The 246,056-nt window shown below is 38.3% G+C and overlaps 5 protein-coding genes and 2 long non-coding RNA genes across 11 annotated transcripts; 4 read left to right on the top strand and 3 right to left on the bottom strand.

Annotated features, from left to right (window-relative positions):
• Positions 1 to 11,776: 11,776 nt before the first annotated feature.
• Fabp12 (fatty acid binding protein 12) lies at positions 11,777 to 73,632 on the top strand. Its single transcript, XM_063257499.1, has 6 exons — positions 11,777 to 11,866; positions 34,670 to 34,769; positions 57,667 to 57,755; positions 59,244 to 59,416; positions 60,918 to 61,019; positions 62,513 to 73,632. Exons 3-6 carry the CDS (start codon positions 57,683 to 57,685, stop codon positions 62,561 to 62,563), a joined length of 399 nt encoding a protein of 132 aa, XP_063113569.1. The 5' UTR covers positions 11,777 to 11,866; positions 34,670 to 34,769; positions 57,667 to 57,682; the 3' UTR covers positions 62,564 to 73,632.
• Positions 73,633 to 84,321: 10,689 nt separating this feature from the next.
• LOC134477906 (uncharacterized) lies at positions 84,322 to 89,643 on the bottom strand. Its single transcript, XR_010050205.1, has 3 exons — positions 88,830 to 89,643; positions 87,917 to 88,054; positions 84,322 to 84,640 (listed from the first exon to the last, which is right to left on the bottom strand). It is a non-coding gene; the product is annotated as an uncharacterized LOC134477906 (long non-coding RNA).
• Positions 89,644 to 95,567: 5,924 nt separating this feature from the next.
• Positions 95,568 to 100,637, top strand: LOC100732353 (fatty acid-binding protein, adipocyte). The gene is made up of 4 exons (XM_003480039.5): positions 95,568 to 95,741; positions 98,727 to 98,899; positions 99,461 to 99,562; positions 100,414 to 100,637. Exons 1-4 carry the CDS (start codon positions 95,669 to 95,671, stop codon positions 100,462 to 100,464), a joined length of 399 nt encoding a protein of 132 aa, XP_003480087.3. The 5' UTR covers positions 95,568 to 95,668; the 3' UTR covers positions 100,465 to 100,637.
• Positions 100,638 to 109,947: 9,310 nt separating this feature from the next.
• On the top strand, positions 109,948 to 115,208 carry LOC100724164 (fatty acid-binding protein 9). The gene is given in 5 exon segments (XM_005008543.1): positions 109,948 to 110,015; positions 111,926 to 112,100; positions 112,578 to 112,679; positions 114,034 to 114,120; positions 115,098 to 115,208. Coding segments are annotated over 5 exon segments (543 nt in total).
• A 6,636-nt stretch (positions 115,209 to 121,844) lies between these two features.
• On the top strand, positions 121,845 to 127,051 carry LOC100732635 (myelin P2 protein). Its single transcript, XM_003480040.5, has 4 exons — positions 121,845 to 122,049; positions 123,820 to 123,992; positions 124,185 to 124,286; positions 126,051 to 127,051. The coding sequence occupies exons 1-4, from the start codon at positions 121,977 to 121,979 to the stop codon at positions 126,099 to 126,101; spliced, it is 399 nt and encodes a 132-aa protein (XP_003480088.1). The 5' UTR covers positions 121,845 to 121,976; the 3' UTR covers positions 126,102 to 127,051.
• On the bottom strand, positions 126,533 to 226,832 carry LOC106025857 (uncharacterized). 4 transcript variants are annotated; one of them, XR_010050204.1, is made up of 14 exons: positions 226,691 to 226,832; positions 198,929 to 200,249; positions 198,194 to 198,291; positions 197,163 to 197,297; positions 196,917 to 197,013; positions 195,475 to 195,642; positions 193,721 to 193,871; positions 182,784 to 182,857; positions 153,696 to 153,826; positions 140,056 to 140,218; positions 135,251 to 135,396; positions 134,325 to 134,385; positions 132,816 to 132,910; positions 126,533 to 126,744 (listed from the first exon to the last, which is right to left on the bottom strand). It is a non-coding gene; the product is annotated as an uncharacterized LOC106025857 (long non-coding RNA). The 4 variants fall into 4 exon arrangements; XR_010050202.1 differs by lacking the exons at positions 126,533 to 126,744; positions 132,816 to 132,910; positions 134,325 to 134,385; ... (2 more) ...; positions 153,696 to 153,826; positions 182,784 to 182,857 and adding an exon at positions 186,794 to 186,998 and having other exon boundaries at positions 193,721 to 193,822; positions 198,929 to 198,999; positions 199,407 to 200,249; XR_001199436.3 differs by lacking the exons at positions 126,533 to 126,744; positions 132,816 to 132,910; positions 134,325 to 134,385; ... (2 more) ...; positions 153,696 to 153,826; positions 182,784 to 182,857 and adding an exon at positions 186,794 to 186,998 and having other exon boundaries at positions 193,721 to 193,822.
• A 12,945-nt stretch (positions 226,833 to 239,777) lies between these two features.
• Fabp5 (fatty acid binding protein 5) lies at positions 239,778 to 243,907 on the bottom strand. 2 transcript variants are annotated; one of them, NM_001173092.1, is made up of 4 exons: positions 243,725 to 243,856; positions 240,976 to 241,148; positions 240,542 to 240,643; positions 239,778 to 240,050 (listed from the first exon to the last, which is right to left on the bottom strand). In NM_001173092.1, exons 1-4 carry the CDS (start codon positions 243,801 to 243,803, stop codon positions 239,997 to 239,999), a joined length of 408 nt encoding a protein of 135 aa, NP_001166563.1. In that variant the 5' UTR covers positions 243,804 to 243,856; the 3' UTR covers positions 239,778 to 239,996. The 2 variants fall into 2 exon arrangements, with proteins under 2 accessions (NP_001166563.1, XP_023417396.1); XM_023561628.2 differs by lacking the exon at positions 240,976 to 241,148 and having other exon boundaries at positions 239,890 to 240,050; positions 243,725 to 243,907.
• Between the last annotated feature and the right edge of the window lie 2,149 nt (positions 243,908 to 246,056).

The following is a 246,056-nucleotide window of genomic DNA, read 5'->3' as shown; positions in this document are numbered from 1 at the left end:
ATGTGATTCTGTCTCAAAAAACAAAAATTAAGATATTATGAATGGCAACCTGCATATAGATAAATACATATAGATACACAAACTATACTGAATATGTAAATAGCTCCTGCATATCAAAGATACTACAATGACCAAGTAAGCAGATAACTTCAATAATAGTCTATAAAATATATATTGAAACTAAGCAAATGTAAAAGTATTCAATATTGTTATCCAAGAAATGCATTCCAAACAATAAGTGTGTGTGTGTGTGTGTGTATCAGAATAGCCAATATGAGACAAAAATTCAGCAACAATCAACAAGCCAGACACCACTCTGATTGACACCTGGGGTTGGGGAGCACATGAAGAGCTTTGACTACCTGCACTTGGCAGAGTGTACATTGATATGACTACTTCGAAAGATCTGGAAATAGCTAATGAAAGTAGTCACATGCTCTTGCATACCCCAACATCTCCACTGCTTAGTATGTACCTCAAATGCATGTGTATATCTGCCAAGTACATACCCAGCTTTATTTGTAATAGCCCTAAGTGGAAAACAGTCTCAAGGCTACCAACAAATGAACGGATTTAAGATGTGGAGTAGACACACTATGCTAGTACAACGTTGAAAAAAAAATGGATGATAGCTACATACAATATGTAAATTTTCATTCTGGCTCAAGCTGTATACTTTTCAGTGGTTCTGCCCATTTTAAAGTGATACCCTAATTTTACAGAAGCCAAATCTCTTCTGCTTTTGGCTTACCTAGGCTGCAGTTCTTTCTCTTTGTTCTTTGTTTCTAAAATTACACGTTGAAATTGTCCTCTGTGTCTACTTAGTCTCTTTTGCTGACTTCCTCTGATGATGAAGCTGTATTCCGTATGTATCCTGGTCCTCGTGTCTCCTACTACCAAGTCACTTGAGAGAGAAACTCCTGCATCACCATGACTTTGACTGCTACATCTTTTGTACTGCCTCTCCAATCTTGACCTGCAGCCCATATTATCTTTCTGAAATCTCACCTTAAATCTCCAGCTCCTTTCTGGATGTCTCCTCCAGAAAGTATTTTTCCAGCTTGACATGTCTCACACCAAACTACTTAATTTTGTATTCAGAATTTTCTGCTATTCTGTATATATTCTGTCCCCACTTTCTACTGGGGGCCTATTGTTCTGATGTTTCCTTTCCACATCCAATTTGTTGTAGCCCAGTTTGGATAATACAGCCCCACCTAACATGCCTTTTGAATGCTATAGCTAAGCTAAAAGACTAGCTCTTCACTCCTCAAAGCTTTTCATTTGGCATGCCATCTGCTTAAAAGTCTCTGTTGTGATAGATTTTTAAAAATGGATCACAGCAATCCCCCCATTTCACCCCAAACACAGGTTTTCTTTACTATCACATTGAGACATGCTGTGCTTCTGCCCCCGGCTAATTCAGAAATCAGACTTGAGCAGAAAGAATAAAATTCACTAGGAAACTGAGACTTTTGAACCTATAATAGACATGCAAATGATTGGAAATAAGGTGCCGCTGATAAACACTTCTCAGGAGTGGTGGCTCTAAGTTGAGCTAAGTGTAAGCATTCAATTCCACAAGTCTACCTATTTTTCGAGGAAAATACTTCTTGTTACATATTCTAATTTCTAACATATTAAATGTAATATGGTTATGTTCCTTGAGTTTATTCTTTAAAATAGCTCATAAAATATTTTCCTTGGGGATAAATAATTTCAGCCCTTAGTGAGAACAGTGTACCATGCATTTTGCTAAGCACCTGATAGTCGCAATCATATTTAATCCTTGTAACAACCCCCAGGAGAGGTTATTATTCTCATCTTACTGAGGCACATAGATGCCATTTAATTAGCCCAATTCTGCACAAAGCAATACAGCTGAGCAGTGAACTTCTGTGGAGACACAGCTGGGATCCACAGTCCAGGCCCACCCCCAGCAGCACTCACCCTGACTGCCCGTTAGAACCAGCAGGGAAATTGTAAGACACACCATTGATGGGGCAAGTCCCTGGGCCTGGAGGGTCACCCGACCATCTGTAGTTCTAATTTCCCAGGCAATATTATTGGATGGCCAGAACTGAAAAGCCATGTGTTTCCCAGAAATACCCAATTTCTTAGGAGGAACAAACTCACCCACCCACTTACCCACCTTCGCAAGCCTCAGAGTTTTATGGAGAAATCAGATACTTTAAAATGGAAATGTTTTGAGTCAGCCCTTTGCCACCCGGTGAACTTGCTTGGAAAATTATATATTAGCTGGCTTTTTTTTTTTTTAATTCCAAAAATTAACACTAGATGGCAAACAGCATACAGAGAATCACTATATGTCAAGCATTTTCATTTTCAAAGCATTTTATTTTCCTTCAAATAACCTCATTAACTAGTATGTAAGATTAATTATTATATTATACAAGGGCTGGGGATATAGCTCAGTGTGAGATTACTTGCCTTCAAGCTGGGTTCAACCTAGTACTGCGAAATATAAAAAATTGACAATAGAACCAGAGAAACTCTTCATAAATTGTTTTGTGGGTTAACATTCCCTGAAACAGAGCCACAGGTACTCCTCTATGTTTTTTAATTTTATTAGTATATATTTGCAGTGCATAATGCTTACATTTCCTATGTATTATGGCCTGGAGATTCAGATTTTCAAAGTGTTTTTTATTTGTAAACATATATAATGAAATATTTTCTTTTATTATCATACTTGAGAATTCTTTTCCACCAATACATTACTATTTCCTTGTTAAATAATGAATCAACCAGTAAAAACAGTTGTAAATATCCTGCTTACCTTTCTTAGGGAGTTGGTGACACTTCCAGAAGCACAAGGCAGGGGGCGCTGTGACACTACTCTATGCTCACTTTTCCTGAGAAACTGCGTGGATGATGGAAATACAGAAAAGGGGTTTGGGAGGACCAATAAAAGAGAAGCATACAATATAATATTGTATGCTATACTGAAGAATACTGTAGTAACATTTTCACGATTTAGGCTTTCACAATGACAAGATGCCTGCGTAGCCTGGACTTCCCAGTGACAACAGCTGTCCAAACCCCACACAGTAGACATCTCCACTTTTGCTCCATCGTGCTTGGGGCAAACAGGACTGGATGCATGCACAGAACCTACAGAGCCAATAACAGTGCTCTCTGTTCTAAATTTATTTTACTACCTTAGATTTTAAAGTATTAAACCCTTCATATTACTCATCTGAACTTACATATAATGCCAGGTAAGGTCTGAGAGATTAGGAGGCTCCAGTAATTTTTCTAAATAAAGATAAATCATCACCAGCTTACTGGGCTCCTCCACTGTCTTGGGATGAGTCCGAGTTCCTCCGTACGGATTGCACGGCAATGCAGAGTTTGGCACCCTCTTCCTGGTCTTTCAGCCCCTTACTCCAGGCTCACATATGTGAGGTAGCAGCCAGGCAGGTTTCCCTGAGTGTCAGCAAAATCTTCTGAATGTTTCCATCAAGCTGTGATTGCTTCTAGTCTGTTTGTGTTGTTTTGTTAATATTCTCTCACCTTCTATTTTGCACTCCATTTGAACTCATGCTCAACCCACTTCCACATGTTTTAACATCTTTTTATATACGACCCGCATATTTGGTCTTAGCTTACATGTACCTTCCTCCAAGAAGCCTCTTCTGACTGTTCCCTTAAGGGCTCTACATTTCTTCATTCATACCATAGTACATGGCTGGGGTATAGATCAGTAGTAGAGGGTATGCATACAAGGCAGGAGACCTTGGGTTCAATCCCCAGCACCAAAGAGAACAAAACCAAAAAAATATATATAGGACTTAGCACACCATAAGCTGTAGCTGCTTCTGGATTGTAATACCATAGTGTCCATCTTTTGCTCATTCTTGCCTTCACACCATCTTGTATAGTGCTTGCCAAATACCAAATCTTAAATACTTGTTGTGTTAGTTAGTAACCGAGGTCTCAATGTCTAATGGCAACTCTCCCATCCCATTTGGTACTCAGGTTTGGAACCAGAAGCTTTGTGCATGCCTGCAAATAATAAATTACCTAGAACCATCCAAAATTGTTCTCTTCCCAGAAAAACAAAGGACCAGTCCCTCTAGTACCTGACTTGTGAAAAAAAAAAAAAAAGGACACTATAAAACACCCAAAAGTCTTGTAGATTTATTTCAAATTCAAAGTGATAACTGTGTCTTCGGCTACAAAATTGAAATGAGTGACACCACGTGATTATGCAAAGTTAGTGTATATTGAGAACTTCAGATAGTTTGGACTCATTAAAAACTAATGTAGATTTCCCCAGTGAGAGAACAGGAGGAGAGTTCACTTCCTTGCTTTCCTGCCCTTTCTGCCTCCTTGCAGAAAGTTCAGTTAGCAAGATTACATTCCTGCAAAACCACACTAGAGTTTGTAGATAAACCTCAGGGCTGACAAGACCCTAAAGCTTCTCTGCTATCCTGACCTATTTGCTACGGGGTTCTTAATTGCATTGTGTTAAGATAGGTAGATCAAAGAAAGGCCTTTTTAGTTCTATTGTTTACTTTTGTTTGTTTGTTTGACAGAGGGTTTTGTTACATAGTGCAGGCTGGTTTTGGAGCCTAGGCTGGCCTCAAATTTGTGACAGTACTCCTGTCTTGGCCTCCTGAGTGCTGGGATTCAGACATATGCCACCACAGCTGGTTTAGTTCTGTTCTGTGTCAGCCAGACTAGCAGAAATCATTCTCAGGGAGAATATTACAGTTTGTGCCTTGCTCTCATTTTTATCAAATCTCAATATAATACAAACTCTGTAAAAGGCTATTTTGAAGGTTATTATAAGCAACATCTGTAGACTTTGAAGCTTATATTACATCTCTGTAAAAATGTTTCTTGTGTCTTAGGAGTTTCTCTTTATAACTTTCTAGAATGTCCCCTCCGATTTTTAACATCAGGAGCAACTATTTTGGGCCTTTTTTTTTTTTTTTTTGTCTGATAGATGAATGGGAACTTGCTAAAAACGCCAGGATCTCCTTAGATTTATAAAATTTGAAGTCCTGTAGGCAAGCTTAAAATGATTCTAGGTTGATGGGCGCTTCAGGGATTCAGATGCACAGAAAAGTTTGAGAATCTCTCTTAAAGATGGGAATTGTGAATATACCTTTTTTCTTTTTAGATATTGCCAAAAGATTGCTTTTCATTCATTTCCTGTCTCTTGTGTTTTTATTTCTTGGCCTCACTTCTAGTGTAAATTCTTGTCCTATTACATATCCATATAGGCCACTTTAAGTCTTTTTTACAACATGCCAAAAAACAGGTAAAAAAAAAAACCACAGGAATATGTAAATAATTATATTCAGCCTCTATGAAGAACAAAAGTAGATTCTTTTTTAAAATTTTTTTTATTTTAAAGAGGGTAAAACAAAACAGAACAAAGCAGATCAGAAGAAAACCACAAGTAGATACTTGGCAGCTGGAGCACCTTTGGCTGACCTGGACTCTGTGTGTGTGTGTGTGTGTGTGTGTGTGTGTGTGTGTGAGTGTGTGTTTGCTTACTCTTGCTGGAAGTGATAGAGGAGGAAGTCATGCATGTAGATTGAAGAGCTACTGTGCTTATTTATCCGTGAATTACTTTTTATTTTATTTTTCTATCTACAAGCAGTAATTATCACTACATTACACGTAAGGCACATGAGGATCAATCCAAAAAACTCCCATCTGAAGCAGGGAGGTGGATGTCTCGATGGAAGTACTCCTCTTCCTCTTTTGTGTCCATTTTTGTTTGGTCTCAAACATTTGCATTTTAAACACAGTCCATTGCTTATCATCCATTACTTGCTAGCTAACACCCATGAAGGTATTAATTTATAGGAGCTTTAGAAAGGGATTTTCAGAATTCCTGGGAGTGAAGGGGACACCTGAATTGCTTTTATATGTTTCCATAAGGGGAAATTCATTCTCTGCATCTTTACACAGCCAGTCTGTCTGTGGAAATCCTTATAAATAGGGTTAAGCCTAGGAACAGACCACATGGGACTGTCTGCTTTATTTATTTGAAGGCTGTTTTGTGTTAGTCTGAGAGAACCAGATTTTCCTATCATGTTTTACTTTTTGCAGTCATTCCCATGAGGAAGCTCCACTAAGACTAGGGTTTAGAGTTTCTCAGTTAAACGACCCCAGGGAACCAAGAGATACAGCCTGAAGTCACTTTTTAAGAAAAACTATGAAACCAAGATAGAAGCTGTTGGACATGGCCCCATTTGCTGGAATTTTATTTTTTGGATATTTACTTGTCCTGTGGCTCTACCTGTCCTGAAACAGAAGTGATGGCTACACTTTAGCCTACCAAACAGCTTTGTAATGATTGGATAAGGGTCAAGTTATTTTAGTCCAACTGAGAACACTGGAGCCTGATAACTGTGGGCAATATTCTTCAGTGTTCTTTTTCAACAAAGTCTTTGTTCCGCTGTTGCTAAATTTGAGATAAGTATTAAGCAGAGACCAGGAAAGTTTCAGTTCATCCAAATTCAAAGTCCCTGTTCCCTGTAAGAGTGGGCTGGGTGTTGCAGGGATTTGGACAGGGAAACACTCAGTACTCTCTCATCTGATAGCTATCGCTCATAAGAGTTAGCATTTAGTGAGCAACTGATAGTTAACATCCACATTTTAATTTAATCTGAAAAGGTTAAGCATTACTTCCTGGACCTGCAAATTGGTGCCCTGTGTGGGCTGTTGCGGGGAGAGCCAGACACCAGCCTTTTCCCGTGAGTCAGCACCATTCACAGACTGTGGAGGAAGAGAACAAGAAGTCATGAAGAAGCAACACCCTCCTACAAATTGGTGCCATATATGGGCCACTGCAGGGAAAACCAGACACCAGCTCCTTCCAGTGCACAGGCTGCAAAACAAGAAGAGTCAACCCTCTTCAGCCACCCACCGTAAATGACCAGCTGATCGGGAGAAACATAGGGTGCAATGATAGCTATTGAGATGGGATACAATTTAATGCTTATAGTGTTTAGTGTTTCACTGGCTTTGCAGGTCTGATCCTCTATGCGCAGTGCAGCATCTATGAGGGATCTCATGCTGAGGGTGGTGGCCATTGTTGATTCCCTATTGTTTGTTTTGAGGTCCTGTATCGTTTTCATTCTTTCGTTGGGTTGGGTTTTGTTCCATTTTGTTTTGTTTGACTTTGTTGTATCTGACAGCATGGGCAGCTATTGCAAAGATAACAAGATATGCCAGGGATTTAGCTCAGCAGCATAAACACTTGCCTGGCAAGTGCAAGGTCATGAGTTTGATCCCCAGTACCAAAAAAACCAAACCAAACCAAAACAAAACAAAAAACTGCATAAAAACCTCAAAGATAACAAGATATATTATGGTAGCCATTTTGAACTTAATATTTTCTTGTTTTGAAGTCCTTTATTGTATTCATTGTTTTGTTTTTATTGGTTCAATTCTGTTCTGTTTTGTTTCATTGCTAATATGGCTGAAGATATCTGCAACCATTTTGAAGACAGCAGAAGTATCATGGTAACCATTGTTGATTTCCTAATGTTTTGAAGTCCTATATCATTTACACTAGTTTGTTTGGGTTGCCTTTTGTTTTGTTTTGCTTTGCTTGGTTTTATTCTCTCTTTAAAAAAAAAAAGCATTACTCCCTGGGGGAACTAAGTCTAGAGTGGATAAGAAATTTCCCACAGCTGTGCACCTAGCTGCAGGAGGTGGGATCCAAAGCAGTTTTTTTTCCCCCTAATTACTGTGCCACCTCTAGCAGGCCATGTGGTGGTGGTGGTGGTGTGTGTGTGTTCGACAATAAGACACATAAATCAATATATCACCAAGGACAAAAAAAAAAAAAAAAAAGAACAAGAAGAGTACAACCCACAGTGTACTGTAAAGACTTGAAGGACAGAATCGGGAGAAACTGGAAAGACATTGTAAACACACTCTTGACACTCAAGAATCTCTTTAGAAGGTTGAATACAGATGCAAACCAGAAGGAAAGGACCGATCTTGGGATAAGTTTCCACAGACTTCCACAAACTATCAGTAGCAAATCTAGGTAATGACTGCAAAAGTGTCTACCACAAGTAGAGCTAAAAACATTTTAATAAACTTGGGGGATTGTGATGGTTTACATTTATGCCCCTAAAGTCTCATGTGTTCAGGAGTGGGGCTTTTAGAAGGAGATCAGATCATAAGATTTCTAACTTTTATCAATGATCAACCCATTGATTAGTGCATAGTTGAATGGGCTATTAGGAAGGGAGACCCAGTGGAGAGGGCAGGTCACTGGGGACAGACCTCTGGAGGGCCCATCTTTTGCTCTGGCTCTCTCCCTGCTCTCTCTGCTTCCAGCCACCATGAGGAAAGCAAACTTCCTTCTCTCACTCCTCTCCGGGACAGTGTCTTTGCCTTGGAGCCAGCCAATCCAGAACTGAAATCTCTGCAACTGTGAGGCAAGATAAATTCTCCCTTCTTTAAATTGTGCATATTGGGCATTTTATATCTGCAATGAAAAACTCATTAACACAGGGGTGGAAAGCACACGAGGTTCACCCTGAGTCTACACTGGCCATAGGAAACTGGGGGTGAGTGAGAAAAGGAAGTAGGAGAACTTTGGGACTGTCCATTAACAAAATAGTTTTTACTCCTGATTTATGGGATTCGTAGTGCAGGAAGACTATACACAAACATGGCACAGTGGCCCTGGGTGACGCTCCTCCTCAGAGGGGTGCTTAGTATAGGTCTGTCCTCTTAAAAATAGACCTGTATAAAATAAAAATAATGACTAATTCACTTATGAGAATGGTCTCAAGTTGTATCCATTTACTTATAAATATCTCAGTCTGATCAGCTATTTTGAAGAGAACAAAAGACATTACGGCAGCCATTGTTGACTTCCCTATTGTCTGGTTTTGCAGACCTCAAATGCCTTCCTCATCCTGTTCTGATCAGTTCAATACTATTTTGTTTTGTATGAATTAATTGTTTGTGAAGATAAGAACAGCCATTTAGAAGAAAATGAAACAATACGCTAGACAGTGAAGATCTCCTGTTGTCTTGCTTTGAAATCAGTGTCTCTTGCATTGTTTTCTTCTGACCTGTTTTATTGTATTTAGTTTTACCTTCTTTAAAATAAAATTTTAAAAAAATGACTAAGAGAATACTTTCCCCAGCAGAAACTGATATCTTGACCCCTAAAGTTAGGATGCTCATTACCGATTGTAAGTTCAATTTGACTATGGGGGAAAGAATCTGGGTGCATTGAAGAGCTACATAAAACCAAGTGGACAACTTGCCCACAGAAGTCCTCACATACAAAAAGATTTAACAAAAAAACCTAATACATGGATCCAGAGAGATCTACTGTAAAAGTCATTCCTGCACCTAGTAATTTTTTCTGTCTGTCCCAGCCCTGGAAGGTGATCCTGCCTCATTACCTAGTGATTCCCTGGGCAGTGCTGCTACTTGAACAAACATTTATTCCAGCCAGAAACATTTGAAATGGCAAGAGTACTCTTTCAATATTTACTATTCTACAGTTGGCATCTTAGGGCAGAACACTGCTAATGATTTTCAAATACATACTGAAAGGTTAATAGATGTGAATGATAGCTACCATAAATCTTAAGCTACTTGGTAGCTGTTAAATAATGATGTAGGGCATATAATGATTGAGGAAATAACTACTATAAAATAAATCATGATACTGTGGAAATGGACCCTTTTATCATGGCATTAGATATTACTGCAGGTTGTGCAGCTCAAAGGACAACCATCCCACCCACCCATCCTTCACCCCTATGGCATGGATGGCCTTTTAAGGGGAATCCACACATGGGGGAGAAGCTGCTTTGCGTTCACCTGGTATACTCCAGTGAAAAAAATTAGGAGAAATGGCAAATGAGAATCTGTTCAAAGATTGTATGTGTTTTAAAGACCCAGATTTTGTTCATTTTAGTCTTGTTCTTCAAGAAAATGAAGAAGATCTCTAGCTCTAAAATACTTCAGTTGAGTTATTCCCTGGGAAGGTTGTTTCCCATTTGCCAGATAATCATGGGGGGAGTAGAGTCCTGAGTTCAACTTCCACTCATTCACCCCATTATAATTAAGTCCTTTGGCTCAGTGTTTCTGGAGACCCAAGAGTGGCAGGCTTTGGCTGCTGGATTTATGTCCAGTCTCTGGTCATGGAGGATCCATTTGAGGTAGAAGACAAAGGCCATTGAAAAAATGACCTTAGTGTAGAGCAAAACAGGATCAAGAATCTAGAATTTACTGCATAGTCTAACGGTGTGACAGGACATTGTTCGAGGTACTTTCAGCTCTCCCTGTCTATGATCACAGGTAAGTTTCTCAGTTTCCTGGTTTCTACAGAGTTGTTGGGATGATTTGGTTTAATAATAATTTTGTATCACTAAACACATAGTACGGCATGCAGGAAATGAAAATTATCTGGTAATATTTCAAGATTCTCAATCACAGGATTTTGAGTTGTTTTGTTCACTTACTGCTGTATTCTTGATGCTTAGAGTCATGTTAGTCACCAGACAAACGCTCAGTATTGATGACTGAAAGACTTTAATGATGAAAAAAAACCATGATAGGAAAAAGGCACCAATGAACTTTAAAAAAAACTATAAAAACTGATAGAGCCTCAACATAATAAGTATCAAAAAGGACCTATTATGGTTGGAATCTAAAATGTCCCTCAAAGGGTTTATCACGTTGAAGATTTGGTCTACAGCAAATGGGCTTTGGAAAGTGATTTAAGGCACAGTTTAATGGTGTTCTTGGGAGATTATGGAAACTTTTGATGTGGGCCTAATTGAAGGGGGTGGGTCATGGAGACATGGCCTTGGGGACCCTGTCCCCTTCCCCTTTGTCTCTGTGGCTCTATCTCTGCACCCTAGTTACCGTGGGATGAGTAGCTTCCCTCTTCCAGGCCCTTTCATCTCACTACAGGCTTAAACAAGGGAGCCAGCTAACCGTCAGCCAAAATACACTTTTCCTCTTTTAAGTCATTTTTCTTGAGCATTTTGTTACAGCAACAAAAAACTAACATAGTATCCTTTTCTGTTTTTTTGAATCAGAATGGATAGCTTTTTAGGGGAAACCCAAGCCCCGCTCCCCAAAAATAGTTTATGCTCAGAAACTAATCATCAAAGGACACAAATAGTTTGTCTTCATCCACTAGAGGGAGTACATTACTTAAAATGTCAGCCTTTTCTAAGTACTTTTGACTCTTTAAGATGATAATGAATTAATCTAACAATCAGAGCTGTATATCTTTGAGTGAATGGTTTAAAAGTGATTGCAGATCAAATCAAATAGTAAACAAAGGAAATGATCAAAATGTGATTCTTACAGTTTTTCAAACTTTGTAAAAGAAGAATAAAAAGCAAAAGAGTTAAATCATTTTCGTTTTATGGACAGCAGAAAACAGAACCTACACACAGTAGGGACAGCTGCTCAGTTTTCAATCTTTTCACTCAAATATCAGCATTCTATAGTCATGATGGAACTGTTCGCATTTGTTTCAGGAATCAAAGGTTGTCTATATTTACTTTTCATGTTTCCTTGCATGCTTGTTCAATATAGTTTGAGGATCATAATACTTTGCTTTTATTAAAATTTACTTCCTTTTGTCTCATATTCTTGGATATAGTTTGTAAAGTATAAATGGTCACAATGGAACATGGATGGACCATATGTTCAAATAATGTGACAGGAGGCATAAATAGAGCAGTAATCCTCTCAAAGAGCCCAGAAATCCTCTAACCCGGGGGGATTCCTTGGTAAATGCTGCCTCTGCATAACGTGCAGGTGCAAGCCCCATGCTCCTTTCGCAGGTGACCTTTATGTGACTTCCTGGAGTTCTCAGGTATGACACACTGTTGCTCAAATACGAACTATTTTATCATAATAAGAGCAGTTTTAGAAATGACTTTTGATTTATTATACGGAAATAATATGAGACTGTGTGGATTTTTTCATGTTGTTTGGAATTTCAGAAGCTCAACATTGCCAGCAAAAGTCTTGCTAGGTTTCATATAGTAAATGTAGGGAGGTACCTGTGTTCAGAGTCAGTGATGTCTAACCGGGAAGGACCAATTAGATCTGACTGTCTCCTTGGGATGCAGACTCACTGCCTGCACAGAGAAGAGAACACATCCTGTCTTAGAAAGTGTACCTTGCAAGAAAAAAAATGCTTTACTCCTAGCTACCCAAAGAGGTTAAGATACCAAGAGAATCCTCATAAAGCTTGGCGCTGCCTGGAAGAAAATGAATACTTTTCCTCTTAGACATCTGCTCAATCAGGGATTTGTTGATTATCCTGTTTTTGTGTTTTGGTACTGGGGATTGAACTCACAACCTTGTACTTGCCAGGCAGGCACTTACACTGCTGAGCTAAATCTCTAGCCTATCCTGTCCTTCTTAACAGGGAGACAGCTAACTGCATACCCTGGCAACTCAGGGACTACCAGGGAAGTAGGCATTGGTATGGCTAGTTTTGGTTTCTATAAGGGGAGCACAATAGATCCCAAGTCCTTGCCAAACCAAGAGGTTTGACAAGAGAAAAGATGAGACTGAGAGCTACCCGTTTGCTGAGGACACCACAGGAAGAGGGACAGAGAAGAGCAGGTGTCAGACGAAGGCCACTTGAACAAGCTAGCTAGGGACTGCAGTAGAGGTGACCTTACCTTGTTTCAAAATAGTAGCCACAATGCAAAGGAAGATGCGGACTCAAAATGTGAAAAGGAAAGGATTAGGCCATGTCTTCTCATTCACAGACTAAATGAGCCTGGGTATCAGAAAAGGACAGAGAGAAGCCTCACACTAGACAGAGGTGGGAATCCGGAGTGGAAGAAATATCTTTTATGAGAAGGAGTGACAGGGGAGTGAGAGGTCTTGGAGAGAAGATGGGCTATTCCTGAGATGAAATCCCCACTGCTCACGGACAGGCAGTTGCAAATTTTGAAAACCCTTTCACCCAGAATAGACAATGCAGCCCTGAGTGAAGATAGGGCATGCAGGAAGTGGTCGGTTCCACAGGCAATGGAAAACTCAACGGGCTCTCCTGGGAACGTATGCATGAGCTGGGGCAGAGATGCATCTTTTCCATAACTAGCACATAAATGTAAACTTACTTCTGAGATAGGTGTCTAAAAGAGGCATAGAAGAGCAGGACCATGTGGAGTGCTACAAGATACTGACAGTGTCAACACAGCCATGGTCCTAGCTTGTCTGTGTGTCTATGGGAAGTTGTTTTCCTACTTTCCAGATTTGGGTCCTCTGTGACCACACTGTGATTAGCCCCCAGATCATCTCATCTCTCTACATTCCTCTTGCCACTGCTGTGATTACACCACATAATTTTTCTCTTAAGTTCAAGTGTATTATTTATAACATGCCACTTAGGGTAGAAGCTTTCTACTGGCAACCTCTACATATAGACCATTTTGATAACAGAAATAGGACCAGATTATTACTATGAATTTCTAGTTTCTTAAAATCAGGCTTATTTCCAAGTAAACATTGACTTCTAACGGGTATGTAAAGATTCTTACACTTCCATAAATGTTTGCTTTGTTTTTTGAAAATGACTGTGACATGTCAGAAGAGTCAGCCAGGTATTTGTGTCCTGTTAATCATAATTGTCAACTTGATGGGGCTAAGAGACTTCGGGGGGACTGATTGGATCACAAGAGTAGCATACTCCTCAGTGGGTTAATTGACTGAATGTGATGGCAGGAAGTGGGGACTAATTGGAAAGTGTGTTTTGGAGGGAACCTCTCTTGCTGGTGGTCTCCTTCCTGTCATCATGAAATTTGTAGCTTTGCTCCACCACATCCTTCTACTGTGATATTTCTGCCTTGCGGCCAGCTGACCATGGACTGAAATACCTGAAACCATGAGCCAAATGAAACCCTCCTCCTTTTCTCTTTTAAGTTTTAGGTGTTGGCTGTTTCATACCAGCAATGGGAAAGCAGACCATTCCAGTGGTCATGATTATTGACAGCAATTTCTAATTGCAGCTGGACATAGCATCAATTCCTTGATGTGGTTAAGAGTACTAGGGAAGGCTAATAAGTAAGGCTTCATGAAGGACTATTTTTTAAAAATTAACAAATAGGAGTGTAAGGAATGAGGTAGGTAGAAAGAGATAAGCAGCACCTATTAACTCTGGTGTGGGGACCAAACTAGTCTTGGAACGATTCGTTTGATGACTGAAGTGTAATAAAGGGAAGGGAAGTAAGGCATTAGGTTATGGATGACTAAGCACTTCACAATCTGAGATTTTATTATATTTGAAAAGGATTCCTTTTGGATCTGAAAAAAGAAAGCAGGCATGGAGGCTTGGGGGAGGGAGAAACAGTACATATTTGCAGAACTAATTAAACTAAAAGGAGATTGAAAGTTTGGGAAATGTGTTAGTTTTCCATCACTCTGGCAAAATATCAGAGCCAACTTAAGGAAGTACAGGTTTGCTTTATTTCAGAGTTTCACAGGCATTTGGTCCTGTGGAAAGGCAGGACCTCATGCAGGAAGAACATGATAGATCAGAGCTGCTCGCTCCATGGCATCTGGGGAGAGAAGACAGAGGGAGAGAGGAAGACCAAGGTTCCACACCCCTCTACAAGCATGCCCCTAAAACCTAGTTTTCTTACGCAAGGCTCTAACTCCGAAAGGTTCCACCACTTCCTGACTGTGCAGAGGCTGGGAATCAGCCTTGAACACATGGGCTGTTAGGCTCATTCAGGATTCAGACTATAGCAAGGGGGTGCAGATTTCGCTTGGCAGTAGAGTGGGATATTCAAATGGAGAGTCTACTGAAAACATCCAAGGCCCATACAAACCATTGCTCTTTTCAGACGGGAGATTACAAGCCATTCTACTGTGATTCTAAAACTTGGGTCAGAAAAGTCAACCAGAAGTGAAAACCCAGAGACAAAGTCTTGGAAATTTGGTCCTTCTGTTCAAATAAAAGGACGGAAAAACCGGATGCTAAGCTTGGCAAAACTGTCAGATTTCCTTCCATCTGGTCAAACTCCAGTAATTTTAAATCCAGTAACCACAACAAGAAGGAATAAATAAAAACAGACAACTCACAGACAAACCAAAGTACTATACTAGTAGTAAGCAGTAGTTATTAAAAAGGTATTACTAGGAAACCTCCAAAAAATTGTTTCTGGACAATGGGAGAATATTAATAAATAATAAGCTAACAACAGGCAAATATGCCTTTACACATTTTAAAAAGATAATTTTAGTAGCATTTCTGTGGCATTGCTAATTTACTTTCGCTCCTTTAAAACATCTGTCTTATTTCAGACAACGAGGAACATGTATTTCAGATGCTACTCCTGGGCACAGCTCTCAATCTGTCTTTATCAGCACTAGACCAATCTCAGCTGTGGCTGTTGGTCCAGTCCTTCCTGAATCCTGAGTGTGTGTATGTGTGTGTGTATACACTTTTGCATGTGTAATATATTTGTATCAGACAATAGTCTGTATTCGTTCACTGTGACTCTTAAGAGCAAATTGCCACAAACTGGCAAATTAAGCAGCAGAAATTTACTTGTACAGAGTCAGAAATCTGAACTCAGTTATCACTGGACCTAAACTAAAATGTCAAATGGGGCTGCCCTCCCTGCTGAAGTCCTAGGGAAAGCCCATGCCCTGCTTTGTTTTGCTTCTGCTGGCTGTGGCCAGCACTCCTTGGCTGTGGCTGCATCACTCCAAACTCGCTTCTAGTGTCACATGGTCTTCTCTGTTCTGTGAAAATCTCCCTCTGCCCCTGTCATACAAGAGGTTTGTGACAGCCATTAGCAACACTCTCAGAGAATCTGGGAAAGTCCCCTTACTTCAAGCTCATTAATTAATCTCATCCCTAAAGCCCTTTCTTCTGAATGGTGTGTATATGTGCATGTGTGTGTAGCTAAGTGGTTTTGCCCTTCAGACAATGTTCAACTGTCCGACTCTCCTTAATGGGGACCTTGACCTTGAGGAAGAGAACAGCCCCTAGCTGGGTTACGCTGTTTGGTGAGGGCCAGCCACCGTGTGGCCTCAGTCCATGCCCTCTAGTCTGTGACTCTTTCCCTCGTATCTCTTACCTTGTGTTGCTCCCACCTATTTGATGACCCTGAAGTTGTAATTCTCACTGTTTATTGTCTAATCAGCAATTGAATCAAAAACTGTCAGCTGTGCAAAATTCAAAGTCCACAGTAGCAGAAAGCCCAGCCCCAACGGTCCCTTGCTGTTGTGAGCAGGTTTCTCTGGGTGCTGTATCCCTGATCTTTTTGTGTTCCTAGCGCCAGGAAGTCTGTGCTGGCAGGATTTTAGGACTCCCCCCACCAGGAGCCCAGCCTCCTCCTTGGGTAAACAGTCACTCCTATCAAACAAAATGTTCACTAACCTCCCTTGAAGGAAAGAGCCATTAATCTACAGAGGCTGTGAAAATTACTGAACTGTATTAAAATTGCAAAAATCAATAGCTAAGAACTCCGCAGAATGGCCTGGGGTTATGATTATGATGAAAATCAAAAACACCATTAAAGACAATTGTGGAGGGAGTTTCATCATAAAGATACTCAGCCAAGGGAAAGTTTAAATAAGGAAAAAGTTGATGCAAATATAACATGATTTTCGTGGTGAGCCAAGACACACCCAGCTTCTAAAGCTCCAAAGAAATCAAATCTGACTGAGTCAGGGTCTATAAAATTGCACCCCTGAGGATAAAGAGGGGATGGTTAACAGGTACAGGGTATGGTGGGTTCAGGGCATGACTTCTGCCCCTCTCTAGCGTGCTAGGATAGCTGTGGTTGACAGTAATTATATATTTCAAAATAGCTAATAGAAAAGATGTGTGTGTGTGTGTTTGTGTGTGTGTGTGTGTGTGTGTGTGTGTGTGTGTGATGATTGAACCCAGGGCCTTCACACAGAGCCATATCTCAGCTTTTTAAACATTTTTATTTTTGAGACAGGATTTGGCTAAGTCATGAAGTTGCCCAGGCTGGGCTTGAACTTGTGATCCTTTTGCCTCAGCCTCCCACAGTGCTGGAATTACAGGCATTTATCCCTACACCTGGTGTAGACATGGTTTTCCTAACACAAAGAAATGATAACTGTCTGAGGTAATGTATATGCACATTATCCTGATGCAGTCATTACATTCCACGCACATGTCTTAAAATGTCCCACTATACCCAGAAATATGTACAATTACTATGTGTTTATGTATTAATTGAAAATTCAAAAAAAATAACTGATATGGTGGCACATGCCTATAATTCCAGAACTGAGAGGCTGAGGCAAGAGGTTGGCAAATTTGAGATCAGTGTGGGGAATTTAGCAAGATCCTGTCTCCAAAAGTAAAACAAATTAAAACCTGTGACACTGGCAAAGAAATGTAGATTTTATAGTGACAAATACCTATAAAATGACTATTTTGGTATATGAATAATATTGATAAAATGATAGATTTTGAGGGGGTACTGGGGATCAAATCCATGACCTCGCGCTTGCCATATAGAGGCTTGTGCTGCTGAGCTAATCCCCCAGGTTTTGGGGGTAATTTTTAAGGAGAAAATCTTATTTTTTTGGCTTGCTTATATAGTTTCCAGAGCATTCCATTAACCCAAACTCATGGTATGATCTGGTATGACATGGTATGTAGCCCTGAATTAAAATTAAGAAGTAAAGTCACATGCTTTATTTCAAACTCCTTTAGAGAGTAATTCATAATATCAGGAAATTCACAAACCTTTTTTTTAAAACTTAGTTTCCTCTACTAAATACATGTGACAGTAAATTAAGCACAAAAATCTACAAATGGGAAAAATCATGATTACACGAAGGGCATAGACTTGTTTAAAAGAAAACAACAACATAGATCCCTAATATTACTATTATTCTACATAGACCACCTGTGAGTTGTAGGTATAAAAGTTGATGAATGAAATGACATGATTCTCAATAAAATGTAGTAAGGATAATATTACATTTTTACTGAATGGATAAGAAAAATGTCTATCTGTATGAGAAGCCACGTGAAATAGATTATTTTCTCCAACAAAATTAAACAATACTTTGCAGCTCCTGCCTGGCAAGCACAAGGTCCTGTGTTCTACTCCCAGTACAAAAAGCAAAACAAAACTAAACTAAACTAAAACAAACAAACCAGACAAGCAAACAAAAAACCCCACAATATTTGACTTCTTCTTTGAAAGACTACTAAGTCTAACTTTTTGGCTTGTATTTTAAAAATAAGCAAGTAAAATGAACTTACTTTTGAAAATGAAATTCGTAGTTTTAGTCTGTCCATGTGTTTTCTTCTAATAAGATAAAGGCTCAAGAAGTACTTCTTGGTTCCTGGTCTCACCCCATCACCTCTGCATGCAGTTTAACCTCCGTGTTTCATTTACTCTTACATATTATTTTATTGCCAGTTTTGTTTTGTTTTGCATTTTATAGTATTTGTGATTCATGTGGTTGCATGGCGGAACCTTTTTTTGCTCTCAAGGAGATTATAGGATTTTGTTTTTGACAGCTTGCTCTTGTAGACATCATAGAGCAAACCTCCAAGACTAGGGAAAGAGGGTAGACAGCAGCAGGACAGATGTGAAGCAGGTGATATTTCCTACTGTGCAACGTGGCTGGGTGTTGAAAGATGGCTGTGGAAAATTTTTCCTTAGAGGCTAGCTTCTTTTACCCTATTTTGGAAATGAATCTTCAATTGTTTAAACAACAGAATGCCCCCATGTAGTCAGGCAGTTATTTTATTTGGTGCTAAAGAAGGATCTGGAAAGAGTACACTTAAAGCCATGCATCTGCAGAGGTAATATTTGTGTCCTTAGAGTTGCAGTGGGAAACACTAACACTATAGATCAAAGAAGTTCTCTCTTGTACCGAATATCTTATTATGCTGCAAATGAAATGGTGATTAGACACCAGAACAAAAGCTTGTACTGAATAAAAATATCAGACTGTATATGGAAAATTAAATAAATGATTTGTCTCAAGAAAATGTTAATTTGTATTTTACATAAATTTTTGTTACTATTTTGTTTTCTTGTAATATTTCTTAAGAGTTTGCAGACCAGCAGACTACTTAAAACAAAGACTTTACCTTAATTTTTTGAGACAGGGTCTTGCTATGTAGTTCAGGTACATCTTGAACTCATTATGTAACCCAGAGTTGGCCAAGAACTTGTGGTGATTCTCCTGCCTCAGCCTCCTGAGTGCTAACATTACAAGTATGTGTTACTATCCCTGGTTTAACTTGTTTTTCTATAATCACAAAGTGATTAACACTGGCGTAGTATGTAAGACATGCCCAATGATTATTTGTTGAATTATATTCTTAACACCATAAACATGTATTTCTCTAAATATATTTTCTTGAGAATTATATTCTCTAGGTAAAATTTTATATTATCTCCATGGTCAAATAAATGAGAAAAATGACCGGATATATTCTTTTGTTGGAAATTCATAATTTCAGCACCAATATTAAATTAGGTTATGAAAAGTCCTATGGTTAAAAGATTAGCTTTATTTACCCTGATGTTTCCAAAACTAATTTGACAATAGAATTATATTCTAATGTAATACAAATAGTCCAAATCCCATGGACTACTGGGAAATCTTATAAAAATAATTATGAGATAAAGAATTTATAAGACTTAATTTTATTATGTGTGATGATGTAAGCAGCTATTTTGAAGAAAATGAGACATTATAATTAAAACTAGTCATTACTCATTTCCTATCATCTTGTGAAGTTCAGTAATACTTTTATTCTTTGTTTTATTGGTTTTAGTCTGTTTCATATTATTTAATTTCACTATATGTGAAGGCATGGACAGCTATTTTGAAAATAACAAGAGACATTATGGTAGCCATTGTTGATTTTCCCATGGTCTGGTTTCAAAGTCTTGTAATGCTTTCATTCTTTTGTTTTGATTGGTTTTATACTATTTTCTCTTGTTTGAATTTACTGTGTGTGAAGATATAGACAACTATTTCAAAGAAAACAAGAGACAGTATGATAGCCACTGTTGATTTCCTGTTATCTTGTATTGCAATCCTGTGTTGCTTGCATTATTTTGTTCTGTTTGGCTTTGTTCTATTCTATTTTGTTTTATTCTCCGTAAAATTAGAACAATAATTAGATGAGTCTATCTTCTAATCCCAGTCTTTGGTATAAACTCCAGGTCTGATTCTAATTGGATTCAAATTTAAAAGAAATTCCTGTGACTATTGGGATTAAACACCAAATGTTGTAGTCATTGCTCTTTCTTATTCTAGCTCAGAGAATGTAGCTATAATCAACAATATCCTTGGTAGAATTTAAGAGAAAATATTGAAACCAAATATATTAAGTAGCTAAAGGCCAGCAATATATTTTTTACTCAATGCATTTAATCAAATCTAAATTATTCAATATATTTTTGGGATATTAAAAGAAACATCCCCATTGAAATATCTCTTTGTTTTCACCTCATAGTCCAACAATGAAATCATAATTCTCCCCTCATTATCAGAGTTCCTAGATTCACCTTTCTTGGGGCCATGTGAAGATTTGTGGGTTGGGGCACAATCAGTCAGTTTGTTTATCCTTCTGTATCAAATAATCTCTTCTCCCTTTCCTATTTGTTCAACAGGGAAATTCTAGAATGTGTGCATATGTGTTCATTTTTGTTTAACTTCTCAGATACAATTAATTTGCTTAGAATTGATACATCTACAATCTAATTTGAGTCATCTAATGTTTACAAATATCAATCCATGCAAATTCAACTTTAAGACATGGCAAACTTTGAATTATTATGAAGCACAGAGGCACATCTGAGGTTAAGGCTCCTCCAGTGCCTTTCCTGGACGCCTGAGCTGAGCAGACCTGACCTCAAGCCCCCCCCCCCCCCACTGGGACCTTTCTCCTCCTTCTTTTCCCCTCCCCCCACTTCCCCTCAGCACAACCGATGTTTGCTCCTCCACCACAGTCTTGTGCTTAAAAGCTTTATGTTCTAAGAGACACAATATACACGGGTTAACTTTGAGCATTAAAAAAACCCAATATATTGGGAAGGGGAGGTGCCAACAAAAAAAGATTTAAGAAATCTTTTGTCCATGTGCCAGCTCCCCACCACGAATGCAGTGATTACATACTGCAAATGTGAAACAGTACAAAATTTTTAAAAATTGAAGTATGAAAATATTAGAATCACATCAAAAATTATTTTTCTTTTTCATCCAGTCTTTCATCCAAAGCACATACTATGTGGTCATTGTTTGTAACTACTAACAGTAAAGGTAAAGGAATAAAAAGGAAGAAGAGCAAGCGTCTTAAGGGAAAGAAAACCCCAGAGCTATTTAGCCGCTCACCTTGTCCTCAAGGCAGCACAGATGGGCACTCATTGCCCTGAGGGGAGCAGAAAACTTGTCCTCAATGCCAGCCACTAGGGAGAGGCAGAAGATCAAAGGGACCCTCGGCTCCATATGCAACCCAGCCGTGCCTTTGCCACCCTGGTTTTGTCCAGTACCCTGAATGTTTCTCTCTCTCCACTGCAAGAAAAGTGTCAAGGACAAGGAAGGCAACTAAGTCCAGTGGCCTCTTTCCAGAATCACTATCCTGTGCCACAGAACCAGCCCTAGCCTGCCTACAACAGCCTGTTCTTTTGTGCTGAGATCCTTGATGCATACACAGATTACATGCAGTGGAGAACAGATCCCTGCAAGAGCCTCTTCCGTCCAGTGGTCCTGGGCGCTGGCTTGGTCAAGGTTGCTAAATCAAAGGAGCTGCAGAAGGGCAGCAAGAGAATAGAATAAAACCAACCAGGCTCGGATCTCCCCCCACCTCCCATCTTCTTAGGGATCCAACAAGCCTTCGCTTGACCCAGTGGCCTCCAGAAACTGGCAACTTTCTCTGGTTGTGATGGCAAAGATCTAATTCTCTGTGCCCATGCGTGGGAGACTCCTCTCCTTCCCCCTTCCCTGACCACTTCTGCACAGACTCTGCTGCCTTCCTAGTCTCTCCACTCCAAAGGACATGGAGGTCACAATGCCTGCATCCTTCTCAGACTAAATCCTGTCTTTTCTTATCCTCATGCATTTGTTCATCCTTCTTCCTGTGTGGCAGACTGCCCAGATGACAAATGTCATGGTTTCTGATCTGATATTTTTACCCCTACCTCTCTAGCAGCATTGGCAATCCAGAGACTCCTAAAAGACACAATTTCTAAACTCCTAAAACACGATTTCTAGATCCTAAAAAGCACAATTCTCCTAGAGAAAGCTGAAGTGCCCATACACAATTGCCTGAACGCTGAGTTGCCACAGAGAGGCAGAGCCTCCCATCCTTTGCTGTCCCTCTATACAGTGTTGCAGTGTCCCACCCAAGAACTGGCAGTCATGCACAGGATACATAGGCTGCCCAGAGCTTTCTAGGCCCCAGCTGCTCAGAAATTCTGGGGCCCGCTCTCAAACCTCCCAGTAGATAAATGAGGAAGTGGCTAAGTAAAGGCTCAGAGATGAGAAAAACCCTCTTTCAAAGCAGTGGGACACACAAGCAATGCACTAAATGGTTTAGCACTTGGGAGCTTCAAGTAAAGTTGAACACATAACCCACTCAAGGCCAAGGTGCTCCTAGATAGGTGCAGGCTTTCCCAGCACAGAAGGCCCTGGCCCTGTGTTCTCAGAGTCCTAGCTCAGGCATGCATCCTCCTTCATCTCAGAATCATGCAAGGCAAGACCAAGAAAGACATAGAGACTGAGCAATCGCAGTAAACCCTGGCCTGCCCTCCCTGAGGGCCTTCCTTATTTGTACCATTGGTCCTGTCCCTGAAAACAGCCAACAAGACCAGCAGCGCAGCCTCCTGCACGGCTCAACTCTGTTGAGGACTAGGGTTGCCTTCACTGAAACAGCAAAAACAGATTTGGAGATAACTTGAATCCAGAAAAGAGGAAATAACCTGGATGGTGCACTGAGTCTGGAATTTCCTGAGCGGCTGGAATGTGCCCAAAAGCTGGGGAGAAGGCTGTCCAGAGGGTGTCAAGTGACAGCAGCTGTGTGGAATGTTGAAGACTGCAACCTCCCAAGCACTAGGACAGTCACCTCTGACATGACAACCTGGCTTAACAGAGCTTAGGACTCCAGCATTAGACCTCCTCAGCCTCCATCGTCCCTGTCCCTGCAGCCCTCTTAGCCAAATATCAGAAGTCTACTTCCTCTACACAGAAGCTGCCATTGAGAGGATGCTCTCTAGAAGGCTGGAAGTCTTCAGCTGAAATGTTTTCCACGTAAGACTCTGAATTAGAGACCCCAGCTTTTAAACACTTTCTAAGAAAGGTTTCTTTTCCCCAGGTCCTCCCCATCTGGCAGCCTCCTATTCACATGGTGATATTGTGATTAAATCATTCACCTTGCCCCAACATGACCTGAGAATCCCTAGTGAGAGATGCCTGCCTCTGCAAACCTGCAGAGGTCACAGGTAATAAAAGCTACCCATGAACAGACACCAGCCGTCGATTGATTGACAGATGCACCCAGCCGAAGCCCAGACTGGAAGGGTCTGCTTTGTGTTCCAGGGACATTCGCCTCAGAGGGAATGCCAGACTGGTTGCTGCGATAGGACAGGAGAGGACACTGAGCAGGCCTAGTTCCACTCCCTCCTCTCCCAGCTCATCTCTAAGAGCCTGGGCATAGAAGGAGAGGCAGAGAGGTGGAGTGAGGAGGTTTCAAGGAGTTAACAAGCACCTAGACACAGCAAGAACACACTAGACTTCCTCTCCTCACTGGGTCTCTTCCCTGAGTTTGATTTTTGCATTGAGCTCTTACCTAATTCCACTTTTAAAAAAGACCAGAGTATCCCTTACCAATACATCATAACTCACTAAATTCAAGGAGGTGGCATGTGACAGAGAAGGCAATCCCTTTGGTTTGTTCTTTGAATGTTTTGAAGATGAGTTCACTGTCAAAGTCACCTGTATGATCAAAGCTGAACTGCTCCTTTGGGGCCCTGGCTTTATGCTCTGAAGCGAGGATGTGGTAGAAGCGATCTAGGCCTAGGAAGACCACTTGCTTCTGGTGACAGAGTCCAATCTCGTTCTTCCCCAGGTGCCACATGATCTTAATACAAATAGAAGATTTGAGGTTCCAGGCAGATGGGGTTTGTACACAAGGGACCGATGCCCTCTCGTTTCACCACCTTCCATGTGGACATCAAGACTGAGCCAGTCCGCCCCATGGGTGTTATTTTCCTGTACGCAACTCTGTGGTTGTGTGAGCTGCCTGATCAAGAGCAGCTTGGCCCTCTCTTTCATAGCCTCGGGACACACTCCACAGCAGCAGAAGGATCTGCTTCCCCTGAGACTAGGTACTCACCCAGAAGGGAAGACAGAGGCAAGGGACCGTGCGTTTGAACCCACGTAAGCTAAACCAGGCAGCCACAAGGCTTGCAGCCAAGCATTTAGCAAGAGAGTCCCTGCTTCGGACTTTCTTTTCAATACACAGGGACCTTTAAGGAGGAATCATGAAAGAATAAAAAATGATGTGGGTCTCCATCAGAACACTTTCTGCCTGAAGCACTGCCCAATAATCATCAATCAGCTAACTGAATCTGACAAAATCATTGACAAAACGATGACAGTGGAATCACAAAGCCTATGTTCCGCAAAGCCAAGATGGCTCAGATGAAAACACGAAGTCACAGTACCTGTGTGTGGATTTAGACATGGCTACTGAGCTTGGACAAAGTGGTTCCTCTCCTGAGTTTCTTTGTCTAAGAGATGATCAGCTGAGTTGGGGATACCCACTCACTCCTGGTGAAGCATCACACATTTCAGGTCTATCACACGCTCTCCTTTCTGGAGTTAACCTCATTTCCAAAGATACTAGCTGCTGGCAGTGTCCTCATTGACAGCCATCAGCAAAGGTTGGACACTGGGCTGCTGGTGGTTCCACAGGGTCTGTTCACTGCCTTGACTGGGGCTCAAGCCATCTCATCTCTTGCTGTCAGAGACAGCCCACTGATGTCCACTGGCTGTCCTCATTGGGCTCCTCTGCTGCCCACAACTGCCCCTGGGGGATGTAGAGATGTAGGACACTGCTCCAAGCCCTGGATCTCTGGCTTTCCTGGAGCAGCAGAGGGACTTTGTCTGCCTGCAGGGAACAGCAGCGTTTACTATATCGATTTTAATTTTTCAATTATGATAGTGAACAATCTTTTGAAATATATGCCAGGTATGATGGTGCACACCAGTAATCCTAGCACTTTGGAGGCTGATTCAGGAGGATCCCAGCAAATTCAAGGCCAGCTTGAACTACATTGAAAGACCAAGATCCTGTCTCAAAATAAAAAGAAAAAAGAAAGTTTATGACAGGTTCAAGGATTGTTAGAGCACAAAAAAAGAAAACTTTTGATTGAAATGATTCTATAAAATCTGGCCTTGCCAGTAAATTAACATGTTAGTTATTTCACTGAATGAAATCTAGGGCTTCAAATGGCCCCAGCATTTTGTTGGAATAGACGAAAACATTGACAATATTTTTAAAAAGAATGTATGAGATTAAGTTTAGCTTCTGCCTGTTACTAGCTCTGTGACTTTGTCTCTCTGAAAGTAAGCTTCTTCATCTCCAAAATGAGAATAATCTTTCCTCACAAAGAGTAAGACAGTATACCTAAAAGTACTTTGGAAAAGTAAAGGCTGATTATTACCTGGAGGGAATGTTTCAAAGACCAACAAGGTTTTTTAAAAATTGATTTTATTTTATTTTTTTCTTAATTTTAAGTAAAGGATTAAAATAATCTGTTTAATTCCAAACACTATTTGAAATAAGTCTGGTGCTCAAAGTGAGCCGAGGTGGAACTGCTTGCTGGGTCCTCAAAGTTGCTCGGTGCACTGTCAGCTGGGACACACAGATGGCAGGAGCCTTCTCCTTTCATCAGGGCTGCACCCCACACCGGAAGTGAAGGCAGACTGGCCAGGTCACCTCTTTCTTCAGAACCAGGGAACCAGACTGTTCTTGCAGTGTGCCTGCTCTGGGCCCGCGGCTGCATGCTGGGCAACTCCTTTTTGTTGAATTTGGCCACACTTCACAAGAAACCACAAACTAAAAAACCTGTTTGACAACCATCTTGGTTTCTACCAAAAGCCTGTCATTAGATTAGCATTTTCAACGCCAGTAAATCTTGAAATCTTATCTCCAACAACTACCTACCTGCAGAGGAAAAAAAAATATTAGTTTATGCCATCTCTTTTTTTTTTTTTTTGCCAGTAGGTTCATTGTAGCTCATATATCAAGCCAACTTTTGGAAATTAAAGTCGGGTCCGTACAGCACATAGAGTAGTTTTTCATGTAGGAAGTAATTTCATATATGCTACTATTTTTTAATCACTTCCGTAACAGTAGGAAATAATTACTGTATTTTACAGATTTGGAGCTGAGAACAATTATAATTTGCCTAAGACTTTACAGTGACTAAAAGTACACTGAGACCAAGAAGAAACAGTACTCTATTTTGCCAAATCTCTATCAAAGTTCTTGCCCTCAGGAGCCAGGAAGGTTAATGGAACCTTCTCAGGAAAGACTTACTGCCACACCTGGAGTGGGAAAGCTGGCCAGGAATCCTTCCCTACTTCACTCGGCCCAGTGACACCTACAGAATCTTGGCACCTGCAGGCTACAGTGACACTCAGAGTGTCAGTTCAACGAGGAGGGCTATGCTGCCCTCACTTACTGCCAAGAAGCCACATAATGTAAGGACTCTGGTGGCACTATGACCTTGTCTTAGCTCTCCTGCACCTCCTAGCTGTGTGCTCCTGGAAGAAGTCACCTCATCTTAGTCTGTGATTGTGTACAATGGAAATAACATTTCTTTTGTTAGTTAATGGCCTTAACATCTAAGGGAGGGTTCTCTCATAGAGTTCCTGAGCAACCTGAAAGATGGGATGAGAGAAATCCGTATCGCACTGCATGTATCATTTGAACTTTCGAAGTTTGTGCTCCTTGGGCTCAGTGCCATTCACCTCTGTGTCTTAGTTGGCGACCATTATAGTGACCTGACACTACATAAGATGTAAAATAATTTTTCTGAGGCAAATACAACAAGACTAGGAATGCCTAAGATTTAAAAGTGCCGTGGTATATTAATATTTTTCTTTCGTTTTATAGATGTGGGACTTTGTTCCAGCATCTGCTCATCAGTTTGAAAGTGGGGTGTTTTTCTCAAACCCTCAGCTCACAACATAAATAAGGTCCGAAGGACATTTATGTCTGAAGTGGCAGTCTGCCCACAGATGAGACAGCAAGTTATTTCTTCATTCCTTCCCGTGGCATTCCTGAAAACCTTTGTTTCATTGCACCAGGTGACTATTGCTACAGTCACATATAAATACACTGAGGGTTCATGAGCAATTAGTTTGTTGGAGAAATATTTTTCATGAATATTTTTCTCAAAATCAAGGAAAAAAAAGATGGTGGCTTAGCTAGGGGTGAGTGTGGAGGGCAGGAAAAAATCAAATAAATAAACAGAGTGTATCATTTTCCTATAGAGTGATGTCTGAATCTTACATTCCAAGGAAGAAATGTTTGAGCTGTGTGGGAGTCCTTTCTGAGTATGAATTTATGGTTCAATAGTTCAGAACTTAAGTGCTTCCTTTTGGAGTGAACTGTTGAGGTTGATTGCTCACTCTGCTATAAATTATAACCTTCTAGAGTTATAAAGGTGGCATGAGTCTGACCCCAGTCTAGAGAGCAGTAGAATTGCCATGTTCACTCAGGCTCCCCTGGGCATTCCAAAAAACGGTCACAGAAATGTCTGTCTACAAGGAGAATAGCCTGCTAGCAAAAGGCTTGTCTTCTGGGGTCTCAGAAAAGTGTGGCTGTAGGATCCCCCATCCCACATTTAATGTGTTGCAGGAAGCTCCTGGAAAGACCCCTGGTGATGGAGAGAAGCTATAGAGCATAGCAGATGAATAAAGCTTGGTTTCATCATAACCTATTTTGCTTCATTTGAATCAGACCATTGATATTGTGGCCTAGAAAGGAAGTGGGGTCTAGATCTGTCAGTAAAAAGACACACGGTCAGTCTTTATGACCCTATGTTTATCCGCAGCCAGCAGGTAGCTTGGTAGGACACCACCCTTCAGGGGTGTGCAAGACCACTGAGAGAGTTACACGATGCCATCCCTGGACTGAGATCCAAGAGGGACAATCAAGTGCTAAAAGGAATATTTTCATAAACTGCCTGGAATGAGGGGAAGGATAAGATTTTAAAAAGGGATGCTCAAGGAATATATGTGCTTGCTACCTTGTTCTAAAGAGAAAGGGGCTGCCTAAGCCAAGGTTGTTTGGCTGAGAGGAGTACGCATGTTTGGGGTCAGAGCAGAATTGTCACACTGGAGAGAGTCCCCCTGTCGATGTCGCTCCTGGCCGGCAGGAAGGACACACGACAAAGTCTGGCAGTGGACAACCTTTTCTTTTATTTTCCTTCTCCGTACAGCCTGCCCTGGGATCGCTCCCAGCCGAAGCCTCCTTTGGTCCGCTCCCCGCGGCTCCTTCTGGGCTTCTACTTCCGGGCTTCTTCTTCCCCCCCAGGGGTGGCACCAGTATATATACGGATACAGTGTCCAATCATGTTAAAGTAAGCAAGGCAAGCTGATTGGCTAACATCATCAGTTGCCAGGCAGACTATATTGTTGAGCGGGTTGCTTATGCGGTAAGCAGGAAACTAACGTGCTCGATGGGAGGGGTAATCTACCTCAGGCTTTACTCTTTACTACAGGCCTCACGTCCGCCAAGTGAGGCGACCGGGCTCGGGGCTGCGGCTCCCAACATCTCCCCCTTTTTTATTTTTTTTATAAATGTGCGCATCGTAGCCCTTCCTGGACTGGGTGCAGAGGCTTATGCCCTATGCGTAGGCCCACCGTAGGTCCTTGGCTTAGACCCTGGTCGGCCGTCCCATGGTCCGCCAAGGCCCTGAGGCCCTCGTCCTTTTTCTAGGGCCAGGCACAAACTGGACGGAACCTGGATGCACACAAGCTTGCACTCATTTCCTCTCCGTAAAGAAATCCCCTCGGAGAGAAATTTAGACCTGGGCAGCATCTAACAGTCCAGCGGCTTACGTGCAGGATGGGGTAGGGCCTGGCTTAGGTTGAGTCGCACCGGGGGAGTACGCTCTTACCCGTCATTGACTCTCCTACCCAGCTATGTCATAATTTTTTAGAGGAGGAGTGTGGGAAGCTCACCACCCCTAGACTCGGTCGTAGGCTAGGCGAGCGAGCCATGCATATGCCTGAGGATCTTCTTGTCCATTTCGGGCTACCGCTATTTCTATTCATCTTGTTGGTTGGTCTGTGATGGATCTCCGGTAGGGCAGGTCTGATCTTTAGTCGAGGGCTTTGTCGCCCGTGTCAGTCTCTCCGGTACCCACAGTGGTTCTCGTCCCGATTCCTGTGGGAAAACACAAACCGCGCCTCGGTTCCAGCTGACCACTGGATCCGGGCCCATCCATTGTCCTGTCAGGACATCTTTCCACTTCACCCACCCTTTATGGTTGGGGGAAGGGTTGTAGTGCTCCACGGCTGGGGAGCAATTATCATTATTTAAATTTAAAAAATTGTGTGTGAATAGTGCCATGGATAATCGTGCCTTTGGGGCCAGGCCTTGGCCTACTCCCCCTTTTTGTTTTTGTAAAATTTTTTTGAGGCTTTTATGAGCCCTCTCAATGATTTCTTGACCTTGGGGATTGTATGGGATACCATGTTTTAATTGAACCTCCATCATTTTGCAGAACTCATTGAAGGCTTTGCCTATATAGGCTGGTCCATTATCAGTTTTTAATATTTTTGGTTTGCCCCATGCGGCCCAAGCCGCCAGGCAATGATTGATCACATTAGACACTTTTTTACCTGTTTCTGCTGTTGCGAATATGACGTGAGAACAGGTGTCTGTGGAAACATGAACATATTTAAGAGTCTCAAACTCCTGTATATGTGTGATGTCCATCTGCCAAACATCACCAGGGATCAAACCTCGAGGGTTTACTCCCATCGGTATGGCAGGTTTGTATGTGGCACAGGAGTCACATAGTCGCACGATATCTCGTGCATCTGCTCTGGAAACATGGAAATGGTTTGCTAGTGTCCTGGCATTGACATGAAACTTATCATGGAAGGCACGGGCTCGCTCGATTGGTGTTAGTAAGGTAAAAATCCATAACGGGCGAGTGGCAGTATCAGCAGCCGCATTCCCCTGTGCCATGGACCCCGGCAGGGATGTATGTGCTCTTATGTGGGTGGTGAAGACCTTATGGTGTCTGTTCTGAAGCAATGTCTGGATAGACAGGAACAGCCCAGCCACTGTGGAAGTGGATCTAATTAAACCGGCAGTCTCAAGCACTTGCATAGCATTGACCACATACCTAGAATCGGAGACAATGTTAATGGCTCCTGAGAACCGTTTAAGAATCATTTTAACGATCTGTAGTTCCACCACCTGAGGCTGATCAGGTTCAAATTGTATGGTAACCGGGGGCTTGCCTAGGATCACATAGGCGCCTATCCCCGTCTTGGAGCCATCTGTGTATATTGTAGTTGCTGGGACTAATGGCTCAGAGGCAGTAACCTTTGGAAAAATTATAGGGTGCTGAGTGACAAATGACAAGATAGGGTCTTTAGGGTATTGATTGTTTATATCCCCATGGAAAACACATCTCAGAATGGCCCATGTATCTATGCAGGCAGCCAGGGTCTTGATCTGGCTGGCGGTATAGGGTACTCGGATGGCTTGTGGTCCTGAGCCAAAATGTTGGACAGCTCTATCATGCGCCTCAAGGGCCAATGAAGCGACTGCCTCCGGGTAATGCTCTATGACTTTTGCAGGTGAGACCTTAGGGTGTATCCACAGTAATGGTCCTTTTTGCCAAATCACCGCTGTGGGCTGTAGACTAGTCTGTAGCAAACAGACATCAAAGGGTCGCCCTGGTTCAATTCTGTGTGAGGTAGCCCCACCTAAGGCTTTTTTTACTCTCTGTAAGGCAGCTCTTGCCTCAGGAGTGAGCCTCCTGTGGGAGGCTATATCTGGGTCTCCCTTTAGAAGGTCGAACAGGGGTTTGAGATCTGAATTTGGTATATGTAAATACGGCCTAATCCAATTAATGTCTCCCAATAGCTTTTGCATGTCATTTAGGGTCCTAACGCCATCTGTCCTAATGGTGACCTTCTGTGGAGAGACTAGCATAGGGGAGATTTTTGCGCCTAAGTAGGTCACCATTTTTCCTCCCTGAATCTTGTCGGGGGCAACATGTAGATTAGCTTGTCTCAGGGCCTCGACCAACTGGCCGAGCATATTATTTAGCATGTCTGGGTCCCTGCCACTGAGCAAAAGGTCATCCATGTAATGCACACATCTTATCTTGGGAAAGGATTTCCGTAGGGGGGCCAGTAGGGAATCAAGGTAAATCTGACACATAGTGGGACTGTTGGCCATACCTTGGGGCAGCGTTATCCACTCGTATCTGAGATCAGGGCTTTCTTGGTTAATGGTGGGTAAAGTAAAGGCGAACCTATGAGTGTCCTCTGGATGCAGGGGGATTGAGAAGAAACAGTCTCTAAGATCTATAACATAAACTGGCCAGGACTGAGGGATGGCTGAGAGAGCTGGCAGCCCCCTCTGGACCGCCCCCAGGGACTGCATCTGCGCGTTGACCGCCCTTAGATCATGGAGCAGCCTCCATTTGCCAGACTTTTTCTTAATTATAAAAATGGGGGTGTTCCATGGGGAGGTTGACGGCTTAATGTGTCCTAATCTAAGTTGTGTACTGACTATTTTTGACAAGGCTAATAGCTTCTCCTTAGGCAGGGGCCACTGAGGTACCCAAACCGGATCATTTGACCTCCAGGTGATTTTGATCGAAGTGGGTAGGAGAGCTTCTTCAGCGGCCCCTAAGAAAAACCCAGCCCTTGCCTACCTTTTTTGTTCTCTACTGGTATTGGGGATGTCCGACCCTGTAGGGCATTGCCCAAGCCTTTGCCGGGGGTATATCCCTGGTTCCTGAGTATATCCTTAGCCTGGGGGGAGCAGTTTGATGTAAGCGTGACATCCATCTGAGTGAGGATGTCCCTTCCCCATAGAGACACTGGCAACTGCAACACAAATGGTTGGAAATGGCCCTGATGACCCTCCTCATCACACCAGAACAGGGTTGAAGCACTAACCTGAGGAGCTGACACCATCCCCAGGCCCTGCAGCGTGTTATCTGCAGTGTTGGTGGGCCAGTTGGAGGGCCAATCCTTTCTAGAGATAATGGAACGGTCAGCTCTTGTGTCTAGGAGCCCTGTTATATTCTTGCCATTGACCTTAAGTGAGAGCATGGGCCTTTTATCAAGTATTATATGGAGTCCCTCGAAGACTTCCCCTGAGGATCCGAAACCTTGACTTTCTCTAATTTTCTGCTTTGAGGGGAATCTCTTGTGGAGACTGGGGAGCAGCAAGAGCTGCGCTATCTTGTCTCCTTTATTGATTACCATAGTACCCACAAGAGATTGAACCATAATTTTAATGTGTCCTGTGTAGTCTGAGTCTATGACCCCCGGGACTACTATGAGACCCCGAAGGGCCGTGGAGGATCTCCCGATCACCAGACCCACGGAATTTTCGGGTAACGGTCCCTTAAAGGTGGTTTCAACCACTCGAACACCCATATCAGGCACTAATATAAGTCTGGAGGCGACACTGAGGTCCACACCTGCTGACCCAGGGGTGGCCCTTGTTGAAGGCTGCCATCCTGAGCTGTCCTGTCTCTGGGGCGGGGGCCCGCCTGTGAAGGGGGCCCCCTCTGGCCGTTTTTTGGCCCTCTAGCATCTCGTCCACAAATACGGTTGCCCTGAGCATCAAAGACCGACCTACACTCCTCAGCTTTGTGTGATCCCCTCTTGCATCGCCCACAAACATATGGTTCTTCATTCCTAGGGCGAGGCCTAGCATCTGTATTGTTTGGGCAATGACGTTTAATGTGTCCTAGCTCCCTGCAGGCAAAACACCCTTTAGCCTTACATTCCCCTTCTAACCCGCGAGGTCCCCTCTGCTGTACAGCCGCGACCAGGAGAGCAGCCACTCCCGAGTTGGAGAGCGGCCCCCCTATCTCTCTACATATCCTAATCCAGGCGTTGAGGTCCTTGTTCTTATGAGGAGCTATCGCTGCCTTGCACTCCTTTGTACATTGCTCAAAAATCAGCTGCCTTACCAGCGGTCGAGCCACTCCCGGATCAGAAAATATCTTATCGGCAGCATCTTGCATTCGGGCCACAAAGTCAACAAATGGCTCTGTGGTACCCTGAATTATTTTTGAAAGACACAAGGAGGCTGTTCCGGCACCACTTACCTGCTTCCAGGCGCGGAGCCCTATGGCGTTGATTTGTTCATAGACAGCGCCGGGGAACTGAGTCTGATCATCAGCGTGCCGACCTTCTCCCATAAGCATTTCCTTGTTCCACCCCCGGTTTCCCCGACTGGCGTTTCTCTCAGCCTGCTCCGCAGAGAACTCTGCGTACCAGGCTCGCCAATCCAGGTAACTACCCGAGGGCAGACACGCCTTTGCCAGCTGAATCCAGTCCGCGGGGGTGAGGGGCCCAGAAGACAGGTTCTCCAGCATGGCAATGGTGTAAGGCGCAGTCGGCCCAAAGGTTGTAACTGCATTTTTAAGTTCTCTAATCTGCTTTATCTCAAAAGGCTCCCATGCATTACGTCCCTGGCCCATAGCTACTTGTACAGGAAATATCCCGTAGGGGCCACTATCTATCCCAGGTGGTGGATGTACCTCATGAGACAAACGTCCCCCCTGCCAAAGCCGCCTGTAAAAATACCGACCCGCCGGCGGCGGAGCATAAGACGGCGGCCGTGATTGGGCGGAAAATGGGGGCCCGTGCATCACTTCCTGTTCTGGCGAAAGGGAAGGGAGCTCCCGGGCGGCCGCCTCGCGGCGAGGGATCGCCTCCGGGAACAGCCCCCAAGGTGGGGCGGAAGGCTTCGCCTCCCTCTCGCGCCGGGGAGCGCTCAGGAGCTCTCTACTCCTCCGCAGACCAAGTTGAGCGGAGCGCAATTCACGGCGCAACGCTGGGAAAGAACCCTGCGACTCCTTATCGAGCGACTTAGGCTCCTGACAGCTGGTCTCTTTGGCCTCCTTGCCATTCAACTTTCCCTCGTCCTCGGAGTCAGACGACTCCGAGGCTAGAGCCCCGTCCTTCTCCTTAGCATCTTTGTTCCCCTTGACGGGCCCCTCTCGGGAGCTCCCCGACTGGGCCTGCTCAAATACCCTGCGTACTTTTGTAAGCTCTTGAGAGCTTTCTCCACAACCACCCTCGCTCTTAGTGTTGCTACCTAGCATGTTTCCCATCTTTTAATATGTTACTCACCGCGTGAGGCCCAAGGAATCCGCCACTTACGCGTGAGCCTGAGGGGAGTCTAAAAGCCCTGTAGGTGCGCGCCACCCAGAGCCCAGGCTTATCCCCAACTCACCTGTCTCGCAGCTCTGTACTGGAGCGCTGTCCGCTGTCACGTCTCGGGGGTGATCAGTCCCCGTGCGGGCCACCAAATGTCGATGTCGCTCCTGGCCGGCAGGAAGGACACACGACAAAGTCTGGCAGTAGACAACCTTTTCTTTTATTTTCCTTCTCCGTACAGCCTGCCCTGGGATCGCTCCCAGCCGAAGCCTCCTTTGGTCCGCTCCTTTGGTCAGCCTCTGTGGTGTGTATAGGAGACTCCGATTGTCTCTCCAGCCATGGTGAGTGTGGGGGATGGGGGGAGATTGTCCTTATGCACCTTTATGGCTCTTTGTTTTCCTTCTCCCTCTGGGGAAGGATCGAATCCTAGCCTTCTCCTTCCTTACAGTGTCCAGAGTAGACTAAGAAAGGGCAAGCCAGAAGACCAGTTCTCTGTTGGTGAAGAATAATGTTCATGTAATCCTTGTGTCCACTTGGCCTCAGTGGAAAGTTGGGCAACTCCTTCTACCACGTGCCAATGTGTTCTTACGTAACTGGTTTTGAACTCTCTGACCAGGCTCCCCGTGCTGCCCAGGGGCCTCTGCAGGCCTCTTGCCCAGGAGGACCAAGGCTGTGAACCCCAGGATGTGCTTTCGGGCCTCAGCACAGAGCACGTAGGACAGCGGGTGTTTGTCTGATTAGGCCTCCATACGATTCTCAAGCCAAATTTAAATAACTTTGAGGGGGAGAAAAAAACTTTTTCACTTTCCAAATGCTTCATTTTCAGTCCTTTAAATTGCGGAGGGAGCATGCAATAGAAAACAAAATCAAAAATATAATCCTACTTTTGAAAAAATTAACATATTTAATTCAAACGTCAACTAGGATCTCCCTGTGATTTGAGAAAATACTTAAGGATTTGAACTTATTTCAGACTGAGTAAAACAACCCTTACTTTCTGAAAGTTAACACAAGCTTACAACACTATTGCATGGCTTAAGATCAATTCTATCTGGGGAATTGTTTAGTTTAGAACTACTTTTTGTTTATTTATGGCAGAATTGGGGTTTGAATGTAGGCTTTTTTGAGTTATATCCCCAGGCTTTTATTTTTTATTTTGGGACAGGGTCTGGCTAAGTCACCAGGTTTTCCAGGCTGTGATCAGCCTCCCATGGAGCTGGGATTATGGCATGTAACCCACACCTGACTAGAGCTCCATATTTCACAAACAACTTGGAAAATTTGACATGGATTCAGAAAAGAATGATTAAGAGAGTAGGGAACCAAGTAATATGGAGGAAGTTCAGCTGTTAATGATCTTTTATGTGGAAAAAAATACTTGAGAACACCTAGTATATTAGCCATTTTGAAATATTTGGAAGATGCTAGATTTATTTTGTCACTATCAGGAAAGCGTACATATCTAATAATCAGGAAGTTATGGAAAAATGACTTCAACTAATTTTAGTAAAGACCATTCTAGAAACTGTTATCTTTTAGAAATGAAATGCAGCATCTAATGAAGGAAGGTTTCTTTTCCCTAAATGTTTTTTGAGTGACTAAATTCTAAGCAGTATTTCAAGCACTGAGATTTAGCGATGAATAAACTCAAGAAAAGGACTGGTAATCAAAATACTTGGGATCCTCTTATTTGAGCATTCTATATTCATGGATTCAATCCATTATAGATCAAAAACATCTTTTAAAAGTTGTTTTTGTGCTCAACATGTACAAACTTTTCTCTCTTTAGTATTGCCAATTGTTTACGAAGCATTTACTTTGTATTAGGTATTATGAGAAATCTAGAGATGATTGAAAGTATTCAGGAGGATAGATACAGGATATATGAAATTACAACTACCACATACTTCATTTTTATACAGGGTACATGAGAATCTGATGGTTTGAGTATCTGTGAGGAGTCCTGAATTATATCTTCTGTAGACACTAAGACACACATGTGTATCTAATAAATTCATTCAATAAATATTGATTGGTCTTCTTCTATGTGCCAGGCACTATTTAAAGCATTTGGAATAAATCTGTAAACAAAATGCATGAAAAATTCCACTGTCCCTTGTGGGATTTAAACAAAGCAAATGCTTTAATTTCTCACAAATCTACTAAGCTTTGCTTATCTCACTGTCATTAACCTACTTCCAAGGATTAACACTATTAACTGCTCCAGAAAGCTAATGAGTATCTTTCCATCCTCCAGCTCACTCTGTACAGTAGTCTGACTGAAGATTTAAGTCCAGATCTGATTCAATCACTCCCCAGATTAAATCCCTGCTTCAGTTTCTCATGCTCCTGCACAGCATCTGCTCTCTTCTCCACCAGATCTGTGAATTTACCCTCTTCAGCACTGGGTCTCCTGAGTGTGGGTCTGCATACCTGAATGCTACCTGTTCCTGTTACACTGAATTCCCAACTGCCCTGGAGGACCTGCTCTCCTTCTCACGTCCGGAGCAGAGCTGTAATTACTGTCCTCAGCCTGGAATAAGCTTACCCGCGCTCCTTTTTCTTGCCATGCTAATCCATTCTCCACCTGATTACTGATTACACCGCATTCTCCCAGGGATCCCTTTGCTGAATCCCACAGATGAGCTAAATGCATTGCATTGAGATTTCCTGGCTCCCCGCAGCAAATGTGTCCCTGACTTAATCACAGATTACTGCTATTGCATGTTTGCTTGTCTGTACCCAAACTGCATTGCAAAAGTTGTGTCACAGTGTACTTTTTGCCTTATTCTCTGCTCTATCTTGAGAAATAGTATGGTACAGGGCCCAGAGTGCTACATGAAAGAATATATGTATTAAGTTGATATTTTGAGGCACAGCTACTCAGACACTACAGTGACAAATAGGAAACATTATGGACAAAGAAACGATTTGTTAAAGTGAGAATGATTTTTTTCCCCTCCTTCATTCAAAATCATTGGAATAATTATAGGAATGAAAAGATAATTTGGCTAGACAATGTATTTTTATCTCATGCAATTACTAGGATTTAAATGATAGATTCATTTCTCCTGCTTTTTGGAAGAAGTGAATTTTCTTTGAACCTGTATCTCAGAAATATATTAACTTTGATTCTCAAATATTGAGTATTTTGGGGGGGGCACCAAGGTATTGAACTCACTGTCTCATGCTTGCCAAGCAGGCACTTATGCCACTCAGCTAAACTCTCAGCCTTGAGTACTTTTAAAAGAATGATAGAGAACTCAGGGACTATAAGGAAGTGAATCACATCTCCCAAACCCCGCAGGTATGTTCTGTACCTTGGAATGTGACTGTACTTGGAGATGGGCCTCGATAGAGGTAATTAAACTTCAATGACATCATAGGGCTAGGTCCTAATTTGCTGCCACAGGTGTCCTTACAAAGGGATGGAGAGACACCAGGGATGTGCAAATCTAGGTGAAAGACAATAAAGGAACCAGATGGAAGCTGCCACCAGCAAACTAAGGAGAGAGGTCGTTGAAAAGCAAACTTTCGTCTTGGACTTCCATCCTACAGAACTGTGAGAAAACACACTTCTGTTACTCACTGGTGCAATTTTGTTATGACACCTTAGCAAGATAATGCAATAACTTGCAGGTTTCTGCAGAGGAATTCTCCATAATCTGTAGCTGTTCAAACTCAGTATGGTATAAAAGAATTACTGCATTCTTGTCATGAGCTGTTCCCTGATTTAAAAAAATATCCGTAGGGTTAGTTTCAAGGAAGTGTAGAAAAGCACACTCTGAGACAGATAAAATACATAGATAAGTGTGTAGAGGGCTTTGCCTGTCAGAATTCATTATTTATTATGCTCATGTTATAACATGGGTCCCAGAGCCTAGTATCTTCGCAAAGTTTCTCAGGCTTCAAATTCCCTAAATCCCTCAGGTTTAAACCTGGCAATGATTTTTGATTCATCTTTTTTGTCTTAACCACCTACATAGCCAGCCAACAATAAATTCTTATTGATTCTTATTTCAAAATGCCTGTCTCATACGCACATTCTATTGCTTTCCTCTGCACAGTCTACAGAAAGCCCAAAGTTCTCATAAATTTACTGATAAGTTATTGCCAGATAATCCCACCAAGTTCTTCCTCCTCCTGTCTTTCTCTCCCATTCTGTTGCAGTCATCCAGCTAGCATTCACAAATGTCACGTTTTTGAAGCTCTGCTAAGGAGCTTTGGGGTGTCCTCACTGTCTAGAAGTTAAAACTATAGACTCCTTAACCTGGAATCAAAACACTTTCTAATTTAAGGACAATAATCTAATTTTATCTTTTGAGTGGATGCGTAGTGTCTGGAAAGAAAATGGGTCTCTCCTTGGCAATGTATTAACCCAGCTTTCTGTCCCAGGACTCCACACTATCGTATGTAGATGTTGCTGACCGGTTTCCTCACTTCATGGTGTTCCCTCCTAACTCTGTTCCTTTTCTTCATGCTCTTTCTCTTTTTGTAATACTGTCTTTCTTTCTTGCCGCTTATGTTTATTACACTAAATTCTGTGACCTTGATAAAGCCCAATCGACCTCCACCACCCCAGGCAGTTTTTCTGAACAAAGCAATCCTACCTCTCTCAGATCAACTCCCATGGATAATATAATTTGAACTGCTCAATTTTGTGTCTTCCCAGTAAAATGTGCTATTATGTGTATGTGTGCCATTAGAAGATAGAAGCACCTCTGTTTTTATTTATGCAAGCCATAATGATTTTTGAGAACTCTTTTGAGTTTTAGGATCATAACTATAGTTAAAATAGTTGCATTTGGAGAGAAACGTAAGTTCTCAACATTCTAGTGCAAAATTTAGAGACATTTTGTACTACAAATTTTTGCTTTGTTGTATTTGTTGAGGTAAATATTGAAAGGATTTTGCTCTGGACACTGTAGCGGTGGGAGACTGGAAGGCGGAACCAAGGGACTTTATCTTGAGGTCATTTTCCCTGCCCCTAGGCAATCTACCTGTGGTGGGAAATGAATGGGGAATGGGCTACTTGTGCATCAGTAATGCCCCTTAGGTACCACCCCAGACCAAAGCTATATGTACGCCCCCTATACCACATGTCAGGCAGAGAGAAAAGCCAGACCTCAGTGGTCGTGGAGTTCTCTCTTTGTGTTCTTAGAATAAAGGTCACTTTTATTTCATATTTCTATCTTTATAGCCGTGCCAAAAATTCTATCAAATATACTTTACTTAAATCTCCCCTACACTGTGTCAGAAGGTACAGGCTTTAAATACATTTCAAATCCAAGCACAATGTTTCATAGTGAACCTTAAATTCTCCCTTTTAAGACTTCTCATGAGATGAGTTTTCAGTGTGTAAAATGCACTAGCCAATCATGAGCAACAACCTGAGCCTGGATTCTAGGAAAGCAGGGAGCCTCTCTGGATGAAGTCCAATACTTACAGGCTGTAAAAAGTTCAACAGTAACAGAGAGGACCAACCAAATATCAAAGAATATGCATCAGAAATGGAGTAACAGTGACTTTAGCAATGAGATTACTGTTGCCTGGTGGTTCTTAATTATAGCTTCACATTAGGACCACCTATAGTGTTTTTTAAACTTCACTTAAAACAGACTCTGGATGGATGGGGTATGTGTGGGGATGGGTCTCAGGCTTAGTATGTAAGCTCTACAGGGGATCTCAAAGAGAGACACTTTTAAAGTTCACACATGGAATGGTTAAGCAGCAGCAGTTTAGATGACAGCATCCAGAAGGCATCCTTAATGTTATAGCAGAGAATATCTTGGTTGTCTGTATTTTTGCCCTGTGTGGGATCCGTTTCAACCCAGACACTATTTATCCACTGAAAGGGAAGATTATCCAGGCTTACTATCCAGTAATAGTAGTCAGGCCACTCAAATGAGAAAAGTTACCTCTTCTGGGGCATTTAATGGCTGACATTCTCTAAAGCATTTTACAGAGAGGCATCACATGCCTAATATTGACTGAGACTAAATGAACTAAGCAAATGTATGTCACTGATAAGGGTACATCTGTTTGGTGCCCTCTTCCATCTCTAGACTAAGTGAGCTCCCTCTGTCATTTCCATGTGTGCCCTTTAATCATTGCACTTCAAGTTTGTAAGGATTCGTGTGATTATTTTTTCTTCCTTTTACTCCTGTACTATACAGGAAGCTCAAGGAATGTAAAGTCTATTCTTTCACTCACTACATCCTCACCCAAGCTTGCCTGTAACAGAGATTCAAACAGTATGATTAAGTGAAAGATGGGTGGGGGAAGAGGAGAGCTGTAAACTGTTGCACTTTGCATGTCTCCTGGAAAATCTTTTACATCTAATAACAATATCCACATGTAAAAGACTACCAGAAAAAGAAACTACAGGTTCAAGATAAAATAAGAAGAAAATCTAGACTGCTTTGGAACAGAGAAAGATGCCACTTAATTACACAGCTTCAAAACACTATAACAGTTACAGATTATTTCAAAACACCCTTGAAACAAATCCATCTCTTCCTGTGCTTCTGGTAACATTAGAGATGCAAGATGCATGTAAGAAAAAATCTTTGAAAATCAAGTTAGGACAGTTGGTTATAAAGTTCCTAGTGTTCTTTGTTTAAATCCTGAAGTATAATTGCATCCATTTTTTAAACCCCAGGCTATGTTTCATGGTTGTTACATCAAAAGAGTACAGATTCAACATGTCATAAAATACCAGGAGGGCATGACGTTGGTGCCCGTGCCAAGAAATAGAAGTCTACTGCCTCATTATTCGGTATCATCTTCTACCCTGCTGTTCTTTATTCCCAGGATAAATCTGTGGTTTTTTGCTATAACAGTGCAGAAAACTCACTGCTTAGCAAACTTCTCAATTTCTGTTCTAGTGAATTTCATGTTTCTGAGTAAATGCTTCTCTTCCCTTGGTGCCAGTTTAAAGAGCAAAGACCTTGGGGATTAACCCACGCAATCTACTGGTGTTTCAGTGCCAAAGGCGAAACCTTGCTCTTTAGATTCTTCTCTCACAAAATTCTAAGGGCCCAGTCAAATGAATACCCAGCTCTATCACCTGCCCATCAAGACCTGCTTCCAACTAAATCTGTCATCTTCCTAACTTTTTTTTCTGTATTAACAAGAATTTTCCAGAGAAATAGAATCAACAGTTTGTGTGTGTACAGAGGAGTGAGGGAAAAATAACACACAATTGTGAAGATGTAAATCGAAAATGAGGGTTGGACGCTGGGTGTGGTGGTGCAAGCCTGTAACCCCAGCACTCAGGAGGCTGAGGTAGGAATAGCTCCATGGATTTGAGACTAGCCTGGTCTACAAAATGAGGTCAAGGATAGCCTGAACTGCATAGTGAAACTCTGTCTCAAAAAGGTTAAAAAAAAAAATCAGGGTTAGACTAACAGGCTGGAGACCCAAGGGAAATCTGTAGTCAAAGTCCCAAAGGCAGTCTGCTGACAAAATTCCTTCCGGTTTGGGGAAGGTCAGAGTTTATTGTTTTAAGAGTCTCAACCGATTGGAAAAGTTTCGCCCCATTGTGGAAGGATTGGGTTCACCCTATTGTGGAGTGTAATTTGATTTACTCAAATCCACCAATTTAAATACTGGCCTTATCCCAAAAATTCCATCATTATCTCTAAGTTGTATGCAGTCTGTTTGGAGAGTAGTGACTTAACAGACACCAGGATCTAATAAATTGAAAGACTCTCAATTCGAGATGTGTTTAAGGATGATTTTAGATTTTTAAAAAGTGCTTAAGATTTTCACTTCCAGAGGTTATGATTTAATTGCCAGGCCTGGCCCTTGGGCACTGGTATTCTTTAGAGGTTCTGCAGGTAATTGTGTGTTTCCACTAGGGCAGAGAACCACAGCTCCAGGTGAAACCGATGACAGGGAAGCACCCTTGTCCCTTTTTGTGTGATGGGATATCTCAGGTGCCCAGTGTCATGCCAGTCATGTAAGAGGTGGTCAAGGATCAAGTAGCTGAGGCAGGGGATGTAGCTCAGCAGTGCAGCTCCTGCCTGGCAAGTGCAAGACCCTGAGGTTGATTCTCAGTACCTCCACTATAAAATAAAATTAAGTATTTGATTAAATACATCAAATATTTCCCCATTTTCTAACTATATGAATTTGTGAAAGTACTTTTATTTCTCTAGATCTTTGTCTTTTTTGTGTGTGTTTACAAAACGGGGATAACAATGCATCTGTCAATAAGGTTAGATGATATGATTAATTTGGCACATAGTAGATGCTCATCAAAGGTAAACGTATTCTCCTTTATAAGTTTGTGTTCTGATTCTATTTCTAACGATTGTAGAAGTGTTAATACAAAACTCAAAGTACATGTGAAATGTGTATGAAGTGAATGGATGAGCTATAGGAAATTAATAATAGATCATAGTGAATGATTTAAACTGATACTAAAATGTAATAATGTCTGATTTTAAATGTTGGCTTTTGGGGATCCATCGTCCCACTCTAGGCCTGAGATAAGACAGAAAATTATAATTGCAGGATATGTTGCAATTATTCTTATTAAAATATTTCTGCCAGGGCTTACAAAATGAAAAAGCAGTTATAATTTATGTGCAATTTCTCTTATTACAATGAGTGCCTAGTAATTAAGAAACTGGAATGTGATCAAATGAACTTGTTTGGTTTCAAATGTTACTTGCAGTGTCTTGCTGGCTTTTCACTGCGGCTCAGAGACCTTCAAATTTATCACGTTGTACCAGGACTAAAAGTGTGAGGAGAGACAAACCTACTCTTAACGGTCCTTTTCTTTGTGTATGGCATGTGTGTGAACCTTGCATTTGTCTATGGCATGTGCACGCGTGCGCGAGTGTATGTGTACACACACATATACACTCTGTCTGTGAGAACACGCTCCTTGACACTCAGGACATGAAAGTGAACCTGGTCCATGTGTCAGGACTCTGCTACCACTGAAGAACTACACACTTCCGTTGCTAACTTGTTCCTAGCTGTTCAACTTTTGCTTTTCTTCTTTCTTGCTGCGAAGAACAGGAAACTCTTTTTTTCTCGTTATTTAGAAAATAAACATAATGAAATTAAAGGTTTTTTTTCAAAGACTCTTACAAATATGTTTGAACAAGTAATACAAGCCTGGGAGAAAAAGCCTGTACTTTAGAGGTCTGCTCCAGAAAGAAAGCTGAATGTTTGTGACTCAGGGAGGGTGTAGGTCCCCGCTGGGCTGATTTAATATAACAGCAAAGAAGTGGAAACTTAAATAACTAACAAACCATGCAAGGTTAACTGGTGACATTTTCTCACAGAAATCTTCTTGTTTGGGAAATGACGTGGGGAATCTCTGTGCAGAGTGGTTAATGCGTTTAAATGTTTGCTTTACTGTGGAAACTGCGGTAAAGTTCACTGAGAACTCTCCCTGTTTGTTTCTAGATCATTCTAACAATTTGTTTAGATCACTCCTCTCTAGAAGTTTTCCATTACTCTGAAGATTGTCTTTGCCCCTACTCTATGTTCAAGACCTTTTCATTCTCAACACCTCATATGTAACTTTCTAAAGCCTTAAATGTTAATATCAGATGTTAAAATCCGAGTCTAGACATTTTCCATAGAGAAAATTAACATAAGGCATCTATCTACCTTATTTTATGGGGCAATGTCTTATTCTCAGAGGGTACATGGAGTGATCAGGAGTACAGGGAATATTTAACTCTTTAAAAACTATGATAAGACACATTGCCATTAATCCCCCTCAAAATACTCACCCTCACTTTGAACACATCGTTGCATTGTTCTTGCCAGTTTCTGAAACAGTTCTAGAATTTCTCTTTCGTGAGTGTCTTTAGTTGAGCTGTTATGGCTGCCACAGTGTAGTGAATGTTTTCCAAAAGTTTACCTTTCACTGTCATTTTGATTTTAGGGCAGAATCAGAGGTTGCAGAGTGAAAGCCAGGTGTCAGATTCAGTAAATAAGGTGGGTAAAGACACACCAAAATGTTGACAGAAATTTCCATAAACGTTTTGAATGTATATAGGACACTGTGACATGACCTTCCCAAAAGAGAACTTTTAGAACTGCTTCAAAAAGTGCCAAGAATGGCAGGATAGGTGTGTTTGAAGTGAGGGGGAGTATTTTGAGTGGGATTCATGGCAATGTGTCTTTTACTATATAATTTTTTAAAAAATTTATTTAAACATTCACCAGATGTTTTGATCACAACGTGTATTTCCTCAGCAAAATTTGAGGATGTTGACTGAAGAGAACAAATCAAGATAATAAATAACCCCACATTTGTTCAGATCAGGCTGTCACCAAGTGAACGGTCCAAAGCAATTTTCTTTTTTGTTGTTTTTTTTTAACTGTCAGCTTTTTGGAGCTTGGATTTGAAACTGTGAGTAAGAGACTGTGAAGCTGACCTCCTTTTTCCCCTCCTCATTTGCCACTGTCTCTGCCATCTCCTTCCTGTTCATTGTCCCTAACTGGTAAGTCCAGCAATCACCTTTGTCTCCTGAGGATCCCAAGTCCTGCACATTGTGTATTTCCCAGGCTTTCCACTGCCTTTTTCCCCTTCCTCTCTGATTTCCTGCAATGTCATTCCCTTTGACAGCTCTCCCTGTTTCTGATCTCTGCCTGTTCAAAGCTCTCCTCCTTTTCCACATCTTTTGAATGCCTGTGGTTCACAGTTCATTAGTCTCAACTTCTGGGGGCCCAAATGATTCCTTAATTTTTATAGCAATGAACACTATTGTTAGTTCTCCTATATCCTTCTTCTTTCCTTGTTTTATTAACATTTAGTGAAGTTTGGGCTTTTCTTCACATGGTTTCTGACATTTTGTCACTCACTGGTAGCCTGTCCAAAGAAGAATCCTTTGGGAATGCAGGATTCTTCTAGTCCCTGCTAGCATCTCTGTTTCTCTCTCTCTTTTTCTCTCTTACACCTTTCAAAAGCAATTATGATGAAGGCTTTATAGCTTAGCACTAATTAATCTATTCCTTAATATGGACAATTTAAACTTTTTCTGAAATAGAGTGCAAGGACCTTAGGTCCATTTCTATAATTTTATTTTCTTTTGTTTTTCTAAAGTCTATAGAATACAGCCCAGTGAATAATCCAAGTTCAATTAGCCTGATTCATTTTACTCTCTGAAATGATGAATAATTTAATATACGTATAATAGTAAGCCATACTTTTTTTAATAAGCAGATTGAATTCTTTTAATATGTCAGAAATCCAAGTAAATTTTTTAGCCTAATTATCAGTGGATGAAACCAGGCTTGAACACAACTAGACAGAAGTTGTGTCTGTGCGCTGTACTCTGTCTCCAGGCATTTTAGTGCCATATTCGAATGCACATTTCTTTTTTTTTTTTATTCTAAGTTCATGTAAATTGCACAGAATAGTGGATTACATTTTGGTGTACTGCAACTTGCATATAATATACATTGATTTTTTTTTTTTTTTGGAGGTACTGGCTTGGCTTCCCAGAGTCCTAAGTTCCAACATGGCGTGGATCTCAGGAGACACTGCTGGCTCTCCCCCTGGAAGGGCTGCAGTGGGCTACACTACCGCCACTTACCAGGGAGGGGAGGTGCTGCCTTAGCTTCCCAGAGTCCTAAGTTCCAACATGGCGTGGATCTCAGGAGACACTGCTAGTTCTCCCCCTGGCAGGGCTGCAGTCTGCCACCCTGCTTCCACTTACCAGGGAGGGGAAGTGCTGGCTTGGTTTCCCAGAGTCCTAAGTTCCAACATCAAGCCATACTTTTTTAAGTGCAGCAGTAATCAAATGGGTTTCTTTATTGCAGGGTCTTAATCATGCATCTTTATTTCTCTACACCTAGCCTACTGCCAATATTCTACATGTGTTCCATAAATATTGCTGAACTAATGTGTTTAAAGATATTTAAAGATTTAAACACACTAATGTGTGTTTAAAGATATGAAGACTGTTTTCAAAAATTTCAAAGGAACAAGTGACAAGATTGGTTAGATTTTTAATCTGAATTTTTATGATACCACAAGCAAAAATCAAAGAGAAAGTTCAAGGACAAGGACACAAATTCCAACTTTAACAAGGGAGAGTTATTCAACAAAATCTCCCAAGGTGCATTTTCTGTTGTAGAAGGAGGAAGTTGAAGCTAGATTTTGACCATGTAGAGGAGTCTGTTCCACAGATGTTACTGGAGCACCCGATCTGTGCCACAGAGGAATCTAGGTTCCCACGATATTCGGCATAGTAGACATCACCATGCATCCTTTCATAGAGCTGCCATTCTTTGTGGTGATGAGAGGATGCTGATAAAGAAGTTAATAAACATTACAGCAACCCTTGTGATGTGTGTTAAGGAGAAAGTGAAATGCTGTGATGTTTTAGAAAGTGACCAGTAGGGACTATTTCAGCCAGGAGGCCAGAGAGTACTTCCACAGCATGAAGCTACAGAACGCAGTGAGCCATCTGACAGGGCCAAGGAAGAGGGTCCTAGGCAGATTGACTAGCAAATATAAGCACTCTGCTGCTTAGATGTAGAATGTCAAGAATATAAAAAGAAAGTAGGAAACGGCTTTAGACGGACATCATAAAACACAAATAGGTAAGACTTTGGGACTCCAACTTTTTTTTTAAAGAAGTTTTAATTTTTAAGCTTTCTGAAATATTAGTTGAATATTCTAAAAGATTAAACAACAAATTATTTTAAAATGTATGACACCATAGTTAATATTTTTCTTTATCAATGTAGAAAGGAACTAACACTACATTTACTGTCTTGCATGTAAAAACCAATTCTTAGCATATTTTCAGGTTTTCTTTTCTTTCTTGATAAACAGACAAGAAATCTACCTGCTTGTGACTTTGGTGGGACAGTAGCATTCAAAGAGCTACTCAAAAGCAGGAGGGTACTTATAAAAACCAGCGTTATTTCAATAAGTCACCAGTGCACTCTCACTAAGATCTGTAACTTATCTTCAGGGGAGATGATGTGATCCAGGCAGCAGCTGGTGGAGCTGCAAAGCAAGATCCCAAGGGCATTCAGGCATTTCAGTCTGATGCTAAAGCGTGAGATCTCAGTGCCTTGATCATGTATCAAGACTAAAGGGATGAATCCAGAGATGAGAGTGGTTTGTATTCTTTGAGAGCTGTCTTTCCCTAGAGATTTCCAATGGATACAAATTGCCTGTGAACTTTAAAATAGAGAATTTGGGGGGAAGAATGAGTGCTTTGAATGAGGCTGTTGATTAATAAAACCATTAGGGCTGGGGACTTAGCTCAGGGACATAAGCACCTGGCTGGCAAACACAAGGACATGAGTTCGATCCCTGGTACCAAAAAATAAATAAATAAAAATAAAACCACGATTATAACTTCTTCTTCTTCTCCTTCTCCTTCTTTTCCTTTTTCTCCTCCTGCTCTTTCTCCTTCTGCTCCTCCTCCTTCTTCTCCTCTTTCTCCTCTTCCTCCTTTTTTTCTTAACTATAAAACATTTTTAAACCTAGTTTGGAATCTTGGAAAATAGAATCACCTTCTCACATTAAAAATGGAAAGGTACTAACTGAAGGTTGTCCTTTAATACTTTGAAGGGTGTTAAAAACATTTGCAGACATGCGTGTTACAAGAAACTAAGCAATCTCTTATTTTAAAAAAGGCAAGACTTCATGATTTCATCATTTTTCCACTTTTTTTGACTACACAGTTTTTCATAAAGCATTTTACAGAACTAGTTGTTCATGAATTTAGTTTGGAAAACTGATACCTTATATTAATTTACGACAGATGTCTTAGATTCTAGATTCCATTTTAGTCAACCTTCCCCTTAAAGCAGTTTTTCTACGAACAAAAAAGCCCAAAATCTCAAGATTTTACTTTCTCCTTAGCACACATCACTGAAGTTGCCGGATCATTAACTCCTTTAGCCATGTTCCCCTCATCAACTCAAAGAGCATCAGTTCTATAAAAGAACACACACTGCTGTCCACTTTAACAAATTGTTTTTAAAAACCTCTTTGATGTCCAAGGATACCAACTAAGCTTTCGGATCTAGGGTAGATTGGAGCACAGTTTGCTTTCTGCTCACTCTCTGTCCCATCCTCTTGTTTACTTAGACCTAGTGCCTTGCTTATGCTTTAATACCACAGAAAATCACCTTTACTTCTGGCTGGGCTTCTGTAATACTTTGGACATTTCCTATTTTTGGCACTTAAACAATGTTTTGCATTCTTTTGATTGCATACTTCTCTCTCCCACTAGACTCCATAAGAGCTGAGGTTGGATTTCATTCATTTTCGTATTACAATGAGAAAAAGGAGTGCCAGATGCATATTGAGAATGATAAGTTACACAAAATGTAGCAGGCCTTTCCCTTCTGCTTTAAATGACAGGACCTCTCATTGCCTGGTTCATCCAAAAAGGCATTATCTGCTCCCCACTGTGTTCACAGTTTTCTTTTTCTTTTTAAATTTTATTTAAAGAAAGACTAAACAAAACAGAAAATAGGTAGAAATAATACATACGTTCAGAGAAAAAAATAAACAGTAAGAAATCACTAGTTGATGTTTACATATTGTCATTTTACAAATAGTTGTTCAAGATACAAAAATGGAACATGTAAAGTGGGAATTCAAACAGCAAGACTGCAAACAGTTCTGTTCAACTGTCCAACAAAATCTTAGTAACATGGTTGTCAATCCTATACACTTAAACATACATGCAGTTACCCATACCTTCAATTATGTTGAGATTGAATAAACCCAAGCAGGCTAATATCTCCGAACAAAGAATAATACTATTGCTGGGTTTCACATTATGACACTCCAGGATCAGCACTGGGTATTTTAGTGTCTCTTTTTCTTCAAAGCATCTGTTCATTTCATCATGTGTCATAAGATCAGCTCTCATAAACTGTTCATAGATTCTACACATGCATGAGTCTTAACATGCATTTCTATCCTTTCTGTATTAGAAACAAAACAAAGCATATTCCTATAAACACATGAAACAAAATAAACATATAAGATGGTTGTACAAAGAATTCTACCCTGGTTCCCATCTCTCGTTATTTCCAATAGAATTGGCTATATCATCAGACATAGTATAATTGAATATATCAGTACATAATAGTATTAATAAAAACACAACTTTAGGGGCTGGGGATTTAGTTCAGTGGCATAAGTGCCTGCCTTGCAAGCAGGCAGTCATGAGTTTGATCCCCGGTACCGATAGAAAAAGGAAAAAGAAAAAAAAAAAAACCCACAACTTTGTATATAGTATAGAACTTCAAAAACTGGCAGTTATCAAACCAAAATGTGTATTGTAGAGTCTTGTCATCTTCAGTGTAGTTGCCTATATTCTCAGACTTGATAGTATCAATCATATCAGTTTTGAATACAATCTTCTCTGCCTCATTCATGTTATGCTCTCTTTTGCCATCAGTTGTCTGCTTATCTTCTTCATTCTGTTTCCTGCTCCATTCACTGAGGCCTCTCTGTCACTGTTCCTGGAATCCTAGTACTTTTCTCTCTCTCTAGAATCCCCTGCAGTATTCTCTGTAGAGTTGGATTGGTGGTTGCGAATTTCCCAAGTTCCTCTTTGTCTTGGAAGCATCTTGTTTCTCCATTAATTTCTAGAGACAGTTTAGCAGGATATATCAATATGGGATGGAGGTTATTTTCTTTCAGGGCTTGGAGTATTTTGCTCCAGGCTCTTTTTGACTTGATGGTTTGTGTCAAGAAGTCTGCCATTATTCTGATGAGCCTCCCTTTATAGGTTATCTGTATCTTGTCTCTAACAGCTTTTAATATTTTGTTCTTATACTGAAGTTTTGGGATCTCGATTATTATATATCTGAGTATAGCTCTGTTTTGGTTGTAGGTGGCTGGAGTTCTGTATGCCTCATTTATCTGGATATCATTTCTTTTTCTTATACTTGGGAAGTTTTCCTTTAATATATCTGTGAATATTCTTTGTATTTCATTTTTGGTTACTCCTGCTTCCTCACTCATGTGCTTTATTCTCAAGTTATGAATCCTTTTGTTGTCTTCTAGCCTTTGAATTGCTTCTTTCTGGTTCATTGTTATTTTTAAGAGGTCTTTTCTTTCATGATCATATATCATAAATCATTCTTCAAGTTTCAAAAGGCTAACTTTAGTTTCTGTCAAAGCATTTTTCCAGTTTTCAATAGAGTTTTTAGTTTCCTGTATCAGAATGTGTATCAGAATATCGTTTCCTTTTCCTGTGTTTGGGATGTTTTCCTTAATTATTTCTGTGAATAGCCTTTGTAGTTTCTTTGTTTGTACCCAAGCTTCTTCATTCCCATTCTTTATTCTCAAGTTATAGATCCTTTTGTCATCTTCTAGCTTTTGTTTTGTTACTGCTTGTTTCCTTGTTATTTTTTAAAAGTTTTCCCTTTCATACTCCCACATTGCAAAATTGTCCTCCAGTTTGGATAATCTATCTTTAGTTTCTTTCAAGCTGATTTTCCATCTTTCCATAGAGTTTTTAATTTCCTGGTGATCTCTTTGAATCTGCTTCACGTATTCTATATATATTTTTTTTAATATTCTTCATCAAATGGTTCTTTCTTTTGAGTCCCTTCTTCCATCTGTGTCTGCTTGAGGGGTGCTGAATATCTCTTGTATTAATCTTCTTATATCTTGCTTTATTTGGCTAAATATTTCACTTTTGAACTCATCTATGAGGTCCCAAATATATCTCTTTATGTTCCCTGGTGCCGTGTCTGATATTGCATGTTTGCTGTTCTCATTCTCCTTTGTATTTACCTGTCCTGGTTCAATGTTCTCAGGGTTGGGACCTGGGGACTTTTTGTTGTTGCTTCCTCTTCCCATCTTTTTTGCTTCTACCAGGAGGCCCCAGTTTCTTTCTTTGTTGTTTACAATTCTTCTGAAGTGTGTTGGCTAAATCTGTGTTCACAGTTTTCTTGTCCTGTTCTTAGTATGGGCTGCATGCTTTCCCCCAAAAGGGTGCATTCATACTGGAGTCTGTGGAACCTGGGAATGTGGTATCACTTGGGAAAAATGTTCTTTGCCAGTGTCATTAAGATTGTTGAGAATGTCTTAGATTCTCCAGATGGACCCTGAATTCAATGACAAGTTTCTTACAAAAGACAGAAGAGAAAACACTCACAGGGAAGAAGGCTGTGTAAAGCAGCCACAGGTCAAGCGATACCTGGGCCCACCAGAGGCTGAAACAGGAAGGAAGGATTCATCCCAGAGCCTTTGGAATGTCGCTGTTGGCATCTTGTATTCAGACTCCTAACCTCTAGCACAGTGAGCCACCCAATTTGAGGTTAATTTGTTACAACAACCCTAGAAACCTAACATACCCTCTACTCTGAGCCACTCACAAGCTGCTATCCCAGTGTTTCCATTTATGTTAGGTTCCCTGTAGCTCTGCCCCTGCTGCTCTTTACTCTCTACCTCAGACTCACCTCTCCTTGTCTAGTCCACTGGGTTTCCTTTTATCATATAGATTTTTATTTCCTATGCTTCAGATGTTTATTCAGTTTTCTACTGGACATTTTAAACTGGTTATTCAAATAGCACTCATACATCCTTTTTTTTTTTTATAAAACTGCCTTTTTTTTTTTGTTTTAGTTGTTTGAGACAAAATTTTGTTATGTAGTTCAGGCTTCCCTTGAACTCACAATGTAGCCCAGGCTGGTCTTGAACTCTCAACCATCCTCCTGCCTCAGCCTCCCAGCTGCTGGAATTACAGGTGTGTGCCACCAAAGCCCGTTAAAACTGCTTTTGTAATGCTGTTTTCTGCCTGGTATCATCATCAGAAGGGAGTAACTTCTGAATTTCCACATGTTATCAGCCTAAGAAGACCTTACTGAATATCCCTTTTTGAATGATAGAATTTATTCCTCTAACTATAGAACAATTTTAGATAAAATGAAGTTACTGAAAGCAGAGTTTACTCAGCTGCACTGAGACAATTAACATTAATATCATTACCACTGATATAGTTTATTCCAGTCATTGCATTACACATTTTTAATATTTATGATTGAAATACGTATAATTTTACATGCTCATACATGAACAGGTTACCAAATCATAGTGTTTTTCCATATTGTTAATATTTGCTTTCGGCATTCCTGAAACGAAATTCCTCATAAGTTGCCAACAATTTCCTGAATTGAGTTCAAAACAGTACTTGCTTCTCATCTTCACTTAGACTTGAACCAGATTGTAGCTGCTAAACCAGTTTTCCACCTTGTGTTCCTTCCCAGGGGCGCCATCATCAAAATCGCATGAGATGACGTATTCTCGTATGAGAGCCACTCCACACTGCCCAGACCTGTGGAAGGATGATCATATTCAATTGTTCCTGGAATATCACCTTTCACCTCAGATTTCCCAGTTGATGTTAATATGGGAGGAACAATGACTCATGCCCTGCCTACCCCGAAGCAAAGTTAGTTTCACAAAGCACACAAAGGATCAAAAAGCCAAAAATGGAAACACTGCCTTCTGTGACAGTATGTTCTACTACTGTATATTTTATTGCAGTTTTTAGACTATGGACAGTCAAGATGCTAAGATCAATCATCTTCAGTTGGCAGTAATATTAAAGTAGTCCACAAGTCTATTGATAGAGTCATGGACTTTCTTCTTATGGATGATCCAAAAATTAAGCCTGTTCGCCTTGGGCACAGGCTGCTTCTCCACAGTATTGGTCAGTGCCTCCAGTGGCATTCACTGTTTTCCTCCCAAGCTCTTCCGTCTCCTAGGTTTTGCAACTGTTTTAGTCACGGATGTTGTGAAAGACACTAATCTCCTGCCTATCCTGCACAAAACGTGGGAAAATTCTTTCTTTTCTGATTTCAACAGCAAGATTAGAGTTTTAAAAAAATTAAAAGAAATAAGAAATACGGGTTAGAAATGGACACACTGATGGCATATGAATTGATTATCTAAACGCACATTTCCAGGCTGGTGTAGTTTGAGAACACTCAGCAAGCCAGAGAGTTGCACGCTGGTAATCCATCACCTATTGATCACCGTGGGAGTGCCTCGCCCCACCTCGACCTTTTCATGACTCTGCAAGGCATGGATCACCTATAGGACGCAGGAGTATCTGGTCCCATCCAGATCTTTTTCATGGCTCAGCAAGGCTAGGGAGTCTACACACTTCTCCTCATGATGTTACAGTACCTCCTCCTCTTTACAGTACGTTACACCATCATATTCTGCACATGCATCCCATGAAGACCCGTGAAATTTGACTGTGCATGCGCAGACTGCAAACTACTTCATTTTTCCTGACTTCCAACTTTCAGACTACTCTGCTCCTTTCCTAAAACAATACCCCTAAATCCCATCCTTAGGGAGCTACAGTCCTGACTTGAGACACCTTTCCCCTCACATTTGGCTACTTCACTTGGTAACATCACTGTTTCCTTAGTTTTGCCAATTTGTGAAGTTTCTCAGGCTTTCTTGTGACTCGTGACCTTGACATTTTGAAGTGTTTTTAGACCCTTCCTGAGTTTTTTATTCCTGTGTCTGATACCAAATTTGGGTTATGGGTGTTTAGGAAACAGTGGAGGTGAAATGCCTTTTCATAGTACTGTATCGGGGTACATAACACCAGTGTGACTTGATCCTGGTGATATTCAATTTAATCACTTAGTTAAGGTTTCTAATGATGCTAGTTTCTCCTTGTACATTCTGTTCTTTAGAAATGAGTCTAAATGTGGAAAATGGTTGTCACTTGAGCATGCATCAGAGTCATTTGACAGGCTTGCTGAAACATAAATTTCTAGGCCCCTTTCCCAGAGTTTTTGATTTAGAAGCTCTGGAGTGAAAGCCTACACACTCAGTAGTTGTTAAGTTCCAACCCCGAGATTTAAATAATAAAACTTGGGATTCTAAAGCAGAAATTAAGAAACTTTTTTCATAAAAAGTTGGACAGAAAAATATATTAAGATTTTGTGGTTCATGATGTGTTTATTTCAACTATTCAATGTTGCTATTGTAGCCTGAGAACAGCCAGAGATAACATACAGTAGCTTGTGTGACTATGTTCTAATAAAGATATCTCCATGTGGCTGCAGGATTTGATACAGAAGTCATAGTTTGCCAATTCCTGCTCTAAAATAACTTGTACTCCCACTATATTGCTAGATATCCATGTGGAAATACTAGGGAAGTTAGAAATACTTTGCATGTCTCTTTCAATCTTCATTGTATACCCAGTGGTGGGAAAGACCCAGTGTGAGGATCTTTCACTTAGGTGCTAAAATGTTTATTGAATTAATAGCAAATGAGTAAATCCTGAGTTTTCCTCACATGCCAATAATTACAAAAACAAAACAAAACCAAAATGCCCTGTACCTTGCCCAGCTGCAAAACACTTCAAAGTGTTCAGTTGAAACTATTCAAGTTCAGCACAGTAAATGCCAGACTTATGAACAAATTCCTTTCTGGGAGGATGTTCATAAGTCAAATCCATCTGTGAGCCCAACAAAGTGAGTCTTACACACCCTTGACACAAATATACACTGTATATGCTTTGTGTTTCTTAGCCATCCTTTCCACAGCATCACTGCTTTTCTTGTTTCTTGCACACATACTGGACTCTGATTGAGAACTGTGCTACTGTGCACAACAGCACAATGGTGACAGTATCCAGGAAAAAGGCATGAGCTACTTCCTCAATTTGTGTCTAAGAATGTTCATAATATGAGGTCCACTGGTATCTGTGGAAGTTTGCGACTTGAATGTTAAGTCAGGGACTTACTATATGCAAAAAGGCTAGAAACAATTGTATGGTAGGCCTTTCTTTTCCTTCTTTGTAAGAATGTTACAAATCTATACTTTTGTAATTGGTCAATAAAAGCATCATTCTGTAGAAAGAGAATTTATGTGTAGTCAGAAATCAGACGATTATGTTCCATATGAGTCCCAAAGATAGACCATACACCAGACCATCAGGATTGCACCAATGAGAGAGACCACAGTACCGCCAAAAGTTTCAGTGGTTGCTTTTCTTGGGTTGTCACAGAGTTTGGCCCATTGACATTCACATGGAAGAGCAGAATCATAGGTATTATGGGCCAGAAAGCAGCACTTCACTGCCAGGAGCCAGGAGACTGTAGTTACCATAACAAGGGGCAAGACTGCAGGCAAGTTGAGGGGAGTTGACTTGGCAATATTCATGAAAATATTAAAAGGACATTGAATCCAAGAAAGCGAAATATATGGCTTGACCAGAAGGATGATGCCGAATATATATTACTGAAAGCTGGAAAGAATAAAGAAGCAGCATGCTAAGGTTGGTCACCCCTATAGAAAGTCATGATCATTTGCTTAGATCCCAGACTTTGGCCAGTTTCAGACCCAGACACAGCTGACCACAGATGTAGCAGACCAACAGGGGAAGAATGCTGAAATACTGTGATGTTAATGTACTGTGTTCATTCCAGTGATATACCAAGTTCATCCCAGGAATGCATTAGAAGCTTCTGCTCTGTGTCATAATCAGTTGAGATCAAGACTGTATGGACACCTGGCATGGCAATGTGTGGATCAGATAAGAAAATCAAGAAGTAGCTAACACACAGAAAGTCTTGGTAAGACACACACAATAGAGGATGGAAAATTTTAGGGATCTGCAGGAAATTAGGGCTACAGCTTGAGGTTTATGATTGCCAAACACTGTATGGAGGTGTTCAGGACAAAGCCATGCCAGCAGCAACATAGACTTACATGCCTCATGAAAGAGTTTGTGATATGTTACCTGAGCCCAAAAGAGATGGAATCCTCAACCATTCTGCTAAGACAGAATGTGTCAGGAACTATCCATTATGAGCTGGGTTCTGTGAGACTCATAGAGGCAGAAAGGCATTCAGGTATGGTAGCAGCCCATCATAAGATTAAATTGGTACATCTGGGATCAGTACTGAGCAAGACGAGAAACCATAAGGGAATCCAATGACAGAGCACCCACACCTTTATAGGTCCCATGTACTTAAAGGTCCATGCAACTGACTGAAGAAGGAAACACTTAAATATGTTCTGTGGTTCAGTCAACAGGTGCTGAAGGCAGGCTGAAAATTGGCAGTGATTTTATTATACTTGGGATGGGAGGTGTGTTTTAGAAACTCACAAGGAAACAACACAGTTCAAAGTTATGTACCTGTTCTCGTTTTGTGTGGAGTTCTCGGTGGCTTGAGATAAAAAATATATACGTAGTCATTGATAAAGCAAAACAGTCCAGTAGGTTTTCAGGAATCTTAAATGAAAGACTGAAAGACTGTAAATGACTGAAAGATGTTTGTTGTAGAAGAATATGGATGGACAAGTGGGAGTTAACATCAATGTGTGAAGATTTTGTCCACATATTTGTGGACAACAGTGTCTATCACTTGAATGACCAAGGTGACAACGTGGCTTTGTCAGTGGGCATTAGGTCTAGTCTTAGAATTTCATATGGTAGAAACACAAATGAAGCCCACCCATGGACACTGTCTTATGATCAAGCTACTGATGCTGCTGCAAGTTGAAGCTGTCCAAAACAGAGCCCAACGCCAGTCTCTCTCTCTCTCTCTCTCTCTCTCTCTCTCTCTCTCTCTCTCTCTCTCTTTCTCTGTAAACCATAATCTCTTCCTCTTTTATTCTCTACTTCAATCTTTTAGTCAGCAGCAGTTAGCTGAAAATTTTTTTCTACCTCTGATGATATTTTTATGTCATATGTCAAATGCTGTTTTTATTTGAACTCAAATTATCAAGGAAAATATAAAATATCTGAACAGCTAATAAACTGGCCTCTTCTGAACCACTTTTGGTTAGAGAAAGACAGGGACTATGAGTCCCAGGCCCACCTGCATGAATGTGGCAGGTCCTGGAGAAGGAATGGTGTCTATATTTGATCCTTAATCAATGCTAGGAAAGTTAGATTCAGTCCTTCTAAAAACTACTGAGTTTCCACTTTGAACCTGACTAAGTTACATTTAGGTGATTTTCTCCTTTAGATGGCAGTAATGAAAACTCATAAGGTTTAGTGTTCCTCATTTTTTCCTCCTGATTTTTCTCACTGCTTTCTCTACTCAATAATATTTTAAAGAGCATCAACTGTCATCCATATGAAGCCATGTTTAAATTTTAACATATTTTAATGCTTATATCTTATACACTGAGTAGCTACTTTGAAGATAAAAATACACAATATATTACTTATTGTTATTCTATTATTTTGTTATGAAATTTTGTTTTATTTGCTTTTTTAAAAGATAAGTTTATCTCAGAATGGTGGATGAGCTTCAAGGAACGTGGAAATCCATTTCTTGTGAAAATTTTGAAAAATATATGAAAGAGCTGGGTAAGTCATGTTTGCTTACATATCATATCCAGTATTAATGAGAGTTTTGAAAGCACATAACTTGCTGGTATGAAATAAGAACACTTTCCAATTTTAGTTTTTCATATAGAAAAACAGATTAATTTACTACTAAGGTTCAGTTCTTTACAAAAACTAGGTTGGAAATTACTCCATGGACTTATACAGAAATGCTATGCATATAGCATATTCTAAACTAACTAAATAAAATTATTAATTTTAATAAATAATTTAAAATAAACATGTATGGTTATTTTTAAGTATTTTGTAAATATTTTCTCCAATCTTTGTAGAATCTTCACATACATCTTTGCACCTTCTGGTAGCTGCTTGGTATTTCTTTCTGTATGTTCACAACCCTCCAGTCTTTGTTCCCATTCTTATTGTGTCTTCTTTTCCTCTGTTGTCTAGCATGTCTTTTCCCTTCTTTTATAAGGAAGCTTGTTATTACACTTACAGTAGGTTTCAGTCTGAATATCCAGGATAATCTCTCCCTCTTAATGTCCTTAGATTAACTGCATTGCAAAATTCCCATTAGCACAATGAGTAATATTCACAGGCTCCAAGAGCACTTCATGTCTTGCGATTCTGCTTTACAATATTAATTCCAAGAGCCACAATGTAGTATTTCTCTTGTGCTATATCTCCTCTTAGAACTTTACTTTAGGCATTTCCGCATATGGAATACTGTTTCCATTGCAAACATTTCTACATGTGCTGCACGAAGCAGTATGTACAATGATGTTCGTTGCAAAATTTCTTGTAAAAATAAAACTGGAAGCTAATTAATTGTCAATGGCAGCCAAAGGGGAAGATGTATGAAAAATGCCTGCTTGTGTACTGTGTACTGACATGGAAAACTCCCAAGACATGCAAGCGAAGGAGAAAGGAAAGTTATATAAAATTAATGAAATATAATACTTATATTTTTAAAAACCTTATATAGAGGGGTGGTTACACAATATTATGATGTAATTAATGCCACTGAATTATACACTTAAAATGTACAAATGGCAAACTGGTGTTAGATCTATTTTATCACAATAAAAAGTACACAACAAATAAAACAAACCATATATATGTATATTTGCATATAAGAATGTAAATTAAGAGCTAAAGATCCAGAAGAGTCTATACCAACTATTTCATTTGTGTGAGAAAATTGTATATTTTTAAAATTGAGAGATGATTTATAGCTTTAATCAGATTTTTCAAAGAGTCTGCAAATCTGTAAGATTAATAACTACTAGACTAGAGAAACAAGGCTGCCTCAAATAAAAACTGGACACATTTTTTTCTGTCAAATCTGTTTTACTATATAATGGTAGAATTATTAGCTTGAGACATTTGAATTCATGCAACATTAAATCTGTGTAACACATCTTCTCCATAGCAAAGGATGATACAAAATACTTGAGTTCTTCAAGCCATCAATAGGTTTAACTATTTGTCCATCCATCTGGTTTCTAGGAATAGGACGAGCCAGTAGGAAGCTGGGCTGTCTGGCAAAACCCACTGTGACTATCAGTACAAATGGAGATGTAATCACCATAAAAACCAAGAGCATCTTTAAAAATAACGAAGTCTCCTTTAAACTTGGTGAAGAGTTTGAAGAAACCACACCAGGTGGCAATAAAACCAAGGTGAGATGTACAACTGTCTTTTGCATAACTTTCCTAAGGGCTAATTAGAAAATTTTCCAAGTTAGCCATAGTAGCAAACACTTTAGGCTAAAACTTAAGTCTGAAGATACTGAGCGTTAACACACATAGAAAGTTCTTGGGACGCTTATGGAAAGTGCTTACTGCTCAGTCCCGTACCTTGGGGCACTGATATCTGGGGTGAGCACCTGCACATGCATTTTTAACAACTTTGAATGAAATACCTTAGCAGTTCACATTTTGAGAATCATTTTTTTAAGATTACCATTTAGTCCTCTCAGAAACAAAAGTTGTCTCCTCCTGTACATAGAAACACAATGAATAAAACGTGTGTCGGCTGGTATAGGCAACGCTATGCCTCCATAACAGATGAATCACAAGCTCTTAGTGACTTAATACAATGGGGGATTATTTGTAACTCAATACACAGGCAATGTTGGGGGTGGAACTGAGGGAGTGTGTGTGTGTGTGTGTGTGTGTGTGTGTGTGTGTGTGTGTGTACAGGATTTCTGTCCTGCTTAATCTCTCAGGGTTCCAGGCCAAAGAAGTTTTAGCTACCTTGGAACTAACTTGCAGTCTCCTGGGACAACAAGACATAGGGAGGGAGAGAAAGGCAGAGGGGAGAGAGAGAGAGAGAGAGAGAGAGAGAGAGAGAGAGAGAGAGAGAGCTTTTTATTATCTCAGCTTGGAAGTGACACATTCAGGTTTCACTCCTTCTCACAGCTCCAACTGCAACACACCAGTTTACTCATAGTTCTTATTTTATTTCTGTTTATTGCTTATCACTTGTTTCTTCACCCTTGAAGGTAAATATCTCCAAGACATTAAAGACATTATTTCTCACTTGTTTCACAGAATCCAGTGCCTGGTACGTAATAAGTGCTCCATACATAGTCAATGTTTGAAAATGAACTAAGAGGAGATTGTTGATCTCATTGGAGGGGAATATCCTAAAATAAGCTATTTTAAGTATATCACATGAAAGGATAGTTACTAACTTAATATGAGATCTCAAATTCATGTTTGATATAAAATGAGAAGATTTTGATGAAAAATGTTTTAAAAAGATTTCTATGCTGGGTTTATTTTTTTAAAAACTACTATAACAAAAATACTGCTTGGGAAGGAAAACAGGAAGATTTTTCTTCTTAGGCTCTACCAGTGGGAGTTTGAATTAGCCTCATGTATATTCTGAAGTTGAATTTGCTTGTAGCTCTTTATTCAAATGATAATACCTTGCCTATATGACAAAAGATGGAAAAGATAGTTTCACTTAATTTTCAAGTTATTATGTATTTACTGTTGTAAAATGTTTTTCCCACCAGAAGAATCACCAACAAATTAACTGCTGGAAAAGTCTTCAAATAAATGGAATATAAATACCACCCTGGAACTCCCTGAGAGCATCACAACAGCTGAAAAACATTGACACCTGATAACATGTTAATGTTCAAATCTGAATTAGGTCCTGTTTGTTTTTCAGAGTACCATAATCTTAGACAACGACTCCTTGGTTCAAGTTCAGGACTGGCATGGCAAAGAAGCCACCATCCGAAGAAAGCTGGTGGATGGGAAGATGGTAGTTGTAAGTTGAGCTGTTTTTCACTATTTTCTCTGCTATTACAAAACCTAATATGAAATCACGTAAGTAACTTGTTTTGAAACAATAAAAATGAATGTCATTTTTCTCTTACTTTAAAGGACTGACGGAAAATATTGGAAGATTGCAACATTTGAAAAGTTGCAAAATACGTGTGAACTGAGGAGCTAAATAACTAGCAAGACTAAATAATTCTTTGACTCATGCATGAACAACAATAAACATGTGTTTGTGTAGTAAAGGTTTCAGCAGGGACTGAGGGGTGTGGCCAATCCTCCACGTTTACCAGGATTAACTTCTCATTATTTCACCAAATCAACACCAAACAAAAGCATGCAATGAAGTTTGAACTAGGGCTAAACACAGAAGGGCTGTTTTCTTGGCTGTGGATGGATGAGTTAACAGAAGTAAGAAATGATACTGAATTGTCCCCACAGTCCCATATTTTTTTATATCATTTATCCAATCCTCAGTAATCCTGTGGCGTAAGATTTACTAGCCAGTTTAACAGGTAAGGAAACAGATTCAGACACTGACTTTTCTAGGGGTAGAAAAATGTGGTAATATTGGAATTAAAATCCAGTTGGCTTAATTTCAAAATTCATACATTTTTGAGTCCTTTCTGCTCTTTAAGAGAAGAGTGGAGGAAAGAGTATCAGCAATTCTCCTCTTCTGAAACCTCACCTGCACCAACATTAATAAAATGATAATTTTGGACATAACATAAAACAGATCCAAGGAAAGATGCAAGATTTATATGGTAGTAACAAACATACCTGTATTTCTTAACATGGAATTTTTTTCTTTCTACAAAGAAGAGTGTATTTTGTTCCTTGAAATATTAGAAGAGAATTAAGAATGATTTTATCTTTTCTTATAATAGGATTATAATTCTATAATAAGATAATAACACGCAATTAAATAGTTTAATGAATAACCAATAAACAAACAGTTCATTGGGCAGAGCGCTAGATGCAGAATCTGTAGGTGTGGCTTTCTATCCCTGCCAGTCAGTAGTATGTGACTTTGGCTAAGTCATTTACTCTCTCCAAGATTCAGATTCCTCGCTGAAATATGTAGTACCTTCATGGAAGGTTTTCGGAGACAATTAATTATGATCAGGTACACGTATCAGCACTCTAAAAAGTATATCATATTAATCTAACAGTATTATTGTTTGTAATGATAGAGTATATAAAATAGCAAAAATGCTTCAATGTGGGCATTTAAATATTTCAATAAAAACTTCAATTGCAAATTATATGCCTTGCTTTTTATACACATACAAATATATACTATATACACATATAAATATATACTCTATATGCCACATATATACCATATAAATCACATTTATCTGTATTGTCTTCTCGAGATTTTTAGAAAACGTTATGTACAGATAGCATGTGATTTTTATCTTCCTATGTGTTGATTTCATCAGCAATATTGAAGTACTTCATCCTTGTTTTGTTTTCTAGGAGAGCTCTGTGAACAATGTTATCTGCACACGGACATATGAAAGAGTATAAACAACCTCAGTCTCCAGGTCTCAGCACTGTCCAGCTGTGATCCAAACTTCTGAGACTGCTGGAATAAAACTCCAAAGTGAAATACTATGACTGTTAATAAGAGAGAACCATATCAACAGTTTTGGTTGCTGTTAATTAAGTGCACCTATATGATATATTACTGTGACACTGGTAGTAATGAGAAGCCATGGGACAGATCCACTCAGTGCAGGCTCAGGAGCTTACATTCAGACAGACACTTCACACTGATTTTTTTCTTCCCACGCACATTGTGTTCATTCTTCATATTTAACACTATTTGAGAAAATAATAACAATTTTAATAAACTTCTTAAGATATAGTGCTCCTTACAGGTTGCACTTGAGTTGTACATGAAAGAAACAGGTTTAGACTAAGATGATAACAGAGACTCTAAACGTAATACCAAACTTATTACGGAGAATAGCATACCCTCTGCCACTATCACTGTAAGCCACCATCATGGGGAGTCTTCTGTTCAGTTTGCACCAAACTTCATGCAGTGTTAGGCCAGGGAGGGATTTTACAAACCGAGAGGATTGATCACTTTGTATTACAAATGGGAAACAGACCCTAATCAGTTAACTGTATACCTCAGTGTCAGTGATCTAAGGAAGAACTGAAATTCCTCAGTTACTAATCTCATAACTATAACAAAGTGAATTCAGGTTGGAACAGTCAGGAAGAACCAAGTTTACCAGGTATGCCAAGGGCAACACCACATAAATTAATGAAAGAAACAAGCCTCCTGTTGTCTCCCACATGAGTGGCAGGATGCCACAGCTTAGTCTAGTTAGGACATGGCATTTGGCTACTAGAACTTGTAATTTCTCACTGCTTATTTGCATGAATTGATGTATAAGGGATCTTGGTATGCCAGTAGAAGTAAAAAACATGCTTGCTTATTTATTTATTTTTGGTCTGCCAAAGTGATGAAGATAACAATGAAAAATATAGAAGGTCATTTGTCCCCCAAGCTGCCAAGGCAAGACAGAGAGGATTCCAGGCAGAGGCTGAGAGAGTTGTTATCCTGAAGCCCAGTGTGTGGTTCTGGACATGAGCAGCTGTAATACAGGACTCGCAGTAACAGCTTGCTACACACCATCCCTATCAGAATTGAGCTCAGATTTGCTTTCACACTCCCAAGGTCAGAGGCTCTGGGAGTTTCCGGAAAGCCCTTTAGCTGTGGTATTCGGGTGAGTTACTTGCTGTGGTAATGAAAATACTCACAGGCAGCAGGGACCCAGTGTGAGAAACTTTTTAGTAAAGGAATAATTCTTGGATTCTGTGGGAACACAGGAGGAACATCCTGATCATTCTCAGGAATACTGAGTGGGCAGAGGCTGGGAGTCTGGTGGACTTTAAAACGCTGCAATTCTACATGAGCAAGTGCAAGCAACAGTGAACATCTGGATATTGGTTATCATGATTTTATTTGTCAATAATCTGGTAAGGTCTGGAGAGATTTCAAAATGCACATAACAGCAACTAAAGACTTGAAGTAGAGCTGAACACTATGCCTGCCTACCTTTCCATTTCCTGTATTAAGTTGAGAATCGCTAAAATAGAAAGTCATTCACTGTGATTAATGGAACTGCATATGCATGTACCTCATCTATGGCTGGGCATCTGTCTAACATTAAACAAGATACACCCTTGCTCCAAAATGACACTGTCATTCAGGATTTGCTGCACATTCACTGTGTGCCAGTCCCTGCGTAAGAACTGGTGGGAGGAGAACCATCCCATGTTCAGTGCCCTTGATGGCCTCTGTAGAGAAGTGCCGTGCTGGGAAATGTGCTATTCAGCTTTCTGTCACTATTACAAACACCTGAGATAATTTTAAAGGAGAAAAGTTTAATTTGGCTCACAGTTTTGGAAGTTCTATCCGTGACTGTTTGTCCCCATTGTTTTGGACCTATAATGAGGCAGCACATCATCAAGGAAGCACGTAGTAGAGCAAAACTGCTCACTTCATGAGCAGGAAGCAACTCAGAGTGAAAAAAAGAGGCTGGGTTACACAGAGTGACATAAGACCTCCCATTTCACATCTTAAAGCATCTCTGTCTCCCAGTAGTGCTGCCCTGGGAGCCAATCCTTTAACAGATGGAACTTTGGGGGACATTCAGGAGCCAAATTATAGCAAAAGGCATCACATGGTTATGCCAATGTCAAGGAATTTATAAGGAACAGATTATAAAGCCCATTATTTCACCTGCAGAGAAACATCCTATGCTACTTTCTTGGTGGATAACGTCTAGCAATAGGGTAGCAGATTCATCAACAATGAAAGGGCAGAGAAGCACAGACTTACTTCTGCATGCTCTTACTTGATAATTTATCCCCTGTGTCACAGCCTTGGTACAGTTTGCATTATTAAGCTAAAGTTGGTAATCATTTCAGGATATTTACGGAATATGGAGTTATTCCTAGTGAGGCTCAACCTATTCTTAGTCCTGGAAAAGTTCTGAGTTTTTAAGAAAATCATATTTGGTGGTTCATATTTACCAAACATATCCCTAGGATAGAAATTAATATCACTAAAGTGAAGGTATTTCTGTTTATTTAAACAATATTGAATCTTTTCTATTAGTCAATGTTTGGGAGAATAATGTTCCACTTGAATAATTGAGTCAATAATAGACTGTAATGAGAAATGAAGTAACAATAACAACTGTGTTAGTCAGAGTTCCAATCCTATAACAAATACCTGAAATAATTCAGCTTAATAAGAGGAAAGGTCTGTCTGTTATCTAATGGACAGTCTTGGGGAAGTCATTTCCAGATCGTTAGTATCTCAACAAATTGAACAGGACATTCAGAAATAAAGTAAGATTTATTAAAATTATAAGAAATAAAAATGCACTTCACAGAGTAGGAATAAGCCAGTTAGAAGAGCTCACAGTCCAAACAGGTGCAGGCATTGAGTCTATAAAGAGTATAAAACTATGGGAGGATCCACATTTGGAGACTGACAGAAGTAATGGCCCCGTGGGGTTCCTGACTTGGCCCGCCCATCAGAAGAGGGAGTTTTTGACCACACAAAGATTTTAGAGTAGGTGTTATGACATCCAGAGTCCATGGATGGCAAGTCAAAACCAGAGTGTAAAGGAGGCTGGACTCATGCTAGGGTCAAGTGCTATAGTCTTTCTTTTGCATATGTATGTGAGGTTGTGGGGGAACAGAGTGACCTTTATCTTTTGGGGCATTGCTATTGACATTGTCTTCTTTGATCTGATTTCTCAATTTTACTCATGGCTTTCTGTTGTACACTTGTCCTTGCTCCTACCTCAGTTTGGCTCATAGTTTCAGAGATTCAGTCCATGGTCAGTTGGTTGCTTTAGGGCCGATGGTAGAGTAGTACATTATGGTGAGAAGTGCACCATGAAGTGAAGGTGCTTAGCTCGTGGTGGCTAGAGAACAAAGAAGGAGAGAAAAAGGTGGGGCTGGAGTCTGAGTATTCCCTACAAGAGCATGCCTTAAGGATCAAACCTCCTTCCAGTAGGCGCTACCTCTTGGTTTTCACTGTCTCTTAGTATACTACAGACTGGTGACCATGTCTTCAATACATGAACATTTGGAGGTCAATGAAGATCCTAGATACAGCACAGAATTGTTTTTGTGTACTTACGAAACGACAGGCATCGTGCTTAGTATTTCCATTCTATAATCCCATTTTTTTGTGAATTATTTACAAAGGCATAAACTAAGACTCAAAGAGATTAGATATTTTGCTTAAAGTTCCTCAAAGCGATCAATACTAGAGTCAGAGTCCAAAACTAAGTCTTTGTGCCTTCAAAGTCTCTGTTCTTTAACCAGGATGTCAGAACATTTCTTCAGAAATAAGGATTATAATCCTATAACCCTTAGAGTTTCTTTTGGAATTCTGTGTCATAGTAAATATGGCAAGTAAATGCATAGTCAAAAGTATTAACTTGAATTTATGAAGCCTGAGAAATGCACCTTCCTTAAACTCTCAAGCTCTGAACTGATCAGAAGGAATGCACTTTGAAACTGAATATTTAAGGAGAAAAGAAGCAACCTTGATTAATATAATACCAGTGTAAAATATTACCAGTGTGAAACATCTTTTCCAGCAACTTGTCACTCAACCTACTAACAAAAAAAGATTAAAATCTAAAGATATAAGGCAAGAAGAGTTAGACTAAGAAATGATCTGATGAATTTTATAGCATTTATAAATGAGAATTTATGAAATAAACTGAGAATACTGTGTGTTATAAATTTAGCTCACCTTTATATTGACAGTGTAGAAATGTCACATAAACCAACATTTAGCAAAGGTAAGAGTTTGAGAATAGTAGAGTAAAATTTTTCATTTAACAGGTTAGAGAACGGAGGTTCTTTTGAAGAAGAAGGAGACAATATCTTGTTGGTAGTCATCCCAGTTCTATTTGGTGCTTGGTTTGATTCCTAGAGAATTACCAATTAAGACTACCAATTCTCATGCAAATGTAGACATGGAGAGTTAGCATTTTATGACATTGATGGATACATACATCTCAGTTTCCACCACCTACCCCCATTCTTACTCTTCAAGGATTGGGAAAAAGTTATGTCCTCTCCTGCCTTCTAGGTAGGCTATCAGATGCATCTTCTGGATAATGAAGTTGTCAGAATGGAAGGTATGCATCAGTGAAGTAGGTTTGTACTAAGCTATCCTGAATGCACAGATGAGGTCAAAAGAAACATAGGATTTGTTTCTAATTATAAATTAATCACAAGGTCTGGCTTTGCTTTGTGTCACAAATAGAATATTAACCAATATATATGAAATAGCTAATTTCAGATACTAGTAAAACAGTAAATACAGGCTCAAGACGCCTTAGGAGAGGAAAACATTTTAAAAGCACCCTGACTATTGTCCCAGCCTTCTGTCTGGGCACTTTCCCAATGAAAGTGCAGTGAGTGAGTCCCAAGAAGAGATGATGACCTCTCAGAATTGAGGAAAGATACAGGACAGTAGAGATTTTAAGGCAATTAGGAGATGAGGGCAGGATTCTGGAGAGAAAGTCTAAACAAATAGAATATGAAACAAATTCAAGGCATTTTTTTATCTAGACAGTATCCTTAGCTGTGCATGCATAAAGTTATACTAGAATCAGAAATAGAGAGTTCTGACTGAACAGTTTGCAGACCTCAAACAGAGCACAGAGTTGGTTAGGTTAAGACCACAGTATAGGCTCTTGGGACTCAGCTCAGATATTCCAAAGAGTCCTCAGAAGGATCATTTCTTAATGCTAAGACTAAATCAACACTAAATTTTAGGACTCGTTTAGACTTGTAAGTAAAAAGCTGATCTGCGAGTGATTTAAATTTCTACCAGAACGAACATCAGCATCTAAAGAACGAACGACACACATGAAAATGCGAGCACTCAGTTACTTTCACCGTGTCCATGAATCCAATCCAAAACTGTTATGCATGACCAGAAGCAGGAAAACAGGATATACATTTGGAAAAAATCTGCCCATGGGTGCAAACCCAGTCACACGTCTATAATTCCAGAACTCTGGAAGACTGAGGCAGGAGGGTTAACAGATTTAAGGCTACAGTGGGCAAATCAACTTAGGGGGACCTCATCTCAAAATTTAAAGAAACAAAAAAAGGAAAGAGGTGGCTTGGAATGCAAAGGCTTTGGGTTTAACCCCCAGAGCTACCAGAAGAAGTAGAAGAAGACAATCTAGAAATTATATAGATGATGGAATCAATAAAACATATAAATATGCTCAAATGCTGAAGGATTCAAGTGAACCTGAACATGTGAGATAAGGGGGAGTAAAACTATAAAGTTTCTAGAAAAATTCAAATATCTGACATGAACATTTGCTAGGTAGGATTAATAACAACTAGAAGCCAGTGAATGAAAGACTGGGGAACTTGAAAACATCACAGTGGAATTTATCCAGGCTAAAGCACAGACTGAAATGAAAACTGAAAAATGCTTTCGGCTAAAAAGAGGTCCCCTATCCCAGGGGTTTACCCAGGTAAACCTCTTTCTGGAGGGAGGAGCAACCACAGCTCATTGAATGCTTGATATAAAGGTGGGATCAGCCCAGGATGAGGTGGAAGTTGTGATCCCCAAAAGGGTACATACTTGACAGTTGGGGGGGGGGCATCCTGAGTGTGGGAGAGGGGAGGATGTCACAACACCCACTACACCGTTCTTTTAGCAGCCTTCAGTTGGACTGCAAAATGCTATAAACCCTGATATATGCAAACCCCCGTGAAATTTAAAAATTTTACAATGACCTTTTTATCTTTTACACAAGTCTTCCTTTATTACATTTAAACACTTAACTTATATATAATCATACATTATTTTAAAGCAAAACTACTTTTCTTGATAAACTCTAGGAAGGTAGAAATTTTTGGTTTCAATCCTCGGCTTTGGTTGATTCTTGTATTCCATGTATCCAGAACACTGCTAAGACATGCTAAATAAATAACGAATAAATCAATGAATGACTCGGGCTCCGTTAAAATGGTGCTTCCTACTGTCTTCCTCAAGGTGGAGCTACGGACAGTCACAAAACGGGTTACAAAGGAAAGGAAGTTCTTTTCCTAATATACCCTGTAACATCTGATCAATTTTCTTTTATTATGTACAACTTCTAAGAAAAAAAAACCTTCTCATGTATTTGTCCCATTAGTCTTTGAGTTCATTTTCTTACTTGTAAGACTGTGAGAGATGTTGGATTTCTTACTTTTCCCTGTGAATATTTTTTGGGAGATATCACAGCTAAGGCTTACTATTCCCTTATTATGTTATTTATTGCTTATTTATTTATTTATTTTTTTGGTGCTGGGGATTGAACTCATGACCTCGCGCTTACCAGGCAGGCGCTTACACTGCTGAGCTAAACCTCCAGCTCCTGTGTTATTATTTATTGCAGAAAGATTTATCTGACAGACTTAGATATATTCAATGCTAAATTTTGCAATCAATTATTTGTTTATCTTTGTGATGTTTCACTGTACAGCTTTAGCACAATTTAGTAATCTATTCATTTACTCATGTGCTTCTGAATGTTGGACAATTTTCTGTGAACATTTGTGCATAAGGATGGAACAGCTGTATCATAAGGTGAATATTTGCTTAATTTTAAAGAAATAGACAAGCCATTTTCCAAAGTGGATTACTATATCCCCACCAGCAGTATATGAGAATTTCAGTTTCTTCAATCTTAGCTGACAGTACAGTCAGCCTTTTAAACTGTAGCTACTCTAATGTGTGGATGGTAGTGCTTTTCGGCAGCACACATACTAACGTGTGATAATAATCACGACTGAACTTTTCAAATGATTTTTTTAGGTTTAGATCAGTTCTTTATGTATTCATAAAAACCTGTAAGATATAGATATAAAGGCAAAATTGTATAAGTGAAAAAAAATAAATGGAAGGAGCAACTGGGCGTGGTGGCTCATGCCTGTAATCCCAGCACTCGGGAGCCTGAGGCAGGAGGATCGTTGTGAGTTCGAGCCCAGCCTGGGCTACAAAGTGAGCTCAAGACCAGCCTAACTGCATAGCGAGACCCTGTCTCAAAAAAGACAAAAAAAAAAAAAAAAAAAAAAAAAAAAAAAATGGAAGGAGCAAAATTACTGTTAGATATTCTCTAAAACATTCACTCTAGAACTAAGATTCACATGTTTAAAATGAACCTTGTGTATAGGAAAGGTAGTCTAGGAGGAAAAATTTGAAAGGTGGTGTGAAGGTTTTCTCATACCTTTCTGCCTCTCTAATATCCTCCAGCTACACTATTTTCATTGGCTCTTCAAAATGTTGCTATCTTGAAGAGTTCTCTTTTAAAGCCAAGTGTTACTGGGAAAGGAACACACTAATCTCAGTTATTTCCTACCACTGGACAAGCTCAGGCCTCGCCAGCCAGGTGTTACAGGAATGGAATGCAGAGTCCACAGGGAGCAGAGGTATCAGGAGCCTGGCTGGGGGTGGGGTTGGGGGAGGTGTGTGTACAGGTTACTGATGCAGCTCTCTCCTGTCACCCCTCCTACAAAACAGGACTTCACATTACTCAAAAAGAGCACACGGATGTGCACTGCCCATGTTGTGTCTGGAAAAACACAGGCCTACCACAGACACTAGGCTTTTTGAATGTCCTGCAGATGTATACCAAGCAGGAGCCCGGATAATGTATCTTTCCTAAAAATGGGTAAATATCTTTGATTCCTCAGAGGATGTCTTTTCCAGATTGCAACTAAATTATTTTGCTATTTTCTAGTTGGCTCATATTTAATCTCAAGAATTACAGACATTCAGATTTAGGAATTCTAATAAAATTTAGGAGATAAATAAATGAAAGACTAATAAGAAATTGGATAATGTTACAATCACCTGTATTAAATAAAAATAGTCCATTGATCAGCAGAATAAAAGCAGATGTGAATAAAGGATATTTAAAAACAACAGACTTCATTTTTCTGAAAAGAGCCACCAGGTAGTGATTCTGTGATGACTCCTGAAATGCGATGATCATACAGAACCTCAGCTTGGAAGGAATGTGTGGAGTTGACAATGTTTCTCCTAGTTGCTGGATCTCCCCAGGTTTCATGCACAAGCCCGCACATAGGCATTGATTTTTTTGTTTGTTTTCCTTTAGAAGCAATTATAGTTTTTGCTACTGGTACTCAAAATTAAATGTGGGGACTCTTGCTTTACACCTGGATCATCTTGATCAAGTCACCAAAGATTTCTATACCTAAGTCTAAACAGCTGCAAAAATGGGCTAACAATTGTGCACACATCATAGGGTTGGGAGATTAGATTTTTTTACAGTACATAAAGCACTTAGAACACTGCCTGGCATATAGTGAACTTCATGTAAATATTATTTATGATTACTATTAAGGAGGTGGAGTGCTAAAAATTTTACCTGTCTAAAGAAATCACAAGAAATACAAAGGAATGGATGGTTGAATAGCTAAACTATTTGATAATATTTAACTATTTCCTGTCTTTAAATTAATCTTAACCATTAGTTTTGAGTCAGAAAATTCTTTAATAATTTTCAGTTATGTTTTAGTTTCTAACTATGTTGGTCTTCAATTGCCATTAGCACCTATACTGTGGTTCTCAGTGCAACCTTCTGCCCATGTGCTGTGACCTTAGTGTTTCTCTTTGCTTGTGTCCTTAGCCCGCCATACCGTTGGTTGTTACAGTTAAGTAGGAGCTTTGTGTTCCTCCTGACCTCTTTATGCAATCGATTCCTGTGTTAATTAAGACACAGTCAGAGCTCCTGCAAAGTGGAAATATTTATAAGTCTTCTGTTATTTGCATTGGTGCTCCCCAACTCTAGAGCACCTGTTAAAAGTCAGAACCTCAGAAATAAGAGTGGATGAGAGCATGAATTGGGTTTTAAGAACCAGAATTTTCAAAAGAGTCTGAAATCCAGATAGATATACATAAATGCAGGGTCGAAGTAAATACTTTTATTGAGAGTTATGGGCTTCTTGTTGTCTTTCACATTAACTTAGCATTAGAATAGGACTTGAGAATTGACTAACTACTCTTAATTTCTCCTATGCACAGAAAATGTTGGTTTTCCAAATTCTCACAATGTAAAGGGCAGAAATAAAGTCTGAACCTCTGGATTACCCATACTCTTTATATCGTGTTTTTCCTTCCATTATAATTTAGTTCTGAGGTCAAGTTCACTTTTTTTTTTTTTTGGTCTTTTTGAGATAGGGTCTGTTATGCAGTTCAAGCTGCCTTGAGATCATTTTGTAGCCCAGGCTGATCTCAAACTTGCAAGGATCCTCCTGTCTCAGCCTCCTGAGTGCTGGGAGTACAGGTGTACACCACCACAGCCAGTAACTTCATTATTCTTAACATAAAATATTTTCAAAAAATTTTACAAATATTATTATTATTATTTTTCCCTTTGAGGAGTAGGAATAACCCTATCAAATAACAAGCTGAACCACTCAGATATACTGATCTTGGGGGTGAGCTGAGCTAAAATTCACATGCTTGAATTTCTTTCTTAAATGAATAATTATGTATAAGAAAGCAACATGATTATTGCAGTTATCATTATGTTCATCTTCATCATCATCACCAATTTTTAGCTTAGTATTAAAGTCATTGATTAATCCCAATCCTTGAAAGTGTCACCAGGTTCCTAAGACCTGTGCGAAATACAATCGCTGGTTAAATGTCACAAACACATAACAGGAAGTACTTGAATCAGAGAGCACAGGAAACAGTCTAGAGATGTAAATACACTTTTCAAGGTTAGGCTACTAAAAGTTAGCAGACAGGCTCTTGGCATATAGCTGTCTCAGTAGAGTGCTTCTCTAGCATGTGAGAGGCCCTGGGAACAATCTCCAGCACCACAAATACACACATAGAAGCAGGCACATGCGCATGCACATAAGTTTGCAAATGATCTGAGACTTTGCACCAGTTAGAAGTAGGCCTATAAGAGAAGGTTCATAGACAAGATACCATCTCACAGTTCTCTGGATTTGAATTGCAACATTACATCCCATGAAGGGAGTTTTGTCACTGGGTAAAATAAAACAAGTCAGAGTTCAGAATGGAAAAGATCTATTTTACTTCAAGCCAGTTATGGTCTGTATTTCAAGGATACAGGCCTAACTTATCCGTTATTCACAGTGGCGTAAATCACATAACTCACAGTTCTTGGAATGACCCATGTAATTCTTAGTTTTTAAAAAAATTCGATGAAAAAAATGAGCTTTCAGGGTCAAAGAATTTTTTGATTTCTTTCTCACACCAGAACAATATAAAATTTTAAGGCCCTGGGAAATTTAAATTTTGCCTAAAACAGTAAGCATATTTTAAGTACTTGTTATTATATCAAAAATAGCTTTTGCTACTGATATTACTATGGTGGGAGGAACCTGTGAACACGAGGCAAGTCAGGTCCAAGAAAGGATAATGCTACCCCATAACACCTCATTAACTTTCAATATGTTTGCTGTTTTATGTGTTCACCTATCCCTAATCTTTTGGTCCCAATGCTTTTCGAATGGTGAATTTTAGTAAACTCCCTAGAAGAACAATGCTCCCAGATGCAACCCCATTGTTTGCTTAACTGTAGCCCATAGATGACTTTTCATGACACTTGCTTTCTTGGCTCCTTTGTTTGTTCCACAGCCCCACCTTTTCCTGTTTTCCTACAAAACATACTCTGGAACACTCTGACAGTATCAGGTAAATGGTCAAGAAAATTGGCTATGGGATCAAATAACTTGTAGCTGCAGGTTTCATTAATATTCGGTCATTTCAGCAATCGTAGACAGGGAAGGTAAAGGTACTGGTGGACCACTGAAAAGCCCTTTCTACAAGAGAGGCATTGCCAAGCCCGGTGGCACATACCTGTAACCTCAGCACTCTGGGAGACTGAGGCAGGTGGATTGCAAGTTCAGTCTCAGCCTGGTCACTATAGGGTCTCAAGGAGACCCTGTCTCAAAATTAAAAGCAAAATATGTTCTGAATGTAGCTCAGTACAAAGCTCCTAGATTCAATCCCTAGTATTGAAAAATTAATTAATAAGATAGGATAGAGACTTTGGGAGGAAGGTTTGATGCTGCCTGCTTCAATATTAAAATCATAATTGATTGCATTCCTCTCTATCCTCAGGGTATCTTAGGAAGGTCTAGCTTGCTGCTTGCCTTCCTCTTACATGACATATTATATTTCTGGGTACGTGTTCCTACCTTAAGCCACAGTATGGATATGTCAATCATGTAACTTTTTGCAATTTAATTAAAATCTTTTTGTGGTTCAGAAATAATTGATGTTATTTCAAACTGAAGAATCTGGATGTATAGAAACTGGAGAGTTTACTGCAGCTAATGAAAGTCAAATGTATAAGAGTTCAAATCTAATAGAAACTATACTCGACCAGATATGGTGGTATATATCTATAGCCCTAGCTCCTTGAGCGGCTGAGGGGGGAGGATTGCTCATTCAAGGCCAACCTGGGCAAATTTGTGAGACCTTGTCTCAAAATAAAATAAAAAGGGGAAAACCAGACTTCAGCCCATTCCAGAGCACAGGCTGGGAGTCAAGAAGAGCCCATGTCTTCCTGCCTCGCCTCCCCCTGTAAGTGACCATCTGATCTGGAGAAACACAGGTTGCGATGATGGCTATTGAAGTAAAATGCAACCTAATGCTTGTAGTGTTTAGTGTTTCAATGACTTTGTAAGCTGCTAGTTTGATCATCTATTCAGAGGATAACAATATGTAATGTAGTGTCTACGGAAGATCTCCTTCTGAAGGTGGTGGCCATTTTTAATTCCCTATGATCTTGTTTTGAAGCCCTGTATCATTTTCACAGTTTTGTAGGGTTGGGTTTTATTCTGGTTTGTTTTATTTGATTTTATTATATCTGAAGGCCTGGGCAGCTATTTCAAAAATAACAATATTTTATGGTAGCCATTTTGAATTTACTATTTTCTTGTTTTGAAATCCTTTATTGAACTCATTGTTTTGGTTTTATTGGTTCTATTCTGTTCTGTTTTGTTTTTTACTCCTCTTATTTTTCTGCTTTCTGTTTTTGTTTTTCTGTTTTCATTTTTACTATGTCTGAAGGTATGGGCAGCTATTTTGAAGACAACAAGAGGTATTATGGTAAATGTTGATTTTATATTATCCTGTTTTGAAGTCCTGTGTCACATTGTTTTATTTTACTTGGCTTTAACTTCTTTAAAACAAAAATTACAAAATAAATAAATAAATAAAAAAAGGGCCAGGAATCTAGCTCAGTGGTAGAACATTTGCCTAGCATGTGTGATGCTCTGAGTTCAACCCTAATACCAGAAAAATAAAAACAGAAAAAAGAAAAGAAAAAGTAATTAAGCTTAATGTCTGTGCATAGTGAACTTTTCAAAGTGTCTGTCTTGATGATTGAACATGCACATTAAAGTGATCTTAAAACTATTTGAAATGACAATTAATGATATCAATCAACAACATGGTCATTAACAAAAAGAGTCACTGCTTTCAAGGCAGAAATCACACAAGAATGTAACAAAGACTGCCTCCATAGAGTGACAGGTATCTTAGGGCATGTCTTTACTAAGACTTCAAATGCTTCAAGAGTTTAAAGACTGGAGTGGGTAAGTTCTGAGAGGGGACACTGGAAATAATTTCACCAAGGGAATGGATCCTAAGTGAAAGCCAGGGTTTTAGAAGGGAATTTAGGGAAAGGCAATTGTGAGTTGGAGGAATGAATCATCAGTCATGATTGATGAAAAGAATAGTTAAATGGTAGATTTTAGAATCATGAGGTACAGGAAGAGATAATTAGACCTAACCTCCTGCCTAGGGAAGAAAGGTCTTATTAGCTGGCTTTGCAGAAAAAACAACTGGAGGTCAGCATGTTTGGAGAGGACAAGTGAGGTCACTAAATCCTTACTCCAGTGATTTTTCAAACTTTACTGCCTATGACGTTTAAGCATGTAAGTTTCTGGAGTCTACTAAGTCAGACTTCCTAAATAAGGTGGAGTGTGACATTTCTATTTTGTACAGGACTTTCAGATGGTCCCCCTGAGGGGACGCTTCACTCGGGAGATGAAGCTCTAGTATAAAAGGTGATCAAGGAACAACCTGTGCCATGTTAAGAATACTCCTATCAAACTGGGGGAATTTGCAACCACCAATTCAACCCTACAGAAAGTATTGCAGGATATTCTAAAAAAAGAAAAATACAAAGAACCCAGAAATAGGGGCGGGGAGGCCACAACGAATGGAGCAGAGAACAAAATGTAGAAGACAAACTGACAGCTACTGACAGAAAAAGAGCTCAACAGAAATGAGACAGAGAAGATTGGATGATAGGAACAGCTTTTTTTTTGGAGAAAATGACATCTTAATAGGTAATGCTGATTTAGTACCATCTTGTTTTGAAGTCTCATCTAGCTTTTGTTCTTCTGTCTCCAATGGTCTAAACAGGTTGTATCTTATTGGATTTTGTTATGTACGATAGTATAAGAAAAAACGTTTTAAAGACAAGGAGATTATACAGAGACCATTGTTCATTTTCTGTTAGTCGATTCTAAATACTCTATAATGCTGTCATTCTCTTAAATGGATTTACATTGTTTTGATATACTTAATGCTACAGTATATGAAGTTGTACTCAAGGACTTCAGGGAGGGAGTCAATATGGTAACTATTTTTGGGTCAGGATTATCTGGTGGTGAAACACTATTCTGCTTAAATGGATATGTTTTGATCTACCCTGTTTCGCTGTTATGCCCTCTTTTTTCTCAATCTCCACTCCATTATTTACTTTTTTATTTTTATCCATTTAATTAAAGGGAAAAATATAGCAGGATATAATATAGTAACCCACTTTGACTTTCTATTATCTCGATTTGAAGCCCTGTATTACTCTCACCATCTTGTTTTTGACTGAGGTTCCTCTATTCTGTTTTGCTGGATAGTATCAGGTTCGAAAGTTTAGGCATCAGCTGAGAAGATAATGAGATTCATTAAAACACCCATTCTCGTTGACTTTTATCTACTTTTGAAGACCTACAATATCTCCAATGTTTTGGTTTTGTCGGTTTTATTCTTTACGGTTTAGTTCAATTGTACTACAACTAATGATATAGGCAATTCTATTATAAATAGCGGGAGGCATTATGGTAACCATTGTTGATCACCTTGTATTATGTTTTTATATTATCTATTATGTCCACCCTTTTGACTTGACCGATTCTGTTCTGATATGTCACATTTGGTTTTACTCTCTTCCAAAAAAGCAGTAAGAACCGTGGGAGCAATGAAACCCAAAATGTGTAATAGACACTGTACAAAAGAGAGGAAAAGAAAGTGCTCTAAACTATATAACTGCATGTATATTTAAATGAATAAGATAGAAAATGATATCACAGAGTTTTATTGGATCATTGAACAGAACTGTTTGCAGTATCATTGTTGGAAAGTCCACTCTACAAGCTTTAATTTTGTGACTTGAACAATTATTTCTAAGATGGCAATATGTAATCCATTAACTAGTGATTTCCTACTGCGCATTTTTTTATTCTGTAAATCTGTATAACTTGTACCCCTTCACTGTTTTTTTTTTCTTTTCTTTTCTCCTTAAATAAAAATTAAAAAAAAAAAAAAAGAATACTCCTATCAAGTTTGTTCAACTCCAGACAGATGAACAAATAGCTGGTTTATCTCATCATTTGTATTCTTTATCCATTTTATTCTAGATTTTAAAGCTTCTTTCATAATGGAGGTCTGCCATCAGCAGAATTTGAGGATGTCCATTCTTAACTGAATCTAAGCCACTCACAGACAGCACTGGTGACAATGGTCCTGTGGGAGACCGGGAGCACTGGAGAGGACAGAAGCCATGAGTCAAAGGCGTGGATGTAAGCCCTACCTTTGCAATTTTTTGGTTGTGGATACTTCGATAAACCTACACTTTAGATTAAATAAGGAGGCCAGTAAGACCTTCACCAATTGTTTCATCTCACCGTGGAAGGGACCAAATAATATGGTTGAGAAGTTCCCTAAAACTATAAAGACCAACACAAGTTTTAAAATATTATCATAAGGGTTAAATTTAACATGTTATTTAATAACTATTAAGTACCTACGACAAGTAAGCCACTGTAGCAGTTATAGGGAAGTAGAATCCTCAGCCTGCTGTCAAGGGAGAAAATCCCACACATGAACTATGTATACCCTTTTCCAGTCATTGCCAGTGATCATCGTTGGGTCTCTGAGACCCATCGTTGGGTCTCAGAGAAAAGCACCACCCTCAAAAAGCAATACCCTGCCTGATTCCTCCTCTCAGGTTAAAAGCCAGGACAAGCAGCTGAAGGGATTTTTTTTTTTTTCCTCCTGTTGTGTAGCTTGAGGTGTCTGCTTTGAAAGTCCTGCTTTTTGGAAACGGGTAAGGAAAGCCTGAGTAAGACCCTAGGAAAGGAAACAGGTGGCTGGTGTACCTTACTTGGGATGAGACTCTTCTGGAAAAAATTGTCTTTTTGAAGTTTTTGCATTTCCTAGTTTATCTCATGAGAGAAAAGTTCCCAATATTGGGTGGGGAGAATGTATGTTTGGCCTGAGTGCTTCACTTAATATATGTTGAGGGCCCAGAGCAGAGAGAATGGTAACTACATAGAAAGTTAGAATCAAATCCAGAGAGGAGAATGGATCTAGAACATGTCTGCAAACAGTGCCAATCAATGTTGGATCAGTATTTCACAGAAGCAAGACAGCTATTCGCCTTGTAGGAGCTAAAAGGGGCCTACATTCTTTAGTACAGCAGATGGCACATGATGACATGTCGGCACAGGAGACATTAAACACACACACACACACACACACACACACACACACAGCTTAACAAACCACAAAATTCAAGTCAGATCACTTCTGGTTTCCCTTCTGTATCCTATTCCTCCTTTATTTGCTTTTCTAGGACAACTAGAAAATTAGTAGCTTTCTAATTTGTTCTCCTGATCACTTTGCCAGACATTCCTTACACCAAGCTGCTCCGCCGCTAGAATCATCCTGTTCAAACTTTATCCTGCGACAAACTCCCCTATCACAGAGTGACTCATCTTGAAGATAAATACCTTCGCATTAACGTCTGCTCCAGACCCTCTCACGCTGCTCATCTTCAAACAGAGACACGTTATACACTGGTCTCAGCGCTGTAACACTAAGCAGCGAAACCTGTTTTTCTGGCCTACGTGTGCAAGCTCACCCTGCTCCTTCCCCACCTCTTCCTGAACCACACCCTGTAGTGCGTCCCCTTCCCCCCACTCCCCTCCCCCCAGTCCTGTTCATTTAGCTCTCAGTTAAGGTAATACTTTGCATTCTCTGGGTGGACTCAGTCTTTCCGTAGTTAACTCTGTATGAACTGTTTCTAGGTTGCAGTGCGATTTTTCAAGAACTAGTGACTGAGCAGTCCGGCCCCAGGCAAATGTGCGCTTGTCTTGCTCTGTTTGGAGGTAGAAAAGACAGTCCACTCGTATTCTTGCGCTCTTCTCTTTCTATGGATATTTAAACAATAGAAATTATAGTAATTACAAGGAATCTACTGCAAAAAGAAATTCATCTTTCATACTTGCAAATTCTTTAAAGGTCTCCTGCTGAGTTTAAGCAAAAGGTCTGAACTGTTACTGTTACTTTCTTGAAAATTGTTTCCAATTATTTTTCTTTTCTTATTCCCACTTAAAACCCAGCAACATCTAACAGCCTTTGTCTAAGAGGTACAGTCCATTAAACCAGTGGAGTCAGAACTGTTTTAAGTGATAACTAAGAGTGTAATGATTGTTTTTGTAGGATTTTCAACTTTGACTCCTTAACAAATCACATAAACTGTGTCTTCTGTCATCACTAGATTTTTTTTTTTCAGTGCTGGGTTAAATCTGGGCCCTCACACGTGCTAGGCAAACTTTGTATCCTGAGTATATTCCTAGTCCTTTGTATTTTATTTTGAGACAGTGTCTTGCTAATCTTCCCAAGTTGGCCTCAAATTTGTGATCCTTCTGCCATAACTTCCTGAGTATCTGGGATTACAATATGCATCATTGTACTTGTGTGGTCATTGGATTCTAATATAGCGGACAAGACCTAGATAATCTGTTTCATTGTTGTTACTAGTTTAAGTTTTCCAAATGATGCTGGTGTTGAGCCATGAAATTAACAAGTCTCATCTGTTTATGCAGCTTCATCTGAAAGCTTTCCTCTACTCTAATTCCCATCACTCAAGCAGGTCCTTTTTTGGATTAGTTACTGTTCAGATTCAGCAAGCCTCACACACCCTAGAAGGTGAGCAAGTGGAAAAGTGATGATCTTGCTTTCTGAACTGGAAACACAGGCATTGCATGGTCCAAGGGAGTTCCCCTAGATTTTGAGCAAATGAGAGAGGAGTTAGAAAGGGGCTCTGATGAAATCAATTAGATCAAAGAGAATTCTTTGTCCAGTGTCAGGTGGTTTTGTGCATAACATGCACTTTATAATGAACAAATTAGTAAGTGCTGTGGTCATCTGTAGCTGTTCCATCTCGAGACCATCTCTTAAGAACAATACATTGTGAGTGAGACCTTTGCCTTTCATCTTGACCTCTGTGTTTTTCAAAATCTTTCTGTGGTTAAGGCAATAAAATTGCAACTCAGCTATGCCTTGGTAATTACATGAGGACAGTTCTGAGGACTAATTATTTCATTTACTTAAGCAGAAGATGGACAATTACCTGAAAGGCAATCTTGGGTTCCTGTCTAACTAAGTATCTAACTGCAGGGATGCTTTTGCTGTGTCAGAACCTTCTGCTCAGCCCTAGGTCTTCATGGCTTTAGAGGAATGGAACCTCCAAGAATATATTAACAAGTTCCCTGAGCTGGCCAGATGATTAGTTCAATGTAAGAACCACTTGTTTTAAGGGTCTCTTGCAGGGGTGGTTGAAGTCATTGTTCCAATTTTATGTACAACTCCAAGGGTTTTTGACTCCTGCTCAAAGGAGAAAGCATGTTTCACCAGTCCCAAAGGTGTTTCTGAAACAGATGGCCCATGTGTCTCACTACTCTGTCTCTTGTTTGGCAAAAAAGTGGGGAGGATGAGGAGAAAACACGACCCATTTGTGAGACTCAACAGTCACCTGTCCAGGTCCTGCCAACAATGCAACTGCCTGCCTCAAGACAAGGGAGTGACTTCAGGGACAGAGCTGGCTTCCTGCTGTCTGGCTTCTTGAAGGCCAGAACTACACACACCTTCATGATTTCCCTTGAGGAAATCAAGGTGAACTTTGCTTGCCTCACTTTCCACAATTTGATTTGAGGTCCTACTTGTATATTTTTGCTAGAATTGTTCTGAAAAACAATTTTGTTTTCTCCATGACTTTCAATACTCAAGTATGCACAATATTGTCCCATACCAAATCCAGGTTCCTCTGCAAATGATTTAAGGCCATGGATCACGTAGCCCTTTGGAATTTCCAGCTTTGTCTTCTGTGGTGACTCATGAATGACCAGCTTATATACGTGACAGCTTGAAGAAACATTTCTGCCTACAAAGTCCTTTCCATGACCATTTGATAGACTCTTCAACTTTCAACCCTAAACTAAAGCTTGATTCATCCTGTAAAGACATCTTTGACCTTTCCAAGTAGGTTTATTATCTCCTCTGAATCTTATACGTACCTCTGTGAGAGCATTTTACTATTCCATATTACATTTATTTTAAAGTCTATTCACAATACCATGCTTTAATAATATTATTAATAAGAATAAAAATCATAGTGGCTAATCTACATCCATTAATTATTGCAAGGTCTTGTGCTTTATGCTTTATAGGAATGATACCCTTGATTTCTTTTAAAATCTTTAGGAATAGGTACTATTAATAGAAAAGAGTAATTTAATGCTGGAAAATATCTCTGTTGAAATTAGGTATTTCTTAGTAGACACTTTGTAAACATTTACTGAACAAATAAATAATTGATGTATAATGAATGAACAAAAAATGATGCTAAGTTTTCAGCAAAATCGCCAATTAAAAGCTGTGGATATTGCTACTTATAAAGTGGTCAGCAGGGATTCCTGAGAAGTATTTCTGCTTTCACGGAGAGCAAAACAGAAGTGCTAGGGGTGACTTTTTGTTTTCTCTGAAAATTACTTCTTCAACAGTGAGCTTCAATAGGAAATTTAGACATATAGAAATAAAATACATATAGGAAATGGTATAGAGAAAGTGATCTTAAAAGCCAAGTCAAGGGAGAAAGTGTGGGGCCACGTGTGGTTATTGTGACCTGGTCACGGCTTGATCGCTCAGTAGTTCCCCCACCCAGTGGGTGAGGCCATTCCATTCACCCTGAGCCCCAGCCTTGCCTCTACCCTTAGAACAAGTCCGGTCCTGCCTGAAAAGCACAGGTTCTGAGTCCTGCCTCAAAGACAGCACCCTCTTGCCCTCTGACCTTGCAGCAGAGCATCCATAGCGTTGGTGTCCTAGTTCTTATAATGGGGCTTTCTTTCTGCTTCTCATTTCCTCTGTGAGCTAGATTCAGTGATGAGATGGGTGTCTTAACCCAATAGTTGATCTTCATTTGGTTAATCAGCTTCCCGGTCAAGTTCCAAGAAGCGCCTTGAAACCAAGAACCCCCTGCCTGCCTGGGAGGCCTACCTGACAGCACACCCCACTCTCTGAACATGCTTGTCTGCTCACGTGAAGGTACCATCTCTGGCACATCATTTAGTGAGTGATAGCATCTGGCTGAGTTTAAAATATCCATCAGTATCTGTCATGCTCCATTTAGTTTGTGCAGGTGCTAGACAGGAAAGCCAGGGAATACAGTGAGGACCATAGTCCTGCATTTCCTGGTGTTTGATGCTGGTATTAGCATAGACAGTCCTTTTAGGAATGCAGTGTTATTTGTAATTTACTCTCTTGGTTGCTGGGGAGGCTGGGTAGAGGAACATATCAGGTTCTTAAGACCAAGTTAAAGAAAATCTAAGGTAATGCTTATATGTTTCCAATACAAATGGTGAAATTTATAACCATAGTCATTCCTAACCCTGGGGTGGGGAGTTGGTTCTGGGACAATTTCCACTGCAGATACAAATCTATGGATGCTCAAGTGTCTTATATACAATGCTGTGGAATTTCACATATAAGCCATACACATCTTACCACATAATTAAATCATCTCTAGGTTTCTTATAACACTCAGTACAATGTAAAAGCTGTATAAATATCATGCTGTTTTGTTCATAGAGTAAGGACATGAAAAAAATGTTCATATTCAAAAAAGGCACAAGGTTTTTTTTCTGTATATTTAAAATGTATAGTGGGTTGAATACATGGATGCACAACCTGTGGAGACATGGAAGGCTGACTGTACCAAAGTATACTGGACCATAACTCAGAAAAAACAAAGTAACATTGGGAAAGTAATATTTCTATGTCAAAGTGACCATACATATCAAATGAAATGGACTCTGGTTAAATTGGAATCTGTGTGGTGCTGGTTTAGTTGGTATCTAGGTGAGTTAGACAAGCTATATTAGGGTCCTATTTCCTTATAGGTAAAATAAAAAACATCATTGGAGGTCAATGATAGCACTATAATCAATGACTTATCTAATTATTTTCTGGGTTCCATTATAAAATTGTAATAACTGGAGGAATCTAGGATAACAATGAAGAGGAGTAAATTTATTAACAGTGTACCTTGTACTCTACAAAGAAAAAAGAATATTTTGGAAAAATATTAAAATTTCAAAAGTAGAGCCTATATAATACATGCGCAATTATGATATACCTTCTACATACTACTTACATATTTTGCATTTGCATTCCTAAATTATGTTATTTGATAAATAAATAGCCAGCAATTCAAAGAAATAGTGTATTTTTAAGAAGATCTGCTCATTGCCAGGCCTGGGGGTACATGCCTGTAATCCCAGCCTGCTGGGAAGCTGAGGCAGAAGAATTGCAAATTCAAGCTCAAAATAGCCACTTTGACAATTTAGCAAGACTTTTTCTCAAAATAAATAATACAAAAAAAGAAATGGGAGCTACTCAGAATAAAGACCCTGAGTTCAATCCCACCACTGGAAAAAAAAAATTGTTACTGAAGTTTTATGTTCAGATCTTTTTCTAGCTGTGAAGTTGCTTCATTGCCCTCTGTACCACTATTCTGCAATAAATGTTATTTTTTAGTCTTGAATAAAAGAATAGAAATGAGACAGAGTAACTCATTGACTTGATTTAAAATAGTTCATGTTTTGTAGTTTAGAGGAACTGAGAAGTATGCCAAAGGACAAGAGGGGGAATGAGGACAATATTTGGGTCTGATTTGTGAGAAAGCCAGAAATACATTTGCATAGTTTAGCAAGACAACTAGGGGAAAGAGCAGGAGCTGGAGCAATCACTTCCAAACTGCAGGACCAACCGCCAGCCATCAGAACCCCAGGGGAACCTGGACTGGGGAAATTCCACTCTGCGCCACTGGGAAGGCTTCAGCGCCTACCTTTGCCAGCAAATATTATTGAAAGGATGCAGATTCTTTCCTTTCTCTAAGCCTGCACAGGAAAAAATAAAACACATTTTATAAAATGCAGACACATCATAGCAAAGTGAATAGAAGAAAAAATATCTTACATAAGATGATTTCCCTAATCCAGAATTTTATTTGAGAATTTAAGGAACAAATAAGAACAACCTAGGGAATATAAGTATATTGCACTATATATGTTAGAGAAACAACACAGGTATTAAAAATACAGAGTTAATTTCAAAAGCACAGACTCCAATGTGCAAATGAATTTAGAACCACTACACAATTTTTCCCAAAATATTAAATGATTGTCCCAGAAAGAGAAGACAAAGCAAATCTTTTAAAAAATAAACTTACGTCAAAATGATGCACAAATCGTAACTCCTATACATAACGTATTCAGAAATAATTTTGAAGTTAACTTTGTTTGTATTAAGTAACATAGGTATGTGGAATTTTTAATTATCAGTATTTGACAGTAGAGGTTGAGTTTCTCCAATTCAAAGTGCTTGGAACCATAACTATTTCAGATGTAAGGGATTTTTTTCCAGATTTTTGATATTTGTATAATACACATAATGATATAGCTTGCGGATGGGATTCAAATCTAAACATGAAACTCATATTTATACTTCATGTACAGCCACTAGGCATAGCTTAAAGGTACTTTTATACAATATTTTTAGTGTGCCTGTATTTTGCTTATGACCTGTCACATGAAGGTCAAGGGTGGAATTTTCCACTTGTGCCATCATGCTGGCACCCAAAAAGTTTTTGAAGTGTTTTGCACTTCAGATTTTCAGATTGGAGCTCCTCAGCACATGAATGCAATTTTTAATGGAAAAATGTGTGTTCATATGCCTTGAAAAATGACTAATGCTTTTGTAGGCAAAATCAATTCTCCTTAGTAAAATTCTTTGCTCTAGGCACCACTAATGATCACGAAGCAGCTCCACAGTGTACCCAGCACAGAGGGTTATGAGATGGGCAAGGGGTCCCAGTGGTGCACCCTGGCATGGAAATCATAAGGCTAAGAAATACAGTCCACATTTCCTGATTACTAACTCAGATTCTATGCTAAATTTTTCTCTATGTCTGTTACCATTTAAAGGAACACCTAGGCTATTTAAATCTATCTTCGAATAACCAGATATTATTGCAGGCTTTAATTTAATTAAGCTGTCTAGTTCCCTGATTGATAAGGGATACAACACACTAGTACACGTAAAACCCTTTATAATATTTATGCTAAGGAGAATAAGCATTCTAAAAGAACCAGAATGATGAGTCTTTTCAGAAAAATATAGTATTTCAAACTTGTTTCCTATACTTCCTAATGAAGGAAATCGTCTCTCTTAGGAACCATTTCTACAAGTTCTCCACCACCTAGAAGGCGCAAAGAGGGAAAAACCACAAGGTCTTGGTTGGTCTTGAGAGAGTATTATGAGTCAAGCACAGTTCCTGCAGTTTTCATGCTTTACTGTCTGACAAGCAGATGAAAATACCCAATTGAAGGCGAGATGCTCCACCTCTTTCTGACCTATTTTGAAGAGATCTGTTTGCCATTAAGTCTTCTTAGGAGAAGTTGTTGCCAACTCTAGACTCATTTTCTTTTTCTTTTTGCAGAAAATCATGAATACTAATAGATGTACATCACGTTTCTTATTTCCCCATTCAATTATTTTACCTTTCCAAGCCAGGTTTTTCACGATTTAGGCTCAAAAGTTGAGTTCTTAGTCTGGCACCATGTATGTGTTCACCGACTAATGACTTCTATGAACTGAGCTCTCCGTAGGCTTCTGGCTCTTGTTCTAGTACTCAAGTTTGTGTTTTTCAGCACTTACTTTCTGCCCATGTTAACTATTTCAATTGATAGGTTCCAATGAAAAGCAATCTAATTTCAATTCTGTTTCACTAAGGAAATAGTTTCCTTCATTCACTATTGGTGGAAGTTTAAAGAACATAACTGCTTTGGGAGGCATTTTAGTAATGTACAATATTTAAATGTGTGTAAAAATCTGCACATAGATTCTACCTGTAGGCATTTATTACCCAGAAATGTATAAATGGAATAATTGGCAGCAATTTCTGAAAAATGAGAAATTTCTATTCACTAACATAGCAAGATGACTATGGAATATTACTAAGTAAAGATCAAGGATATGGAAGAGCATTATATACATAGTTTTAACTTATATAATGAATTCAATAAATTAATTTTTATATTCTATATGTAAGTTTGTATATATTCATGGAATTGTTAAAAGTTACTAGCAAGAAAATCAATGATTTTTGTCTTCTATGTTGATACAGTTTGAATTTCTGTATCAAACACTATCAAATTTTTTAAACATTGAAACTATTTCCACTTGGAGTAGAAAATTTTCCACCATGCAAAGAAGAGAGCACTGACATATTTTGACTATGGTATGCCAAGCTATAGATTTACTTCTCTATGTATGTATTTATTTATTTATTTTTGGATCTTGCTAATGGAGTTCTATATGCCTTGTTTATCTGTATGTCAAATTCTTTTTGTCTTCCAGGAAAATTTTCTGTCAGGATTCCACAAACATTTTTTTAATGCTGTTTGTGATATCTCCTGCTTGTTCATTGACTCCAATTAATCTTAAATTATTCTTCTTTATCTCATATAGAAGTTGCTGGGTGTGATTTCTCATGGTCCTTTGCTAGTTTTGATAAATCTTTCTTTTCCTAGTGGCTAACTCCAAGCTTGTCTTCAATCTCTGAGATCCTGTCTTTGCATTGGCCTAATCTACCTTGAATATTTTCAGTAGTGTTTTTATCCTCCTGAATATCTGCTTGAATCTACTTTATGAATTCCATTTCTTTCCTGTGCTGAGCTTCCATAATTTGTTCAAACTCCTCTATGTTTTTGTCTGTATCTGCTCTAAAGTCATTAAGCATGGTGTGTATTTTGGTAATCTCTATAGTTATCTGAGAGATTATTTTTAATTTCATTTTTTCCAGAGCCTCATTTAATTGCTTTGTTGTTCTCACTTCAGAGAGACCTGGTGGAGGGCTTTCAGATCATCCCACCTCACTGCCCCCTGGATTTGCCTTTGGTTAGCAGAATGCCTGAGGCTGCATTTAGCTTAAGTGTTTTCTCATTCTATTTTCTCTCTTATTTTTAGTTTAACTCCTGGGGTGATGTGTGTAAGTTGCCTATGGTGGGTTGCTTTGTTCATTGCATTTAGGACCCTTAGGTAATGACTACTTCTCTGAGCTATCTTCTAGGTGTAGCTAGTCTTTGAATTTTGAGTCTGTTGGAAGATCTTACCTCTTCACTTTTTGGAGATGAGAAGTTGTTGCTTGTTTGGCCTAGTCCTTGGTTCCTTGGTCTTGTGCCACCATGTTTTCTGTGACCCTTAGTTAATCTCAGTCATGGATTATCAGGACCAACAGCTGTTTAGAAAAACTATGAAATTTTGGCTGTAGTGATACTAATAACATCAAATACAGCTTTGAAAACAACAAACTGAGTTAACCCTTAATTTGCAACTTTTAAGCATATAAACTATATTTGTGATTATATAACAAAATATGAAACAAACCAGATAGTTATATGCAATATATAAGTCCATAATGTGTTAATTTTGCCCTCAGGGTTAATATTTAAAATGAATTAAGAAGAGAATAGAGAACTAGAAGAAGAGAAAGAGATTCAAATTAAGGTTGGAGAACAAAAAGAGATCATGCAAACTTGAGGAAACTGATATGGAAGACTGAAGGAAAAAGGAGATGGAGGAGATAAAAAAGGACAGAACCACAACCACAAAGAGTTTGGGAGCAGTGACAACACATTCACACTCATATATAAGCAATGAAGGAGAAAAAGAAAATAAATAAAACAAAAACAAAAAAACAAACAAAAAATAAACATCCCACTTCCAGGTTTCTCTCTGATTTCACTGGTAAACAACCTGTGGAGACAGAGTCCCAAATCATTCCAGTCTGTCCCAGCAAGCCAACGGTTGCTTTATGGCAGAGTAGTGGATAACCTCAGCAGGGCTGCCCTAAGACCAGACTCACTGGGCTTGCCACAGCCCAAACAATTTACACAGGTGCCCGGCCAAGAGCTGCTAGAGGAAGCCTGCAGCAGTTCTTAGTTCTGGTCTTATCCGGTCTGTCTCCAAAATGGCTCCCTGCTAATCACTCTCTCCCCATGGAAGGAGTAGGTTCTCTGCACTCACCACTGGCCAGTGCAGTCCTCCATGTCCACTGCTCCCTCTACTTCTGTGTCTCTCTGCAGAGGTGTCTGATCGTCAGCTGTCACTGCTCCCATGACCATGCATCACCACGTTTGAACAATTCCTCGCATGCAGTGAGTCCTGTCTCAGGACAAATGAACCGTGGGCCACAGCTTCCTCCTTCTTCATTGAAAATTTTCTTTTTAGAAAATTTAGAGGAAAATTCTTCTTCTCTCTCTGTGGGCTTTAATTTACACTTCGGAGTTTTCCTGGGTCCAGGGGACCTACTTCTTTTCTTCTTGTCTTCCTCACAATGCTATATTCCAGTGTCTGGACAGTGACTCTCAGGGAGACCACTTTCTCTGCTGATCACTGCTCTGCCATCTTTCCAGAAGTTCAATGTCACTAATCTTCTTAAACAATAACTATAAAATATAGTTTTCTGCTTTACAGATGAGAAAGTCAATTGTCATAGAAACTAAAGGACTTGCCCAAGGTTGTAAGCTAGTGAATAGTAGAATTTCAGCATGTCAAACTCCAGAGCTCATCTACTGTAAAATATGACTTATAAGGCAATAATAAAATTGTCACAGGTCTATTAGCCTCCACTGAATGACAATTTTAAAGTAATTATAGAATCATACAGAATGATGCTAGCTTCAGAGCACAGATTCACCGTGAAGGATCTTGCAGCTGGAAAAATAATCTGTAGATGTAAAGAATCTTGGAAAGACACAGGATAAATGCAGAAATGCACATTTCACCCAGTGAGACAAGATTGTCATCAAGAGGGAAGTTAACACCCTGATGGCAAATATAGTTCCCAGATGCTTGACATTTGTGCTTTCTTTCTGGATCAGAGTTCACTAGTTGAAGTGTCACAGCAAAAGTGCCTCCCAGAAAGAACGCTCAGTGTTTCCATGTAGTCAAAACTGTTCCTGGAGGAGTTACTCCTGTGCTTTCTCTTTATTGGTCCTGAGTGGCAGCTAGTGTCTACTGAGGCATCTGCCACCCTCCGGTGTTCTCATTTGAGCACAGGTGTCTCATGTTTTCTGCAACTTCAGGTACTCATGTTCATTCTATGTGTTCTCTCCATTTCTCTTCCCCTTTCTCTTTTATTCAATTCTTTTTCTCTTTTTTCTGTTTTATTCCTTCTCTTCCCTAACCTCCTCCTTTTTTCCTTCCCTTTCAAGCATATTTTAATTTCTTTCCTTCTGCCTCTTCTGCTGCTCTCCTCCTCTCCTTTTTTCATCTTCTTTTGGTGGTATTGGAAATGGATTCCAGCATCTCACACTGAGCTACATTTCGAGCAGTCATCTACTTGTTTTTTATTTTGAGATAGGATCTTGCTAAGTCACTAAATTGTCCAGAGTGGGCTCTGGCCTGCATTCCAAGCCTCAGGCTCGCAATGTGCTGGGATTACAGGTGTGTGCCACCACACCCAACTTTAACATTTGTTCAGGTGTTTACTGTAGATCAGAAAGTGTGCCTATGGTTTGACAGAAATACTCTGGAGGTACAATTCATCTTTCAAGAAGCTAATAGGCTGGAGTTAGGAACAGTCACAGACAGTCTGGATGGGCAAGGTGCTGTAGGATTGTAGAGGATCGTGGTTCTGGGGAAAAATGAACTGAAATGTCATGTTTCTTAAACCTAGTTATATGTTAAACCTTTGCAAAGCTTGAGACTAAAATCTACTCTGTTTATTAATTGAAGGTTCTAAGATTTTTGGAAGTAGTAAAGCAGATTAATGTAAACAATGACAGATTTAGAAAACCTGGATATTACTTGCAGTTCTGCCATTATTGATTGTTTCTGGTTTCCCTCTAGGCACCCAGGTGAGTTACTCTGTGTGGTAGAATGGTACCGCTCCCACCCCACTTTGCACAGCAGTCTAAGGCAATCTGCTGCTTTGGGAGGTCTTACAGTATTCTGTGGATTTGTTGTTTCTGAGGTACTGGAGATTGAACTCAGAGCCTCATGCATACTAGCAAGCATCCTATCTCTGAGCCACATCATAAATTACAGTTCTTTATTACAACTTTTATGACATCATATTGATCCTCATGCATCTTCTCCTACTTCTTTTATTCATTCTTGTACCAGAACGTAAGTACAATCACTGACACTTATTGGGCATTTAATAAATATGTGGCTGCATATCTCCTTTGGATTTAGCTCTATTTGTGTAATTTAAATGGCACACTATATCTGCAATGTTTTAAAGTCATGCAAAAGATAAACAGGCTGAAATCAGTACAGTTGAAGACATGAATACAAGTTTGGAAGAAACAGGAGCCTTATTCCTCGTGGATTGAAAGCATAATCTTACAAGCACAAGCAATAGTTTTCACACTATTAAAGCTTCAGGGGATCACACTGGTTCTACTGATCCACAACTGAAATGTTTCCTTTGTTCTGTCACACAATTTTGAAGGTCAATCAGCATCTTTCTTTGAAATGCAAATCCAGTAACATGGTGCTGTCTGACATTTATGTCTTAATATGACTTAAATTAATCCAATGTATTTTTCCCCCAATTCAGTGAAGAATTATGGAACTATCATGAGTCATGCATAATGCTAAACCTGAGATATACAGTGATGGCTGTGGCCCAGCCATACTTCTATAGAACTTATAGCCAGGAATTAGGAACCAAATAACTTAATGTTACACAAATCAATGAAGAGAACAAATATGGGGTGTGTGTGTGTGCATGTGCACTTTCCCTGTGCTACCAATACTTTCTTGGCAACATCTTATGATATCATAGCTGTTTTGCCTATACATTCCTTTTTCACTGTCCTGATTGATTTTTCCACTTTGGCCTACAAGTAATTCATAAATTTGTTTACTTGGTTAAATAAGCCAAAGCAGGTTATAGTTTATGTTCAGAAAGTGCGTTGCCAGCTCTTCAATGGTCCCTACTTACACCCACTGCAGTATGTGTAAGGAATCTCTTTTATGAGTAAGAGGGTAAGTGAAGAAGTTACACAACTGGCTTCGAGTCTGTAATTAGCCACCTCCCTGCTGGATCTTACTCACTCTTCTCAAAACTGTCACCATTTTGAAGCTGAAGAGTCAAGAGTCTCCCATGATCATTATCAGTCACTGTAAATACAGAAGATGATGATACTCAAACTTACCCAGGGCTACCTTTGACTTTGCCTCTTAAATCTAGGATAGAAAATGTAAAACAATTTTTATGTTAAATGTTCTTACCAATTCGTGGGAAGAGAGAAATTTATTATTCCTTAATAAGTTTTCCCAAAACTCCCAAAACATAGGCAATAAGAATGTTTTAGTAGGGGAACTTGGCTTCGAATAACAGGGGAACATGGGCATAAACTCTTACCTAACCTACTACCGATACACACTGAAAACTCATTGTGGGTTTTGTCTCTGATTTTTATTATCCAGAGTGAGGTATGTTTCCTTTTCAGCTTCAAAATTGTCAGACAAAATACTCTCACTTCCTCCAAAAGAAATAAACACGGGAAAAGGTCAGCAGGAGGCATTCCATGGAAGCTACCCAGAGGACAGCAAAGTGCGCGGCCAGCAGTCCCGGCCATAGAGCCTGTGTGTTGTCAGCACTGTGTCGGGACCCCCATCCAGCCCCATGTCTCCAAAGCAAAAGAGGCTTTTTCCTTGAAGACCCTGTCCTGTGACACTGAGGAAACAGTCTGACCTGGTGTGCACATTTTATTCCTGTATTTAAACATTTATCAGTGAAGTAGCCTTTACTGTAGGAATTCTTTTCAGAGTCAAAGGCAAATTGTCTCCCGTGCACCATATTTATGGGCACTCGTCCCCTCCAGAAAGAAGCAGCACCCTAAAACCTGTCTGTGTGATTTATTAACTTCTTCCACTACTTCCCCATCATCTCATTGCCATTTTCCTTGCTCAGGCCCTTGTCATCTCTCAAGCAGAGTTATATCTACTCTCATCTTTAGAGTCCATTCTTCCCAAGGCCACTTGGTTCATCTTTCTAAAATTCACATCTGTCTGTGATTTTCTTGGTTTAAAACACACTCACAGATGTGAAGCACAATTTTGGAGCCTAACTTCATAGTTAATATCTTTTATTAAATAGTTTCTTAATGCAATTAATTGATGAATGAGCAAGGTGCTGGAATCTTTAAGTCATGAATGGGACAAAGTTCAGAACAGAGAAACAAAGTGAGAAATGTGAGATGGGAAGGGATGATATCTTATATATGCCTTGTGTCCTAATATAAAGAGGCCAAAAGTTAAAAAATTAGTAGAGCAGCAACTCAAAGTGCCTATTTCCACATGATTATTAAGACAAAAACACTTTTTAAAAGGGCTTTGCATTTCATTTTGATCTCAGACTGGTAACTAAGGTGGGAAGTTGGGTTACCCAAGGAGGTCAGAAGTCATGTCTTACTTACATTCTGTTGCTCCATGTAGCACAGTACCTTGGTCATAGCAAGGAAAAAAAAGATTTTTTGAAAATTATTTGTCAGTATGAACTTTACAATTAAACTAAATTTGAAAATATGAGTATTATGCTTTCTACTAGTTTTACAGAACTGATAACTACTCAAGTTTTAGTTAAGTTAAATTTCTTCATTAACGGTTAGGGAAGATATTCTTCAAAGAATATTGTATTAAAGTGTATAATATTGAATTTTTAAAGCATGCGTCTCCTAGGTTTGTACTGCCTCTTTGACATACTAGTCCGTTAACACTGTGGTGAAATTGTCAGTAATCTGATGAGAAAATACTCCACCTTATCCACATCAGCAAGTCTTGTGGACTGAGAAGACAATTTCTGGAAGAAGGAAGCAGTCGGTTGTATTTGTTTATACTCCAGAACGTGAAGTATGGGTCCCTGTGTTAAATTTTGGGACAACTTATTGTCTTGAAAGAGTTCTCTCCCTACACAAGACATGATTCAGTGGTCTCATGGTAAGAATATTTGTATTCCACAGGATGGCCCACGTGTTTGGAATGGAAATGTCACTGTTTCTAAGGACAACATCCAATCAGGTAAGAAATTCTGCTAAACCTATTTTATTACTTTTCACAAGTGATAACATGAAACTTCTTCAGTTAGACTCAACTACTTTCTCACATCCTAATTCTTTCATTGCTATTTAAATTGCCAAGGCCCTTTTCTGCTGATCACAGCTATTCTCGCTCATATGAAACCATTAAAGGAAGCTGCGGTTATTTCTAGAAAATCTCAACTGTGCTGTTTTCTTAACGATAGTCAGACCTGAAATATGCTGATATAGGAAGATGATGTTCCTGGCCCACAGAAATATTCTTGAAGTCTTTTTAAAATAGGAATACCGATAGACTCTCACTAGTCTACCTAATTATCATTCCTCCCTATATCTTATTGGATGTTTAATTATTTGGTTTCTAACAGTGAATGAACCTGAACAGACATTTTTTGCCTTAATGGACTTTGACCTTTGCTCACCAGAAACATCTAACTAAACACTTGCCATGGATTAGGTATTCTTCTTGACCATGTTGGCTTGAAGATGGAATCAAACCAGCAACTCGTGCTATTTCCTTTACCTGGAATGCTCTTTCCCGCTCTCCCTGTGCTTTTCTTTCCGTCACTTGGTGACAGACGGACATTCCTGAACTACCTCGTCCAGTGTGGCCAACTTTCACAGCAGTCCTTATACCATGTGACCTTATGTTCTGTTTGCCCCCAAACATGGCACTACCTGCAACTGATTTATTGATTTGGCTCTTTGAATATCACCTTCTCCAGTATTAGAATGTAAGCTCCCTGAGAACAAGCAAGTGCGGCTTGCTCACTATTGAGTCTCCAGGGACTAGCATAATACCTGATACATGTATTGAATAAACAAAAGAACATTAGTGTCAAATAGTTTTTTACAAGAGAAACAAAAATGTGAATCATATAAGTAATCTAAAAATTTCTAGTAGCCACACTGCGGAAGTAAAAAAGAAACAGGTTAATTGTAATAATGTATTTCACTTAAAACATCTTAACTATTTAAAAAATAGTTTTACTATTTTAAAAAATAGTTTTACTTTCTAAAAAATAGTTGAGAATTTTTCAATATATATTGTATATTATAATATTAACTTCAAAATATGTATGTATTTTATTCTATATATAAAGATGGATGAGGTGAGGTTAAATCAATATTTTAATTAAATCTGCAGTTTAGATTACTGGTAGGTGAATTGAATGAGATTATTTATTTATATTAAACATTCCAAATTTTAAATTAGAAATCTGAGGCACTTTAAAATGCACTATGTATTTTATTTTAATTGCCAAGTAATTCCTGAAACAGTACTGGTCCCGAGAGACAGCTACTTAAGAATTCTTTGCAGTTATCTAAGGATCTCCAAAGTAGTTTTTATGTTTCTCTATTCAAATGAACTACACAATTACAATATTAGTAAAATAAGTGCTCAAGCCATAAGGGTCAAAGCTCACCCCAAGATAACTGTCCTACTTTACAGTGGCTACATATGTATAGAAAGAATAGGAGGAAGTTCAAGCCACTGACCATTAAGTAGTCACATCAGGAATGTTTAAAATACTCTGTTCGTGGTTAAAAATAATTTGTACTCCAAGTCCAATGACCATTTGCCAGGGAGAGCCAAAGTTGAGAAATTTCTATTAAAAACATGACTCAGAAGACAAATACAGAGGCTGGTAATGAAGGAAATGATCTGGTAGCTTTCTCAATTGGTTACTCCTATGATCACATGTTCTGAGTGTCTTTAAAAGAGGGTTATCTGGATTCAGGAGGGTTACAGCACCTCTGAAACTGCAGCCTCTTTCTCACCTGAAAGAATAATCCTAGCAAGCTCGCAGAATGTGTGACGCGTTTGTAGGTACCTGGAAACTCGCCTCCAGTGAAAACTTCGATGATTACATGAAAGAAGTGGGTAAGGAAATGTGTTGTGGGATGACTGGTTTTGTAAGTTTTTCTCTGGGAGGAAAAGGCTTATAGCTGGATTTTCACACTGGAAGCATTGGCCAGAAATGACAGTGCTGTTTTCTATACAGAGGCAGCCGAAGATGCAGGTGAGAATCTATTTCTGGAAATTTTCTAAACTAAAACTACAACTAATGCTTCCTAAAGGTGAACCAGTAGTGAAAAGGGTCTACATGAATTTTTATGACCTACACAATGACAAGATTTTACTTTAACTGCAAGATTTTACTTTAATTGGTTTACTTGGCTTTTTCACCCTGCTTCCTTGTCATCCCCTTTTGCATATAAAATATACAATAATTTGGAAATAAAAGCATTTTTATTTGTAGCATGCAAAAACGGAAGCCTCTGTATTTCTCATGCTGGTTTTTTGGTAAATGCATGTTACCAGGATTTTTTTACTAGTCCTAATATCAATCCATTAAAATGTGTGGTGGTTCTATAGCAAACAAAATCTTAATGTCAGACACTATGTTCCTTAAGGGCTTAAGTACTTCTATCTTCCTATGTGATTTTTAGTCAAAGATGTACTGATAGAGGAGCAATGTTAAATATGAAATATGTAAGGAGAATTTTATGTATGTGACGTGTTACCTTTTTTTGTAATAGAGGCTTGTAATATTTTAGACTGTTAATGTGGTTAGTGTATCATTGTGAGTGCCAAATAATCATAACACTAAAGCAATGAAGGTAGAGAGACTTTAACTTCTAATTTGAAAGTACTTTCTTTCCCAGCCCTCATAATGACAAACTCAGATTCAAGATTAGAAACTGGGGAGAATTTTACACAGTATGTTGTTAGAGTTTAGGATTTGGTCTCCTCAATCTCAGAATGATTCCTCTGAATTATATGGCATTTTAAAATTTTATCTGTAACTACTGCTTTTTAATTTAGAAGGAAATCAAGAATTTCATCATGAGAAAGATATAAATTTTCAGAGTAATCAACTCATTGTGATTCCATACACCAATTAATACATACTGCTAGAGAAATGTGAGATTTAATTAACAGAGACTTATAATTAAAAGTCATATAATGCCTCCTGAATGCAATTGGCTGCTCTAAGAAAGGGTGAGTGGGCAGTCAATTAAGAAAGTAGAGTACACTTGTCCCCAAACTCAGCTGTGCTGGAATCCGACTTCATGTTGCATCCACTGTCTACACTCATCTGCTGCAGATATATCCTGTTGTATAGAACAGAGCCAGGACTATACGAAGTGATGTATTATCTTCCTACTCTAGTCACTTTTCAAACCGAAAGCTAAATTAGAGCCATAGCGTTGCTCTTTTTGCAATTTCTCTCTCAGCTCTTCCCCATTTTTAACCATTAGCCACCTTTAGTCAAACAGCCTGGATCTATGTATGTCAACAAAATCCAGTGTATCTACAGCTGGTGTAAATTTTGTGTAACACGTGCAGTGGTTGTAAATTGTGCCCACACCTTACACTAGAAAATATGTTCCTCTTGTACGATGTCAGGAGGTCACGGCTTAGATGATTGGGAACCAAAATATTGTTTTCAAACTATTCTAGTGAGACATCAATTTCTTTTTTTTTTTTTAATTTTATTTAAGGAGAAAAGAGAAAAAAAACAGTGAAAGGGTACAAGTTATACAGATTTACAGAAAAAAAATGAACAATAGGAAATCACTAGTTAATGGATTACATATTGCCATCTTAGAAATAATTGTTCAAGTCACAAAATTAAAGCTTATAGAGTGGACATTCCAACAATGATACTGCAAACAGTTCTGTTCAATGATCCAATAAAATTCTGTGATATCATTTTCTATCTTATACACTTAAATATACATGCAGTTATACAGTTTAGAGCACTTTCTTTTCCTCTCTTTTGTACAATGACTATTACACATTTTGGGTTTCATTGCTCCCACGGTTCTTATTGCTTTTTTGGAAGAGAGTAAAACCAAATGTGACATAACAGAACAGAATCGGTCAAGTCAAAAGGGTGGACATAATAGATAATGTAAAAACATAATACAAGGTGATCAACAGTGGTTACCATAATGCCTCCCGCTATCTCTAATAGAATTGCCTATATCATTAGTTATAATACAATTGAACAAAACAGTAAAGAACAAAACCGACAAAACCAAACCATTGGAGACATTGTAGGAGACATCAATTTCTTAAATTTTGAAATTTTCACAATTGATACCTCAGTCCTCTTTAATATTTCCTGTAATTTATCGAGAATGCTGTCCTCATTCTAATATGGTATAAATGTAGAAAACATTTTTTCTTTTGGAAGAAATCAAAATCTTTATTTCATGGTGCAGTAATTTAGGAAAAAAGCTCAAAAATCTACATTTGGCAGTAACTATTATGAAATGTGATCTTTGTACATGAAAATAGACAAGACTTTAACTGAATGACTGTATTAGTCCCTAAATTCTGCTTCTAACTTTAAATAACTTCTAATGTCTCCCATCCAAGTACTAACCAGGCCTGACCCTGCTTAGCTTCAGAGATCAGATGAGATCGGGCGCGTTCAGGCTGGTATGAAAGTAGACCCATTTTAATATCTAAGAAGCAATGAAATAGTCAAGTTTGCCTCTAGTGGTTCCTAGAGAAACTGGTAGTGGAAAAACTATCTATATACTAAAAGACAATCTCTGTACATATTCTTCTGGAAAATAAGCAATAGTCTCCTGAAGAGTTACATGGAGGAAAGGAAGGGGAAGTTTAAAGAATAACCTTACATAGTACATAGTGCATACCAGTTTTCCTTAGATGGTTTCATGGTGTGGTTATCCACAGAACCTCTTAAATGAGGCCTGAAGGAAGCTACTGGTATCTTTTTTCTATTACTACATGTGCTCAGAGATGAGCATACACACATCGCTCTGACTTTGACAAAGACTTGAAAGGAAATGTAAGCCTGACTTTTTTGTTTTCTTTTCCTAAATCTAGGAGTGGGCTTTGCCACCAGGAAAGTGGCTGGCATGGCCAAACCCAGCCTGATCATCAGTATAAATGGAGATGTGCTCACTATTAGATCAGAAAGTACCTTTAAAAATACTGAGATTTCCTTTAAACTGGGCCAGGAATTCGATGAAGTCACCGCAGATGACAGGAAAGTCAAGGTAAGGAAAAAGGAATCAATGCAAAGTGAACACTTTGTTTAATTAAATTCTTATTTCCTGTAAGAAACTGCATCATAATAACAGATTCATAACAACAGGGGAAAATCCTCTGTCATCAGCCAAAGACCCTGAACTCTGACACCTAACTCACTTTGCCTCTGATATGTAGTCTCTCCCCCATTTTTTAATTAAATTTTTCTTATAGCTTTAAACTTGATTAACATAATTTATGTGTAATGCAATACTTAGAGTATTTGAAATCAAGTAATGAAACAATGCCAGAGAAAGTTTATAAGAATGCAAGTAAAAATGTCACCTATAAGACTCCCATCTCATTTTAAATTTATAATCTGTACTTTCTACAGTATTTTTGCATATTCTAATCATAATATATGTACATTGTATGCTTTCATTTTCAAGACTCACTTATTTGCTGCAATGTATTCTTGTGATTTAGAATTGCTAATGATCTCAAAGTATTCTTTTGGACAGACATATTGCACTTTACATTTTTTTCTGCCTTCATATACAAATTGTAATCACTTTTTGTCACGTTTGCAGAGCATCATAACCTTAGATGGGGGTGCCCTGGTACAGGTGCAGAAATGGGATGGAAAAACAACCACAATAACAAGAAAAATTGAGGGTGACAAGTTGGTGCTGGTGAGTATTTTCTAGGTGCTACCACTGGGTTATCTAAAGGCCATTATTTTGCTTCAGAATATTGGCTTTACTCAACTTAGGGTCTCTGAAGCTAAGCAGGGTACATCTACTTAGAAGTTAGATAGGAAAGTAACGCCTTCCTTACATAGAACCACAGGGTTGCTTTTACCGGGACTACGTTTCCATTCTGGCAATTGCTGTTCATGGTTTGTCTTTGTTTTGGGGCTCTTTGTTTTTTGGCACTGGGGATTTCACCAGCAAGGGTCTCCCACTTTTAAGCACACTTTACCATGAATCTACCCTCTCTCCCCTTTTTGTGGAGCTCAGCCCCAACCTGCTGGCCCCCAGCCTAGGCATTCTTTGCCTCTCCCCAGGGTTCAATGAATTGTGCTGTGTTTCTACTTGTCTCATTTGCTTACCAGATTGATTAAAATGTTCCCTAGAGGAAAACATGTATTTGAGCTTTGTATCTCCCTCAATTATGTATATTATTTTCTTTCCAAGACTGAGAAATGGCATAATATAACATGATGTAGTACCGTGGTGACCAACAATTTTTTTCTCCTTCTTCTTCCTCCCCGTCCCCTTCCTCCTCTTCCCCTCCCTTTTTCCTCCCCTCCCCTCATTCCTCCCCCACCTTCCCCTCCCCCATCCTTCCCCTCCCCCTCCTTCCCCTCCCCCCACCTTCCCCTCCCCCTTCTTCCCCTCCCCCGCCTTCCCCTCCCCCATCCTTCCCCGCCCCCACCCTTCCCCTCCCCATCCTTTCCCTCCCCCATCCTTCCCCTCCCCCATCCTTCTCTTCCATTTCCTCCTTCTCCTCCCCTTCTTCTTCTCCTTGCCTGTGCATCTAGGTATGTGTCATGAATGGTGTCACTGCTACCAGGGTTTATGAGAAAGCATAAGCCAAAGGACACAAACCTGGACTGAAGTTTGCAACAAACTCTACAACATTTTTTGGATGTATTGTTCAAAACGATAATTATTGTTTTCCCCCTAAGTAGCAGGCAATTTTCCCCCAACTTGGATTGTATTGAATATGATCGTGTTGGTTAAATAAAACTTTTTAGATTTAGAAGGTGGTGTAATTATATATTTATTGAATAGAATAATTATATACTAATGAGTGAAAAAATAGAAAATCTGCATTATTGTTTTGCTTCTGATAGCAGTAGTAAGATCTCTCATAATAATGCAACATAAAAAAAGTAACATCCACGGAGTTTTTGATTTTCCTAAGTAGGAGGTAAGTATGTATTGTGACAGAACATTTAGTGCCTCTTTTACATATTTACCACCAACAAACTATCGTTCAGGGTGTAAACCAGTTTTAAACACAGGAAAATATTCTACAGCCTTCAGATCCAAATGCTCACATGTCTTACCTACTTTGTGTGAGAACATTCCAAAATACCAGTATGTACAATATGTGTTGTAGAAAAAAATCTCTACATAAATTCTAGCCCCCAAATAATGGCAAACCAGGTGTTTTAGTCAGTTTTCCATTGCTGTAACAAAATATTTGAGACTGAGTACTTTATAAACAAAAAAGTGTATTCACAGTTTCACAGCTTACAGTTTTGGAGGTTTAAATCCCAAGTGTAAGCAGCCTCATGGATTTGCTCTCTAGTGAGAACTTCATGGTGATTTGTACTACTGAGGCGAGTGTGTAAGGAGCAATCACACAAACAGACTGGAAACTCGAAAGCAGGAGAGGGGCATCTTACTCATTTGTGGCTTTTAACCAGGGCTCCATCAATCCCTTCTGTGGGCTGTGTCCTGCACTAATCTAATCACCTTCTAGTGGCCTCCCCTGGAAGATTCCAGCTCCTCATCACAGCCACACTGAGGATCAAGTTTCAGTGCATGAGTGTTTAGGGCACAAATCACTACCAACTATAGTGAAAGGCTGTCTCCAAAATATCTGCAGAATTCAGGGCAAATAATTCCAAAATATTTTTTCCCAGAACAGTGGTGACAGACTTGTTCATGAATAAGAATTCAAGCCTTATTGTAGTAGTAGTTTCCAAAAATTTATTTTTCTTGCCAGGTGTGGTGGGACACATTTGCAATCCTAGCATTCGGGAGGTTAAGATAGGAGGATTCGCAGAAGTTCCATAGTGAGGGCTGCATAGTGAGTTTGAGGTCAGGTTGAACTACTGGTTGACTCTGTCCCAAAAAACTCTAACAAACAATCAATTTGTTTTTACTACCTTAACTTTTTATTCAGATAAAATCTCTTTGGACTCTCAATATAAGAAGCATACAAAAAGTGATAATATTGCTTTTCAGGTAGTGTATGTGAGCATATGTGTTTTTCCTGCCATTTGTGGAAATCACAATGCACCTCTATATATTACTAGGATTTGGTTACATGGTTTAAAACTTCTCAGTCACATGCTTAGATTTCATAATTAGACAAAACTCTTACAGTGTAGACTGCAGGAAGATATTAGGTTAAGTGAAATAAGCCAGACACAGAAAGAAGACTGCATGTGCAAGTTTAAGAAAAGGCAAGAAAATTCTCTCTGGATGTACAAGAGTGATTTACTAGAAGTTGGGGAGGTGGAGGAGGATAAAGGGAGGTTGGATTTCATCAGTGTATGCTGTATGCAAGTATTGAAATATCACAAAGAACCACATTAATAGCTACAATTAGTATGGATTAACCAAAAATTAAAAAATAAAGCATATGTTGTAGTTGATATCATTGTTTGTGATTTTGTCTTAAGAAATTTAAAAAATAGCTACCCATCATATTACAGTGATATATGCAAACTCACGTTTATGACAGCACAACTCGTAACGTATCTTGGAGGTGGCCTGTGTGTGACAGATAAAGATGAACAGATAAAGAAAATGTGGGATTTATACACAGTGAAGTACTTCTCTGCCATAAAAAATTATAAATGAGTCATTTTTAGGAAAATGGTAATTGATAGGTAGCGTTAAGTGAATAAATCAGACACACAGGTTTAAATATTGCACAGCCTCTCTTACATGAAAAACCCAAAATACAAATAGAGCAAAGTGAAGGTAGATAATAAAAAGTAGGGAGACTGAATTTTGTAAAAGGGAAGGGGACCAAGAGATGAAGAGAGGAGAAAGAGAGGTAGAAAGAGGATGAAAAAACGATTAAGATGTGTTATGTGGATGTACCAACTCCCCTTGAGGAATATAATCATTGTGTACTGAAGTCATATACCAATAAAAAATAAATTTAGAATGTTCTAAAAAGTTAGTCCAAAACCATTACTTTTCTGAGTACTGTGTGTGTTTGTATGGCAGGGGTTGAATCCACAGTCTTTATACTGAGATATATTTGTCCTGCATTTCATTGTGAGGTACAATTTTACCAACTTGCTTATGTTGGGTTTCAACTTATGATCCTCCTTCGTTAGCCTTCCAGAGTTCTGGGATTACAAGCATATTCCACTGTGTCAGCCCTGAGTACCTAGTCTGTGTGTCACATTACTACATAAAGGCCAGAGCTGTGGACAAATATGAATTTCCTTTCTTCACATAAACAAGTAGAACTCTCAATATGGACTAACAGCCAGAATGAAAGACCTATTGAGGTCAAGGCCAAGAAAGGAGATTGTGTCCAACCCTGACTTAATCACTGCTAAAGAGATAAGGAACACTAATGAGGAGGATAATAAATACTGCTTAGATCTTTCATCATTCATTTATAAAATATTCATCTAGCATTTACTATGTGGCTAGCACTGCCAGTAATATAGAGCTCAGTGAGAGATAATTGCTATTGCTTGATATGCTCCAAGAACCGCTCTCAAGACAGCTTTCTGTCATGAGACAGCTGGTTATAATACTGTGATCCACGTTCTCCAGTATACTTCAGTGAGGGTGGTACAACTGCAAGACATAATGGGGATCCACTAGCCCAGAGCAGGCTTCTCAGAGGAGGAGGTGTTACAGGTGAGTCTGGCAAGCTGGGTAGTTGCTGCTCACGTGGACAGCTACATGTGACACACGTGACTGGTAGCTGTGAAATTTCACACAAACCCTCTGCTGGGGCTTTTCACAAAGACACATTAATTATGAAGGCATAGACTGCAAGTGACAATAACTCAGACATGAAGAATTTAAATAATGTGTGAACTCATATAATAGTGCTTCTTGAAAGAAAGAAGCCCTTGGTCCCTCCCACCTTTCTCCTCTGCCTTTTAGATTCTGGCTCCTTCCTTGAGTTGGCATCCCAATACATGAATTAGAGTCAGTATCATAGAAGAAACAAATGTGCCCAGACAGAAAAGAGACTCATCTCTTACTCAGACTCCCTTCCTAGGGTGGAGAAGCCAGAAATTGGTTTTTGCTTTTGTCACATGGGCCAATGGAGTTCCAAAGTAAACCACGAGATGGCTTCTAAATCAATCCATGGCAGGAGGATCAGAGCGACAAGGACAGTTATACAAAAGGGAGACCTTTGTCACAGTGCTCCTGGTTAACATGCATCGTGATGCAAGTTTGTTGCTTTTCAAACAGAGAGAACACAGACATGCAGAATCAGTAAAGAAGCTCTAGTAACTTGTTTTCCCTCCTAACATCACCGCTGAACGCACCTTCACTTGCTCATGCACTTATTTTAGCAGGAGTCTGTTCTATGAAATTGATTCTAGTAGGATCTTTTTTGTACCTTATTTTGATCTCCAGATACCTTAGTGACTTTTCAATCTATAGGGACATGGAGTTATAAAGTCTTTCTTTATGTTTTGTTCAAAAGAAATTCAATATGATGTTTACTAACTACTTTGTGTTTCCAAAATAGTAACCTCTTATTTGCTTTGCTCATACAGAGATGGTTTAAATAGACATCTCCTTAGGTTGAAGGAATATTTGACAGTCAGTAAAAAGTGTGAAATTTCTTGACTTTGTCTCTGATTGTGTGTCTTTCCAGCATTTCAAAACAACTAAGGGTTTAAAACGGGAGTATAGATCTACAATACTTCACAATATAATCCTTTTTAGCCTGGTACATGCAAAGTTCACTTTCATTAGTTGTATTGTAGAAGATTACTTCAGAAGTAGTTACACAGGCACTTAATTTATTTATTTCATTTGTGATTCTTTTAGTATGGAGATGTCAAATATGATTTTTTTATTTTGAAATGAGAAAAGTAAAAATGATGGTGCAGAATTTCAAAACAAATTAATAGGAGATAACAATGGTTAATATATTTTGTATTGTTATCTTCAAATTAGTTGTGCAGATTACAAGCTATGGGCATCAAAAATGATCAAACAATGAAAGCACAAAACATTCTTTTTGATGAACCAATAGAGATTAGTAGTAAAATTATATTTCTTGTATGGAATCTTTTCCATTTTTTCTTTGTTTCCCCATCCCAATTGTCCTTTCCTTTTGAGAAATTTCTTCCCATTTTATTTCACAATAGCTATTTAAAATCTTGGATTTTATTTACTGTTTCAGCTTTTTATATTAGAGAGACAATACGATGTTTACACATGCAAGATTGATTTATTTCACTTACAAGTATGGTCTCAAGTTGCAGCCATTTACCTATAAAAGCCTCAAGTTCATGCTTTTTATAGCTGGGTAGTACTCCATTGTATAAAAAAACCACATCTTTTTTTTTTTTTTATCTGTTCCTTGGTTGATGGGGATTTGAGTTGTCGCCAAGAATTTGCTATTACAAATTGTGCTGCTATAAACATGGGTACACATACATCTTTATGATATAATATTTTTAATTCTCCTGAGAAAATATCTACAAGTGGAATTTCTGGATCAAAAGACACTTCCAATCTTAGTTTTTTGAGGAATCTCCACACTGATTTTCCACAGTGGTTATACCAGTCTATATTCCCACCTACAGTGGAGAAGGGTTCCTTTTTCCCCACAGCCCCACCAGCACTTGTTATTGGTTGATTTCTTGATGATAGCCGTTCTTTCTGGAGTGAGATGTAATCTTGGTGTTGCTCTCATTTGCATTTCTCAAATGACCAATGTTATTAAATATTTTTTCATGTGTTTGTTTGCTATTTGTATTTCTTCACCTGAGAAATGTGTTTTCATCTCAGATGCCCATTTTTGCAATGGGTCTGGTCTTTGAATTTGGGGGCCTGAACGTTTTCAATTCTTTGTATGTTATAGTTAGAAGTCCTTTGAGGATGGGGCTGGGGATTTAGCTTAGCGGCATAAGCACCTGCCTTGCAAGCAGGCAGTCGTGAGTTCGATCCCCGGTACCGAAAAAAAGGGAAAAGACAAAAAAAAAAAAAAAAAGTCCTTTGAGGAGAGTAATTGAATTTGTTTTCCCATTCTATGGGTTTTCTATTCACTTTGTTGGTGATTTCTTTTGATATGCAAAAGATTTTTAATAAGGTGACTTACTAGTTGTTGATTCTTTGAAGTACTTCTTGTTTAGTTTGGGTTTTGTTCATAAACTCTCTGCCTACCCTCTATGTCTTCAAGATTTCTATCTATCTTGTTTTCCAGTAGATTTAGTGTTTCTTTTTTAATATTTAGTTCTTTGATCCGTTTTAACTTTAGCTTAGTACTTGATGACAAACTTATGTTTCAGTGAGTTTGTTGTTTGTGTATAGGAATGCTGCTAATTTTTAAGTGTTGATTTTATATCCAGTTAGGCTTCTGTATTTGCTTACTAACTCTAATAGACTTCTTGTGAAGTTTATGGAGTCTTCTATGTAGAGTATCATGTCATCTGTAAATAATGATAATTTAACTTTTCCTCTTGTATTCTTATTCTTGTTATTTCTCTCTCTTGTCTAATTGCTCTGGCTAACATTTCCAGAACTATATTGAATAGGAGTGGTGATAATGATCATCCTTGTTTTTTTCCTGATTTTAGAGTAAAAGATGTCAATTTTTGTCCATTTAGTGTGATGTTAACTGTTAGCTTTTATCAGATGGTGGTAGAAAACCTCTATTCCAATGTTTTTTAGGGCTTTTATCATTGATGAGTGTTGGACTTCTGTCAAAAATTTTTCTGCATCTATTGAGATCATCATGTGATTTTTGTCATTGCTTCTATTGATATTATGTATTACAATTTATTGATCTGCATATGCTGAATCATCCTTGTATTCCTGGGATGAATCTCACTTGGTCATGGTGTATAATCTTCCTCCTCCTCCTCTTCCTCCTCCTCCTCCTCCTCCTCCTCCTCCTCCTCCTCCTCCTCCTCCTCCTCCTCCTCCTCCTCTTCTTCTTCTTCTTCTTCTTCTTCTTCTTCTTCTTCTTCTTCTTCTTCTATTTTTAATTTTTTTGTGACAGGGTCTCACTAGGCAATTCAGGCTGACCTTGAGCTCACACTGTAGCCCAGGGTGGCCTCAAACTCGCAACAACCCTCCTATCTCAGACTTCAGAGTGCTAGGGTTATAGGCATGTACCACCATGCCTGGTATGTATAATCTTCTTGATAACTTGCTGCAGTCTGCTTGCTAGTATTTCATGGAGGATTGTTTCCATCTGTGTTCACTAGGGAGATTGGTTTGTAGTTATTTTTTGGTTGTGTTGTCTCTAGTTTTGGAATCAGAGTAATACTTGCTTCCAGGAAGGAGTTAGGCAAAATGGCTTCCATTTCAATTTCATTAAAGAGTTTAAGGAGTATTGGTGTTAAATCTTCTCTATTTTTCTTGTAGAATTCAGTTATGAATCCATCAGGTCCTGAGCTTTCTTCTTTCTTTCTTTTATTTTAAAAGGAATAAAAGAGGAAAATAAAACAAATCAAAAACAGTGAGGACCCAATATTGGATTTCAAGTATAAGACAGTAGGGAATCTACTGTAGTTACTACATTACACATTGCTATCCTCTAAATGGTTGCTCAGACTATTTAGGCTTGAAAAGTCAATCAAACAATGCAAGCATTAGGTTGTTTCTTTACTTCAGTTGCTCTAATCTCAACCTGTGTTCCTCCAAATCAGTGGGTTGCTTCTGGAGTTGGGGGAGGGGGGTCTTCTTGTCTTCTGGCCCATGTGCCAGCTGGCTCATGGGGTGGGGTGACTTCCTTCCTGGTTCTCCTTGCTTCTGACATAGGATTTTCTTTGCTGGTAAATTTTTAATTATGTTTTCAACTTCATTAATTGATATTGGGTTAGTCAAAAGTTTTAAATTTTCTTGATTCAGCTTTGGTAATTCATACATTTCTAAGACTGTCCAATTCTTCTGTGCTTTCCTGTGTGAATAAAGATTGTCAAAGTAAATACTGAGGAGCTTCTGAATTTCCGCAGGATCTGTAATTATTTCACCCTTTTCATTCTTTACTGCATGAATTTGAGTTTTTTCTTTCCTTTTTTGATAAGATTGGCTAGGAGTTTATTAATTTGGTTTATTCTTTTAAAGAACCAACTCTTCAATTCATTAAATCTTTGCATTGTTTTCTTAGTTTTAATTGTGTTAAATTCTGTTCTGATTTTTATAATTCCTTTCCTTCTATGAACTTCTGGTTTGCACTGTTATTCTTTTTCTAGAAGTTTGAAGTGTATCATTAGGTTTTTTATTTGTGCTTGTTCTGTTTTCCTGATGTGAGAATTCACTGCTATAAATTTCCTTCTTAGGTCTGCTTTCATGGTGTCCCACAGGTTCCAGTATGTTGCAATTGCATTTTCATTTGATTGCAGATATTGTTCAACTTCTTCAATTTCATCTGTGACCCACTGGTTGTTTAAGAAGGTGTTATTTAATTTCCACATGTTTATGAGGTTTTTGTGATTTGTTTTGTCATGAATTTCCAATTTCACTACATGTTGGTCAGATAACATGCAAGGAATAATCTTAATTTCTTTGCATTCAACTAAACATGTTCTATGGCATATTACATGGTCTATTTTAGAGAACATCCCATGTGCAGTTGAGAGGAATATGTATTCAGTTTTGTTCAAGTGGTTTTGACAGCTTTCAATGGAATTTTAAATATCTTGGCTCTCTTTGAATCTTTTTCATGCTTTGTATTTCTTTCCTATATTGTTCATGCAAAGTTTTCATTTTCCTGTGCTCCTATGTTTTTATGTATGTATTCTTTAGATAAGCTGAGCACTTCCTCCATTAAGGTTGTCATTTTTTTGTACCTGAGAGTTTGCTTCTGATCTGATTTCCTCTAGAACCTCATGGATTTTTTTACTTGACTTGCTATCTTTGCAGAAATGTCAACTGTGTCTTCCAAAGTCTCCTAGGTAGATGTCACTTGTACTTGTGCTGGTTGCATCTTAGTGTCCTACTTTGTGGGTAATAGTCACCTAGTTTCCAGGTCCCATAGGTAGCGTAGGGACCAGTCACCTAATTCCTCCTGCAGGGTCGGTTGGATGAATCCTGAATTGTTCCTTGGCTGACTAACCTAGGAATATTGATGTGAACCAACCCTTTGCTCATATTGTTACTGTCCATGGTGTGTGCTCCAGTTGGGGTCCTACTCTATCACTTGGCAGTTCCTCCAGGTTGGGGAGAGGGCTTATCCACACTCTCACAGGCCTGGCAAGGTCCTGTGGGTCTCAAATATGATTTTTTATGACTAAAACTTTCAAAAATTCACCTTCACAATTTCTTTTCTTTTTTTGTACTGGGGATCAAACTCATGACTTTATGCTTGCCAGGAAGGTACTTATGCCTGTGAGCTAAATCTCTAGCCCTCACCTTCACAATTTCAAATGGTGTCATTTAAAACTACTTTGTAAGCCTGAAAAAGGAATTTTCTAGGCATTAGCCCTACCTCCCTTTTAAGGTTTAAATAGTGAAGCATTACTGAATAATAATTGTCACCTTTCTTTCCAGTCCTCAATTACCCTTAATTAACAATAGTGATAATAATAATTATAGCCTACATATAACTCCCAGCAACTACAAGCATTTCAGTTACATTAACTAATATCAATCCATCAACTCTGAAGGGAGGAGAAGATGTTATTTTAGTGAAGAGAATGGTCTGGTACCAAGACTTGACCAAACAAAAAACAGCTGAGGTGGACCAGGCAAGGATGTCTTTGCATGGCTGAGAAAACATTCCAGTCAGGTATTCATCAGACATTCATCAGGTTGTTCCTTCAGGGCAACCCAGCGTTTATTGTTCAAAAGGCCAATCTCTATTTAAAATTGTCTCCATTCCACATAACACTTACCAAGAAACTCTTGGGTGTAAATTTCTTTGCAAGACACTGTAATCACTGACCTGAATGAAACTTGAGATGTCAATTTTCTGTCCCTTAATTTGGAGGTAAATAAAATGAGTCAACTGCTGGTGCCTAGCGTCCTAGTCATGCTGCTGTCTATTGGCTACATCACAAACAACACGCGATAAGGTCACTTTTTAAATCGAGCCTCTGGTGGTACTGTGAGGTCCACTTCTCTTTGGTTTTCATTTGTGAGGGCTACATCTCAGCTAGTTATCCAGGATGGTGGAGCCCTTCTTGGGAACCTAGAAACTAATCTCCAGTGAAAACTTTGAGGATCACAAAAAAGACTAGATGAGGAAGTCCACTACAAGATTTGGACACTGGAGAAGCATTTTGTAATGTGGTGGGATTTGTACTTAATTAATTAATTTTCATAATTAATTTTGCTTTCTTTTTTGCGATCCTGGGATATATTCATATGAGACTAAGATAATATGTGATTCCATTTCTTACGATTAATACTTTTGCTTTTTCTCACTATGTGCAATAATTGTGTCTTTTTGAAATAATAGTTTTCCAAAGCCTCTCTAACTATAATTCATGTCTTTAAGCCCATTATTCTTGAAAATTCATCATGCTAATCTCTAGATAGAGTTCCTCTTTAGCTTGAGAATTTCACTGAATAGCTTTTTTTAGCTTCAAGTTTGAACATAATCTCTGAGCATAATTAAATTTAACTATTAAATTTGATTCATAACCTCTGAGCATAATTAAATTTAACTATTAAATTTAACTATTAAATTTGAGCATAATGAAATTTAACTATTAAATTTGCTTTAAATTATAACTTTAAAAAGCCACAGTAGTTAATTTTTAGAGTTCTCATTTATGTAAGAGATATTTTTAAACATTATTTCGAAGAACTTAATCTTTATGAGAAAAACAGAATATGTTTACTCCTTGAATATCTTACTGTTGAATGTTTTTTAGGAATAGAAACATTATCCTTTAACTTTAACTCAAGTTAACTGATCAAACTTCAGTTGTAATGAATTGATTCTGTAAAAGTGACAATTACTTTTACCACTGCTAGAAGAATAGCAATTACATAACATTTTTCACATTAAATTAAGCCATACAATTCTCACTTTTTAAACCAGCCTGGAATGATCGATGGAGGCTTAAAGCTACTAGTATATTAACTAACTCTAGCCAATGAAACAATGAAACAATGTCTGATTTCCTATGATAAGAAGTCAATGTACATATAAATGTAATATTTAGCCCTCTTTTGCATCATGATTAATTAATTTTCTCAGAGAATAATACAAGTTTTCCTTATCTCTTTAATGATTTATAAAATCATTTGTTTTAAATTAAAAATTGAAAGTGTGTAAACAACTAAGGGCCTATAGCTAGAATAACAGCTGTTTCCACTGAAGATATATTAGGCAAGGCACAAAAAAATACCAACTAAGAACCTACCTTGTGTTAGCACCATGGTAAATCCTTTCATCTAATCTTCCAGCACACCTGAGTACTAGTTATTCACATTTTATTTTTGGTAGGACTGGGGGCCAAACTCAGCGCCTCTGCACTGAGCTATATCTTATCTTGAGAGAGAGAGTCTCACTAAGTTGCTAAATTGCCATGAGTGGGCTCAAAGTTTCAATCCTCCAGCTTCACAGAGCGCTGGGATTTTACACATGTGTGCTACTATGCCTGATTAGTTATCCACATTTTACTGTTCAGACAACTGAAGGACAGAGAAGGTGTATAACGTGTCCAGCTAGCAGAGGGCAAAGTTGGAGCCAGATTTTCAGAATTTCATCTTTTCCGATTCACACGGCCAACACTGCTTCTCTGCACTGCTTTGCTTCTCTGTTTCTCTGTTCAGTGATTTGAGTGAGACCTAGACTGTTAGGGGTCAAGTTTGAAAAATCCCAAACCTGAACAACAGAGGCAGGTTTTAAACCAAATATTGCCTGTTTCTGTAACATTCCACGAGGGAAAGTGCAAGCACTTTATTACTTGGAAGACATCATGCAAATGTGCATTTTATACAAGGCACAATTTTCTCAGAAAGTAAATTTGGCATTTCAAAATGTCAGACGAGACTATTACTATACGTTGTGATTGGTAGTTCACAGAGAAATTACTGTATATTATCCAAATCTTTCACAAATTTCTGTTATTTGCAAACTGCTTTCCAAAAGGCTGGCTAGCTTATCTGAATAAAGTGAGTGTTGTTTTCTCTTACAGGAACAAATTCTGCACCTAGGGAGTCAACAGGATCCGTAGAGGAAAAGGTCGTTACAAGTGCAGAGGGGGACACAATAACCATCCGAACAGAAAGTATCAAGACCACAGCTATCTCCTTCAATCTGGGAGAAAAATTTGATGAAACCACTGCAGACAACCAGAAAGTTAAGGTCAGAACTAAATATTACTGGTGTTCAATAATCAAGAAAAACGAGAAGGTAATTAGGCTTGTTATTCTCAGTGTAATTTGTTACACTTGTTACCAAGTCATTTTGGATTTTTTAAAAAACATCTGTACATCTCTAAACTCAATTCTTTTGCTCAGTCATTTCTGATGATTTAACATGGCTACAAAATTCAAATTGTTTTTAGCTTTTTTTCCTCTGACCTTGTTTGTCACTGTATAGATTCACATAGAAAGGAACAATTAAGTACTGTTAGATTTGGAATTGTTTTCCTAAGAGAAGACATTAATTGGCTATCTCTTGAGACTTCTAGTTTAATGGTCTCAAGTTATGGCCCAAACCAAAGTGAGAATTTCAAAGAACAAGATATTGAAATATAAATTAAATGGTAGAAGTCTAGTTCTGTGTAAGTTACAATGCACTGTATTGCTAATTCTAACTTATTTCTTTGTGCATTTGTAGAGTATGGTAACATTAGATGGTGGCTCAATGAAATATATCCAGAAATGGCTGGACAAAGAAAAAACAATTGAAAAAAAGTTTATAATTGGAAAAATTGTAGAGGTGAGTTTTCTCATCTTCTTATGTGCTTCTATTTGATTTACACCTGTCAAGCTACCCAAATGTTTTTGTATCCCGAGTTGAGGATTTGGTCTGGGGAAAGAGTATTGCAGAAAAACCAGTATCAAACTGAATGGACAACTCTTTACACCAAGGAATACAGAAGGAAATTTTATTGATCTTATTTTAATGCAGCGGGTTGGGGGACCATAACAGAGTCCAGATCATCAGCCATGAGTCATCTTAGAGGTCAGCTTTTTTTTTTTTTTGTACTGGGGATCAAACTCATGACCTCATGCTTATCAGGCAGGTGCTTATGTCGCTGAGCTAGCATTGAGTTTAAATACAGTTTGCAACAGGACATACAAGGTAGATGGCAGATTATTACATGATTAGTGACAAGAATTGAGTTGTCACATATTTTCACAGGCAAGCTGATTCTAAATAGATTTACTTAAAAAGAATTGTTTACCATAATGTAGGAACATCCTGGGGACAAGGAGGGAGGTTTGAGCAGTACAAGCAAAGTTTAGGGTGCCTTTGATTGGGCCATTTTGTCCGTAAAATGACCTTGAAGTAAGCTGGAAACAGTACATACTCTTTTAACAAAGGAAAATATAAGCTGGACATAGTCAAATCGACCCAATGCATTAGAAAAAGAAAAGCAGCTAGACCCAGACAGTCAAGGCTGATGGAATTTAGCAGGGTGCTTACGTGACAAGCAGCAGGAGCATAGGCAGAGGCCACTATTTCATTTTTACCTTGCTGTGTCTATAAGTTTACTACTCTATAGCTGTGCATTTACTATTTTTTGTAACTGTCCTCTTACAAGAGAAGCAGGACGAGCTCTGCTGCACCACTGATTATAATAGCTCCCTCTTTTGCTTTCAGGAATATGTCACAAATACTAGCTTCTTGATTAAGACTTATGAAGAGCTGTGAAAAAAGAGTCAGCTTCAGTGAACATTTGTCAGTAACAGGAAAACGGTGCTTGAGGAAAATATGCCTAAGAGCCAGTGATTTTTAAATAGTTCTCAGTATAAATTTATTCAATAAGAGAATCAAACTAAATGCAGCTTTGAAGTTATTTAATAATGAGGTTCAGGACAATTTGATGAAAATTCATATAATCACAAAGGAAGCCTACCTTGGGCAGCGCAAATACTGAGAACCAGCATTGTGGGTTTTTTGGTTTTATAGAAGTCTGTCTAACTTAAGGAAGAAAGATAATTAGGTGATAATGATAGATGAATAGATAGATGGGGCAGAAATAGACGATGTGGTACTGAGTTGTGAAAGAAGAGTATTTGCAGCAATCATTATTTCCCTTCTTTACGAATCCATTTAAAATTATCAGCCTAGTGAATCTATCACCGTTGATTACGAGTTAACCCTCGCAGAATGGCATGTTACTAAACACCAGTCGCAAATGTCTAAATGTCAGGTGAGAATATGATTTTTAGAACTACACAAACTCTTTAAAGTATCTCACCAAGTAGTTAAGTTTGAGTGATCTTGGTGCCAAGAATAAAATAGAGGATAGAGGTATAATTAAAGCACAAAGCCCCCCTGCCCAGTAGAGACCATCTATACCAGTGCGGTGGGGAAAAAAGAAGAGAAATTTAAGTAAATAATTATGTTGTCCCTTAAATTTTAAAAATGGAGGGTAGTTGGCTAAATAAGATTCCTAAGAGTCATGTTTAATATGCATTCAATAGAGCAGATGATCCTTATAATTTGCCATCCAAATTGGGTGAGTATTTAAAAGTGAAAAGAGATCCTACTAAGAATGACCTCTATCTACACAGCAGGCAAAGGGCAGACTGTCCTAGGCAGACTGGCTCTGGTCTCCTTGGGAGGGGTAATATTGAAGAATAATGGATAGAAAGACTAAAGCAAGAGACTGGGGCATGAGCTGAATCCCAGGCCAAGAGAAGAAACTGGGACTCTTACTAGACCTGAAGAGCTCTGAGCATTCAGCTGTGCTGGAATGATGGGCTTGGTTCTGGCCATGTGGCCACCTGCTACGAGTGAGCACAGTCATCCCCACATGGCTTGTCCCTCTCCCTCCTAAAGAACTCCAGTGTGCACAAAATGTGACCACATTTGATCTCCAGAGTTCAAAGAGGTTTTGGCCCTGGTGGTGTCCTGAGCAAAGGCACCCTGGGCAGTCTCCACAGAGAGCTGGAGGTGACAGCTGCTTTAATGACTCCTCAAGCAGGGGTCAGAGTATTTGCCACAACCCTGGGGAAGGAGAAATTACTTTATAACATGCTGGATGCTTACTTGTGTAAGTATTTGGCTTTACTGAGATATAATTAAGAAAAAAATAACAATTTTCTTGTAAGTATCACAGCTCAAGGTACAAGAAGCCTGCATGAAATAGCTTAATAATGAGAGTTTCACAATACTGCTTTTTAGGAAACCACTCAGTCATTCAACAAGCTATTTCTCCATGGCTACCATATGTCTGGCAGTATCCTGGGCTGGGGAGCAGTAATCCAGCAGGCAAAGCGTTCACAGCGCCTTTGAAGGTTTCATGAAGCAAAGGAATTTTGAGACTTTAATCCTTTAGTGTTATTCTCAGGTAAATCATATCAACATTTCTGTAATTTAAAAAATTGTAATTAGATTCATTAATTATTAGTAAGAATTTTCACATCATCAATCTTTTAATATTTATAACACCTTAAAAGTCATCTATCGAAGGGAATGAAATATGGCTGTCAAATTGTGTGGACGATAACAGTAGATCTTCTTATTAGATAAACTGATTAATCAAAAGCCATTGATAATTTGTTTTCCAAGAGGGTTTGAAATAGAAGAAGTGACAGTCACTTTAATAATCCACAAATAAAAATACATTGCATTTTGAATTTTTAGCCCAAATGACAGTAATAAATTATTGTACTGCAGATCTACATGGAAGTTTGTAAAAGAAATATTGACTATCCAAAAATCAATCATAATAATGCCAACATTATTATCCAAAGATAATTTACCAGATTTCCTCTTTTACTACTCAGTATTATTCAGGAAGTCATTGACAAAAATAATGCCCTTGACCATTCTTAGTAATATTTAATATCCATACTTTTTGCACCAAAAATACCATAAACATAAAAAGACATAATTTCTTGATGGCTCCCAAAAGCTACTGTGTATATCAAACATATACTAATAAGAATTAAGACCCTAAAAGTGACTACTCCAAAGACAGTAACCAAAAACAGATGAAGTTTTAGGAGGGATTATCAAGATGTGACCTTAGCCCCCATATTACATGTTCTCATAATTTTTATTTTGAGCTTTTAGGGAGAAAGTATAGCATATCCTTTTGGAAATATCCAGGCCCTGGGTCCTTTATGCAGAAAGGTAGACAAAGTCCATCAACCCCCCCCTCCCCGCCCCAGTCCCTCTGATAGGACAGAGGCTTATAGTGGAAGGAGCTGGGGTTTGTGGCCCCATCAGAACTGAGCTTGCATCAAATTTGTGTCAATGATGACTGTATGACAGTCTGCAGATGCTGCTTAACTACTTAATTTTTCTCCTTTGCAAAATGAAGACTTATCTACTTCTCAGGATGAGGTGAGGGTGAGGACACCTTGTGAAAGAGACCGGCTCAGGAAATACCTCAGGTAGCTTCTGTTTCCCCAGAACTCTTCTCTGACCATAAGGTCACTAGGATGGGAAGAGGAGAAATAGTGTAACTGGTGAGTGGGTCACCAAAATGGTGATCAGAGACTCAGAGCAGGCGGAACTTGAAGCAGAGGCCATGAGCAACTTATTAGAAGCAGGCTTTGTGGGAAATGAGCAGGGAAATGGATTCTAATTTACTTTGTAAGGCATAGTTCAGATTTCAGTAGATGCTTGTTAAATTTTTTTTTAAAAATTACAATAATAAAATTAGTTCACAAAAGTAATCTTTCCTGATCTTCAAATCAATCAGTATTTCACACATGATAAAACTGAACCCAAATGCCGTCTGTCTAGTGGGCTGCAAGGCTGGGTGTGCACTACTCCAACTTCATAACGCATTCCCTTTTTACACTGAGAAATCATGCCAGGACTCTGAGTATCACTATCTGGTGTCGTTGTGCCAGAGATGATTCAGTGCCCTCTGGAAACTCAGAGTGGCTCTTCCATAGTATCACGCTGCTGCTGAGAAGGGTCTCCAAGCCAGGCACTGCATTGCTTGGCACTGTACTGGGAGTTGTGAGAACTTTGCAGTGGCATTGGTAGAAGTGATACATGCCATGTCTGGCAGGATAGTTAAGGGGCGATTTGTGCCCTCCTGTGAACCTCATGGGCATGCTGGAGGCCCCAGGTGAATGGGTCTAAACCTTCTGAGTGACCTCATGGAGAAAGCTCCCTTTCACCAAAGAATTCCTACACTGGACTGCACATCCAACAAGAATTAAACTTCTCAGTTAAGCCACTGAAATACTGGTAATTATTTCAGCAGCTAGTGCTGTTCTGGATCTGGATAAAATGTGAGATTTCATTTTTACAGTGCATCACCAGTCACAAGCATGTTATAGGCTGGAATGAAACCACAAATCTAGCTTTCAGTTGTTTAACAAAATAATTGGATCCCTGAAGAAAAGAAAACACATTTTAAATATGAATTTAGTTAACTCTCTTATCTATTTAATCTGAAATCTCTTTTCTGTTTAAAAAGGTCACATGTTAACTACACTTTCTCTTACAGCCTTGACAATATCTTGGTTTGCAAACAGTGGAAGAAATAAAATGGGAAACAGCAGATTTTCTTAGTTTGGCTAGCAAATGATTTTAAAACATCCCTCTAATTTCTCCAAGTTTTCATTTGTTCCTTCAATTTCATGTGGAATCTAAGACAGTCTGACTAGCCTACAAAAGCAGATGTTAGACTGATGCTACAAGGTGAGGAAGAGAGAAACAGAGCCAAGTTGTTAAAAAAAAACAAAGCTTCAGTTGTGCAGGATGAGTTGTGCGGGACAGCAGATATACAGCATGGTGACTATAGCTAACAACACTGTATTCTACATTTGTAATTTGCTAATAGAATAAATTTTGCGTGCTCTCATTTCCAACAAAATATTGTAAGTGGATTAGGTCATGGATATATTAATTACCTTCACTTTGATAACTGTCTCACATTGATGTATATATCAACTACACTTTAACTATTTTGTTAGTCAATTGTACCTTAACAAAGCTATAAAGAACAGAAATTCATTTAAAAGTTTTAGAAATCATGCTAGACACTCACATGTGCACGCATTGTTCACTATGGTTTAAAATGCTTTTGTTTGCTTGTTTCTTATACTACAGAGGATTAAACCCAGAGCCCTCACATGCTAGGCAAGCACTCTATCACTAAGCTATATCCCGTACCCTTTTGTGTTTTATTTTGAAAGAGAATCTTTCTGAATTTTTCAGGCTGATGTGCAATTTATAAATCTTCCACCTCAGTGTCCTACAGAGCTGGGATTACAGGTGTGCGTGGCCAGCACAAGTCAGTTATTTTAAGGAATTCTGTTCGTCCATTAGCAATACGGAAACCAAGGGACAAATCCTCAAAGTATTTTAAGCTTTTTATGCCAGTTCTTGAAATGGATGTATTGGGGAAATGTTAATATCACTTTCTCTCCAGGAGCAAAGCAAAGGGAGTGGGAAAACTGTAGGAGCTCAGTTATGCTCTATAATGACCAGAGAAAGAAATTGAAATGCAGAAATCCTATCTTTTATTCTCTCCCCAGTGAGTAACTTCATATCTCCAGTGTTCTATTAAGAATAGTAATGTGAAATCTTAGACTAATCTTTGGAAAAGAAACTATGCATGTTAGGCGCCAGCCCCCCCCCCAAAAAAAAAAAAACTAAACTGATTTTTTGACAAGTCACAAACTATTTCTTTCATCTCTTTATTGCCTTCAACAAAAGAAAGCTATTAACTAACTTGGGAGTACCATAGAGGCAATCATCACCATAGTAACCAAAAGACTCTCTACTGGTAGCTGAGGAATTTACAAGCTTGCATTAAGAAAGTAATTTTAATGTTAACATTATTAAAATTGAACAAAAAACACTTATTTGAAGCTTGAAAGAAGGCAACACAGATAACAGGCCTAAAGTATCTGGGAAGGGAACCAGACACCCTAGATACTGATTTCTGATCATAAATCAGATCATTTTCTCATGATAATTTCTAAATTATTACATAAAACATCATCCTATGCAATCATGATCTACTGACTCTTTAGTGGAATTCTTATTGTCTCCATCTGCTAATAATCCAAAATGATAAGTGGATATCATATGCCTCTGAATGTTGTTTTGAACTATGCCTTCCTAGCTGCCGTATAAAACTAATGAAAGTGGAAAATTTTGTTCAATGGTGTTTAATCAGCATCTTGAAAGTTCTGGGCACATAGGAAGCTCTCAGTAAATATCTTTGCAATTGAATAAATGAAAAAACTTGGCATCCAAATGGAAGATCATGAATACTTCATTCATTTACTACACAGTGATTGCTACCTCTTCCAAAACTATGATTGGATATAGTTGGAAAACATAAATAAGGGACATTACCATTAAATTTTATATATAGCATGCTTTTCTTATCCATCTTCTTTGGACCATTGTATATTCTTTTTTTAAAATTTTATTTAAAGGAGAAAAGAAAAAAAAACAAAACAGTATAAGGGTACAAGTAACACAGAATTTAAAAAACAGTAAGAAATCACTAGTTAATAGATTACATATTGTCATCTTAGAAATAGTTGTTCAAGTTACAAGATTAAAGCATACAAAGTGGACATTCAAACAGTGAGACTGCAAACAGTTGTGTTCAGTGATCCAACAACAACTTAGTAATATGGTCATCTATCTTAACACATCTAAACACATTTGCAGTTGTATCCTTTAGAGCACTTTTTTACAACAACATTTTCACATTTTGGGTTTTATTACTCCCATAGTTCTTATTACTTTTTTTTTGGAAGAGAATAAAACCAAATATGACAAAACAAAGCAGTCAGTCAAAACATAGGATGGACATGATGTAAAAACAGAATACAAGGTAATCAACAATGGTTACCATAATGCCTCTTGCTACCTTAAAAAGAATTGCCTTTATCATCAGGTATAATAAAATTAAACAAAACAGTACAGAACAAGACCAATAAAACCTAAACATTGGAGACATTACAGGACTTCAAAAGAAGATAATAGTCAAACCAGAATGGGCATCATAGTGAATCTTATTGATATTCTTTACAATGTATGATGCCAGTAACTCCTATGAATCTTGAGAATTTACATGGGCAATGAATTGCTCAAAGGAGAAGGACTGACTCCATTCTATAGAAAATTTGTATCTATTTAATTAACATTTAGTTGGAATCCAGTTAGTTTCATCTAGTTGTAAGGTATTTCTTGTATTTACTACATGTCCTTTTTTGCTAGGATGTTTATGAATTTCTTAGCAAGCTGTTATGCTTTGTAAGTAAATGAGCCCCAACAGCCTCAAGGGCTCAAAGGTGGAGCTTTTGAAAGGTGACTGGATTACAAGGACCTTATAGCTAACTCTATTATGAGATATGGTCAGGTCATAAGAGGCATATCACTAGGGGTGTGGCATGGAAGGGTTTATCTCTCACCCAAGCTCCTCACTTGATCTCCCTTTGCTTCCTGTTCACCATGAGATGAGCAGCTATTCCTCCACCAATGTCCCTGTGCCAAGCTGTCTTGCCTTGCATCCAGGTGACTATGGACTCAAACATAAGCCATATCAACCTTTCCTGGTTTTCAGGTGCTTTGTCCCAGAGATGAGAAAATTTACTAAGACACGAGGAGTATCCTAATATTTGGAACCTAGTTCAGTCTGTATCTCCTTTTATTGCTTTGACCTGTGCCTTTGGCCTATACATTGGCCTCAGACTTTCATGTTGATCCAAAGTCATCTGATCAGTTTCAGTAGTCAGTTACATCTGCCAATTAACCTAAAATAGAAAATTCTTCTCTTGGTCTAAAATTGCTTCAATATAATAAGCTTTCTTCCTTGGCAATATATGCATATTTCAGTGTTCATGTTTATACTCCCTTAGAACAACACATATGTTGTGGATTTACAGTTGCTTTCCCTGATCAAAGAGTCGGACTCTGAAGCCACATATCTGCCAGGATCTTGGATTGTCACCTCTTTTGATGTGTGAGCAGATGAGTACTGCTAGGCAAATATGGTGATGTCAGTGTTGCCTGATCTTTGGCTAGCATTTGTGTTTGTGTGTGATGTGAGCTATCATTCACACAAGTTGTAGATACTAGAAAACGAAGCTTGGCCCAAACCCTGCCTCTCCTTACTCAAATTTTGGAAGCAAGTTACCTAACCTCTGTGAGTTTGTTTTCCTCATTCCTCAAATGGGTGTAACAATAGAACTTAACACTTGGAGTACTGATAGAAGTAAATGATAGAATGGTAGTGTTAAGCACTTAGCATAGTAACTGGCCTATGGTGAGTATTATTTTTATGGAAAATCCTTTCTCCATATAAGATTATGAATTTATTTTAAAGGACTTAAATTGTCACAGTAACTAAGAACCTGCTTAGTTTGCACTTAAGATTTTTATAGATGAAAATCTTACTGTGGACAAAGGACGTATCACAGTACTGCTTCTTGTCCTATCACATGAATAGAGTTCCTGTACTCCGCTGTGATAGACTGATCGTATTGTCTGCCTACTTTGCCTGCCTGGGCTATGTGAACTATGCCAACCCTCCCTAACCTCTGACTATGTCCTCTCACTGCTGCCCTGTGATTGTCTCCCACAACATAGTTGAAACGCTTATTACAGAACTTGTGAATATTTTCTTGTCTTTTCTCCCTTTCAGTAAGAATTCTTAGCTGTGTAACCTCAGAATCCAGAGTGGCCAAGATGCTTAAATGCAACACACACACTCATTCACAATCACATAATCCGTAGAGTCTTTTCCAAGGCATTAAAGACCTAAATATTCTTATAAATTTAAGATCAACCAAACTTTTTTGAAGGTTTAAATGAATAGTACCCTCATTCATTTTAAGACATTTTTTAGAAACAAAAGAAAACATTATGTGGGATTTCCTTTTATCCTGATGAATGGGCAGCTGATGACTGAAGAGCCATTCACTGCCCAGTCCTGACACTGCCTTCCCCATTGGGTCTCTGGGAAAGTCACATGCTTTGTGGACCTTGAAAAGAATCTTCGGAGGCCTCAGTCTCTCTCTGAGTCTCCTAAATCCTGCCTAGAACCGTGTTCAACTATCTCCTCCCACAATGAGCAACAAATTCTTGGGTACCTGGAAACTCATCTCCAGTGAGCATTTTGATGATTACATGAAAGCTCTGGGTAAGAAATGCTATTTATATTGGCTCTGAAGACCTTTTCAAAAGAATTCCTTTCTGATATCATTTATCACAGTCTGGGGAAGTTTCTGCAGGTTGAAGTTCAATCCTCTTCTAAAATTAATCTCTTTGGTCTTTCAAATAATTATTTGCATTTTATTTGTGGCAATTGTAATAGAATTTAAATGAAACTACTGAAATGCATGGAACTCACACTGATTCCAAAGTGTGGATACCAGTGGATCTTCACTGGAAGCCTGGAAAAAGAAATCTAAAAGCCTAGTTAACTCTCTTTCTGGCTTTCCTGAAAGCTGATTTTTATAATAACTAAGGCACTCACAAAATAAAAAATTGAATACTGGAAAATATCATTTTAAAATTTTGATGTTAGGCAAACTGCACTTTTCTCTTTCTCTACTTTAGATGGTTATTGCATAATTATGTAGATATACAGAGTTGGGAAATGACAATGTCTCCTACCTAGGATGTTTGAACAAGGGTTTGCGACAGTGAATTCAAAGTTAGTTTCACTAATGTCAGGATTTCCTCGTATTGGGACAGTGAATGGAGACAGAAGCCTCATTCTTGTTACCATTTTTTACTGTTTCTAAAGAGAATGTTCCATAGATACGAACACAATAGATAGAAGAATCTTTGGAGATATCCAGAGCTGTACAAAATAATACTGATGTCAATGGCTGTAGGGTGCCGTGCTCCTTGCAGTGCCTCTGGCGTCACTTGCCTGTTCAGAACGTTTCTATTCTTAGATGAAATGAACAAAATCATATCATGGCTGCCTGAAAACGCATGAGGACTTATGAGTAATAGAGCCAGGCCATGATGCAGGATAGATTTATGGCTTCTACTGTGTAGCTGAGGAAAAGGCAAAACGCTAGGAAGCCTTGCTGAGGGTGTAAGTTACAAAGCATGCAAAGCTCCCGAGGGATTATTTAACGTAGATTTTCAGGCGTTAAGCCAGAGATTATTATTTAGTTTGAAAAACTCTGTCCTAAACCATAGAAAGTAACAAAACAATTGATCAGAATCAGGAAAAACTGAATAGCTCACTGTAACTCTTCACTTCTTTTTGAGCAGAGAAACAAGACATACCAAGCCTTTTTCCACTATGGAAAAATAAATCTAAGAATTGGGATTTCCAACTGGCCTCTCCAGAAGCTGATGTGTATTTCACATATTTCTTATATGGCATTTCATTTTTCCCATGTATTTTTATACTTTTGGAAAAATAATAATTAAACAAATCTAATTTTGTTTGGTTTTTCAAACATAGGTGAATTTCAAAAAACTTTTTATTTATCAATCATCATTTGTAGTGGTAAAGGTGTAAAAGATAGATGGATAGTGTTTTCCTACCAGTTAAGATTAGGAGTTGTGAATTGGAGAAGTGACATCCTATCAAGGGAAATTCTTCATATTTACAATGTGTTATTGAAGGAGAACATAGCAGGCAGCAGTGTGCCATAGTCTCATTGAAACATATCTATAACATTTGTAGGTACAGTCTCAAGTATCGTTAATGTTTCATACAAGTAGATAACAACTGATTCCAGAGGAGAGTAGGAATGAATACGGAAAAATAGTTTTACTCTTATAACTGCACACTTTTATTTTCTAGTCTGCAGACACTGCTTTTGTATTAAAGACCCAGACATTTATTGTCCTTGTGTAGGGAATGTGGGTAGTGGCCCCTAGTAATCTGTAGCATGACCCACCTTCTGATCACTTACGCTACCACTGAACTCTTGATTTACAGGTGTGGGGTTAGCCACCAGAAAACTGGGCAATTTAGCCAAGCCTACGGTCATTATCAGCAAGAAAGGGGACTACATAACTATAAGAACTGAAAGTACCTTTAAAAATACAGAGATCTCTTTCAAACTGGGCCAGGAATTTGAAGAAACCACAGCTGACAATAGGAAAACTAAGGTAATCTTTAAAGTTTCTCTTTAAAGTTGGTCCAGTCAGTCGCTTGAGAGGCTATTGCTAGTATTAAAGAGTGGAAAGCAAATGTGATGCACGAGAAGTCTGTTACAAAAATGGCTCAGGACTGAATAAAATTCTTTCTTCTTTGACTAATCAGAGTCCAGGTAGGTCAAGTATACAAATTTGTCTTTCCAGAGTGTGGTAACCCTGGAGAGAGGCTCCCTGAATCAAGTGCAGAAATGGGACGGCAAAGAGACATCAATAAAGAGAAAGTTGGTGGATGGAAAAATGGTTGTGGTAAGAGTGTTTCCCAGTCTCACTTCAGAAATAGTGCTACATAAAGAGATTGACTTTATGATTTGAAAAATGCTCTTTGAAATACAAATGAATAGATTGCTGAGAATAAAGTCAGAATTAATGCTTGAGTGACATTTAAACCATGAAAGATTCAAGTACTTAGAGTACAAGCAAGATTGTAAAATAGGAAAGCAACTACTACTTTACAAATATCAGTACCAAAAAGGTAAAAGTAAAGTTAAAGAAAGCATGGTTAGATCTCACTAGCTTGAATTCACAATAAAATCAAGCCTAAATTTTCAAATACACCTTGCAAGGCTCAACTATAGGCAATTTGGAGACACCTAAATATTTTGCTTTAAAGAATCTATAGTAAAGTAGGCTAAACCATGTCAATAGTACAAGCTGAGCTCCTGGGAGAGCTCTCTTCTCTCTTAGAGATCTCTTCGAGATCTTAGAAAGCTTAGAGATCTCTTCTTAGAGAAGAATAATGACAGAAATTACATGAGATGACTTCTAACAATTTGTTAAGGTAAAGGCTCTGTGCTTATCAGTTAGTGTATACACTGAACATAAAGGGACTCCTGGAATGTTTTGAAAGTTTTTTTTCTTTAGTGCAGTGGTTTTAGTCTCTCTGTTCTAGAATTGCATGGGAAATAAATTCCTGTATGGAGGCCCCAGTATGGATCAGCATGTTGAAATGTTCCCCAAGTAGCGCCAATGTGCGATTAGTTTTGAAAAACACTCTGTAGATCTAAATGTATGCAAATTATGAATCAAATTTAAATGACTTTTACACTCATCTCCGGGAACTGGTAGACATACATGACACAGCTTGTCATTTTTAGTCCTTCTCACCCGGCTCCCTTCTTCTCCCCCCACTTCATCAGTTTCTCTTCTGTCTCCACAGTCTATCTCCTTGTTTTGTATCACTTCCTTTATTTTGCTCTTTACATTATTTATATTTTTGGTCTCCTACATTACAGACACCATGTGATATTTAATCTTCTGTTTCTGGTTTATTTTACTTAGCATTACGGTCTCAGGATCCACCCATTTTCCTACAGATGCCTCAGATTTAACTATCTTGATGGCTCAGTAATGCTCCATTTTGCATGCTGATTTTCTTTATTCATTCATTTGTTGATGTGTATATAGGCTTCTTCCATAATTTAGATATTGTAAATTGTGCTGCTAGAAACAATAGTATGCATGTAATATGATAGGTTTAACCCTTAAGATGTCTAAAAGAGGTATAGCTGGGTGGAATGAAATTGCTATGTTTAGTTTTTGAAGTCATCTCTATACTGACTTCTACAGTAATTATACTAGTTTATGTTCCTACCAACAATGTAGAAAGCTTCTATTCCCCCCCCCACAGCCTCACCGACATATGTTGTTTTTGAACCCTTAGTGATGGCCATTCTGGAGTAGTGAAATGTCACTGTTGTTTCTATTTGTACTTCTCCAATAGCCAAAGGTCACTCCCTCGTCATACCAAACACTGTTTCATGTACATACTAGTTATTTTTACATCACCTTTTGAGAATTTAACAGGTTTTTTAAAATTCCTACACAAAACACAGATCAGTTTTTAAAGTCCTTTTCTCCAATTTTGGTGGTCCTAATTCTGAATTACTTGGAGATTAGAATTCTGATATTTTATTCCTAAGATTGATTTTATGAGTTTGGAATTTCTATTTTTATTATAAATTTGCTTTATCTGATTTATTTTACTCAATTAACCTCTCTCCCTCTTTTAAGGAATGTGTGATGAAGGGTGTGACCTGCACCAGAATCTATGAGAAGGTTTGAGAAAATCATTTCCTCACTGCAGTATTATGTGATCATTTAATATTGAAAATCAGTTTCTTCCGTTGTCAAGATCTGACTAGATCTAAATTTGCTTGTTTGTTTTGGATTTCATCTTCATCTATCAGATTGGCAAAGGCTTAAACTAAGGATTAGTCTAAAGTTTACTGCTATTTAAACATTTTCAATTTGCATTGTGTGTTCTCTGTACTAAAACATATGCATTGGCCACACCTAAACAGTTGATAATGTTATTAATTATTCATGAAATTCAGACCTGCACTGTACTCTGATTATTTAAAATTATAATTAAAAAATAATAGGACTGAAAGGAAGTAAACATATTGATCAGGGGTAGCACACTCAAACAGCTTGAGGGACCAGGAGACTTACTAAGTAGGAGACTTAGAATGAAGCAACTCAGAAGAAGGAGATGTTTTAAATCAAAGATTTCAGTCTCAGCTGAAATAAGCAGGCTCTATTCCAGCCAGTTATTTCTTAAGTTGAAGGGTAATCCATAGACAGTAAAATGCAAAGATAATAAGAGCAGAGTTGAATGCATCACCAAAGAACTCAGGATTGAGACACCAACATTTCCGCCATCCCAGAAAGCTTCTGCATGTTTTGTCCCAGTCAATGTCCTGACCTGTCATAAGCACAAAAAACAAGTGATCAGTAGTGATTCAGTCCTATCACCATGGGTCAGATTTGCCAGTTCATATTTATAGGATCACACATTAATATATTCATTTCTGTTTGCCTTTTTAAACTCAGCATAACATTTTTCAAATTCATTCATATTGTTGCATGAAATCACAGTTTGTTCCTTTTTATTGCCAAATCATGTTTCACTGTATGAATATATCAGTTATCTATCAATCTTTCTGTTAAACCATTCTGCTGTTACCAATGTTTGACCACTGTGAATAAAGCTGCTACATTCTTAAACAGGACTTTTTGTGGACATCGTCCTTTCTTTTCAGTCACAATTACTGGTGCTGACAATTTTTGATAGGCAAGAATGGAGGACCACTGTGCCAGGTGAAAACAGAACATTGTAACCCGACAGAGTAAATTAGAAAATGTGTTGATACTGATGAAACTATAATGTTCATTGTAGAAGAAAGTGATATAAACATGGAATGGAAGAAGACAAGAACTATATGGGAATAGAATGGAATCAATGTAAAAGTCACGTTCTATAAACTATGAGTAAATATGTATAACTGTACATGCATATCTGTGTTTGACACATACACATACTTATGGATATGTGTATATGTATACACATGTGTGTATTTCCTAGCTCTGATCACCAAAAAAGTATAGAAGCAAAGACTCCACAGCAGGAAAGAGCACCTCTGGCATTCAGATTTTGGTGTCTAATATCATTCTCCACTAAAAGGAAGCAAAGTTCCTTGGAGGAATGGCTGATTGATTCCAAAGCAAGAGCAGAGGATGGGATGAGTCTGAAATACCTCAGGATACCAGAAAACACAGAAATGTTCAAAGGCGTGTTACCCCAACATGGAGAACTTCTCATTGGCCAAACTTGGGACAATTTGAGTAAAAAATAATTGAGAAAAGTATACATTAGAAAAAACATGAGGACTCACAAGTCTATACCAATTAATTGTCAGACAAATAAGTGATAGATGACAGATAGGAGATGTGCTCTTTACAGTAGAATGCCACGCACCAACTGGTACATGTGGACTGAGATCTTTCTGACAGGAATCAGAAAACCATCATTTTCAACCATCACAGCAAATATATTGGCTCAGGCAAAAATAATCAAAGAATGCTAAACTTTAATGAGCACATAAGATATTTGATCTTAAACTATTTCCTCACTGATTGCTTATAATTTCATGGGGGAAAAGATAGTTTCTACAGAATGGAAAAACTGAGCAACGCCTTGTCTGGAATATCAAATTTAATCTCACTAATAAGAGTTGGATGAACACCATGTATTTCCAAAGTGATACCTAAAGAAGGAAGCAATGTTATTTAAGTAGTATTCTGACCTGAAGTCTTACCTGACTCTAATTATAAAGAAATATTAGACAAATTCCAAATGAGGAATGTTCTGTTAAAAGAAGGGAGGGAGGTACTGACTGAATTCTTCAAAAATACAGGTTGAGACAAAGAATGTCTATGGAAATATTCCAGATTAAATTACACTAAAAACACATGATGACTAAATACAGTAGTAAATGACTAGACCGAATCTTTTACTGGAGGTGAAGTAAATGCTTCAAAGGACAATATCAAGTCAATTGGAAAAATGGGTTGTAGGTAGGAGATTAGGTTAAAAGTGCACTTTGATTAAGTAAAAGTCTATCCTTGATCTTGAAAAATATACACTGGCATATTTTGAGGAAATCAGCCATACTATATGCAATTTACATTCAAAGTATTTCAAAATAATATGTTTGTTTCTGCTGAGAGTAATTGATAAAGTAAATGGTTTTAAAATTGAACAATAGAGAAGCAAAAGGTGCATATTTTTAACTAGTCTGATTCTTGCAACTTTTCTGTAAATTTGAAATTATTTTCAAATAAATTTTTCTTAAAAGCTGCATTGAACCTTTATTTTTCAGCTTAAAGTGTCTGAGAGGCATCATTAGCTTGGGGGTGTTTTGTTGCTTTATGCTGTTTTGCTTTTGTCATCTGCCAGATAAACTCATAAAAAAAGAGAGGTTTTAAACTGCATTGGTATTTTTAAAAGTTGGTGGTAATATGACTTACTATTTCAATAAGTACAGTTGCTCTGTTATACAAAATCTTGGGTACTTTTTACTTCTGTAACAGGAAAAGTGGATCTACACTGATAAGCAGGGCAATAAAATAATCATTTCAGTGGGTGGTACATTTTGCTAGATTTGAACAACTTTTGTTTGCAATGGGAAAAGAAAGAGAAGGGGAAATTGTTCATTTCAGCTGCTATAAAAAATATCTCTGAGCAGGCAGGCTTAACACAATAGAAACATGTTTCTCCATTCTGGATACTAGAAAGTCCACGATACGGTACTGGCAGATTTGGTGTCTAATAAGGATCTATTTCCTCATTCATAGATGGTGCCCCCGATTGCATTCCTGAGAGGTGAAGGGGGAAAATGAGCTCCCAAGGGGCTCCAATTGAAGAGTGTTAATCTCATTCATGAAGGTCAGTCCTCATGGCCTATTTCCCTCTTAACACTATTCACCTGAGAGTTAGAATTTTAACATGTGAGTGTTGGGAGGATACGCTTATGATTTTAATCTTAAACATGCCCCAAAGGCCCTGGTCCCAAGCCCAGAGCACTATGTAGAAGCAATGGTTGCTCTGGGAGTGGGGCCTAGTGGAAGGAAGTTAGGTCCTTGGGGGCATGTCTATGTTGGGATACGGGGACCTTTGCTCTCTATCTCATTTTGCTTCTTAGCCATCAGGAGGGGAAGAGCTTTCCTCCACCATGACGTTCTGCCTCACCACAGCCCAAAGCCAAGGGGCCAAGTGTCCATGGAAAGCACCAAAACCAAGGGCCAAAAATAAATCTTTCCTTGGTTTATTTAGGGACATCTTAAGTGAGTAACAGACACCCCTACCATATTTGTCTAGTGAAAATATGTACTTTAGCATAACCCAAGCTACACTGAGGGAATACAGGAAGCAATCTTTATGTTCACCCAGGTGGCCTGATGAATGGCAAGGTGTAATATGTTGTATTAAATATTTTCTTTTGATTTTTTCTTGTAGAATTAGCCCAATTTAGTACAATTTCACATGAAAATCCACTTTTACAAGTTTGAAAGTCAAAAGTGAGCCATCAGGTGCTTCAGCTACCAATGATGACTTAGATCATATGAGCCAAAAAGTTGTAACAGTGAGACAGAGAAAAACATGACAGAAAATTTCAGAATGAAGACTTTTATTCAGATGAGGAAAGAAACAGTAATGTAAATAAATACTGAACCAGTCAATGTGCTACAAAATGATCATGTATATTGGAATTATCCAACATTAGAGCTAGGTCAGATGTTATTAGATTCTTGCTAGGAGTGAAATCTATTGGACAGATTGCTGACACTGCAATTCAACACTGGAAATAGTTTATAACACAAGATATACTACAAGATATTTTGCAATACACTAATAATGAAATATAAGTAAAATAGTCTATATGTATCAAAAGTAATACTCAAAAGTTTCTCACAACACCTCACTGAACTAGTCTTCATAATAAGACTTTATCATTCTAATCATCAGAATTTAAAGGATTTATGAAGAAGTAACAGATGTAACATTGAGATTTTAAAATAATAATGACATTCAAGAGATTTAGTTTCTTTCCAAATTGCTACATTTTGATGACAAAAAGACCCTCCCCCACCAAGAAAGAAAAGAATCTGACAATTTTCCTGCTGCTTACTCAGTTTTTAAAAACTTTATTTCAAATTGTCGAGGAATTTATAAACCATCTGAATACTTGACAGCTGGTGAATAACTTGCATAATTTCATGGTCGTTGAAGATTTTGTCAATATATGCCAGTTAAACCTTCCAACTATGGCACACAAATATGTGCTCTGCTAGATGGAAAAAAATTTTACACCTTGAACTTAAAAATTTATCCTGAAACTCAGTCACCAGGTTCTTATTCATGCAGTAATAAATGACATTGTGAACAGATTTGCTGCACATATTTCAAAAAGTAACCCGTGTCACACTCACCAATTCACTCACTAGTTACCCATTAATGTTATATTTTCCAAAATGACACTAGTTAACCAGAACAGGAACTATTTGCAAGAAAGAAGCGGAAATTCCTGAAAAAAATGTTGCAAGTTCACAACAGAGAAAAGTATGGTATAGTCTTTACATTTCAGAAAGTCATCGCATTGGCCTCCTGTATGATGAAGAATTTATTCTGCCAACATTACACCATGATAATGAGATTGATAGTGAAGCTGAGCTTGGTGGCACATGCCTGTAATCTCAACACTTAGGAGGCTGAGACAAGTGGAGCTTGTGGGTTCAACATCAGCCTGTCTTACATACAGATTAAAGCTAGCCTGGACTACATAGCAAGACCTTGTCTCAAAAAAAAAAAATGAAAGAAGAAATGAAAAAAGAAGAAAGAAAGAAAGAAAGAAAGAAAGAAAGAAAGAAAGAAAGAGAGAGAGAGAGAGAAAGAAAGAGAGAGAGAGAAAGAAAAAAGAATCCTCAACACAAATAAAGCCAAAAATGGCCACATTTTACAACAAAACAAAAGGCAAAGTAGATGCTATTGAAGAGTTATGCAACAACTATGATGTCACTCAAAACACACAGCATTGGCCAATGGCTGTATTTTATTCAACTCTAAACATTTCAGGCATAAAGAAAATACCAAACACAAAATACCACAGAGAAATTTTCCTAGAGAATTAGGAGTGGAATTGATAAATGTTCAATTATAACAGAGGAAGAACAACATGTATCTGCCCAAAGAACTCCACAAAAGAATTTTGGGACAAACTGATGAACAGACAGGTGAAACATCACACAGACCTTCTAAGAAAACAGGAAGAACAGAAAGATTTCAACTATATCCTACTTAAGAAGACAGGAAAATAAAATACATGTGCTGCTAGTGTGATCCTTGTGTATGGAGCATGCTGTTTTCACATGTGAAAACCACTTAAGGTGCAATAATTGAAGTAAAGATCATTTTTCTGTTAGGTTTTTATTTGTATTTTCATTGTAGTTCACAGAGGAATTTATTTGTATTATTTTTTAGATTTAGTAAGCAAACTGTAGAAAATGTTGATTTTATTTTAAACTCAGTGATTTTATTCTGAACATTCAGAACACATTTGATATTTTATCTCATTGATATTTCATCTTTGTCCTAAATCTACATTGTATAATGGGAATCTCTTGACAAAACAGGAAAGCAAGAGAAGTGACAAGTATCACCTGCCAAAAAAGATAGGAAAGCAAAACACATATGCTGTCAATGTAAGCAATACTTGTATATGGAACACGTTGTTTTCATCTGTGAAGAGTGCCTTAGGTGTGATAATTCAAGCAAAGATTATTTCTGAGGTAAAGCTTTATTTGCATTTTTTTGTAGTTCTCATAGGAATTTATTTCTGCTGTTATTTTTAGACTCTGTAAGGAAGTAAACAGTTGATATGGAAAATGTAGAACATTGAAAATGTTCTAAAGACATTATATAATGGATATTTTATTTTCCTGCTAAATGCACATTGTATAATATAATAAGAAACTTCTGACAAAAGAGATAGACAAGAGACGTGACAAGAGTGATCGACCAAACAGGATAGGAAAGCTATGCACACGTTATCACTGTAAGTAAGACTTGTACATGGAGCACACTGTTGTCATGTGTGAAGACAGCCTAAGGTATGATAACTGAAGCAGAGACTGTTTCTGTGGTAGAGTTTTGTTTGTATTTTCATTGTGGTTCACATAGGAATTTACTTGTGCTGCTACTTTTTAGATTTTGTAAGCAGATAAACAGTTGATGTTTATGTCTATGTTTATGTAAAAATGGTTATGTTTATTCTAAACACTCTTGTGTTAAAATGTTAATAATTTAATTTTATTTTCAAACATATTCGGACCATAGCACTTGAGTTCCATAATAGTAAAAAATGGCCTCAAAACATATTTTTGTTTTTTTGAGACTGCAGTCAGGCAGTCTTCTTCAAATTTCTATTTGCTACTTACTAGTTGCTTGTCCTTGGAAAAGTTACTTTTGCTCTTTGCCTTTTGGTCTCTTTGTCTTTAAAAATTAGGATAATGATGGAACATACCTTAAAGAACTGTGAAAAATAAGTAAGTTAATATATGGAAAGTGCTTAGAATAGCATTTGACACAGGAAGAGTATTATAGAAGTATCTTCTATTATTACACTTATCTAATAATGTGTGTGGTTCTCAAATAGACCTCAAAATTATACCTCAAAATGAAAAAAATGTCACAAATTCTCAGTTGTTCATGTTTTAAATCATTTGCACACCAAGTGACTGAAGTTACTAAAAATATTATGCAAAAGTAAAAACTATCAGGAATCCTATTAAAGCTGATTCATATATAAGCCAACAACACTATTAATCTAAACAACTTTTACAAATAAAACTTGATTAGCTCCTTTAACCTAAATAAAGTCAACACAAATACATATCATCCCACAAATGTAAGTAAGTTTTGATTTTATTAGATGGTGAAGGGGATACACAATCCAGTTCTCTGAGAAAATTGCTGTCTGGGAGGTGGGCAAAGCTGGCTGAGTTGATTGTTCAATTTTCAGGAATTTGGTGAGCCACTTTTTAATAAGTTCGTAGCTTGAAATCTGCTATCGTCGATGTGTCAATCATTATCCGACACAAGGCTTCATTTCCTAAGGAGCTAGTTTTAACCATTTACTACCCACCACACCACTCCTAGAAGTAGCATACTATTTGGATTTGATTGATGTGAGTCTTGGTTTCATGCTGGTCATAATGTTTCTACTTTTGGACTGAAGATTTATTTCCTAAATGGTCATTTCTGAAGTGCAGCTTTTCTAATGATTTCTTCCAACCCACAGAGCAGTTATCTGAGCACGCCTACACATTAGAACCAAACTGGAAGTTTGCAAACACAAGTGTGCCAAGATTAAACCCATTGAAACATATCTGTAGGTAATTGTAGAGGCACATGCATTGCTTTTGTTAAAAAGTAAACTTAGGTATATCAATATTTTATTTGAACAAAACGTGATTCACAAAGCAAGTAGAGCCAAGCCACACACAGTCTGAGCTCCACTGAGGAGGTCCCAGGGGGAAATATTAAAAGGTATTTCTAGAAACAAGGCAAAGAAAATTTTGTTTGGTGAAAGTGGAAAGTCCCTAGAGATATATTAGCTGGTTGTTTCAGGTTGGTTAAGTACAGACTTCATTTTATTGTTTATATGGAATTGTTTTTGGTTTTCTTGGATAGAAACTTAAAAAAACTGAAGTAGCCTAATGACTTCTCAATTAATTTTTAGTAGCCTTTTTAAAAAATTTAACTCCTTGAGTGATTTCATTTTGTGGCTAGTTTGAGAACCACTGTGCCAAAGCCAATCAAAGCTGGAAATTGATGTAAGCTGGTATCCTGTTGCTATTAATTAAAGTGGAGTAAAGGTCATCAAAATCAAAAGTACCAAGAGTTCTAGAATGAAATTAAGTAACAATAGGTATAAAAATGCTTACCTTAAAAACAATTCAGATGTAATCAAGTCCTTAGTTAGGGAAGCAACTTTTTACTTCTTATCTTTATTTCCACAGAAGGCAGCACAATTGTTGTTATTCATGATAAAGCATTTGGCAAAGTGAATGTTTAAAAATAGCAAAATGTGCACCAACAGGGAAAACAAAACCAGTCATTAAGGAAAACAAAACTACAGAGCAATGCTAAATCTTTGCAAATATAAATGACCTTTCTACAGAATTTAGAAAGATCAAATTTTCTATAGCAATGCTATGTAGAATTAATTTTAAAAATATTTTCTGTATTTTTATATATAAGTAATGGAATGACATGGTTTCTGATTCGAGTTACCTGGACTTGAATTTTGGCAGTATCTACTGAAATATAAAATACTCCCTTTTACTGACTATTGTGTAACCACTTTAATCAGCCTAGCAGTATAGAGGAAATATGCCAGTCACACCAAAAAAATTGATGTTTCTATGTGAAAGGGTTTGAAAACTGGGTATGTGACAAGGTTAAATTTTATATTCATTAAGACCAGATAATATTCCTTTGTTTGAATTTAAGATGGACATGAATTTTTGTACAGCCTATCATTCAGCATTATAGTACTATTATTGTTGATCTCTTGTAATTAAATATTTAAAACTATTAAGGCATTATTAATACATGTAAAGTGCACTGAGAAAATTAAATAAAATAGCATATATTGATGGTAGAATTCAGTTGCGAGGTTTCCAAAATGGATCATCGGTAAACTTTTATCTTCTGATATAAATTGGCATCTGAAGAATACTTATAGCCCTTAAGTCAGCACAAATTTAGATTATTAAAACCTGTCTTATATATGACACATTTTATTATTTCAATCCTATATCCCTCAGCTAGATTCATCTCGCTGAAGATAATCAACCACCTAACCTACCCCATGATCGCTTCCAGGAAAGTGTCAACCTTAAGAAGATACATATGCGTTTTGTATTTTTTCCTTTCCAAATCCATCCAGTTTCTCATCCAGTAGATTCTTCATCATAATTCAAGAGCTAAAGACTCCATGCTGACTTCTTTGACCTGTAACAAAGAAGGTGCATTTGATAACTCCCATCAATGCAGTATAACAACTTATTTAACTCTCTAATTTGAAATGAAAGGCTCAGTTGAAGAAATTTTAATATTTTAAATAAAAAATTTTCAACCTACAATGTTTGATTTATAGACAAGGCTTTGTAAATGTTTGCCAGATAAGTGAGCTCATGAATGAGGCCCACTTCACTCATTCTGACCATGTCACGTACACAGAGGCTTCGTCCATGCAAAAGCAGAACACAAACAGGTGGATGAGTTTCTCAAGGATTAGTCAAAGAAAATCCCCATGTTTGGAAATATACGGACAGCAAAATAATAATAATAATAATAATAAAACAATGAAATGCCATCTAACTTTCCTCTTTTCCCTTTGAGATGGTTAGGGCTAGAATATTCAACTATAAACAGGAAAACTGCTTCAGTCTTTCTCTGACACATCAAATGTAGAACTGAGAGGTTATCCTTGAAATGACTCCACAGGAAAACAAAGAGATTTTTTTCTTATTTGAAAATCATGGAAGACAGATGAGGGACTTCATGAATTAGCAATATGTTCAAGAATCATGCCCGCTTGACCATGGATACAGCTCGGTGGCACAGCACTTGCCTGGCAATTGTGAGGTCCTGAGTTCAATTTGGCAGGTGTGTGTGTGTGTGTGTGTGTGTGTGTGTGTGTGTGTGCGCGCATAATGTCGGCTTAAACATGAAACATAAAATAGATCAGTTCTAAGACAGAGTCTATAAGAGCGTGCTATATATTTATCTTGCAGAGTTAGTTCATCTTGATTTTAGACATTAGTGCAAATTTAACTTGCATATCCAGCATTTTGGTGGGGTGGATGTAGGGAAAAATTTTGAAAGCACAGAAGGAAACTCATTTTAATTATCTTGTAATTGTGGAACTGTTTTTATAAATCATTGAAATCAGAATTCCTGTGGAGATCCGCACTGCTTTCTGCTCCTTTGTACACATTTTGCTGATTCAGCTGGTTGGTCAATGAGATCATTTTTAGTCAGATCGTTCCACATTCAGCAACTGTCTGAACTGAAACAACTTTGTCTACTTTCAGTCCAAACGTTCAGCAAGGCTGTGGGCAAAATTGCAAGGAAGGTGCTGAAATAACTTTAGGCAACCAGAAGGGAGCACAAATCTATCCTAATGGAAAGCTGTGATCTAGAGAAAGTAGAAGACAATATTATCTAACCATAAATTAGAGCTATCAGTCCAGAAAGTAGAAATACGACTCAAAGTTTCAAGATTACCAAACAATACCCCCCACTCCACTTCATCCATCCCAAAGAATAAAGTGAAAAAAATCCCAATACATGCACACAATAATTGTTAGCAACAACATTTCAGACACTGCCTTGAATAATCAGCTTGAAAAATCACACAGTCATAGAGAAGCAGCCTGCAAATTCAGTGGGCAGAGACAGATTAACAAACAGCAGAGGAAAAAAAATTGAGAGAAGAAACCCTGCCTTCAAATAGTCAATGAGATAAGGGGTAGAGAACACAAACGTGCTGAAGGGGATTAACTGAAAACAAAAATATAAAATCTCATAAATTTGATGTCACTCTTTGAGGCTGAGTTTGAGAAAGTCATGCTATATAATCAGAATCGCAGATCTGGAGTGGTCCTTTTCTGTGTCCTCCACTGTCTTTCATTAAGAATCCTTCCTGGAGGGCACAGGAAGAGTTCTTAGGAATCATATCATTGAAATTGCTACAACCCGAGCATCCATAATACCACTTAAACCAAGTTTTCTCTTACAATTTCTGTGTAGTTCAGCTATGTCCGATATGTGGTAAGAATTACCTGCCCACCCTGCCCTTACCATCAGACCCTTAGGGCTCAAGGCTTAAATGGTCTCTTACCTGCTATCCCGGCAGACTCATTGCCAATAGTAACCAAATATGGCCAAATCAGGATTATATAAACAAATGGGGAAATATTTCTGCATTCACAAAAGGCAATTGGCCATTCCCATTTTTGTTAAGTAGAAACTCTTGTGACATTCAGTATTGATCATAGATATTTTTATCACACTAACTTGGTCTAGAAAGTCAGTTATGTGCAAAGGTGAAGTTCTGATTTTTCTTGAAAAGGGGTTCATTAGGGAGATTGGCCTGTAGGTCTCTTTGTTGGTTGGAGCTAGTGTGCCGTAAATAGAATAGCTACTTCTGCTTTCCCCAGATTCCTGTCACATTTAGCGTTGTTTTCCACCTCATGACTTTTAGTTTGTGAATTTCTTTGTGTGTTTCTTGTATGCAACACATTGTTGGATCTTGTTTCTTTAGCCATTGTCTGTTTCTTTTTATTAGTGAACTGAGACCATTAATATTGATGGTTATAACTGATATATATTAACTTATCCTTTCATGTTATTTTCCTATTGTTGTCTCCCTTTTGGTCTCTTCTGTTTAACTGTGTGATTTGCCTGGTGGAGCCATTCTGTTTGGGTTCATGGAGTCATAATTCTTGTTATCTCTTTCTGGAACATCTTTCAGAACATTTTGGAATACTAGTTTGGACTTAATGAATTTCCTTGGGTGTTTTTGTCATGGATGAATCTTATTTTTCTGTCAATTCTGAAAGACAGTTTTGTGGGATGTATCAATCTGGGCTGGAGCTTATTTTCTTGTAGGCCTTGAAATATTTCACTCCAAATTCTCCTTGACTTGGGAGTTTCAATTCAGAAGTCTGAAATGATTCTGATGGGATTTATTTTTTAGGGGATTTGTTTCTTTTTTCTAACAGTTTTTAATATTCTTTTCTCATGCTGAATTTCTAGAATCTTGACCATTATATGCCATGATGTAGATTACTTTGATCATGGCTAATTGATGTTCTATATGGCTCACTTATCTATATGTCAAATTAATTTTTTCTCTGAATAGGAAGTTTTCTTCTATGACAGCTGACTTCTCAACACAAATCCTCAAGTAAAGAAGAGCTTGGAGTGGAGTATTTCAAGTATCAAAAGATAATAGCTTCCAGCCAAAACTGACATGCCCTGCAAAACTATCTTTCAGAATTGATGGAAAAATAAGATACTTCCATGATAAAGAACAACTGAAGGAGTTCATTACCACCAAACCAACCCTACAAAGAGTGCTGAAGGATATTCTAGAGAAAGAGAAAGATTACCACAGTTCTCAGCTTGCGTGGCTGCACCAGGACTCCCCTTATGGGACAGGTGCAGAAGGGCATGTCTGTGTGATTCTCCCGGCCAGTGCCGGCTGCCCATGGGGAGCAAGGGCCTTTGATAGCAGCCTGCAGGCCCACAGAGCTTATCTGGATATTTCTCACTGTCCACACTGGTTACTTGCAGGAAATAAGTATTTGCAAAGGCAGGTCTGGCTATTTCCTCTTGCCCATGCTGGCTGCTCAAAAAAGGCAAGCCTTCTGATGGCAGCAGGCACACAGGAATGGGTCTCCGCATTTGCTCTCAGTCTCCTGGATAGCAGTTTAAATCTGTTTCATGGATTCCATTTCTTTCCTGTGTTGGGTATTCATAGTTTTCATTATTTTCCTAAGTGCCTCTGTTTTTATCTGTATCTGCTCTAGAGTCAGTAAGCATGTTTTTCATTATGGCTACCATCTCTGTAGTTTTCTGAGAAATTATTTCTGATTTGCTATTTTCTAGTGCCTTGTTCATCTGCTTTGTTACCTTTTTGTTACCACTTCAGAGAGTCCAGGTTGGTGGCTTTTGGATTGTTCTACCTCATAGCCCTGTAGGTTTGTCTTTGGTGAGCTGCAAGTCTGGATTTGCATCTTGTTTAAGTGTCTTCTCATTCTCTCTCTCTTTCTCTCTCTCCCTCCTTTCCTCTTTCTTTCTTTCTTTCTTTCTCTCTTTCTTTCCTTCCTTATTTCCTACTTTTAGTTTAATTCCTGGGCTGATGCCTATAAATTTCTTGTGGTAAGTAGCTTTATTGCTAGTATTTACTGTCCTTAAGAAACGATTTCTCAAGGTGTCTTCCAGTTGCATCTGGATTTTGAGTCTATTGCAATATCCTACCTCTTCAATTTTTGGGGGATGAGAAGTTGCTGTCTATTTTGCCTAGCCCCTGGTTCTTTGGCACTGGCCTATAGTATTTTTTATTAACCTTAGGCTAGCTCAGTCTTGGTATATCCGGAAGAACAACTGATTTGAACAATTATGTTCACATTGGCTAAAGTGGTGCGATCAGCAAATACTGTAGCACCAAACACATCCTAGAAAATGACAAACTGAGCTAAACAGGAATTTGTCATCTTTTATTGCATGAACTAGATTTATAATTATATCATAAACCTAAAAAAAGCCAAAAAATTATAGGCAGTAAATAGCCCTCTGTATGACAATAATACCCTCATAGGGGAAAATTTTAAAGGCCTTAGAGGGAAAGCAGAGACATAGAAGAAGAGGGAATAATTAGAAACCAGGTTTGAGGACAAAAGAAGATCATTCAAACTTCGGGAAATTGGTGAAGAAGACAGGAGGGTAAGAGAGAGGGAAAAAATGAGAATAAGAACAGAACAACAACAACAAAACTATAAACCATGTTCACACTTACATAAAAACAAGAACAGACAACTGAGGCAAAGGAAAAGCAGAGAGAAAGAATAAAGAAGAAAATAAGGAAAAAAAAGAGGTCACCTTGAGGTGTATCTCTCCTGTCACTGGTAGACAACGTGGGCAGGCAGAGTCCAGATCTGAGTTGATTAATCCCAGCAAGGCAGCCACAATTTTACAGCAGGGGAGTGGATAATCCTAGCAAGCTTGCATCTTTCACTCCACTGAAGTTCAGGGTGGTTTCTGGCTGTAAGGTTAGAAACAGATTTGTTAATCGTGCAGCAGTCTGTAAGCCTCCTGTTGGTTTACACTCAGGTCCCTCATCCTGTCACTGGGACCCACTAGATGGAGCCAGCCTGCAGCTGTTCTGAGTTCTGAGTTCACCTGGTCTCTCTCCAAGAAAGGCTACCAGTCAGTTGCCCTCTTCTGAGGGACGTCTGTTGTGGCCACTTCTCTGCTCCACTGGTGTGTTTCTTTGTGAAGGCCCGTAAGGTTGGCAGTAGTCGCTGTGCATGAGCTTCCCTCTCATGCAGTGAGTACAGGCCTAAGGAAAAGTGCCACCTGCCACATCCTTCTTCACTGAATTTCCTCTCTTTACTCTCCTCATGACCTTCATTTTTTGCTTCAAATCCTTCCTGGGCCCTGGAGACCCACTTCCCTCCTCTTCCTCATATTGTTATATTCATGTCTGGACACCAAATCTCAGAGATGCTCTTTCTATCCTGCTCACCACTCGACCATCTTTCTGGAAAATCAGCACTTCATTTGTCTAAACAGGAGTTTTTAAAAGGACCTATTTTATACATTATTGTGAGAATCAAATAGCATTATACAAACGAGGCACTAAGAAAAAAGCCTAGTTATAGAAAAAGCACAAAGAGGAGTTAGTTACAAAGAGAACCATTCCCTCTTGAAAATAACACTTCCTACAAGTCCAAAGAGAGTTTTAGTGAGTTTATCCAGAGACTTTCATTTTATAGGTTGAGTAAAAGGGAGCTTGTTCAATTAGTAAGCAGTTTGGAAGCAGCTTGTTCCACCACTTTCATTGGTTACTGGTACCTGAAGTCAGATGAAGCCTGGGAAGGCTATGGCCACTCCATCTTATTAACAGCTGTTTGTAGTCATTGCCCAGCATGCTGTGGTGGCAAATTCAACCCCTATAGGTTTTGTGTTTTAAGAACAGACAGGTAAAACTGAAAATAGATTTACTGAAGACTCAACACTAGAATTCTGAGTAATACAGGTTGCAAGACTAAGAATTTGCTACCATTGTTAAAAGTGTTTGTTAGTGGAAAGAATCAACCCAGGGCAATGAAGGTTGACACTGAACCTGAAATGGACCTCCTAAGCCAACCAAACCACCAATAGAACCCAGACCACACTGTAGCACAGTTCAGTTGAGAGTCTCAAGAGTTCCTTTTAAAGGATGCAGGAAATCAATCAGTAAGCCCAAACTACTGAATATTTCTATTTTATTATGTCCTCTATAGCATTTAATTTAAAAACTGTTAAAAAGATAGAAATAGGACACAGTTCTTGTTATACAGTTGAGATTCACTTACCAAAGCAAGTCTTTTTCTGATATTCTCATTTTGATCTAAAACATTGAGCTAAGGAACACATCAGTTATTGTTGTAATTTGATATTTCACTGTATGTTCCCCACAGATTATTTAAATCAATATTCTTACAATTCAGCAGGCAGAAAGTCTTAAGGAATAGTACTTCAACAAAGTATATGCCAGAGTGAATGTGTTACAAATCACAACACCATATTTTCAGGGAGTGGTTATCTTGATAGCTAACCAAAAACTAAGACATCCTTAGAATTCTGGGGTTGGGAGGAAGTTTGACATTTGCACATTAGAATTGGGTCAGCAAAACCTATGTATAATAAGGCTGTATTGTTACCTACTTACAACACCATTTCAAGAATTTCATCCCTTACTCTTTATTTGCGATAGTTTACTATAAAGTTATGTCTTCCTGGCTTTTCCACCCATTTTGGGAGCCAGCCTTTACAAACAGGTATAAATCAGGAAAATCAGCCTCAGCAACAAGCAAAAGTATTCTGAACAATGCATAATATCATGGCAAGCTCCCAAATCACTGCGAAAATGCCAAAAGGAAGTCATTTGGTTCTAAATGCGAACGGTGAGGATGTTAGTTCACAATGTCCAATCAAGACACGTTATATTAGGACTCCCAAGAGAACACCCCCAAATACAGCAAAGGTCACAGAAGTTAATGATTTTATCAGTGTTGGAGCACTTCCCAATTGGCAGAATATGTGCTTCTTGTACAAACTGAATTTCCCTATTTCTTTCCATGTGAGTGAAAGATCATGGGCAAAGCAAGTATATTCTGAGTTAGGTCACAATTTCAGCTATGTGTCTCTTGAATTAGATTCATACCCTAAGAGAGATGCTCAACTGAAAAGCAACAAGCCAGGCATCAAGGTGCATCTGTCTAATACCAGCACTCTGGAGGCTAAGGCGGAAGAATTATAAGTTTAAGTCCAGCTCCAGAAACATCAGTACTCCTTAAGCCAAAATAAAGGAAATAAATAACAAGCAATATTTATTTATCCCTTTACAATTTACAAAATGAGTTCATACTCATGAGTACTTGCTCACAGCATGCTTGAGAGCGAGGCTTTACAATTCTCATTTTACAAGTTAGAATACTATGGCCCGTGGGAGTTAAGCCACATGTCTTAAATCACATAAAACTAATTTTCTGATTCCAACTTTAGTGTTCCTTCAGCTACTGTGCCATGATGATTGGAGAGACAGCCTAAAAGCAGAATATCAGGAGAGGAAAATAAATTTGGGACATAAAGATTTAGAAGACATTTTAAAAATTGGTGGAAAATTAGCTACACAATCTATTAGATTTCCTTAAAGATATTCAGCCTTTTCCTGATTAGGAGCTAAATATAATCCTGAGCAAGGTAAGAGAGGAAAACAAGCCATATGTGTTCAAACATTCTGCCAGCTAGCAGTTCTCACAAGCACATTAGCGGGAACCAGCTAAGAGACAGGCTGGAGCCCGCCAGGGCTCCCCAGGGGATTTCTGGCACCCTTCCGCTCCTTGTCCAGTGCTGCACACCAGACAATCAGATATGACGGGATGACCTATACCATGTGTCCTACTTGTTTTATGTAGACTTCCATACTAGTTCAATTTTTTCTTGAGCTTCTTTGTGATTCTTCTACATCGGGGAACGTTTAGCTTCACTTTTTGGGATTTCCTCAATGGGTAAACACAGGGATGTTTTTGTGAGAATTTCTTCAGCAAAGCCACAGACACCAACTTCGTATTCTAAGAGTGCCACCATGTATAGAGATATACAGAGCATACACACAAACATGAAGTGCTTAATGTGGGCCCCCTGAGCTCTAGCAATCTATTCCAGAGTATAAGTAGGTCTTTGGCGGGTCATCATTAAAGGACAAAAAGTTATAACATCACTGAAAACAGTTAAGTTTCGTCACCAAATCTTTATAAGCTGCCCTTTCCAGGCATTCCGGATAAGAGGTGATTTGGTGATATGTGAGGTTACTGTGTTTAGGAATATGAACCATTTTACTGTAATTCTGCGAATGCTTCCTTCAGCATGAGGACAGGGTTAGCACAGGAAGGGGTAGTGAAGATGCCAAGCCAAATGGGAAGCATCTGTTCTGCAAGCAAGGGGTGCACTGAAAGCACAGAAGTGTGACGCCACCGCCAGGAACTGTGCACAATAGAGTCCAGAGTGGCCACGCTTCGCTCCCTGAGGACTGAAGTCGGAGGACGGCTGTGCACTTGAGATGGAGAAAACAGACCTGATTCCAATCCAGCAGAGCTTGGAAAAACTGGCTTTCTTTATGCCAAAGACTAAAACTAGACCCATGTCTATCACCATGTGCTAAACTAATAGCACAATGGGCCAAAGATCTAAATATGTTTAAACACTAAATCTATTAGAAGAGAAAATGGGCAAAAATCGTGAAGACATAGGTGTAGACAGAGACTTCATGAAGCCAGCCTAGATCACATAGGAAATACTATAATGAATTAACAATGAGGATCTTATCTTATTTAGAAAAAACTGTTGCACAGCAGAAGAAATCAACAAAGAGTGAAAAGGCAAATGACAGAGTGGAAAAAAATTTTAACTAGTTACTCCTCAGGCAACAGACTAATATCTAGTACATATAAAGAATTGAAAAAAAAATCAGAGCCCTCAATTCAAAGACCCAATCCAAAAATGGGCATCTGGATTGAATCACATTTCTCAGATGAAGTAAAAATGGCAAATAAATATATTTTAAAGTTTTCAGTATCACATGTTATTTGAGAGATGTAAATTAAAACAACACTGGAATTCTATCTCCCTCCAGAAAACATGGTTATCATTAAGAAATCAACCAATAACAAATACTGATGGAGCTGTGCGGAAAGGGAACCCTTCTTCACTGTTGGTGGGAATGTATATTGGTACAATGACTGTGGAAATCAGCATGATGATACCCAAAAAAACTAGGACTAGAGGTACTATTTGACCTGGCTATTCTTCCTGGTATTTTTCCGAAAGAATTAAAAGCATTATACAGCAATATATCCTCATCCATGTTTGTAGCAGCACAGTTTGTAACAGCTAACTCTTGGAAGCATCCCAAATGCTCATCAACTGACAAATGGATGAAAAAAGATGTGGGTTTAAAAAAAAAAAAAAAAATATATATATATATATATATATATACATATATAATGAAGTATTGCTTTACTTTACCATAAAGAAGGATAATTGCTTTACCATAAAGAAGGATAAACTTGAGTCACTGCTAAATGGATGGACCTTGAGACCACACTCTTAACTGAAATAAATTGAGCACACGTGTAAATATCATTGCATCACTGGTGTGAGAAACTGAAAGAATAAGAACCAAATTGGGCAAGAGATATAGTAAAATGGGAAGCAATTATTCAAAAGGAAACAGGAACTAGGGAAGTAGGAGGGGGAAGAAAGGAAGGGGAAAGAAAAATGATAAAAGGATAAAATGTCAATGAGTCTCTGTAAAAAGGAGGGGAAGAAGGGCTGAAGGGAAGGGAGAGGAACAAAAGACAAATCAAAGTATTTTATGTGTAGGTCCAAAATCCCTATTATGAATATGATCATTCTCTATGCTTAAATTGTATCAATAAATTTAATTAAATTTTAAAAATTAAAAAAAGTCCAGCAGAACTTTCTTCCAATTGTACTATAAGCACAATCCAGATAAATGCATTAGAGTCTATGTGTCCATTAAATTAAAGTGAGGTGTGTTTTAGGAGGATTCAGTTAAAACCCAGTAACATCCAAGATTTCCTAAATAAACTTAAAATTAATCATATTCTTATATTGTTGCTCTTTACATTTCATTAAATTATTCTATGCACTTGTGAACTACTGTCATCCATGCTTGCCATCTGGAATGTAGCATTTGATGCCTTAGAGAGAAGGGCAGTGCTCCGGGACTGGACTTGCTGGGAAAGGAAAGGCAGGTACCCTGCTGCCTGCTGTGGTGGGAGGCTCCTCTGTGGTGTAGACAGGAATGGAAGAGTGAGACAAACCTCCTCCTTATCAAGCCACTGTTACTGTGAGGTCAAATCTACATCCCACCTAAAAAGGCCTGATAGAATTCTCCTATGTCTGTTCAAAAATTCTAAATAAAATAGTTTATTTGATTTAAATTCAAACTATTCTTCACAGCATTCTTCCTGGATTTTGGTTACCTCTAGGATATAGAATAAATAAATAAGTGCATACTGAATAAGAGCTATCTCTAAGATAGTCACAAGTGACTTTGTAAGTGCTGGTACATGGTTTAAGACAACATTCTAAGTTACACTAGGCTTCATTATGGAGAGCTGTGTTCATGCTGCTGGCAGTGCTGCAGTAAAGGAGACCTCATCTCTCCCCAAGTCGTTGAAAAGAACAGAATGAGTCAAATATTTAAAGCATGACTTCCTGATTCACAATGTACTAGAATACAGAGGACTCTGTACTTAAGTTTTTATGAAGAAAACACAGAAATAACCAAGACTTTTTAACTTAAATTTTCACAAAAAAACTCTAAGGAATAGGGGAAAATCTGTTTCAAGGACATCTTTCAATTTCCTAAATACTTTGAGAACCTTTCTTTTATTCATAATTTAGATGGAAAATTTTATTAGATATAAGATATTATTATAATCCTTAGGACCTGATCATTTCTGGACCCACAAAATAGCACAATTTTGGTGCTGTTTATGAAGTAAACTTTATAAGTAGTAGGCTTTATAAGTAGTAATGCACCCATTTATTAGGACAGCGAGGCACAGAGAGCAGAGCATGGAGAGATAAAATAATTGTCCCGAGATTAAACATTTACTGCTGAAAGGCTGCAGAGACAAGCTGTTGAAGATGACTCTAAGCTTCTACTCTAGAAACCTAAACTTCTTCAAGATCTGACTAACTAGATTTCATAAGCAGATCTCAAATAAATAATCACAGCTGACAGCCACAAGGGACATCAAGTTCTGTTTTCAAAACCCAGTCACTCCTTTCCCTAAACTGTGAGCCTATCTTTTGCCCCATTAAAGATGATTATCTATGTCATTTGTATGCCATAGCTGCAAAGGGGGGAAGTTTTTAAAAAAAAAAAATCTCAATCTTAATAACTATCAGTAAAACCATTGGCAGATTTAACCACAACATGACATCTATTTTTTCTCATTTCCCATAAAGCAAGGACAAAGAGATGACAGAACTAGAGAATAACCCCGGCTACCCATTGTACCACGGGTCAATACATGGGCTTAGCAACTTTTATGCAATAAAGCTACAGTGGTTTCCAGGCTGACCATCGATCAATGCATTTAAAATACTCTACACCAGCGTCAAACAAGGATGCCTCTGTTTGCCAGTGCTGTCACAGCAAGTGCCTCAGAAGAGCCGGGAAACGGAGGGATGTGGAAAATTGCTGCCAACAAATTCACTCCTGTCAGTGCCAGCCAGCACACTGGATGAGAACCAGCTGAGAATGCTGTGCCCTTTCCAACCCTGACTTTACTAGAATTGACCTCCCTTGTCCCAGAAAAAAATACAGCACAAAAGGAGTCCCTAGGTTAATGAGAGCTGAATGCAGAGTTCATGTGCTCCCTCCTAGCATTATAGTTAGAAACGCATTCACAGGCACTGAAATTTGCAGTCTTTCCAGCTCCCAGCACATTTCTTTAAACATTAAACTGCTTCCCTCATGTGTGATGCTTATCTTTCAGGGTTGTCACTGAAATATTTCTTTGAACTATTGCAAGAATACTATCCTTGTGTCATTTTATGACTGGAAGAAAGATAAAGATTATCTGGCTTGTGACTGTGAACTGTGCTTTTCATCAAGTTTTTGCAAACGGCTGCTTCCTGGTGTTCCTTTTAGTGGGAATATGTGGCTGTGCCTTGCCATGGATGCTGAATGAAGGGAGCTCTGCTGCTCCCACAGGGTGCACTGATTCTCTTTGCTCTTTGGTATGGCAACCAGCGACGTCCAACAAGGCTACACCTTAGTGAGCTTGGATCCTTGAAGGGCTGATATGAATAAAGTTCAGCACTTCATGGAATATATCCTCAGTGACAAAAGCCTTTCAATAATTTAAGACACTGTATTTTTATGGAAGTTACTTGGTATTTAGCATAATCCATACTAATTTTATGGATACTGAAATAATTGCATATAATTAGAGTTTTGTACCTTATATATAATAATAAATAATTAATATTTACATATTGATAATAAATATAATTAAATTTAGTGATTCTAATATGTAGCATTGATTTGGGGATGAAGTAGTGACTGGTAAAGAAACTGTTAGCTGGAACCCTAAAATGATCAGAGTCTATATTTTTCAGTTGTAAATATTTAGTAAAGGCTTGCTTGATGTAAACAGAAGCATATAGTGTACTCAAAGAGCTAAGATCTTGAGAAGAGGTTTGAAACTGAATAATAATTGGAGATGATAGTTGCTTTGGACAGTAGCTGACAAAATACTGAGTCTAAGTTCCCAAGTGACTTTTCAGACCCACGTTCTGCCAAAACATGATGGACATGAGAAAAATTTTGTTCCTCTATACAAGTAAAACTTGAGGCATATTTGTTGCCAGAACAAAACTAAGCCTATCCTAACTGAAACATAATTCAATTAACCTCATTGTGCAAGTGAAAAAGTTGAGAGATTTAATGTGTTTCCCAGTATTTCAGTTAGTAAAGATAAAGCTAACATCAGCCAGTCTGCTTGTGTCACCATGGATCAGAATGTGTCCATATTGGCACCAAGCAGAACACATGCTAAAAAAGAAGATCGTTCATTATTAAATCATGTCAAATTCTGTGCAAATATGCAGTAAATGTCACTGGGTTTATTGAGAAGAGGGAGGACTTGCTCAAGAAGAAAAGAATAAGAGATTGTAATCTAACATTCCAGCTCAGGGAGAGGCAGAGACAAATTCTCCTACAACAGGAAATACATAATTGTTACATTTTTAGAAAACAAGAGAGGAGAATTTTAAATTGTTTATGTGACTCTCAAAGTCAACACTGACCGGTGGAAACTCTATGAAGAAGAAACAAATAAACACTCAAAAGTAAAATACGAGCCTTGAACTTGGCACACAGCACATCAGACTTGCCAAAGAACTTGTATCTCTCCATGTTTTCACGTGTTCTGTTCTAGTCAATAAAGCCACAACAAAAGTTTGAGGTTGACTGTAGTGTCTGATATGTCTTGGCCTGCCTTGATTTGTGGATTGGAATAATGGAAGTCATTCCATGAGATCAAAGGAGTATTTTGAGGCATTGTCTGCTGAGTTTTTGTGCAAATACATTTTCTCATGTGAATGTTCAACAAGATCTCCACTGGAACCTGGTCCCATCCATTCCAGGTGCAGAGTGATTCCTCACATATATCACAGAAGAATCACAAATTATTTAAATCAACATGGGTCTCCAGGGGAATCAAAAGTTATTGAAAATTAAATTCTTAGAAGAGATTATCAGATTCTCATTTTTCTCTCCAAAATGAAAAGAAGGAACCCTCCTTGGGAATGGTGATCAATGAATGAAGTGAAAAATTTGAATCTGACTCTCCCCTCAAAATCAGGGCTACAGGACTGAAATCATTATGGCTTTAACTGTCTTCCTCTCTTATTAGTTCACCTTCAGACACAGAAACTGAATGAATGGATGCAGGGATCACACTCTTAGCCCAAAGTTTCAGTTTCCATGCTGTTTCTCATGAAACATGAAGACTACCTTTAATCATTCTCCAACGAGGCCTCAGCACTTCAGCGAGCATACCTGACCATTGTAACGCAATGCACAGCCCAGGCGAAAGCCAGCTCCTCCCCTTCTTGATCAGGCAAGCCTCATTTGCTGTCTTCACCTTTCTAGCAAACATTTTCATAGTCTCAGTTACACATGTTTATGCAGGAAAATACTATGTTTTGATTCACAAATATATTGCATGTCAGGTTAATTAACATAGTTATCACCTTAAATTTTTATCATTTCTTCATGGTAAATACATTCAAAACCCTTTTTAAAGCTTTTTTTTTTTGATATGCAATGAATTATTGTCTACTAACAGTGAAAGTACAGGAGCTCTGAAGAATTTTCTTTTAGAATCAGAATAAAGGGAAAACATACACTAAAGATCTGGCAATTTCTCTATAGAAAGATGAAAATTAAGCTTATCAGAGAAATAGGGGATTTGGAATAATAAGCTCTAACTGAACTCAATCTTTGGTACATTAAGAGATTTAACTAAGTCATTTTTTCTTTTTCTGACTATGTCATTTTGCTTTCATTCATCAGTTAAAATTTCACTGAGTGTCTATTTTATGCTAAACATTGTGATGACACTGGGAAATTATAGCAATTAAAATATAGATCCTATCCTCAAAAATTCTAAGGTGCGTTATGAGGATTAAGTAAAATATGTCTTAAAGAACTCTGGAAATTTAAAGCAGTACATAAAAATTTGTAATTTTCTTATATTTTGAAGCTTCAAGTTTTTAGAATGTTTGCTTTTTGTCTGATTCAAACTTCACACCGTTTAGGAGACCATTCGAAGCCTTCTGTGATAAAATTAAAATTGCAACTCCTGAGCAATGGTACAGCCTTAAGAGGAAGTGAGAGCAGGACTGGCCCTAGCCGGGGCAGGTCCATCAGGGGCGGGAGCCACACTGTCAAAGGTGAGGAGCAGGTCCACAGCTCTAGCCAAGAAAGCAAAGAAGTCTTGGCCTGAGTACCATGCACAAGTCCCTATTGCCTGTAAATCTTGTCCTTGTCCTTTTTATCATAGGAAACTTCTAAAGGTAAACCCTTCAAAGAGTCATCAGCATTTAAAAGAAAGAACAATACATTTTTGAAAGCTATACAAATATTTTTATATGAATTTAAACTACATTGTACAGCTAAGACAAGTGGGAATATCAATTCTGAAAGAACTATTATTGGCAGTTTGAAAATTTTCCTTCTGGGCGTCTGAGAGATGAGTCTTGAAGGAAACTGAAATCCAGTATGCTGAGATTCATGTTGGCAGCTAACTGCAAAACAGCAATCTTGTTTCTGCTGTGGTGACTTCTCAATACCTGGCTGCATTTGAGAAGATGGGAAAAATCAGACAAGTGAGTAGGTACCTGTTGATGGATCACCACAGGCTGAAACGGGTAAAATTTATAAAAGCAAAGGCATAAACTGGCGAGGACCATCAGCTTTGATTAAAAATGGATGTTATATATATGTTTCAATTACTTTTCTCTTGTTGCTGGGGGAAAAAAATACCTGACACACAAAGTTAAAGAAGGAAAAGTTTACTTAGCTCACAGTTATAGTCAGCTGGCTCCAAGGCAGGGTTGCATAGCTGAGGGGCAACAGCTCAAGGTGGCAGAAGAGCAAAACCATCAGAGCCAAAAGGGGAGAAGTACTAACCTTTGCTCTTCCTTCACATTGCATGCAGGTTACGCAACCGGCAGGTCTTTTCCACCCACATGGTCTCTGTGCCCTTCTCTTGCACAGCCTGAGGATGTTTACAAAGTGAGGACACTGGCTCCTTACTTCTAAGCTTCTCAAGTGGATGCAATGTATCAACCATTACAGTATGGCAACCTAAAGTGATCTGATCTCCAGTTTGATGTTGGTAAACTTCCCAAACATTTGTTTAAAAACAATTGCAGCCAAAAAATATCCTAATAACTACCTGGTGGTATGTACAAAGTCTATTCCACTAGTGCTTCTTTAACATAGGGAAAACTAACTAGCGTGATGTCAAGAAGTTGAAATTACACACAGAAATTATCTAGAAGCAGTCTGCATTGGTTAGCAGATACCTATGGACAACATCCAACCACAGCTAACATAAACCACCTTAGCAAAATGAACTGAAGTGGTCTAAGAAATTTTGTTACATTCATTTTATTCACTGGGCCTTTTCTCAGCAGACGGCCAGGCTTTTCCTCATTTGGAACTCTCTAACAGCATTCTCTTATTGAGAAGTAACAGTTGGATGAGTTAAAAAAACTACAAAAATGCTAAGTTTTATAAACATAGTATATGTCATTTAATATTTGGAGAAATTTGTTATTTGGGGACTATTTATCACTTGGACTACAGTAGATATTCTGGTTGAGTATTTATTTTTGTAGGGGTATCATTCACTTCTAGGTACAGTATCCTAAGTTTGAGCTACACAACAGCAACAAGCACAACAAAAGATGGAGTATTTATTGTCTCAACTACTTTTATTTTAACCTACAAAAGGCAGCTTCCTGTGGTTTAACCTGATTCCCAACCCAACCTCTGGCAGAACATGAAACTTGCTGAAATTGCCAGATGATTATAGGTTGTTCTTGAGTTTTGGACTTCTTCAGTGGTATATGTGAAACAACCCAGATTGCATAAGTATATGAAAGATATTTAGGAATTAGCGATGTGAAGATCTAGGTAAAGAACATTTCTGGGAAATGAGAATCCTATGCAGAAGGCCCTAGTCCTTCAGAGAACATTTTTTAAAAAAGAAACGTTTCTAACATGGAAAGCCATCCGCAGAGTAGACAAAGTTCAGTGACTGCTTCTAGATGCCACGTGGTCTGTCACACAGATCCAGTCTCTTCTTTCATATTATTTCCAGTCCAATTCTAGAATTTTAAAGAAAGTGAAGTGCTACTATGCTAATAATAATTAATAGCCTCGTTACGATTTTATGTCTAAGTTACAGTTAATTTTCGTGGTATCCAGAGATTCAACTGGGATACAGAAACTGAGGTGGTTCTCTTCGAGCCTCTGCTTTACAGTCTGCTAAGTGTTTCTATGAGACAGAAGGGGTAAAGGAAGCTGAAACAATGAGGGAAGGGTATTCGGGAGCGGGACTTACTTTAAGAGGGAAATGGAGGAATGGGGAAATGAAAATTAGCTAAAGTAGAACACACTTGACCTCAGGATCAGGACAACAGGACAAATTAGTGCAAATTAAAGAGAAAAACTGTATCCTTCATTTGAGTAGGAATAGTGCCCCAGCATACAGCACTGCTCCTCACATTGGGGTAAAGGTTATGGTAAGGCTGAGACATGGTTACTTATAACTTAAATTACTCCCGTGGCCAGAGGCTGCAGTCTGGAATCACCTGCACGTTTACTGCTGCATTCTTGGATGTATCAAAAGATCTATCCAGTGTTTTGGTGAATTCTTTCTCGTTCCCAAGAGAGTGAAGCCTCTGATTTAACTCAGATTGACAGGGTAACAAGGCTGAGACCAGGGGTTCAAACAAGGTTCAAACACAGGATAAGGGTGAGGCGTAATTGTCACAGAGCACAAGGGCATTGACTTGGCCAATGTAAAAGAATGTGATGTTGTATAGTTTATTAGTCTCTCAAGAGTAAATAGTGGTTTTATGGCCATCTATCTCTTTTCCTTAGACCTCTGTTCAGATTTTAGAGCAGGATGTCGTTTTTTGGTTGGAGACAATCAGTGGATATCCTGCCAAAGGGGGAATGGTCCAACCCAATAGACTGGTTGGCCTGGCCCACTGCTTTGGGTAGGAAACCCAAGCAGAAGCAGTGGAACAAGATGAGACCGGAAAAGGAGTGATATGTGGAGTACTGTGCTAGCCTAGGGATCCTCCCTACCATCTCCCACAAGGGGTGCAGTCTCCAGGTACAGAAACAGGTCCTGTGGTTTTTGTGACTGTGTGGTACAGCTGTGCTTGAAATTGGGATTACTGTACCTGAAACAGCTTTAAATTTATAACTTTTCTATTTTGGAGTTATATTGGATTTGTAAGAAAAAGGAAAAATTTGTGTACAAGATGCATCACAGTGTTCTTACACTTCTTTCCCAGAAAAGAACAAAAATCTTCTAAAAGGACGTTTGATAGAAAATGTGTTATGAGTGTCAAAATATGAAAGGAGTAGAGATGACGGCTGTTGCATCTTATTTCTTGCAGTCTCCCTGTGGTAGTTTGGGTTTTGATTGCAAGAGAGATTAAATGGTGGTATTGAACTGCCATTTTGTTTCATCAAGTATTTAATGCCTGGTAATAAACTCAGACCTCGTCTAATTGCATATTAGCTTAGAACACATATGGCCACAGAAGCAATACACATGAAAGGTCTTGGACCAAGTCAGTAAGAGTATCAAAAACCAGTGAAAAGTAGACTCTTCCAGCACCTATCTCAGTGTGTAGGTCCCCTCTTCATCCTTCTGTTAGTGACACAGCCAGTCTTCTTTCACTGCCTTTTTGTTCTCTCAATCCAAGTATTTGCAGGACAGATGGTCTTTTCTAGAACCTTGATATGGTTCTTGAGGGAGGACAGAAAAGAAAAGAAAAACAAGAGACAAGGGCATCATAACTAAAAATTCTCATTTTAAGAAGACTTCAATTTCCAAGACCCATCCAAAGTTACCCAAGATGACCCATCACTAGAAGGCCACAAATTGGCTCAGTGAAGAAAGTAGGGAGCAGGAGCCTGGCCCTAGGATAAAGGATCTTTATGTCCCTATCTGTTTGTTTAGATTCACACTCCTTCCCTAGCAGACCTAGCACTGAAAGGTGATATTGGCTGGATTATTAAAGTAGCCAAAGAGAAGTCAGAAAGGGTTTAACTCGTCTATCCAAAAGCAAGACAGTACACCCACACCTGTAGAATGGATGTGTACCATTGAGGGGAGGCAATTTTTTTCCAGGGTTTCCAACCCCCCCCCAAATATAAATATTCTCAGTTTCAAACTGTAAGAAATCTCTTTTCTCTGAGCACCCGCACTCCACTTTCCAATGCATCGTTTATCTTTAATAAGCCTTTCTTATGCCTCTTACTGACTTGTCCTAAAAATTCTCTTTCAGTGACAGGAGTCCATAAATATGCAACAAAAATGATGAGTTAAGTTCCTTATTTCAGATTTGGATATCTATTAGACCCAGCCCAGCAACAGTTCCTACTATTATTATCAATAGTAGTAGTGGTGGCGATAGTAGTAGGGGTTAAACCCAATGCCTTTGCACAGAACTAAATACCTACTTTCTTTATTTTGTATTTTGAGACAGGGCCTGGCTAAGTCCTTATGTTGCCCCAACTGGGTTCAAATTTGTGATCTTTCTACCTCAGTCTCCCAGGGTTCTGGGATTCAGGCAGGCACCATCGTGCTTAGCAGTTCCTTCATATTTCTATTCATAGTAATGATGTGTTTATGTGATGGTATTTGTGTGTCTTCTCCACTAGATTATTATATTCACAATAGCAGGCACTTTATTTTGTTTACCTACCATGTGGTTGGTGCAGCAGCACATGTACTAAAATATTTTGTTCACAAGATCATATCTCTGTCAAGACACACATATTCTGTATCTAGTAAGTATTTGTTTAATGAATAAGTGTAAAAGCTCACTCTTTAGGAAACTTTTATTTCAGTATTAGTTTAATATATTTGACAGTAAATAATTATAAGCCTAATGAACATGGCTTAAAAAGGCTTAGATTCCTATAACTGATGAAAATTATAATGAAAATAACTTGAAATTTTTAGAGAATATCTATATGCAGATGGCACTGTTGACATTTTACTGTAGTTCTTAGATCCCTTGCCTACCCAGGTAGCCATCTCTCTATCCACCAATTCATCCAACTTGTTGTTGTTTTTGTTTTATTTTTGTGGCACTCATAGTTGAACTTAGTGTTAGCTACATTCCTGGGCCCCATCTTACTTAGTTTTGATGTATTTCACCATAAGTAGTGTGTGAACACATTTTTGCTCTAAAATACTTCAGCACACATATCACTACATAGAGTTCAATATTCAGTTAAGGTTCTTAGTGGAAGTAAAATTTAATTCAATAAATGCCCAAAATTTAGGTGTATTATTCAACGTGTGTTGACAAATGTGAACGCTTGTCTAACATAAATTTCTATAAAGATACAGACTAATACTATCAGCCTATACCTCTTTACTCCTTTATTCCCATTATTACCCATCAGTGGCAGTGCTCTGATTTTTCCACCATAGAACATTTTTCTTGTTCTAAAATTGCCTGTAAATGGAATTATATAGGCTTTACAATTATGAGATGATTTTTACCACGCATACTGCTGAAACTCACTCATTTTGTTATATGTCAATAATTTGTTCCTTTTAAAAGTCGATTGCACTCCCTTGAATGAATATACCACAATTTATCTATTTACCTGTTTGATACAAATTTGTTTTTCCCCCAGTTTGGAACTCTTATGAATAAAGCTGTTATGAATAAAAAGTTTTCTACTCCTTTTATGTTAAACTAACTGCTTGTTTTTCTAACACATAGCACTAAAATATGATAAACTGTAAGCATTCATTCCTAGCATCTTAATTCCTCCTAGGTCTGTTTATTTGTACTAGCTGGTATTGACAGTTAAAAGGAAATTGATAAAGTTTTAGTTGAGGGGGAAATAAGAACACTGGTCAAGTCCTGCATACAAAGTTAGAGTTATTTATTTTGTTAACCTTCTCATATTTTCCCCTAATGGGATAACATTTAATATTTTTAACATAATGGTATTTCATTATTATTATAATACCCTTTGTCGGCAGTTAAGTGGAAAAAGTCATATGATGAAAGGTATGAAATTATCTATTTTCTATGGTTGTACAATTACTTAACAAATTGCCAGTGACTTATGAATTTTATCAAATGGTCACTCCTTAAAGCACACTACTTAAACCCAATCATCCTTAAAAACTCCCTACGCCAGCTAGAGGAGTGAGGTTCTGTAATGCATCAGGTCAACTTTTATTCCCCAATGCCAGAAATGGTACAGTTTCCATCAAGGCTGACTTCCGCACCAAGCAGATCCATGATGGTATGTAGTAATCAAGCCATCATAATTAGCAAAATGTGAATACAATTCATATCATTGTGCACTGTCTATTTTACCCAGTGTGTCCCAGCTGATTTATTATACTATTAATTATAAATCCCACCTTTATAATCTTTCCCCTCAAAGCAGTCACTCTCTCAAAGTTTTAAGTCTTCTGTCACAGTTCTTAACATTTCTTGGGTCACAGATGTCATAGGAAGCTGATGAAAAGTGTGGACACTTTCCCACAGATAGGAATGTGCACAGATAGGAATGAACAGCATAAAGATTTCAGCACCACTTTAAAGCCCTCACAGACCTCAGCTGCACAGCTGATTTCCACCTGAGAGCATTTCATGCTTTCTCTCCATTTTAGAAACTTCATTAGGACCTCGTGAGAAGATAAGTACATATATGTTTCTGTTTTTTGTTTTTTTCCTTTGCATTCTTTTTCAGTAACTAAATCCTTTGAACAGAACCTTAGGGTGGAGTCTGTACCTGAGAGCATGCAGGAAAAGCTTTCATGGCTGGAATTTTTCCATGACCTGGGGGACTGGTGCTGAACCAAGCGGCTGGCTCTCGGCCAGTGTTTATCTGACTGGAAGCCTGAGTTGGGAATGCTTTTTCAGGAGATAAAGTAGTGCTGTATAATTTCTTTACTGTGACATCTTAGTAATCCCAGGATTTTATTTCCTAGGAGTACACGTCGATGGGACATTTTCTCTTTTAAGACCAGAGTGATGTGCAATCCCAAAGGTGACCCTCACTAAAGAATAATAGGGGTTGGGGCTGTAGCTCAAAGTCTCTGAAGAATGCACATTCTGTGCAGGACAGGAACAATGCAAAACAATTCCTGTAGCATTCCAGTGTTCTCCCCACCTCCCTCTGGAATCAGCTGTTCCCTTACCAAGCACACATTAGGACAATTCCTGGTCTGTCCCTACAGCAGGGCCTTCCAGCCCAAGTCTTTCTTCCTCCTAAAAAGTTCCCTCTGACAACTGACAAGAGGCCAGAGCAGACAGCACACCTGGGTAACTTTAAAACCCTGATGTTAGGGCTGTATTTGGTGGGACGGGTACTTTGAGGAAAATGGGATTTCTAGCATTTTAAAATGCATTTAGCATCACCATATGGAGGAAGTTCCTGTTCTTCCCAACTTTATCCTGAATATCCCAATTCAAAGGGGGAACGAGTTATAATGTTGATTGGATTTTTCCATTTCCAAGCAAGGCCAAAAATAAATCTAGCAAGGACGGCAAAAGTTAGGAATGTTTCCTTTTTTCCTACCATTTTAATAAAACAGATAAATATTGTCTTCCCAAATATAAAATAAGTATCCAGCTCCTATCTCTGATTAATATGTTAAAAATTCCCTTCATGTGTATGCCTCATTATAAAGTAACATGAGGACATGCTTCCATTTCTTCCTGTTTTCCTCTTTAAGCTTCAGCAGCACTGCAGATCAGCTTTTCCATTCCTCCCTGAGAATTCTCAGTCCCTTCTCTGAGTCTTCTGAGCAAAACACCCACAGCCCTTTCGATGCAGAAGCATATTTCTAGCTCCTGTGACTGTGTATCCAATGCGGGCTGTTTTTCAAAAGGTGAGGTAACAGAACTTTGACTTACTTCCCTTTGGTGGAGAAAAACATGTCCTGTGTCACGCATATCCCAGACATGTCTCCAAAGCTGTTTGCCAGAAGTCGTCATCTTGTGACAGAGGAGCTCCTGAGCCAACGCTGGTTCAAGTGGATAGAACAATAACTACCCTCGCAGCTGCAGAATCAAAACACACCCACTGTGGGTTTTGTTATGGTTTAAAAGTAGTAAAAATTTTAAAAGGACTGTGTGCAGAATAATCCATAACGGTAAAACAGAAGTTTGGGAAGCCGTAAGAAATAATTGCGCAGGAGGCCCTTTAGAGATCTCAAATTAGTCAGACTTTCTGGGTTACCCAGAAAGTCTGACGGAAAGTCAGACTTTCTGTGCTTACCCCTAAGTTTGAAACATGATCATCAGTTCACAGCCTTTGCATCCCACTTTCCTGTTAACCACGCCCATTCCTCACAGCCTTTGCTTTCCTTCCTGTTCTCATTCTCAATGTTTAATCCACTAATGAAACATGAGCTTTGTGAATTATTTCATTTGACCAGGAGAGCATAAGTGCCATCCGTAAATATTTAAGCGTTTTCTATCCTAACTTTCAGAAAAACTAAAAGAAAACCGGGTTTAAGATGTTTTAAAATAGGAGTCTTTGTTTAGGATATCCCAGAATCTAGCATGTGGTAATAAGTATGAAAATGGTTTTATTTATTTAAAATAAATTAGTGGATAATTTTGTTCTTTAACGAAGTGTGAGTTAATAAGATAAACTTGGCTTTCTTGTCTCATAGCTTCAAAATTTGATTTTACAGAAGTAAGATGTAATTTTCAGATTTCAAAATTAGTTCTTACATGTTTGAAAGCCTGGCTCTGGGTTTTATTATTTTTCATAACATTTATGCTGGCATTTTCTCCAGATTTATAAAAAGGAATTATGAATGAATTTATTTTTCATGTCTAGTTTACACTTACCCCATCTCATCAGTTCATAATAATTTGTAATGGGATTCCTGGTAACACAGGATCAGGGACACATAGACATGTCTTTTGAGTAAATCTCTGTCATCAGCAGCATGTGATTTCTGCAAAGAATTTATTAATTCTTCCTTAAATGTGGGGACCATGGACTGTTTTTGAAAAGCCCTAAAGACTAAAATCACCTATCCTTACTTTCAGTGTCAAATAAAGAAATTCATGATAAGAAATTATCATTTTTCAGAGTAGATTCTATCACTTCTCTCATTCAAACCTCCTTTACAGATTTTCTCTGAAGAGCAACAATGCCTATATGGATTACTCAGACAATTGCTAGTTTGCTAAGTATAGATGCTAGCACTTAAAAGAAATTAGCAGATGTCACTTAAAGAAATAGCCCTAATTCTCAGCTAAGAAGGAAGTGTCTCCGTGGATCCGATGTGATAACAATTTCTCAATTTCTGCCCATCTCTGAACTAATTTTCTTCAACACTATAGGGAATGGTTTAACCATTTTCTTCTTTAATTCTGCTCCCTGCTCCATCTGCATGCTTGACTGTTGCCAGGAAGGGGCTTTCTCAACTCCAGAATGTGGGCTTGGTTCCATTGCTTTTGTTTATTCTACCCATTATGTCCCCAAGAGTTCTCAGAAAACAGTGGTTAAGTCCCAGTGGATTTAGAAAAAGAACTTGAAGGAGCATATGTGTCATTTGTGCCCAATTTCTGCACCTAATCAAAACTTAGCAACTGTTTGTAGCTAAGACACCAGAGGGATTCCAGTATCTGGACACTTTATAGCCCATAAATTCAGCCCAATACTTTTGGGGCTGTTCCCACAGAAAGTAAGAATTTATATGAAGAAAGATTACTAGATTATTTAAATCAGTGTGAACAATAAGGGAGGAGAGACAGAGCTCCTATATCACATTCCTCTCCTCTGGGGAACTGCATGGAAAAACTGTGGAGACACCAATTTGTACATGAACTACTAACAGCACCACTGAACACATACTTTCATACAACGAGGCACACAGATTATTTGTAAATGGCTGATCCAGTACTGTGATTTAACCTGTCTTTGGAGAAACAGAAACAGCTGAGGTCTTGTAACTATCTTTTTTCATTCTAGAAGATAATGCTTCAATCGGATACTCTTCTGATACAGATCAACCTTAAGTTTACCGCAGATTTAAGGGATGGTAACCGGTGAATGTGTGGAGTAAACCAAACAGATCCATAGAGAGATGGCTCATGTAGAGATGTTGAGGAAATAACTTTTTATTAATAAAGAAGTTAAATAAGATTTTTCACAATTTGGTTTGAGTATGTCTAGAAAATATTTTTAAAATGACAAATTTTATGATATGATTTAGAGAAATGTTATGGAAAAGGCCAAAGTGAATTTCTGTAAAGCAATCAGTAGGAAATGTAATCAATGAAAATAATTTTGAGAACACAGGACTTAAAGCTTGTTTCTGAATAATGTCAGAATAAAGAAAGGGCGATATTAGTAATCAGTATCCTCAAAAGGATGAGTGGGAGCCCTTGTGAGGAACTCACACACAAGAACAGACAATGAGATTTCCAGACCCGTATTAGTACTAGTGAGGGGCTATCTGTCCTCTACTGCACAGAGAGCTGTCGTGAGAAGAGTTGTGGCACTTGGCCTTCCAGTATCCTGACCATGGCCACAGAGCCATCAAGCTCCCTCTGCCCGGGTCCTTGACTGGTTGTGTATGATTTTCTCTCTTAGTATCTATTTAAATAGTCTAATTTTCTTCCATAATGGCTTTTAAAAAACTAATTAGTAGGTAGTAGTTACCATTTTATATGACAAATATTTCCTTTTAAAATGTCATCACTATAAAGCACCCAACATAAATGACCCATGACACACATTTACAGGTATACTCTATAATAAGTATTTTTTAAGCATCCTACTATACAGGTTAGAAACTCCATGTAACTATTTCCCTCTCACTCCAGCACACCTCAGAGAAGAGCACTGTCCTGTTTAATCATTCCCTTGCCTTGTTTTAGGCTTTTATCACTTCTGTGTCTATCCTTAGCATCTACTATTGATTTACATTTTACGTGCTTTTGCTTCTTTTGCTCCTGGTATAGTTTTGAGAATTCTTCATGTTAATGTGTGCAACTGAAGCTAATTTAGTTTCACTAAACTAAACTAAAGTTTATGCATTTTCCAATGTATAAATATAACACAAGTTGTTTATCCAGGGGTTTGAAGGGTGCTTGATTTGTTTCCGGGTTTTTAGTTCGCAAACAATGCTGTCGTAAACAGTCTTGCATGTGCTTCCTGGTATATGTGTGTGAAAGTTCTGAGAAATATGCCTAGAAATCGCATTGCTGGGTCACAAAGTTCAAATTTACCATGCAATGCCAAACTTATGAGTGAGCATCTTTATTGTTTCTTATCTGACAAACATTTGGTATTATCTGGCTTTTTAACTTTGCCAAGTTGGTGAATAAGAAATGATATTATTTTGCATTTCTATGATTAATGAGACCAGACGTCTTTTCATATTTATACCAGAATGGACAGCTCAGGAGACAGCACATTGCAAATCAGTCAGGAAATAACTGGTGAACAACTGTTACTCTCTCAAAAAATCAAATCAAAATGAATCAGCACCTCATAGGAATAAGCTCTCACTTTCTGTTGGATTTAAGATATAAGCAAAGCTATAAAACATTTAGAAGGTAATTCAGAACACTTTCATTGTCACAGACTCTTCAAGGCTTTCTTTAGCAAAACATAAGAAGTACAAATATTACCGAGAAAATGCTGATAAAGTCTGTTAAATTAAGTACATTCTTGACTCTGATCTGTGAAGGTTACCACAGCCTAGATCAGTTTTCCATATATATGTGAGTTCAGTTCTGTATTCTTTAAATTCTGCTTGTCTATTTGTCTAGCTGAATAACAGCATCATCATGTCTTAAATAGTTTTACAATGATTTCTGATAAGAACAGTCCTTTAATCTTGTTCTTTAGAAATGTTTTAATTATTTATGAGTGTTTTGTTCTCCATTAAAATTTTGAAGTCAGTCTGTCAAATTTCCACAAAAATTACCCTGTTGGAATGTCCATGGGAACTGGTTTGAATCTGGAGGTCAGTTTGGGGACTTCCAGTTTGGAGAATATTGAGTTTCTATCCATGAATGTGGTACATTTATCTTTTTATTTCAGTCCTTTTTTATTTCAAAAATATCAAACTAAACAAAATAAAACAATAGATTCAATCAAAACAAAACAATGAACATGGTACAGGGCTTCAAAACAAGATAAAAGGAAATCAATAATAGCTACCAAAATATATTTTGTTATTTTTGAAATAGCTGTCCATGCCATCAAATATGATAAAGTCACACAAGATAAACTAGAATAAAATCATATTAAACAGAACAATGAAAAAATACATGATTTCAAAACACAATAATATATTAACAATGGCTACTGCCTTCCCTTTTTAGATATGCCCTCCCTTTTCATTTGCACAGTATTCCTTGTGCATTTTGGATCCCATTAGCTCCTTTAGTTTTTTATACTAAGGAGACAACACAATGTTCACCCATGTGACTCTGAACCACTTCATCCATGAGCATGATCTCGAGTTGTATCCATTTACCTACAAGAGCCTCAAGGTTACCTTTCTTTATAGCTGAGTAGCTTTCCATTGTATAGAAATGCCATGTCTTTTTATCCATTCTGCAGTTGAGGGGGAAACTACTCCCATGCATTTTCAGCCTGCCTGTCACATAGATCATTGTTCTTTCTCCTTTGACTTTTAGTCTATGAATTTTCTTTCGAGTTAAATATGTTTCTCATATAAAGCATGTTGATAGATCCTGTCTCCTGATTCACTCTGCCTGTGATTCTTTTTATTGGTGAATTGAGGCCATCTACATTAATAGTTAGGACCAATATACACTGGCTCATCTCCGCCATGCTATTTTCCTGCCTTGGCTCTGTGCTTTTCCTCTCCATTCAACTGTCTGCCCCGGTTGTTGGCCCTCCTCTGCTGTTCCTGGAATTGTGGGTATTTTTCCTATCTCTCTAGAATGTCCTTTAGTATTCTTTGTAGGGCTGGTTTGGCGGTCATGAAGTCCTTCAGTTGTTCTTTATCACAGAAGCATCTTGTTTCACCATTAATTTTGAAAGATAGTTTTTCAGGGTACATCAATCTGGGTTAGAAATTATTTTCTTTCAGGACTCGAAACACTTCACTCCAGCATCTTCTTGAGTTGGTTTGTGTTGAGAAGTCTGTTGTGATTCTGATGAGTTTTCCTTTGTACCTGAACTGTTTCTTTTTTCTAATAGTTGTTAATATTCTGCTCTTGTGTTGAAATTCTGGGATCTTGAATATTTCTGGGTTTCGATCTGTTTTGTTTATGGCTACTGGAATTCTGTTTATCTCACTTATCTGAAGGTCACATCCTTTTCTCATGCTTGGGAAGTTTTCTGCTATTACTTCTGTAAATAGACTTTCAATGTCATTTGTGTTTATTCCTACTTTTCCACTGAAACTTATTATTCTTAAGTTATGTTTCTTTGCTTTGTCTTACAGCCATTGAATTGTTATTTCCTGATTCCTTGTTATTTTTACGAGATCCTTCCTTTTGTGATTGCAAGCTACAAACCTGTCTTCAAGGTTTGAAAGTCTGTCTTCAATTTCTTTCAAGCAGTTTTGCCAGCTTCCAGTGGAGTTTTTAAATTCCTGGATATTACTTTGAATCTGTTTCATGTATTCTAAACCTTTTTTATATTGTTCATTCAATGTTTCCCTCATTTTCCTATGATCCTCTATTTTTTTAATCTATGTCTTCTTTAGAAGTGCTTAGCAGTTTTTTATTAAATAGTTGTTCATTTCTTCTTTCACCTGAGATAGTATTTCTGTTCTAATTCTTTTATAGCCTCATGAAGTTGTTTCTTTACTTCAGTTGCCATCACTTGAGAACTTCAAGTGTGTGACCCTGATCTCATCCATGTTTACATCTCCTGGACTTGCTCTGCTTGGGTTGGAGATCAGACACTGCCTTTTGCTTCTTTGTCTTGATGTATTTCTGAGTTCTTCTGGACAAGTGGGTAGTGGGGTCCCAGGAACTTCCCATATTGGCTACAATTTCTCTGAAGTGAGACTGTTTGGTTCTCCTGACCAGTGCTGGCCATGGGTATCTGATGGTGGCCACTGGGTGTGCTGGTGCAGGGCTGGCTGCTGTTTTTCAGTCTGCATTGGCTCCTGGATGGCTGGTGGAGTGAGCATAGGGGCAGGGCTGGCCACTGCCTCTCTGACCTGAGTTGGTTATCAGCTGGGAGCCTCCCTGATGGCTGCTGGAGTGTGTGTGGGTATCTCAGTCTTTTTTAAATGTCTTTTCTAACAGTTTCCAGTTTATACCTTAGAAGTCCTTTTAATTTGAGATTGTTGTTATTTTTATAAAATATTTTTATGTACATTTTCCATTTTTATTTCCTAGTTGGTTTATATTGTAGAGAAAGTCAAATAACTTTCCGAAATGATTTTTTGAGAAAATTTTCTAAACTTTTACTTATTCTAATAAAATATTTTGAATTTTCCACATAGACAATTGTTTCTTGTGCTAATAAATACTTATTAAGGGCTTCCTCTGTTAAAGGGACCAGTCAAGGCCGAGGGGATTTCATAGTGAATTAAGGAAAGAAAAATCCCATCCCAGTAGCAGTTATATTTTAAAAGGTGGAGATATATCAGAAATAAAATATACGAAGCATTGAATGAGAAGAAATTATTTGGAGAAGATAAAGTAGGATGGGTAAAAGAGAGTTCAAGAAAGTAGCAGATAAGGAGGGAACTTAATTTTAAATAAGGCCATCTTGTTTAAAATCATTTTTGCAATGCTGTAAAGGAATAACTCATGCAAGGAAGGTTAAAAGGAAGCTGCAGGCAGAGAGAGCAGTAGGCACAAAGGCACTGAGGCAGATGCTTGACCAGTTTCTTTGGAAGGCAACCAGACGACAGTGGAGCTAAGCAGAAGACAAAGGAATGAGGATGGAAGGTGACTCAGAACAGGGCTGTTTGCTCATCATACTGTCACTTTATCTTTCTAATCTATGTATTTGTTAAAACTTTTTTTTTAATACTGCACTATTTAAAGCAACACATAGACTGTCGAAATACAGTAGTGATAGAGGACATTCTTGCTTTATTCTTAAAGGAAATATTTTCAGTGTCATCACAAATTGTGGTATAAATTGCATCTCCATGTCTTTGGAGATATCTATTTCCTAAATACCTGACTTAGTAATGTTTTGTGTGCATAGGGTATGAGTGAAGTGGGGTACTATTTTTTTTAACAATTTTCTCTCTTTTGCATAACTAATCTTTTAGACTTTCTATTTTTAGGAGGGACATTTTTACTGTTTATATCTTCCATATTTAGCCATTCAATTGTCTTGAAAAAATATTAATGTAATTAATCATAATATTGCTAATAAAGCTATTTTATTTTTTATGTTTCTGGTTACCTTTTCTCATTTTTTTATTTTATATATTTTTAATCTGACTTATTCCTTGAATATATTAACAAATTATCTTATCTTTCTTAGTAACCAGAGTTTTGACATGTTAATTTTTTATTTTTACATATTTTATTCATTTTTCTGTTATTACTAATAATTGCCTTTTGTTTGTCTTAAATTTGTTTCATTCTTATAACTCCTTAAATTAACTATGTTATTTATTTCTTTCCTTATTCTTATCCATATATATAATATATATTATGAGATGATCAATTTTTCAACAAACTTTTTGCAATTACCCCTGCTCTTAGATGTGTAGAGTTTTATTAATGCCATTTTATATTCTTTAATGTGATTTTCAGTTTCCTCTTTTATGTAAGAATTTCATTTTATTTTTAAGACTACAGAAGTTATTTACTCAGGTTTATTTGTTTTGTTTTATTATCAATTTCTTGCTTTATTATAACACAATGAAAGAATTCTGTTTTTTCAGTCCTTGAGAATTAATCATAATTTTCTTTGCAGCAAAATTTTAAGGACAAAAAAGTTTAATACCCAATTTATATAATTGTTTTAGAGGCTTTTCATATCTTTACTGGATTTTTGATAACTTAATTGATCTTATGCTACCAAAGCCTGCTACCTCTGTATTTCTGTTTCCCTGTGGAGTCCCGGTGGCTTTGAATATGTGAATATGACACTGTGCTAGCGAGCACACACCTGTTCTTCATTGTGGATCATGTTTGCTACTTTACTGCTCATGTTTCCTTCACGTTCTCATTTAATTCATTTACTTTAAATTTGGTGTAACTGATTTCAATCTTTGCTCTGTGGTGTTGTTGTTATTATTTGTTTTTCCTAAATTGCTTTAGCTCATCCTTTTATTTTCAGCTTTTCTACATGATTTTGTCAATTTCTCCTTAAGGCAAAAGACTTGATTAATATACATAACAGATACTTGAGAAAAATAAATCTGAAGTATGTTTTAGCTATAAACAGAACAGCCAGAATTCTTGGGAAATTTTCCATTTTAAGTTTCTTCCTTGTAAGGGATTCAGTAATATGGCCCAGTGCCACTTACAACATATTCCCTATGCTCAAGAGACACAAAGAGGCAAAGGGTGACAAGCTTTTCCCACAAAGAAATACAGAGCAAACTCTCTTCGTGACTATCTGTTACTTTCTGAACAGAGGTTAATCTATTTCTTTTTTAATTACCACAAAGTAAAAAGTGAATTGCCAGACTGATTTGCCCTAGTGTATACATCAGCACTCTACATTAGACTTCTTATGGCCTCTCCCCACTTAGAAATATTTCTGAGGATAGCAAACCAAGTCCTTATGGAATCTAATGAAAATGTTATTAACAGCCATTCTTTAACTGTTACTGTTCTCTGAGCGATAGTTTTTCTTTTAAGAAATAATCATTGTCATAATCATATTCTATTGAGTGCCCATTGATTTACTCATTAAAATATTTATTGAGATATTTATGCACTATCAAATGGCCTATAGAAATTCATTTTCTAACAATGTTCACCAATTTTTGAGAAAGTGTATCAAACCATATACTGAGACTTGGAAATTTGAAGAATAATATAGTCATAAACGACAAAGCCATAATTTGAAGCCATCTTTTCAATTCTGAGTCCTTTCCTCTTTTAATATACTTTGTGTCTTCACAGTAGATACAGATTATATAGAAATATTAATGGTGGAAAATTTAATGCTCTATGTTGCAGTTGGAGATCTTATCTGATTTTCCTAGCTAATCCATACTTAAAAAAGACCTCCATCAATAAATGATACTGGGTAGTATTTACAGAAAACCATTAAAAGTACCTTTAACCAATTTGCTGGTTACTCTAGTTTCTCTTTTTGGATATAAGCCGACCATTGGCTAGCCATAATACGTAACTTTTTTTCTTCTAACAGAAAGGTTTCTCTGTGCTGCTTTTAATAGTATAAGCCTTGCCTTTATAAGCCTTACAACAATATGAAAATAACACATATTTCCATGTTTTTGGACAGTCACCAATCATTAGAGTGTACATATATGTGTTGTAGTAGAGTTGGGGATTCGAATAACACAAAGATATCATTTAAAGATAAGATAAAATAAAATAGAACTTGCATAGTATAGTAAACGTCCATCATCATGACAATGTATCTAAGAAAAATTAACTTACAGAAGGAAAGGAAGGGACTAGAGATAAGTCTAAGCATCTTGTGGATTCTACCATATCTATCAGATGAATATTATCCACAAAAGTATCCTGAACACTGCATAACTCTGCCTCATGGAATTATACTAAGTAAAAAAGTACACATTACAAACCATTAAGGTATGTGATAGATTGACTGTTGTAAGAAAGCAAATTCCTGTACCCTGATCAATGCTATAAAAATGCATAGTAATCGCTGTTCAACACAGGACTACTGCAAGCTATGGTCTCCTTTGGTGGAGATTTTCTGTGCCTCACTTCAACTGATGGTGCTTCCCTGTTTTAGAATAACATTGATCATGGTTCAGAGAAAGAGTCCATTAGTGGACTAACAAGAAACAGAATTTTTTCATTTTTTCTCTGCCTAGTAGCATTATCGAATTCTGGTTGATAATCCTGCCTAAATCATAAATGATCTTAGCATGTGTTTGATATCAATACTAGTCTTGTACTTTTCTGTATATATCTTGCTTTCATATGTGCTTTACCTATCATTCATTTTCTTTTTTTTTTCTTGCTGTAAACAACAACCTAATTATTCTTATTTAAAACAAACACTTTCTTTCATGATACTGATACATTTGACCAACATTAACTCTAAGTTCAGTTCTCAACTCAGGTTATACCAGTCAGTTCATTCCTCCCATCTCCTCATATGGATTAGGTTAAACTGAGACCTGGAATACATGCAGATCAGTGAAATCATGCCCACTTCCATTAGGAAACTTAGGTGGTAAGAGGGAGTCCTTTTGGGTTGATGTTGCTGAGAGATTATGGTTGATCTGAGATCCTGGAACCCATCTGGTCCTTCCTGGGAGCCATGAGAGGATAGTGAAGTTTCTCACTTACAGAAACCAATTGTTTTAGTGTGAGTTCACCCAGAAGTAGTCCCATGAAAATGCTAATCCTTCAATTAGTTTATTTAGAGATTACTGTCAGAAAATACTAATTTGGGAGTAGGGAAATAAAATATTGAAAAGAAAAAAAGAATTGAAGTGTGTATTATCCAAGAAACTGTAATTTGGGGCAACTGGGGCATAATCTTAGTAGGGAATTTGTTGACTGTGTGTAGAATATGCCTTTGTTTTTGTTTGAGAGATGAGGAAAGTCGAGAGGGCTATACAGTGAATCCTGTCACTGACAGATGAGGAAGGTAATGGTGGCGTTATCTATTAATTCTTGTCACTGATTGATTCATGCTCTCAGCTGTTAATTCTGAAGCACTTCTGCCTTCCCTTACCCAAGATGAAAAAGAGCCTACAGGAGAAGGTACTGAAGGTCAGTCACCAGAAGGGCAGGATGGCAATGTTAAGCAGAGACATCTGCGGAGAGCAGATGCATTTCCTCTTTGCCTTAAATCTTCACTGAAACAAAGAGCTCCGACAAAATCCTCTGAAAATATCATTGAAAATATTGTCTGGGTACTAATTAGAAAAGTGTGTCTGTAAATGTTCCTCTCACTGTATACTTCTGATGCATGGACTTTAAGTAATATATATATATATATATATATATATATATATATATATAGTACTTCGATAGGTTTGTGTGTGTCATATTTTGCTTTTACAGCCAACAAAGAAAAAACTATTGTTTTCCACAGCTGGTTGCTACAACACATCTGCAGGAAAACCTCCTCTTGCCTAAGTAATTCATCTGTTATCATCTCTTAGGCCTCCCTAATTTCAAGCTAATCATTCAGAGAACTACTGAGTCAGTATTTGCCTGAATAACTTTCAAGCTCCTCTTTTCCCCTAAATGTGCTTCATCTTCACCCCAATCTCCCCACCACCCCCGTGTGACCTGCACCCTGCCCAGGATATGGAGGACACCTGTCAGCTCCAGTGCAGGAGAGCCAGCCAGCACACCTGTGTCCTCCATCCCCTCACCTCCCGCTGAGCATCTGCATGGCTAATGCTGACTCCTGTCCTTCACAGTCTCACAGCAGCCACCTTAATCAACCCTGCTCAGGTCTGGCAGTGTCCGAGGGACGAGCCTATCCCTGCCTGTCTAAGGGATATTCCAGGCCCATGCAGAAGAGAGTGGAGCCTCATTATTCCCTCCCCCCAATAAAGCCAAATAATTACAAAATCTGTATCCAAGCACATGTTTTCCACAACTCAGCCCTCGGCATTTAGAAATGTGCTGATCTATTATCAGATACTAATCTGGTTCTTTTCTATATAAAGACAAATATCACAATTAATTCACTGAGCTCTAGTGAGAACTGCCCAAATCAAAAAGCTTTTTGTATCTCTTTAGGCTCTACAATACCCTGTTTGATAAACTAGCTATGCTAAGCAGTGGCTGCATAACTGAATTTAGACTCATTGGAACCTTGGTTTGATTTATGATGAAAATATGTTACAATACAACTCAATTCCTAGAGAGTTTTGAGCCCTACTCCCAATTCACCAGGTTCTGTTTTCTAGAAAAAAATATAAAAAGCCAAAAGAGCATACGATCTACAACTATACATCCTTGTTGTTTATGGTGTATGTGAAAAATGTGAAGGACCAGGCATGTATCCCAGCTGGAAGACAGATTACTGTTAGGCATTTTGAAATAAGTGTGAACACAAAAGTAATTTGATGCAAATAGAAGTTGGTCTATAAATGTGTCCACTGGGTCCCATTTCTGTTCTTTTCCCAGTAGCGACTATGTAGGGGTCAGATCTTGTTTACTAAATGGACAGTGGAGAGAAGTGGATGACCCAGGATTAGAGTGTTGGAAAAATTTTCCTTTCTTACATCTAAATTTCATTTATGTGTATGTATTATACACTATGTGTATAAAAAACTACCCATACCTATAAACAGAGGCAGAGAAGATACAAAAACAGCAGATTTTATTTAGACATCCGTTGTAGAGCACAGTAATAGGAGGTGCTATAGTGAACAGGCTAAAGATAACCCAGTCTATGTCCAGCCAGGGCTAGGGATTTAGCTCAGCGGCATAGGCGCCTGCCTTGCAAGTAGGCAGTCATGAGTTTGATCCCTGGTACCGATAAAAAGGAAAAAGACAAAAAAAGAAAAAATAGCTATGTCCAGCCAGATCAGCCTCAGTGCTCCTCATCCTGTTATCGTGCTCCTTTGGATATGAAGCCTTTTCTAAGCATCATTATAATTTAAATATATCCAACAAAGTTAATGCTTTAGCTTTTTAATCAAAAACAAGGTTCTTCAGAAACAGAACATAAAAGAGGTTTCTTTGGGGACTGGGCACAGTGCTGTGAACGGTGTTGGCGACACATATTCTCCTGGTGCATTTTCCCCTCTATGGGTTATATGATAGCACCCACTTATTTCCCAGCCATGTCAGCCCTCCCAGAAGTGCTTTTCATGTGACTGTCCCAGAACAAAGAGGATCCACAGAAATGGGGACCCAGTGGAGACATATGTAGACCAACTCGACCACACCTTGTTCTTGAGGACTCGTTTTGATCTTGGAGCGGTCCTGTCCTTCAAAGTCCTATATAATCTGCTCCTCCTTTTGCCTTCTGATTTCATCCCTTTCCTTCTTGGTCACTTTCCTCAAGCCTTATAACCCTCTGTGCTTTCTAGAAGTTTTCTGATTCGTTGTAGTGTGAGAGCCTTTGCACATGCCAAGGTCTGTATAGATCTCTCTCTCTCTCTCTCTCTCTCTCTCTCTCTCTCTCTCTCTCTCTCTCTCCCTGTATGTGTGTGTGTGTGTGTGTGTGTGTGTGTGTGTGTGTGTGTGTGTTCAAAGGTCACGTTAGTGATTTCTTCCCTGTCTACCCCGTTTAAACTCACATGTCATAACTACTTCTATTGCTTACTATCTTCCTTTCTTGCTTGCTTTCTCTTGCAAGTTAGTACTATCTAGCAGCTATATGTTGTACTTATCTTTTTAACACATTTTCTATTTCCCTTTATTATGAACTACATGAATGCGGAAGTTTGTGTTTCTACTTTATTCTTGGCATCTGTAGTGTACTTGGCAAAGAGAAGCACAGAATCAGTTGAAGAATGAATGAATTATTTAGTGGGCTGGCAGATGGGCTTCAGTCTTATTCTCTAAAGCCTGCACTTGCTTTGGAAAATTTCCTTCAATATCAGCACCAAAAACCCAGCCCCAGTCCTGTTCTCTAGGAGTTGACACTGAGCATCCCCTAGTTGACACTGAGTTCTTGACACTGAGCATCCCCTAGTTTTTTCCCACTATTTCCTCACAGACTTTTTCCCTAGTGCTCATTGCCCGAATTTCTGAGTACTTATATCCCTAGATATTCCTTCATAGCATTTATTACCTGGTCTGTAGGATCATTCATTACCTGGTCTTCATTTAGTTAACAAATAAAATTTAAGTGGCTTTCATATATGGGGATGTGGCAAACTCCTAGAGACAAAATGATGAGGATAACGGGGCCTACAGATACACAGAATTTCTTGTTGCCTCAGTACCCTGATTTTTGCTGCTGAAATCTTTTCTTCTTCCAGAACAGCAGTATCCATCCCTAAAGGTGAAGGTCCACTTTAAGAACCAGGTTCTTTCCAGTGTGCCACATGCTGCCGCGGCTAACAAGCCATGCCTGACAGTCTAAAACTGGAGGCCAGCCCCAAATAATGTCTACTGCAGAAGTCACAGAAACACTCAAGGACCCTATATTGTTGATTGTGTTCCTATCAACTTTCCCTTGTTTTATTTTCAGGACAACTTACTATCTTAGTTACTTTTCATTTGTCACTGAGATAAAATACCCGATGCCCAAAGTTGGGAAAGGAAAGGTTTATTTCTTACAGATTTTGGAGGTTTCAGTCCATACTCAGTTGGCCCCAAGGCAGGGTGGCATGGTGGGGCCGCAGTTGATGGCAGCCACAAACTGCAAGATGAAACTGGCAAGAGAGCAAGACACGCTTTCTTCCTGCCATTACATCACATCCTGGCTCCACCCCTATGTGGGTGTAGCACTGACACCCCCAATCCAAGCACTAGACAATGAACCAATCACAAATACATAATGCAAATGCATGAAGTCTGGGGGCCACTGACATAAACCATGACACTTACCATTTGCCTTAAATTCAAAATATCATACTTAGCAAATCCATTTCTTCCTTGCTTTTCTCCTTTAGGACATTCTTTGCTTAGCTCCTTACACACACATACCAAACCTATTCAGTAGCCAAGAGTTTAGCTCTCATGAATCTGAAACTCATCCTGTGGCTTGGAAGATGAAGCTCACCCTTTGGCTCCCCTATTCTGTTTGTACAAGTTACTGCTCTGATGGTTTTAATATTTGCCAAGTATTTTAACTACTGAAAATCACTACTTCCTACAAACAGCCTCAGTCACAGAAATACAAAATATGCTTTATTTTATGAGAAATCAAGGACTGCTCTGAAAAATAAAAAATTAATCTAATGCAAAGGTCATGGAACAGCCCACTGGATAATTCTTTCCAAATCCATTCCTTTTCTGGATATTAACAAAGCTATTAACATCTTGAGTTCCCAAGTCCTCTATAACCAATCACATTAGTCAAATGCAAATGCCATCAACATATCTTTGCTTTCTTTTCCTAGGAAGAATGATAGAAGGGAAAAGTACCCTGTGCTTCAACATTACGTGCATGCTACCTGACTGCATGTATTGAGCCAACGGTTAGCTGTCCAGGCACAGTTTCCATTCATGCTAATAGGTGACCATATCAAGAACAGTGCACAGACTAGATGAAGTATGTTCAGGTTTTTTTTTTAATATGTCAGAGCACATTTTTTCCCACAATAAATAGATAAAGATTTCTTTGACAATATGATAACCAGGGACTAGCTTTCTTCTAAAGCTGAATGCACCATATTATAAATAATTTGCTTTCCTTAGTCTCATGAATGGAGTGGCCATTTTGAAAGCCAAGGAGACCAACCAGAGCAGTGATACCATTTTGCTACATTCCAGGGCAAACATGTAGCTGCCCATCTCTCAGTTCAATCTAGGTGAAGGCTATGCTGAGTTTATATTCCCACATATCCTGCGATTTTAGTTCCAGAAAAAAGATCCAGTATGGACCTTTTATAACTTTAATAAGCACTCCCTAGAAAAGCTTTATTGTTTCCAGATCTCAGAGAACTCACATGTTTATCATCTATCAACGGTAGGAGAATGAATTTAATCATCATTAAGGATCCAGCAATAAACTCTGCTTTCTCCTTTCATTCATCTGAATTGTTTAATGAGTAGTGTTTTCTTTCCAGATTCTTCAATCATTCCCTCTCCAGTGACTAGTTTTTCTGGACTCTCTGAAAAATAAGATTAATTGAATGTAAAGATCAGCCCACTAGATAATTCTTTCTAAATTCTTTCCTTATAGGGTTATTCCCAAAACTATTAACATTTTAAATTCTCAAGTTCTCTACAACCACTCACATATGACTTACAATAAAAGCTTCTCAGATATAGTGACCGCATCAAGCTTTCAATGGATTTTTCTTCTCCTTTCTTGCTAATATCTTTATAGAGAGTTAAAATGTTTGTTGCTTTCATTCCTCATCTCGTGGGTTGCTTCTTAATAGCTTGCAACTTGAATTCTACAGTCAGCAGTTAATTATGCTTTCCAAGGTCACCAATGAATTTTTAAATACCAAAAGCAATTATACTACCTCAAGATGCTTCTTCAACTTTAGATGCTATTGGATTCAGCTTATTAAATGTCCCTCTCTGGGTGTCTGTTGCTACATACTGCCTTTTTCCTGACAGCTTCCTCTGTATTTTTTTCTCCATATCCTCTTAAGTAGAGCTATTTCTCAAAATTCAGTATTTACTGTCCCTCTCTTTTATCTGATATGCTCTACTTTAGTGATTTCTTTGAAAACTTCCATTGACTCTTCTAAAGAAAATCATTCTTTGTCTCTTATATGCACATTTCTCCTAAGCTGTGAACTCATCCCAGTTCCTTGCCATTCCTCATTATACAAATATTAAAGCTGATACCATCAATAAGCATGTAGTCTTCACCACTCAACTAGCAAGTGAATCACATTAGCTCTACCTCCACAATGTTGCCCGCAACTCTCTCTTCTGTCCTACCCACCTGCTGTCATCCCAATTCAGAGCCTCCTCTGCGCCTTCTTTGCAATAGCTGCTGGCCACCTAGGGTGGCCAGGCTGCAGGTCAGGCTGTCATCTCCTACCCATTTATACAAACTAATGTTGAGTCCAGAATTACTGTATTGCAATACTGCATGTAAATTCTAAATGGCTCCCTCTAATGGATGAAAGTTATTTTTACTTTTTTTAATTTTTAAGAAAATAAATAAATAAACAAAACAGAATAAAGCCAGTCAAAACAAAACAGGGAAAGTGAGATAGCACTTCAAAGCAAGGTAATAGGAAATCAATGATGGCTGTCATAATGCCTTTTGTTATCTGCCATGCCATCAGTTATAATAAAATGAAACCAAACAAAACCAATCAAAACAGTGAAAATGATACAGGACTTTAAAACAAGATAATAGGAAAGTAACAATGGCTACCGCCTTCCCCTTTTAGACCTTTCCTCTCCTTCCACCTTCATAATAGCTACTGTATATTTTGGATCCCACTAACTCTTTCAGTTTTTCATCCTAGGAAGACAACATGATGTTCACCTATGTGAGTCAGAACCATTTCACCCAAGAGCATGATCTCAACTGTATCCATTTACCTACAAGAGCTTCTTTCTTTACAGCTGAGTAGCTTTTCATTGTATTAAAAATGCCATATCTTCCTTTATCTCTTCTGCAGTTGATGGGCAAGCTACCCGGTTTCTTTCTGGTTCTCTGTCACATGGAGCATTGTTTTCTCTCTTTTGACTTTCAGCCTATGAATTTCCTTCCAAGTTTAATGTGTTTTTTGTATACCACACACTGGTGGATCTTGTTTCCTGATCTACTCTACCTGTGTTTCTTTTTATCGGTGAATCGAGGCCATCTACATTAATGGCTACTGTCAACATGCATTGGTTCATCTCTTCCATTCTTTTTTCATGTCATTGGCTCCCTACTTTTCCACTCCATTCAATTGTCTGCTCTGCTTGGTGACCCCACTCTGCTTCTGTTCCTAGAACCATGGTCATTTTTCTCTCTCTCTAGAATGTCCTTCAGTACTCTTTGTAAGGGTGGTTTGGTTGAATTTCTTCAGTTGTTCTTTGTCATGGAAGTATTTTATTTCTCCATTAATTTTGAAAGACAGTTTTCACAGGGTACATCAACGTGGCTTGGAAGTTGTTTTCTTTCAGGACTTGAAATATTTAGCTCCAAGCTCTTCTTGAATTGATGGCTTTGTTGAGAAGTCTGTCATGATTTGGAGGGGTTTTCTTTGTAAGTGAACTGTTTCTTTTTCTCTAACATCCTTTAATATTTTGTTCTTGTGCTGGATTTCTAGAATCTTGATTATTATTATTATTATTATTATAGTATGTCTGGATGCAGATTTATTTTGGTTATTGCTAGTTGGACTTCTAAGCTTCATTTATCTGTGTGTCGGGCCCTTTTCCCATGCTTGGGAAGTTTTCTGCTACTACTTCTGTAAGTAATCTCTTTATGTCATTTGTGTTGACTCCTGCTTTTTCACTGACACTTATTATTCTTAAGTTATGTTTCTTCGCTTTGTCTTCCAGTCATTTAATTTTTATTTCCTGGTTTCTTGTTATTTCTACGAGATCTTTCCTTTTGTGATTGCAAGCTACAAACCTGTCTTCAAGGTCTGAAAGTCTGTCTTCAGTTTCTTTCAAGCAGTTTTGCCACCTTCCAATGGAGTTTTTAATTCCTGGATATTTCTTTGACTCTGTCTCATGTATTCTAAATCTTTTTTATATTGTTCATTCAAGATTTCCCTCATTTTCCTGTGATCCTCTATTTTCTTATCTATGTCTTCTTTAGAGGTGCTTAGCAATTTTTTATTATGTTTTTCATTTCTTCTTTTACTTGAGATAGTATTTCTGTTCTAATTCTTTTATAGCCTCATGAAGTTGTTTCTTTACTTCAGAAACTTGAGATGTGTGACTCCTGAGCTCTTCCATGTTTACATCTAGACCTATTACTCTAGTTATTTATCTTTGTGTGTCTTGCAGTCATTGAATTTTTATTTCCTGGTTCCTTGTTATTTTTAAGAGATATTTCCTTTCAAGATCACTAGCCGCCATCCTATCTTCAAAGTCTAGAAGTCTATCTTCAGTTTCTTTCAAGCAGTTTTGCCAGCTTCCAATGGAGTTTTTAATTTCCTGGATATTTCCTTGAGTCTATTTCATGCATCCCAATTCTTCTCTGCATTGTTCATTCAAGGTTTCCCTCATTCTTCTATGTTTCTCTTTTTTAAAATCTATGTCTTCTTTAGATTGGCTCAGCAACCCTTTTATTATTTTTGCCATTTCTTCTTTCACCTGAGATATTATTTCTGATCTGATTTCTTTTATAGCCCATGAAATAATTTCTTTACTTCAGTTGCCATCATCCCAGACATTTCAGGTCTGCAAATTCTACTTACTTCCATCTCCAAGTCTTCTGAACTTGTTTTGTTTGGGCTGGAGGTCAGATTGCCTTTTGTTCTTTTGTCTTGACGTTTTCCCGGTTTCCTTCAAGCAAGTGGGTTGTAGGAATGCCAGGTGCTTCCCACATTGGCTACCCATCCAAGGGGTAAGAGGACGGGTCAGGCACCTGGGTTTTTCCTATCCCAAGTTCCCAAGATGGTGGTGGGATGTGGGGCAGGTTTCTCTAGACATTCATGGTGTCTCCAAGGTGTGGCTGGCTGTTCTGCTGGCTCATGCTGGCTACAGGTCCCCGAAGGTGATGGAAGCCAGCATGCTTGTTGGGGTGGGGCTAGCTGCTTCATCTCCTGGCCTCTGCTGAGTCCCATGGGAAGGTCCTGGTGGTGGCCTGCACTGGCTGGGCTGGCTTCTTCTCCCCAGATGTCTACTGGATGAAATTTACACTCTCAGTTCACCTTTCAAGCCTTCACTTCACACCTTTACATATTCCTGGCCAGTTTTCGCGTATGGTTCACAAATACAGTCTCAAGTCCCCATGATTTTTAAAAATCCTCTTTTCTTTGCCTACTCTCTAATTTTGTCTATTTAGTGCTCCAGGCCCAGCTTCCAATTCACTCCCTGTGTAATATTATCATCTGTGCTCCTCATCTGTACTCCCATAGATCCTTACAGACTGTGACCACTTTCAGCCCCAGTGCTTCATCATATGGGGACCTGACTCAGTGCTTGGCATGCACTGCTCAACGAGATCATTCCCTTTGAAAAAATTTACTGAGTTCTCATCACACACTGGACACTGTTTTAAATGGTGATAATAAGTTTGGTGGACAAATAGGCATGATCCCATCCAAGTAGGGTTTCTAGTTTAGAGAAAATTATAATAGAAAAAACTACAATAAATAAACAGCAAGTATTTTTTAAACTTAGCTGTATTTCCTGTGCAATCTTTATTAATCCCATAAGCAACTGCTTCGTGTCAAATTGCTAGTTTTCTGAACTATTAGTACTTGATTGACAGATAATAAATATTATTAAAAATTATAATAGTGATCTAATATCTAATGTATTCCCCTTTTATAGTTTTTAGTAAAGACTAAAGACTAATGAAAGGCTAGAGATATATGGTGCATATGATTATGTGTAAGTGTACACATAATCTGAGGTTTCTATTCTGAGGTTTCTAGAGAAATATAAGGGAACTGGGAAAGATGAATAGACCACGAGAGGACACAGAAACACCCTGCTGAGTTAAACAAAGTGCTGAGCTGTAGTTGAGGGGAGAGTCTTCTGTTGTCTCTTGTGTAAACTTCCCTGGTAGTCTTGGAAGTGTTTGATGTCTTGCAACATCATTGTTTTTCAGTAGTGGCCTGGACTCCTCAGGCCTGGACCCCTCAGTTGGGTTTGCAATTGCCTTATCAAGCAAGCTGAACACAAGGTAGCCACTCAGTTCTATTGCAAATGAGAACAGCATTACTTTATAAAAAGGGGAAAGAGAGGCAACCTCTAGTGCTACTTTAGATTAGTTGTAATTGATGATGAAAATATACATGAAATGCTCCCTTAGGAATGAAATACATTAGGACCTGCTCAATAATGTTACTCTTCCTAGCATGTCTCCTTAATATAATGGGATCATTTACTTTTACCATTTATCTTACCTGAAAGCATCTCAGTGTGCTTACTCAAAACCATATTGTTAAAAAGGCTGAGATAAACTGTGTGGGCAGATGGTGATTTACACATGCAAGCCATAATCAGCCTGAGAATCACTCCAAGCAACCTGCTGACATCTCCAGGGTGACGAAGGACTCAAGTGGTCTTTTTCTGAGTTCCTTTGTCTTGTGCAAGTCAAAAGGTTCCGAGATGTGATCAGCTTGTCTATTCCTGATGACTGTTAATGAAAACTTGGACTTGGGAACCGCCAGGACCTCTTTACAGTCCTTTCCTGGTCCCCTGGTCCTTTCCATTCTGGCCTAACAAATAGTGTTGGTAGCGTTTCCTGACTTCCGTCCCAGTTAAAGCTTTTCCAAGAAATTCAAACACTGGGTCCTCTGTCATTCTTCCAACTCCATTCTACACCACAGCCAAAGTTTTTTGCTCAGAACACAATTTCTTTAAACACAAGAAATCAAAAAACCTGTGTTGTAGGCAGAGGTAATGGAGAATATACTTAGATACAACTTTAAGAATATTTCAAAGAAGATCAAATAAGAGAAGAGATTTCAGACAAGTAAATGATGAGTGCTAATGTTGTTTGTGTCCCTAGGATGTACCAGGTATTGTACTAAACATATTATTGTTTCTTTTAATATTCCAAAATATCTATAGGGTAGATTTTTCTATTACTCCCACTGTATTCCTGTGGAAAGAGATTCAGAGACACCAAGTAACGGGGGTAAGTGAATGAGCAGTGTTGAATTTAAGAACTTTGAGTATTGTTCGTATTAACCCTAAAATCAGAAATATTTCAATATTGTAGATAACCTATTACGAGAATGTCTTGAAATTCTTATGTAATGTTTATTAGCCCTATGATGGTGTCTGAGAAAAAAGGGAGAGAGAATATTCTTTGCAAAAATACATTGAAGTCACTGATTTTTAGAAAATGGTCCTCAACATTCATCCTACATGTCTACTTGTTAGCATCTTGGGGGTACTGACAGAAGCTGACCTACTTGCTTATTGTGTTCCCTACAACTTGACAGGTTCATCTGAGTCTGCAGAAGACTAGATGGCCTGGGGGGGCTAAGATGGTGCCCCCAACCAGTTACCCACTTTGAAGATACATTGCCTAGAGGGTGGTATCGTCATAGTGTTGAGTCATGGCCCATTAGGAGATAGCATTGCTCAAGAATTTATTACAGAAATAGAGTTCAACCACCAATCAAGAAATTCTCAGGACATTTTTTAATATGAGCATTTCTGAAACATTTATTATGGGTCACAAGTACTAAGAACTTTATGAACATCTCATTTTCTTTATGTAAAATCTCTAAAGTCTGTATTTTATTATTATTGCCATTTACAGATTAAAAAATAATTGACCTTAAAGACGTTCAAGAATCTGCCTGAAAATTACTTTCATGAGTATCAGAGCCTAGAAATAAACCCAAATCTATGTATCCACAAAGCATGCAGGTTTTTTGAAAAATTATAATTACAAATAATTATGGGGTACACTGATTTTATGATATATATGTGTAATGTGGGGTGAGTGACTCCAGTTAATTAACATATCCATCACCTTAGTCATCATCTATTTATTCTGTCTCACTTTGTACCCTTTGACCACTATCCTGCTATTATAAGCAGCTAAATTAGATAGAAATAAATATATAGTCAGAGAGGGATTGGATTCTCAAGGAAGTCAGCAGAAAAAATAAAGACATCAGAATTGTGGTTGGAGTTACATCTGAAGAAGGCCAGGCCTAAGATAAAAATGCAATGACCTAGCTTACATGCCTCCTTATAGGATAAACAGCAACTTGAGATAATATTGTAATTAGCACCACCTTGTTCAGTAGGTTCAGCTGGCATCAGTTGCCCGGCTGGGTGAGTGACCAGAACATCCGGACCCGTCTCTTCCCCAAAATGCCTTTGTTCTTTCCACATACCCTTGTACGTGATTTGTTTCCCTCTTGAATCAGCATTACCTAAGTGGCTGTATTTGTAATCATCTAGGTTGATGGCAGTTGTGACTTTGCTGTATAAATTATTCTGGACAAAGAGCTTTCAGTGGCAACTCATTTTCAGGACCCCTCTTTTCATGAGCTTTCCCTTAATAAATCTTTCCCTCTCTTAATCTCCATTGTCCCTTGAAGTTCATTCTTTGATATTTAGGGGACACAAACTTGGTACCTAGCAGGTTGGGAATTACAGTTCTCTTATATAACTGCCAAACCTAACTACTTTAACAACCATTATATTATCCACTTCTATAAATTTTTCCATATAACTCTGATGCATGCTAAGATTTGGTGACTACTTTTATAGTATTAAAGAAAGTAGTAATTGGATCCTTTAGTTGTACAGTGTCCCCATGCTAGGGGATTACTAAAAGAGAGGACAGATGTACAGATGTTGGCTAGCATGGAAACAAAGAGAGGAAGGGTGTTCAGATACTGAATAGCTAGATAAGTAAGTAAGAAAGAAAACAAAAGAAGCAGATATCTATAATATAGTTTTCTACAATTCTCAATTTCAGTAAGACTAGGAATTTATTAAATATCATAAAGACAATGCATAATAGATAATCACAGCTACTAAATAATATTAGGACAATTCAACTACTTCACTACATCCCACATTTTACTCCTCTCCTATCACTAGTAAATACTTGATATCCATTTCAATTTGATCCACAAGCACAGGACTTCACATATTAAAATCAGACAAAAATTACCTTTGATTACTTGGGTTATTTTAATATCACTTACTGATTAAAGCTTTGTGTGTGGCACAAATAAATATGGAGAGCAGCTTTTCCAGGCAGCTGATTCTGTAGAGGTTATAGAATTACCACAAAAATATTTCATTTTGATTTAAAGGATATCTTGGAATACCAAATGGTCCCATCTGAATTCATTAATCTCCAAGTATATGAGGTCATTTACACAAATTTGTCTACTTTGGTGCACAACAAATCACCTTCCAGCTTCCAAATACCAATATTATTATCCTTTTTGTTATTAGGGAATATTTGTTGGATCCTTGCCATGGGCTAGGCACCATTCTGAGTCCTTTGCATGTATTAATGCCCCAGTACTTTTTAAGAATGTAAAGGGATCCTAAGATTAAATGTCTGAGAACTGCTGTTTTAGAGTTGATCTTAAACACTCATTATTCCCACAAACAGTGGTACCACATGGCATCACAAGGCCAGAGGGTTCTCACAAGTCTCTGCCGCCGCTGAACCATCTCAAAATGACCACTACTTAATGGCAAGGGGGCACTTCTGGGAGGGAAGACCCATTCTAAACATCTTGGCTGTTCTGTAGAAGCTGCTGGAATTAGTAAAAATTTTGCCATTCTTAAATAAAATACTCTTAAGTGAAATAAATCAGACATACATGTGTAAATACCATACTTTGTCTCAGGTGCAAGAAACCAAAAATGTAAATAAGAACCAAAATGTATAATAAGACATTGTGAAACAGGAAGAAGTTGTTCAGAAGGAAAGGGGAACTAGGGAGGGAGGTGGGGGGAAGGAAGAAAGAGAAAAGAAAAATGAGAAAAGAAAGATAAAATGGAAACACAGCTTTGTAATTAAGAAGGGGAAGAGGTATTGAAGGGAAGAGAAGGGAATGGGGAAAATAAAGGAACTAAGATATGTCACATACACGTACAAATTCTCTTTGATGAATGTGATCATCATGTATATCTACATTGTATCAGTAAACTTAATAACTAAAAAAACAAAGTTAAAAAAGAGAAACGAAATATAGTAATGGTGGCAATGGTTATGTGTTGCTATATTTTAAAAGACCACCTGAAATCAGCCCCAAACCAATGAGTTACTCAATTCCAGCAAGACCAATGAGTACGTCTCCTCCCTGTTCTGTGTGGTGCTCACTGGGGAGCACTCCTGAGTTTGGGAACAGTACAGCACACTCACATGACTGGTAGGTTACCTGGTTGGTGGTTCTTTTCAACATGAGCCTACTTGCTGAGTGGCTTGTGTTTCCTCACAGCATGGTGGCTGAGGCTGACAACAAAGAAACAGAAATTGGAAACTGCTCAGCGACACACTGTAACACTTTCTCTCTGTTCTGTTGTTCAGAAAGTCACAGAACCCAGATTGAAGGCAAAATGATGTGGACTTCACTTCCTGAAAGGAGGCGTGTCAAATAACTCTAGGCCCCATGTTTTGAAATCAAGAGTGATGTGGTTTGAATTACCATTTCTCTTAACATTAGTGGAGATGAACAACTTTTTACAAATCTGGAGTTCATTGGCATTGTACAGGCTATTCATATTCTTTGCTTATATTTTCCTGTTTGTTTAACAGAAGTATACCATCCAAGGCCATTGCTACAAGTAGTAAAAAGAGAAGCCAATGCCACAGCTGATAAAAAGAATTTACTAGTAGTCAAGAAGTACAGAAAAGTCCAGAGTTTATTTATACACTGCAAGAGAAGAGCAGGCCAGTTCCAAGAAGAGAGTGCACCGACAGAGAGAAAAGCAGGAAACTTGATATTTGATTTTTTTAAGCCAGTCAAATTTAGCATGAGGGGGGTTGTATACCAACTTTAGTGACACTAATGTTAATAAGTTCTGATAACCCACTGCCATCGGACCAGCCAATATTTGATTTTGATGTGAAGGGGTGGTCTGTCTGGAAACATCATCCCAGGAGCATCTTAATCAGGTCCTGGTGGTTCCATTGTCAAAAAGTCCCATGAATTCAATCCACCTGCAAGTTATTTGCTAAAATAGAGGGTATTAGCACATTAATTAAACATTCCATGTAACTTGCATATTAATGGCTCATATATGTAATTCAGTATTTAGCTTATAAGTGTCAATGAATTATTCTGTATTTTTACATTATATTTGTATTTCTTGGGGACAGTAATAACCTAGTCTATTTATATAAAATATAATTTTCATCTACATAGAAAGGAGAATCTTGTCTCCTTATTTCAGAGGCAACAGCAGGAGTTACTGCTCTCTTCTTAAGTCTTGTAGTGCTCAGCGTTTTGTCTTAGAAAGTATTACAATAGATGAGAAAATTGGGCTATGGGAGGTTTAGTGGCTTTCTCTGGGACATGTGGCCAAGCTGATTAACTCCACATTCATGGCACATTCCTTCTTAGGTCTCATAGTTTAGTATTGGAGAAAAACACATGAGATAAATGCAAAAAAATAGTGATAATGAAAACAGTAACAAAGGGTCTAACCAGATGAAAATAGATGACATGATCTTGAAGAAGGAAAAGTGTACAAGAGAATTTGTTCTTTTTAAAATTTTGTCCTTTTGAAACTGCCTAGCTCTGTAACCGCCTTGTGGCTTTGTCCTGTCTTGGCTCTTGTACCCACAAGTGCTTAACCAAACATACAAGATACCTGATTGCACCATTGTACCAAGCTTCATGAACAGATGGTTGTAACTAGTGATTCACTCTGCTAGCCAATCAAATCTACCAGGCTCTTCTGTCTTGCCTTTGTACCTCCTGCGTTGTGTCATATAAAAGTCATAGACCACCAGAGACTGGGGCCAGATATCCTGGTAATGATCTTGATCACTGCCTGTTGACATGCATAAATCTGCCTTCAAATCCTGGGTGTCCTTTTCTGTGTTTCTGCTTGCTGTTGCATCTGGTGTGTTGGCCAGGAAAACCGACTGTGCTGACCACTTTGGTCATTGGTCATGGACCTTGCAGATGAAGCAAGGACTTCTCCAGGTCCAGACAGGAGAATGTGGAGAGGAAGATGTCTAAAAGGAATCAATAAGTGCTATGTACATGTACCAACTTGCCATAACAAATATAATCAATATATACTGCAAACATGAACCAATAAAATAAATACTTAAATACTCTCCCTCTCCCCAAAAAACAGCTATTAGAATAGGGCCAAAGGGAAGAAATAATTTGGAAAAATTGCTCCATCAAGAATGTTACTTTTGTGAAATTTGTGTAAAAAGTAAAGCATCCAGTCAAAGAGTAACTGGAGAGTAGTGAGTGGGTCCTCCAGAAACCTGGGACCCTGAGGAAGAAGCACGCTGCCTCTGGGCGGACTTTGACCAATGTTCCAAGGAGCCTCTGCGGCCAGGATGTCTAGAATGAAATACACCCCTGTCCACATACACATCATCTAGGCAGTAGTCTAAATCAGCCAGAACTACATAGTGAGACACTGTCTCAAAAAAAAAAAATTAAATAAATTTAAGAGCTAGGAGTTTAGATCAGCCACACAAGTGCCTGCTTGGCAAGTGCAAGGTTGTGAGCTCAATCCCCGGTACCAAAAAAATAAAAAATAAAGTAAAAAGAAATACATTTTAAAAAGAAAAAAATTAAGAAGGTATATAAATGGCCAACAGGTATGTGAAAAAATGCTAACCATCCAAAAAATGTAAATTAATACTACAATGATAATTACTCTACACCTGTTAGAATGGCTAGAGTCACAAAAGAAGAAAGAAAACAAGGATTGGTGATAATATAGAGTACAGGAGGCCTCTGCACACTGGTGAAGTGGATGAAACTTAGTACACCTGTCAGGAAAAACAAGATGAGGCTTTCTCAAAAATTACAAATAGGATTTACACATGATCCAGCAAACCCATTATTGGATACACATCCAAAGAAGATGAAGCCTTACGTCAAGATGTTTGCACTCCATATTCATTGTAGTATTTTCACAAGAAACAAGTATCCCTCCATGGATGGAAGAGTACGACAATGGTTGTGTATACAAAGGACACCATTTTCCTCCAAAAAAGAAGGAAATCTTAGAATGAGCCTGAGAAACATTCTGTTAAGTGAAATAATCCAGGCACAGAGGACAAACAATAGATGCTTTCACTTAAAAGAGGAGTCCAAAAATTTGATCTCAGAAGCGAGAATAGAATGGCTGTTATCACTGCCTGGGTCAACAGTAAGAAGTGGAAGAGCTTGGGGAGATGTTAGAAAAAGGATACAGAATTTCAGTGAAGCAAAGTAAGTGCAAGAGCCCTACTGTACCTCACCGTGGTTATGTGTACTGTAATGGTGAAAATTTCTAAGGATAGCTTTTAAGTAGTCTCACCACAGAAAGTATTTGAGGGGCCAGGGGTACAGCTCAGCAGTGCAGTGCCTGCCTCGCAAGTGCGAGGTCCTGAGTTTGATTCCTGATAAACCACTCCCCCCACCAAAAAAAGGAAGAAAGTATTTGATGATATGTCAGCTAGTTTGACTTAGTCACACCATAATGTATCCATATTTTAAAATAATATGTTGTACACAATCAATATATGTCATTTTTGGCAATTAAAATATGTTTAATTTGCTTTCCTGATTCTCATTTTTTAATATAATAGCCAGACTGGATCTAAATTATGTTTATGCTTTTGTAACTACTGTTTTCATAAATGGTATCAAGATAGAATGAAATAAACCATACCTACACAGCAAAAACTGTAATTCACCACTGTTGGGGACTGAACGGCGTGAAGATGGCCCTTCTCCTTAAAGAGTTAGTCCAGTTGATATCAGTCTTTAGTTAAGCAAAACATTTCATTTTAAAACTTTTTGATCATTTGTTCCATAGAATTTACTCTTTTAAAATATTTCAGCAAGCTATAAGCCTGTTCTCCATGTTAATCCTTTTAAGCATTTGAGAGGTTGCCCGAGCATGTCTTGACATTAAAAACTCATTAAATTACAGATATTCTGGAACCAGTTTCTAAGAGGAAAGAAAAGGGGGAAAAAAGGAAGGGATGGAGAGAAGGAAGGGGAAGGAGAAAGACAGGGAAGGAGGGAGGGAAGGAGATGACTAACGGATAGAAAGGGAGAAAGAATAGTAGGTTAGCCAACTACTAATCCTGTAGAATGCTTTGGCTCTTTACTCTTTGTTTATTTTCTAATATCTTTTGAGAATATGGGAGCACAGTTAAAGTCCATGATTTCCAGATATCTCCTTAGAATAATGACTCATCATAGAGAGCTCAATTTTATTCATACATGATAAGGAAACATGTTATGTTCACAGCAGCAAAATGGACAGGGTGCCTTTTCCAGGAGGGAGGAATGACGTTTTCAGCCTCGGTCACAGCTGCTGTCTGCCCAGCACACTGACGGGGAACACAGAGCAACGACAGGAACGGGATTGCCTTTCTGGGTGACATTTTCAGGCAAGAGGTCATTCTGGGGAGATGCAGAAATGACAAAAGGGATCAAATATGTTAGCTTCCTGGTTAGATTTTTCAGTCACCTTGTTGGATGAGTAGATCATACTGAGTATTTTGTTTATTATCCAATTAGAGGAAGAAAACAAAAATGCTCCTTAACCAACAGAGGCAGATATAACGTTTTCAAACCCCTCTTTTGGAAGAATACATTGAGAAAAAGAAGCTCTTAAAGTCACTGGCAGAAAAAAGTAAAATATGTAATTTTCAGGTTATAAAGTCTCAGCTTTGATGGGTAGATTGGATATTATAATTTTATTTCACTGAAAGAATTTTAGTTCTTGCCCATCAAGGTATAGAAAGCTGAGTGTAGGAAATAAATAATTTTTTAAAAATTAGTTTGACTTTAATCCTGTATCTAAAATGTTACCACTTGAATTTGCCCTTGGTAGGCCACAGGCAGAAAGTCAACAGTGGATAGCAGAATTTTACTAGTTACTTTTGTACTTTTGAGATTGGGCTATTTTTATTTATGTTTTGCATTTATATTTAAATAAGTAAATATCCACGGTTCAACACTGACTGGCTTTCCATGCATGAATAGGACAATGCATAATCTGAGTGTCAATTTTACTCTCTCATTAATATGAAGGGATGATTTTGGTAATTTTTAGTAGCTTAGGAATTAGTTCCATGATTTAAATTAATGATTTTCCTCTACTAATGATTTATATTATTTTTAATATTTACTTCTCTTTATGAGAAAGTCTTTGTCTTCAAGTGACTGTTATTCAATGATGCTTAATATTAGGAAATTATTTTCCTAAGAGTCTCCTAACTAATTTATGACCTCTTCTAGTTTACATCACTGAACCACAGTAATCTCATCTATGAAATAAAGAAATCTGGATGAATAATTTTTAAGGTTAATTGTGCTACTGAAGTATCTTCTTAACATTTGTGTAATTTACCTAGATGATATACAAAGAATGTATATATCTACTTTAGGGGTTCCAATCTTTGGTACTTCACTACCTCCTCTTTCTATAATTTTTACATTTTAAATAAAATAACCTGTTTCTATCTTTCTGGCCATAGAAAATATCTCCTTTTGATGATTAATAACTTAGCCAAGTCATTCATGAGTTTTGATTACCTAAAATGTCTCTGTCCACTAAGCCAAAGATTTGGTCCCTCAGTTTTACATTTGCAGAGAAGAAACACCCGTGCTTTCAAACCCACAGAGGAGCTTGCCTGCTGTGTTCAGAGTGCATGGTGACACAGTGTGTTAAGGGTGCATGGTAACACAGAGGGCAAAATTTAGGAATCAGTCTGGAAAGATGGTAATTTATTAAAGTTAAATCACTAATGGTGATAATTACAGGTGCGTACAAAGGGAAGACACAACTATTCATAAATATGATCATGGTGCATGCTAAAAGGGAATCTCATCAAACTTAGTTATCCCCATGAAGTGCACCCCGATCCTCAGCCATAGCTCTCAGGCGTCTTTCAGTCACTGGGCCTCCTCACCGCCTCACCCCCCTCACGAAGCCCTCCCCTTCACCCTTGGGGATCCTCCTGGTGCCTCATGTGTGCTGGACAAGTGCAGCACCCCCAGCCCCTTCTGGCTCTTCTTAACCGTCATCCAGCCAGCTACAGTAGGAGTAGAAGTCAACACTGAAATTTAATACGGGCCAACTAAAAGGAAGAATTTTGTCATTAAACCCAGACTCTTTACTTTTGAAATATGATACTGTAAATGCTGTAGCTTGTCTTCTAGTATTGGTTCTGTTTTATTTTGCACTAATGGTACCTCCGGGTTTTAATTTTATTATTTAATTGTGTTTGTGAATAAATGTGTGCATAAGATTCAGAATTTCAAAAGCATAAGAGGTAATACAGTACAAAGATTTTATTTTATCCTCACCCTTCCTGGAACACAGACTGGTAGCTTATTACATCTTTCCGGGGTGATTGCCTCATTGTTTCATTGTACTACAATTTTATTTAATTATTCTGCCTTATGATTTTAGACAAATGATTTTGGAAGTGAAAACTGCTTTTCACCCTTTTTGGGTTTGATGAGGTCACGCGATCATCTTCTGATGAATGAGATTTAAGAGGAAAATTTCTCTGCTGGTTTCTCTAATAATCCTTATAAATGGGCTGAGGTACAACATAGATCCATGCTACCACAGCAACCCTGCTTTAAACCACCTCTGGTGTTATATGAAATAAACACTCTAAGACTCTGTAATGTGGAGTGAAAGATCCCAGAAACAATGGTGTAATTCAAAACCTAACTGTAATTTTAAAGAAGGTTTACATACAATGAAGAGTTCTATTATGTTATGCCATAAGCTCAACTGTCATCCCACAATGTGTCCTTGAGGTCTACACTGGGGAAATAATCCCGTGCTAGGACATCACATTTATTAGTTCCTATTATCTTTTGGAGACGCTATGCATAGCAACCTAGTAACTAAAACTAATGCCCCACAGCAGCCAAAATTTTCCTAAGTAATTCTAATCAAAAGTTAATCTCCATACTTCAGGAACTGTCTCTTGTTCTACAATAAAATAATGATACTACACATGAACAAATTACCCTTGAGGGACTTCTCCTTTTGGGTATAGAAGTAGCATAGGGTCAGGGCATAAAAATGTATCATATAATATTTTATTGATTAAATAGTACCAATACAGTGTCCTACTGTTGGCTGTGGATTTCTCAAAGAAGGTAAGCATTCAGAAGGATCTCAGTGTGGATCTGTCCAGTGCTTAGTGTCAGGTATTATTTTCCATTTGCTTCATATATTTGAAATCTTCATTGTTTATATTGACTTCCTTTGTTCACCCAAGAAATTTTGAGCACAATAAAACAATCCCAAGTCAGTTAAAAGCTCTTTCCTCACACTCTTCTATTATGTCTTAGGTTGACAAAGAGATATCAGGATATTTCAGGATATTTTCTTTCTCCTTGTTTCTTGTTCTTGTGTAAGGAAGACAGTTTCCTAATTTAGTGTTGCTGGTGTAACTGTATGACAAATCACCGGCCTGCAGTGAACCAAGATGCTTTCTTCTTTCTCCTCATGGGCAATTATGTCTTGTTTCCTGACTTATAGCGAATAACCGTAGCATTCTGTAGTTTTTATTTTACAGACTACTAACTTTGTTAATTTCTAAATATTTCAAAAATTCACTTTCTTTACATGGCATTAATTTATTTTCTTATTTCTCTGTGTACCATATGTAATCGTTAGGAATCACAGTGACGTCCTTAGAATTGCAGTTTGCTTTTGATCTGTGTGTGTGTGCACGTGTGTGTGTGTGTTTGTGCAAGTGGGTGTGTGTTTTTAGGAAGAGTTTTCATGGCCCTCTTTTCACTACAATGGTATATTTTGTATGCATATGAACTCTAAATTTTCCAGAGAAAAGTGAGTTGCCAATTTTGCCAATTCCTAGACCTGCTATTCCCAATAAGTCCTGGAAAATGTGATTTCTATTGCTTATCCTTATTTCCTAGTGGTATATAAACCAAAAATCATGCTTCTAGAGCACTAATCAATATTGGAAGCAAGAAAAACATTACTGTTCTTTAATTTGCCTCTAGGTAGTAGGATAAAGCATGTCCTCAGAAACAGAAGGTAATCATAGATCCACAAATAGAAATACAGAACACAGGTATCCTTTGGCATTTATTTGTGAAGAAAACTTCAGCTTGTTGGAATGATAACTACACAAAGACCATGCAAAGTTGAGTGAAGAAACTTTAAGTTGAAGGTCAGTTTTGAGTAAGACTACAGACATGATTAATGCTATGTCCTGATTGACAAAGGCATTAAGGTTTATGGGGAAGGAGGGAGAGAGAAAAAGTGAGAGACAAGAACAGAGACAGAGACAGAGAGACACACACACACACACACAGAGAGAGAGAGAGAGAGAGAGAGAGAGAGAGAGAGAGAGGAATTCACTGCCCAGATGCAGATGGTCTGTCAGCTAGAAAAGCCAGTGATGAAGACAGGATCCAGAATCTGGAGGTAGTCAGAGGACAACAGGTAAGCCACTAATGGCTTAAATCTCAAATTTTCAGCTCTGATATGTAATTCTGTAATCTTGGGTTTAATTGAAGTCGTAAAAAGTCGGTTTAGTCACAACTCTAATCAATTTGTGCTTACCACACATATTACAATGTGTATTTTTATTTTAGTGGTTTTGAGCCTTACTCTATTTTTGTCATTTACTTCAAGTCCTAACTCAGCTATCACCTTATGCATGAAGAGTTCTCTTATGTCTTTGTACAAATGATGCAAATTTCCTTCTCAGGAAATAATTAGCTCTTGCCTCATTACTTAATTACAATGGAGAGTCAATCGACAGAGGAAAAGACATTTGCAAATATGATAGGGAAAATGCATGCAGAATATTTAAGGAACTCTTGAAAATCAGTAATAAAAAGAAAAATAACCCAGTTTGAAAATTGGCAGAGGTTTGAATAGACATTTCTTCTAAAAAGACATGCAAATGGCCAGTGAGCATACAAAAGAAGTCCCATGAACAGCCAAAAAATGATAACAACTGAAATGTCCATCAACTGAAGAATGGATAAATAAGTGTAGTGTGCTCTGCAGTGGGCTCTTCCTCTCCTTTACAAATGAATGAAATACTGACACTAGCGGCAATGTGGGTGCATATTGAAAACGTTATGCTAAGTGAAAAAAGGCAAAAACAAAGGTCCATATATTGTGTATCCCATTTCAATGAAATTTCCAAGAGTGACAAACCTGTAGAAACAGTAGATTAGAAACAACAAGCAGAAATGTACAATGTTAAAGAGTAGACTGTCAAAGGCTTAGGAAGAGGGGGAAGGGAATGATTGCTAATAGGAACAAGGCTTCTTTCAGGGCTGTGAAAATGTTATTAAAATGGTGATGGCTGTGCAAATTTGTGAATAAATCAATGACCACTGGAACTGGAAAGTTTTTAAAAGCTCAATAATATATGAAAAAAAAAAAACCCTTGTTATCTCAGCAATTAACATTCATTCTGAGAAGGAATTGGAAGAGATAGATCATCTGATAGATATCATATCAACCCAAGCAAAAATGAAAGGAAACCATTCCAATGTCCCCTTCCTTCCTTTCAAGCCCTGTTCTTCCCAGGGTTACTGTGGGAAAGGGAAACCACTCCTGCCCATCTGCTGATCAAGCTTATGGCAATCTCTGCAGGTCTCTACTGGAGTGTAGAAATTCAGGATAATTACTATGAGCACAGGTCATGACAGTCACAGAAAGTGACAGGAAAGAGAGTAGAAGTATTTGCTAGCTGATATTAATAGGGTTCGTGCAGTGTATCGACGCACAAACATCCTCCAAATTTTCTCAAACAATAGCTTGCCAGAAGCCAGTCAAAACCACCCTAAATGCATCCCTCTTGCTCTGATGAGCCCTACAGCTAAATGCCTTGAACTAGACTTGAGTACATGCCCTGAGTTCTAGTTCAAGATTACTTGAGATGCTTTCACTTTCCTCGTTGGCTCTGTAGAGCTGACATTACAGAAAGCAACCAGCTCTATGCTGCCTTGCTTAATATCTCAAAGAACCAATGGCCTCATGGGAAACATGGGGAACAGTCACAAGCAGCAGAGATCATTAGGCTGCTGAATGAGGAGCTGTAGCACTGGACTGATACAACATCTTACCCTCCTGCCAGTTGGATGCGCTGATCTGACCCATCACCTGTCGCACCACTAATGCCATGCCTATGCCCTGAGTAACATTTTCACCCACCTGATTTTTTGTAACAGATGCTGCAATGTACAGCGTAGTGCTCAGACTCTTTCCTTATCTCATTCATTAGAGATTTAGGGCAAGGGTGAGTAATTTTTCCCTGCACTTCACAGTTTAGGAACCATGGTAGGCAGCCTGGCCCATGACACCCAATCTTGACTTTGCTTCCTTTGGGCCACTTACATCAGTAACCTCTTAAGATTCTGCTCCTTCCTCTATAAAATTATATTTAATTTAGTAAGTTGTTTGGAACAAATGAAGCCAGCTATTTAGAGCATCTAAGATGGTGGGGGCTCACCATCTATTTAGAATAAATATGCCAACCTTCTTGGTTGGTTGTTTGTTTTTTGTTTTTTTTGTACTAGGAATCAAACCTATGACCTCACACTTGCCAGGCAGGCCCTTATATCACTGAACTAAATCCCGGGCCCCTTCTTCTGTATTTTTGTTTCTTGTTTTTACTGGTACTGAGAGTTGAGCCCAGGACCTTCATACTGAATTACATTCCCATCCCTTTATTCTCGTTTTTTATTTAAGATAAGACATCACTAAGTTTCTAAATTGCCTAGGCAGGGTTGAATGTTCAGTTCTCAGAGTGCTGGGGTTACAGACATGCATAAGTACACCCAATTATTTGGAGTTATTTTTGACAGCATAGTCCCTTAAAAAAAAAAAAGGCAGATTGAGTCACTAAAAATCTGTTCTTAGGAAAAACAATTTGAAGATGACCTAAATTTACATACTGTACTTGTTAACCATCCTAAAAATGTTTACTTAATGACACATCATCAAATATATTCTGTTTTATCCTGGCCAAATAAGCTTGGTTTGCTACCTAAAAATCCCTAATAGGACATTTAAATAGTAGCTATATGAGTCAACTTTTTTGCTGTGAGGGTAAAGTATCTGACACAAAAATTTAAAAGAGGAAAGGTTTATTTTGACTCACAGTTTCAGAGGTTTCAGTCCATGGTCAACTGGCATTGATGCAGAAACAGCAGGCAGAAGGGCATGGCAGATGAAAGCTGCTCTACCCCTGGCTGTCAGGAGGCTGGGGGCGGGCGGGTGGGCGTGGAAGGACCAGAGAAAGAGACATAACCCTGTGAAGGCACAGCTCCAGTGACAGACCTCCTCCAGATGGACCCCTAACTCCATCATCTAACAGCACGTTCAGTTTATGAACTAATCAATAGATTAATGAGTACAGTGCTTCCAACACCCAACCATGTTCCAAAAGCCCCACCTCCAAATACTTGAGACATTTGAGAATACTTTTTTATTCAAATCATAGCTTAACAAGTCATAAATTCACTGAATATGCCCATTATGAAATACTTTTTCCATCAAAAATTTGGCATTCAGTATGTGACTTTTGATTTTTACAGATGATTTATAATGCAATTATTCTTTCTAAAATTTAAAATAAGAGCACATTTAGCTAGCATTTCACCAATTCCTCAAGTCACATGTTAGCCTTAATTTACATTTTTAGCAAGTGATTTTTAATTTAACTTAAAATGTAAAATAAAATTCAAATTTTAATTAAGGTTCATTTACAATTAAAATTAAATTGAATTCTCATTAAGTTAAAACTTAAAATTTAATTTTAAAAGCATCTGATATAAACAAAGAATTAGCCAAGAATCCTATCAAAGATGAAATGCTGACATTTTGGTTTCTAACAAAAAACTCAGAAACTGAGAAGTGGCCAGCAATTTGCAGAAAGTTTCAGTATATAAAACTGGACAAGAATTGAGATTTTTCAGAAGGAAAAATGCAAGAGATTAGATGTTTTGTACATTGAATTATCTTGATTTTACTTGTGGTTAATGTTAAATTGTAAAGGAACAATTAAAAGATTTCTTAGAAATATGCAAAATATTGAAATACACATATTAATGTTAGCAAATTGAAACCAAGTTAACAAGAAGACCTCATTCCAACCAAGACTACTGAGACCTTGCTTGGTTGTAGGAAGTTCTACCTACCCCTTGCAAGACGCCCCAAAAGAATGATTATCCGTGTCTCATATCCCTGCCATATTGTCTCTAGAGTTTGAAGAATTTCACAACTACCTCCAGGAAGCAAAAGGATAACCAATGAAAGGACACCAAGCTCCTTTCAGTCATTATTGCCCTGCTCTTAGGCAAGCATTAATAAAAGAATTAATTCACCAAATGACCAACTGGTGAACTAAACTTACTAATTTACAAAAATACTATAAATATTTTTGATGGCATTCAAAGCAATGGATTAAGAACATTTAAGAAAAGTATCCAAATACAGGTACTGCTGACTATACTTCTTTGTATGTTCTCTTTCTTTTTTTTTTTTTGTCTTTTTCTTTTTTATCGGTACCAAGGATTGAACTCACGACTGCCTGCTTGCAAGGCAGGTGCTTATGCAGCTGAGCTAAATCCCCAGCCCCCTCTATTTGTTCTCATCCTGTGACAGAGACCCCACAGAAGCAGGCCTGGCCCACAGATCCCACGGGGAGAAGTGAGCGGCAGACTCTGAAGTCATGGAATCCTGGGTAAGGGATACATACAAGAGAAACCAGAGAGATGTGAACAGAAGAAGCCAGGAAGACAAATAGGTATAAGATAGAAAATCAAGATAAAAATGCTAAAAAAGGTCAGAGAAAGAGGATGGAATCAGAGTTTGCCCAGGCAAATTCCAGAGACCAGATAAACAAGTACTCACCCTAAAGAGAATTTGTTACGAGGGACTGGATTGATTTAAAGGTAGGAGAGTAGAATTAATATGCTGTGTCTGTGACCCAGCAGTGAGATTCCCTGCATTCATTCATTGATCTGCTGGGCAACTCCACTGGGGTTCCGTTTCCCCTTAATGGGTGCCATAGATGTTCATCTAGACAAGGAGAATAGAAAGAAAGATGGGTTTTGAAACCTGGAATCAGAATGGGTTGGGGCTCTCTGAAGTCACTCATTGTCTGTAAGACTTTACAAAATTTACTTAGCTTCTCTGTTGGTAAACACCTGAAATATGGGGATAATTACATCAACTTCATAGTTACTAAAAAAGTGTATAAGATCAGACATGCAAAGTGCTAGAAACAATGGTATCAACCTCCCTTCCTACAAAAACTTTCCCCCACAGGGGGAAACTTTTCTCCCCATTGATACATCTGGCCTTCACGTTTTTTTCAAGAAGTCTGATCATCTCAAAACAAGAAGTGAAACCTTGGAGTTGAATTATACACTGCTGTGCATGATTGGATACTTTTGGTTTGCTATTTATCTGAGTCATTCATTTAGATTTCTCATGACTGACTTTCTTACTTATGCACAGATCAGATTAAAACTTGCTTCACTTACTAGAAAAAAAATTCCCTTCCTTATTTTGACAACTTCATAAAAACTACCTCGTGGTTTACTTCTCATAATTCCTTCTATTTAACTGACCTTTTGAGAAATATGATGAATAGCAATGGCAAATTCTTATCTCTGGTAGGGTATAAAAAGTACCCAGTCAGCTCTTCTCCCCTAAGGCAACTGCCAAGTCCGGAACCTTTGGTAACAGTTTTGTAAACTTAGTAGCTAGTCCTGCAGGAATTTATGATGAATCAATCTCTGAAAAGTCTCTGAAGTTTATTCCTTTGTATCTTATTAGCTTTTTAATTAAGCACTTAATTATGATCTGCAGTCTGTTAGTAGAGTCCCAATGAGAATACTCATCGGTCCTGGGTTCATCAAAGCAGTTATTTCCCAATGTGACATCAGTGTGCCTGTCCCGCCCATGCCCTGAGCAAACTGAATTAAATAATGTGTGCCAAAGACTTGTGGTTAGGAAACTGCTCTCTACAACTTTACACACACAAGTGATTTTCCAATATTTGGTATTTCCAATTCAGTGAGTCCAAAACCTAGTCAGATTCTTAGAAACTTCACTTAGAGAATGAAAGGATCAAAATGTTTGTTCTTTTCAGGGTATGGAGAACTTACAAATGATTACTTTTGAGATTCCATGTGTAAACTCTTAAGAGAGAAGCCCTCACATAGGGCAAAAGGAATAATGTAAGAGAGGAAGGAGAGGAGGAGGAGAGGGAGAGAGCCAGGGAGGTGAGGGAGGATTAGGAGACAGGCAGAGAAAACAAGAAACACGTTGCCAATATTCCCACTCACCCTTCTCTGTCAAAGGCTCCTCTGTCCCAACATTTCATGTTGCTTTTTTGTCCTCTGTGGTACAATGTGGCTCTTTGGCTGTTCAAACTCTTATTTTCTAAAGAAAAGAGAATGTCACCTTATGAGTATCAATCTCTTGAGATTATTTCTATTTTACAGATTTTTAGAATGAATTACCAGTAATGGTAAACATATGCTGCTCTAAATACCATTTCCCCAAGAAAAACTGGAGGTAATTTTTCTTACCTAGTAACACTCATAATAGCCAACTGCTCCAGTAGATTGAGTTCAGAGGTATGAGGGGACAGTAACTTGAACATTTAGAGCCTCATCTTTTCTCTGTTTTTTTTTTTTTTCGATGTGAATTAATGTAAATTCACACTGTAAAAATAACAAAATAATCTTAAAATTTCACACTTCTTATTGAATATTGATTGCACTTTATAAGTATTTAACACCCTTTACCCAATAACCCCCAAAATTTCCTTGTAGGTATCCCAACATAAATGAGTAGCCCTTTTCTAGTAGCCTTGCAGAATACAGAGATATTTTCCAAACTAAGAATATAGAGATGACAAATGATAAGGAATACTCTGTTCTGCCACATTATCTGGTTGTTGCTATGATGAAATTTCCCTCTGCCAACGTACGTATGAGCACCCAGGGGCCACTAGGACAGGAAGAAGAGCACACAGTTTCTGTTCAGGGACAGTGTACCAACGCTCATCCATAAAGTGCTCCCTGATCGGCACAGCCATGGGGTTGCCCCTCTCCTGTCCACTCCATACATATGTTACTTGTCTTCCTTCATGGTTTATTTGCTTCATGGTCAATTTGCTTCGTGGTTTAAGAATCAGACCAGGAAATCTAAAGACCAGGGACTATTTCACTATGTGTTGCCCACAAACTAAAAATATCTCTTGCTATTGCATTCACACTACCAAGAAACTGAATAAAACAAGATCAGACTCTAGATAAGTGAGCATATTTCAATATTGTCCCTTAGGCAGCTCGCTCTGTTTTTAATGTGTGTTATGCTCTCTCTGTTCTATGTGTATCTGTGGGAAGTCCAGGACTAACAGGGTGGCTTTGTGAGTGTTATGCAGGGTCAGCAGAGAGAAAGGGCTGTGCTCCAGGCTTTCGCTGGGAAGCAGAGCTGGGGTGCTGTCAGGATTGGGCTATGTTTGCATCAGGCCATTTCTCAGCCTTGCTATTGGCGTACGGAGCAGCTGTCTGCTGCCATGAAACAAACACGTGCCTTGCTGGGCAGCCAGTACCTGGTGTCAGAAGCCTCTATTCACCATCCAACTTAGTCATCAGGGCACCACTTTTATTCTCCTGCACAGCAAGCAGCTGTGGGCGCATCAGCACATTCCTAGAGGAAACAAATGAGCTTCAAAGACCTTGGTGGGTTTGTTTATACACCTCGAGACCATCCCAAAAACATGCCAGAGCCCTCAGTGTTTACACACAGTCATGGAACAAGGAGAAAGAGAGTAAATTACCTTCACAGAACAGAATAGAAAGCAAAAGAGCCACAGGGTTGCAAAGGCAGTGAAGAAAGCCACAGACATTTTGGAAACTGACGCTTTTTGAAATGGAGAATTTCCAAATACAAAATGTGACTGACGGCAGGAATAATTTCTTCACGAACCCCTGTGTGTGCCTGAGGTGGCCTATTTCCAGGATAAAGCCCGAGGCATACTCAGAAGCCAAAGCTTACCAGAGGATAATTTATTAAGTCTAGCTTCACTGTTCCACTTTCTCCAGAGCTTGAATCAGGAAATTTTGTTTTGTTTTGCCTCATTACCAGACACACGGATGAACACTTGTTATGGGAGGCAGCTGAGTCTTCCTTTATCCCAAACCAACAGAGACTGAACCAGGTGCAGATAGCAGCTAAGTAGAGACTAGGTCATCCCTCAGCACTGAGTATACTGCATCAAATAACCTGGAGGAGGCCAAGCAGGGTCCAAAGAAAAAGTAATTATTTTATAATAAAATGACGATACCTAAAAAGAGTTTCTCCAACAGAGTTGTCCCTCGGTCTCCTCAAAGGACTGGTTTCAGTTTCACTCCACCTCTGAAATGTCAAAATCGTCAAATGCTCAGGTTTCTTAAATAAAATGGTATAGCATTTGCATGTGATCCTTGCGTACCCTCCTGTGCATATTAAATAATCTCTCTGCTGTTTATAAAACCTAATGCAATATAGATGTGATATAAATAGTTGTTTTACTATATTACTTAGTAATGACAAAATAACATCAGTACGTTTAGTACACACACAACTTTTTTCAAATCTGCTTAGTACATGGCTGGTTGTAGCTACTAATGCGGAACACATAATACAAAGGGTTGCCCATATAATACTGGCTTTTCCCCAAGTCCTAAACATTCTAACCTTCTCTAACCAGCTCTCAGGGAAAAACTCCTGGCACTTTCAGAGCCCTCTGCCCACTTGTGAGCAGAAGAGTCCTTCAGTCCCACCTATCTGTTCAAGCATCAGAGGATCAGGGGAGCAGGTACAGTCTTGTGCAGGCCGGAAACTCAGCAGATGACGTGGTTCACCTCTCTGGGTTCCTTCCTCCAACTTTTCCCCCACTTCCTCCCTATCTCCTCTACTCTTCTCTAATGCCTTCCCTAGAAGATATACAGAGCAGTCAAGTACAATATAGTTGTTATATTCAACAAATATTTCAGATAATTTCTAGTTACTCGTTTTACAAGATACATATTTGGAAACAAAGAACCAAGAGACAAATTCCTGGTTAATCTCAGGTTGTTGAAACTGTTTCTGATGCTGTATTCTGTAGCATGACCCCAGGATTTTAGAATCGGCCCAAGTTTGATTCTAGTCTCTCTTAGTGAGTGACTTTCAAAAATCATAGAAATCACAACCTTAGCTGTTTCATATGTAAAGCAGGAATAGTTTGAGAAGTAAATATTAAGATCTTATCTTTCTGGTGTCTTCAATCAGTTGAGGGATCTTCTTGCTGTATTCAGATAGAAATCATGAATTGGCGAAGCGTGGCTTGCTTGCTATCAGCAGCTTCAGGCTTTAAGAGGCAGCAGCTCTCAGTCCTCAGTGTTACAGCTCTGAGCTCTGAGTGCCATGCCTCTTAGCTCTTCGTGTTCCAGGCTGAGTGTTATAGGTCTTGGAGGCTATCAATCAACCTTTTGGGATTCCCAGCACCCAGGACCGTCAGTCCCCTGAGGAATTTCCTGGAGCTCTTCTCATAGTTTCCACTGTCCCCCCGGGGCTCCCCGTGGTTTGCTTCTGACATTTTTGCTGCTGCACCAGTCTCTGGAGCTCTTCAGGGCTTCCTGTTTCTACAAAAAAATAACTGGGCTGAAATCACCCCAGTAGCCCCTTTCAAGGAAATCTCCAGCCCACTTAGGGCTTGGAAACTTGGGGGACATTTGGTCCATTGAGCATGGTTTTCCAGCCACTCCTCAAAGACACAGCAGCAGGACCTGAAGCTGCCTAGAGTAAGAGAAGGGCACTGAAGCTGTCAGCCAGCTCACGGGTCCTGTCAGAGCTGCAAGCGCTACCAAGTCCCATAGGGTGGCCACCAAAATCAGGTGACTTTGAGGAAGGGTCACCCAGACCACCCTTCAGCAGACTAGGGAGAGACATGAAACTATCAGTCAGGTCCCACCCCCACCTGCTGTCAAAGGGTCAAGGGAAGGGCTTCATTCTTTTTTCTGTTTCATCAACTCATGTTTGTTTAATAAATGCTAGCTATCATTGAATTCCAAACCTATAACATCTCCCCACCAGCAATATCATACTTAAACATTAAAACATTATCGATGATAGCAAATTCTTTAAAAAGTTTTGGAAACTAAGATTGAAATGGAAGACATGAAAACTCTCAATAAAATTAAGGTATTGAATACCACATGGTATTACCAATATTTTCTCAGGGCAGGATTTCTACTTTTCAGTCCACACAAAACCAGAAGCTGAGCAGAATTAATACTATGTTCTGTGGGTCAGGCTCACAGAACATCAAATCTGCAGCCTCGACATTGTAGGAAAAATCATTGACCTTCTTACAAACCGTGATGTTCCTATATATGAAACCTAGTTAACATATCTTTGGTGCCAGAAAAAGATTCTACAAAATATTACTCTTGACTAATAAGCATTTTCTCCATTAAACTATGTACTCCAAAAATGTACATTTCAACCTTAACCTTCAGTACTTCACAATATGGCTTTATTTTGAATTAGGATCTTGACACAAGCAATCAAATTAGAAGGAAATTAGCAGAATCAGGCCCTAATCCAATGTGACTTGTACAATTGCACGAAGGGGAATCTGCTCCTTTATGAAAAGGGGAATCCAAATCCCCACTTGGATGTAAAGGTAGATACACACAAAGACAAAGTTGTGTGAGGGTGAGGACAGAGGCTGGAGTGATGCATCCACAAGCTAAGGGACACCAGGAAGCTACCAGAAGCTGGGAGAGGGGCCTGGAATGCCCAAGAACTCCCCGGAACTGCCTCCCACTCCTCTGAATCCTACCCTGCTCGTAGCCTGATCTCAGACTTCTTAACATCCAGAATTTTGAGAAATAAATACTGTACCAGTTAAGCCAACCAGTTTATGGCCCTTTGCGATGGACGTTTTAGCAAACTGATATATGCTTAAAATGCCACTTATTTTCCTAAACTATTTCAGCTGCTTCACTGGCAGCCCTGGACTTCTCTTGTTGATGCTTCATTACTAGCTAGCTTGTTTCTCCCGGATGCCCATTAGCTTTTTCTTCTGGCTGTTTTGTTTGTTTCAGCCTTTTGACACTTCGGAATGATTGATATGAGCTCTTATTTTGTACTTTATTGGTTAAAGCTGAAAGTTAATTTAGACTAGAGAGCAAGAGTGGATCCCAGTTTACAGTAGCACAGCTCCCTGCTTCCTGAAGGGCTGCGGAGACACTAGGAACCGCTCAATGTTTCAAGCTTGAACATCCGCAAGGGCTGGAGTCCGTTACAATCAGTGTCTCTCCCACACTAACCGTGAGACTTTCACCACAGTAATCGCAGCTGCTGACATAAGTCATCCACTTGTTTTTTTCCTCCAGTAAGGGTATTATAGAAGAGGACTGCCAGGTTTTTGGTTCTCCAGCATCCAACAGCTCACTCAGATTAGTGTTCAAATTCCCCTTTGGGAGAAGTCCCTAGTTCACATATGTCTCTGGGGAAATTTCTGACTATCTTTGCCCAGAAATGAAAAGACTCATATCTTTCTGGCCTAGTTGTATAGTCAAGGAGTGGACAAGAAATTAACTCGGTCCATCAGGCCCCCTTCCAGGACATTGAACTCTGAGCAAGAAAATGAATCTTTTTGGATTTTGGAGTCATTCTAAAGACCTGGCCTATCTGTATCACCAACCTTCTGAAGCTGCCTACATCTGAGCTGCCTGGTAACCACTGCTCTTCCCAAACAGATTCCCAACCCCTGATATGTTTCTAATAAATCTTATTTTATTTTCTTTTTCTGACTTTTCTCCTCCCTTCCTTCTTTTCTTCTACTTTCTCTTCTCATTGTTTTTCTTTTCTGTCTCTCACTTGCCTAATGATAACCAGAATTGATTTTTGTGGTTTGCAACTAAGAAGCCTGACACCTTCAAGGACTACTACATAGGGAATGCCATACTAGAGTTCAGCTTCACCTCATATGATATTTGGAAAAGCTTAGCCCCTTCAAGCTGTCTGCTCACGTAGAATGTGAAACTTGTATCTGCTCTTGAAAGAAAAAACTGACTATTTAAATTTAACAAAGCTTATTTGAACAAGAAAAAAAGATTCTAGAATCAGACAGCATTCCAGAGACCAAAGATGTTTCAAAATTCAGCATCTCATTCACCTTGTTACATGTGCAAGTTGTATTTGTAGCCAAGTAAAAGAAAGTGAGCTACAGAAACATCTTGATTGACTGCAGTCAGTATCTGCCTTACACGGTCACATTTGGACAGATTTCAACCTCTGATTGGCTAGAGGTCCAGCTACTATGATTGGCTGAGACTTGGTTGACTGGTTTCAAATATGTGCACTTATATTAGGTTACAATTTATACATCAAACTAGGTTACAATTCATAGTATAGAGGCTAAATTGGGATTCAAACTTGATGACCCAAATACAGAGACAAGTTCAGGCCAAAATTATTGTTAAAAACTGCGTTTTTTATTTATAAGATTTGTAAAAGCATTGAAAAGCTCTTTGTTACTGTTAAGTATGATGCAGATGCAATGGCATAATAATAATGGTGCAAAGATAGGGATGATACTTCAGAAGAGTCACACAAGAAAACCAAAGAAAATAAATATAAAAGTGAAATGAAAAAGAATATTTAATTTACTTTGAAAGTTATGTAATATATTTCTTCCTATTATAATAAAATATTGGAAAATCATATTTCAGTGCACAAAGAGAATCATTCCTCAAGGGATCCATTAAAGGATGTATTCAGCCCTTTGTAAATAACACCTAATGAACTCCTTGTTTTGTGTCTTTCATTTCAGATTTTCTTAAGCAGAATAATACCTGTATGTGTTACAATTAAATTCAGGAGCCTGCTTACATCAGATTGTATGATAATAGCCCCAAAAGCAATGCCTGTATGATCTTTTTATTCAGACTTTAAACGTTTGTGTTTTTAAATAAACATTTTTGTTGAATTACACTCTCATAAAATTTCATTTTATAGAACTACCACAAAGAGGGCACACAGATAAAACAACTAGATCAGGAAACTGAACATTTCCTGGAACCCCAGAAAACATGTCTTTCCCAATTCTTATCCTTTCCATCTCACAAAACATAAGAACTGCCCAGAATTTAATTTCACCAAATAATTTCTCCTATTTTTTTATGTTTTGTAAATGGAGTTAAAAACAGCACATCTTTTTGTATGTGGTTGTGTGTGTGTGTGTGTGTGTGTGTGTGTGTGTGTGTGTGACATTCACCCAGGCTGTTGAATGCAGGAGTGTTTCCTTCATTACTACGTTATTCCATTGCATAAATGCACCACCATTTGCTTATTCATTTGCTTCTTTACAGAAGCTTGAAATATTTCCAATTCATGGCTCTTACGAATGATAATTTTCTTGAAAATTCTTGAATATCTTTTGGCAAACATATCCATTTCTGTTGGATAGTTGCCTAGGAATGCAACTGTTATAGAATGTGACTATGAAAAACAATTTTTTTCAAAGAGATTGTGAATCATTAGCGATACACTGAGTCCTTGTCAACACTTAGAATTATCAGTTATTTAAAATTCTCACTTTTGTGGGACTGTTAGCTTCTTATGTTTTAATTTGCATTCCTTTAATTCTAGACATGTGCACACAAAAAAGAAAATCACATTATTTTCCATTATTTTACACTCAAATATCTAAAGGGACAAACTGCATCCTAAAAAAATCTCAAAAATATATAAGATCCCTCTCAAACACATATATCTGAATCTTTATAATTGTAAGAGACCATGAGTACAACTAAGGAGTTCTTCCTAAATAGAATTCTATAGTTAGAAGACAAGCCATAAAACAATCTCATTTAGGTATTAAATGTTCCCCTAAATCCCATGTGTTCAATGTGTGTTCCCCAGGGTTAATACTTTTGGGAATGAGTGGAACCTTAGGAGAAAAGGCCTAGTAAAGGGTCTTTAGGTCACTGGGACCAGACTCTTGGAAGGACTTTGTGATCTCAGATCCTTTCTCACTCTGTTTTGCTATGTACCCCCTCAAGATGTGCTCTGTCATCATAAGCCTAAAGCGATGAGGCCCACTGATCGTGAACTGGAACTTCCAAAACTGTGAACCAATACAAACATTTTTCTTTATAAATTGATCATCTAGAGTATTTTGTTATAATAATGGAAAGCTTCTTATGGCATAAGTAATAAAATATGCTGATTTGAAGCTTACATATATTATTAAAATTTGGGGTTGTTGGTTTCAGGACCATATGATGTCAACAAAAAATAATGACTTGTGTAAGCTTGAAGGAAGAAAAAGAAAATGTTTAATTTTTCCTATTTAAAAAAAGTAAATGATTGCTCTTCCTTGCATTTTTAGAAAACATCGTTTTTCTGCCTCTTTGAAATGCATGTAGTTTTAAAAGCTAAATAAGACTCCTGCCAATTTTATTACCCAGAAAGGCTTCCTCAAATACTTGGAAACCAACTCTAAAGAGTGAAGACAGCTCGTCTCTCTCAGAATGTGTGAGGGTATGAGCTCAACCTCAGCGAGAGCTCATTTCCAAGTTCCAACCCTACCTCCCGTCATGAAGATATGACAAACTTGTTTTTCCTTTGGCTACAGGAAATGAACAAACATAGCTGTCTACCCCAACCTCCAGGTGAGCTTAGAATCAACTGTGCGTGATAAATGGTGCTATCGAGTCCTCTTACTTGCCCATGAGTTATTTGCCTTGGAAACAGGTATGCAACAGGCTGAATCTGCTTGATTGTACGGAAGGGTGAGATTCTTCCTACCTCTGCAATCTCTTTAGCAGAATGTTTACAATGCACACTGCTTATGTTTTTTGTGCTTATGCAATAATAAAATTGTTTTATTTCTCTTCTACCTTTCAGAGTTGGCAGGAAATTTTGTTTGTAATTAATTACATTCTCCCAATGCATGCACCTCTTCTCTATCTGTATTTTTTTTCACTAATTTAGTCTTGAATGAGTGTAACTAACAGGAAAAACCTAAAACACGCTCAGAGGCCTAATTTTTGACCATCTTATGTGAGTTTCCCAATCTCTAAAATATGTTACACACAAAAGCATAAAGTTTTAAACTACTAGACAAGTACAAAATAAGACATTATCAAATTATAAAAAATAAGACATCTGCTAAATGAAATTCCATATCTGCTTTAAATCCTGGAGCAACTTCAGTGTCTGAATTTTTCTAACCACTAAGCTATGGCCTAATGCCTGTCTTAGTTCATGCCTAAGCCAGCTGTTAATGATAATTAACTACCAATTGATTATTTACCATATAAAAGGTCCCAGGGCAGTTACTTTATTTTTAGTCCTTAAAATCTTGCAAGTTGGATAGAATTATTTGTATTTTATTCATGAAGAAATTGAGTTTTGAACAGATTACACGTCCTGCCCCAAACCCTATACCTAAGAAATAGAAGTTTCGAGATTTAAATTTAGATGTTCCAATCCATTTATGTTTCATGATTTTGTCTTTTTACCTCTGCAGCTCTAGGAAAACTCCCTTACCAGACAAACACACAGAGCATCATTACTATAACTAGAGTTAGGAAAGTGGTTTCAAGATCAGGAAAGGGCTACTGCTCTTGATGTGGCCTAATTTGGGATCTGTTTGATAAGCACCACAAACCAGCACCCACTTTGTCCCCAGCCCATAGCTGACCAGCTCCAGGGAAGAACAATATTGAAAAGCAACTCGGCATCCATCAAAACCTGGCTCTGCCTTTTCCTAGTCCAATGACATTGAATACGTTACTAAGCTTTTCTATGACTCAACTTCCAAATCTATAAAGCAGAGATAAAAGTAGAGTCAGCCTCACAGGTCTGTGAGGATTAAATGAGTTAACATATGCAAAGCAACAGCCCCATGAACTGCTCTACAGCAGTGAGCACTCTGGATGATTTGAAGATGGTCCAGCTCAACATCTTTGCAGAGCAGTCCATTCTCACCTGGGACAGCCCTTGACGTCTAGAAATTATTTCTTAAGTGGAGCAGCAGTTCACTTCCCTAGGACCTCTGGGCTGGAGGAAGTGATAAGCAATCAGACTCTTATCTAAGGGTAACCATGCTGTATTCTCCAACTCCTCTTCTTCCAGGCTAATATTTCACAGCCCCTTTCATTGATTAATGTAGTTGCCATATCTCTTATTTCTTGTTTACTCTTTAAACACTTTCTAGCTTTCTCTATCTCTACAAAGAACATGGTGCTCAGGAGTGAATACAGTACTCTCATCTGGTAAGCCTACGCAGAGACTTGAGAGCTAAGTACAGTTTAATTTAGCCTAGCACTGGGTTACCACTATCCAGCATCATTACACTGTTCGTCACTGAAATCTGGTCTTCCAACCCAACCTTTCCCACATACATAACTCATTTGTCTATGAACTACTATCTAACCAATTCTCTTCAGTTCTACCTTGGGAAACATACGTAAAGAAAAATATTGACATTTACATTTTAATTCATTGTATTCCACAGCAGTTTGTGTCATCATTACAGTTTGTCAAGAACTTTTCAATCTTGCTTTCATCACTTAATATATAAGTAAGTCTTCTTAAGATAACACTTAAGTGTAATACTTAAAGAAAACAGAAATTAATGTCTATCTTATGTAAGTAAAGACCAGCGATAACACTTCAGCACTGGAATGACAACTCTATGATCTGTAGGGACTCGGATCCTTTCAATCAGGACCTTCATCCTAAAGACCGCTTCCCTTTGTAATCTAAGATGAAGGCTAGCAAGATATCACATCCGTATTTCAACCATCAGAAAGCCAGAAAGAGAGAAGAAAGCTGTCTCCAAGCCATTTAGAGTAACACCCCAAAAGTTTCATTTCTGTAAAATTTGTTGATCTATACAGCATCAGTTAGAATTGCCACACTGAGGTGCAAGGGAGGCTAAAACTTTTGGCTTCTATTTTGGACAGCTGTGTGTTGGGTTAAAGAAAATAATTCCATTATTAAGTAGATCAAAAAAGGGATAAGCAACAACTATTGGTCAGTGCCACGCACATCCCACCACATTTGTGTTTTTGGCAAAATTGAGAACACTTTTTATGACTTCAGTCACATCATCAATAAAAAAATTTTAAGAAAACCTAGGCATGGCACATTCAAGAAGCAAAGTTCCTCTATCCAACATTGAAAAATGCTTTAATTATATTTTTCATTCAACAAAAATTCCCAAACTATAGGAAGGTTGAGAATGGGGAGTGAGACAAGGTTGGAAATGTCAAAGGTTGCATCGTATCTTCCACAGCTGATCAGACAAAAGACAAGAGAGATTGTGGCCTCTAGTGTAGGCATGCTCTTCCTTTCTCCCTTCCTTCTTTCCTTCCTTCTTCCTCCATTTTTCCTTCTTTCCTTTCCTTCTTTTTGTTTCTATTTTTCAGTACAGAGGATCAAACACTGGGCCTCCTGCACTCTGGGTAAGTGATCTCCATTGAGATATGTCCCATCCCTTTTACTTATATTTTGAGACAGTCCTCACTAAGCGATCCAGGCTGGCCTTGAATTTATGATTATCCTGCTTTAGCCTCCTACATAGCTGGATTATAAGTGTGTGCCACCGGGCCAGGAAGACCTTTACTTTTATTGTCATTCTTTTCTTTTATCCTTTAGCCTGTAGGTCTTGCCTGGTTTCTTTCTTCTAGATTAGAGTAAATAAATCCAAACACTTTGTAGTTTTTTATATCCACATTTTCAGTTGTATTTTAGATTTATGATGCTTTATAAGGCAAGAATAGTCTCAGGGCATGTGTAGAGATCAAATTGAATAAAATATCATATATTTTTCATAAGGTTTAGTAGAACAATTCATCTCAAACTTTAGTATGCCCACAAACCACCTGAAGGAACTTGCTAAAAATGCAGATTCTGATTTAGTAGCTCTGGAGGAGAATAAAATGAAGGAAATAAAAGCAAAAAATAAAATGTATGCTAGGAAATGTCGCAAAGTAAATAACATCAGTTTGTCTGTATAGCAAGGAATCTAAATATGAAACAAAGCAGGCATATCCCTAAGTGAAGGGTAGGAGGTTAGAAATGAGTTACAGGTCTTGATTTAATAGTGAAAACATTGCACCAAGAGCCACAGACCTGGCTCTTAATAGGACATCACCACCAGAAAGCCCTTCTTGGAGAGGTAGGGCACAGGACAGGGTCCCCAACAGTCCCTCCCAAAGAGCAGATGGAGACCTCAATTCACCCAACCACAAAGTAATTAGAAGGTTCATGCAACTTGTGTCACAGAGAAACATTTCAGGACACATCAATGAGAGGCTAAGCAGATTAGCTAAGGAGAAGAAAGAGGCACAGATAGATTTATTAGACAGAGTTAAAGAAGTACACACTTAGAAAATAGAGTGTGGGCCCTCAAGACAGAGGTAAGTTAAAACCTGAGGCTGTGAGTGTGGGTGTGGTACTGTGCGGGTCCACTAGAGAGATCACACAGGATGTGCATTCCTAGTGCCTGTCAGGTTACTTGTCAGAGGGCCTAGTTAGACTGCAAACCATTTTCATGTGTTTGAAGTAGAAATACAGTAGCGAATTAACAGTACTTCTTCCTTGCCAGGTAATGGTCTGTGGAATCTGTAAATCTACAGGATCAGAGGAAAACCTAAGGCCCAAATTACAGGCTTATTGTATCTTTAAGACACTTAGCAATTTCTGGTATGAATCTCCTGCAAGGGAAGACTTGGGTACTTTCTGTCCTGAACCTGCATCTTTTATAAAAGTACAGTTTGAAAACAACAATTTTCCCTGTGTCCTTTCTGTCTTTATTTTTTCCATCGCACTTTAAGACACAAGCAATCTTCAAATATGTAAAATCACCTTTAAGTAACAATAGCATTTAACTTTCAGTCTCATAAAATCACTACAAATAAGAAATAAACCAATCTGTTTAACGTTTTCTCGTGTTTCCATAATACATACCCTAGATTAAGCCCCTGACACAAAAGAAATGTATTTTGTCACAATTCTGCAAGCTAGAAACCAGGGATCCAAGTGTAAGCAGGACAGGCTGCCTTCTGGGTGGCTGTCCTCTGCCTCTTTACATGTTCTCCCTCTGGGTGTTGTCTGTGTCCTAATCTCTTCTAGTGACGCATTCATACTGGAGAACTCAACAGACTCCCTTAATTTTCACTTTAAAGACTTTATGTTCAAATAGAGTTAGATATTGCGGCACTGGATGCTGGACTTGAACATAGTATAGTGTATGCACTGGGTCACAATTCAGCTCACAAGCACTTTGAGAAATTCAGCGGCGTGGGAAGTAACCTGAATGTAGTGCTATGTCGTTAAAAGAACAGACTTTGGAGTAAAAAAAAAAAAAAAAATGCTAAATGCAGAGCACTCTCGCCTGCTTCCGTTTTGCTATCTTGGAGATCTTACACACGTTATGTATGGCCACAGATTTTTGACATGTCTTCCCACAATAAGCTCTCTGGACAGTTCTGAGGCAGGCTTTGACTAACACGCTGCAGAGGAGGTGTACAGTGACTTCTTGTGAGTCTCAGGCTCAGGAAGCCATGTGGCTTCCACACTTGCCCTCCCTGGAATGCTGCAGCCAAGAGACGGAGCTCAGGCTGACCTGCTGGAGAACATGAGCTTGTGGAGCAGAGATAAGCCATCCTAGGCCAACCCAGCCTTGGAGTGAGGCCACAGGAGCGGCCCCCAAACAAGGTCAGCAGAACTGTCCAGATGAGCTTAGATGCAACTGCTGACCCACAGAATTTAGAGCATAGTTTTCCTCCCTTATCCATTCTGGATATGTTTCACAGCATGCCTGAAACCATAGATCTGTTATAGTGAGCCATGCATATACTGTTTTTTCCTACACACACACACACACAAATTTGATACCTTTACATTTTAAACAGCACTTCTGCACAGTGGCATAAACCTCTGCAGTTTGAGGTGCAGTGTAGCAAAACTAGTACAAATTTTGCTTTCATCACAATTTTACAAGTAGGTTTATATTTACTATAAATCTTAGCAACTTCAGTGCATATATATATATATATATATATATATTCTATTTTTGCCTTATTAAGAACTTTCACCTTTTCACATAAAGAAAGCCCACTTTATACACTTTTTGGGAAGGAGTGTATCTGAGTTTCATCAGCAGTTGTCCTATGGGGCCATTATTAAGTAAATTAAAGACTACTGGAACACAACCTCTGTGATAAAACAACAGTACATCTGATAACCAAGACAGCTACTACGAGACTCCTGGGAGGTTGGCTGGTGTACTCAGTGTGGATAAGCTGGGCACAGCAATGATTCACAATCTGGACGGTATAGAGCAGAACAACTTGAAATTTTATGCTATTCAGGATGGCACACACTTTAAAACTTAGGAGTTGTTTCTTTCTGGAGTTTTCCCTTTAGCATTTTCAGACCACAGTTGACTGAGGGTAACTGAAACCATGGGAAATGAGATAGCAGAGGGGGAGAGGTATGCCACTGAAAATAAGACAATGGTTCCCTCAGTTCATAACTGATAAGACAGTGTAATTTGAGGACTGTAAACTAACTGTAGCACACATCACCCAGGACCTGACTTACACTGTGTGCTCAGTAAAGGTTAGATGTAGTATTAGTTTTAGTCAGTTACACAATTTAGAATTTGTTGAAAGTTGACATTAGATGCATTTTATAAGAACAACATACAGATGTTGCACTTAAAAACAGGAGTTACAAATAAGTTTACATGAAAATGTTAGTTTACCTAAAGATAAATAATTTTTTTCTTCAAAAAATGAATTAAATGGTGCAAACCTTGTTTGTGAATAATGCATTGGAGTTAAAACATGTATAGTATTATTCTCCAAAATATTCTTCAGTGACTTTTTCTGCCTTATGCATAAATTCTCCTTCTGTATCACCAGAAAAATTCTCCTCCTAAATCCCACCAAAGTTTCCACTAAAGAAATTTGTCTGGCTATTTGCTTAACTAAAACACCAGAGCGTGTTATCTCCTTCCCCTTACTACTGATCAGACACTAGAGATTCTATGTTAATGGTACCAAGACCCTGGTTTCATGATGAAAGAGCTGAAAAGACAGTTTGTGGTACAACCTGACTTGATAAACTTACTTATCTGAGTTTCTTTCACACGAACACTGTAATATACGTATATAAGATATTTTCAAATATGCTTATTTGCTTGCTAGTTATTTTGACCTTAACTTCATTTTATATGTGAGAAAAATGATGTTCAAAGAAATCAAATACTTTTGAAGTAATGTCACAGAAAGTGTAAAGTATAATTCTCTAGGAACAAGTGATATAAATCGAGGATTCTTTTCACTGTTCCTAGTAAATTATGATGGAACGAAAAGAAAATATAGTCACTTAACCAGACTCAATGGGATAATGTACTCTGTGGGAAAAATTATAACCCTGCAGATGAACGAATGTCTAGATGTTACAATGAATTATGAATCTCCAAAAGGTCACAGAACATAAATATACTGAATACATGTGGTATTAAGTTTCTTGGGGGGATGGTAATGAGGAAGAAAATTTCTAAAATTACTATCAAGAAGGGTAAAAACTGAAAAGATGAAAAGACAGTAGGAAAACACTGACTTAATTGTTTGCATTTCTACCTTTTTTTAAATAATGAAAATCTGTATACTGATGCCCTAATCCCATGAAGACATAGTTCTTTGAAGAATTTCCACTTTTGACTATGAATTAGCCAGGTTTCATCATGGGACACAACACCAACACCCATAATTTAAAGGAAGAGAAGCTTAACTTAGCTCACATTGTAATTCAGGACATGGTCTATGGGTTCTAAAGCAAAAAATATGATTCTTGGTGGAAGAGCAAGCTGCTCATGACAGAGAAGCAGAGCTGGGGAACGGAACGGTACCAGAAAGCAAGGGGCAGGGACCATATGGAGTGCCCAAGTCACGCTGCCATGACCCCCCAGACACTCCCAGCTAGGTGCTTTACTAGTCCCCTGAGTGTTCCTTAAACCAATCAAGTGGACACAACTAAGATTAAGCCTCACAGAGCACATTAAGGAAACATAAATTTAAAAATGTGAGGGACAAATGACATGAGAGCATACAAAGGTTTCTGCTTTCACGCTGTTTCACTTTCTGTGGCTTCACTTCCTTGTGGTTAATCACACTCTGAAAATACTAAGTAGAAAACTTCAGAAATAGACAATTCATCAGTTTTAAATGGTGGGTCATTCTGCACTCCCTCCCACTGGAGATGTGTCTCGTCACCTTGTCCCACACATCCAGGCTGCAAAGACCACTCGCCCAGAAGTGAGTGAGCGTCCTCTTAGCTGTAACTCTGACTGTCTCAGTGTTGCGGTGCTTGAATGTAAGGTTCAGTACACAGCAGTTTCAGACGTCTATTAGGGATCTTAGAATGAATCCTCCAGAGTTGACAAAAGACTGCTGTATTTTCCCCATATGCAACTGAGGAAGCTCTCAGTTACAGAGAGCTTGAGAGGAAGCTCTCAAGGATACAAAGATGAAAGCTGAGTGAGGTGCCAGAAAAGACCACTCTTTCATAGATTCTGGATATTTTAATCTCCTTTCTTATATTGAACCAAATATTTTGCTGTCTCCATTTCTTTGTTTCCTTCATATCCTTGTAGACAATCCTCATGTTTCATTAAAATACAAGATAATAAAAAAATCGCTGATTTGAAACTCCCAGAAAAGGTGAACAGATTCGTTTAGATCCACGCAGCGTGTAAATCAATGCTCACATCTTTTTCTCCCTTAGTAAAAATAGCATTTTCCCCTTCACTCAGGAGTCTGGATGAATCTCAGAAGTCTTCATGCCTTCAATAAGGCATGAAGAAAGTCCCACATCTGTCAGGTTAGGAACATGGAGCAATAGTTGATACAGATCCCAGCAGCCGTGGGAAGACCTTTCAGAGCAGATGACATTAGAATGGAACATCGCATTGTTCTCCAGGGCTCGAAAGTTACGGCTTGGGGACATACTGCTTCCAGGCTTCTCCAGAACTTATTGTGCTGATGGTTGTACTCAAACATTCAAATGCTTAACCTTAAAAAATTAAAGAGAGGAGGGAAGGGGAGTCAAGGGATCGAAAATGTCAGGATACACTATGTGGATAGACTCATTCCCCAAAATAAATGCAATTATGATGTAGTGCAAACATGCAGATAAAAAATCAAACATTAATCATCATTGAGATATTCAAAATTTTGAATTACTGGTAACATTGTGGGTAGCTCAGGACCCTGGAGCACCTACAGAGTCACTGTCTTCCTTACAGCATGTTCAGGAAAAAGCAATCTAGAGAAAAGTATCTGACACTATGAATTTCTGTGCCAAGCAAATCTGAGTTACATTTACCAGACAAAACTGTAGCTCCTCCTCTGTTGATCAATTTACACAATTAGTGAAATAAAATTCAGGTTTCTTCTAAGATATCAAGAGGAGAAATAATGTATTTTCTCATGGAAAAAAATTTGCTGCCAGGTTGATGACTTTGTTTTTAATCCAAAATCAAGACAGAAAAGTTTGCTATTTTCAGGAAATATTTTATTGGCATTCTCCATTTTACTGAGGATGGCTTCACACAGAAGGATCTAGGTTTTATTCAGGGATTTCCATTCCAGCCTGCCCTGCCCTGGACTTGGCTTTATCTGCCAAGGTTATTGTTACAGATACAATTGTCACAGGCCAGCATGGATCCTCGCTTTTAGTGATAGTAAAAATTAAAACTAAATAAAACTGTTAGCAAAAAGTCTTCAGTGGAAATAAAGAGAAAATGATAAGAACTTTGACAAGGATCAGGCATCCCTTAACAAGGCAGAATAACAAAAAACAAGAGAGGACTCCAGTTTAAACAGTGGGAGAAGGCAGTTATATAAAAAGGTCAGACTGGCCCCCTACAAAAGCCGAAGGCCAACCTCTAAAGATGAGCTGTACTGGATCACCCTCTGGTAGATGATGATCTCATTCCTGGTTTTTCTCTCTCTGCAGGAATCCTTAATCCATGAAATGATTATCTTGTGAGACCACGCTTTTCCTGGAATCCAGATGGCTATGGGTGTGGGACAATGGCTAGAGGATTCCAAGCATTGCTCCAGGAAGGGCATCTGGAACTGGACATTGTAAAGTCCGGTAATTGTGTGTCCCTCTAACTCCTGAAACTTACTGTAGGTACTCCTGGTGTCCTCAGTCTTGAGGTAGGCAAGAAGTCAGGCACACTTAGGGCTAATCAATTTTGTCCTCTTGATTTTTCTTGAATGAGAAGCATACTATTTCCAAAGTTTTCAGGTAATAAAGGATATGAAAATGATGGTCAAGTTTTGTTCTGTCTTTAGCTCCCTATTGATTATCCATAAGCATAAGTGAAACGTCACAGGTTCTGGCATCTTCTTTTAAGTGCCTAACTACCTCAGAAGAAAATACAAATCATACTTTTAATGAGTAACACATGCTAACTACTTGGGAGGCTGAGACAGGAGAAAAACAACTTCAAGTCCAGCTTAGGCAACCTAGCAATACCTTATCTCAAAATAAATAAAAATGAACTGGGAATTTAACTCAGTGGTAAAGCATCCCTGGATTCAATTCTCAGTACCATAAAATATAATTATAAGTAAAAGGTTAGAGCACTAAGTGTTTTGTCTTTTGTCTTTATTGTTGTTTCTGACTACATCACACATGTGATGATCTTAGGGTAACCCCACACTTTAGCAATGGTTCACCTTCTGGATTGGTGCCCAGGTTGCATTTTTGTGCTTTAAAGGTTGTATAGTTTCTTTTTGTCTTCGCACTGGATTTAAAGTTAGTTATTTCCTTTTCATCCAGCATATTTACGTGATTTCAAGTGAAAACACTGAACACACTCCTGACTATCTGGGCAATCATTCCACTAGCAATGAAGTTCAAAACCATGCATTTAGGATTTCTTATAGCACCAGGTACAAAATGGATAGATGATACAGGGATTCAGAACTTGGGAACATCATATGAGTAGCAGTATGGGCTTGATATTTCAGCTAAATCAGAAGCTGACCTGCTCCCCCATTGTTATGAGTTATATCTAGATGTCTCCCAAACTTCCTGCTCATAGGTAGGGCTTTGGGTGGTGACTGGATCATGGTATTGTGATACTCACCAGAGGATATGTCTACTAATAAATTTATGTCTGTTATATTCATTACTAGATTAATCTACTGATGTGCTTATAGTGGGAGGCAAAGCTGGGTCACTGCAGTGTGACCTGGCAGGATATATGTCCCTCCTCTTCTCTTGATCCCTTGCTGCTTCTTGCCACCATATCACAAATTGTTTCTCCTCTGCCATGTCCCTCTGCCATGCCATCTTGCCCTGGAGCAAGCTGATTATGGACTGAAATTTCTACAAACTGTGATCCAAAATAAACCTTTCTTCCTTTAGAGGTATCAGGTATTGTGTCTCAGAGATGAAGAAAGTAACTAAAATTTTGGTGCTAGAAGTAGGGTCATTCTTATGATGCTACCTGGTCATGTGGCTCTACAAGCCTTTGGAACTGGCTTGCAGAAAGAGTTTAGAAAGACTTGGAAATGCCAGCTGAAAAGACAGCCCCAAAACCTGTAAGCTCAAAAGATCCTCATGTTTTTAGAAATGCAGCTAGTAAATATCTGGTTCAGGAGATTTCAGTTGGGAGCAAGGATGCATTAGTAATTGGACTCCAGGCCACATGTGTTACGCCTGGCAGAAAAAGTTGTCTAAATTTTTCTCCTGTCCTGAGATATTGCAAGATACTGAGGTTAAGAGCAGTGAATTAATTAATCTAGCAGAAGACATTGCACTGCCACATAATGTTGAGAGAGTGGCATGCCTACTGTTGAGGCTTTCAGCATTACCTTCAGAATAAAGAGCAAACAATACAGCAGGATAATTTCTAGAGTTTTGAGTTTGGCCAAAAAGGAAGCTGCAGTAAAGTTTTACCTGCAAAGATGCAATGAAGGAGAACTTGGTTGTGGAAAAGATTAAAATTAAAAAGCTAAATACTTTGGTTAGGATAATAGAAAAATATAACTGGAACACATCACAAGAATCATCAGGATTCCATCCTTTGCAATTCAAAATTGCAAGGGTGAAAAACAATGCTTTAGAAAGAGATCTCCAGGGTAGTATGTGCCAGAATGGCAGGAGCCTAGGAAATGGGGTTTGATTCCTCAGAATTCAATTCACTGTGCTCAGCCATTCAGGCACTCAAAGGCTTTTGCAACCAGCAGCAAGTTACAAAAGGGTTCAGTTACTAGTGGCAGACATCAGTGTCACCCATATGTGGCTGGTTTTGCCCACATGCAGAATACAAGCATTGTGGGATCAGAGAGGTTTCTAACCAGATTATAGAAGTCCTGGGAGGCTGTGAAAGGGTGCTCGTGAGAGAGTACTGTGTGAAGCTGTGAGTACAGAGCCAAAGATGAAGACCCCAGTAAACTGAAAATTCCAGAACATGGGGCATCTGAGGAAAACCACAAGGAGAGACAAAGGCCAGCGCAAAACAGCCATGAGGGCTACAACAATTTGCAGTATCACAGGAATGGGGCCACCCAAGCCCTTTGGAGTTCACATTTTCCCACAGACTGCCCTGCACACTGGACATGGAACTGTAGGGGAACCCATGTTTGCCCTGCTGGATTTCAGTCTTACTTTGGTGCTGTTCCTTTCTATGTCCCCATTTCTACCTTTTGGAATAAGAATGTTTATAGTGCACCATTGTATGTTGAAAGTGTTCAACTTTCTCTTCATTTTCATAGGGACTCACAGCTAGTTTGCCTTTAATCTCAGAGAAGACTTCACTTACATTTTTCGGCAATAGTGAACTTTTCGGATTCTTAAAGACTTAAACTTAATTTTTCATAAAATGATACACGTGAGTCTTTTGGGCCAGAGGCAATGTGTTATGATTTATATCTTGATGCTTTCATGAGGCTTTGGATTGGTGACTGGGTAATGGGTGAGTGATATTCGTCATCAGATTAGTCTACTGATAGGTTTACAGCTGATGTGATGTTGGGAAGTGAAGCATGGTGGAAAGAAGTGGGTGTGGCCTGGAAGAGTATATGTGCCTCCTCCTCCCTTGATCACTCACTGCTTCTCACCACTATATCATGACCTGTTCCAATTCTACCTTGTCACACTGGCTTGGAATAAGCTGACTGCTAACTAAAACTGCAAACTGAGTTAAAATAAAGCTGTCCTTCTTTAATTCACAGATATTGGTTATTGTCTCAGCCATTAAGAAAGTAACTAGACACCTAATCATTGTGTACTTTATATTCTCTCCTCTGCTGACATAACTTCCTCTAATCTAGTCTGTATCAAAGGGTCTTATCCATATTTGTAATTTATAATGTTCTTAAATTAGTCCTAGGACTTTTGAAATAATGGTAGTATAAAGCCTCAAGTAATGCATGGACTAAGCCTACAATGTTTATTAAATAAGTTATACATGTGGATATAGATATGTGCATACATATACTGTTTTGGGTGGTCTAGTGGAAAACATACTAAGTGACTTTCATATTCTGTTCCTTGAATATGGTGAAAATTTTCTCATGATAATGACTCTTGCAAATGTGTGTAGATGGATTTTCCCTATATTTTCCCTCTCATCGCCATCGAATTCTTTGGAAATATACTGTAATGGCCTGGTTCTTGTCAAATGTATTATGAGACTTGATAGTACTGAGGGTCACTTAATTTTATCATAGGGCCACTTCTACTGCAAACACAGCTTTCCAAAGCTATAGTTTATTCTTGAAATTGAGCAGCATTTCCATATGAGCTATAATCTCAGACTTGTGACAAAACAAGAGTTGAACTGAACAATCACAGATAAATTTTAGAAAAATGTACAATGCTATGGTCAAGAATTTGTCACTAGATTTCCATATATTCTTTCCTTATGTTTTGTCCGTGGCTGCTTGGTCAAAAAACATCATATTACGAGGTCTTCATTCTCCATAACTTTCTCAGAAATGATAGTTGTATAAATTACTGCCATGATCTAAGATTTGAGAATACTGAACATAAACAATATGGTTTTTTTTTATCTTCAAGGGAAAAAAGAACCTCTCACCCTTGTTAAGCTATTGTAAATCTCACTGTGCATGCCTAGATTTCACATGCATACACATAAATGATGTCTAATTATGTACATAAAATAGTCCAAAAAAATTTTAAATGCAAAAGTCTAAATACTACTGTTCCTAAGCATTTCAGATAAAGGAGACTCAATCTGTAACAGAAATCTATTGCAGTAAACCTAAAAGAAAAAAAGAGATCATTAATGGTAAGGATATAGCATTGTTGTTCTTCAAAACTATTATCTCTCCTGTAAAGAAACCAAAAGCACAAATAAGATCCAAAATGGATAATATGTATTGGGAAGCAGTAAGAAAATGTTCAAATGGGAAGGAGAACAAGGGGCAGGGGCAAAAAAGAGAATAGATGGAACAAATTTCCTGTAAATAAGGAACGGAAGAAGGGTTAAAGGGATGGGAGAGGAATGGGGAAAAAAAAGAAAAATCAAAATATGTTATAAATAAGGTACCAGTTCCATATGATGAAAGTGATCACTATGTATATCAAAAGAGTACCAATAAAATTAATTTTTAAAAACAAAACTATTATTTCTCCTTTATATTATATTACTTATCTCCCTGTTCATTTGGATGTTTTAATAGCTTACTCATTAGCTTACTCACTGTCACTCAAATATTGCTCCCTTTTAACACCATTGGACCCCACGTGACTTAACATATAATAAATGCTCAAAATGAAACTGAAGAATATTTTATTTTTCTCTCATATTAGTTAAAAGTAGCTAGAGTGTAACTATGAAAGACTAAAATAATCAGTAATACATGTATGCATACATGTTGCTTATTTAATTTAGAATATTTACTAAAATAATATATGTTTAGCTTTTAGAAATTCACTTGTTCTCATTGTTTATGGGTCATTTCTTCCATGGTAGGATTTGTCACCAGGAAATTGTTGCCTGATCAAGAACTGCACTTCCTAAACTCAACACACCCAGACAGAGTCATATGTGATTAGTTTTAATGTAATAGAAATGAAGGAAAGTATGTGAGTCACTTCCAGATCAAGGTTGTTGTGTATTTGTGCCTTCTTCACTCTGTTTTTTTCTTCTACTCCTTTGATACAACCAATGTTGAGGACAGTGAAGTCACTTGAAAGAAACAAACTTAACACTCAGTCAGTCGCTGGAGGCTGCCCACCAGTAAAGAGTCTCCCTTTAGGAGATTACATGATTGCAAATCCTAACCATTTTGTATTTGGGATTTTTATATGTTAAAGCAGTTACTGCTATACTAGATAGTAAACTATTCTAATTTCTCATATCTATTAATTTCCCAGAAATTAAAACTGCCTTTGAGCCCAGGAATGGCTACAAAGGTAGAAATGGTACTTTTTAAAGTCAAATCAAGAAATAAGAGGTTTGAGTAGGTGCTAAAGAAAAGGAGTGACATTCTAGTGGAAGAAAACAGCCCAAATCATGGGACAAAGCTGAACAATATGATATTTGAATGGTGATCATTTGTTTTTAATAAGGAAAAGTAACATAATCATAGATCTCTTGAAATAACATATGGAGACAAGATCACGACAAACCTTGGATCAAACAAATTCTGTGAAAATTTGGGTTCCCATGACCTACATTATTATATCATCTTTGATTACTAAATGGTTAATCATTATGGACTTTTTGCCAGTATTTTGACATGAGTGTCTTATCTCTGACTTATTTGATCTTCCAATTTTTTGCTTTCTTTTGATAGAATATCCACAACACTTTAAAAAGGTCATGAGTCTAACTAGTTTCCATGTGTTTTCACTGTGTCCAAAGAATTAATTTCAAATTTAGTGTTTCAAAGTTATATATGAGAAAATCTATGCTTCAAAAGTTTGCTAATCATGCCTCACTCAGCAAGGCTAGAAATAAACAAATAAATAAACAACTTTTATCTAGAAAGAAAAGAAAATTTAGCTAAGAAAATTACATAATGTAATCATTAGGTGAATATTCTTAAAAGAAATTCTGTACCTGGATTTATCATGGAAATCTCCATCAACACAGAGAAAAGAGAGAGCTGCTCTTACTAGACAGATCTGTGTGCTCCTCTTTTTGGGAACTGGATGAGCATCAAGGGGCATAGACTCCACAGGCCTCTAAGTGAGCTCTGAGGGGGCTGGGGATTTAGCTCAGCGGCATAAGTGCCTGCTTTGAAACCAGGCAGTGGTGAGTTCGATCCCCGGTACCAATAAAAAAGGAAAAGACTAAGTGAGCTCTGCCCACCCTCACAAAAAACATATATAAAGAAGCTGGGGATTTAGCTCAGCAGCATAAGCACCTGCCTGGCGAGCCTGAGGTCATGAGTTTGATCCCTGGTACCAAAAACAAAAAAAGTATATAAAGAGAGAAATCAAGTATTTTGAAACTACAATTTTTCTACTACTTTTGATTTCAAGTGACTAAGATAATGTCCTTTTCATTTTGATGAGAACATAGTTTTTTATTTAGAATATCAATGGATTGACTATACATTTTCATTAACTCTAGTCATCTTTGTTTAAATAAACAAGCTTCACTAAAAGATGTGTATGGATCTGATTGACTTGCAATGTGACAAAAAGGAAAAAGCTAAAAGGAACAGCTATTTTATCCATGTTGTCAGTCTGCAGCAATCCCTGATTTGAAATTAAACTACAAAGCTACTATGATAGAATCAGCATGGTGCTGGCAAAAAAACCAACCAACCAAACAAACAAACAACAAAAAAAAAAAAAACAAAAAACAGACCTGGGGACCAGAGGAACAGATTAGAAGATGCAGATACAATTACAAAAACATGCAGCCACCTTATCTTTGACAAAGGGGCCAAACATGCTCACCGTAAGAAAGACAGACTCTTTAATAAATAGTGCTGAAAAATTTGTTTTTCACATGGGAGTAAAACTAGACCCATGTCTATCACCATGCACTAAACTAAAATCAAAATGAGTAAAAGATCTAAATATTAAACAGAAACAGTAAATCTATTGGGAGACAAGTAATGTAGAAATCTTGAAGACACAGGGGTAGATAAAAGAGTTCATGAACAAAACACAAACTGCATAGGAAATACTTCAAAGAATCAAAAACCTGGATCTCATCTTATTAAAAAATTTCTGTACATCAAATGAAATCACCAACAGAGTCAAAAGAAAGTCCACAAAGTGGGAAAAGAACTCAGACAAAGAACTTATATCTAGACATAAAGATTTTTAAAAACATCAGGTTCCCCAGATTCAAAGACCCCATCCAAAAATGGGCATCTGAGATGAACACACTCTCCCCAGATGAAGAAATACAAATGGAAAATAAATACATGAAGAAATGTTTAACCTCACTAGTCATCTGAGAAATACGAATTAAAACAAAACTGAGATTCCATCTCACTCCAGAAAGAATGGCTGTCATCAAGAAATCAACCAATAACAAATGTTGGCAGGGCTGTAAGGGAAAAGGAACACTTTTCCACTGTTTGTGGCAGTGTATACTGGTGCAACCACTGTGGAAAGTAATGTGGAGATTCCTCATAAAACTAAGATTGTAGATCCCATTCAATCCAACTATTCCCCTTCCAGGTATTTTCCCAGAAGAATTAAAAACATCATGCCACAGTGATATATGTACACACGTTTATAGCAGCACAATTTGTAATAGCTAAATCTTGGAAACAATTCAAATGCCCATCAATTGAAGAATGGATACAAAAGATGTGGCATTTTATACAATGCAGTATTACTCAGCCAGGAATAAGGATAACCTTGAGGCTTTTTTGGTAAATGAATACAACTAGAGACTGTAGTAATAAGTGAAATAAATCAAACTTGCATATGTAAACATCATATTGTCTCCCTAGTGTAAAAAAAACTTGAAAGAGTAAATAAGATCCAAAATATACAACAGATATTGTGAAAATAAAAGGGAAAGGAAGTGCTCCAAAGGAAATAACAACTGGGATAGAGGAAAGGAGAAAAGAAAGGAAGGAAAAAGTTATATGTATATATGCGTACATGTGTGTACGTGAGTGTACACAAGATAGATAAATATACTACTAATCATTGTTTGTTTGATCATTTTTTGTGCCCAAATCTTGTAATTTGAACAGCTACTTTTACAATGACAATATTCAATATATTAACGTGTTAATTTCCTATGTTTTAAATTTTGTATAGTTTTTATTCTTCCTTTTTTGTTTTTAAAATTTAAAAACAAATATGAGTCAACCTACAAAATCTAATAACCTAGATTCATCCCCTAGCATCACAAAGAAACAAAACAAAATCAAGCAAACAAACATGTAATGAGAGTCATAAAGTGTATTTCTTTCTGCTGTTCCAGTGATGAATACTCTGATGTTTTTAACATTGTATCACCACCAAGGAAGCTTCCTGAACTAAGGACTATCTTGGGCTTTGGTTTTTCTTTCAAAATTCCAGAATAAGTACATGAATCTATTTCAAGAATAATAATAAGAGAAGATAATACCTAAGAGGACAAGAAACGTGTGTACGAGCTCTAGCTCTGCTGCCAAGACGATAAGCAACCTGCTCCAAAGGATTGTTAATCATTCTAAAGACCTACATAGCTGCAAAAATCCATATCAGAAAAGACTGTTTTAATGTGTCAGCCGTTTTGCCTAAAATACAAACCAGCAGGATGAAAGTGGTTCTGGTCTTACGTGTCTCCTCTTAAAGGGTGATGAAGGGGCACCTAACAGGGTTTTCCATCTGCTCTTCTGGAGCCCATCCTTAAAAGAAGAACTTGCCTATGAATCTCATGGGCTGAGACTGAAGAACACCTCAGAGCACACTCTGGGGACGAAGATCTTGAGCACTGAGTTCTGCACAGGTCAAAGGTACCTGTTTCCATTCTGGATTTTTTTTCCATTTTATTTTCCTTGATTTTAAGGCTTTTCTTGATCTTTCTATCCTGAGTTGGAATAGCACGTAAATGTGTGCTAATACGTAGACCTAAGCAGTATAAGACTTTATATGGAAAGTCAAAACACAGGGGCACGTTTTAGGGAAAAGCTTATTTTTATGCCTTCAAGGCATTTGTGTGAATACTTATGACACCTAGTGGTGAAAAACTGGGAAATGTGATATTCAAGGAAGAGGAAGTGGGAATGGCCTGAAGGAGAAAAGATTGTAGATAAAAGACGTATTGCTTTCTAGCAAAAATAATAAAATAAAATAAAATTAAAGTTACCTATAAAGATTTAAGAAAACAGAACATACTAGAGTTAAATGATTCTTTTGAAAACATAGATTCTAAGGAATCTGGAAATGTGCCACTACTGACAACAGGGAAGTTCATCCATGTATATTCTTCCCTCCCAGCAGCACAGAAAACAATCTTTTAAGAACTTCTGTGACCTACCACAGCTCAGTCCAAACCCCATAGACCTTTGAGACAGTAAACAGGAGGACCAGCTGCATCAACATCTTTTTATTTCCCATATACCTACGTAATTTTACAAACTCTGTTTTCAGAAAAGACCAAGAATGTTTTTAGCAGTTAAGTTAGAATAACCAAGAAGACACAACTGTGCATAGTATGTAGGATTGTGTTTTAAAAGTAAACTCTCAATGACTTGGAGTAAATCTAATACGAAAAATCTATGAGGAAAAGAGATTTCAATCCTGTTAAATAAAAACAATAGGTTAACTCGTGTCTTAGGAAACAATGGGAATCAGGGCTATTAAAATTAAATGATGGGGGCCTGAAGATTTAGTTCAGTGGCCTAAGTGCCTGCCTGGTAAGCATAAGGTCGTGAGTTCAAACCAGGGTACCAAGAAAAAAAAATGTAAATGATGTTGGGATGGAATTTAGCTCAGCGGTGCAGCACCTGCCTGACAAGCATAACATCCTGAGTTTGATTCCCGAGACCCTCTAAAAAATTAAATTAAATTAAATGACAAAATGCATGAAGGTCAAATGCATCTTGGAAAAATAATAATATAGAGAGAGGTGGTAATGAGTACACATGTTAACAGTGACAGTCTTAAATAATATTCCTGAAAGTAATTATAGGTGATTATTCTTTTTGGTTCTCTTGAACATTTCCTTTTGAGACCCATCTTAGAAACTCTTAAAATCCTGGGTCAATCAGTTCCACAATTCCCTACCTACATATATTGAATATTACACTCTTTTTTTCAAAAAAATTGTTGCTTAGACGTCTCCTATTTAAAGAATATTCTAGACGTCCGCTAAAAGCTGTAGAGATAGCTCCAGATTGAGCATGTAAGTCACATCCTTTGAAAACAAGGCTTTACACATTCTGGCACATGCACCTCGTGTCATATTAACTTAGTTACTCATTTTCACCTTTAAGTTAGTTTGAAACTACTCAGAATTAGCTTTCGATTGCTGTGACAGAACACATTTTGTTTTGACTCGTGGTTTCAGAAGCTTCAGTCCATTGTTTTTGCTCTACTCGCTTTTGAGGCCTATGATGAGGCGGTCAGTGAATTATGGTGGAAATGGGTAGCAGCAATCAGCTGCTCCCCTCATGGTGGCTGGGAAGAAGACAGAAAGAAAGGAAAAGGGCAGGGATAAAACGTGGCCCCCTTCATCCAACTAATGCCCACCTAAAAAGGTTGCCACTCCCTTCTAATAGAACCACCAGCTGAGAGCCAAGCCTTCAACACATAAGCCTTTGGGGGGCATTCCAGATCCCAGTGATAACACTCAAGAATTATTAATTACATTCGGTTAACGATAGCACTATCCTTCATTGCAAATAGCCAAGAAATGGAAGGCAGATCCCTTTCAGACATTGCGAACTGAGGTGGTTCAGTGGACACAGACTGTATTTCCAATAGCTTTGGCACTGAAAGAATTTAAATTGGAGTGAACTGATATATTAAAAAAATAGAAAAGAAGCAGAAAAAAAGAAACCAAGTTCTCAAATGCAAATGCCTACTAAACAAGCTTTCAGGAACCAAGAGAAGGCAAAAAACCTTGATGCATTAGTATTTTTCTTGAGATCTTTCATCCACCAGTTGTAGTCTAGAAATCAAAAGAATTGTCTAGCAGGGGCTTCATTTTTACCCCATATCATTGGATGAATTGTGTAAATCTTTCACGTTTTCTTCTTCATCTTATGAACTGAAGATATTTTATGCGATGACAGCTAAGTTTTCCTATGGCTTCAGAATTTTGATTTTTAAATAGTATATTGTATTTACTTTTCTTGTTTTATTTTCTCTTCTTACCATGTTTTTCAAGTTCTCCACTCAATTCTTTTTGATATTTAAACCAAAACAAGAATAGAAAACTAGGGATCATGTTTGTTTTTTCAATGCTATGAAAACAGAGAAAATAGAAAAGGTATTTCAACGGATTATTTTCAGCAAAGAAAATTTGTGTTTTTCATGTGAAAAAAATTGTGAATTTAACTAGTGACATACAATGTTAACTTTGTGTTTATGCCCAATAATTACCTTATGATATTTTAATCATTATCAGTTTGAATGATAGGCATTAATAATTTAGTATTTCAAAGGTAGAAGAGGAGTAAACTTAAAGACTTAAGGATTCACAAAGCTAAGAATTTCTTTTTAACAGTTCTACCTATGTTCAAGAGACACTCAAATATTTGATATGGGGAATAATTCTCTTAAAGATGATTTCCAGTCCTAAAGCTCCTAAGATTCTGTGTCTATTTCTGCTGATTTTGCTTTTTAAATGACATATGACCTTCCTGAGCCCCACCACGCTGAGCTTGGGGTTATTTGATCTCATGACCCATGAGAACAAGAAGGATGTTACTAGTTTAATGAAAATGGGAGAGTGAGTTTTAGGAATAGGAAAATTCAAATTGTTTTTACCATTTTTAATTTTACTTGGTAAGGAGACATTGAATAAATACCTTAGAAAGAGGAAGAAGAAGCAAGAGCAGATTAGCATTAACCAGTACGTTACCTGAAAAAGGAAATCAATGTGTTCTTTTCATTTCTTTTAGAAGAGTCGCTCTTTTTTGCAGTCTAGCCTCTCCTAACCCACTGAAGAGACTTCCTCACTTGGCATTCAAGCACTGTTTGCAAATGGGTGGCTTGAGTGTATATTTAGAGTAGCACTTCATGAGGAAGTACTAAAGTAAATCCTGTAGCTGAGACGTTTCTTATACGTAAGGAGCCAAGATTGTTTGGTTTCCACATTGTTTATTTAACTTACAAACTAAAATGTGACAGCCCACATGCCAGGCACATAATTCATAATTATACCAACACAAGAGGATTAAAAATAAGAAGGCTAACTTATGCTAGTGTGCTTTTCCCAAATCATAATTTTACCATCAAAATCAATTTTAAAATCCACAGGTTTGTCTAATGTCTCAGAGATATTTCTTCCTTAAATCAAAAGGGTGGCTTTAAAAATCAGTGAAAATATTAATTGTGAGGAAGGAGAAACAGGATATATTGCAATAAAAACTATAATCTTCCTCTTTTAATTAAATTCTTAAGTATCTTAGTCTTCCTTTGTTGAGAGTTATGTCAGAATCTATTCTATACATTTGACTAGCAGAAAATAAAATAATTTTAAAACTGATAAGCCATACATAATACATGTCTATATATAACATGGATACGAATTCTACTTGAAGTTATCTTTGTGTTTTTTTAAATAACACCTATTTCCATGTCATCCTGCTGACTGTAAACATAGGGCAGGGAGCATATGTAACCTAATGACAGTTGCTGAGTGTAAAGTAATACTTTCATGCATCCCACACTCATCATCCATATTCCCCACCATGTATTCAGTCAGCAAAACCTCCCTCTGCCTGACTGTGTACCGGGCAATGTGCTTGGGTCAACTTCCTGAACCCATGAATCTGTCAGGGGTTCTTCTGTGTAATGAATCTCTCCTTCCACTACCTAGTAGCTGAATAGCTTCCCACAAACTTGCCTCCTATCTGTTCAATTTCTCTGAGGCAGCTTTTCTAGCAAGATATCCTACTGATTTACAAGCCTTTCTGCTGGTCCTAGAGCCAATCCATTTAAAACAGACTCCTGCCTTCATGGGTGTTAGTAGCAGCACTCCATTATGGACTCTTAGAGAAAATATACTGATTTCCAGATGAAATTAGGTAGAGTGCCCTGAATTCCCAGCTCTTTTAGGAGTGATGGTAATATTTATATTGTCAAATGGCTATTAGATTCTGGAGGTAGCAGAGTTACTGTGAGGATTCTGTACAAACACGTATTCAGATCTGCTCAAAGAATTCCCATATACTGATTGGGGGGAATAATTTTCAACATCAAAGAACATCTGCTGAACTGTTGCCCCATCACCAAGCAAACTATCTCTCCTCCACTGCACTAGCAGCATCCGGTGGCTCAGGCTGCTAATCCACATTTGTACACAAATTCCAGTCTCTCGAGTTTGTGTGAACTGGAGTAGTCTGAACTTTATCTATAGGAACAAATGGATGAAAGAGTTCACATAAAGATTAACTGAGCCTATGTTTAGTAGATGGTAATTATTAAAAGGAACAAACAACCCCATGTGTGCTGGTAACTGGCTATCTCCAAACTAGTTGTAAATGTAATAAAGCTGGCTGCAGAAATACATGTATAGTTATGCTTGAATTTACAGAAAATGTTGCTAGAAAATGAACAAGAAAAGCTTACCAGGTGGCCTCTAAAGAGACTGACTACAAAGAGGTAGACAGGGGCACTTACAACATGCTATAATAATATTTTCTACTGTGTGCTGTATGTATTGAGTTTATTTACAGATTAAAGTGATTTATTCATCTTTAAAAAAAAGAAAATGCATAACTATTAGAATTAGACAGGCTTGGATTCATATCCTCACTGGGGTTACCGGATGAAGCACTGGATTCTCAATCTGATCTGAAATTCAGGTGGTGAATAAATTTAAGTGTATGTCCCAAACACTGCACATGATATACCTATACTAGAAACAATTATCTGTGTTTATCTAAAACTAAAATGTAACTGAGACCTCTGTATTTCTATTTATTCTGTGTAGCAAACCTTGGTCCTGTTCTGTTTATTCTGTGCATGACCCTGGATAAGGAAGTGAGGTCAGGGTCCTCTAAAATCAAGCAAAGTCAAGCAAAAAGGAGACATCAGACCTACTGTGATCCCGCAGGTGAACTCAGGAGTATAAATCCAGCCCAAGTCGCCCCAGTCGACACCAAGGGAGCTGAGTTTCACACTCCCAGATGGCACCAGGAAAGCACAAACTCCTCAGTGCTGCCATTTATCTGTGTAATGTGGCTCCAGCAGTCCCAGGACAGTCTTGCCGAGAAAAGCCACAGCTGCCAGCTGCTGAAAGTGCCCCAAAGCAGAGAAATAGAAAATAAATCAGAAAGACAGTCCAAAGGAAGTCCTGGGGAGCAATGAACAGGCCATTCCTCTTCCTGACCCTAGCTCCCAAGCCTGGACATGATGCCTGCTGCACACCCGGAGGTAGGTAGCACTTGTAGCTTTGTGCTACTTACCATGTGCTAGAGGATAGGATCAGCCCTCACTTTGCCTTCCAGCTGAGATTGTTTTCCATGCACTATTAGCCTAAGGCTGTTCAGTGGGGTGGTTCAAGGTTGGACCAAAGATTTCATCATTACATACTCATTGCTACATTTCCTTTGTCACAAAGAGAAGCACCTTTGGTTCCAGGCAATGTTACATCAGCAGAACAGACACTCTGCGGGCCCCTGGTAGGATGTGGGCTGGGGGCCTGTAGCAAGAACACTCTACGTGGAGTGGCTCCTGTATATTTTTATGAAAGGGCAGAAGGCAGTGTGATTATACACACTCACATTGGCATTGTTGGAGCAGGAGTTTTATTTACCTACTGCTATGACAAATCATCCCACGATTAAACAGCAATCATTTTATTACCTTTTCTGTGAATCAGGAATTCCTCCAGGATCAGCAGGATTATTCTGACTGAATTTCCCAGAGGCGAACACTGAAACAAGAATTAGTGTGCAGTTTGTTAAAGGGCTCAGAACACTTTCAGGGTGCTGGAGTAGGGGTGGCCTACATACTGAGATACTTCGTGCTGGCCTATATTTGGGATTGGCTGCTGCTTTTGCTGTTAAGTTTTTGCCAGATATTTTATTAAAATGGTAAAATTATTAACTTTTCAACCTTGCATACCTGTGTCTTCAAAAGTCATTTTTCTATCTATGAAAAATATTCATAAGAAAATATGAATAAGCTCAAGTGATCCATTGTACAACATGGTGACTATAGTTCATAACAATGCATTCCATACCGAAAGTCATTAACAAAGTAATTCCGAAATGTTATCACCCCTCTAAAATAAAGTACCTGGTGCAATGCATATGCTGATTAGTATGATTTCACCATTCCACAGCAGTAAAAAATACCAAAACATGTTGAATACCATAAATGTAACTTTTGTTATTTAAGGGGTTAAAAAGATGAAAGATTTTTAAATTTGTTATTTGCAAAATACATTCATTGGTCAGGTGTGCTGGCACACGCCTGCAATCCCAGCACTAGGGAGGCTAAGGCAGAAAGATTGTCACAAGTTCAAAACTAGCCTGGGCTACAAAGTGAGCTCAAGGCCAGCCTGAACTGTACAGCAAGACTCTGTCTCAAAAAAATTTATATATATATATATTTGTTGTTGGTGTTGAATCAATGTTGCAACAGTGGTTTCCATAGTATTTGGGGAAAGAGTGAATAATTACAAATCTACAGTCTCACATCTACTGGTTCAAATTCCCAAAAGCTATGAATATTGATTTCCCCCCATAATTTATCTGGTGGCAAACTTAATCAGACCTGAATTCTTTTAGGAGCAAACCCTGGGTGAACTGATGGAGGTCTGTGAACAACCTTTCTTCAGCCCACATAGTATGAATATTCACAAGTTTCACCCAGATATACTAATGCATTTGATTATAGGGTACTATCCCAAGTATCTCTAGGAGACTATATAATGTAGGATTAATGTATGGACATAAATTTATACAGGCCAACTATTCCTTATTTGAATTTTAAGGACAAGACATTTCAAGTTTTTCCATATTTTAAAAGATTTGCATGTACATAATGAGATACTTTGGGGATGGTATCCAGTCATAAACATAATATTTATTCATGTTTCATATTCACCTTGTACATATATCTTGAAGGTGATTTTATGCAATATTTTCAGTGAACGTGTGTTTTGACCTATTGCCTATCACATAAGGTCTGGTGTGGAATTTTCCACTGTAATACTCAAAAATTTTTGGAATTTACAGCATGTTAGATTTCACATTTTCAGGTTAGATGTCAACCTGGCACAAATGCAAAACAAATTCTGAATTCCAAAACATATCTGATCCAAAGGAATGGAAGATGGGGGCCTGTACTTTCCTATGATGCTATGCTGTATTATACCACCTATGACTTCCCAAAGGACTGGCTTGAAGTCTCTACTCTTTCTCTATGACTTTGAGCCCTTACAGGAGTCCAAGCAAAATTCATGGTCTCAAGCTCCTGCCCCCTCCCCTCAGATGCTCTGTCCAGTTCCGTCCCAAGTTCTCTCCACCTTGGGCCATTTGTATTTGCACCTTGCTGAAAATGCCCTTCGCAGCATCACCTCTCCTGCCTGGTTCCTTTTCTTCATTCAGGTTTCAGTTTGAATTTCTTCTCCCAAAGAGACCTTCCCTCACCTACCCACTGCTGGTTCCTGTTGTTGGTCTCTATCAAACACCACATTTGGTCTGTTCACAGAATTAAATCCATCCATAACAATAAAATAAATTATAACATTATCAATTATAATTTGTTATATAAATTACTGAAATCATTATTTTACTTTCATTTAGTTTTATTTCCCCTTCAGACTCTAAGCTCTATAAAGTAAAGAATTTTCACCTTATCTGGCTCAACATATATTCACTAAACTGAATAAATGAATGAATTAATCAATCAATTCCTCCATCCATTCATTTTTCCTTTTCAGACATGCTGACATTGGAGAAAGATCCATAGAGTTCATCAGTTAACTGATCATAGCTAATACAATAAGGGACAACTAACTTGTTATATGTGATACATAAGTTATATATAAAGTTATTCTTAGTATACAGAAGATATTCCTCTTAAGTCTAGAAAGAATCACTCCGGGTATACAAATCTAGTTATAATGAAGAAAGAGACATGATATTGACAATGTGATTCTCTTCTTGGGAAGTGATCTGAAATTAATTTATAAAATTATCTCTTGGGCTTTTGCCTTCATGGACCTTGTCTTACCTCATTCTGGGTCTGGTGCCTTATTTCTTGTTTTAACATGTGTCACTGTACCCACTTTTACATGGAATCAAAAGAGTGTTAGTCCCATGTCAACAGACCACATATGTCAAATCAACACTGATTTAAATTTTCTGGGTTCTTACAATTACTGTTTCTTTCAAGAATAAAGTATTGAAGTACACTTCCACATAAAGTCAGAGTTTTCAGACGACCTCATTCTATCACAATGATTTCTCCCAGGTTCCTGGTGTGGTACGCAACTCATAAAATGATACATTACATGGGTCAGCCCCCAGAACTGGCCATTTTCCAAAAGTCTGTCTATTCCAGAAAGGGTGGTCTTTGTTTTGTTTTGTTTTTTTTTGTTTCCATGCTGCATTTTTGTACCATTGTCACTATGTCTTTAAGGCAGGAAATTGAAGCTGAGTTTAGTGGTTTATGCAGTAGACTGACTCAGCACACTTAGTTTCTATATTTGGCTATGTGATTCGCTGAAAACCTTTGTCAGATCAACTCTATCTAAAACCATGAAAGAAGTCTTTGTTCTTTTATATGTAACTTTTCTGTATGAATGCTCTCTTCATTGCTACTTTTGAAACTGTGAAGCATACCTCCAGATCTTTCTTCCTTTTCTTTCTGTAAGGTCTAGTTAAGAGAATAGATAAACTAGCAGCAAAACAAAAACAAACTAAGCTGAGAATGAGGGCCTCACTGGTAGAAGCGTAGGTACGTGCACAGATGTAACACAGGGCAAGTGTAGTTAGCAAAGTGATCACACAAGTGAGAATGAGGGTGAAGGCCCCTAGAATTGAGCCCAAATAAACACTGAGGCCTTACATAGAGGCCGACACCTGGGAATGAGCAAAACTGTGTACTGTAAATAGGATATTGTTCTTTAGTTCTTCCAGGAAGATTGACTTTAAAACAAACAATCCTAAAACTTCAGATATTTAATGTAAAAAAAGAAAAGATACATTTCCTGTTAAAGGACTTGAAATGCTTGCTGGGGGAAAAGTATTTTGTGGGGTAGCAGTTTCTCTAGCATTCAACACGGTGAGACCAGCTTGGTCTGCAGCCAGTCAATACGTGGCCTGTATCATAAGGCAGCCTAGTAAGTGCTAACTTAGGGACTCTAGATGCAGAGCAAATGATTTTTAAAATCTGAATATAATTCTATCACATCAGTGTTAATAATTCTGAAGCTTTTTCAAGATGTTAAACGCTTATAAATTGTTAAGGAAATTGGCAAGCAATAGAATAGACACACAGTTAAATGTTATGAAGTAAAAGCACAATATATATATTCACATGAAAATGAATATGTATATTTATATATATTGAATATGTATTTATAAAATGGGATGTGCATATATTTCAGTTTAGTAGTAAAGAATACCAATAGAATACTGTGTTGATCAACTGGGATTTCATTTCATTAAAAAGTTTTTGCACAGCAAAAGGAATCACCAAAAGAGGAAAAAACAGGAAAAAGAACTTAGTTGTTCCTCAGATAAAGGATTAATATTTAGAACACATAAAGAACTGAGAAAAATCAGACCCCCCAAATTTAAAGACTGCACCCAAAAATGGGCATCTGAAATGAGCAGACACTTCTCAGACAAAAGATATTGTAAATTTCAAGTAAATACATGAAAAAAAGTTTCAACATCATTGGTCATTCAAGAGTTGCAAATTAAAACACTAGGTTTCCATCTCACTCCAGAAAGAATGATTATTATCAAGAAATCAGCCAATAACAAATGTTGGCTGGGTTGTGGGGATAAAGGAACACTTGTCTGCTGTTGGTGGGAGTGTAGACTGGGGTAGCCACTGTGGAAATCCGTGTGATCATCCCTCAAAAACTAGGACTAAAGGTCCAATTTGACCCAGCTAGTCCCCTTCTGGGCATCTTCTTAAAAGAATTAAAAGCATCATATCACGGGGATGTATTCACGCCTGTGTTTATAACAGTACAGTTTGTAATTGTTAAATCTTGGGAAAAACCTAAATGCCCATCGACCAACAAATGAATTTTTTTTTAGTACTATAGAGCTTAGCCATATTCAGCCACAAAGAACTGTCATGGTTTATGTCAGTGGTCCCCAAGCCTCATGAATTATGGACTCCACAAAATCTAGCATTGTGATTGGTTCATTGGTGGTGTGAGTGCTACACTCGCTTAAGGGTGAAGCCACCATGCTATGTAATGGCAGGAAGAAGGTGTGTCTCTCTCTTTTTTGCCAGTTCTCACCTTCTGTTTTCAGCAGCCATGAATGGCCATGCCATACTGCTTTGGGGCCAACTGAGTATGGACAGAAATCTCCAAGAACTTTAAGAAATAAACCTTTCCTTCCCTAACTTTTGGCATCAGATATTTTGTCTCAGCAATGAGTAAAAAGTAACTAAGACAAGAAGGATATACTTGAGACATTTCTAGGCAAATGGATGCACCTTGAGACCATACTCCTAGTAAATCAGGTACACATGTAAAAATATTGCATTGACTCTTTGATGTGAGAAGTTTAAAGTGTGAATAATGACAAAAATACATAATAGATATTGTGGAAAAGGAAGAAACTGTTCAAAAGGAAAAGGGAACTCAGGAAGTGGGGGAGGAAATAATGGAAAAGAAAAAATGAAAAAAAAAATGATTAAATAGAAACAAAACTTGGTAAATGAGGGGGAGGGCAGTTAAATGGGAGGGAAAGGAATGGGGAAAAAAGAGGAACCAAGATGTATCATGTAGAGGTACAAATTTCCTATGATGAATATTGTCATTATGTAAATTGTACCCATAAACTTAATAATAAAAATAAAGAACACCATGTTGACAATACCATGTATAAAATGTTTGGGAACATTCGCATATAAAGATTCTTGTTAGTACATCACAACAAAATATAAATTTTCTATTGAAGTGATATTTTTCAGTGTTTATTTTATTCTTTGTGCTTTTCGTTAGTATTTTGCTATTATAAATATATCACTAAAATCACAAATTAAACTTTGTATTGAAATACTTTTGCATTTTTAACAAAAATAGATAAGAAAACAAATAAGGAATTCATTGTCACCCCAAATCCCAAGCAATAGCCAATGTTAACATTCTTTTACATTTTTCTACATAAATATGCATATTGTTATACAAATAGGCAATTAACATTTATAATATTTTATATATTTTTTTACTTTATGGTACATTATTTTTTCCAAGCTATTATGAGCCTATTTTCCCAAGCAATTATAAATCTTTTTTGTATATCTGCTAGTATTTTATCAGATAGGTGTATCAAGATCACTTAACCCATTCCCTAGAATGGGTTTCTAGAAAGTTAGTGTTTTCCAACCCTCTGCTAATGTGAGCAGCACTCAGATGACTTCCTCATAACTGAATTTTCACCAGGCTCCACTCAAAGACACAGCTTTTTCCTCAGGTGTCAGGCACAGCTCGGCTTCTCAGCCACTTCTATATCCACAAGCAAATGTTCCAAGCACAGAACCAGCCCCATCAGTTTGGCTTCCTTTTTTTAGATTCTCAGATCTGGTAATAGTAATAATTGATGAACTTATTAATTCATTGTCACTTAAAAGTTTTTTTCGTATTTTGTCCACTATTTCCAGGGTCCTTAGAGAGCCATTCCACATATAAATTTCTCATGACTGAAAATGAAACTACAGTGTTTTATTAAACCATTTATCTCTCACTTCCAATTTGAAACCCTCTGGTCCTTCGATTCAGATCCTTTCCCACTATTGACAGAATCTCTAACATGCCGTTTTGTTGCAAATCTCAGACCACATCTTGTCCCACACTGCTTTATTTTCAACAGCTCTGTCACTCTGTGGCTCTGTCTGTCCTCATTCAGGGCTGCTCTTGTTCCCAGGCCCCCTTCCTACAACAGCCTGTGGTTAGATATCCACTTACCAGCCCCTGCTTGGCATTTAGGGCCTATTCAAATACCATCTCCTTGGACAGCCTGCCCCTGACAGCCCCTTCTGAGGGAACTTCCACCCTTTTCCCCTCCAAATCACACTGCTTGGTTTGTATTTTTCTGGCTGCATTTATCCTTCTCTGCCTCTTGTTCAAATGTGTATGTTCTGCCTTCTCACGCTAGGACATAGGTTCCATGAGACTGGGCACTGTCTCTACCCTCATCTTTGTGCCATTGTATTGTCAACATCTTTAAAAAGATTTCAAGAGGCAGGATCCTCTTTCAGACATTTCCACAGGGTGCAGTGTGGGAGGCGGTATGCGAGGAAGCAGCGGGAGGGGTTCAGGAATTGCATTATGCATGCACATGTGACCTGATGACAGAGCCTGACAAGCCAGATGTCACAAGACTCTTGCTATTTCCAAGCCATACTGGTGTGATGTGACTGGTGGCAAGTCATACCTCTCTGCCTTTCACAATCTTTCAGAATGAAGGTCAGCTTTTCAAACCAGTTCATCAGCATCCAACCTCTTCCCACCAACCCACATCACACATGACCGCCAAAGAGCAGTCAGTTCTAAAAGACCAGAGTTAAAAAGGGCCAGTGAATCAGTGAACCTAGGGATTGTCATTATTAATCCTATAAGCTTAAAAGTGAATTTCAGATGCAATAGGCATTAATAGCCATTTATTTATAACCAGCTGGTTATTTATAACCAGCTAAAGGAGAGGGTTAGAGAGGTGATATCAAGAGGTGTTGGGGGTTGGAAGAAATAAAAACATCATTTAAGGCCTGGAAGGCTTTGGTTTCTATGCCCATTGGAGAGCTTTTGGTAGAAAGGTAATAAACAAATGACCCCTCACTTCCAATAGCTTGACTTATGATTTTTCAACTTTGTGATGATACAAAAGCCATACACCTTCAATGAAAACCATATTTCAGTTTTTAAAATTTTAATCTTTCCCCTATATAGCAACATATGATAAGAGTCTCCATTGTGATGCTGGGTAGCAGCAGTGAGCTGTACCTCCTGGGCAGTTAGGTACTCAGTAGGGCAAACTGATACCTACAGCACATGGTGTTGCTGGGCCATGCTACACTGTTCCATAGCTTATGTGTATTGTATGCATTTTGCCTTATATTTTCAACTTGCAATGGATTTGTCAGAACATATCCTACTGTGAGTCAAAGAATATCTGTATTCAAACTTGTTTGTAAAGCAGTAACTTCAAGGAGAACAGACAGGCAGAGGGAGAGAAGAGGTGGTGGTGTTTGAGCCAGCATTATGTGTGAGACGGTTGAGCAGCTGAAGTCTAGATATATTGAAATAATTTGCCAGTAAATTAGATGTAAGATGGGAAAGGAAGATACAAATCAAAGATAACACCAAAGTACTTAGCCTGGAAGCTGGCAAAGTGGCATTCCCTTTGTTTGGAATAGAGAATACTACAAGAGAAATAGGTATGGAATGAAGATAACAAAGTTGATTTTGGAAAGCATTAGGTTAGCATTCTGTATCAGCAGTCACAAACCACACATGGGTATTTAGTTACATTTTAATTAATTAAAACAAATAAAATGAGAAATTCAGCTCCTCTGTTGCACTCAAGTGGTCAGTACCCAGTCATCCATGGCTAGCAGCTACCATGGTGGACGTGCAGGTATAACAGTGCATTTCCATCACAGAGCGCTCTATCAGCTCCACTGATAGGACTTGAGTCTTTGCATTCTGGGCCATGTTAAGTGCTTTACATACATTTTCTTGTTAATATTTAAAAACATTCTGAGTCAATGTTTTACCTTTTGACAAAAAAATATCATAAGCATTCAGAAAAGCTAAGTAACATGTCTTAAAGACATGCAACTACCAAAGAATAGCCAGGGTTGGAGTCTACCTCCAAAGCCTAAGCACCACAGACTAGATTTTAGAAAGACTAAACTAGCTTGCAATGAGACATTCATAAGTAAATGTTTAGTAGGGATTTCTTAGTATTATATTTAAATTATATTTAAAACATCCAGGAAGCTATTGGCAGCAAAGCACTAAAGCACAGGACAGAAATCATGGTAGATTTAAGCTAAAAATGAACCTCCCAGGAGAGCCTATGTGTTCTATAGAAGTAAACATAATATATCCCCCCCTACTAGTAGTAAAGAAGAAATATAATAATCTAGATCTTTTGATGAGATGATAATTGTGAAAGTACAGATATGTAGAAAAAGTTTGACACTGGATAGCATAAAATTAGGATACTCTTGTTCTAGTCCATGGTTTTTAACTTGGCATATGATAATGTACGCTTAGAGGAAATATATGGAGTATCTGGGGTAGAACGGCGAGTGCCATAGACATTTCTTGGTCATATTCTTGGGGGTAAGAGTTCTGTGATGCTTGCCACAATCCAAATATCAAAACATCAACAGCTAGGCCTGCTGTTCCTCACACAACATCCGCAACCCATAAACTGATACAGTATGGACTTTAAAACACAATAGGTGGTGACACAGGTTGTCAGGTAACTGATGTTTCTGTCTGTCCTATTACTTGTACTTGCTTCTTGGTTTAGTATTACCTAAACTGAGGCTTAATTTCCTCACCTATATAATAAGGAAAACCCTAGTTAATATAGATCATTTAGAATGGTTCCGAGATCACAAAATATTTCAAGGAATTGGCTCCATGTTCAGTTCAGGAAGAATGACAAACACTATTAGAAAAAGTAGAGGGAACCCTAGCATTGACTCTAAAAACAGCAAGATGGTAATTCATACAAAAAGGGAAATTAAAACAGCATTCAGTAAAATACGAATGCAAAAATATAAGCACATGCAATTGCTCAATTTTCTCCTAGCCAGTTAAAAAGATTAGAAATAGGGTAAAACTCTAACATATAATTAATGAGCTATATTCAAAAAATTTAACTTGTAATCAATATTTTTAAAAAATTGAATATTTTACTTTTCACACCAAGTCTTTGCAATCTCATGCATACTTCTCAGCTTTGACATGCAGCACAGGAAGATGGTTTTAGAAACGTCTGGACTAGCACATTTACAGGCTTTAGTCTCGAGGTCTCTGTACAAACTAAAAAGAGGCATGTTGTGGAATGATTAAATATATTGAGTGGTCAGAACAAGACATGATTTCACAATCCAGTTCTACTACTCCCATGTCCTTGAACAAGCCAGCTAATCAAATACCCATTCTTATTTGCAGATAAAACAGGACCAGCCCCTCTACTGTTGCACTGAGGGTCGTGAATATGAAGTGTTAGCTCAGTGCCTACAACCTATTTCTCAAGTGTGAGTGGATATTTGTATTTGGGTCTGGGAAATGGAACAGAAGTTTTTCATTTATTTTGATGTTGTTGTTTGTAATTCTGGGGTTTCTAGTTGCAGAATTCCTAAACACTAGTAATAAGCACACTGTGTGAAGTATGACTAGGTCAACATGGTAATTTACTCTCATCTATATTTAAATTATAAAGCTTATGCAGCTACCTTTCAGTGAGAAGTCTCTACCAGGAATTTAAAATCCTTAGTGCGATACGATGTTCAGATACGATACAGCAGTGATGGTGAACCTTTTAGAACTTTCAATGATATAAACAGCCCACTGAGGCATGCATGCCATAGGTTTACCACCACTGCTATAGAATAAATTAAATGACCGGTACCCCATTTGCTGTATGAATAGCTTTACATATAAATCACTAGGATATAATCTCAATATAGTAGCCTCAAGAGTATCCAGAATTTATTAAATTCCTAGTTATTTAAGTGCATCACTAACTTCCTGCAACATTAAAGAATATGTACAAGGCTTATTAGCATAAACACATTTATTTATTTATTTATTTATTTATTAACCAAAGAGATGAACCTGGTTAAATCAATACTTTGAAATAGTTGCATGTAAAATGCTTGTGATAAAGGTACTTGACCAAAGTAATGACAAAAAAAAAAAAAGTATGGAGAATTGCTCATTGAACTGAGCTTATTCATTCTCAAAGCTAATTCTTGTCCAAGTGATGATGGAGTATTTATTCCACTTTTTCATAGACCCGAGTACAGGTGACATTGTTCATGACACAGACCTAGGAGAAAAGAAAAGATATCAGAGTTAGATCAGGTGGTTAATTAATAAAATGTTAGGAACAGAATCTTACAAACCTTGTCATCTACTTCATGGATGGAGAAAACAAATTATAGGATTTCTGGGTTTGAGATAAGCTAGATCCTATTGTTTTGATGAAAACCAAAGTGTTACAGTAATGTCTACAATTACTTATTTGGTCTTGGCAAATTTATTTATTTGAAAGAAATGGAAAAATGCATATATGCCCAAGAGGGCAGCTTCCAGGATCACACGGCAACGCAGGAGCTCAATAAGGACAAAGCCCAGCTCCAGCAACATCCTTGGCTACATTAGCAAGGGCTGCCTTGCTAATGAGTGTTCTTGTATTTTTTTTATTCTGTATTTTATCCTTCCAAACCTAGTTCTGTTCATAACCAATAGTAGAAGATAGCTATTGGACCATTAATGCAGGCAAAAAGCCCAGTAAGACAGAAGCAGTTTGATACTTACCACAACTAACTTTCCATCCTGCAATTTCCTGGTGATTGTGCTTTCCTTCCCATCCCACTCCTGGTGCTGAACCAACGCACCATCCGTAAAGTTGCAGACCGTCTGCGAAAATAAAGTGTACCTTTAACCTTCCAAAGGACATTACAAGCATTTCCAGAACTCAGAGCCTCTGTAGTCAGTATTTTTTCCATCCTCTCTCTTCTGGGTCTACTTTATCAATCACACTGATTTTATTCACAAAATAACTTGTGCTTTTCAATCTAGAAGCTCAAAAAAAGATACTTATTCTGTGAAGCAGGCTTTTTTACTAGTCTGCCAAAACTCAACTCATAAAATAACTTTTCATTAAGTTTTTGACTAGAAATAATAAAAATTTTATAATGCAATCTATCATCCTAGAAGCTTCAGTGATTACACAATGTGGGATAGCTGACCTGAGTTTTTCGGCCATCAGCTGTAGTTTCTTCAAACTTCTCTCCCAGGTTACAAGAAAACTGTGTTGTTTTCAGAGTGCTCTCAGTTTTAACGGTGAGGTGGTTGCCGTCACAAGTGATGATACAATCTGGCTTGGCCACTGCACCCATTTTTCTCATAGCTACTCCCACTCCTGTGGAACGGTATATCATGTTAAATGGGAAACAGGTTGTAACTTACACAATAATAGCAGTAACTCAACTGTAATCACTATGCCTGGTGTATTTTCACTTATTTGCTTGCAGGACCTTTATGTATATTAATTTATATAAGCCGCACAACAATCCTGAGCCAGGTATATTACTGCCTCCGCTGGAGATGAGAAAGGCACTGGAGTGAAGTGGCTCAAGTTCAGTGTGCTAGGAAACAACAGCACAGACTAGCAGTCTTCAGATCTCAGCTCGTGACTACTATGCCATGCTGGCCTTGAGAAAGCCAGGGAAACTTCACTCCCTAACATTATTTACCCAAAGCAGTTGACACAAGCTAAAGATAAGGGTTCAAAGTTGCAAACTCAGAGGTAGCTCAGTCTTTTTCTATACACTAGATTCTGCATACCACTGTATTCTAATTCTGATACCCAGCCTCACATAAGAAGCCCCTGATAAATAATTAATAGGCAATAGGCTACACAAAGTAAAAACCAACCCCCATTATGCAGATAGTCAAATAGCACACAATGTTTTGAGTTTGTAGCACAATCGCGATCTTAATAAATGGAAATACTCTTACCCTGGAAGAGAGAAAATATTTCAAAGCTGCATATTTTTTTTAAAGTTTTGAAACAAGGTTTATAGCCTTGAACTTAGTAGACAGCCCATACTGGCCTCAAACACACAGTAATCCTCCTGCCTCAGCCTCCTGAATGCCAGGATTACAGGTATGGATCACCACACCCAACTACTATTTTGCATTTTTCTGAGTAAGACTTTTTTTTTCCTACTTACTGTCACTGGGGTTGTTCACTGCTTACTCAAAATATAGTCTATCTAAATATCTTGATTAATACTTTTTTACAGTCTATTCATTACTATCGCAAACAGCTATGGAATTCCACATTATTAAATTACATATTAATTTATGATCTGTGTATTTCCTTTTGTGTCAATACTTATAGGGATTGCAGATCCAGCATAAACCCGTTTCACAAGTGAGACTACAACCTACAGAAGGACTGTCCTGGTCAGAACACTCAGCCAAGCTTTCAATGTCCCTTTGGTGGATTCTCTCTTGCCAACTTGGTACACCTTTCTTATCAGTTGAGTCATTATTTACTTTTACACTGGGCAAATATGGTGATCCTTCCTCAAAAGAGTTGAGGCTAGACAACCTTCCTGATTCCAGAACTCTTGAAACAAGCCATCCTGACCTAAGCCCACAACTGCACTCAGTGGGAAGAAAGGCTGTTCTCTACTTGGTCCTTACCTGTGTAGTACACAAACCGTATGTCTCCAATGAGTACAGTAAATGGCTTTCTTCAGAGTCATCTTGGTCACTTAAAAAATACTCTTAAAAAAATGCTGCATTTTTCGTTCTACTGGTCCCATGGTAACACACTCAATTTCACCACGTGTCAGCCCTAACCCCACAAAGTCTTAGAAAAAGGCTAGTGAAGAAGTGAAGTACCCAGTGACAGGGTCTCAGTAGTGGAGGGCCATCAGAGAGCAGTCAGGTTAACCTCTCTGAGATGCCAGCTTTTGAAGTGGCCTTCCCCTCCTGGGAGTTCCTCGGTGTTGAAAACCCCCTTGGGGTGAGGATCCATGCTATGTTAACTTTATCTTACTTTCTTGGGGTCTGTGCCAAAAGTCCACTCTTGTTTGCTATCTGTCCAGTGTCTCAACCAGCATGCAATCGCGGTACTGATTTAGGAAAAGACCACAGAACTTATGATTTAAAGTTTAAAAAAAAAAAAAACCTACAGAAAAATTTCCTACAGAAATTCTCCTGCGTTAGCAGCCCCAAGCCAGCAATTTCTGGCTAGTTTTTCGTCCAAGCCCGCTGTCTCCTTGCCCCTCACCCTCCAGTGTCAGAGGAAAGCAGAGCAGCACACAGAGAGCAGATGACCCCAGGCAGGGTCCGTCTCGCTGCTCTCCTCACTGTTCAGTTGCCCCTGCAGGGCCAGGCTGGGCAGTGCCAGCAGGCGGTCAGTGCTGTGAGCACCACGCTGGGCTAAGAAGCTCCAGTGCTCCAAGTCGGAGCTCACCCCGTGGGAACAGGCAAGGGACCAGTGGGAACACAAGCTGCAGCCCGAAGAGCTACAGGAGACCTCACCCTGCCATATGCGCCCTCCTGGAGACTGCAAGAGGGCCGTGCGCGCCGGCTAGTAACAAAGGACATGGCCGGGTGGGCAAGGGGAGTGGGTCGGGTGGGAGGAAGAGCGGCTCGGGGCCGGGCGAGGATAAGCTCGCTTAAGGGCGGAAGCAAAGCGGGGCGCCGCGCGCTCAAGAGGCGAGTGCGGCTGGACCACGAGGCAGAACATCCCGTCTCGTGGCGGGAGGCGAGCACGCTCTGCTCTACCGGCGACTGCCGCGTGCTCGCTGCACTGCACCCGGGAACCTATGGTGCAGGGACGGTGCAAGGAGGGGACAGGGCGCAGGGAGCCGGGCATCACCGCCGCGCACGCCCCGGACCCCAGCACGCCGTTGTAGCCAAGGGACAAAAGGGCCACAGGCGGCCACGTTGCAGGAGCTACCGAGCGAGGTGCCTCACCTAACTCCTTCATGTAGTCCTCAAAGCCTTTGCTGTCCACCAGACGCCATTTTCCTACCAGCTGCTGAATGGTGGCCATAGTGGGTGCGGGCGAGCGGGCGCGCGAGCACAGACAGCAGAGCGGTGTGTAGTAGCCGGCAGCGTGCTGTGCGGCTCCCCGCGCCTGGCCGCTCTATAAAGGCAGTGGCGTGGGGCGGTGCTGGGCAGCCAATGGGAGGGGCCCGTTAGGCCCCGCCCCTGCCACGCCCCCTCGGCCCTCGGGTTGGGCTAGCGGGTCCAGAGGTGCGAACCGGCTCCACCTGCTTGCCTCCCGGGGCGCCTCCCGCAAGCTTGGATTCGCCCGGCGCGCCCCAAGCCGCCCCGGACGCCAGCCGCTTCCCGATCCGGCGCCTCCGTGCGCCCAGAGGCCTGAGGGACCATCCGGAGCACCGCCCTATACCACAGCGCGGGACCGCTCAGCCACCCCCGTCTTTTTCCGTTTCCAGAGGACTCAATTAGCCATCTCTAGGAGCGGTCGGCAGTTTAGTGGGTTGTTTGAAGTCTAAATTGCCTTAACTCCTTTTTTTTTAAATTAAATTGCTGAATTACGCAGGCTAAGTTTGATTTAGTGAACTTCCCTCTAGGTTTACAAGCCTGTGCCACCACCCTGGCTTCCCACGCCCTGTTGAAAGAACCTGCTCACTCCACCCACCCTCAGGTTGCCCAGGCCTCGGTAGGGCTTCCAGGAGATGCAGACCTGAGCCAAGCTAGCCGATTTTATCAGAAACTGCTAGATGAGGTGGAGATGACTCAGGAAATTCAGTTTCTAAACAGAAATTCTGTAGGAAGTTTCGGTTTAAGTGACATTCAAAAATGTCAAGTTATATTTCCTTGTAGGGAAGTGAAAAAAATGCTTGCCTTTACCCTTTTAGGTTCTTTTAGGCTTTGAGTTAAATTAACATAAAACTCAATAAAGGGAAAGAAATTATCACATTGATGTACAAAGGAATCCCACAAAATGCAAGGCTTCAAGGAGAGTCAGATAACTGAAGTTTAGAGAACATCCTGTGTTGTGGAAATGGGTTTGAAGCTTCTGGGGGTATTGGAGACACACGTCAAGGGATGGTGCCAGGAGAAAAGTGTAGTGAATACAGGCTATCTCGTATGCAGAGTAAGATTTAGAGAACAAAGCCAGTTAATAAAAGCATATTCATACAGCCATTCTATTTTTAATAAATTACATAAGATAATCCACACCTTGTTATCAAGTTGCCTTTGTATTAGAGGAGTTTGCTCCACCACAGGCTAATGTAAATTTCTGAGCACATTTAAGGGAGGCAAGGCTAAGCCAGAATGTTCTGTAGACTAGATGTATTACACACCCTTTTAACTTACCAGATTTTCAATTTACGGTGAATTTATCCAGAGAAAAACCCATCCTAATTCAAGGAACATCTGTACTTTAATAGTGTACATTTCCTCTATATATGTAAGTTTCTTTTGCAAAAGAACACTGCTCCCGTGCCTGCAGTTTCTCAGGAAAACCAGCTTAAATATGCCAAAGAAGTATATTTTGAGTGGCATATTTGGTTTCCTACAGTTATGCTTTGGGGTGTTGTGTCCTGAGCCTCAATACCCCTCTGACTGAGCACTTAAGGATTTCTTGTCAGTTTCCTTTGTATTTAGATTCAAGTGCGTTTCCTTTTTCCTTCCAACCCTAATAGCACTCTATACTCGTGTGTAAAGCATTATACTTTTCCCAGTATCTTACTCTGTGTTCCCATCTGCGAGATGGGATAAATGAGGAAGTTGCCCCACAGCCCGGCTGTTCTCATAAAGACACCAGTTTACTGAGCAGCTTTTGTACGTTAGATTCTATGTTTCCAGGTGCTCATGTCCATTAACACTAATACCCACTACACTTTCACTAAGGAATACTTATCCCAGTTTTTCAGAAGCAATAAGTTAAGGGAAGTGGTAGAACCAGAATCTCTAGCAAGCCCTTCTCACACAGCACCTTGTGAAATAGAACCACACCTGACTGCCTTTTGTTTACTGTCCTTGAAATGGAGTTGAGAGCAGAGGCCACAGTGAACATGCCAAGACACTTGATGTATCATCCTTAAAATGATTGAAATCTGAGGTTGGTTTGAGATCTCCCAGGATGCCACGGGACATTTCCTCCCCTGCACTGCAGCCCTTTTATTAGAAGTTCCTACCCTAATATTCGGATCACCCCAATCTTCCCTGTAGCGGCAGGTACATATTGAGCGACTCAGACCCATACGGTTGTCCCAGTAAGGGCCTGCATGTCCCACACCTGGGACACTCCTGCCCCGCAGGAGGAAGCAGG

This window comes from Cavia porcellus, unplaced genomic scaffold (genome assembly GCF_034190915.1).
Source record: "Cavia porcellus strain 051 isolate PalLab524CR breed Dunkin Hartley unplaced genomic scaffold, mCavPor4.1 scaffold_10, whole genome shotgun sequence".
Lineage (NCBI taxonomy): Eukaryota > Metazoa > Chordata > Mammalia > Rodentia > Caviidae > Cavia > Cavia porcellus.
The sequence above is the reverse complement of the archived record's forward strand: the minus strand, read 5'-3'. Positions and strand labels throughout refer to the sequence as shown.

Coding starts and splice junctions, on each gene's coding strand:
- Fabp12 (XM_063257499.1), top strand. CDS start 57,683: ATGGTGGATGAGCTTCAAGGAACGTGGAAATCCATTTCTTGTGAAAAT. Junction 57,756..59,243: donor AAAATATATGAAAGAGCTGG/GTAAGTCATGTT, acceptor TCTGGTTTCTAG/GAATAGGACGAGCCAGTAGG. Junction 61,020..62,512: donor TGGATGGGAAGATGGTAGTT/GTAAGTTGAGCT, acceptor TTTGTTTTCTAG/GAGAGCTCTGTGAACAATGT.
- LOC100732353 (XM_003480039.5), top strand. CDS start 95,669: ATGTGTGACGCGTTTGTAGGTACCTGGAAACTCGCCTCCAGTGAAAAC. Junction 98,900..99,460: donor CAGATGACAGGAAAGTCAAG/GTAAGGAAAAAG, acceptor TCACGTTTGCAG/AGCATCATAACCTTAGATGG. Junction 99,563..100,413: donor AGGGTGACAAGTTGGTGCTG/GTGAGTATTTTC, acceptor CTGTGCATCTAG/GTATGTGTCATGAATGGTGT.
- LOC100732635 (XM_003480040.5), top strand. CDS start 121,977: ATGAGCAACAAATTCTTGGGTACCTGGAAACTCATCTCCAGTGAGCAT. Junction 122,050..123,819: donor TGATTACATGAAAGCTCTGG/GTAAGAAATGCT, acceptor CTTGATTTACAG/GTGTGGGGTTAGCCACCAGA. Junction 123,993..124,184: donor CTGACAATAGGAAAACTAAG/GTAATCTTTAAA, acceptor TTGTCTTTCCAG/AGTGTGGTAACCCTGGAGAG.
- Fabp5 (NM_001173092.1), bottom strand. CDS start 243,803: ATGGCCACCATTCAGCAGCTGGTAGGAAAATGGCGTCTGGTGGACAGC. Junction 241,149..243,724: donor GGACTACATGAAGGAGTTAG/GTGAGGCACCTC, acceptor ACCGTTCCACAG/GAGTGGGAGTAGCTATGAGA. Junction 240,051..240,541: donor AGGATGGAAAGTTAGTTGTG/GTAAGTATCAAA, acceptor CTTTTCTCCTAG/GTCTGTGTCATGAACAATGT.